Raw genomic sequence first — 281696 nt, 5'->3', positions numbered from 1 at the left:
TGCGCATCGTGATGATGAAATGCTGATGAAGACAACACAAACACCCAGCCCCCGTGCCAGCGAAATTAACCGATTATGGTTAAAATTCCCGCCCTGCTGGGAATCAAACCCGGGACCCCTGTGGCCAGAGGCCAGCACGTTAACCATTTAGCCATGGAGCCGGACAATCGGGAGGTGTAACCGTTGTTATGAATAGCACCTGTGCTATGTAGCCAGGCCAGTACGATGTGAACCACTCAGCAGAAAGCTTGTGGGCGATGTTTGTCTGGATATGTTCATGATTTTTATTTTCCTTCCGATACAACAAATCGAACAAGAAACGTCTATATTATTTTCATGAAAGATGGGCTTCGCCGCGTTTGAAAGCAAATGTACACAGCACACCGAATGTTCAGTTTCTGAATGGTTGTATTGGCAGAGGTGGCCCAATTCTCTGGCCTCCTAGAAGTCCCAATCCCACTTTGCTTCTTTTTTCTGGAGATATATTAAGAATTTTTTTAAATAGTAAGAACATATGTGACTTAGTGCATCTCAGACAAAGGATCGCTGCTGTGATCGCAACTATCACTCCAGACATGCTCCAGTTTAGAAGTCAATAAACTGATTATCAATTTGATACCTGCTGTGGCAGTAATGGGGAACATACCTATAAAATTTATTAAGGTATGTAAAAAAAAAACCCTCATCTTCCCTGTTCAGTTTAAGACCATAATCGCCTTAATATGTTTATCCTCCTTGAAACAAGAATTTAAAAAAGGGTGTTCTTTTTCAGTGATTCTGTATATCGTTGTCATGTCTTGTTGCAAGCCAGATCGCTTTGTAAAGTATACACCAATTCAAGCACTGATAACTCTGGAACAACATTGCGTAGCAACCAGTTATAATAGTCAAAATATTTTTGTAATAACTTGAGTGTTGGAAAAATACATTATATTCAACATTTAATATAATAAAGACTGTTGAATAGAAGAAGATGAATATCTCCAACCTCTTTATTTTTGCTTCTTTGCTTCAATGAGGCTGTGCCTAACCTAGAGAATGGATACTGCGTGCTGGATTTCACTGGCATTTCCCCACTGGGAGACCAGCATCCAACTAAAGAGGCTTTTCCGCCTGAAGCCATTGGCCCTTTTATAGAATTAGGTTATTTAACGCTGCCTAACACTCGGCTTTGAGCCTGTGGTTGTACGGCTTACTCCATCACATAGTAGATAACCCTGGCCAGACTCTTTTTCCAAAATATTACTTCAAAATATAATTTTTTTGTTTTTTCTGCCCAATTTCACATGCAATGCTCTGAACATTATTTCATGTGTAGTAATGAATGCATGTTAAACATGCAAAGATTTTCTTAATAGCTTTTATAAAAATTTGAATTTAACTACATTTGAATGATGGTGCAGTGTCAAAAATAATGATTTACAAGTGCAAAATTTTGTGCACATTTTAGTACTGGACCAGTAACTAATTTTACTTGAATGTGTAATTGTTGTAAAGTTTTTATGAGATTTCAGTTCCTTTGTCTTGTGAAACTTTCTCCTCTTATCTGTGACAACATGTTAAGAATCCTCGATCTACTGTTATTCTCTTGTATAGGTAATCCAAGCCACTAATCGTTTTTGAGTCCACCATGCTTTTTGCAGCCCTATATGATACAGAGTCTGGATTATAATACGAGGAGCGTTAGCTGAACACGTTATGAACCATCTCTGTCAGTCTATCTCCCAAAATAGGCCTCATAAACAGGGTTTCTATAACGAAACAGAGCGCCATCATGATGAAAAAAAATTTGAGTGTCTGACCCAGTGTTATGATAGATTTTACATCCCTGTAATTATATATCACCAGCGACACTTTGAAACGAAGTGAATATGATTGTTGAAAAATATTTCTTTATTTTATAAAAATATGTACAGTAAATTTTTGCTGTGGACAGGCATAATGCTTATGTGTTCTTTATAGAGATCTATATGGATTTTTTTGATAATTACCGAGTTCTGTTATGAACTTCTTATATTTTTGCATCATATGCCTTGAAATGACATCATCGTTTTGAAACACGCACTTTGTATTTGGAGATCTGTTCCTTTGATATTGAAGTACAAATTCCTATTTAGGATCTGTACTTGAATTGCCTGTTGCATAAAAATTTATCTGTTGCACTTATAGTTGTATTGCTTGTCTGTTATGGTTGTGTACTTTGTCCTTCCTTAAGCAAATCATCTGACTTTATTTTTCCTGTAGTTTCTTGTAAAATTTGTAACAGTAGTGTATAAATTGCAGTATTTTCTCGATTTGTGTTCTGATGTATAATGTTAACCTTGCAGATTAACTGTCTTCCTAGTAGATGTTAAGAATTAAAGTACGGTATGTTGTTGAATAAAGATCTGTGTTACATGAGATGTTTCTGTGAACTGCTCTTAAGGTTAAAAAACAAATCATGCCACAACCATCCTGCCTGGCCTTTACCTATCAAGCGAGCAGTGTTTAGTTTGAAGGCCTGCAGATTACGAGGTGATATGTGGTCAATGCAATGAATTCCCTCAGTTGTATTTCATGATTTTCTTTTTTATAAACTCTGTGGACCTGCTAAAAGCTGGTTTGTTGGAGAAGTGTACATTGGACTGTTGCATAAATTTATAATGCACCTGGGGCTGGAAATTCTTCAGATCTTGATGATGACTTTCAAGTATAATGTATGGGGGTGGATCAAATTTATGAGACAGTGTGTTCTGAGTGCGTAATGTCGGAGAGTGGGCGGCAACTTCATTGAGATATGGTGGGGGATGTCAGAAGAAGGGATGGCGGGCAGTTGGCCTTCGAAGCTCCATATGTTATACTGCTCATGATGTCTGAGCAATAGGTTCGGTGATCAAATACTTTCAATGCCTCATGTGTTTGCTTGGCATAAGGAGTTCAAGGAAGGCTGTGAATGGGTTGAAAATATCAGTCATGGTCGTTGTCTATGGATAAGGATTATAGAGGAAAAACTTTAATGCCACTCATGATCTCACTGAAGGCAACTGACATTGCACGGTATCTGAAATTGCTTCTCAGGTCGGATTATATTATAGGAGCTGTCAAGCCATTGTCACAAAAGGAACTAGGCTACCATAAATTTTGTTCCCTACAGGGACAGTCAACATTCGACAACAATAAAAGTTGAAACGTCTGCAGATTAGTGAAGGCGTTCAGCAAGATTTGCAGATGGAAGGGATGCATTTTTTAATTGCATCATCGCCTTTGATGAAACTTGTGTTCACCATTACACACCCGCGTCAAAACAAGTCAGTAAGGAGTGGTGAAGGAAGAGTGAGGCTACTCCAGTGAAAGCCAACCCACTACTGTCAACTGGCAAGATGCTTGCAACTGTGCTTTTGACCAGCATGGCATCTTGCATGTTGTTTTTTTGCAAGGGCTTCCAACCATCAATGCAGTGTATTACTGTGAGGTTTTTAGTGGGGTTAGACTTGCTTATCACCGCAAGTGATGCGGCCAACCAATACAAGAAGTCTCTCTCCTTCACAGCAATGCCTGTCCCCATACTGCAGCTCTCGCTCATGAGAAATTGGAAGAAATGAGATGGACACCACTCAACCACCCTCCTTACAGCCCAGATCTATCGATCTGCTATTTTCATCTCGTTATGCCACTCAAGGAGGTACTAGGTGGCAAAACAAACGATTTGGGGATACACAGTTGCCAATATGCTGGGCTAAGTGCATTTCTAAAGCAGGAGGTAACTCAGAACAGTTATGTATACTGGATTATGTTGTAATAGCAAATAAAAAAATGTTAAAAATAAGTCACGTTTAAGTTTGATCCACTTTCATATATACTGTACTGTCTAGTCATCACGTTTGTAGATTTTAAAAAAGCGTTGGACAGTATTCATCGTGACTCATTATTAAAAAGCCTTAAAGAATTTGGATTATACCAAAAACTTGTTAACCTCATTAGTATGACTTTTAAAAATATGAAGGCAAAAGTTAAATTTAGAGGTGAATTATCAGAATCATTCACTATAAGAACTGGACTTCGACAAGGAGATGGACTTTCACCATTGTTATCTAATTGTGCATTGGAGAAGGTTATACGTGAATGGAACAAGAAATGCCAACCAACTATCAAGATCGGTAGAAGTATTAAACTCAACTGCCTTGCTTTTGCGGACGATTTAGCATTACTTGCAAATACAATAGAAGAGGCTAAATTTCAAATTGAACAACTAGAAATTATAGCAAAGAAAATGGGATTACAAATTTCATTTGAAAGCACAAAAATGATGCCAACTTTTAAAGTTGATTTACCAGTTATTCAACTGAACAGTAATAAAGAGATTAAAATTGTTCAGAAATTCAAATATCTTGGGGAAATAATAACATGGAACACAAATGAAAAAGAAGCAATAGAACACAGAACAACTAAATTTAAACAAGCACAAAGACTTACCTGGCCAACCTATTAAAAAAATTCTTTCGATAAACGCTAAGCTGAAACACTAAAATTCCATAGTTAAACCAGAGGCAGCGTATGCTAGTGAAACTTCATTCAAATTAAATGTAAAATCTACAACAGACAAATTACAGAAAACTGATAGAAGAATTCTTAGAACAATTATTAATAAAAAACACCAAGTTGATGGACAGTGGAGATTGTTGCCTTACAACATTGTCTATCGTGAATATGAATCAATAATATCTACAATGCGTAAAAGAAGAATTTCCTTTTTCTGTCACATATCAAGATTACCAGACACCAGGATATTGAAACAACTATTTGATTACTTTTTGAAACATAAAATCAATAATAATTGGTTCAAAGAAGTTCAGGATGATTTGGAAGAATTGGGTATAACTCAGCAACAAATCAAAGACAGAAAAGAGAAGAGGATTTTGAAGAACAAACGCATAAGTCTCAAACTAAAAACAGTTGAAAGGAAACAATATACTATATCGGACACACAAAGGGTTTCCAGGTCGGAGAGGATGAGAAAGTTCTGGGAGAAGAAAAAGAAGAAATTAACTCAAATGTATTGATTTAAGTGCTCCAATGTGGGCGAAAAATATGTAAATAATAAATAATACTGTACATGCAAGATTTGTTGGATATTGGTGCTATGGAGAAGTGGGAACAGAGGAGGGAGGCTTTCATTTTTCACAGTACTACCAACCAAAGAGAGGGAAACAAATGGGGAAATGTAATATATTGAACCCAGTTTGAACAATATTCACTTCATACCTGGATGTTTACTGTATACATACAAACGAACAGAAAAAGTAGTGGGGATGAAATAGTCATTAAGTAGTGCAGTGTTATAGACATTTGTGCTGGTCTTTCATGTGCTTACAGTTGTGAGAAACATTTGCAGTAACGTAACTAAAATGTGTGTAGGAAATCTTCATTGAGCACTATAATATTTTATATCCTCCTGTCCCTTATCCAGCTCATTCCTGCTAAAATAATATTAAATCCTTAAAAGTACTTAAATAAATAAATAAATGAATACTGGATTAAAGCCTATTTATTTAATGAAGCCGAACTTTCAGCCAAATTGCATTGGCCTTCATCAGGGCATGTTAAGATCTGCTTCCGACAGTGAGCAAAGAAATTCAAAGAAACGTGGAAGTCATGACGGTACTATCCACGGCCTACCCCACTAATTGGACTCGAGGATCGTAGTGCTGTGATTCACTGCCCTCTGTCGACAGTTTCGTGAGTGCGTCTCGCTGTTCTATGGTGGTGTTATGCAAGTATTTCTGCAGTACAGGTCTGCATGTAGTTGATAAAGCAATAATTTTTTTCAAACCACACACAAAATTAGCCCCTAAGTCAACTATAAATATAGTTAAACCAGCCATAAGCAACAAAAATTTTGATAACCATGTATCAATGAATGGACTATTACACAGGAATAACGAGTGAAGTCCAGCTGTTACTAGTGTAGATGAATGAACTGAAGCTGAGACAGGTGTTGGAGCAGCCACTACCATTGGGAGTCGAGAAGAAAAAGGAATCTGCGTACTAATAGTCTGGCCAGCACCACCAATGCTCTAATTAAATTCATAAAGAAAAGAATCCTTACCAAAGTCTAAATAATACACATAATTCCAGCTCCCATATCTTATTATTCAGCAATAGCCATCAACAACGCCACATCCCAATTCAATTAGACAAGGCCGCCAACAATCCAGCTTTATAAGACTTATACAAGATGAATAATAATGAGAAAAATTCTGCTATGTCATATTGGATCCTCGTCGTTGGCAGCTGCAACTCGCATCCGAGTAAATATATTCTTAAGCGGTTCACACTCGCGATGCTTTGTGAATATGTTTCAGACGACTTAGTAGCCGAATCTTGGCAGGAAACTTACGTCCACACAGATCACATGGAATGGCTGGGGGAGGACGGGGCAGTGCTTGTCGTTTATCCTCTTCATGCCGTCTTCGTTCCTCTTCAAACACCGTAATTAATGTAGAAACAGTGTGACGCCAAAATGTACGATTCTCAGCAAGCGTATACCAGGATTTAGTGTTAATTCCAGCTCTTTTCATAGTATGCTTTAGCTGATCTGTGGAACGCCTCAAAAAAGAAAAGAAAAAAAACCCTGCCTTTGCTTTGCATGGTTGTACGAATACCTTTTGAAGGATAAGTTTGGAGCTCTTAATGTATATTCGCTCATTGTATTGTATGTTCCTCGCATGTAATATTTCATTGGAATTAATTTTAATGATTACTATCAAAAGATAATTCACCTCGCATGTAGATGCAAACATATCTATAGGTTCAATTCCGGACGTCAGAAATAAACTATCGTAAGTGAAATTTCTCCAACTTAATAGGACAGCAGAAAGAAGCTGCTGAGACACATATTATGCTACCTTTAAGGCAGGTCGAATTGACAGTTCTGACTATGGTAAACTATCATAAGAGCCAATACGATAAGGAGTGTGGCAACCGGCATAAGGTTGAACTCTTAAATGATGGTCGTTATTGCTGCAGGCCATAGTATCACATAGCTTATCTTCATTCCTTCAAAACATACACATACAGTATTGTACCTATAAGAAGGTACGACCAAAGCAAGTCACCAAACCTCAAGATTGTCATTTTTGCATTTACGATAGTTTACCTCTGATGTCTAGAATTGTTTCTGAGTGTACCTGTGAGGCACACATTACCATGTACTCATTCCTTTTTTAACACTTTGAAGATTGAGCAGTGAAGTTAGTATGTTTTCACACTTTTATACAAAAATAACTGATAACCTTACTTACAGTCACAAACCTATTTTGGATCAGCAATGTTTGAGCTATGCATGCATACCTTGTTTTTCAAAATTGGAGAAAAACCACTCGATTTTTATAAATAAATTGAAAAACCTTTTTTTCTGAGCTACACTTGCATACCTTGTTTTTTTTTCAAAATTAGGGCAGTGCAAGATGATCTTTTTTTTAAATGACGAAGTGGGACAGTAATAGTGTTGGTCTGAACATTTTTTCACATAATCTATGGTTTAACACAACCTTCTCTTATCCACAGAAGACCATGCCATTATGGACAACCACCTTTTAACGTTGGTTCCTCTGAAGTAGATATACAGTATGTCTTCAGATAACTAATCTAACTAATGTTATTCATGGTAAACATGATTGTATTGTTAATGAGTTTATCAGATCATTTAAACTCGAGCTTTCCTTTTTCTGGCCAATATATGTAAGCAGAACAGGAATAAATAATTTCTCACAATGTTAGTTATATTGAAAATTACCTGGATTTCTGTCCACTGAGTAACACTGTTCCCTGAATACTCAAAACGAATGTTCACCGTTCATCGACCTTCACAGCCTGTGTTGTAACTACAAAGTTGCTGTTGCTGAAGCGCACACTCTGTTTGCCCACCCACTTATACTGAATGGTATGCTCGCAGGACAAAAAGCCCACCGTGAGCACCTCTCTTCTAACACAATTTTAGATTATCTGCAACCAGAAGGCTTTGAACTTCGGAGGATTCACACTTTTTGAGATATTTACAACTATCGTGGTAGGCCTATGGTATTACCTTGCTTGTATGCTTTTCTTTACCCTTAACGTTACTTAAATCTGTTTAGAACTAGGGAGAAATGCGTTGAAGTCTGGTTAGTTACGTATGACTAAGGGCCGATTGTATAAACCGTTTGATCTTAGATCAGAGACGAAATTGATCTCGGTTCACGCAAAACTCAGACATTTGTATCGTATAAACATTAATCTGAGATCAATTCACACTGAACTAATATCAACTTTGAGTGGAGAAATTTCTCCGATCAAACTTTTTGATCTTAGTTCAAGGAGTTTGTTTTCTACTTGAGATACAAGAACAGCTGATTGTTAATAAAATATTACCTATGTTGTTACAATAAATGGTAAAAAATTACACTGAAGTCCAACCTAATACATTGCTAGCTATAGTTGTTGGAATATAGGCAATATTGCGCTTCTTTTGCTGCAGTGTAATGTAATAAATCTATAACATAACCTCGATAAATTGCTTATGTTATTATCTTTTCTCGTTGGTATTTTACAGATGTCTGATTACTCTGATTTCCTGGATATATCTTCTGATAAGCCTCCGTGGCTCAGACGGCAGTGCGTCGGCCTCTCACCGCTGGATACCATGGTTCAAATCCCGGTCACACCATGTGAGATTTGTGCTGGACAAAGCGGAGGCGGGCCAGGTTTTTCTCCGGGTACTCCGGTTTTCCCTGTCATCTTTCATTCCAGCAACACTCTCCATTCTCATTTCATAGCATCTATCATTCATTAATAAAAATCACTTTGGGAGTGGCGACCCCATCGTACTAACAGCCTATATCTGCTTCATTCATTACATCCCAGACCCGGTCAATGACTGGAAAACAGGTTGTAGGTTTTCATTTTCATTTTTTCATCCTTTGATAATAATAATAATAATAATAATATGGCCTCAGCTAGCGTGTGCAGACATTTCGATTTGACGCCATCTGGCTGTCTGCTCGTCAATTTCGACTCTAGGCCCACTAGATGGCAGACAGAGTAAACCGGATCTCTCTTGGGCATCTATGGCTGAGATTTAATTTTGTCGGTTAAATACCAAATGTATCACCAGAGATCTTTTACATGCCGACATCGTACGACATGGAGCGTCGAGTGGACTTTTTCCGCCCTTCAAAAATCCGACTACCTCTGCCGGGTTTGAACCCGCTATCTTGGGATCCTGAGGCCAACACTCTACCACGGATCCACAGAGGCAGCTTATATCTTCTGATGATGAAAATGATTAATTTCGTCAGGCTCCCCGTGTGTTCTGTGAAAGAGGAAATCCAGTGAGAGTTATAAGAAGTTTAAATTGAAGGATCGCTTGCGAAAAGATCTGTGGAACAGCTGGAACTCAGGTTGTGTGATATTCTAGTTAAACCTAGCAAGAGAAACAAACCTTTGTCTCCAATGCACATAGATAGATAGATAGATAGATAAGAAATGGGTGAGCCCTGTTTTCGCAGAGCTCCACACGTAGGTCTATGAAGACCCTTTGTGCCCCTTGAACAGGTTTGCCTAGTCCAGCCCTAGTGCTCCTATAAAGGATACCAGTGTCCGGATTTTGGCATTCCTGATGTCCTCCAGGCTCACAAAATGTGAGCCCAGGTATCGATGTCTAGTGCTTGCAAAAGCCTCGCACTGACATAACACATGCGCGGAGGTCTCCTCCTCCTTACCGCATCTTCTACACATCGGATCCTGGGTGATTTTCATGATGTGTAGGTGTCTCTGTAAGGTATTGTGACCTGTTAACAGTCCAACTACCATTCTCATTCTGGTCCTATTCAAATTCATTAGGACCTTTTTATAGCTTTGACTAGGCCCATTGATAAGTTCACGTGCCTGTCTTGCTATGGTTAACCTCTTCCAAATATCTAGGTGAGACTGGTTTATCCATTGGGATATTGCCAGTCTCACACTTCGGAGTGACACTCCCAGGAAGGGCTCTGGTCCTGTGAAGGAACCCATTGAGCCCTGTTTCGCTAGTTTGTCAGCTTCTTCATTTCCACTGATACCTGTGTGCCCAGGAACCCATAATAGGGTAACTGAACTAAGCTCACACAGCTGATCTAACATCCTTTGGCATTCCCATACCAGTTTTGATGTTTTAACTGCACATAGTGCTCTTAGCGCTGCCTGGCTATCACTACAAATAGTGATGTGTCTTCTGTGTCCAGGCATATTCCATATATTTACAGCACAGGCTAGTATTGCGTATACTTCAGCCTGGAAAACAGTAGCATATTCACTCATAGGAAGGGAGAGCCTTGTCTTAGGCCCCCAGACCCCGGCGCCTGTGCCCGTCTCTGTCCGCGAGCCATCTGTGTACCATGTACAGCCCCCAGACTTAAGACGGGCCCCAGCGTCTGCGGCCCACTCCTCCCTTGTGGGTATCACCACTGTAAATTTATAATTCAAATTAAAGCTAGGCTTCATCAGATCCCCGATCATCATTGTCATAGGGCAAGTCTGGTGAAGCCTTGTAAGAATAGAGGCATGACCTCTATTCGGGTTTTTTAAGGACCATCCTCCGAGTGACCAAAGACGATAGGCACTCATTCCCGCTATTACCTTAACATATAAATGTAAGTGGGGAAAACCTAGGATGGCCTCCATTGCACATAATGGTGTAGTATCCAGTGCCCCTGTTATTCCTAGACACGCAAGTCTTTGGACACTGTTTAACTTGGTGCTCACAGTTTTACTCTCTGAGCCTGGCCACCAGACTATAGATGCATAGGTGATCGTGGGCCGTACAATGGAGATATAGAGCCACTGGACCACCTTAGGTCTTAGGCCCCAAGTCTTCCCGACGGCCCTGCGACAGGCCCACATAATCTTGCGAGCCTTATCCACCTTATGATCTATATGTTTCTTCCAACTCAGTCTTGCCTCAAGGATTACCCCTAGGTACTTAACCGAGGTTGTCTTAACTAATTTTTTCCCAAATAGGAAAGGCTCTGACAGTCCGTCTAGCTTCCTCTTCCTGGTAAATACCACGAGCTCCGTCTTATCGGGATTAACCGACAAGTCTGTCTCGTGGCACCATCTTTCCACCCTACGTAGAGAGCTCTGTACGAGTTCGGAAACCGTACTGGGGAAATTTCCTACCGCCATCAGGCTTATGTCGTCTGCATAGCCTTGGGCGTATATTCCTCCAACATTTAACCTGGTAAGTAGTTCATCCACTACCAGACACCATAATGTTGGTGATAATACTCCTCCCTGTGGACACCCCCTGTCTATATTAGCTCTCAACATTACAGCGTTGAGGGTAAACAGAACTTGACGGCCCTGTAGTGAGGCCATAATCCATTTTATGAGCATACTGCTCACTCCTCTTCTCTCTAGACTACATTCTATGGAGCCCAAAGATGTATAGTTAAAGGCCCCTTCTATAACTAGGAATACAACCATAGCAAGTTGTTGCTGATCCAAGGCACTCTCCAGCCTAGAAACCAGCTGGTGTTGTGCCGTCTCAACCGACTTCCCTGGTTGATATGCATGTTGATGAGAATGCAGGGGAAAGTCTCTTAATACTTTCTCCCTGATATGTCTATCCACTAGTCTTTCCAAGATCTTAAGTAGAAAAGACGTTAGACTAATGGGTCTATAATCCTTAGGTCTAGTATATGAAGACCTTCCGGGTTTAGGTATATATACCACCTTCGCCTGACGCCACAAGGAGTACACGTACCCCATAGTGAAACAGGCTCTAAAGATTCTGACCAGGTATGGTATAAGGACCCCCGCCTCCTGAAGAAGCGCCGGGAAGATCCCATCCACACCTGGGCTTTATTTCTTTTGATGGGTATGAAATATCAATTTTCACCCAACACAAATACTTCGGGTTAATCCTAGACAATAAATTAAATTGAAAACTACATCTCCAACACTTGCTTCACAAAGCCGACGTATACATCAAGGTATTAAAAAACCGTTACGCGCCGGCGTTGGGGAGCGGACCTTGTTACAGCTACATCATTGTATAGAGCGTTGCTTACGCTATTATACAAGGCTGGGAAATGAGCAGTAAGAAGTAGGGCCACCGAATTTAGTTTTCAGATCTCTCGCTAGGATCGCCTTTCTAAGACATAAGTTTTGAATGTCTTATGTTCAGGATGGATCTTGTGATAAGTGCTTGTGAAAATTCGCCAATTGATTGCTAATTATGATACTTACGGGGAAACCACGTGTTCTGAATGTTGCTTAAGATCCATTTTTGTTGTAGTGTAAATAATCATGAATATCATGCCATATTTGAAACATTTCAAGAAAATTTATAGTTTCCTTGAACCTGTTCCCGTCACCGATTTCTTCTGGGCTTACATTCTTCAAACTTCTTAGGCCAGCACTAGTGTCTCTCAAGAATATTGTTTCAGCCCTTGCAACATTCATCATTTCCAAATTTGTAGGGTGTACTACTTTCCTAGTTAGTTTCCGCACAGCTTTCGCTACCAATCGTTTTTGCAGGTGATACAGCTTTTCGCGCGTTCTGCAATTACTACGCTACAATTTACTTTAAAATTCCTGCTCTAGTGTTGTAATCTTACATTTTCAAATATATGGCTAGGGTTAAAACTAAAAAATATAGACCTTCTGCGATCTAAAGGGCGCTGAATTTGATGTACAAGATCTACCTCCTTTTCACACAAGGAGTGAAACATTGCAACATTCACTTGACAATTGTCTTTCAAAATCGGATGACTTGGAATCCACAGTCTGGAATGGCCAATGTAAATTTTTAAAGTTTTTTGGTGTGGTAAGGGCAAAATATTAAGAGATTATAGGAACCTGTATCCTGTTGGACAGTAATATGCAGACCTTTATAGTATTCTCTCTGAATTTACACGTTTGTGTACAATAAGCTTGAATCTGTTCAGTCAAGAAATTTGTTTCAAATCACCTTGTTCAGCTAGTCCTCTAATTTTATTTACCGGACTGTCAATTCCATGAAGATTTTTTTTCAGTCTTGAGTTGATGCATCATTTCTTTTAAAGTGGTAATACTAGTTTTCTGCTTTATAATGTGTTGTTTCCTACATTTTCTGACTATTTTTTGAGTTTCAAACCTACACTGACTGACAGAGCAAATGCAACACCAAGAAGGAGTGGTTCGAAAGGGATGAAAGTTGGGGAAAAATAGAGACGGCACGGACGAATAATTGATGTTTATTTCAAACCGATATGCAGGTTACACAATGCGCACGGCATTGACTCAGTAGGATGTAGGACCACCGCGAGCGGCGATGCACGCAGAAACACGTCGAGGTACAGAGTCAATAAGAGTGCGGATGGTGTCCTGAGGGATGGTTCTCCATTCTCTGTCAACCATTTGCCACAGTTGGTCGTCCGTACGAGGCTGGGGCAGAGTTTGCAAACGGCGTCCAATGAGATCCCACACGTGTTCGATTGGTGAGAGATCCGGAGAGTACGCTGGCCACGGAAGCATCTGTACACCTCGTAGAGCCTGTTGGGAGATGCGAGCAGTGTGTGGGCGGGCATTATCCTGCTGAAACAGAGCATTGGGCAGCCCCTGAAGGTACGGGAGTGCCACCGGCCGCAGCACATGCTGCACGTAGCGGTGGGCATTTAACGTGCCTTGAATACGCACTAGAGGTGACGTGGAATCATACGCAATAGCGCCTCAAACCATGATGCCGCGTTGTCTAGCGGTAGGGCGCTCCACAGTTACTGCCGGATTTGACCTTTGTCCACGCCGACGCCACACTCGTCCGCGGTGACTATCACTGACAGAACAGAAGCGTGACTCATCGGAGAACACGACGTTCCGCCATTCCCTCATCCAAGTCGCTCTAGCCCGGCACCATGCCATCCGTGCACGTCTATGCTGTGGAGTCAATGGTAGTCTTCTGAGCGGACGCCGGGAGTGCAGGCCTCCTTCAACCAATCGACGGGAAATTATTCTGGTCGATATTGGAACAGCCAGGATGTCTTGCACATGCTGAAGAATGGCGGTTGACGTGGCGTGCGGGGCTGCCACCGCTTGGCGGCGGATGCGCCGATCCTCGCGTGCTGACGTCACTCGGGCTGCTCAGGGACGCCTCGCACGTGCCACATGTCGCTGCGCCAACCATCTTCGCCACAGGCGCTGCACCGTGGACACATCCCTATGGGTATCGGCTGTGATTTGGCGAAGCGACCAACCTGCCCTTCTCAGCCCGATCACCATACCCCTCGTAAAGTCGTCTGTCTGCCGGAAATGCCTCCGTTGACGACGGCCTGGCATTCTTAGCTATACACGTGTCCTATGGCACACGACAACACGTTCTACAATGACTGTCGGCTGAGAAATCACGGTACGAAGTGGGCCATTCGCCAACGCCGTGTCCCATTTATCGTTCGCTACGTGCGCAGCACAGCGGCGCATTTCACATCATGAGCATACCTCAGTGACGTCAGTCTACCCTGCAATTGGCATAAAGTTCTGACCACTCCTTCTTGGTGTTGCATTTGCTCTGTCAGTCAGTGTATTTTAGTGCAGTAGAGTTTCAGTTCAAAGCGCCTCCATGAGTCAGGCGGCAGCGCGCCGGCCTCTCACCGCTGGGTGCCGTGATTCAAATCCCGGTCACTCCATGTGAGATGTCTGCTGGACAAAGCGGAGGTAGGACAGGTTTTTCTTCTGGTACTCCGGTTTTCCCTGTCATCTTTCATTCCGGCAACACTCACCAATATCATTTCATCTTTCAGGCATTAATAATTGCCCCAGACGAGTGCAACAGGCTTCGGCAGCCAGCACAGTTCCATTCCTCTCCGTTAGATGGGGCGTCATTCATTCCTTCCATTACCGCCGGGCTGAGTGGCTCGGACGGTTGAGACGCTGGCCTTCTGACCCCAACCTGGCAGGTTTGATCCTGGCTCAGTCCGGTGGTATTTGAAGGTGCTCAATTACGTCTACCTCGTGTCAGTAGGTCTACTGGCACGTGAAGGAACTCCTGCGTGACTAACGCCCGGCACCTCGGCGTCTCCGAAAACCGTAAAATTAGTTCGTGGGACGTAAAGCAAATAACATTAATTAATATTCATTCCATTCCTGACCCGGTCAAATGACTGGAAACAGGCTGTGGTTTTTCATTTTTTTCAGAACACTCTGTGCCTGTGGTTTTATATAATGGTTCACTGATAATTATAGGTGGAGGGTCACTCTGTTCACTGGCTGTACCATCGTAGATGTTGTTGGTTCCACATGAAGTTCAATTTTCTTGTAGGGTTTATCTTCATTTCCCACTTCTGTAGCCTTCCTCTTATGTGGTCTTTTTGTGTGTGATTGCGTTTGTTTGTGTCTGGGAAAATCTTAAAGTACGGATGGAATGACGTTCGGAAGTAGGACTTTTAATGCTGTGCTTACCCAATACGCTATAATCTGAGTCAAGGGCGCCCATACCTGGCGACAAGGTGGGGCAAAAATCTAGTGTAGTCAGGTGTTTTCCTTTCAAGAAAATGGTTTAAAAGTCAGTATTAGTAGTAGTACTGTCCCCCACCAACGGGCAGGGGATACCGTTGGTTATTCTACCGCAGAATACAAGTCGTCATTTATCTTCCAAAATATTAAAAATACTATGTATCCCCAGGCCTGCCCCTGCAAACTGTCATATGGGCGCCCATGATCTGAATCCTTAAAATTCCTACTGCAAACAGTGAAATGTACATAAGGTTTCCACAGAGATCTCACGGTGATCCTTGACGAGAAATTGACAAAAACATTTAGTTTTAAGTTCCTCGTATTTTGGAAATTTGTGAAATTAAATATCACATCCTTTTGAGATCTTTGATTCACAATAAGGAACACTAGAGGACACCATGTTTTTTAAAAGTATTATCCGATGTTCGCATTACGGAAATACGTCATTAATTTCATTCGCTAAATTATAATCACACACACACTAGCAGAAAAAAAGCTCATAAATTACAAAAATACGTCTTGACACGCTCGTGAATGTTTGAATGAGTACTTCGCCCGCGCAATTTTATAACTAAGAAGAACGCTCCTAACGGCAAAACAATGCGTTTCACGTGGCCGTGCGGGAACCAGTTTCACGACCAGCGAGGCCTTGTTTTTCCCAGCCTCGTATAATATTTGTATTTGTATTTATTAATGAACAAAACAGGCGTTCAGCCCCGAATACATGTTCACAATAATAATAAATAAATAAATAAATAACTAATAATAAACGCAGTCCAACCCAAGCCACCACTCTCCACCACATACAAAATAAAATGAAATGAACACCTCATCAGCCTGTTCTATGTTTACAATCTGCTGCTGGTGTTGCAACTTGCTGCTTGTTATCACTCACACGTACCCACTCATCACGCGACCTTCTTGCTTCAGCGTTTTCATCACCTCCATTGTTCCCTGACCTACTCCAAAATAAGCTACACCAGCAACATTACACGATTGCATACCAAACCAGCCATGATACTAACATTGCATTCAATCTTTCAGGTTCCACCTCCTATAGTACAAGTCTGAATAATAACAACAATATTCCGTCATTGCATTCCAATCCATCATACCACAACTTTTACCAATCAGCGTTAACATTGCTTCATATCATTTCAATCCGCCATAACACTCCATAATAAAATTACCTCTCCATCTCCCAAAAATTTCGACCATAAATAACAAATACCAATCACGCCTATACCAACACCTCTCCAGCATCATACTCCTTCCTCCTCTCCATACAAACAAACCACAATTTACAAAATGATAATAAAATCACCTCTCTCCAGCTCCAAAAATTCAATACTCATACCAGACACCAATACAATAATACCCCCTCCCAACTTCCACGAATTCGGCCGTAAATAAACCATCTCAATACCATACCATACATCACCTAATGATACATACTAAGCCTCCAATGCTTCCGACACCATATCTCAGCAATACAACACATACCAACACCTCTCCAACATCATATTTCTTCCTCCTCTCCATACAAACAAACCAAAATTTACAAAATGACAAACTCACCTCTATCCAGCTCCAGAAATTAAATACTTATACCAGACACCAATACAATAATACCACCTCCCAACTCCTACGAAGTCAACCACAAATAAACCATCTCAGTACCAAACCATACATCACCTAAATACTAAACCTTCAATACTTCCAACACCACATTTCAGCAATACAGCACCAACTCCACATTATATACCATCTCTACTTATATCACCACTTCTCCCACACTACATTCCAACGATATAACACTTTTCCAACACCACATTTACCACCACTCCTCCAACTCCAAATATCAACAATAAATATATCACTTCACCATTACCACATCTCAGCCTTCACAAATTATTTACCATCATAACCTAATGAAATTACAATGAATAACAAATACCAGTCACGCATATACCAACACCTTTCCAACATATTTCTTCATCCTATACCACTTCTCCATTACCACATTTATACCACCACTCCTCCAACTCCACATATCAACAATAAATATACCACTTCACCATTACCACATTTCAGCCTTCACAAATAATTACCATCATAACCTAATAAAATTACAATGAATAACAATTACTAACATATCATAAAACAAACAGACCATGCAATCCTGTCCTCTTACCCAACTCCACCTACCTAAGTACTCAGTCCCTATATTCCCTAATCCATTAGAATTTTAACATACTATCCCCTTCCCTTATACAGATAACTATTCCACCCCCCTATTCCCCTGCCCACCCTCTAACTCACTCTCCTTCATTTTACTCTCGCAGGCCTTTTTTATCGCACAAAAATACCTGTTCAATTCACCCCCTTTTTCCCATTGTTTAATAATCCATCTCAGTATTGCGTTCTCATCCCCTCTCCCCAGTATTTCCCGATGCTCGGCACTCAATAATCCATGTCTTAACCCCCTCGTTACCTCACAGTCTCTTAGCAAGTGAAACTCATCATTCACATCTCCACAAAGTACACACCTTGTCTTATCCCTGCCCTGTAACCAGCCTTTATTCCTTGGCAGACCTAAAAGCCACCACATCATCCCATATCGTTTTGACCTATCGACGTATCTAATATTCAACCCTGCTATCTCCCCTATTTTCGTCAAAACAGTCAGCGAATTTCTTAGTCTGCTTTCCCCCAATAATTTCTGCCTATGGATATCTCTAATTCTCCTTTCCAGTATATTCATCCCTCTCACTTCTGTCTTTGACCAAACCTCCCCCCACAGGTGTCCTAATCCTATCCTCTCCAAATATCCCTTTATTTTTTCTAACCATCCACCCTTATACATGCTCTTAAATTGCTGTACATATGCTGCCTGTAAAACTCTCCCACCTTCCTGTCTTTTTAAATTCATCCAATATCTAACTATTCTTTTCACACCCTCTGATTCCAAATCCTCCCCACACATTAATTCCGCCCCTACATTTGCTGTACACCTCGGTAAGCCCATCACTAACTTAGCAAAACTACTAACAATCCTTCTTAGTTCCTCTCTTTTCTCATCCAGCCCCCAAACTTCTGCTCCGTATAATACCCTCCCAACGATTACCGACCTGAACACGAGTCTCAGTGTTTTGTAACTGATCCCCGGGTACTTGAGTAGCAAATTTCTGACTGAGGCTAAGGCTGCCAATCCTCTATATTTCACTCTTTTGATCTGGTCACTCCAAGTTCCTTTATCATTAAAAATCACTCCTAGATATTCCAGCTTTCTTACCTGTTCCAATCTTTCTCCCTGAATTACCCAATTCCCTTCTATCTTTCTTCTTTTGTTCACCTGTACTACCAATATTTTAGACTTATTTCCATTAATTTTCAATCCCCATTTCCTCGCAAATAGCATCACTGACTCTAAGGCCCTATTCATCGCCCCTGAAGTTAACGTCATCAATAACACATCATGCCTCGTATAATAGCGCAAGCAACGGTATAGAGTTACAATTAGATCGTACATGGATTATGGGGCGCACATCATTGATACAGCTTAAGTTACTACTCTGAAGCAACTCAGTACGTTACAATTTCAAGCCCTACGTATCTGTCTGGGAGCGCTGAAATCTACTTCTCGTCGTAGAATCGGGCGAACCCTAGTTGACGATACGCGACAAATACTGCCTAAAAAATACCGTCTCAAAAATTTCGCACTTGTTGCTGACTCGCTTGTCCCAAAATTGCAACTACTCCACAAATATCACTTAACAGCAACGTCCTAGAAACCGACAAATGCCAGCGCTATATTTTGCCTGTGAATCGCTACACGTGTATCGAGAATCCTTTTTGAGAACCCTCACTCCACCTCCTTTCACATTTTCACTATCCAGCCTATTTTTCACGCTTCATATCATTATCCCAACCGCTACAAATTACCGCCGAGCAAAACGCCCCCGAATGCACAGAACCGGCCACGAAAAAACTGCGATTTACCCTTTCCGAGAGAGGCATTGATATATACACGGGTGGATCTGGGACCCAGCATGGGGTCGGTGCGGCGTTTTTTATGTCTAATTCACTCGTCACTGAGCAATACCGCTTACCTAACACATTTTCTATTTACTCAACTGAATTAGTTGCCATTCGGCAAGCCCTTATATATATCAAAGACCATGCTTTCTCTAAAGCAACCATTTATACCGATGCCCTGAGTGTGTTACAATCTCTATCTTATCTCTCCTGTTCCCCAAATTGGTATCTTTATAATGTTAAGCATCTCATCTATACGCTGTAACAATCAGGGGTGTACCTAACATTAGTATGGGTGCTTGCGCAGCCCGGTATCTTTGGCAATGAGCAGGCAGATTCTTTTGCCACACGTGCTGCTATAGACTTTCGATGCCTCCCCATCTTGTAGTTATACCTCCGATTATTTCCACTTATAAAGGATGCCGCCTTTCATGCTTGGCAAGAAGTGTGGCACAATACTGCAAAAGACAAAGGGCGATGTTATTATCAATTACAACCCCACATGCCTCAAAAACCTTGGTTCATGAGAGGAACTTATTCTCGCCGCCACATTACTAATATTATCCGCTTACGCTTCAATCACGCGTTCTCTCCTCAGTATAAGTATAGATTTCACATTATCAACCTGCCTAACCAGCGCCTGATTAACGGGGGAGGCTAAAGGGGCTGCAGCCTCGGGCTCCGCGTGCTAAGGGGCCCCGGCCCTTGGCCGCACCGAAAATTGTACAAAAAGGCCTGCTGCTCCACATGAATATTTACTCTCGCAAAATATCGAACACGCACTCTTCCTTCCTTCCTTCCTTCCTTCCTTCCTTCCTTCTTATCAGCTGTCGGCGTTTGTATTTCATCACTGCTAGAATCAATTACCGTCCGGAGACACAAATCCTCGCTACTTACGCACCGTAATTATTGTAAAGGTTATTGCTGATGAAAATTTAAATCTGGCAGCTTGCGAGTACGGGCAGAGGGGGAAGGGGGAAGAGGTCTAGAAAGTGAGCGGGAGGGGACAGGGGAAGCACGGTGGAATGCCCATGATATACTATACATGATATACTATACCGTTGCATCAGGAAGAGAACTTCGAGTTCACCTCTGATTATTGAACCATTCGTAAGTTACAACTGTAGTGTTCTTGTAAAATGGATAGAAAATATCCTAGAGGTGCCGAAAAACGTAAGTTCTGTTTTCTATGTCGATTTGATAGTGATGATGAGACAAATGTAAAATATGTTTTGGCATTATGAAATATTAACATGAAAAATAGAGAAAAATTGTAGTCTATTTCAACACTTCCCTATTCATCAATTTAAGTGGAAGTAGTTCTATAACGACTTTAGTATCCTAGTCTTATGTGTTGTTACGAAGAAGGGACCCCACATTTTTAAATAGCCCAGGGCCCCCAAACACCTTAATCCGGCACTGTGCCTAACTACACATGTGGTGACCGGAATGGAGATGTCGATCATTTATTTTTTCAATGTCCATTATATTATTCCACTCGTCAGACACTTTTGCATCGTCTCGCAAGCCTTAAACACCCTCTTCTAACTAGTGTTCCCTGTTTGTTACATAATCCGATTCCTAAATATGATTGCTGCGATCTAGACGTTTCTTGACGATTCAGAACTTGCATTGTGATACTCAGTACCGTTCTACCCCTCTCTTAAGGTCACACGCTCCTGCATCCACTGGCGTCTTCTGTCCAAATTTTTGTTTATTCTGAAGTATACAACAAGAAGTTCAGTTATAAAGGATAAGAGTGGGCAACTACTTATCGATAGTGAAGATATCGCAAAACGCTTCCAGGGAAGAAGAAAGAACCAAGTACCATGGCTGAAGGAAGTTCATCAGGATCTTAAAAAATGTGGCATTGAGGATGGAGATATTACAAACAGGGAAAATTGCGGAAGTGATGGATCTGTTTGTAGAGAAACCCAGGAGAACAAGAAGGGTGTTCTCGGACGAGGTAGGAACAAAAGCGAGCCAGAGAATGAAGGAGTAATGGCCTAAAAGGAAAGAACATCAACAGTCAAGGAAGTTGTGTAGGTAATCGTAACCCATCGAGGTTGAAAAGATCTTAAATAAAATGTCCAGTAATACAGTAACACAGCTAGTAAATAAATTAATTCAATAATTGGCGGCTATCTAATGTTCACATCGAAATATAACACAGTACATAACTTGGAAGATGTATTTAAATATATGGTATGTTCAATATCTTAACATTATTTACTGCACATTTTTAGGCTGCCTTCAATATCTCGGAGTTTTAATTTTTCATATCTCATTTCTTTTCTGTTACGAAGTTAACCTCGACTATATTTCGATATGTTTGTTGATACGCAATGAGTGGTTGTATCCAAAAGTCGGTTAGTTTCACCTTCTCCTTGATTGGCGAGTAATTAGCTGTTCAGGAGACTCACAATGCATGCCTATCACGGGGCCGAATCTCTTCCATAGCCCGCATAAATAACGCTTACCGCACTGTAGAGCTTGTTTTCGAACTGACCGTGTAAAAAAACTCTCATTTTTTACGGCTCATACAAACAATCCATTGATTCATCACGTGACGCAGAAACGCCAGATAACAAACACTGGATTCGATCCCCGGAGGACCAGAGGGGAAAGGTTCATGGTAATGATGTGGCATACCAAAATACAAACTCGTTTTAATGGGCGTGAGTGCTGCGTACACAATTCATAGACAGACACAGACCACAACAGTGCCACTTCAAGTCACATAGCATACACTGACTCGGGGGAGGGAAGTAGGGGGAGAGGGAGAGCTGTAGCTATATTCAAGGAACATGCCCTTCCTACCTCTCTTATAGCCCGCATAAGGATTTCTGTAAACTGACGTTATAGGGTAGCCTATTGTGATAAGAAAGGCGACTTTCTAACAACTTTATCTTCTTGGTGGAGAAGCGAGATCATTCCAGATCATTAAATTTATTTCTTCTTCTTCTTCTTGTACCGTATATTCAATGGATGTCGGCTATCATATGGTGATCTGATTCATGTTTTCAGTAACTCGGTAATGAGTGAGGATGCAGGTGATCGGGATCAGATGTCGCGAAAGAAGAATTATCTACAATCTGTACAAAACTTAGTCTGCATTCATAAGAATCGAAAGTTATGATAAAGCGGCAGCAATCCAGAAAAGAGCGAGGCAAGGCTGCAGTTTGCCCCCTCTGCTTTTCATTGTTTACTTAGAACAGCCAATGAAGGAAATCAAAAAAGAATTTGGAAAGAGAATCCCAATACAAGGAGAGGAAATGAAAACTCTGAGATTTGCGGATGATATTGTTGTTTTATCTGAGTACCGATATGCAGAAGTTCGGGAAAAATTGCTGAATGGTGTCCGGCTCCGTGGCTAAATGGTTAGCGTGCTGGCCTTTGGTCACAGGCGTCCCGGTTTCGATTCCCGGTAGGGTCTGGAATTTTAACCGTCATTGGTTAATTTCGCCGGTACGGGGGCTGGGTGTAGGCCTATGTATCGTCTTCATCATTACTCCATCCTCATCACGACGCGCAGGTCACCTACGGGAGTCAAATCGAAAGACCTGAACCTGGCGAGCCGACTCAGTCTTGAAGAAGGAGTATAAGATGAAAATAAATAAATATTCCAAAGCAAAAATAATGGACTGCAGTGGAATGAATTCGGGTGTTGCAGGAAATATTAAATTAGGAAATGATCTTAAAGGAAGTTCGTAGATGAATATTGTTACTTGGTTTCTTAAGAAAAGATATTTGCTCATTTCGAACATTGATAGACGAATTACGAATACATTTTGAAGTCTTTCGTTTGGAGTGTGACATTGTATGGAAGTGAAACATCGACTATAACTAGCTTTAGAAATGTGGTGTTACAGAAAAATGCTGAAGGTGAGATGGGTAGATCGAATCACAAATGAAGGGATATTGAATCGATTTGGCGAAATTTGATCAGAAGGAGAGATAGAATGATAGGACACGTCTTAAGACACCCAGGACTTGTTCGGTTAGAATTAGAGGGAAGAGTAGGCGGTGAAAACGGCAGGGGTAGAGCAAGGTATGAATATTGCAAACATCATCAATCCTATGCCAAAACCGCGAGTGTGACAATACTCTTCCTATCCATTACTTACTTTAAGACTGTTCACGCCCCCCAGCCACATATCGATATACAGTCCATCACAACAAACATTGTTGAGTTCATTTTCCTACCTAATGACTAAAGGAAAGTGAACCCTACATATTTACCCTCTCGTAGAGTATGCTGTAATTAAGGTTCATTTTCCTTTACACACGCGCACAAGAAAGTTAACTCAACGAAAATTATTCGGATGGACTACGTATCAGGATGTGGCTGGGAGGCGTGACCAGTGTTAAGGTAAATAATGGGTAGGAAGAGCATTGTCACATTCGCGGTTTTGCCGTAGGGGCGACGATATAAGGTGTAGTACTTACGTAGAAAAGAAAAGGTTAGCACATGCTAGGGTGACATGGATACTGCATCAAACCAGTCTATGGAATGATGATCCAAACAACAACAACAACAACAACAACAACAAGACAACACCTTTCTCGTGTATTCCATAGCCAAGATATTCTCCTTCTTCCCCACTCCTCCTGGCCTAAACCAGCAACTAAAAGAAAATCAGATTATGTCCACAGAGTCAGTGAGAGCATTGTAAATAGAAAGAAAGCCAAAACTGATATAGATGAAGAACTTGCGATAATTAAAGAGAAGGAATTTTAAATTAAGGAAGTAGAGCATAAAAAAAAGAGAAATATTAGACATTCAAAGGGAAATTGCTCTTAAGGAGTTGGAAAAAAATAATATGGATTTAAAATTAAGGAACTTGATTACAAAATAAAATTAAAACAATTTGCAATGATGTAAAAACAGTCAATAAAGAATACTATTTTCCTTTCTTAAGTGCCATATTAATCTGAAAATTAGCCTATGTTAATATAATATAACCTATGATAATCTATAGTCTAATCAGTGGCGGCCGGTCAATACGTGCTACCGGGCTCCAGCACGTAGCTTGGAACTGTACGGAATTATTTATGTACAGTACAATTATCCTTGTGCCTTTTCTTTGTTTTGAGTATGGTATGAATTTGTGTTTGGTGAAAATCAGGACAAGATCTGTTGAACACCTAGCTCTCTTCTCCCGAGAAACTTAGTCCGTGCTCATCTGAAATGAGCTCTGGCCTGTAGCCTGAAGGAAGCAATACGCAGGCGCAGCCAAGCTTGCAACACACCCCGTAGCCGGTGGACTATACCATAAACCGGGCTCAACTTTCACTGATCCCGTCAATAGTTACTTTTTCTCCCGCAAGGGGGGTAGAACTGCACGATGTTTCCTGCTACCCTGATGTTCAACGTGGTAAGTGGTTAGCGATTCTGCCACTAGAGATTAGTATCGCCTGGGATTGAAAGCAACGTCAGTCTCGAAAGTAAAGCGTAAGTGGAGGCAATCTATCGCAATGATAATGTTGTTATTAAGGAAACCAACCAATGCTTATTATTAAGATTCCTTTTGGAATCAAAAATAAGGAATTCGTTGGTGAGTCAAAGAATATTTGACTGGCCCTAAATGTTTTCCTGCATTACAATGTAATTTTGTTCTTGTTTGTTCTGAGTTATAAATTGTGAGAAAAGCTTTATTATTATTATTATTATTATTATTATTATTATTATTATTATTATTATTATTATTATTATTATTATTATTATTATTATTATTATTATTATTATTATTATTATTATTATTAACAGGTTTGAAGTATGTTGGTCATCATGGCAATATGCAGACTTAAAGAAAGCTTATTCAGTCGCTTTCTTGTAGCACGTAGGCTGATTTTTTCACGAGCCGCCACTGAGTCTAATACATCAATTTATATTAGAATATAAATTGGTCATATTTAACTTATCTGAAAATGCTTTCCACAATTGCGGCACGAACAGAATTGCCCTCATTATCAGGTAGGATTTCTATGGGTACTGGGTCGTCGTAATCTGCATCCATTCCATGACTGGCATATGTATAGGTATTATAAGGCAGAAACAGGTTCCAAGAATGACATTCCAGGAATAATTAATGAACAAGGTGAGTGTGTATGTGAGGATTTTCAAAAGGCAGAAGTATTCATTCAGCAGTATGTATAGATTGTTGGTTACATGGATAATGCCCAGTTAGAGGAGGAGACTAATTCTAAAGAAATATTAAAATTTACATATGATAGCAATGACATTTACAATAAGATGCAACAATTGAAAACTAGAAAAGCGGCTGGAATTGATAAGATTTCTGGGGATAAACTAAAGACAATGGGTTGGGATATAGTACCATATCTGAGGCACTTATTTCATTTTTGTTTGGTTGAAGGAGCTATACTAAATGAATGGAGAGTTGCTGTAGTAGCCCCTGTGTATAAAGGAAAGGGTGATAGACATAAAGCTGAAAATTACAGGCCAGTAAGTTTAACATGCGTTGCATGTAAGCTTTGGGAAGGCATTCTTTCCGATTATATTAAGCATGTTTGCGAAATTAATAACTGGTTCGATAGAAGGCAGTTCGGATTTAGGAAAGGTTATTCCACTGAAGCTCAACTTGTAGGATTCCAGGAAGATATAGCAGATAACTTGGATTCAGGAGGTCAAATGGACTGTATCGCGATTGACCTGTCTAAAGCATTTGATAGGGTGGATCATGGGAGACTACTGGCAAAAATGAGTGCAATTGGACTAGACAAAAGAGAGACTGAATGGGTTGCTATATTTCTAGAAAACAGATCTCAGAGAATTAGAGTAGGCGAAGCTTTATCTGACTCTGTAATAATTAAGACGGGAATTCCTGAAGGCAGTATTATTGGAACTTTATGTTTTGTTATATATACACTGACTGACAGTGACAATGCAACACCAAGGAGGAGTGGTTCGAAAGGGATGAAAGTTGGGGAAAAAACAGAGACGGCACGGATGAATAATTGATGTTTATTTCAAACCGATATGCAGGTTACACAATGCGCACGGCATCGACTCAGTAGGATGTAGGACCACCGCGAGCGGCGATGCACGCAGAAACACGTCGAGGTACAGAGTCAATAAGAGTGCGGATGGTGTCCTGAGGGATGGTTCTCCATTCTCTGTCAACCATTTGCCACAGTTGGTCGTCCGTACGAGGCTGGGGCAGAGTTTGCAAACGGCGTCCAAGGAGATCCCACACGTGTTCGATTGGTGAGAGATCCGGAGAGTACGCTGGCCACGGAAGCATCTGTACACCTCGTAGAGCCTGTTGGGAGATGCGAGCAGTGTGTGGGCGGGCATTATCCTGCTGAAACAGAGCATTGGGCAGCCCCTGAAGGTACGGGAGTGCCACCGGCCGCAGCACATGCTGCACGTAGCGGTGGGCATTTAACGTGCCTTGAATACGCACTAGAGGTGACGTGGAATCATACGCAATAGCGCCCCAAACCATGATGCCGCGTTGTCTAGCGGTAGGGCGCTCCACAGTTACTGCCGGATTTGACCTTTCTCCACGCCGACGCCACACTCGTCTGCGGTGACTATCACTGACAGAACAGAAGCGTGACTCATCGGAGAACACGACGTTCCGCCATTCCCTCATCCAAGTCGCTCTAGCCCGGCACCATGCCAGGCGTGCACGTCTATGCTGTAGAGTCAATGGTAGTCTTCTGAGCGGACGCCGGGAGTGCAGGCCTCCTTCAACCAATCGACGGGAAATTGTTCTGGTCGATATTGGAACAGCCAGGGTGTCTTGCACATGCTGAAGAATGGCGGTTGACGTGGCGTGCGGGGCTGCCACCGCTTGGCGGCGGATGCGCCGATCCTCGCGTGCTGACGTCACTCGGGCTGCGCCTGGACCCCTCGCACGTGCCACATGTCGCTGCGCCAACCATCTTCGCCACAGGCACTGCACCGTGGACACATCCCTATGGGTATCGGCTGCGATTTGACGAAGCGACCAACCTGCCCTTCTCAGCCCGATCACCATACCCTTCGTAAAGTCGTCTGTCTGCTGGAAATGCCTCCGTTGACGGCGGCCTGGCATTCTTAGCTATCCACGTGTCCTGTGGCACACGACAACACGTTCTACAATGACTGTCGGCTGAGAAATCACGGTACGAAGTGGGCCATTCGCCAACGCCGTGTCCCATTTATCGTTCGCTACGTGCGCAGCACAGCGGCGCATTTCACATCATGAGCATACCTCAGTGACGTCAGTCTACCCTGCAATTGGCATAAAGTTCTGACCACTCCTTCTTGGTGTTGCATTTGCTCTGTCAGTCAGTGTATATATACATGATATGAGTAAAGGAGTGGAATCAGAGGTAAGACCTTTTTCGGATGATGTTATTCTGTATAGAGTAATAAATAAGTTACAAGATTGCAAGCAACTGCAACGTGACCTCGATAATGTTGTGAGATGGACAGCAGGCAATGGTATGTTGATAAATGTGGTTAAAACTCAGGTTGTGAGTTTCACAAATAGGAGAAGTCCTCTCAGTTTTAATTACTGTGTTGATGGGGGTGAAAGTTCCTAATTGGGATCATTGTAAGTACCTAGGTGTTAATATAAGGAAAGATCTTCATTGGGGGTAAACACATAAGTGGGATGGTAAATAAAGGGTACAGATCTCTGCACGTGGTTATGAGGGTGTTTAAGGATTGTAGTAAGAATGTAAAGGAGAGGCCATATAAGTCTCTGGTAAGACCCCAACTAAAGTATGGTTCCAGTGTTTGGGACCATCACCAGGACTACCTGATTCAAGAACTGGAAAAAAAAAAATCCAAAGAAAAGCAGCTCGATTGTACTGGGTGATTTCCGACAAAAGAGTACCTAGCGTTACAAAAATGTTGCAAAGTTTGGGCTGGGAAGAATTGGGAGAAAGAAGACGAGCTTCTCGACTAAGGGATATGTTCCGAGCTGTCAACGGAGAGAAGGCGTGGAATGACATTAGTAGACGAATAAGTTTGAGTGGCATCCTTAAAAGTAGGAAAGATCACAATATGAAGATAAAGTTGGAATGCAAGAGGACAAATTGGGGCAAACATTCATTTATAGGAAGGGGAGTTAGGGATTGGAATAACTTACCAAGGGAGATGTTCAATAAATTTCCAATTTCTTTGAAATCATTTAAGAGGCTAGGAAAACAACAGATAGGGAATCTGCCACCTGGGCGACTGCCCTAAATGCAGATCAGTATTGATTCATTGATTGATTGATTGATCCTCTTTTTCTACTATCGCTATGTTGTGTAATATAGCAGCTGCCATTATTGCTGTTAAAGTTGTTTGTCGTTTGCTGCGAAATCCCAAAGCCAGAATAGGGAACCGTCCGTTAAGAACTCCAAAGCACTGTTCAATGCAATTTCTTGTTCGAATATGTGCTGAATTGTATCGTTCTTGCGCATTAATTTGAGGGTTTAGAATCGGCGTAAGAATAAATTTCTTCTGCTGGTATGCACTGTCAGCAAGCAAAAAGGTGTTTGTAAATTCTCCTCGAACAAATTTGAGATTAAGTGCAGATGCACTGAAGATTGTGCTGTCGTGGGTTGAACCTGGCCAGCGAGCAACAATATCCATGATGCGCAGATTTTTATCGCAGACTAGTTGAACATTATAGGATAAGCAGAATTTTCTATTTCTGTACCGTTCTGCATTTTCACCACCCGGAGACTGAATCTTCACGTGTGTCCCATCAATGCATCCTATTACAGAGGGAAAGCCAGAAATGGCATGGAAGGTTATTTTCGTTTCTGCAATTTCTACTGGGTTTCTTGGCATGTAAATAAATTCGTCCCGCAAAGCAGCAATCTTAGGGAGCACCTTCTGCAATATGTAACATGTCGTTGATTTATGTAGGTTAATGTCATCACCTAGCAAAATTTTGAAAGCTCCTGTTGCCAGAAATCTTAGGGTGATCAGCATTTGATTTAATAAACTTACAGATTGGTTTCCGTGTGTTTCAGGTCTAATATTTTGACCAATTTGATGTTCTAACCTCATCACTGTCTGTTTTCTTAACCTGTACCTCATCTGAAATTCGGTTTCATTAAAGTAATATGAACTAGTATCGTAATACCACCTACAATACTATAAACGCAGGATATTTACCGTAACGTAAAAAAGAAAAGAAAGCACGTAACACACTACAACGAATGACTGTGAATATATTATAATCAAACCATTATCACTTACTAATGTTTACGAAACTAATACAAGACCTTGTACGAAACAGTAATGAAGTGGCGCCGCATATCGGTATTTATAGGAATCAGTTCTAACATAGAGGTAACTACAGCTTTAGCTACAGTTACCAGTCACTGCGCAGTTAACTGTGAAGAAGACGGTAACTGTTGTTTCGTAAACTCATTTAAAACATTTCGTCATCTTAAGTCACTGATTACTACGCATCTACAGGTAACTGTCATTCCAGAAACCGGCCATAACACTGCTAAAATGATTCATCCTAATGGCCACTTTCGTTGATATTTGTCAAAATAACGTCGTGAAATGAAACTGCGGAGAGATGGAGTAGTCCAACTGACGTTTCTTAACTGTGAGGAATAATAGTAAACACTTTTATTATCCATATCATTTAGATTCGTAGCCGAACTTACCACAACACTTTTGTCTTCTGATGTTAATCTTGAGATTAAGAGTCATTATTCAATTAGAGTTTTCAAATCCTTCAAGTGCCGCTGTCAGGAAGGGGGCTGGACAAAACATAAAAGTCTTACTTTTTTCTATATTCAGTGTATGGATAACATAAATATTTTGACTCAAACATGTTTAAATTTTAATATCAGAACATATAGTTTCAGATTACATTTCATTCATACCTTGCACTTGATTAAATACCCATTTTCATACCAGCCTGTACCTTCATCAAAGCCACGGCCGATTCCTTCCCACTCCTAATCCCACCGTCGTCATAAGACCTATCCGTGTCAGTGCAACGTAAGATAAATGGGAATAAAGAAGAATTTTTAATACAAATTCAGTGAGAGGAAAGTATTTTGAGTAAATACGTTGTAAACTGCTGATTGCACAGGTAACACTTCATACGTTGGCCTTACCGTCATAATAGTAATGGTTTCTACTTGTCAGTGTTTAAATGTTAAATTTCAAATTATCTTGGATAAACATATGTTGTGTTGCTGTCGTGTGGCAGAAATGACTCCGCCTAAAGGATTATTCAATGAAATAAAGTTTACGTGTAATAAATACCCAGTTAGCATTATTAGCTGCCACCCCTGGGGGCTCGGGTTCGTTTCCCGGCTCTGCCACGAAATTTGAAAAGTGATACGAGGGCTGGAACGGGGTCCACTCAGCATCGGGAGGTCAACTGAGTAGAGGGGGGATCGATTCCCACCTCAGCCATCCAAGAAGTGGTTTTCCGTACCGGTAGTTGCCCACTTCTCCAGGCAAATGCGGGGATGGTACCTAACTTAAGGCCACGGCCGCTTCCTTCCCTTTTCCTTGTCTATCCCTTCCAATCTAACCATCCTCAACACAAGTCCCCTGTTCAGCATAGCAGCTGCGGCCGCCTTGGCGAGGTACTGGTCATCCTTCCCAGTTGTATTCCCCCAGCCGAAGTCTCACGCAACAGGACACTGCCCTTAAGGTGGTAGAGGTGGGATGCCTCGCTGAATCAGAGGGGAAAACCAACCTTGGAGGGGTAAACAGATTAAGAAAGGAAGAAAGAATGTAAATACCCGAAACAGAGACTGAAAACTATGATGAAAGTGCTAACTGCTTTGAACCACTCTGTAGTTTTGTCCTGCTCTTTTTTCCTGTTCAAAGTGCCAAAATGCACACAGCAATACATATTGGAATATTTCCAAACACAGTTAAAGAAAAGTAAATCACTACACCATTTAAAAAAAGAACTAGCGCATAAATTAAAATTCTTGTTTAGGACGAAGTTACGGCGAGAAATTACTTTGAGCCAATCACTACATGTGTTCTTATTTGCAGAAAATTTCTGATCGAAGTACAAGAAGGCGCACAACAATATCACATACTCCAAGATTTGTAAACACAGTTTAAAAAATCAATCACCACACGACACAATAAAAAACTGAACTGATTAGCGCATAACTGTCAGCTCTCAATATCAAGCCAACAAACAGCTCATTGCGAACACATTGCCAACATTTACGACAGCAAAACAATATAAACAAAATTGAAAATGCGGCCATTTGCGGTATACAGTTTCCTGTCAGTGACTAGGAGGCCATCGCTCCAAAGGCATTGTGGTGAATCTTTCCAATTACAGCTCTACGCAAGGATTCACAAGCGATTGTTAACGCCATATAATGAGCGCAGCGGGGGATCCAGTCGGCCGTGGCCACCGAATGCATTTTTCAGATTGAATGCGCTACGTCCGTATCTTCTCCATTTGCTCTCTCTTTCTTTCTATGGTTGATCAGATGGCGAGTCTACACCAGCGTCACACGTAGTCAAGCAACGGAACTAGTGCATTTGCGTGGAACGTTTGTACTTCTGAGAGATGAAATTGAAACAACCTATAGTCGTACTTCAGACAGTTCTTTGCGCTATCATAACGCATGCAATGAATGTCTTGCATGCAAGGAAAATAGGCCTCTGAAAGCAAACTCACGGTATAATTTTACTAATACGACTAACACCCTCCTTTATATGTGATTCGGTCTTGTCTGTTTGGTAGTAAAATGCCGCGAAGAATCACACTGGCGAGAAGAGATAGTATCTTGAATCCCTGTGAATTATGATCTTATGTTATTTTCATACTATCTACACAGCCATATAGATCCGACTTTCCTGGATATGTCTTTTCCCTAGTTGCATAATAATTGATTCTGTACGTCCTATAATTTAAGTATTATATTAATTAAAGAATGTCAGTGGCTGGACGGAGGGTGATCAGTGACGCCAACTCCTAAGTTCATATTCCCACCAGATCACTTCTAAAATCCCACTAGATGAGACAATAATCCCCCCCCCAAATTATTATTATTATTATTAATAATAATAATAATAAACTCCTCTGGGCGGGGGACACAGACGAATAATACACCCACGGTATCCCCTGCATGTCGTAAGAGGTGGCTAAAAGGGGCGACCAAGGGATGATCGAATTAGAACCATGAGACTATTTTTAATTAGCACCACCTCGCGGGTAGTGGTTAGCGTGATTAGCTGCCACCCCCGGAGGCCCGGGTTCGATTCCCGGCTCTGCCACGAAATTTGAAAAGTGGTACGAGGCCTGGAACGGGGTCCACTCAGCCTCGGGAGGTCAACTGAGTAGAGGTGGGTTCGATTCCCACCTCAGCCATCCTGGAAGTGGTTTTCCGTGGTTTCCCACTTCTTCTCCAGGCGAATGCCGGGATGGTACCTAACTTAGGGCCACGGCCGCTTCCTTCCCTCTTCCTTGCCCATCCCTTCCAATCTTCCCATTCCTCCACAAGACCCCTGTTCAGCATAGCAGGTGAGGCCGCCTGGGCGAGGTACTGGTCATACTCCCCAGTTGTATCCACCGACCAAGGGTCTGAAGCTCCAGGACACTGCCCTTGAGGCGGTAGAGGTGGGATCCCTCGCTAAGTCAGAGGGAAAAACCGAACCTGGTGGGTAAACAGATGATGATGACGACCACCTCGCGGGGAACACCATGGTTCGCATTTACTTTTGTGTAGTACCACTATGTTAGGTAAAAAATAGGTTTGTAATAAGCAGCGACAGTGTGCGCTTTCGGCTTTTACAGTACCTGTGATTATTACCACTATATGAGCGACACCATGCTTCTGGCTTGCCTATGATTAGTATTCAATCAATCAACCAACAACTTCTGATCAGCATTTAGAGCAATCGTCCAGGTAGCAGATTCCCTATCTGTTGTTTTCCTACCTTTTCCTTGAATGATTTCAAAAAATTGGAAATTTATTGTAAGCTATTCCAATCCCTAACTCTCCTTCATATAAACGAATATTTGCCCCAATTTTTCTTCATGAATTCCAACTTCATCTTCATATTGTGATCTCTCCTACTTTTAAAGGCACCACTCAGACTTATTCGTCTACTAATGTCATTCCACGCCATCTCTCCGTTGACAGCTAGGAACATACCACTTAGTCGAGCAGCTCGTCTTCTTTCTCCCAAGTCTTCCCAGTCCAAACTTTGCAACATATTTGTAACGCTACTCTTTTGTCGGAGATCACCCAGAAGAAGTCGTGCTGCTTTTCTGTGGATTTTTTCCATTTCTCGAATCAAGTAATCTTGGTAAAATGAAATGGCGAAAGGCTTTTAGTGCTGGGAGTGTCCGAGGACAAGTTCGGCTCACCAAGTGCAGGTCTTTCAATTTGACTCCTGTAGGCGACCTGCGCGTCGTAATGATGAAATGATGATGAAGACGACACATACACCCAGCCCCCGTGTCAGCGAAATTAACCAATGATAGTTAAAATTCCCGACCCTGCCGGGAATCGAACCCGGGACCCCTGTGACCAAAGGCCAGCAGCTAACCATTTAGCCATGGATCCGGACAAGTAATCTTGTTGAGGGCCCCATACACTGGAACCATTCTCTAGTTGGGGTCTTACCAGAGACATATATGCCCTCTCCTTTACATCCTTACTACAACCACTAACACCCTCATAAACATGTGCAGAGATTTGTACCCTTTATTTACAATCCATTTTATGTGATTAGCCAACGGTCGTAGCCGTGTTGAAACACCGGATCCCGTGAGATCTCCGAAGTTAAGCAACATTGGGCGTGGTCAGGAGTTGGATGGGTTGCCACGCGCTGTTGGTGAGGGGTAAGGGAATGGAGAAGCGGAAAGGAACTGGCCACCCTACCGCACGTAAACTCCGGCTCAGGAACACCTCTGCGGAGGTTCGGACCTGCCTTCGGGCAGAACAACCCATACCTACCTTATGTGATTACACCAATGGAGATTTTTTCCTTATATTAACACCTAGGTACTTATAGTGATCCCCATTAATAACTTTCATCCCATCAACGCAGTAATTAAAACTGAGAGGACTTTTCCTCTTTATGAAACTCACAACCTGACTTTTAACCCCGTTTATCACCCTACCATTGCCTGCTGTCCATCTCACAACGTTATCGAGGTCATTTTGCAGTTGCTCACAATCTTGTAACTTATTTATTACTCTATAGCCTATCCGCAAAAAGCCATCTCTGGCTCCACTTCTTTACTCATATCATTTATATATATATATATATATATATATATATATAAGAATACACAAAGGTCCAATAATACTGCCTTGAGGAATTCCCCTTTTGATTATTACAGGGGCAGATAAAGCTTCGCACTCTGGTGGGAACGCAATTAAATGCTCTACTTTAGGAAGCTCCTACAAGTTGAGCTTCAGTGGAATAACATTTCCTAAAACCGAACTGCCTTCTATCGAACCAGTTATTAATTTCACAAACATGTCTAATGAAATCAGAAAGAATGCCTTCCCAAAGCTTACATACAATGCATGTCAAACTTACTGGCCTGTAATTTTCAGCTTTATGTCTATCACCCTTTCCTTTATACACAGGGGCTACAATAGCAACTCTCCATTCATCTGGTATAGCTCCTCCGACCAAACAATAATCAAATAAGTACTTCAGATGTGGTACTATATGCCAACCCATTGTCTTTAGTATATCCCCAGAAATCTGATCAATTCCAGCCGCTTTTCTAGTTTTCAACTTTTGTATCTTACTGTAAATGTCTTTGTTATAATATGTAAATTTTATTACTTCTTTGGGCTTAGTCTCCTCCTCTATCTCGACATTATCCTTGTAACCAACAATCTTTACATACTGCTGACTGAATACTTCTGCCTTTTGAAGTTCCTCACGTTCATCATATAGTGGGTAATAATAATAATAATAATAATAATAATAATAATAATAATAATAATAATAATAATAATAATAATAATCGAGGGATTTGTCGGGTAGATCTGGTAATGTCGAATTCCTTGAAAATTGTCCATCAAGAGGTGCACTCTGGTGGGAACGCAATTAAATGCTCTACTTTAGGAACCGAAAACTGCGTCCCGTGTTACTTCATGGGTACGTAAGTTGTGTCCTATGATTCTCCAGAATTAAGGGGCGTCCATTCATATTATATTTATTTATTTTATTGACCAGCTACCCGTTCCGGCTTCGTACGGGAACAGTTATGTATAATTTTAAGGCGACAGATTACTTTTAACTGAAGACTCAGACAAGTTTCCTTGTATACAATATTAGTCGTTTTTCTTCCAGTAATGAACACAAAAAGAGTTTAATTTGATGTAACACGCGAAAGGTACGGCACACGTAAAGTTGTCCGTGAGTAGAGGCATGATTTTTAGCATTAACACTGGGCAACAAAATTTAAATTTTTGTTTGTTAAATGGAAGTGAAAGGGTGTTTCTGGTATACTTTTTTCTGCTGATTTCAAATCTGTTTTTAGAATTTTTCTATCACGCACAGTTTTTGAGTAATTTTCAAAAAATTAAAAATATGTTAAAAATTGTTATTCCTACTAAAATGTATTATCTTAAACTGAATTTACATGCATTTTAATTTACATACACTTTTTTCTGCTGATTTCAAATCCGTTTTTAGAATTTTTCCATCACTCACAGTTTTTCAGTAATTTTCAAAAAATTAAAAAAAAATGTTGTTCCTACTAAGATTTATTATCTAAACTTAAATTTCATTTACATACCTAAAAAGTATGAGACCGGGCGAGTTGGCCGTGCGCGTAGAGGCGCGTGGCTGCGAGCTTGCATCCGGGAGATAGTAAGTTCGAATCCCACTATCGGCAGCCCTGAAGATGGTTTTCCGTGGTTTCCCATTTTCACTCCAGGCAAATGATGGGGCCGATTCCTTCCAATTCCTAGGCCTTTCCTATCCCATCGTCGCCATAAGACCTGTCTGTGTCGGTGCGACGTAAAGCCCCTAGCAAAAAAAAAAAAAAAAAACGTATGAGAAGTAGATTTTCGGCTGAACTTAGCTTGAGGAACATCCCTTTTGAGTGACCAGCAGTAGTCAGCCAGCATATTTGGACCCCATTTTCCCTGGTAACGGCTTTCAAATTCGACGATGTCTTGATGGGAACGTTCCCCGTGTTCGTCTGAGACAGCGCCGAGATTTTCAGGGAAAAAGTCAAGATGCGAGTCCAAGAAGTGTATTTTAAGAGACATATTACATCCCATGTGTTTATAGTTTTGTAGAAGTTCACTAATATGTTCCCTGTAATTCTCTGACCTGTAGTTTCCTAGAAAGTTTGTGACCACCTTCTTAAATGATGACCATGCAGCTAGTTCGTATGTTTTTAACTTGCTTTCAAACACTGTATCTTTCATCAGTTCTTTGATCTGAGGACCAACAAATATGCATTCCTTTAGTTTAGCTACAGATATTTTTGGAAATTTGGTTTGGAGAAATTGAAATGCATCCGTACTATGATCAAGTGCTTTTACAAAATTCTTAATCAAACCTAGTTTTATGTGTAATGGGGGCAGTATGATTTTGTCAGATGCAACAAGAGGCTGATGAACGACATTTTCCTGTCCTGGAGTAAATGACTGTCTTTTTGGCCAGTTCTTTTTTATATAGTGATTATTTCTATCTCGACTATCCCACTTGCATAAAAAGCAGCAAAATTTCGTATATCCTAACTGCAAACCAAGTAAGAGAGCTACAACTTTCAAATCTGAACATATCTGCCAGGAATACTTTTCATACTGAATAGCGGATAGTAGCATTTTCATGTTCCCATATGATTCCTGTAAGTTAGCTGCATGGGCTACAGGAACTAATGGAAATGTATTTCCATTGTTAAGCAGTACCGCTTTCAAACTTCTTTTTGAAGAATCAATGAATAAACGCCATTCTTCTGGATTATGCTGCTGCCCTAGTAACTCGAAGAGACCTGTAACATCATTGCAGAAAACTAGTTCTTCCTTTTTAGAAAAAAGATGCTCAAATTCCTTTCGACGTTGGCGGAAGAAGCAGACTTTGGTATCTTTCTCTATAAGGTTCCAGCCTTTTAGTCTTGAAGCGAGTAATTCTGATTTGGCTTTAGACATTTTTTTTTTTTTTTTTTGCTAGTTGCTTTACGTCGCACCGACACAGATAGGTCTTATGGCGACGATGGGACAGGAAAGGGCTAGGAGTGGGAAGGAAGCGCCCGTGGCCTTAATTAAGATACAGCCCCAGCATTTGCCTGGTGTGAAAATGGGAAACCACAAAACCATTTTCAGGGCTGCCGACAGTGGGGTTCGAACCTACTATCTCCCGAATACTGGATACTGGCCGCACTTAAGCGACTGCAGCTATCGAGCTCGGTGCTTTAGACAAATTAAGATCACGAACCAAATCATTTAGATCTGATTGTGTAAGTAAATGAGGCTCAGAAGAAGCAGCAGAACTTTCTACAAAGGGTTGGTCATCATCCATTTTATCATCACATAACTCTTCACCAACATCAACTTCTTCATCTCCATGCATCAACGATCTATCTGGTGGAGAAGGTATAGGAAGCCCTGGACCATGTAGAACCGGTCTGGTTGCTGATTTCAGAGACGGATATACAACTGTATGTTTTGACTTTGAAGATATACCAGAGATATTAGTCACACAAAAATAGCAATCGGTCAAATGATCCGTAGGTTCCCTCCACAGCATCGGAATTCCAAAAGGCATATGGCGAGTCCCCTTCATCCATCCAGTCAGTAGAGTTACACATGAAGCACAACATATGTTAGGGGCCCAATTCTGATTCAGATCCATCTTGCAATCAAAATACAACTCATAAGCTTCCTTAATTAAAGTAGTAACACTTCGCCTCTGCGCTTTAAGGGTTAACTCGCCACATATATTACAGAAACTATCTGGTTTATTTTTACAGTTGCGAGGCATTTTTCACACAATAAAATAAAACACTACTGTATATTGAACACAAACTATCTCCTTTCAATAGACTTTGGAAGCACAACTCTAAGCAGACAGTTGCATGAAATAAATCTCTAATTCAACTGACAACTGCAATGTTTTAAAGTTTCTAATTGTTGTGGCAACAATGAATAATATGGAATTCTGTACATTCTTAAGAGAATAAAAAGTAAAAAAATATAGTAAGAGTATGATAAACCAAGAATTATAATAGTTTATTAATCTTTGTTAATGGTAGCATGCTAACCCGTAAATTTGAAAACAAAGATTTGAAATTACAAAAAAAAAAAAAAAAAAACTGTGGGTGATGGAAAGTTTCTGGTTTCATATTCGTAATCAGCACACAAAAGTAAATTATACATTTTGTACCGGACGGTACACCTCCACGCCGCTAATTTAAAATTTGCGCCAGTTGAAACTCCTCTGCTGGAGGAAGTCTGAACTTTATATACGCTATTAATTCGCTACCTTCTCAAAAGATGTCACCACGTCGAAAATTTTGAGTTTTTGAACTGTGTCATTTTTGATGTGTTTTTGTTTTGCTTGAAGTAAGAAGTGTGAACTTTCTCTTCTAGAGGACACTACTGAAGATCACCAATAGTGCAACCTAGTGCGGAGTCAAAGAACTATTTTGTTGGAGAAATTTTTATTTCAAATGTTTGTTCTTTGCTAAATTTCTTTCTGTTATTGTTTAAGTTGGCTGTATACCCCTCCTTTTCCCCTTGTTTTAGATTTATCCAATCCCGAATTTCTTTGAGTTATTTCCGACCAATCCGATGTATCTTCCCCCAACTTGGATATGTTTCTGTACCCTAGCCAATAAAGAATTTGCGGGAGGGTGTTTTCATTCCCCTAACGCCTCGAACCTTCTGCGAGAGGATATAAACTGCTGATTTTTGGGTCTCCGGGCCACTTCAGTTCCATCTTTCAGTGTATTAAGTACATAGCAGGAGGCGGGAAGCGCCTCTTTCCTCGGCAGCGGTCAACAACAAGGTAATGGCCGATTAATAACTTCTTTCTTTGCTTGCTCAGCAGTTTAACTCTCGGGGCGGGTTCTAAGCGTTCCACCATGTAACCTTTTCCTAAATGTAACTACTCTTTTCATATATTCTCTTTTAAAGCTACATACTGGGATAGAGAGTGCTAACCCTCTCGAGCTCCCACTCATATTGTTTTGAGGTGAACTTATTTTTCTCAACCTATTCTCGTTAACGTTAAACAAATTGTTCTCTTCTTAAGTCACCTCTTTAGTATGGGATTAGCCCTTGTATTAACGGCCTAGTGCCAAGTAGGTCTTAATCAAAGTGTATTAGGAGTGCAAGTTCGCCTCCTCTCAAATTGTTATTTTAGAGGTCATTTAATTAACCTCCTTTTCATTTAATAGACCTCAGTAGATTGGGTGTTTTACCCCTGTGTTTACGTCCGTTGAGGACAGCTTGAAGGTGGAGTTTGGTGTGGCCTGGGAGAGGCTTAAATTTGAGAGCGAGTGGCTCTTTTGAAAATTGAGTGTTGTATGCCTCGAGGAGGCTTTTCAGTGTAATTTGGAGCAAGGGCTCCTAGGCATGAATGGGGTTTTCTGCCCCTCTGTTGAAACTTGTGTTTGGGGTAAAACTGAGCTGATTGCTCAAGCAGTGTAAAGTCAGGGCGCGAAGCCCCAAATCCTGTAAATATTGTAACTACCCTTTTGATTTGCTACTTTGTACCTGCCATGCTTGTTATTTCTTTGTTTTTGAAAAGAAAATATAACCTTGTTAAATTTTACATTAACTTTGATTCCGTAGTTTGAGACCCGTTCACGCCCGCACCTTCTTTCACCTCTACCTACCACTAAAACACGGTAACACCTTTAACAAAATCATTGTTGACCAGTGTAATTTATGTTCGATTTCGCGAAAAGGGAAATATTTCCTTCCCATTATTTCGCGAAATAAGGCTGACCTCATCACTTTAATTTCGCTTTAATCCTTTCTTAAAGTTATTCATAAAATGTTTAATTCGCGACATTCGTGAATTATTTATGTGAAAGATAAATAAAGAGAAGCGATATTGATAATAATTCCTCATTCCTTATGCAATCTTGATATGGTGGATCATGGGAGACTACTGGCAAAAATGAGTGCAATTGGACTAGACAAAAGAGTGACCGAATGGGTTGCTATGTTTCTAGAAAATAGATCTCAGAGAATTAGAGTAGGTGAAGCTTTATCTGACCCTGTAATAATTAAGAGGGGAATTCCTCAAGGCAGTATTATCGGACCTTTATGTTTTCTTATATATTTATAAATGATATATGTAAAGGAGTGGAATCGGAGGTAAGGCTTTTTGCGGATGATGTTATTCTCTATAGAGTGATAAATATGTTACAAGATTGTGAGCAACTGCAACGTGACCTCGAAAATGTTGTGAGATGGACAGCAGGCAATGGTATGTTGATAAACGGGGTTAAAAGTCACGTTGTGAGTTTCACAAATAGGAAAAGTCCTCTCAATTTTAATTACTGCGTTGATGGGGTGAAAGTTCCTTTTGGGGATCATTGTAGGTATCTGGGTGTTAATATACGGAAAGATCTTCATTGGGGTAATCACATAAATGGGATTGTTAATAAAGGGTACAGATCTCTGCACATGGTTATGAGGGTGTTTAGGGGTTGTAGTAAGGATGTAAAGGAGAGGGCATATAAGTCTCTGGTAAGACCCCGACTAGAGTATTGTTCTAGTGTATGGGACCCTCACCAGAATTACCTGATTCAAGAACGGGAAAAAATCCAAAGAAAAGCAGCTTGATTTGTTCTGGGTGATTTCCGACAAAAGAATAGCGTTACAAAAATGTTGCAAAGTTTGGGTTGGGAAGAATTGAGAGAAAGAAGAAGAGCTGCTCGACTAAGTGGTATGTTCCGAGCTGTCAGCGGAGAGATGGCGTGGAATGACATTAGTAGACGAATAAGTTTGAGTGGCGTTTATAAAAGTAGGAAAGATCACAATATGAAGATAAAGTTGGAATTCAAGAGGACAAACTGGGGCAAATATTAATTTATAGGAAGGGGAGTTAGGGATTGGAATAACTTACCAATAAATTTCCAATTTCTTTGAAATCATTTAGGAAAAGGCTAGGAAAACAACAGATAGGGAATCTGCCACCTGGGCGACTGCCCTAAATGCAGATCAGTATTCATTCATTATCTCTGAACACCATGTGATAGTGCGACTCCCTGTGGTTAGTACAGTTATGTGATTATGTGATGAATACCATAGGTTTGCGTCAGGGACGGCCGTACCTTATGTGCTGAAGTGCTGCAGCACATTGCCTACTTGAAAAATAAATTACTTTAAAAATATTATCGACAATCAAATACAGTGCATTGAAAAAGACGTCAGCCAAAGAATAGGAAATTATCCAACTCCCCTCACAACCAGGTAACTACTCGTGTGCTCCACGCCGGGTGGCTGTGCGATCACAGCTCAGCGAGATTTTCTAAGCTTTTAGCCAGAAACCAGGAACTCTGCCTTTTGCGCATGCGTGCCCAACTTTTCCGATAGGCTGTATAAACAACAGCCAAGAACGCCAGGACATCACAGCGATTCTTCTTTCGACCACAGAGAGGCAGCACTTGCATTACGACCGATATGAGAGTGCGGCAGGTGGCACCCTTTTGACTCGGCGGTAGTATTTATGAGGGGATCGCTCAAAGCAAACGGGAAAACAAAATACTGTAGAGCTGTTCCCGCCTGGTCTTTTAATACCAAAGAGGATAGAATACTACCAACTTGCCTATCCCATAGCCACATTTAATATCGATGAACTATAAAAATTGTACTTTTTATGTTGTCAAATTAAGGACATGATATTGTGATTTTCTTTAATTAAAAATGTCTAGTTTATAAATGTCACTATAAGAACATAACATGCAATTTTGCATTACGACGTTATTGGTTTTATTTCAATGATTTTGGTAACATTGGGAAGTTCTGTTTTTGCCCGCTCACACCAAGTGTTTGAGTTCGTGAATATTTTGTCATTGCAGGTGTTATTGTGTGTTTAATTATATAGTTTTATAGTTTTTTAATGAGCAATCTGTATATGTGTTGGGGTCGTTTGCGTGTTTGTTCAGTGTGGAAAACTCAGTGGAGAGCCTCTTGAAAACCACATACCGGTATGTTTCTAAATATTTTTATTTTTTGGAGGGGGGATGGATTACAGCACACAACTGACTTTCTGTACCAGCCGCCACTGGTTTGCGTTGCCTGTAAATGGCGTCGCACTGTGAGAAACACCATAGGTCTATGTTACATGTGCGCATTACATTACCTGTGAGTAGTACCATGATGTGTGGAATACTTTTGATTAGTACCGCAACATGAGAAATGCTATGGTTCTACTTTCCTAACGATAAGTACTATTATGAGGGGCCGATGGCTTGGATTTTAGACCCTTGTAGACTACAAGCATCAACCATACAGTACTGTGCTTTAGAAGCAGTCCCTTGGTCAGTAATACTATTGTTTTACGTCAGTTTCTGTGAATGTGAGGCATTCCGGGTCGGATCCACTGATTGTTTTAAATTCATATCCATCCATTCATTCTTCGTCCTCACGTTTTGAATTCTGGTCAGTGGGGATTTTGGACTTTTAAACTGTCATTACGTTTTGTCACATTTCGTACCAATAGGGGCCGATGATCTAGATGTTAGGCCCCGTTAAACAACAAGCATCATCGTCAATAATAATAATAATAATAATAATAATAATAATAATAATAATAATAATAATAATGATAATAATAATAATACCGGTAATAATGATAATAATAACAGCACTGCTATTATTCACAAAAAGAATAAATCACTCCACAGAATTATTCACACATCACAGATATTGCTTTACTATGTTAACACTCCATGCAAATAGCATTACCACTGCATGAACTGCACACACAGTGAAAACTGTATCGAGTTATGCTATCAGACTGCCACGTTTACGAAGGCTACTGCGAGTATTTTCCTCCTACATGACGCTGGCAATGACGTTTACTCCATAAGCGGAACAATTAACTATGTGCAAGATACAGAGGTGTGTCGGTACTGGCGTACCGGTACGCGTCACCTATTCTCCGAATGGAGCAGTGACAACCTGCTCCAGGAACCTTGTTGCGATGCGACTCGCAGTTTGCTGCTACCGGTCCACTGCTACTGTGACAGACTTGCGCTGCGACTCGCAGTTTGCTGCTACCGGTCCACTGCTGTCTGCTACTGTGACCAGACTGTGACGGTCTTGCGCTGCGACTCGCAGTTTGCTGTACCGGGAAGTGTTGTTACTGCTATTCGCAAACGGTCCAGTGACACAGCCGTCGTCTTCCCGTACCGTTACGAGGTTGTGACAAGAACAGGACGGAGACATACCGATATGGTGTTCAATATTTCATGCGAACGAAAGAAATTCACAGTAATCTACTTCAGCATTAAAACGTTTCTACAAATAATAATAATAATAATAATAATAATAATAATAATAATAATAATAATAATAATAATAATAATAATAATAATAATAATAATAATAATAATAATAATAATAATATTAATAATAATAATCATCATCATCATCCTTCCAAGTACTGGGCCATGTGACCCGTTACGGTCTTGCATTTTACTTTTTGCAAGACTTGAAGCAATCAAATGTCCTTCCGACGGGTTGCTAGCCTGAAGGAAGTAATAATAATAATAATAATAATAATAATAATAATAATAATAATAATAATAATAATAATAATAATAATAATAATAATAATAATAATAATAAATTTTTGTGATTATTATTAATGGCTGTTTTTTAACATAGTTAAAATACCGTATAGTTAAACGTCACTTTTAATACTATAACTAATCATTTAATCTGGCGAATATGATCAATGAACATTTTAAAATTACAACACGGAATACTTTTTAAAACGTCAGATATTTCAAAATGATCATCGGCGATTTCTGAACAACATTATAGGCCATTCACATGTCAGAATCTTAGGGAAGAATTGCACACAAAATATTATCATTTTCCTAGTTGGAAAGTAAGTGGGTAAAAGTAATCGGATTACTTGTAAAGATTACATTAAAAAAATATTTGTAATCGTTACTTTTTCCAGAAAGTCTACTTGTAATTTACTTGAAATAAAATTGTGCCGGGCGGAGTAGCTTGGTCGGTACAGCGCTGGCCTTCTGACCCCAACTTGGCAGGTTCGATCCTGGTTCAGTCGGGTGGTATTTGAAGGTGCTCAAATACGTCAGCCTCGTATCGGTAGATTTAGAGGCACATAAAGGAACTCATGCGGACTAAATTTCGGCATCTCGGTGTCTCCGAAAATCGTAATAGTGGTTAGTGGGACGTAAAGCAAATAACATTATTATTAGTAGATTTACTGGCAAGTTAAAGAACTCCTGTAGAACATAATTCCGGCACCTCGGCGTCTCCGAAAACCGTAAATGTACTTATTGGGGCGTAAAACAAATAACATTATTATGTATGTATTTATTAATTGAAGATAAAAAATGTTTTCCATTCTTTCAACCTACCCCAGTGTGCCACTATCGAATCAGATAAGACAGATTCACAATTAAGTATTTATTTATTTTCCACCTAGTCGATACAATGATTGCTTAAGGCAATTTTTAATGGTTAAAAATGGTACATGTTTCGTATATTATCAACATCTTCAGCCACATAACACTGTTTAGATGAAAAATATATAAATTGACAAAGTAATGCTTTAGAGGAAGTGTCCTTAAAATTAACATAAGATTGACACTTCCTCTAAAGCATTACTTTGTCAATTTATATATTTTTCATCTAAACAGTGTTATGTGGCTGAAGATGTTGATAATATACGAAACATGTACCACTCTTAACCATTAAAAAATGCCTTAAGCAATCATTGTATCGACTAGGTGGAAAATAAATAAATACTTAATTGTGAATCTATTGAAGTGCGATACGGACCATGAAGCTGATTTTATGTAATCAGATAAGACAGACGTGATCATGACATAATCGAAGGACAGAGCAAATCGTGCGTCCGCTGACTACGTAAGCCTACTATGCTATGTTCCTCAGCTCCATTTGTGCTTGTACCGTTTGTCACTGGACCGGTAGCGTGTCACCGCGGAGCCATGCTCCTCAGCTGGACCGGTCTGTCACTGGACCGGCAGCGTGTCACCGCGCTCTGCATGCTATGCCATGCTCCTGAGCTCCATCTGTGGTTGGACCGGTTTGTCACTGGACCGGCAACGTGTCACTGCTCCAGTCATGTCACTGGAGCAGTTGGAGCAGTGACACATTATTTCTGGACCGTCACACCTCTATGCAGGAACCAAAATACGTGATTCCCCTTAATATCTACCAAACAGAGCAAATGCTCCTGCGGTTACCGTGGAGAAAGCGAGAGATATGCAAAGCATTCCTCTAATGCTTTGATGTATCGGTAGACTCTAATTCTTATTAATTAAAAAATTCAGTATATGTTATATAAATACACCTATCGGCTGCTAGTGAATAAAAAATTTAAAGATTAAGGCGACTGTTGCGTTCGTAACAGAGACAAGGAGAAGAAATTCCAAGCCACGTGACGGGATGGTACGTTAATAGCTGCTAGAAGAGAAAAATCATGACGTTGCATGATTAATTGCAGTGCCTGATTCAGACAGGCTCGCCAACAGCAAAACAACTCAAGATAAAACCAACACACTAGCGGAACCAAGTACGGTATGCTATTGCGGTGAAATAAATAAATAATTATGCCGTACTCATAGCCCCTCAAACTTCCTCAAAAATGAATTTCTCCCCTAACATTCTCCCTGATTCTTCTATCCACAAATTTCCCTCTGGGACGATAACATTCCCCTATCTTTAGGGGTGAAACCCCTATGTTGGCCGCCCTGAGGCTAATATAGCGGAGTTCAGTGACGAAAAAAGAAAAGTTCTGAACTTTTGAATTGGGTAACAGTTGAATACTTGGTGGATTATTCTGGTGAATCCAGTGTGAAATTTAGAAATGCATAAGTGAAATGAAATTGAAGTGAAATAAGTGCGTAATCGGTTACAATCTCATAGGACTTACTTTAAATATGTTGATTATCTGTGCAATTTGTAGCGATCTCTTTGAGGAAGCAGACGAAGTTTATGGTACGTCATGTGGACATCTATTCCATTACTTGTGTTTGATGCAGTGGATTGAAAGGTATGCCTTGATCTAATACGATCGATTTTCTGTCACTCGTATAGTTTTGTCATCATAGTTGGTATGATGACCGAATTCCAAAAATGAACATTCGGGTTTCAGTGTTTCCATTATTTATTTATTTACAGTGTTTATCTTGCAGATCCCCTTCATGCCCCCAGTGTAGGACAAAAACAAAGCGAAGACAAATTCATCGTATATATTTTAATACAGAAGGTCCCAGTACTTGGCAAGACAGAATTGATAGCCTTACCTCTCAGTTACGAATGAAAGATACTGACATCAAGAATGTTAATGAAAATAATGAATTGTTAAACCAGCAGAATGAAGGGTTGAGGTGAGTACATGTTAGAAAAGATCGTCCTTTCGTTGTATTTCTCAAGATAAGAGACTAGGCTCAGTTGCTTACGCTATTGTGCAAGGCTGGGAAATGAGGTGGTGGTGGTGATTATTGTTTTAAGAGGAAGTACAACTAGGCAACCATCCTCTATATAACACTAATCAAAGAGAAAAAATGGAAGGGGTCCGACACTTCGAAAAATGAAGGTATCGGCCAAAGGAAGACATGGGTCACGAAGGGCGTGAAAATGAAAGACTCCTTAGCCCTCGCAAACCTAATAACGTCGGGGTCGGTAAAGAACAAGTGTTGACCAAGAGAGGTCGGATAGGATAGAAGAAAGCGAGGAGCCTGGCACAAGTGGAAGCAATGCCAGGACTCAGCTAAGGGCCCCGTGGTCACCAACCCACGTTCCAAAGTTCAGAGCCCTTGAGGCCCCTTTTTGTCGCCTCTTACGACAGACAGGGGATACCGTGGGTGTTATTCTACCGCCCCCACCCACAGGGGGATGGGAAATGAGGGATGATAAGTGGCAAAGAGAATGAGTGGAGTCAAATAGCTTAATATGATAACAGTGAAACTTCATTGGCCATAAATGTATTATTGTAATAGTGGAAACCAAAGAGGTTAGAAACTCTCCTCACTTAACACGCAGAGCAGCGGCGACAGCGCATAGTACTGCCATCTAGCGGTTCGCAGGGAATACTTAACGCGTTGGGCAAAACAGTTTCAGTAGTGTTTAAAAACCTTGAGTTTCGCGCAGACAACCGTTATATAAAACGGTTGCAATGTTGCAAAATATAAATAACGTACTCCTATTCCTACCGAATAAACAAGGGAGTGCGCGGCAACGCCTCACATCTTTCCTTGTACCGGCCAGTGAGTGATGTATATCATTCTATCCAATATAAATACAGACTGATATAAATGAATTGAATTCATTACGAATTTCACAGTCATATAGCATAACCATTGGAGAAAAAAGTTTTCTTACAAAATGAATAACAGCTTTTTTTTTCTTGGGAACATAAAATTCTTAAATTTATAAATAATGTATAAAACATTACATTGTATATTGTGTGTTAAAATTTGGATTCGATCTGATGACGTGTTTTGAGAAATAATTTCTTAAACTTGACGCATTGTTGAAACACGTTTAGAAACGGGCACTTCCTGCCTTCCATTTGACAAAAATAAAAATAAAAAAAATTAAAATACAAATTTAAAATTCCAAACGTTCGTGACTAACGTGAAATAAAACGAGGAACATTATGGTGTGATTGGTTTTTTTATAGGCTTATTGGTTATGTCATAAACAACCTCCAAACTTGAATGAGCATAATAGTTTGGTCGACTTTCTTGTTTCTAACACTCTTCTAACCTACTGCTATACATTGTTACCTATTCAGACTACCGGAAATGTGGGTTAGAGGAATTTAAAATTACCGTGTGTTTTAAAATCTACTACCGTAGGCTACATAACATAGAAATTACAAATAAATGTATCCGAATATCAACGTAATTTAAAAATCCATAACAAAATAATCTTAAATTACGGTATTTTCTGCGACCTAGAAGTGGAATAATGCTCGTAGTTCTCTTCCTTCTTTAAACTGGGGCGGTATTAAGCCTTGATTAATAGCTATGTTTTTAGTTGTTCGTAAAAGGTTGATTCTCAACTCACGATCGCCTTTGTGAGTGTGTGTCTGTCATTACAGAATCAGATTTGAAGTCATGTTATGTTTTCGTATTACGGTAGTTTTAAATGTTAAATGTCACGGCATCTAAAGATCCACTAGTTCTGTATTTGTTGTTGTTTGTTGCCTTTTGTTTTACGTCGCACCGAAACAGGTGGCGACGAACGGATAGGAAAGGCCTAGGAATGGGAAGTGGCCGTGGCCTTAATTAAGGTACAGCCCCAGAATTTGCCTGGTGTGAAAATGGGAAACAACGGAAAACCATTTTCAGGGCTGCCGATAGTGGGGTTCGAACCCACCATCTCCCGGATGCACGCTCACAGCCGGGCGCCCCTAACCGTACGGCCAACTCGCCCGGTAGTTCTGTATTTCATGACTGAATGGAGGCTAATTAGAATAACTAACAAGATTAACTCTAAAAATACTCGACTAACTGCACCTTACAACACGAAAGCCATAGAATCTGGGGTAGCACTGTCTATTATGGCTCTCGGTGATCATTCAATAGCAGGGCAGTTCTTCAGAACGGCCTATCTGACCTGTGAGTTACACTGGAAAAACCCAGTGTCAAGAAACGCAACGATTGCGGAAGGCAGTTTTGTATACGTATCGGTTGTGAAACTTGAAACACCACTTGATCGGTGCTGGCGCCTGGCAAAGAACGCAACAGCAGAGCGCAACTGCAACTGTTATTTTCTTGCAACGGTTTCATTCGACAAGGGTTGTGTTCCGGAAACGTTTGCAATAAAACGGTTACGTTGTATCTGCTCCAGCCCTAAACACTACACATTTTGACTTTCAACCCAACGAAATACAGATTTTAAGACGTTTGCGTCGTTCTTGCAACATAATATAGGGAAGGAAAAAGCTGGATATTGATCTGAATGAACCAGAGATAAGAATAAAACAAATGTATTATAAAATTAAAACGTTATATTGTCATGTTATGACTAGGGGCTACAGTCTTCAAGAGCAAATCACACATGCAATATCTTTTTCAACCTCGTATTTTTGCAGGCAATATTTTTCAGTGTTGAGTCATTGGTTCTATTCACATATGCCTTTATAAGGACTTTGAAAAACTTGTCAGTCAGTAATTTTACACAGCTGTTACATATGCCTGCACTAAATTCATTCAGTGACAAAAACCTGTCAGTTAATTTTCTTTTAATCCCATGTGTGCTTTCTGACAAAAACTGACAAAAACTATTTTCAAATGTTCCTGATATTTTAGCACCTAACTTTCCCCCACAAATATTTGGAAACTTCATTTTAGAATTGTCATACTTTTTCATTTCTATGTGCAAGTTTCTCATGCTATAATCATTATCATGAGATGACAATACAACCCTACACACAGCATGGGGAAATTTGCTACATGCCCAGCCCATGACATAATGGTCTGCATTTTCCTGTATTATATCATGGTCATAATCAGTTACCTGATCACTTAACTCATACTGTTGAGTGACATTAGCATCAAAATTGCACTTCATCACATCGTTATGAGTCAGTAGAAAGTCTGCAACATCAGATTCACAACTGTCATCAGAAGCACAGAGCAATTGATTTATCATAACACTCCTTATGGCATTGCAAAATTTTGTTGCATCTGGGGTTACATTCTTACCTCCTCTTGCTCCGATGATGGAAAAAATGTTTTCAATGCAGTCCTGTGTGAGCCTCTTGGTTAGCAAATAACGAAAACCATAATCACTATATAATTCAGACCACAAATAGTTTTAGTGCAGAAATATTGTCTATCCAACCCTGAATAGAAAGAGGGTTGCCTTTGCGGTTATTCAAAACTTTGAATTGTTCTAGACAATCACAAATTTCATCCAGCTTTTTCATATGCCTTGAGTCATTGCTTAAAGTTCTCCTGTACTCTTTGGGGCTACTGAGACTTGAAGAATTAAAAATATCAGACAAAGTATCACACATTTCTATAAACTCTGCAGTGTTTGCAGCAGTTGATTGCATAGAATTGAATGATACATGAACTCAAGGTTACCGCGTTACGGGCTGCCATTGGCTGTTGCTGTGACGTCACCATGAAACATAGCTGACGGCAGATTATATTAGTGCGCGGGTAATATTTCACATTTTAATAATATGCCGAAGTGATATTTTAGAATTTTCGAACGTCGTCCAATGTATTCTATAGAAACAAATATTCTGTACAAGGTAAAGTATAACATCGTAATGCTACAATATAAGAGGTACTTAGAAGTGCGTGATATTTTAGGTTTAAATCAACGTATTCAGGACAAATGAGACTATAATATATTAACTATTGTTCACTTTTACCTTAGTGAAGACAAATTGCATGGAATCTGCACCTCACTAAGGCTGACAGATGGGGTTTGTTTTATATCAAAAACATTGTTAATTTGTTCAACACTTCATGGTGAAAACTTACAGGACACATTGCGATATGTAATAACTTCAAGTCTTGGAACACTAGCATCAAGTACATGGTTTGCTTTTCTTTCCGTTCACATAAGTCAAGAAGAGTATTACAGTCTAGTATATACACTACCTACTCAATTTGCATCAAAAGGGCTATAGTTCGAATCGTAGTCGATGAAAGCAAGACAGGGTATGAAATTAGTTCTTTTCCGAGTTCTGCGTAAAAGGCAAAGGTACCGTGGCTTTGCAAATGAAGTTTGAAACAACAAATACAACTGTCACGAGCACTTCTTGACCTTGAAAACACTTACTTTGTTGATAAATGCCATATTCTCGCTTTTCTCTTATGGGCAGCGTATATGTTTTTTGATTTCTGTTTTGTAGCCAACCAACGCAAACGGAGTAAGGTTCGGATCTTAGCATATCATCGTTGCCGGGACAAAACCTCCTATGTGATAATATTTTTGGAGATATACTGACCCGCAGCAGAATGCCTTGACAATATTCACACAATATTGAACCTTAGATGACAGAACCTTACCGTCCAAAGTTCTAAGCTAAAATATTTCACATAGGAGGTTTTGTCCCGGCAGCGACAATATGTTTTCAAGACTTGGGGATGAACGTCAGGAAAATGGCTTTTCAGCAGAAGGGACGAGCAAACCTCCACGAGACAGCACGTGTACCCACCCCAGACTTGGGTCATCAGGTGGTGTCAACACCTCTCCTGTGGGCGTGCCCAAGGACCTATCAAATTTTCAGCAGCAATATACGATGAACCCCGCAACTTATTTGAATCCCTCCACACAACAGTCGGTATCTTCCTGTAAGGATAGATCATCTCTATCAACAGCTGGCAGTTCAATGCCATTAATATCCTTGTCACCCTCATTCAATGCCAGAGCTTCAGCCATGTCTGGGAGGATGTTGCCAAACATAGCCGACATAACAAATTCTCCTTCGGCAGGAGCTACAGGTGACACATTGGAAAGAGGAATATTGTAGGAATTAGCTCCTAACAACAACAATCTGATCCTATTTTTGACATCAGGTGGAGAAGGATGATCATAGAAATGTCCAAGACCTTTTAGGCGCGAAAAGAAAATTTCCAGACAATCTTGATTCAAACATGCTGTGAGAATGTATTTAACACTGAAAGATTCCATGTCTTTGAAAAGGCCAAGCAGGGAACTGATATTTTTCAAAAATCCTTGTTGAAAGGGAAGCATGTTTCGCAGAGCCAATACGCATGTTCTCACAATTCATAAAATTCTGTTAGGCATTCCTCCTGTTTATCGCGATGAATGCCAAACCCACATGCAAGTGGCTTGTCACTCTCAGGTATTCTAGAATTCAAAATGTCTAGTGTCCCATCGGCAAGCTTATGAATGCACTAACATGTCCTTGGTCTGGCATAAAAAAACCGGGTAGCCTGTGCTGTTGTGTTAGAAAACAATTCAGCTGCTAATCGTACACGCTGTCGCTCCCTGCCTATCACATTAATATGCTGCTGAGAAAGCTTAGGACACATTTTAAATTCACTGCTATCCAGAACCAATAATATTTCAATCACATTTTTCGTTGCTGGTTTTTTTTTTCAAGGTAGTACAATACCTTTGTCCAAGAAGTGATTTCTCATTAACTTAAATAAACGAGGTACATCAGCGTCGTTGTCATCGAAAACGTTTTCATTCCCCACCCGGAAGAGGTGGGGCGGGCCACCTAGAGGGTAACGCCCTCTCTCTGGCCAGGAGAGATGACGGGGTTGGGGAGAAGTGTGGTGAAGAAGGAGATGGGAATGGCAGTGTGTAAAGTAGAGTAGGGAGAGATTAAGGGGCCTCTTGGCTATGAGGGGTGTAATGCTAAGTTGCTTTATTTGAGTATGATAAATACAATGATGTGATTACAAGTATTATAGAGATGGATGTGAGACAATAGAGAAGTGAAGGAAGAGGGGACATACATAGGGAGAGTTGAAATTCAGAAGGAAATACCGGGGTTAAGCTGCAAGTTAAGGAGATGAAGGGAAGCAGTTACATGGTAATAATAATTTCGTGTGGCTATTTCTAGCCGAGTGCAGCCCTTGTAAGGCAGACCCTCCGATGAGGGTGGGCGGCATCTGCCATGTGTAGGTAACTGCGTGTTATTGTGGTGGAGGATAGTGTTATGTGTGGTGTGTGAGTTGCAGGGATGTTGGGGACAGCACAAACACCCAGCCCCCGGGCCATTGGAATTAACCAATTAAGGTTAAAATCCCCAACCCGGCCGGGAATCGAACCCGGGACCTTCTGAACCGAAGGCCAGGACACTGACCATTCAGCCAACGAGTCGGACAGTTACATGATTAAGAGAAGCGATGAGAAGACGAAGGAGTTCATATGTAGCAATGGGAGAAGGGATGAAACCGGTTAGAGGAGGGGGTGGACAAACTGGTGGAGGTAGAAAAACTGGAGGAGGAGCTGGCCGGGGGCGACAAGATGAACGGTCGGAGGGTTGACGACCAGGTGAAGGTGGGGAACGAGAGGGCTCCACACGATAAGATTGGCCGTGGACACGGGCACTGGTATTGATAAGCTGTTGAACTGCGTATGCGTTCCAGATCCGACTGGCACGAATGACGGGAACGCCCTCTGTGCGAAGTTCTTGGAGAACGTCCCTGTCAGAGAAGTCAGGAGTGATTCCACGAAGCACACAGCTGTACACAGCAGGGGATGGTGAAGGCAGTTGAGTCGATGATGACGTCTGGGCGGAGGTGGCGGAGATGGCGATGGCGAAGTGTTGACAGTTGAAGCCGGCGGGCTAGCATTGAATTGCTGAATGGCAGGGGGTGTAGACATTGGGAGAGAGGGCAACATAACAGGGGAAGGATGACAAGTGATAACCGTGGTGACAGGAAGTGAAGAAGGGGTGAGAGCGGATGGCGTGGTGGTAGTAATGGTAATGGTTGTTGGGTAGGTGGGTGGTGAGGTCAGAAACGTCGTCGGGAATGGAGGCTCATGGACAACTGGAACAAGAGCAGGATTGGCAGAAAGCTGAGCTTGAATATACGGAGGGGTTGGCACCACGGTGTAGAGGTGGCACTGAATCGTCGCACCCGAAGTGTAGAGACGGCGAATGGCATCCTCGTCGCTGAGATGGACTAAAATCTGTGAAGAGGATCGAGAGGTGAGGCCATCAGTCATTCTGTAGACATTATGGACCGGCAGGTCAGCGGCGCAAAGGTCATCGAAGATGTCATCTTCGGGGATGGCAGGATCCACTCCAGGTATGACACAAAATGCCATCATCGTGGGGAAGTCAACAGCCAACGAGGCGTCAACTGATGTGCTAATTGAGGTCGGCTGAGTAGCAGACATAGGTGAAGGCAACCTGGCCGAGCAAAAATAATGCTGAAGTCCAAAGATAATGTTGAAGAAGGTGTATGACAGCAAACACCAACACATTTCTGCTCGCGTTGTGAGGATTGCGAAAATGAGTGTTTAGGTATGTTACCTCAAGTTCTTTCCACACAGATGCATTCTTGGCTCCCATGTCTGCCACAGTAGTTACAACACTGTGCGAGATGCTCTCCAAGGACAATATTATTCTTTTCAGAAGTGTAGCTGTCATTTGTACGTCAAAATCAAAGAAGACAGGTTGTTTCCAAGATGCAAACCACCCTCGTAACATAACAACAAGAACATTGCTATGTGGGCCTACTATTCTGTCTTCTTCTTGTTCATAACAAATTCTGCTTTCGATATTCATTTCATCGAATGATACAACAAAGATTCATTCTTTGTCGCTCAGTCTTTCAGCTTGCATTTTCATCAGAAGTAGAACGTCTTGCAGTATGCCTGGCTGACAGCGAAAGGAGCGGTTTATCCACGCTCTTAGCGTTGAAACTGCAGGCAGCGGGTATCCCACTTTTTTTCCCTCAAGTAAATGTAGCATTTCTGTGAAACAGCACGTAGAGTAATCACTTTACAAATGTCCTCCTTATTCCATTGAACTCGTTTAGATCCATTTTAACAGATGTCTTATTTGGCTGGGTGAAAATACGTATTTTCCTCAATATTCGTTTATCTTCATAAGACGCTAAAGCACTCATGTTCTTCTTTAGTTTGTGAACATTTCTTTGTGAAAGTGACAGCGTATTCGCAGTCCTTTGTTTCGTCATTTCAATTTCATATTCACATCAGAAAACCGAGCATTTCTTGCTTCAAGAGCTGCAATACTTTTCAATAAGTTGTCCTTTTCTGAAGTGGCAGTAGGATTATCTTGTGTGTCAGTACATTTGTCAGCTGTTCTCTTAATGGGTGATATTTTTTTTAAGTCTCAAGAGCTCGTTTCTACACTAGTCTTTTGTCGTATCACTCCCTCCTTTCTTCTGCAGTAGGCGAGGTCATTCAGGCACTAACTACAGGCATGTTGCTATTCCTATTCACTTAAACAGCATTTGTGTTAATGCATGGCAAGATAAGTGAGGGAACAGCACCGGGTTTGAGGACCCAATTTGGAGGCAAATTCAACAATTCAGACCTCAAATCTCTTATGTAGTCTGACTGCTGGAAATGAAGAAAGCATATTCAAGCATTTTTAATATTTACTGGGTCTTTTCTGCAACACTTCGATACCCAAACCTTTTGTAGTTTAATATCACAGAGGCAAGCATGCAAAACTATTTCACTTTCTTTGGTGTTTCGGTTGTGGGATTTACAGTTTACCGTACTACAGCTCAGCCCGGCATTGTTTGTCACAAAATTCTAGAGCACTGTGAAGAATAGAACCGTTGTCACCATATCATGACCACCTGTTAAGCGATGTCTCTGTGAATACACTTTACGGCTTCATTACACAATTATCTCATACCTTGTACGGAGTAAGTCACAGCCAAACAGCACTAACCAAAAATGAAACCAGGTCCTCTGACGCTTGAACACTTACACACAGTAAACGTAAACAAATACATCCGATACATGTGATAACTAAAAGATTTGCCGCGATCTACCCTGGTCCCTCGTGGCTAGCTGTTCGACCGTGGCGTCATGCGCTAAGCGAAGAAAATGCAACACCTTCTGAGCATGGCTGAGTGTGCCCCCTGACATGAACTAGCATTCCAGAAGCTACAGAATGGCTGAGGACCCTGGTGGCTAAACATACCCTCATATTTGAAAAGGGGGAAGTGTGATACATTTCTTTGCTAACTTTGGGGCTAACCTTGGAATCATTTTTGAGTCCTTGTAAAATTCTGTTATGTGAGACCAACAGCATATTTTACCACTAGAAACAAAGTCATACTTTTTCAGATTGTTTCTCACTGACTTGATTGAGGTGGATCACACCGAACAGTTTTCTCACATTCATATTATTACTCCCTTGATCACACACAACTGCTTTAGGGACTAATCCTATTGCCTGAAGTTGACTGACAATAAATAGCACCAGCTCTTTGATGTAGTGTCCTGCCATAGCATTGTTTGTTAGGAAGTACCCAATTATTTGTTTGTAATTGAGGTACAAACCTTTAATCATGAATACCATAGCCTGGTTACATTGTTGGCGCATGGGAGTTGTGACTGGCTGTACAGGAGTATCAACACCAAAATCTTTATAGCCCTCCAGTTGATCCTTCTGGGGATCATATGACAGTGATGACTTGATGGAAATCTCATCAAATAACAGTGAAATAACCTTCTCCTCCCTTCTCATTTTCTTAGTTTTTATTTCCATCAAGCTTAGAACCATTTTATTTACTCCAGGATCCTCTTGAGCATTTTGTGACCAGCTTCTTAATGACCTGGTACTGGGTAAATAAAAATGCTTTTGCATGAACCTGTATGACTTAGGCGAACAATAAAGCAAAGCTAAGGCAAAACTTTTGCCAGTACTCGAATATCTTCGACCCTGAGCTTTATGGTTCCCTTGATTTAGTTGAAAATTTATAAAGTTCTGAGCAACACTCTTATCAACAACACTTTTCTCACAGTTACACTTTCACTGATTTTTCTGTACCACGCATAATTTTCTTCTCAAACTTTTATCAATCAATCAATCAATCAATCAATCAATCAATCAATCAATCAAACAATCAATCAATCAATCAATCAATCAATCAATCAATCAATCAATCAATCAATCAATCAATCAATCAATCAATCAATCAATCCTGATCTGCATTTAGGGCAGTCGCCCAGGTGGCAGATTCCCTATCTGTTGTTTTCCTAGCCTTTCCTTAAATAATTGCAAAGAAATTAGAAATTTATTGAACATCTCCCTTGGTAAGTTATTCCAATCCCTAACGCCCCTTCCTATAAACGAATATTTGCCCCAATTTGTCCTCTTGAATTGCAACTTTATTTTCACATTGTGATCTTTCCTACTTTTAAAGACACCACTCAAACTTATTCGTCTACTGATGTCCTCCCATGCCATCTCTCCACTGACAGCTCAGAACATACCACTTATTACATGTGATAAAATTCATTTTTGGGTCAGTATTGAAAGTATTTGTATTAAAAAACACTTAGTCGAGCAGCTCGTCTCCTTTCTCCCAAGTCTTCCCAGCCCAAACTTTGCAACATTTTTGTAACGCTACTCTTTTGTCGGAAATTGCCCAGAACAAATCGAGCTGCTATTCTTTGGATTTTTCCAGTTCTTGAATCAAGTAATCCTGGTGAGGGTCCGATACACTGGAACCCAGTGGCGAATATAGAATATATTTTTGGGGGGGGGGCCAAGATTGATGTAAGGTTAGGTTAAGTAATTTTAAGAGGTCAGTCGATTTCAAACACTTTAGAAAGGAAAAAGGAAACATTGATTTGGGCAGATACATTCATACATACATACATACATACATACATACATACATACATACATACATACATACATACATACATACATACATACATACATACATACATACAGTACACCAATGGTTACAAAACGAAGTCCAGGTTTCTTGGTACACTTGCAAACTTATCAAGAACTTCTTCGTCACTAACTATAATGTCTCTGTGGATAGAGAGTAAAGCAAGCCCGTTAAGCCTACTTTCAGATGTGCTGTTCCTTAAGTAAGTCTTCAGTCTCCTTAGGCTAGAGAAAGTTCTTTCTACGTTTGCGATGGAAACAGGAAGAACGGCGAGTAATTTGAGAAGGGTATAAATGTTGGGGAAGAAAGTCTTGTCACATTTTTCTAGAGAACTTACAGCCATTTTGGGAAGATTTGAAGGATTTTCCTGACTCCACTTTTCTTTCCACAACATAAACTCACTTTGCACAATCTCTTTATGTGACAGATCTCCTTCGTAGAAACTAAAAGCAGCCTCCAGTGAACCGAAATCTGTTACGATACACAATTGTGGAAGGATGTTTTGTAAGGATGCAACTATTTCCTTGTGAGATTCAAAGCGTTCTTTTAGTGAGTTACAAAAATCGTCCAGGTTTGGCACATAAACTGCTAACTGTTGGCTCGGTATCTCAACAACGATCGAAAATTCCCATCATTTTGGTCCGGTTCTTCAAGGCTTATACAGTTTTCGGGGGGGGCCCAGGCCCCCTGGGCCCCCCCCCCCCTTATATACGCCCCTGCTGGAACCATACTCTAGTTGGGGTCTTACCAGAGATTTATATGCCCTTTCCTTTACAACCTTACTACAACCCCTAAATACCCTCATAACCATGTGCAGAGATCTGTACCCTTTATTTACAGTCATATTTATGTGGTTACCCCAATGAAGATCTTTCCTTCTTATCAATTCCAGCTGCTTTTCTAGTTTTCAACTTTTGTATCTTAATGTAAAGTCACCTCCTCTATATGGACATTATCCTTGTAACCAACAATCTTTACATACTGCTGACTGAATACTTCTGCCTTTTGAAGATCCTCGCATATACATTCCCCTTGTTCATTAATGATTCCTGGAATATCCTTCTTGGAACCTGTTTCTGCCTTAAAGTACCTATACATACTCTTCCATTTTTCACTCAAATTTGTACGGCCGCCAATTATGCTTGCCATCATGCTATCCTTAGCTGACTTCTTTGCTTTATTCACTGATCTGTACTTGGATAGCAACTTCTAAGAACTCCTATATTTCAACATTAAGTTTGAACAGCATTTACTCAGTCTCTCTTCTGCGGACACTGTATCATCTTCTTGGACTGCACTTTCTGTTGGTACCGGTAACTCATCTGAAATTTCTGGGGTAGATTCATGCTCTTGTTTCCTTTTCTTTGGGCTACTCCTCAAGTTTGTCTGTTTGACATTGTGGCATAACAGTGATAGCACTGCACCTGGCCAGATTCTGTAACAAACATCAAGATTTAATAATCAGGCATTCACTAGTGAACAAAGTTATAATGATGGAAAAATGCAGTGTTTGTACTTCAAGCAAGTTCATAACCAAAACCAGAAAAAATATAATATTATATACCTACCCTTGGCTTAAGAGATTTTTGTTTCTGAAATCCTTTTCTGAGAAGTGGTCCGAGCACACTACATAGCTTTTATTTAAATGTTCTGGTCCTTTGGTCCTCAGAATTTCATCTAAATCTGCCCTTCTGCTCTTTACAACCCACTGAGTACACCTTAAGTTTAGTTAGCCTCTCGAACTGCTACATGGCATGTAGAAGCGGTGTTGCCAGTTTCTCGCAGGAGTTTCCACTATTATCATATTTTTAAGCTATTTGGTGGAGGCACCGATTTAGTTTTCAGTTCTCCCGCTAGGATCGCCTTTCTTAGTAACAAGTTTTATGTCTTCCTATGTTCAGCATGGATCTTGTGACAAGTGCTTGTGGAAATTCGGTAATATATAGGTAATTATGATACGGAGAAACCACGTGTTCTGAATGTTGCTCGTGATCCATTTTTGTTGTAGTGCAAATAATTCGTCAATATGATGTTAACATGTCTTGTTGGATACTTATTTACATCAGTATCTTGAGGTGATGAGTCATTGTAGCATGGACCCACAGTCAACACGAATTTATACATATTTACAAAGGTGTTTTAAAGTGTTTGGTAAATATGTAGTTACTTTATACTCACGTAAAAGCTGTTACTTAAAATGTTGTCTTTGTAATAGGTCTGCAGTTCAAAGTCACCATTTGAATCTTACATCACTGCCTAGCCTAACTTAACTGTAGGCGGACACTTTTCTGTTCAAAGGTTTTTGGTCCAGATTCGGAATATTTTGGCACTTTGATGAAATATTCCTTGCAGTATTGTCCAACAGAGGCTTGAGTAATTTCTGCAGCAACAATAGTGGCAATGTTTCGTTATTGCAGGTCATCAACATGAGTTCCCTTAAAAACCTGTCTTTCAGGTAGTGTGTACAGATTGGTAGATAGTGTTTTCTTGGGAGATAGTGTACTGCGTCAATAACAAAATCGTAACACATTTGTATCAAAGCTCTGAAGAAAGCGCTAGTGTACCTTTGCTCGAGGTTATGTGCACGCCGCAACCTAGCGGCTTGCTCTTGCTAACGCTCGAAAAACTTGGGAAGGATCTGTAAGAGTATTATGCTGGACAGTACCGGTTCTTCCTCTGTCTGCTGTTACTTCCGTGCCTTTTGTACATAATATAATATCGACCCATATCTCCATTACATGTGTCAAAATGGTTACATATTTGAAAGGTTATAAGACTAAAAATGTATGGTATTTTGTGTTCAGTTGTTGACACATTTCTCGCTCGGCTCCATGGCTAAATGGTTAGTGTGTTTGCGTTTGGTCACAGGTGTCCCGGGTTCGATTACCATCAGGGTCGGGATTTTTAACACCATGAGATGGTGTCTTGTTTTGTTTGTTCTGGATGGGCTTGAAAACTACTGGGCTGATTGACCTGAAGTTTGGTAAAGGATACAGCTTGATATCTCGAGTCACTTTTGATTTTCATATATATTTAATGCAATCAGAAAGTAACATCCCTGCATAATAATATTTATAAATGTATTTGTGTACACGATTGATGAGATGTAAATTCTTTCTTACTCAAATTCTTCTATACGAGCAAAAAGGGTAATTCTCTCCAATTAGTGGATTGAAACCCCCTAACATTGAGGACAGAAAGAAAACCTTGCCTGCCACGTTATACAGCTGTCTTAGCCGCCCAAAGCATGACATTGTAAGAATAATATTACCGTATTCATAATGTTGCGTCAAAAGTACCGTTGTTACAAGATACACAAGTACTGCCTTGGGAGGAAATACTTCCGTTAATACGCGGGGAATATTACGGATACATGCTTTGTCCTTTTCATAGCGTACTATCGTAATCTACGCCTTCTGATATTATGGGTAGTCTTTATTCCCTATAAGATATACGTCAATGACTGAATGTAATAATAATTTCGTGTGGCTATTACTAGCCGAGTGCAGCCTTTGTAAGACAGACCCTCCGACGAGGGTGGGCGGCATCTGCCATGTGTAGGTAACTGCGTGTTATTGTGGTGGAGGATAGTGTTATGTGTGGTGTGTGAGTTGCAGGGATGTTGGGGACAGCACAAACACCCAGCCCCCGGACCATTGGAATTAACCAATTAAGGTTAAAATCCCCGACCCGGCTGGGAATCGAACCCGGGACCCTCTGAACCGAAGGCCAGTACGCTGACCATTCAGCCAACGAGTCGGAATGACTGAATGTAATAACATATGACAGCACGCACCTTCGTTATCAATATCATACACACACCTGCGTGAAGGGTGCTTCACTTCATAGGCTATTTGTTTATCTGCACGTTCGCGCTACAGCCCGAGTCAGACTTCAACTTCGGTCACATGACTGCTCGAGCTTGCTTCGAACAGACTCGAACCTTGGCATGTATTGGGTCGGCTCGATCCCACTCGAACACAGGTATTGTTTGCTCATCACTATACTGCAGGACTATCAGTTGCAGGTAAGGATATTATCTGTAGACAACTGTCATAGCTAGTTTCTTCTTCTGCTACATGTATCAAATATCCAGCTATCATTGCTAGTGAAATTGATGACAGAGTAACTAAAGATTCTGAAAACAGAAAAAAGTAATTATCACTGCTGAGTTAAAGATGAAATCATTTGTAATCACTGTTAAAAATTTGTTAAATTAATGATATAAAATTTTATGACCCTATATTTTCATACAGTAGTTCAGTAGGCCTACCTTGAACTGGTTTTTCCAGAACTTATAGAACAAAGGGGGGAATGTTTGGAATTTCATTGCCTCCATTCACTTGCACTTCTGACCCTTTTTCCTTGTTTGTTAATGGAGGCAAATCCGATTTTCTACCATTCCTAAGTTCCACATTGCCATGATTAGAAGCTGCAATGATGCCAGTCTGTAGTGTTGCTTCCATAACATAAAGACATAATCATGTGTCCAAAGTGTCATTGAATCCTCCCTTTTGCCTTAAATGACTAAAACAGAGTTCATTGTCATCACTTGTGAAGTTTCTGGTTAAGACATAATGGAAGTTTATGGATAACAGATACTTGATGTATGCAGCTGTTGATAGAGTTGTGACCACTAAAGCTTGAAATGTTTCTCTTGTGAATGTGTTGGATTTGTCTGAATTTGTTTGAATTGCTTCAGTGTATGAAATAAAGTCATTGGTCAACCAGGAGAATCTATCATCAAGACTGCTGAAAATAAATTTATTAGAAATTCTAGAAGTAATGGCATGTGTAGTGTTGCAAATATCATGAATATCATACCATGTTTGAAACATTTGTGGTTTCATAGAAGCTGTTCCTGTCAGCAGTTTCTTCTGGGCTTACTTTCTTCAAACTTCTTAGGCCAACAATAGTGTCTTTCGAGAATATTATTTTAGCCCATGGAACATTCATCTTCTCCAGATTTGCAGGGTATACTACTTTCCTAGTTAATTTCCGCACAGGTTTCACTACTAATCGTTTTTGTGGGTGATACAACTTTTTCACGTGTTCTGTAGTTACCACATCGCCATTTACTTTAAAATTCCTGCTCAGGTGTTGTGATCTTACATTTTTTAATATATGGCTAAGGTCAAAACTCAATAATATAGGCCTGCTGGGATCTAATAGGTGCTGAATTTGATGTACAAAGTCTGCCTCCTTTCCACACAAGGAATGAAAAATGGTAACATTCACTTGACAATTGTCTGTTTTAATTCGGACGACTTGGTATCCACAGTCTTCAACAACCTATAAAGCCTCGCGTGTTAATTTGGCTAGTTGATCTCCTGTCAGGCTGTGTTTAAAATAATACGACACAGGAATCCTGTAATGTGTGGAAAGACCTTTGAACAGAAAGCAGAACAATTTATTAGCAAGCTTATCTTCAATATTGACAGCATATCTCTCTACATCAGTCATTACAAGAAGCATATCCAAATTCTTGTCATAGACCAGCTTTGATTTTATTGCCATCTCATCTATGATGAGAGAACCTACCTTTTCATTATCGTGTTGTAACAATTTCTTTTCTTCAACCAGACGAGCTTGCACCAAAGGAGTAATTCCTGTCTCTTGTCTGGAATGGCCAATGTAAGTTTTTAAAGTATTTTTGGTGTGGTAGTTGCAAAATAGCCGGCCCCGTGGTGTAGGGCTAGCGTGCCTGCCTCTTACCCGGAGGCCCCGGGTTCGATTGCCGGCCAGGTCAGGGATTTTTACCTGAACCTGAGGGCTGGTTCGAGGTCCACTCAGCCTACGTGATAAGACTTGAGGAGCCATCTGACGGTGAGATAGCGGCTCCGGTCTAGAAAGTCAAGAATAACGTCCGAGGGGATTCATCGTGCTGACCACATGCCACCTCGTAATCTGCAGGCCTTCAGGCTGAGCAGCGGTCGCTTGGTAGGCCAAGGCCCTTCAAGGGCTGTAGTGCCATGGGGTTTGGTTTTTTTAGTTGCAAAATATTAAGAGATCTTAGGCACCTGTAGCCTGTGGATGACCTGTTGGACAGTAATATGCAGACCTTTATAGTATTCTCTCTGAATTTACACTTTTGTTTACAAAAAGCCTGAATCTGCTCAATCAAGAAATTTTCTTTCAAATCACCTTGTTTAGCTAGTCCTGTAATTTTATTTAGTGACTGTCAAGACCAGTGGTAATATTTTTCTACTTTGTTATAAGTGCTCTTTGTTTCCTACATTTCCTGGCTATTCTTTTCAGTTTCAAACCTACTTTTGTGCAGTATAGTTTATGTTTAATAGAACACTGTGTGGCTGTGGTTTTATATAATGGTTCTCTGATAAGTACAGACTCTTCACTGGTTGTAGATGTTCTTGGTTCCACATGAAGTTCAATTTTCTTGAGGGTTTAGCTTCATTTCCCACTTCTAAAGCCTTCCTCTTAAGTGGTCTTTTTGTATGTGATTGTGTTTCATTGTGTCCAGGGAAGTCTTGAAATATGGATGGAGTGACGTTCGTAAGTAGGATTTTTAGTGCTGTGCTCACACTATAATCAAAGTCCTTAAAATGCCTGCCGGAAATAGTGGAATGTACACTAGGTTTCCACAGAGATCCCAGTCTATTTCCCGGACGAGAAATTGCCAAACACCATTTAGTTTTAAGTTCCTCGTCTTTCGGAAATCTGTGAAATGAAATACCACACCCTTTTGAGATCTTTAATTTGCAATAAGGAAAACTACAGTACACCATGTTTTCCTGGTGTTCACATTATGTAAATACTGTCATTAATTTCAGTTACTAATTTATAATCAGCCCCACTAGCACAAGAACGCTCATAAAATACAAAAATGCCTCTTGACATGCTCTTGAATGTTTTGAATGAGTACTTCTCCCATGCAATTTTATGACTAAAAAGTGCGCACCTGGCGGCAAAATGATGCATTTCATGAGTCCGAGCAGGAACCAGTTTCACAACCAGCGAGGCCTTGTATAATAGCGTAAACAACACTTGGCATATGCATATGCACATGGTTATGAGGGTGTTTAGGGGTTGTAGTAAGGATGTAAAGGAGAGGGCATATAAGTCTCTGGTAAGACCCAAACTAGAGTATGGTTCCAGTGTATGGGACCCTCGCCAGGATTATCTGATTCAAGAACTGGAAAAAATCCAAAGAAAAGCAGCTCAATTTGTTCTGGGTGATTTCCTACAAAAGAGTAGTGTTACAAAAATGTTGCAAAGTTTGGGTTGGGAAGAATTGAGAGAAAGAAGAAAAGCTGCTCGACTAAGTGGTATGTAAACTGTATATAGGATAATATCTTTTGTTTATTTCCACCTATTCAATACATTACAAGAAGTTGGCATTTACTTTAAAACATTATTCAGATGAGACATGTTTCGCCTCTCACTGTGAGGCATCATGGACAAACGCATGCCAACGTCAAGTAACTTTTGTCAAGCAATTGGAATGTTTTTCCTTCATATTTTTTATACTAAGCTGTATATTTTGACTTATATCTTTTTACCATATATTTAACAGTTATTTGACCTACATTTCAAACTTTGACTACGGCTTTAAGCCATCAACTGTCTTTCATAGTCACATGACGCCTTCATTTTTAAATGTACCTCTTATGAATCTACCAGTTTTTATGTATCAATTGTTTGTATTATATATTCTCATTGAACTGATTTCATATGCCTTCCACTATGTATTAGACATCTATTAATGACTACGGCTTTAAGCCGTACAATCTTACGACGTCCTAATTAACAAAGAACTACATATGTGTTTATCATTTTATTAGATCTATAGTTATTTCATTGAACATTTTATATTTACTACCTTTGAATCCACTAGTTTCTAGTATCATTTGAATGTAATGTATATTCTCATAGAACTGATATTTTATGCCTTCCACTATGTATTAGACATCTATTAATGACTACGGCTTCAAGCCACCTTCTTTTACTATAGTACAATCAAACAAGTCCTATTCAACAAAGAACTACATATGTTTTTATCAATATATTAGATTTTTAGTTACTTCATGAACATGTTTATAACTAACGTAAATTTTACCTCTCTTATAATCATCAAACACATTTTTGAATATCTTTAACCAGATGCCTGGTAAAATAATAAGGTTTTTTGATAATGACTGAAGATGCCTCACAGTGAGAGGCGAAACATGTCTCATCTGAATAATGTTTTAAAATAAATGCCAACTTCTTGTAATGTATTGAATAGGTGGAAATAAACAAAAGATATTATCCTATATACAGTTTATGAAACTTTCAATACGGACGAAAAATGATTTTCATCACTTGTAATAAGTGGTATGTTTCGAGCTGTCAGCGGAGAGATGGCGTGGAATGACATTAGTAGACGAATAAGTTTGAGTGGCGTTTATAAAAGTAGGAAAGATCACAATGAAGATAAAGTTGGAATTCAATAGGACAAACTGGGGCAAATATTCGTTTATAGGAAGGGGAGTTAGGGATTGGAATAACTTACCAAGGGAGACGTTCAATAAATTTCCAATTTCTTTGAAATGATTTAGGAAAAGGCTAGGGAATCTGCCACCTGGACGACTGCCCTAAATGCAGATTAGTATTGATTGATTGATTAAATGAACCTTGAAATTTTAAAACAGCTGTGAGCTTGCATCCGGGAGATAGTGTGTTCGAACCCCACTGTCGGCAGCTCTGAAAATGGTTATCTGTCGTTTCCCCATTTTCACACCAGGCAAATGCTGGGGCTGTACCTTAATTAGGCCATGGCCACTTCCTTCACGCTCCTAGACTTCTCCTATCCCATCGTCGCCATAAGACCTATCTGTGTCGGTGCGGCGTAAAGCAACTAGCGAAAAAAAAAAAATTAAATAATTAATACCATCACAACAGTGATGAACTCAGATACATCTCTGGTGAGGTATAGAGTATGCTTTGAAACACGTTATCTAATTTCAGTGTTCTTTCTCTGAATCATCTTTGATGTGTATGTATGTAAAAGTAAAACTTACATAAGAGACTGCAGCATAAATGTTTTTTTTGTGGAAGGTAAATGATGCTAATTTTATCTCATTATTACTTATAAGCGAGACAAGTTTTCAGTGCCACACCTACCGGTGTGCGATTGGAAATATATTTACTTTTATAACTTAATATCATAATTGAGCAGTATTGTCCTTACATCCCAAGGCAACTAGCACTGCCACTGATTGAAATTCATGGAATATGGTGTCACTCCCAGAATTCAACACAGACAGGTCACCTATGCAGTTTGGGTCACATAGTGGGCTTGAATTCGACTGTTGGCAGCTCCGAAAATAGTTTTGCATAGTTTCCCATATTTTTCACCAATTAAGGTCACGGTTCTTTCCTTCCTAGTTTTAATCCTATCCTTTCCCAACATCGCGATAACGGTTGTTATGACGGTGCAACATAAAACAAACAGGAAAAAATTAAAAGGTAGGTGTCATTGCCAACTGTTGCACCATAAAAAACCATCTAGGTTAAGCAAAGTGTAACCCCGTATGCTGTAACCAAACCAAAAATTAATATACCTAAACAAAATAAACCCCAAACCAGTGGTGGTAAATTAATATAAACACACACCTATGTCTAAACTTGCCTATGCTGCCCCCATCCACCAACAACTAGCCTATGGGCCCCATTCAAAAGTTCTACAAATAATAACTTTTAGAGCACAACTAGTGTGTCTGGATGGTGTGAAGGATGCTACCATACTTGTAGGCTCATTTATGCTGCAATAGCACTTTCTGGCTTAGTGAGAAATGCAGTAGCAAACTACCTCACTCCTGATATTGCTTGGTACCCCTCATTATAATGTGCCTAAAATTTTTGTTGTTTCCTGATAACTGCGTACCCTTGGCATTGCTATTCTGGGGTCCAATGAGCCTTTGCGCTGAAATTTTTTTAGATAGTGGTGCTCTAAAAACATTTTTTTTTTTGCTTTACAATCTGCTTTGTGTTGAATCAACACAGATAGGTCTTATGGTGATGATGGGATAGGAAAGGGTTGGGAATGGGAAGGAAGCGGCTGTGGCCTCAATTAAGGTACAGCCTCAGCATTTGCGTGGTGTGAAAATGGGAACCACTGAAAACCATCTTCAGGGCTGCCGACAGTGGAGTTTGAATCCACTATCTCCCGAATGCAAACTTATAGATACGTCACTTAAGGCGACATTCCGGTCATTTTGGTGAAATTTTTTTAACGACTGTAATTGAAAGGATTGAGTTTCCTTTTTCTTGTCATGAAGTTATTCTGCTGAATTCAAACAATTTTTCACTGTAATAATGCTTTGTTTGGCAATTGTAATATTACATTTAAATCCCATTTTTCTCCCATAATATTCTGCCAAACGTAACAAAATTCGTATGGTATATGTATCACAGCTATATTAAGAAACCTGCATATGGAATTTTTGAATTGCAGATTTTTTTCAAGTAGTAGCAATTTTTAAGTCCAAAATTTTAGAACGTAAAAATTACACAAACTTTAGTACGTATATCTCCTCAGATAAATTATGTACTGAAAAATCAATATGTAGTGCTTTTAAAAGAAGTATTATATACCTAATTATGAATTTATATTAACATGTTAAATAAATTTCATGAAAAAATGGAATTAAATATTTCAAAAATAAAAATTTATTTTGGAAAAAATATTAATTGTATATGAAAGAAATATTCGTGTTATCTCTACTTTTATGTAGGTGATATTCTCACAAAGATTAGTGAAAATCCATGAATTAGGTAAAACTGTCCTTTTATCTCCGGAGTGTTGCTTCAAACCACATGGACACTTGCTTGAAAGACAATGTTTATGTACTGCCATTACACTAATTAATGAGTCACTATGAAAATAGTCTTAATTTTTTTCTTTGACTGTTGTTATTCTACAAGCAGGTAATATCTACACTTTTTGATGAGAGCCCATATGTATCTTTCTGACCTTGGTGGAACCATAGGTTAGTCACCTTTCTGTTTGCAAGATAGCAAGGTTTCCTGGCTGAGTTGGGAGGCATTTGAAGGTATTAAAATGCAACGACTTGATTTTAGCTCCCGGCTTGGTGAAAAACTTCCAAGAAAAAATTCCAACACCTTGGTTTCTCTGAAAAGCTATTTTATGGAGGAACGTTCATTACTAATATAGGCCGTACGAATGTATATATCACTCATGCTCAACATTTTACTTTTAGGCACTGTTTATTCCTAAATTGACTGTAAAATTAAACAACAAAAACAAAACTAATACTTTTATTTATTATCACAAACACACAACTCATACAAAGACATGGAGATTCAACATTTGAAGTGTAAATGGATCTAGTTTATGATATGAGACAATGATTAAACTGTAACATTTAAGATATTTTCTGCTGAATATAGTGGACTGACTGTGAGTAAGTTTGAAATGGACTTCTGTTATCACAAGTACAAACCTGCATTTTAGATTTAGGATACAGTATTTTATACCATGAATCTTAATCTTTACAGGCTGAAGATGCCCAAAATAATGGGTGAAACATGTACCTGACCAAATAAGTCTACATAAAATCATGTAGAGAATAACCACATTAAACGTGGAAAGTATTGAATAGGTGGTTTTTTATTAAATTATCCTTGATATCTATGCCTAATCTTAATTCTCCGTTAAAATGATCTTACAGTTCACCTGAATGAGCAGATGCATTTGAGGTAGTGTGTCCTCCAATTTTCTTCTTCTTCCTCCCCCCCCCCCCCCCATCCTACTACTGTACTGAAAGTGCCTTACGTGTCCATCTTTCTTCCTAATTTACCAGGCGAGTTAGCCATGCGGTTAGAGGGGCGCAGCTGTAAGCTTGAATCCGGGAGATAGTGGGTTCGAATCTCACTGTCAGCAGCCCTGAAGATGGTTTTCCGTGGTTTCCCGTTTTCACACCAGGTAAATGCTGGGGCTTTACCTTAATTAAGGCGGCCATGACCGCTTCCTTCCCACTCCTAGCCCTTTCCTATCCATCATCGCCATAAGCCCTGTTTGACTCGGTGCGACGTAAAGCCACTAGCAAAAAAAAAAAAAAAAAAATTCTTCCTAATTCGCTACATTATGTTCAGTACCAATGTTAACAGTCTCCCCATTTCAATCACAAAATTAGCATTTGAATTTGAATGGTTAGGCTATTTATTTTCTTAACGTATGTATGTGCAAACCCCAAACCAATTGATAAGCAGACCACAAGGCCAACAAACTGGTTGATGGAGGCACAAATGGTGGTTGATTCTTACACAAATACTGATTACAGTTTGTATGTACCTATTTTAGATTAGTAGTAAATAATATATTATGAGATTTTACTTTTAATTATTCTTGTACATTTATAGTTCTTTCACTAACTATTTCACAATGCAAGATGATAGACGAACGAACAGTGATGTCTCGCTGTGTTCTACCTTATAGTTTGTGCGCAGTTTGCGCAAAGATCAAGGAACTAATAAATGCCCATGTACGACCATTTGATTATTAGCCAGCCCCATAGTGCATTATGCTTTTATTGATTATCAAGCAAAGGCTCAGTTGTTTTGTATATTCCCATTCATCATATTATTGAATGTACTTAACAGAATTTTGAAGCATCCATACAAAAATCTCAAAAGGTGTAGTAATAGTACAGCATCATATTCAGTGAGGTAATTTGGAGGTGAAAGTTGATTGGCGTGTGTCTGGTCATTATATTGTCTTTTTGTGGATATTTTTCCTTCCACTTTTTTTTGGACAAAAATATCACAGTGATTTGTCATTTTTAATTCCTGGGGCTGTTATATCAATTCTCTCGCCAGATAGGGTGTACTGTGTTTACATGGTTAGGAAGACTTGTGTCTCATGTTCACTGCTGTGGAAGCACTTGGGTAGTTTCATTCAACTTTGGTTGAACTAACGATGTTGCAGCTGTATCTCCCTTCACTTATTGTTACCTTTTTTTCATTTTATACTTTTGCAATTATATGCAAGGCTTGAATAATCCTGGGCATCAAGTCGCCATGGCACCATGAACATCCAAAGTAGGAACAATGAGGAAGTCGAAAAACAAACAGTGGACGGAACTTCTTGATTTGCAAATCAGTGGTCCATTATTCTGTCTTATCTCCAGATTTGACTGCAATGAATTTGTTATTATGGGATATCTCAAAGAAATGTTTAGTTCAGCTCAGCAGCAACTGTTGTGCGGCTTAAGAATATTTGAGCGGAAATTGATGCCTTACAGCCATAGCTCTTCACAGAGTTATGAAAATGCTCTGAAAAGACCTTGAGAGCTCGTCTTTGTAGGAAGTGTATAGTGGTCGTTTGAAAGACTTCTTTCCGACAAGTACAGTGCACACATTTTCAAAGGAAATATTTTATGTATATCATGGAAATAGTGGTATTTCTATTAAAGAAAACAAGTATAAATTATTAATGTACCGGGGGTACACCTTCTCCATTCCATTGAACTGCACGCCTTCTAGAAGGTGATCTGTGCTATGAATCTTGAACTAATGTAATACAAGATACATGGACCTTCAATCACTAGGTGTCTCTACCATCGGCCTTTGTGCCCCCTCTGGTTGGATTAAGGACTATTCATTCTTGAAGAAAATTTATATTTTCAAAATTTGTTAAGCTTAGTTTTGGTAGACTGTTTTTTTCTTCATGTGTCAATATTGTCAATACTCCTACGGCTTCCTCCTTCCTTAGTTATTCATCAATCAGGAATTTTGTATGTATAACTCTAGCCATTTAAAATTGCGGGTGTGTACAGGCATCCTGCCTATCTATAAAGAGTTCTGGAACGTTCTCTTCGGAAATGCAATAAAAGCTGGGCATTTTAGGGCCCTATTGTCATCTTCATCGCTCCAGTCTTGTGAGTGTGGCATGTTATTTGGAAGCAGGGGCTGCCTCTTGTCATTTGGAAGGCCCAACTACTCAAGATAATGGCAGAAATTTATTAACCTATGATAGCTCCGGGCAGATAGCTTGAGGGGAAGGATTCAAACTTCTTCAGTTTTTATGCAAAGTGTAAAGTCATAGTTTAAATGTACATGTTTGGCAAGTCTGAGGACTTTGTTTAAATCCCTGCTGGTAAACATGTAAATTAAGGGAACAAAGAGTGTTCTCCCTTCATTGATTCCCATTGAACTTGGTATGGGGTGACTGAAAATTTTCTACAACTTTAAAATTTGTAACCGTTACAACAGCGGCTACACTAAACAAACACTAAACGCCATAAAGGGAGGAAAGAAAGTGCAATTACACAGTACCAAAAACCACTACACACTCAATGAAACATCAGCTGAAACTACGCGGGTCTCCGCTGATAACAACTTTAGTAAATATCAGTAGGGCCAACTAGATGGCAATAAACCAGGAAGGTGGGAAGGGCTGGGAACCTATCGAGGGCGTGGACATGGCTTAGGTTGCAATTTCAGAAATAATCAACCGTGATCCTTAATTTTGAAAAATATTATTTACCAAAGGACTTTACGAATGAATTCTGAACAAATCATGCCATGCGGAAGGTACCGACACATAACAATAGTAAAATACAACCTCCATGTTCTGCTGAGACACACCAATTATTAATAAACGTTCTTTGACAATAGCTTCCTATAAGTTCAAATATTCAAACAAACTATACATCTAGTTACAAATCCAGTTATATAATGCAATTTAGTAGGCAAGAAGAAAAGTAATACGCTATTACAATTTACAGTGAAGTTAAACGTACTTTTCAAAAACTCTAGCGTACATCAAGTGACACGGAACTACTGGAGGCAAAACCCCAAGGTAAATATATTAAACTACAATTTACATATTTAGCGAAACAAGGAACGGGGAATGCCTCGAGAACAAACAGGCAAGCCCGGCTGAAAAGCTAAGGCATCATAAATAATTAAGTGGCGAATCTAGGTGAGGTTAGGGCAGACTCCTGTATGAAAAAGCAAGCGAACATTACAGGAAATTTAAGGTGGAAGGGAAATCAAGAGTGCTTACCCCTAAATGGCCCATCCCAGTAGCGAGGCGTCGCTGACGGCATCAAAACTTTGGACGGTCAAGAGTTCGAAAACTGACAGACAGACCGCTCACAGACCACAGACCGACCAAGACCACGTAATGCTGCCTCGCTCTCTATAAAAAGGGAACTCTGGCCTTGGAGTAGCCAATCAGAATGCATGAGCCTGCCTATCGCCACCCAGATTCACCAATCACAACTCTTACTTCAGTCGCGAAGTTACAATACTTTATCGAATACATACGATCGCGAATCTTCCATTTCCAGAATAGTCAGAAAGTACTTTCTAGAATACATAACCAACAAAAGGCAACACACCCTGTTCAAAAATTCATATAACAACTTTCTGGATACTTCCAGTAAATATAGAACTGAAATCTACTATTTACAATTACCATATGTTAGCAAAATATTACACTGTACAGGTTAGGTCACTACGTGGAATACAAATAAAACATATCACCACACTTGAGATCATACAGTAAGTACTACGGAAGATTTACAAATAAAGTCTTCAATAAACACTTTCCACTTCCAATACATTCTACACCTGTGACATCTTCCTCCCCCCCGAAAGTCGAGCCACACTCGACCATTAACCCGTTAAGTGGGGAGCGAGCTCTTCCTCTTTACACACTACGGTGGGGAGGTGTTTTCATCATTTTTTTTTTTTTTAAATACTTGGATTTATGCAACCCGACATGTATCTATCTAATATTACTTGTATATTGTGACAATAAGACACATTAATTTCGATACTGCACCGCATATTCACGATAAAGAATGATTTTTAAGCACTACGTTTTTTAGTGCAACAAAGGCATAAGTCTCATATTTCCCGTTTTTTCTCTTATGGGCATTGTAATAATTACTTTCTGAAACTTGTACATAAGCAGTAAACATTTACGAATCAAATTGTCATTGTAGTCCCACAAGCACTATAATATAGTTATACTTTACTATTATTACACTATTGAAGAATATAAAAATGATCGGAGAAAAATGTACTCACCGAATATCTACTTTCTTCTCTTGTTCTGGATATGAAACTGCCGAGTCACTAATTTCACTCATAGATTTTAACTATATCCACACACGCAGTGGCGGTGACAATGGGGGGGGGGGGAGGGGGTTAGCGGTTAGGGGTAGTGCTCCTCCACATTTTGGGGAAAAATAACATTTTTATTGCATTTTGGCCGTATAAAAAAGAAATTAAATTCGCAGTTCAAATGTAGGTCCTACCCTTTTGTTTCTAATTTCTTTATCCGCTAGTCGCCGTCACTGTCTACACGCACACACACACACACACACGAGTTTACACAATTAGGGACACTATTCACAATACACGTTCAATGGACGCCTCTCAGTTCACATTTTAGCTGTGTGGTACACTCCGAAACAAGGAGCCGGGCACAGTGCTACATCGCAGATTTTGCAGCAGTGCTGTGTCTCCTTTCTTTTATTATTTGCATTGCAAACAACACATCTCTTGCTTGCAATGGGTTTCGTCTTTGAAGGGGCATTGAAATCCGGGAAGTGCCTTCCCGAGAATCTATCCGAAGGGTCATTTGACAGTGACACTACTGATCTGACTGGCTGGGCTTCAGCAGGGATTGATTTATCATACTTGTCAAAAAGCTTCTGGATAACGTGCATACGAAATTGTAAGTGAGTGAATTTTCCTCCATGTTTTTGATAAATAACGAAGGAATTGAACATTGTTATGTCCAACAAGTGCCTGAAAATATTTTGGTAGAATTTCTTGATTCGCTTTCGGGCTGTACTGTACGGGACCATACACTGATCAGATAAATCGACCCCACCCATTGAGTCATTGTAATCTATACACATGACAGGCTTTTCTACTGTGTCCCCTTTCCTGTTTTTCACAGTGTGCATTTCGGCATCATGTATGCTACTTAGCATACACACATCCCTCTTGTCTCTCCACTTGAGAGCAATGAGTTTGTTACGATAAGCAAACGCAACTTCCCCCTTTTTTAGTTTCTTCCCCATAACATCTTTTGGGAGATTTTTCCTGTTCGGTCTTACGGTGCCTACAGCATCTGTCTGAAGGTCATTGAGCAGGTCAAATAGCTCCGGACTACTGTAGTAATTATCCACAGCTATTAGATAACCTTTATTCAGCAGACCTTCGGCCAGTGTAAATACAACTTTGGAAGGCTTAGTGTACTCAGAAATATCTATTCCACAAACTTCGTTTACCAGATCAGTTTCCTTCCCCGTATACCATAGGAGGTTCCACACATACCCAGATTTAGCTTCACATAACTTATAAGATTCCATACCAAAGCGCGACCGTTTCTTCGGTATGTATACCTTCCATCCCAGTCTACCTTTCCACAATAACAGGCTCTCATCGATAGATAGGCGATCGTCTGGAGTATATGCAGTTCTGAATTTTGATAATAGGTCATCTAGAACTGGCTTCACTTTATACAATTTGGGGTGAACCTGTCTATTATATGCTTCATTGTCCGCAAAATGCAAAAAATTTAAGTAAAAGGAAAAATCGTTTCTCAGACATAATTTCATAAAATACAGGAGTAGCTAACAGTTTATTACGAGAAAAGTAATGGACTAATTTCGGCTTCTGAACAATACCCTGCAGTAATAAGATTCCTAAAAAGAGTTTTATTTCATTTTTGTTAGTGGCTACCCAGTTTCTCTCACGACTTCTTCTTTTCACTTTTGCCATCAACGAATTTGAGGTAATTATTTGCTGAGCATACAGATTTGTTTGCTGTGCAATAAGATCACAAAGTCCGTCATCTATAAAAAATTCGTAAATTTCTTCGGGCTGTTTCTTATCCAAAAGTTCACCCTGAATTCCAGCATTGTAATTTGTTGGAAATCTTGCTCGCTTACAACCCCGCACATCCCATTCACCCTGTACAGCAGCAGGATTACCGTCATTCGCAGTTTCAGTTTCACTGCTTTCACTGGAACTCGAACTCCGCACTGATTGAACCGGTCTTGGAACACTACTAGAAAAGCTACTTCCTGGAATATTTACTAATAACGGAGATTCATCGTCACTTTCTGAGCTGAAGTCACTACAACTTTCATCTTCGCTATTTTCAAGGATATCACGAATAGTACAATCACTTGGAATATCCCCCGCCCTTTTAAACATACTGTATTATGATATAAAACAAAATAAACATTTCAAAAACGCAAAAGGAACACACCGAAGCTTCTATTTATCGTGAACTTAGTACAGCGCAGGGCCAGTCATGCGGCCTACTGACGAATTCACGGGCTGAATGTGATGCGGCGCTTAAGCGATTTTTGCACTGAACAAATACGAACGAAACAGAAAGGGGATTCCCTGTCGCAATACCGTTCTTACTACGTAGTTCGAAAAAAATCGTCAAGATGGCAGCACCTTCCAAAGCATGTGAGGAAAGTTTCAAGGCTCGCGCCTAATATTGAAGATAAGAAAAAAATAAAAACAGTCCCGCGCCTGGAGCCGCATCGCCCACCCTAGCGCAGAGTTTGAAGTGCGGATGGAGACGCAAGCCCCGCTCTACGGGTTAACACAATTTCACTGGGGAGAAAGTGATCAATTTATAAAACGTTCTCACATGGTATAGATAGGAAAGATACATTACCCTAACAATCGTGATTTCTTGAAGTAGTCTTTCTAACAATAAACAAACAAGCTGTCGCTATAGCAAAGTCCTTTTAGTAGCCTGGAGTTTACGGTTTACCAATAATTTTCAAAAATAATAAAAGTGTTCATAGGTCCACCTATTCAATAAATATCACATAAAAGTCCACATGGATAGTTACACTACACTTCAAAATGCCTTCTGAACCTTTTACAATTGCTTTGACAATTTCTACTCTGTCCACCAAAGGATGTACACTCTTTCCTTCTGCCAGTTGTTAGTAATCCAGACCCTTCTCGTTTTCTAGTCAGACAGTGTTCAAGGCCTCCTTCTAGGCGACGTTACGGACTAAATATCTTGCACCACATTTTCATACCAGTCACAACACAGCTAGGCCACAGGTTCTCGCTGATGATGTGGCTGCCGACACGGCCGTTTGCCGCCAGCGTCCATTCAATTTTAATTTAGAATCAGAGGTTAATTTACTTTCAGAAACTAGCTTCTTGCCATGCCAATTCTGGTTTTGATTTCTACATCTGGTTCCCACTTTTGTATAAGCCAATATCCTAGGGATTTGAAATGTGACCACCCTTTCAATGGTGTTTACATTGAGGGTGATAACGTTGGTGATTTTCTGTTTATTAATCTACACATTCTGATGTGCGCTGCACTGAATCCATTCTTTCAACTAACAGAGCTCTAACTTAGAGATATCCAGGTATTGGTTTAAATGTCTTGAATTTTCGAGGTTTCATTTTACTGGTAGATAGAACAGACAGAGTACCTGCCAGCAATTTAGTATGTATGTGGCTGCTGTATCATTTTGGTAATGTGAAAACCCAAAATAGTGAAGAATCGAACTCTTTCTTTCTTCTTGCCATACTGAAGTTACAGTTCTACAATTGTGAGAATGATTGCTATAAATACCAATATAGTTGGTCCATTATTTGACATTATAAATTTTCGAGCTAACTCATTCCTGGTTGCCAGTGTTTCTCTAATTTGGGCTATAAGTTGGTAAATAGCACACCTACCAAGACACATGGCTAGTGCATACCGTGGAGGCCACTGCGTAGGCTATTTGGAGCCACCGACAGTGCCAGTGCACTATGAGAGACTTTGTCTCATTTTCAAAAATTGATATAAAAATACAATGTCTTGTCTTTTTATGGATATCTGCAGTTTGAGAAGTTTATACACAAAGGACATCCTGCACTGCAGTTAGAAGGGTGTTATGTAGAATGAGGTGGATGAGCTCAACTTGCAGCAGGCAACATTGAGCTGGACAGGAATACTTTCCACTGCTGACAACCCCTACCCCTTCCTTCTCTTTCCAGAAGTCCTGTTAGCTGGTAGCATTTTTATTTTTGTTTAGCATATGGCTTTTAGTGCCAGGAGTGTCCAAGGACATGTTCAGATCACCTAGTGCAAGTCTTTCCACTTGATGCCCATTGGTGACCTGTGCATCTAGGTGTGAGATTATGATAATGTTGTAGGGGAGGGTGAATCCTGATGTCAGCATGAGTCTACTCCTGTCGAATAACGCTGAGGGGTCTGCTCAGGGTTAAACGTCACCATCCGATGGATGAATCGCCATCAACAGTGACATATGCCCTTGCTTCACATGAACATTGTGGAGGGGCTTAGAATTAGATCCAGGCTTTTGGCACACAGTGTAATGATTAGAAGTTTTATACCACCTCTGTTATCCTGCCTGCCAACATTCTGATGGTGAAAACTTTTTCTACCAATGGGACTTGAATCGGCTAACCATTGTGTCAGACCATATAGACTTAAGGCCTTAACAATCATGACCACCAGGCGGGCAATGGCTGGTAGCTGATGCCATAGGATTATGATTATAGGATAGTGTTGTGTCCAAATTCAAGGGAGACTGCATTCGCACAACATGTACTTTTATAACGAACAAAATTAAATACAAAAGACATAAAAATTATCTTTCTGTACAACAAAAAGTGTTACAAAATACAAAATCTGCACTATTGGAAATAGCAAAATGCATTTACACTCATACTGAAATACACTAGTTTGTAGGTATGAACAGTTTGGACAACTCATCTGCCTATCCACACAAGTTCGTGGAGTCTTCCTTAACTACCACCTTAAGTTCATCTGTACTCAGTCCTTCAAGAATTCTTCAGCAGCGGGATAGGCCTATTCTTCCATTCCTGTGGTGTCTCCTTCCATACAATTTTTCATTGCCTGATGGACACATTGTTTCCCCATCTCTCCGGCTGCTGTCGCCATCTTCACCTTATCCAAAGATGGTGACTTACCTCCTTTCATCTTCCTGAATGCTACTTCCACTTCTTCACATGTCAGTCCCGTTTCCATTTGTGATTCATCTTCATCCTCCTCAATTACTTCCTCCGTGAAGAATCCATTTGGATTTATCAATTTTTCAAAACTCTCCCTCCACAACATTATGAGTTCTCCACCTTTGTGCGATTTTTCTGTTTACCATTTCGACATACACTACTCCATCGTATGAGGCAATCCATTCCAAAACTCATCCATTTAAAATTAAAGAAATGAGGTAGCATTGCCTTGGTTACATTTGTGATAATGCTATCTCAAAAGTAATTGAGAGAAATAAATCAGTGATTCCACCTAATCAATACTATTTATTTGCATTAGGCAAACTAAAAACTGTAGTACGTTACGTCTAATGACTAGACATCATCAGCTACATCATGTTTAGGTGCAATAATTACAAGAAGTATTCATATTCATCTGTTCTTAATCCTAAAAAGATTTTTAAAACCTTCAAAATAATTAGCTCGAACTAAAGGAATGTGTATTGGAAAAAGGGGAGGGGGCTTATAACTTAAATACTTTTGCTGTCATATTCAACATAATTTTGAAAGTTAAGTAGTCCTTACGATAGTGTGAATCTCGGATATTCTGGGGATATGATGAGTTCTTGTCAACTTCATGTTTGAAAAAAATGTTTAAAACTTTTTTGTTATATCATGCGTGTGTTGGCAAGAATTATTGCACCTAAACATGGCATAGCTGATGATGAGTAGTCATTAGACAAAATATGTACTACAGTTTTTAGTTTGTCTAAGGCAAATAAATAGTATTGATTAGGTGGAATCATTGATTTATTTTTCGCAATTGTATACCACATCGATACAAATCGTGAGGGAGATAGTTTGCATCTCGAAAGTAAGAGTTAAAACTTTCCTTTTCCCATAGGAATATTTCACCGAAGTTGGCTACTGTTCCACTACTTGTTTTGTGCATTGCGCTTGTCGTTCCAAAACTCACATTATACAATCAACCAAGAGAAAAGTATAATTTTGGTATGTGACTTCGTGCTACAATTTACGTAAAAACTCCCGTGGGACAAAATTCAGTCACCTTGGCATCTCCAGAAATTGTGAAAGTAGTTGATGGGTTATAAAACCTTGATTGTCATTGTTTTAATTATCATCATCATCAATCGAAAAGGAGGAACATGAACTATCCACAACAGTAGATTTGAAAGATGAAAACTATTGAACCGAGTCTTTTAGTTCAGAGAGTTGGGGATTGGCTGCCTCAGCCGTTTAATTATATTTTACTGAAATAATTTTGAAGTTCTTTAAGAATAATTGACCTTTGTACTTTCCACAAATGTTTTATATGCACATTTGTTATTATGGCAATTTTGTTTATTTCTCTAGGGAGGAAATTAAGAAACTGGAAGGGAAAGTCAGAGAAGAAGCTTCAAATGTGGCTGTTTTAAGAGAACAGAATCAGTGTCTTCGTCATCAGTGTATGGAAGCGGAAAAAGCCTTTAGTGAATGCGAGAATTTGAGAAAACACGTTGAGTTGCAAAGGTAAAATTTTGTCTCTTTGTATAGTAATAGGTTTCATTCATCACATGTTTTATATGAACTTTGGATGTTAAATTACCTATAATATCTTACTTTATTGTGCAGTCTGTTGTTAATGGAACAACGGAGTTTGTAGAAGACATGGTGAATAATTGTGGTGTTTCATTGGAGTGTGTGAAGTCTTTGGCTACATATGTCTGAATTCTTAGAAATTATGTACAATGTACAATATAAGCAGAAAATACTTTTCAATTCTGCTTTTGTTGTATTCCTTCTCCCCTTAATTGATGTGGTTCTGATAGTCTTGATAACAACAATTACTGTAAAACAGGAATAGCTTTCTTTGCCATATTCGGACTTCTTAGGCGTCTTTGTGTTCTGTATCGAAGGCTACCTTGCACCTCAGATACTAACAGAAGATCCTTGGATCTATATGTAAGGAAAGCTAGCGCGTTGTTTGACAGGTACTTGGCTGTCAGCAGTGTTTTCAGCTAGTCTTTAATCTATGCAAGTGACCGGGTAGATTTGGTGAGTGAGAATTAGGACTAGAATTGGCTCATTGTATGGACACTCTCTTTGTGAAAGGGAAGACGAGAATAAAGGTGGAAACCATTATTATCATGTTTTGCAAGCTCAAACGTATTGTGTCACAGTCTAACATGTCTGGCAAGATGTGCTGATGCCTTTTCCACACTGTACAAAATGCAGTGTGATCATACTGCAGCTTATGTCATGGCAGTTCACGTCGGCTGACATCATTGTGGCGTAGAATTATGTGACAGTGTTCTTCATGTTCTAGTACGTACCTGGTGACATGATGTGGTGTGGATGGAAGCAGTTTCTTTAAGCATTATGGAAGAAGTGTTAAATGTTTTGGATTGGATGCATGAGAATCTCTATAATATTGGTTAAGTTAACTATAGAAACCAATAAATATGGCACGAGACATGGGACAAAAATAGGAAAGGAAGTTAAGTTCACAGGTGAGGACAAAAATTAAATAAAGTAATTTAAATTGGGTTTCAGTTGGTGAAAACCACCACCTGTATTTATAATAATGATGGCAGTAATAATAATACCATATTTCTCTGAATCCAAGATGATCCCCACTTTTTTCTTAAAAAACATGAAATCAGGCTTTAAAATTGCTTTGTAGAATGATATGAATGCCTTTCTTGTACAGTACGCAGACAACACAATTGTCTTCATGCCAATGCAGCACATTGGTTTTAGTTATGCCGTATTTTTTGAGGCTGCACAATGATTCTTTATTTCCGTGTGTTTAATAACTATTAGCTGACAATTGGCATTATAATATCAAAGAGAACCCATTGAAAATTTGCCGAAAATACCTGTTCCACGCATCTCTACAATGCGACGATACATCAGGAAAATCTCTCTGCTGTCTATAAAACTGTTTTCTTACTCAGTGTTAGGTAGAACCGGCTGCCGCTACACACACATCTCGCTTTCCTGTTTGGCCGATTTCAACGTCTAGTGATTTTTGGGCCTAATAATATTTCGGATGTTGAAGGTCAACAAACGTGTTTAATGCGCCGTTGAATGGCCATTCTGCCCTTGCGTTTTTCGCACGCATTCTTTGTTCAGTACGCATTTTTTAATCTATCTTTATTTCACACTAACACCGTATTGCACCCTTCACATTTTGATACCTGCGATGAGTCTAGCTTGATGGGTTTTGCCATGGCTTCACCCTAAAAAAAATATACTCACTGCAGGTGACTGTCTTCTTCAGGGTGTGGTGGCATTCTCGAGATTGTCGTCAGTGCATGAGAGAATAGGAGGATATGACAACTAGGCTATTCTGATCTACAGAAACTATGACATGCTGGCCCAGATTCTGGTGTAAAGTTATGTTTATTAAAATAAAGAAACTGAGAAAAATAATTGAATAAGACAAGTTCAATAATGATGAAAATATTAACTGAATAATTTAAGTCATGTGTAGTAAGTAAAACCAATTACAGTAGAGACAATACGCGACACTTACGGATTTAGCCTTGTTAAAATGGGAGACAATTCAACTGTGGCGCTCCTAGTGACTTGACCTGAGAAGTCGCGCTAAATTCAAATATCAATGGAAATGCATATACGAAAATGGAGAAGTAAATTACGTCTGGAAAGAAAGTGTTATTGAGATATTAACTTTGAAGTTGCTAAAGCAATTCTGGATAAATGAAAGAAGAATTACTTAAAAGGTTATTATTTAAAGACTGAAATGTAAATGTAAACAAGATGTGAAATGGACTGCTGTGAAATGGCTTGATCTTTCATTTATGCATTACTTTTTGTGCTTTAACATTCCTGCCTGAAATTTTACGGTTAGATTTGTCTTTTTTCTCTTCATCACATTAAGACACTTGTCAATAAAAATATCGGCACATTCCTTACACTCATGATGCAATGTATTAACATTTAAAAGCTGGACAATTTTCATTTTAACATGAAGCCTACTACTATGAAAGAAAATCTATAAAATCCCGGCTTTAATCTGAGAAGAGGGATAAATGAAAGAAAAGTATGAAAACGTCGATAGTGATGCTTTGAGGAATATTTACGTACAATTAGAGTAAAAGTGTAACATACCCTTGGCTGTATAGTTGAGGATTTCTAAAGTCGCTGGCCTGGAAATGAACTGAACAGATCTTATAATTCCTCTTACATAAGCGTAACGTCCCTTCTTTCTTGTACACCTTATCCAAATCACTTCTGTGACATTTCAAAACCCACAGATCACACCTACAACAACACATCGGTATTGAAGGTTAAGTGCTGCACTATACAATAAAATATGCGTATTATATTTTTAGCCAGTTAAAATATGGGTCGAGCAGGTCAGAAGATTATGAAGTACTATAAAAATCTCTTTGTCACTGGAAGAATATATACGCAAACACAATATTACTTACATTTTCTTGTCACGAGCGAAGCGAAAGAGACGGCGCATTCTTCTCTACTTCATAGTTACTGCAGCCAAACACAGAACATACCTTTCCCCTCATGTTGAGAGGAGATATCAAGGAATGACACACACTACTATTTAATTATGTCAACTCACGAAAACGCATAAATAACACCAAAAACTTCACGCACAAATACACGTGCTCTTATGACAGAATCAGTAGTTCTCAGGTCTACCCGCTAGAGAGGGCTCTAATAGCTGTCCCTCGATATCTCGCTGAATGTCACGTATTATCTCTACTGTATTTGGTAAAACCTAATGAAACAGAATTCAAAATAATTGAATAACATCAAGATTATATTTCCATATAACAACTGGTGTTCAGTCAACGTTAACAAATTAATTCGTGAGGTACACTTGACTGTATACAATTATAATCATCAAGGTGATGTTAATATTTGTTTACTGATCCTTATCATAACTGGGTGTCAATGAATTTGTGTGGCTAATCACTCAGATAAAGCCAGACTTGTCAATAGAAATGAGATAAATTAATTTAAAATTGCCACCTATCACAGTGAACTTAAATCATCAATAAGAATGAAGACAACTCAGAAAATATTATCCTTTCATGGGTTGAATGTCCCCTATTACAATTTCCTCAAATCAATTGTCACGACCATACAACTAATTGTTGGTGACTGAATGCCTTAAACTGGTGTTATTAATTAAAATTTTCCATTGAGTGAAAGATAAACACACCAATTACGCCAACAAGATTGAAAATCACTGTGTTGAACCATTATTATATTGAGGTATATTACCTCCATATAATTTAAATAACTACCCCACTGAACAGACGTTTTCCTTATCAATCAGTCAATCAATCACTACTGATCTGCATTTAGGGCAGTCGCCCAGGTGGCAGATTCTCTACTGTTGTTTTCCTAGCCTTTTCTTAAATGATTGCAAAGAAATTGGAAATTTATTGAACATCTCCCTTGGTAAGTTATTCCAATCCCTAACGCCCCTTCCTATAAACGAATATTTGCCCCAGTTTGTCCTCTTGAATTCCAACTTTATCTTCATATTGTGATCTTTCCTATTTTTAAAGACACCATCCAAACTTATTCGTCTACTGATGTCCTCCCGTGCCATCTCTCTACTGACAGCTCAGAACATACCACTTATTACATATAATTTTAAAAAATATTTGTTTAATGTCAACCTAGTCAATACTTACAAATAAATAATTTTTACAAAAAAAAAAAAAATTGTAAGTATCGACTAGGTTGACATTAAACAAATATTTTTTAAAATTATATGTAATCACTGTCGTCAATACGGACCAAATATGAGATTAATGACTTGTAACATACCACTTAGTCGAGCACCTCATCTCCTTTCTCCCAAGTCTTCCCAGCCCAAACTTTGCAACATTTTTGTAACACTACTCTTTTGTCGGAAATCATCCAGAACAAATCGAGCTGCTTTTCTTTGGATTTTTTCCAGTTCCTGAATCAAGTAATCCTGGTGAGGGTCCCACCAAATAAGCTCTCTCCTTTACATCCTTAGTACAACCCCTAAATACTCTCATAACCATGTGCAGAGATCTGTACTTTTTATTTACAATCATATTAATGTGATTACCCCAATGAAGATCTTTCCTTATATTAATACCTAGGTATTTACAATCATCCCCAAAGGGAACTTTCACCCCATCAACGCAGTAATTAAAACTGAGAGGACATTTCCTATTTGTGAAACTCACAGCCTGACATTTATCCCCGTTTATCATCAATGCAAAAGTAGGAACCACCTCGATGGACAACCACTTGCGAGAAACTGTAGGACAGTATGGCCTGGGTGCACGTAATGAGCGAGGCAATCGGTTGATACAGTTTGCAACCGAAAACAATCTTTCTATTATGAATACCATGTTTAAACACCACAAACGCCGTCTCTTTACGTGGACCTCCCCGAATGGGCATGTTAAGAACCAAATTGATTACATCCTTGTCGATAAAAGATGGAGAACCTCCTTCTGTAATGTGAAAACAAAACCTAGTGCCGAATGCGGATTGGATCTTCGTCTACTCTGGGCCTACCTTAGAATCAAACTGAGCAAACCAGTTGTCAAAATAAACTCGAAAAAGTTAGCGGCCCCTGAGCCAGTTGCTTTCCAAGAAACACTACGAAGCACTTGGGCCACCTGACCTAGAGGGAAATTGTGACATGGCTTGGAAGAGAATTGAAGAATGGATCACAGACGCAGCGAGCAAGGTCCCAAAGATGAACACCATAGTGAAGCGACAACACTGGATGACTGACGAAACTTTGGCACTAGTTGAAATGAGACTTAACATCCGGCTCACAGTTTCAGATCCAGAACAACAAGGACGACTAATGAAAAAACTGAACAGTGATATCAAACATGCTTGTAGAAGAGACAAGAATAAACACATTAAGAAACTGTGTGCAGAACTAGAGGCGCATGCGACCAAAAATCACAGCACAGAACTGTACGACAAGGTAAAATACTTAGCACGAGAGTTTATTCCTAAGACTCAGATTATTAAAGATGACCAAGGGAATATCATCACAAATGCAGCGGGCATCACCAAAGTATGGAGAGAATACTACATCAAGCTGTTCACTGATGACCCACAACCAATGCCAGGTCACCAGAACCCAACAGACTTCGAACCAATGATCCTTAGAGAAGAAGTGGAACGTGCAGTAAAAAATCTCCGGAACCGGAAAGCACCAGGCCAAGATGGAATCACTGCTGAAATCCTAAAGAACATAGGTGACCTAGGTGTCGACATCCTGCACAAGTTATGTCAGAAGATATGGACATCTGGAAATTGGCCGGACCAGTTGTGCCACTCCGTCTTTGTACCACTATTCAAGAAAGGTTCTCCACTTGACTGTGCAAACTATCGAACGATAACCCTCATCTTCCATGCAAGTAAAATCATGCTCACGGTGCTGAACGAGAGGCTGAAGACCTTCTTACTTCCACATATCTCAGAGGAACAAACCAGGTTTGTTCCAGACCAAGGAACTTGTGAGCAGATCCTAAACATCCGGCAGCTCATAGAGAAGACAAGGGAGTATAATATCAAGATGTTCCTGTGCTTCGTGGACTACAAGAAAGCCTTCGACAAGGTAAAATGGTCAAAGCTCTGGGCTATACTCACTGAGATGGGGACGCCGAGACATTTAGTGTACCTGATCCAGCAATTGTACTCTTCGAACACTGCAACAGTGAGAGTTAATGGCGACCTCTCAGACGTCTTTTCTACTTGTGCTGGAGTGCGACAAGTTTGCATTCTTTCCCCCCTCCTATTTAATGTATACAGTGAGTACATTATGAGGGAGATTCTCTAGGACTGGAGTGACGGCATCACAGTTGGTGGCAGGAAAATTAACAATCTCAGATATGCAGATGACATTGTGATTATTGCAACAGATGATCATGAACTGGAAGCCATCATGCGGAGGTTAGACGAGCGAAGCAGAGAATATGGTCTTGAAATCAACAATAAAAAGACCAAAGTGATGATTGTAGACCGTTTTAATAACAACAGACCTGCCATAACAACAATTGTGAATTATGAGGTTGTCAGTCGCTTCGAGTATCTAGGATCTATTGTCACAAATACTGGGGACTGTGAACCTGAGATCTGCAAGCGCATTGCGATTGCGAGAAATTCAACGGCAAAACTTACTCGCATCTGGAAGAACACCTCCATCACTTCCAAGACAAAGCTCACCCTCATGCGAACTCTGATCTTCCCTATCGCGACCTATGCATCAGAAACTTGGACGATGAAGACGGCCGATCGCCGCAGGATTGATGCTCTGGAAATGTGGTGCTACTGTGAATACCAAGGACAGCACACCGTACTAATGAATCAATCCTGCAACAGCTCGGCATCAGAACAAGACTGTCGACCCTTATCAACCCAAAACAACTCGGATATTTTGGTCATATTGCCAGAAGACAAGAGGCAATGGAGATACTTATCATCGAGGGAAAAGTCGAAGGCCAAAGACCTAGAGGACGTGCGCCGTTACGATGGATGGACCAGATCAAGAACTTGACCAGGATGAGCTTACAGCAAGCAAGTCACCATGCCCAAAGCAGAGACTCCTGGAGGAAGATCACTGCAAGGATTGTCGCGTGATGCCACTACACCCTTACAAAGGGTTGGACTAAGAGAGAGAGAGAGAGAGAGAGATCATCATACCATTGCTTACCGTCCATCTCACAACATTATCGAGGTCATTTTGCAATTGCTCAGAATCTTGTAACTTATTTATTACTCTGTACAGAATAACATCGTCTGCGAAAAGCGTTATCTCTGATTCTACTTCTTTAGACATATCATTGATATATATAAGAAAACATAAAAGTCCAATAATACTGCCTTGAGGAATTCCTTATTAACAATAGTACCAATATCACTTGTTACTGGTCTCACATGGACTCAACTTTATCAAATCTAGACCTCTTTCATTACCAACACAAATTATCATAAATATTAGCTGTCCAACTTCATACAATCAATATTAACCTGGTCTAGTTCTTTATACAATCAATATTCAAATTACAAACATGTTGTTCAATGGTATTACGATTGTGTTTGTTGGAGACTAAGATACTAAGTGTGATGCTATGACGTTGGTTAACTGGGTTTGGCGCAAGCTCTCGTCTCTTATTTTATATTACTATCACCACGGAAAATCATCGGTACAATTATAATAAGAAAATTTATTTGTGCAATTCTTCACAGTTATTCACCACCTGCACTAGTTTCAATAAACAAGGGATATGAACTTGAAATAAACACACGAAAAATCCTAACTAGCTTACTTATATACATTACACGTACGTGAACTTCAGTATTCTCCATTAAATAAGATGCATAATCCATTCGCTGTCCTACACCGCATTGATTTTTATTGTCCATGGAATATTCTCGGTAAAAATCAACGGTGTCCATGACAAAGATCGATGTAATTCATGGTTGTAACTGGTTTAAGTAACCTCTCATGATTAAATGAAGCCTGGCAGTGTTAATAATAGATATAATTCATCGCTTGCATACAAAATATTGTCAATCAAGAATCAAATAAACAACAGGAATGACAAAGAAATCCTGCATTATAGTAGTTCTAGGACGAACATATATTTTAGGTATCATTTGGAATCCTTTCTGTGAATTTAACTAGCAATCAAAGCTCCGCTGCACAAGTCAGCGTATTTAGTAAGTTCATATCTGAACACATGTTAGATAATTCTGTTCCATGGATTATTGGTTATCAATTAGATCCATCATACCTCTAAAAGTGAGCATTATTATTTCAACTCTATAATTTTTCTGTTGTCCATATTCATATTCATTATACCCGTAGAAACAAACAACTTATACTCATCATTGGCGTAGAAAAACCACTTATATTCATAATTGCCGTATAAAAACGACTTATATCCATTAATTATTCTTTCAGCTTTCATGCTGATGTATTATTATCTCTCTCTAATCTCATATCTTTACGGCCTATTCGTCAGCTCATCAGCTGATCTCATATATCTCTTAAATTGCTCTATGGAAGTTTACTTGTTTACTCATTCTTAATAATTAAAATGGAGCACACTCCACCCACAATCAAAATTATCAAACACAAGGTAGCTACAATAGCAACCACAATGATAAACAGAAAAGAATTCAACCAAACTACAAATGATTTTCGGTGAACTGCTACTGTCATACCCGGTCACATAAGTTATGTCCGCAATAAACCAATAAAATTCAGAACTACAACAAGTAAATATTAACTATTAAACCATACTTCATTTCGTCACAAACATCTAACTCTACCGAATTGCGATGATATAAATAAATGTTATCAGCCATAAACCATAATGAAATTTGTCTCGTCACTCGGATAAATCAACATCTGACATAACGTAGAATAATACTGCCAAGTAAATGAAGCAATGAGTATGATAGTGCGTGGATGTCAACAAAATTATCTACAAGTTGACTAAATGGGTTGTAAATCTGACATGGTTAGACTTTCTTAAACTTTAAAGTATTAAGCTGCGACTTAGACAGCTTGTGTCCTACCTACTAATATTTACAATAAACAAACATCGTAGGTCAGAAATCACTTACATAGTGCTGCGTTGTTCGGCTCCTTCATCACCCTCCGGCTGATTGGCTTAGAACATGATGATTACAGGATACAACATGATATTGACGTATCCAAACATGGTTTCTTGAGGTATTCACACATGATTGAGTAGACGCACACAATATCTTGAGGTGAAATGAAAATGAAATGTCGTATGGCTTTTAGTGCCGGGATATCCCAGGATGGGTTTGGCTCGCCAGGTGCAGGTCTTTCTGTTTGACTCCCGTAGGCGACCTGCGCGTCGTGATGAGGATGAAATGAGGCTGAAGACAACACATACACCCAGTCCCCATGCCATTGGAATTAACCAATTAAGGTTAAAATCCTCGACCCGGCCAGGAATTGAACCTGGACCCTCTGAACCGAAGGCCAGTATGCTGACCGTTCAGGCAACGAGTCGGACATATATTGAGGTTAACACTTGTTAAAAAATAGATCATATATTATTACACTAATCAGATATACAAGGTGAAGCGTAATTCGCGCACTCGGGGGTCACAGCGCGACACCTCACATGCCAGCAATAAAAAAATGTCTCTTACAAATTTTCGTCTTGCGAGTATATCCGGTAGAAAACGGACGTTGAAGAGTAGCAATCTGGCAACACTGTAACCATATGTAGGGTAACTGCCGCTGTCAGCACGATGAAATCGTGCTGTGCAGTTGGTACAGTGGCTATTTTTGGTTGGCATGCAGGAGGTCGATGGTTCGATCCTGGGTTGAGGCACATTTTTTATTTGCTAATTTCCATCTGACATTACCTACTGTAATACAGTAAGACACCGTTTCTGAGGTCACATGTATCCTACATTTACAACATTTTGTAACGCTGAAACAACAAATACCTGGTTAGACTAATAAGAAATAGACAGCTGAAACAAACAGGTTTCACAGCTAGTAGATGAAGTGGTGAGAATAAATTCACGCCCACAACGTGGAAAGGGCGGCTTTCAAAGCTGACCAATGAAAACGATTTTTTGTCCATTTCTAGGATCGTAGTATGTAAGTGCAAATGGTTTCTAGAGGACCCGCTGCAATCGCTGTTGACGATTAAGATGCCAGATACCATACCACGTGGACTACATTTACGAAATAAAAAACATATGCCTCAACCCAGGATCGACCACTCGACCTCCTGCATGCTAACCCAAAACTCTACCCACTGTACCAACTGCACAGCACGACGAAATCATGCTGACAGTGGCAGTTACCCTACATATGGTTACAGTGTTGCCAGATTGCTACTCTTCAACGTCCGTTTTCTGCCGGATATACTCGCAAGACGAAATTTTGTAAGAACATTTTTTTATTGCTGGCATGTGAGGAGTCGCGCTGCGACGCCCGAGTGCGCGAATTCGCTTCACCCTGTATAGAGGCTCTACACTTGACCAAATAACACTCTGAAAATATTACCGGTACTCATTTGTAGCCTTCTACTAACAGCTAAATCTTCCCTGCAGCTGCTGATTTACTGGCTTTTTAAATTATATCCTATTATGGAGCTCTGTCGTAATGCCTCTCTGCTGCGAGATGCCATGTAGTATTGTCCTTCGGTCATACACCCCAAGTTCCAAGAATATTTGTCGCCTTGGCGGGGATATCGCAAACAATAGCTACCTGCTTCCTCAAGTTGAACAAATAGAGTTCCTCGTGTTTTAAAGCTCTTCGTATGTTTTCCTCATTAACTGAGTGATTCACCTAGAGCAGCGTGAATGATAACAATGCTGTAATATGTGCTGACCATATAGTTCAGAGAATAAACACACATAATTGTCAACCGGATAAGCGAAATTGTGGTTGAACAGTATATCGTCCCTCTGGAGTTCCTACTGTCTACTTTCTACTGTCTCCATTTATAACACTACATGCTCATGTAATCTTCTACTGTTTAATAAGTTGGCTAGGTGAAAATTATAGTCTATCGCAATCATTGACAAAATAGTTCAGGATATACAATGCTCATTAAATGAAATAAGTTTCATAATGATAGATCTGTACTGAACTGTGATTACAATAGAGTAAATTAATGTATTATTTGGGTCCACCTTTTCAATACAAAATGTAAATAGTTTAAATTACATAAATGATTAGGGACTAGTTTCGACCTAGTGCTAGGTCATCGTCGGCCTAAAGCAAAATTGAAACACAAATACCGAAGAAATTAAACAATGTAAAGACACGTACGGTGTCGTAAAAGCACATACCATGTGAGATATTGTGCACCACTATGTTAAAAAATAACTCTCTGAAAGAGATTCATAAGAAGTCCAGTGCATATTAAAAAGATTATTAATAATCTTGACCATGATGGTCGGGATTGGATCCGTATTGACTTAGTAACAGTAAATATGGTGGAAGATGGTCCGCCTAGTCAATACTATTTATTTATTTACCTTTCACCTTAACATCTAGTACATGTTTCGAGAATATTATGCATTCTCTTCCTCAGCTAGTGGATTAAAATTCAGTATACAATAAGATCTGACTAAAATAGGGGGGGCCCCCATTAAAAATTCAAAACAATGAGTATTACAATGTAACACTTAAAAATTTGGATAGTACAAACATAGAATTAAATTTCCATTTTGTCAAGTACAAATTAAAAACACAATATAGTAATGTCTAATTAAATACGTCTTGTGATGATATGAATTCACAGTGTCCTTGAAGTTGCCTTGCGTAGTTCAAAAAAGTTGAGTTAGGAATGAATGAAATTGCATTAAAACTTGAAGTCCTGCCGATATCCACCGTTAATGGGTGTTAAAATGATGTCTATTTAAATTAAAATATTGGACACAGCGTCGTATAATGAAGTGAATTTATGGTGTCCTAGGAGTTGCAATACTATCTTGCATAGTTCAATTGGATTTGTACAAGAATAAATGAAGTTGCGTTAAAACTTGGAGTCCTGCCATTATCTTTGGTTGATAGATGTATTGTGCCATTTCACTGTTATGAGAAGTTACGACCGTAAGTAGAACAAAGATGGAACCCATGTATCTTGGAATAATTAACGCCGAAAGGTCTGATCATACCGCATGTGAAGGCGAAAGTACTCACATCAAGTGGGAGAGAAGAAGAATTAAGATCCAGAAGGCAGTGAAAAGGATCGAACGGGAATATTGTTACTAACAATTATGAAAAAAAAATTAGAAAAACGAGATTGGATTGCTACCTAAGAAATATACGAGTTGAAGACGGAAGTAACTGCACCAGAATTTTAAGAACGGTACAACAAGAAATCAGCTCAGCGGGATAAAGAATGAATTTTTAGAAGCTACATTGCGAATTGAGTGGGAGACTAATAATTTCATTCAGCGAACTCCAAGAGACGTGAAGAGTGGAAAATAACAGCAACAAGCTTATGTCACTGCAGTCCCTGCTGACGTACGTCACGATATTACCGAAGTGAAGAGTTACAGAAAGGGAATCCTACAATAACTCGAAATTGAGTGAAGAAAGAGAATTAATCATTTCGAATTATAAAATTACATCACCCTAAGGAGAATATTCGACAAGTAAATCAACTCTTTCAAAGGGAACAATCTTTGCATTAGACAGTTTCTCACAGTTATTCACAATGGAAATGCTAATTAATCTTATATGCTATTCTATTCCAACTAGACCAGAGATGAACAAGATGCTCTAAGGAGATGATAAGCCAGACTGCCCAAATGGGTGCCGCAGGATGACGTTGCCAACCGAGATGACTGAGCCCAGAGAAGGAATATGCGAATATTTCCCGTCCACCCAGGGAAATCAGAAGCGACGTTTCAATATGTCCTATCAGCTGGACATATGACGGCGACTGGAGCTGCTGAATTCAGATAAGTCTTACTTTTAAATCAGTGTAATAATGTTTATATTCAACTGTAAGTGTAGTATGATTTATTAATTTGTTCCGTGCGAAGTGATTAAGCGACAAGAGTGGTGTGATAAGTTAAAATAAAGGTGGATAGGTAATCTTCAGATATGCATGACAAATCCTTAGATAGGTAGTCACTCAGTGATGAAAGCCTACGTTCGAAATGTGATCCATGTAGTGTGAAATTCTGAGTTAGTCAAGGTGACAGTTAGTTGTATGATATGTAAAAGAGCGATATAGATACGTGTGTACATTGGTTATAGTCAATGAATGTCAAGTTAGGAACCAGCAGTAGGATATGCTTGCTAGATAGACAAATCTGTTTATGATAAATGGTGGTTATGACTGAATGAAGGTCATAGTATCTGGAAATGTGTCCATGAACCGTAATTGAAATAATAAGGGCCACGATTGTAAGAAGTGAACCCGTGTTAGTAAGGAGACAGATTATGGTTTTGAAAGTATAATAATAATATTTTAAGAGAAGTTGATGCGTGATTGATGATTTAAAATAATGATAGTTATTGGTTCTTCGCGAGGATGAGCACGGTGACGTGGCTATGCACTTAATGGTTTTCATGTAGAGTTTTGCTAATTAGGAAATGAACGTGTAGCAGTTTCATGTACTGTTTATCTTACGAGCAAGCATAAAGAAATACAAATAAGATCGGAGTGACATCTGTTGGTTAGAACGCACACTTGGTAGTGTCAACAAAATCTCAGTTAGGAGGACGAACTAAACACATGTGCTGTCACAAATGTTTTCTAATACCAATCTATTCTCAGACGAGAGGAACGTAATAACTTCTTAGGCGACATCCTATCACTGATGACTGAATGGAAATGTAGGAATGATATTCATCGGTCAAGTCTTCACACCATGCACCACTCTAGATAGCATATTTCAGATGAGACTAGTAGAGTAGTCGTTAACAAGTATAATATCGCACCTATGTTTAGCTTAAAATGACGAGAGGATTTGGATCTTTAAATGGTATATGTATCTTATTGGTTCTGATTGAACTTTTTATGAGAACTACATTGATTTGAAAGGGGGACTTATCGGATTTCACGCAGAATAAAATGAAGTAAATAAAGAAGCATGAATATTCAACATTCAATATTCAATATTCAATATTCAATGTTCATTATTCCATATCCAACATTGGGACTTAATTATGTATGGAAGCATTAGGGAACTATCCTCCCAGGTTAATACCCATAGGTATTTATTAGTATGTTGAGAAGGATAGGATGATTCTATGGCAGTAAATGAATATGAGCTCCGAGGGAGAGCTGACAGTTAATTCAAACCTGATATGTAGTAGGGAAATTTCCAATTCATGAGATGTGGTTATAAGTCTCAAAATGCGTCCTGGATACCATGAAGAAAACACCCTCAGTCTATATTTTTGCTTATTGGAACTCATGTTGTAAATATTTTTCTTTTCCTTAGCTAGGGTGCACCCAAACAAATAATTTTTTTTTGTTACCCAGATAAGTTACTAACTATACAGATAAGTTTTTCTTTAGTTGTCCAAGTAAGTTTTCAATTACTTATACAAATTTTTAATTACCTATGTTAGGAAATATTTCACTAATTTAAGTATTCAAACATATTTGACTTCGTTTCAGTCCATTAATTGAACGCTTTATTCCAATTTGATTATTGCTTTAAGGGCCTAAGAGAGAGAATTTGACATTTTCTTTTGGACTTATGATTTTTAATTTGATAATTATGAGCTGGAGCATAATGGTATTCAACTTAATAATGGCTTATGCGGAACTTAATACCTTGCCATACACTGTATTCTGTCCCTGATTTTGTGGGCAAGCATGACCTGAGCACTTAATGTAGTGGATTCCAGTAGATCTATTACAGATGATGACGAAATCAAACAACTTTTACTTTAGAATATATAGTGGGCGCCGGATGTGCCAAATACCGGTAGATTCTCCATAAACATTGCTTACACATATTTTTGCACGATACCGCCCTTTCTTCGATACTTCTTTCTATCCAGAAATTTGGAAGTGCTGAATGAAGGAATGATATAGAGCAATTAGAAGAGAAAAGGAAATGATTAATTAAATATTGAATGGAGAAATAGGTAGACTTATGAGGTTAAGTCCATGTTCCCTAGAAATAGGCCAAGTGAACAGTCGATCATACAGTTTCCTTTACCAGATTTTTCTTGTGGAGGATAGCTCAATATTCGAATTCTGGATTGAAACATTTGTATAATAAACAAATATGTAAAATGTTAAACAGTTCTTTCAATGTGTTCGTAGTATAGAGACCTAGATTTAAGTAAATGAGAGCGGTAACATCTTGATAGCATAAGAATTAGAATAAGCAACATATGAAAGTCGTTTCTATAGGTGATTTAAGTCTTATTTGGCTCCGTATGGTATATCTTTCTCTGATTCGGAACTCACCACCCAAATTATAGAACTATTTAGTTGGAAAGGTCATAATTAAGCTAGCCTGGATATTATGCGTCCTCTCAGGGAGCCGGGAACGGCGCAGTATTATGCAGCCAGGTTGAAAATAGGTTAAAATGGTCAACCTGGCTGCATAATACATCTATCAACCGAAGATAATGGCAGGACTCCAAGTTTTAACGCAACTTCATTTATTCTTGTACAAATCCAATTGAACTATGCAAGATAGTATTGCAACTCCTAGGACACCGTAAATTCACTTCATTATACGACGCTGTGTCCAATATTTTAATTTAAATAGACATCATTTTAACACTCATTAACGGTGGATATCAGCAGGACTTCAAGTTTTATTGCAATTTCATTCATTCCTAACTCAACTTTTTTGAACTACGCAAGGCAACTTCAAGGACACTGTGAATTCATATCAGCACAAGACGTATTTAATTAGACATTACTATATTGTGTTTTTAATTTGTACTTGACAAAATGGAAATTTAATTCTATGTTTGTACTATCCAAATTTTTAAGTGTTACATTGTAATACTCATTGTTTTGAATTTTTAATGGGCCCCCCCCCCCCTATATTAGTCAGGTCTTATTGTATACTGAATTTTAATCCACTAGCTGAGAAAGAGAATGCATAATATTCTCGAAACATGTACTAGATGTTAAGGTGAAAGGTAAATAAATAAATAGTATTGACTAGGCGGACCATCTTCCAACATATTTACTGGTTTAAAAAGATGTTATAGATAGGAATCCTTGAGTTGGTGGAATATGCTGGCTCCTTTAAGATGCAGTGGCGCACTGGACTTTATTCATAACAGCTCAGTGGTTCTTCAATTGGATACCTGCATCTTAAAAGAGCCAGCATATTCCAGCAACTCAAGGATTCCTATCTATAACATCTTTTTATATGCACTGGACTTACTATGAATCTCTTTCAGAGAGTTTTTTTAACATAGTGGTGCACAATATCTCACATGGTATGTGCTTTTACGAGACCGTACGTGTCTTTACATTGTTTAATTTCTTCGGTATTTGTGTTTTAATTTTGCTTTAGGCTGACGATGGCCTTGTACTAGGTTGAAACTAGTCCCTAATCATGTATGTAATTTAAACTATTTACATTTTGTATTGAAAAGGTGGACCCAAATAATACATTAATTTACTCTATTGTAATACAATGTTCAAGCGTAACTTACTTCTCTGACGACTTCAATGAGCGTAGGAAATAACTCAGTGTTGTTCTCCCCATAATGAGAGTTTGACTAAGTACAGATAATTCTGTTGTGTGTAGCGCGGGATACAACAATCGCACTACTGATAAAAAGGAGACATGACACACTTGGAGAGACTGATTGACTGAGACTGTCAGGCTGACTGAGACTGCGTGAGACTGACTGAGAGACTGTTTCGGAATGGGCTGTGGGGCCTCTTTTATGGCCAGTACACCTCATGTGAATTTAGGCGGGGCCCTCTGGGGTTGTACCGCGCTGAGATTCATGCGCACTTGGGATATTTTTCCCTTGAAAAATTGTTTGTGTTCCACTTGTAACTTGCAGAATTTCAGAACTTGTACTAGAATCACAATATTTCTGACAATCATTTCACTAGTGTTTTATCACCAGTTGATCGTAGGTTTAATCACGAATCTAATTGTGTTGGTAGTACTATATCATCCAAGAGATGCAATGTACCTGGGTGTAAAATGTCTGCCGGGGGTTTGTAGTGCAGGATATTCCGTACCACTATGCGCTTTCACAAATAATGTCATAGAAAATTATTTTAATTACCAAAATTGCACTGAAAATATGAAATTTCAACTGCTTTCAGGAGCACAAAGAATGTGTGTTAATATTGTCAGATGTCGATGATCAACTAAATTATTTTGAGTGCCAGAAATGAAAGAACATTATTGTGCTCTCTGATTGGCTGGATATCGTCTCAGGATATGCGATTTTCGTCTGTCCGGAACAAACCATCTCTGTCCAAGGGAGGTCTGTCATCACTCCATCTCACTCGGACAAAACATGTGGTCTCTCTCTATTTCTGCCGCCCTTGTTCAGTTACTGGGTGTAGTTTTATTACGGTAGCGCCCTGGTACCCGTGAAAAAGCGCTGACCCAAGTACTTAGCCGTCGGCTTAAATTTTTATTTGCCGGGCTGAGTGGCTCAGACGGTTAAGGCGCTGGCCTTCTAACCCCAACTTGGCAGGTTCGATCCTGGCTCAGTCCGGTGGTATTTGAAGGTGCTCAAATACGACAGCCCCGTGTCGGTAGATTTACTGGCACGTAAAAGAACTCCTGCGGGACTAAATTCCGGCACCTCGGCGTCTCCGAAGACCTTAAAAAGTAGTTAGTGGGACGTAAAACAAATAACATTATTAAATTTTTATTTGAGGGTAGTTGAAAGTGCAATTATTTTCATTGCACCCTGGAACGTGCCTTAAGCTTGGTGACAGGGCTCGACTCTCTGTCGCCAATTTTTGTTAGACTTGTCATGCCACCTGCCGAAATATCTACCGCAGTGGCTGTCTCATATGCTCAAATATTGAATAAAATAATTGATTCTTTAATACTAATTCGGCATATGGGAGCAGTGTATTGGCTTCAGTTAGGCCTATGACACATTATCTTGCGGTTGCACAATTGAAGCGTACAGATCTACAGTATGTTACATGTGGCGTCTATCAAGTTATGAGCTTGAAAAAGTTGGAGAGCTTCAGTATTCCGCAGAAGCTAATAGTCTAACATAACTTGTGGAAATCTTGTCCATACCTTTTCCACACAGTGTATAAGAAACTGCCCATTATTGTAGTGGAGGATAGTGTTGTATTTGGTGTGTGAGTTGCAGGGATGCTGGGGGCAGTACAAACACCCAGTCCCCGAACCAGGGAAATTATCATTTATAGTTTAAATTTCAGACCTGACCAGGAATCTAACCCGATGAGACCCTCTCTACTGAAGGTTACTATGTTGACCATTGAGCCAAAGAGCCGGATATAACAATAATACACTTACCTTCAGCGTACATAGACTGCCTGGTGGTCATGATCGTTTAGGCGTCACGTCTATATGGTCTGACACCATGGTTAACCCGTACAGGTCCTGTTTTGACATTAAATGAATATTTTGTAAATTGTATGTAATCAGGTCCTGTTTTTCGAAAAAAAAATTGATCAGCAGAATGTTGGCCAGCCGGGTGGAAGAAGTTGTGCATACAATTTTTAATCAATACATTGCGTGCCAAAAGCGTGGATTCAATCCCAAACCTGTCCGCGGTGTTCATATAGAGTGAGGGCATATTGCATAAAATAAATTTCGTTGTAAAATCCATGTCATTGGTATACTTTTTCAAAAGGTACAGTCAAAGGTTCCACCTTTACAGTACTAAATACCTTTTGAAAACTTTTAGTATTGTAAAGGTGGAACCTTTGACTATACCTTTTGAAAATGGCGGCATATGATGCAATTGAGGGTGATTCATCCGTTGGATGCATACTCTATAATGCCTTATCATTCTTATCAATTATAAAAAGGAAAAAAAGGCGGCTATCAGTAGATCTTTTCGATATTCAGAATTCTATGCTTGTAGCTCTCATATGGCAAAGATGGGATGTACTGCAGATCTTTGTGGACTGAAACCATTCTCTTCTTTCTCAGCCCCCCCTCCTACTTTAGCCTGAATCTGTCACTCCAGAATCTTTTCAAAAAGCTTCGCTCAGTAAAACATTAAAGTGACTCCAATAGTTTTTATACTCCCTAGTTTCTTTCTTGAAGACAGGTACATAATTCTCTTCTTCCATTCCTGTGGTGTCTCCTTCCATACAATTTTTCATCACCTGATGGACACATTGTTTCTGCATCTCTCCATCTGCTGTCTCCATCTTCACGTTGTCCAAAGATGGTGTCTTCCCTCCTTTCATTTTCCTCAGTACTGCTTCCACTTCTTCCCATGTCAGGCCCGTTTCCATTTGTGATTCATCTTCATCCTCCTCAATTACTTCCTTCTTGAAGATTCCATTTGGATTTATCATTTTTCAAAACTCTCCCTCCACATCATTTTGAGTTCTCCACTGTAGTGCGATTTTTCTGTTTACCATTTTAACATACACTACTCCATCATATGAGGCAATCCATTCCAAAACTAATCCAATTAAAATGGAAAAAAAAATGAGGTAGCATCGCCTTGGTTACATTTGTGATAACGCTATCTCAAAAGTAATTGAGATAAATAAATCAGTGATTCCACCTAATCAATACTATTTATTTGCATTAGGCAAACTAAAAACTGTAGTACGTTTTGTGTAACGACTAGACATCATCAGCTACATCATGTTTAGGTGCAATAATTACAAGAAGTATTCATATTCATCAGTTTTTAATCCTAAAAAGATATAAAAACCTTCAAAATAATTATCTCGATCTAAAGGAATGTGTATTGGAAAAAGAGGAGGGGGCTTATAGCTTAAATACTTTTGATGATGTATTCAATATGGTTTTGAAAGTTACGTAGTCCTTATGATAGCGTGAGTCTCAGATATTCTGGGAATGTGGTGAGTACTTGTCAACTTCTTGTTTGAAAAAAAAAAATGTTTAAAACTCTTTTAGTTATATCATGCGTGTGTGGGCAAGAATTATTGCACCTAAACATGGCGTAGCTGATGATGACTAGTCATTAGACAAAGTATGTACTACAGTTTTTAGTTTCCCTAAGGCAAATAAATAGTTTCGATTAGGTGGAATCATTGATTTATTTTTCTCAATTGTATGTCGCATCAATACGTATTATGAGGGTGTTAGATTGCATCTTGAAAGTAGGAGTCAAAACCTTCCTTTTCCCATAGGAATATTTCACCAAAGTTGGCTATTGTTCCATTACTTGCCTTATACATAGCGCTTGTCATTCCAAAACTCACATTATACAATCAACCAATAGAAAAGTATAATTTCGGTATGTGACTTCGTGCTACAATTTACGTAAAAATTCCCATGGGACAAAATTCTGTCACCGTGGCATCTCCAGAAATTGTGAAAGTAGTTGATGGGTCATAAAACCGTGATTGTCATTGTTTTAATTATCATTATCATCAATCAAAAAGGAGGAACGTGAACTATCTGCAACAGAAAATTTGAAAGAGGGAAACTAATGAACCCAATTCTTTGCGTTCAGAGAGTTGGCGATTGGCTGCCTCAGCTGTTTAATTTCTTTTTACTCAAATAATTATAAGTATTTGTAGAATAATTGACCTTTGTACTTACCACAAATGTTTTATATGCACAATTATTATTATGGCAATTTTGTTTATTTCTCTAGGGAGGAAATTAAGAAACTGGAAGGGAAAGTCAGAGAAGTAGCTTCAAATATGGCTGTTTTAAGAGAACAGAATCAGTGTCTTCGTAAGCAGGCTATGGAAGCAGAAAAAGCTGTTAGTGAATGCGAGAATTTGAGAAAACGCGTTGAGTTGCAAAGGTAAAATTTTGTCTCTTTGTATAGTAATAGGTTTCATTCATCACATGTTTTATATGAACTTTGGATGTTTAAATACCTATAATATCTCACTTCATTGTGCAGTCTGTTGTTAATGGAACAACGGTGGATGTAGAAGACATTGTAAATAATTGTGGTATTTCATTGGAGTCGTTGAAGTCATTGGCTACATATGTCTGCGTTCTTAGAAATTATGTATACAATCAGCCATTTCAATCATTAAAATGATGTGGCCTCTTTAAGTCGTGGGTATAGGTAGGCCTTCAACAGTCTTCTCCAAGTAGAACGGTCTTGGGCAGATCTCATCCAAATGGTACCAGCGATCTTCTTGATATCTTTGTCCCATCTGTCCGGTGGTCTTCCTCTAGGCCTTCGATGTTCTCTCGGACTCCACTCCTGCACTAGTTTTGTCCATCTATCATCATTTCTTCGTGCAACATGGCCAGCCCACTGCCATTTTAAGGAGCGTACTCTCTCTAAGATGTCTTTAACCTTTGTAACAGACCGGATGTCATCAGCTCTTTTCCTATCTTTCTTTGTATAGCCTAGCATTGACCTTTCCATGGCTCTCTGCGCGGTCCGAAGTTTCCCTTTTGTGAATTCGTTCAGAGTCCAAGTCTCACAGCCATAAGTCAGCACAGGAAGGATGCATTGGTCAAATACTGTTTTCTTCAGATTTGCTGGCATTTTTGATCTTAATACTGAAGAATTCCTTCCAAATGCTTGCCATCCGAGCTTGATGCGCCTATAGATTTCTGGTCTTATATCACCTGTCATATTTATAATCTGGCCAAGGTAGATGTAATCACTGACCTCTTCTAATGGCATGTTCTTAATATTCACATTTCCAGCTTGAACCCATTCGTTGGACATAACTTTTGTTTTGGAAAGGTTTATGCTTAGGCCAATCAACTGACATTCTAATGCAAGATCTGTAATTAAGGTCTGGAGCTCTTCGAAGTCGTTTGCCAGTAAAGCAATATCATCTGCAAATCTCAAGTTATTTAGCCTTTTCCCATTAATTCTAATTCCCTTTTCTTCCCAGCTCAGCTTAGACATAGCCATCTCTAGGACCGCTGAGAATAGTTTCGGGGAGATGGGATCACCTTGTTTGACACCTCTGTTGATGGGGAATTCTGGGGTTGATTTACCGATATTAACGAAAGCTGAAGAAGTCTCATAGATATTGTTGAGCACTTGGATGTAAGCTGCTTCCACTCCTTGCTCATGTAAAGCTTGCATGACAGCTGTATGGCTGACAGAGTCAAATGCCTTTTCAAAATCAACAAAGGCAATGCAGAGAGGCAAATGATATTCATTTGCTCTGCTTATCACTTCTCTTACAGTCAGTATGTGGTCTATTGTGCTAAAATTACTACGGAAACCTGCTTGTTCAATAGGTTGGGCTGAGTCAAGGATGAAACTGATTCGATTTAACAAGATCTTTGTAAAAAGTTTATACAAAATAGAGAGCAAGCTGATAGGACGATAATTTTTGATACTGTGAATATTTCCTTTCTTATGTATCAGTATGATCTTTGCTTTGTTCCATGATGTTGGAATTGAAGCCGAGTGCACACAGGAAGTGAATATTTTTGCCAAGTGATTTATTGTCTCCTCCCCTGTGAGTTTCAGGATGTCCACACAAAGCTCATCATCACCCGGCGCAGTTCCCTTTTTCATACTATCTAAAGCACACTTGACTTCCGAAGGGAGAATATCTGGAACATTAGATATATCATTTAGTTTAGGTCCATTCAGGGCTTCCTTTGGTTTGCTATACAGATTGCAATAAAAGTCTCTGATGAATTTCAAAACTTCCTCCTTTTCAGTAATTCGACCATCATTTCCATCTAGAGCAATTAGCTGCTTTTTACCGATTATGAGTTTTCGTTTGGCTGTCTTGAAACTCGTCTTGCTCTCTAAGCTTGTTCTTAAAGTGTCTTCCCTGAATTTCTGTAAGTCAGTTTTCATTTCTCTTCGTACTGCCTTACATATTTCAGAATATTCTATCATGTCACGATCAGTCTGAATTTTCTTTTCTCTCCTTCGCTTTAGCAGGGTTTTAGTTTTGTCACTGAATTTCTTTGGTTGGTCACTTTTCTTACATATGCCCCCGATTTCTTGAGCACACGAAACAATCATTTCTGCTAGATCTTCAGCCTTAGTTACATGGTACTTACTTTGAAGAGCTGCCCGGAATGATTCCGAATTGTTTTCTAGGTTTTTGAGATTGATTCTGTTGCTCTTCCTTCTTATGAGTTTGTTCCTTTCATATCTTACATTAAGTTCAACTCTTGCTCTCACAAGACGGTGATCACTCCCAGTGCTGAATCGGTTTAACACTGATACGTCTTTTACAATATGCGGTCTATTCGACAGAATAAAGTCAATCTCATTTTTTACACTGAAGTTAGGGCTCCTCCACGTCCATTTTCGTTCAGGATGTTTCTTAAAGAATGTATTCATGATGGACATATTGGTGTATTCAGCAAACTGGACTAATCTCTCACCTCTATCATTTCGGTCATCAATTCCATATTTACCCACCACAGTGTCACCTTGTTTCTTGGTACCGACTTTTGCATTAAAGTCTCCAATAACCATCTGGAAGTGGCAATCACTTCCCTTTTTGCAGGTGTTATCAAGGCTTTCATAAAAGGACTCAATTTCTTCGTCTGGATGGCTTGAAGTGGGAGCATACACCTGAACGATCTGCAATTTGTATTTATTCGACAACTTAAGGACCATTCGAGCTACTCTGCTGGAAGATCCTTCTAAAATTGATACTCTATCAGCAATGTTCTTGTTAATTAAAAAGCCAACTCCATTGAATTTCCCTTCCGGATCACCACAAAAATAGAACAAGTTGCCAGATTTCAAACGGAAACAGTCTTCCCCTTTACGGCGCACTTCGCTTAAACCAACAATACTCCAGTTGATTTTTGTAAGTTCTTTCTCAATCTCTTCTAGTCTGTCATTGCCTAATAGAGAACGACAGTTGTATGTACAGATCTGGAATATCTGTGAATTCTTTCCAACATTTCTTAATGCTTCGGACATCAAAGTTGCACCCACCCGGAGATCCGACTGTGGGGCTAATTTACCTCCGGAAGATTTAACGTTAATGCCACTCATCATGATTGACTTAAAGGGTATGAAGCATAATCACCACGCCTGCTTCAATGACGGATTGGTGATCCTCCCGCACTGATCGGCTCGCCGACCCAGTTTCCCGCTGGGGTTGGATACCCAACCTTTCACTGGGTTGCTCGGCTTAACAGGGGCACCTCTTGTAGGTTACGTGCTTGGAGTTGAAGTGAGAGAGGCTAGAGAACTCAAACTTGCCGAGTTCTTATATTATTGTTGCTAGATGGGCAGCAACGACGCATCTCACTTCCATTACAATGTACAATATAAGCAGAAAATTCTTTTCAATTCTGCTTTTGTTGTATTCCTTTTCCGCTTAATTGATGTGGTTCTGATAGTCTTGATAACAACAATTACTGTAAAACGGGAATAGCTTTCTTGGCCATATTCAGAGTTCTTAGCCGTCTTTGTGTTCTGTGTCGAAGGCTACCTTGCACCTCAGATACTAACAGAAGATCCTTGGATCTATATGTAAGGAAGCCTAGCACCTTGTTTGACAGGTACTTGGCTGTCATCAGTTTTTTCAGCTAATTGTGAATCTATGAAAGCGGCCGGGTAGATTTGGTGAGTCAGAATTAAGACTAGAATTGGCTCATTGTATGGACACTCTCTTTGTGAAAGGGAAGACGAGAATAAAGGTGGAAACCATTATTATCACATTCCGTGAGCTCACACATATTGTGTCACAGTCTAACCTGTCTGGCAAGATGTGCTTTGCCTTTTCCACACTGTACAAAATGCAGTGTGATCATACTGCAGCTATAATATAATATAATGGCAGTTCACATCGGCCTACATCATTGTGACATAGAATTATGTGACAGTGTTCCTCACATTCTAGAACATACCTGGTGACGTGATGTGGTTTGGATGGAAGCAGTTTCTTTTAGCAATATGGAAGAAATGTTAAATGTTTTGGTGTGGATGCATGAGAATCTCTAAAATATTGGTTAAGTTAACTATAGAAACCAATCAATGTGGCACGAAGCATGGGACAAAAATAGGAAGGGAATTAAAGTTCACAGGTGAGGACTAAAATGAAATAAAATAATTTTAATTGGGTTTCAGTTGGTGAAAACCACCACGTGCATTTATAATAATGATGGCAGTAATAATTATACCGTATTTCTCCGAATCCAAGATGATCCCCACTTTTTTCTTAAAAAACATGAAATCAGGCTTTAAAATTGCTTTGTAGAATGATATGAATGCCTTTCTTGTACAGTACGCAGACAACACAATTGTCTTCACACCAATGCAGCACATTGGCTTTAGTTATGCCGTATTTTTTGAGGCTGCACAATGATTCTTTATTTCCGTGCGTTTAATAGCTATTAGCTGACAATTGGCATCATAATATCAAAGAGAACCCATTGAAAATTTGCCAAAAATACCTGTTCCACGCATATCTACAATGCGACGATACATCAGGAAAATCTTCTGCTGTCTATAAAACGGTTTTCTTACTCAGTGTCAGGTAGAACCGGCTGCCGCTACACACACATCTCGCTTTCCTGTTTGGCCTGATTTCAACATCTAGTGATTTTTAGGCCTAATAATGTTTTAGATGTTGAAGTCAACAAACGAGTTTAATGCGCTGTTGTATGGCCATTCTGCCCTTGTGTTTTTTGCACTTTTTTTTTTTTTTTTTGTACAGTATGCATTTTTAATCTATCTTTGTTTTCACACTAACACCGTATTGTACCCTTCACATTTTGATACCTGCGATGAGTCTAGCTTGCTGGGTTTTGCTACAGCTGCACCCTAAAATAAATATACTCACTGCAGGTGATTGTCTAGTTCAGGGCTTGGTGGCGTTCTCGAGATTGTCGTTGGTGCATAAGACAATAGGAAGACATGACAACTAGGCTATTCTAATCTACAGAAACGATGACAAACTGGCCCAGACTCTGGTATAAAATTATGTTTAAAAAAATAAAGAAACTGAGAAAAATAATTGAATAAGACAACTTCAATAATGATGAAAATATTAACTTAATGATGTAAGTCATGTGTAGTAAGTTAAACCCAATAAAACAGAATTCAAAATAACTGAATAATATCAAGATTATATTTCCAGATAACAACTGGTGTTCAATCAACGTTAACAAATTAATTCGTGAGGTACACGTCACTTTATAAAATTAAAATCATCAAAGTGATGTTAATATTTGTTTACTGACCCTTATCATAACTGGGTGTCAATGAATTTGTGTGGCTAATCACTCAGATAAAGCCAGGCTTGTCATTAGAAATGAGATAAATTAATTTAAAATTGTCACCTATCACAGAAAACTTAACTCATCAATAATAATAAAGACAACTCTGAAAATATTATCCCTTCATGGGTTGAATGTCCCCTATTACAATTTCCTCAAATCAATTGTCACGACCATACAACTAATTGTAGGTGACTAAATGCCTTAAACTGGTGTTATTAATGAAAATTATCCAGTGAGTGAAAGATAAACTCACCAATTACACCAACAAGATTTAAAATCACTGTGTTGAAGCATTATTATATTGAGGTTTATTACCTCCATATATTTAAATAACTACCCCACTGAACAGACGTTTTACATCTCCTTATTAACAATAGTATCAATATCACTTGTTACTGGTCTCACATGGACCCAACTTTATCAGATGTAGACCTCTTTCATTACCAACACAAATTATCATAAAGATTAGCTGTCCAAGTTCATACAATCAATATTAACCTGGTCCAGTTCTTTATACAACAAATATTCAAATTACAAACATGCTGTTCATTGGTATTACGATTATGTTTGCTGCAGACTGTGATACTAAATGTGACACTACGACGTTGGTTAACTGGGTTTGACGCAAGCTCTCGTCCCTTATTTTATATTACCATCACCACGGAAAATCATCGGTACAATTATAGTAAGAAAATTTATTTGTGCAATTCACCACAGTTATTCATCACCTACACTAGTTATAATAAACAAGGGATATGGATTTGAAATAAACACACGAAAAATCCTAACTAACTTACTTATATACATTACACACATGTGAACTTCAGTATTCTCCATTAAATAAGATGCATAGTCCATTCGCTGTCCTACACCGCATTGATTTTTATTGTCCATGGAATATTCTCGGTAAAAATCAACGGTGTCCATGACCCAGATCGATGTAATTCATGGTTGTAACTGGTTTAAGTAACCTCTCATGATTAAATGAAGCCTGGCAGTGTTAATAATAGATATAATTCATCGCTTGCATACAAAATACTGTCAATCAAGAATCAAATAAACAACAAAAATGAAAAAAAAAAAAAAAAACTGCACTATAGTAGTTCTAGGACGAACATATATTTTAGGTATCATTTGAAATCTTTTCTGTGAATTTAACTAGCAATCAAAGCTCCGCTGCACAAGTCAGCGTATTTAGTAAGTTCATATCTGAACACATGTTAGATAATTCTGTTGTATGGATTACTGGTTATCAGTTAGATCCATCTGTGGCTGTTGTTGAACAGCAGTGAACAGAAATCAGTGAAGCAACAGAAGTCCTTGTGATATAAATTTTGTCTTGTTATCATTTAATTTTGTCTTGTCATCATGTTGGGTAAACAAAAACATTTTAAGACCTGAAGTGTTTATGCAAAGCAAATTATTGTATGAAGCTTTCTTATTTAAAAATTATTACATATTTAGGCCTATGAAGAAATGAACTATGAAGAAGATTTATCTTCAAAGAGATCTGGATATTTACATTTACTGTTTTAAATTGATTTACTCTGTAAATGATATAAAGGGATGTGGATTTTTATACATGACTCGTGAGGCAGGGTGTGCCAAGTGTAAGTGGCCCTTTCCTGGCGTTTTTTAATATCCGCTAATATGCAAATTCAGCAGAAAGGATTATTCTAGAAGATCATTGTCATTGGCCAAAATATAAGTGTTTTTATTGGCCAGTATATTAGAATTTTTAATTGGTGAATGTGCCAAACTGGAGTGTTGCTATTGGTTATTTGTAATCACTTGATTTCCTGTTTGTGGCTCCTCACGTGTGCAAGTTAATTTGTCTGCCTCTTTGAATTTGGATCACTACAGCGGGCGGACGCGTTTTGCGTCCGTCCCGCAGTGGGTCTTCAGCTGGCCAAGGTAAGCGCTATGTTATTGCCTTATGTTATTGAAATGCATTCTTGTCATCATCATCATCATCGTTGACCAACTCCAGTTTCCCAGGTGTGGTATACGAGCCCCTTCCATTTTGTTCTGTCCATGAACCATTCTTCGTTCACAATCCGCTCCCAATCCTGACCTCTCTCCTCTACATCCTTCTTCACTAAGTCTGTCCATTTTTCTCTAGGTCTGCCCACTGGTCTCTTTCCCAAAATTTCTCTTTCATACTCCTTTCTTGCAGACCTGTTGGCACTCATTATTTTCACATGACCAAACCACTTCAGTCTTGCCCTTTGGATCTTCTGGAGTAAGGAGTCTTCTAGTCCTACGTCTTCTCTGACTTTTTCATTCCTGATTTTATCCCTCCTGGTTTTCTGGATCATTGTGCGTAGGAACTTCATTTCTGCAGCTTGGAGTTTCGAGTTGTCCTTTCTTGTTAATGTAGCAGTTTCCAGGCTGTATGTGAGGATAGGGGTGTAGTATGATTTATACAGTGTCATCTTGGTTTTGAGTGGTACTTGTTTATCCCATAGTAGCTGTCTTACTTGGAGGTAAAAATGCATTGCTTTGCTGATTCGACTATTTACTTCATATTTAGCTAAGTTATCCTTGGACATTATACTACCCAAGTACTTAAATTCTGTGACACTGTCCAGCTTAGTGCCATTTAGCATAATTTCTGGCTGATTGTCACCCTTCTGTACCTTCAACACCACCGTTTTAGCCTTGTTGATGTTTAATCCATACTTCTCAAACTCCTGACTCCACCTCTGCAGTCTCTCTTCTACATCTTTCTCTGAGTTACCCCAAATTACCACATCATCTGCAAATGCAAATGCTTTCAAGTCTTGTTGCCCCTTTTCTTTTAGCGCCTTTAATATGGTATCCATTACAATGATAAATAAGAGGGGCGACAAAGCACTACCTTGTTGTACTCTCCTTTTTGTCTCAAACCAGTCTGACAGTCCAGAACCGACTTGTACACAGCTTCTGGTTTTCTCATAAAGCACCTTAACTTTTGAAATTAGACTGTCTCGAACTTCGAGCTTTCTCAGGCACTCCCAAATAAGCTCCCTTGGTATGCTGTCATAGGCCTTTTCGATGTCGAGGAACAGTAGATATAGAGGCTTCCATACGTGCCAACTTTCCCGATTTAGGCGGGAGACTCCCGATTTTCGACAGTTTTTCCCGCCTCCCGATTATTCTATTATTTCTCCCGATTTTAGCTTATTTTTTGGTGAACATCAGACATTTGTTTTCAAATCCCGCTGTTTCAGCTTTTTTTACGCCAGTGGCCGGAAGTCTTTCGCTCATTGGCCGCTTTCAAACGAAATATCGACGTTTATTAATGCGCGAAATGTGCGCGAATGTGCGATGTTTTTCGACGCGTATATCGATTGTCAATCTCTCGTTCTCGCGTGCTATTTTCGTGTTCGTTCACATCAGTCTAGACGATTCTAGAGACTAGTCGTTATATACGGAGTCTTTTAGTAATTTAGTGACAGGATTTCAATGATAACGACTAGTGACTTTTCTAGAGATTTTAGGAGCCATTTGGAGAAAATTCTGACTAATTTTATCTCAATATAAATAGAGAGTTTTGTCTGCACATTGCTCAGAATTAAAAAATAATATCTCCGTACCGGCCGTGACCGCAGTAACAAGGCGAAATGCAAGTTTTAATTTTCTGTAATTTCTATCTGTATGCATATATATCTGTATGTACATATGTACGCCCATCACAAGAAAACGGCCAAAGAGAATTTAATGAAAATCGGTATATAAAGTCCGGGAATAGGTTGCTACAATCTAGGCCATAAATAATTTTATTCACGCCGAGTGAAATGGTAGTTTAGGGGAAGGCCTAAGATGTAATTCTCAAATATTTATATTTTTTTATTGGCCCTGTTGATAAATACTATATAACTAAAGTTATATATTATTAAATTTCGTATCGTTTGTCTTACACATTTTTATCGTACTGGCTATGATAAGTGATATTCATGAATTTGGATTTTTGTTGCTAAGCCCATATAAGCGCCGAGGTACGAGAAAATGGGAGAACAGAATTTATTGAAAATCGGTATGTTATGTCGGGGAATAAGGAACTACAGTCTATGCTATACATAATTTTATTCACCCTTTTCGAAATTGTAGTTTAGGGGAAGGTGCCAGAAATTTAATTTTTGATTACCTATCTTAGTCTATCGAAAGTTACTGCGTAACTAAGTAATAGAGAATACAATTTCCGATTATTTATGTCTTATTCACTTTTAGTGTACCGACTAAAATGAAATTAAATTGTGAAGATGATTATAAGAAAGAGAAAGTCATGAAGGAACGATCGCTGGAATAATAACACAAGAGGGAGTCATGAAAGAAAGGAGGACTCACTCTATATTAGATGCTCTAATATCACAGTCAGAAGAAAACTAAATGTGAAGGCCTGCAGTATAGAAAGCTCATAAAATTGATCAACAATAACATTACATTGGCCATTGTTTGATGTGATGTGCTTTGTGTATTCTTCTGCCATTTATCTCCGATAGATGGGATTACTGCTGCGTACTGTTATTGAGTATAACAGCCTGCCTGAATATTGGCAGAAAGTAACAGGGAAGTTAGATCTCGCTCTTCTTTAGCATGCTATTCCTCTGGTTCATAAAATTTCTGATACTACTGGTACGTAGCACACTGGATCATCATAGTATTCCAGCTATTCAATCCCTACTCTGGGGCAGTGATTGGAATGAGCAGTGTGCACACTTAAACGGAATAATTACACAGGAGTGTTCACGGCTGTCTGCGTCCTGGTCATTGTAGCTCTGGAACTTTGAACTGTTAGATTGACACCATGTTATTTTTGTTAAAAGTAAGAAAATGTGCTGTTTTTCATTTTTTTGAATATTTCATATGACAGCGTTGCTTTTATTCGCAACATTCGTACTGACGTCATTGTAATGACCTATGTTGACACTTCAGTTGGGAAAACTGTAAGGACAGTCTTTCTGAGAATTCCGTAGCAAAGCACGAGTACATCAGTTAGTTATTTGATACAAATAGTATTGCGCTTCGCATAATCGCACGGAAGCTTGATGCAATATATTAATCTATGCATTTGCTAAGTAATGGCATCTAAGTGCATGACTGATTCACATGTGTGGATCATGCATTCATGCTATTTTTTGGAAATATTATCCAAGACCGATCATCTCAATCACATACTTCCTGTGAGGGAATAGAGATGTGTAATTTTTAGCATTGTAGCTTCGTATAGCAACAGTCGGGCTTTGAGACAATAAGTGTTATAAATATATCATAGTGCTGTACTGTGCTAGACGTAGAATAAGCAGTTTTGACCAATAATGTATCTCCTGATTTCTCCTGATTTTCATATCAAAATCTCCTGATTTTTGGTTTTGTAAAGTTGGCAGGTATGGGCTTCTCTTTTTCCCAATGTTTTTCCATCAGCATCAGGATCCGTCGTCACCTCAAACTGTGACACCACTCCTGATACTCGGATGAGGGTAAATGCAGCTTGGCTCAAGTGGAGACAGGTCACTGGAGTCCTCTGTGATAAAAAGATGCCTCAATATCTAAAGGTAAAAGTTTATAAGAGTGTGGTACGGCCAGCAGCGATCTATGGGACTGAATGTCGCCCCATGACGAAACAACAGGAGCAAATGTTGACAACCATGGAGATGAAGATGCTTCGATGGTCCATGGGGCTGACCCGATGTGACCACATAAGGAACACGGACGTCCGGCAAAGGTTTGGTGTCGCGCCCATCATAGACAAAGTGAGGGAAGCCCGTCTCCGCTGGTACGGCCACGTCATGAGAAAACAGGACGACTCCGTTGCCAAAACAGCGCTCCACATCAACCCAGAGGGAACAAGACCACGAGGAAGACCGGCAAAGAGATGGACTGACAACATCAGGGCAGACATGCACAGTGTTGGCTTAACACCAGAAGATGTCAACGACAGACAGAAATGGAGGAGATGTAGCAAAGCAGCAGACCCTGCAAGTCGGGATTAATGCTAAGAAAGAGAGATCCTGACAACAAATATAAGATCTGTTGTTGATCTTCCAGGCCTAAAGCCATATTGTTCCTCTTCTAAAAGTGGTTCTACAATTTCTCGCAGTCTATTCTCTATGATTTTTTCCAGAATTTTTAGTCCATGAGAGAGTAGAGTGATGCCACGGTAGTTGGTACATTTCCGTCTGCTGCCTTTCTTGAATATAGGTACAATTATACCTTTCTTCCAGCCTTCTGGGATGGTATTTTTCTGCCATACAACATTTAGGAGTCTATATAGCCACTGGATTGCTGGGGTTCCTCCTGCTCTTAACATGTCCACGCTTAACTCATCTATTCCTGCAGCTTTCCCTTTCTTCATACTTTTAAGGCTCTTCTCTATCTCCAACCATGTGATTGGTGGCTCCATATTTTTATGGGGCTCTTCACTTTTTCCCGATTCTTCTCTATTTTGAATTACATTTGATGCCTCTCCATTCAGGAGCTTGTCAAAGAAGGTCTTGAATTCTCTCCTGATACCATCTTCCTCTCGTACTACTGATCCACTGTCCTGCTCTATTACCTTGATGTCTTCTAAGTTATTTTGCTTGTTTTTAATTACTCTGTAAAGAAGTTTCTTGTTTCCTCTGCTGTCCTCTTCCAACTTTTCCACAAACTCATTCCATTTTTTCTCCTTCTCTTCTCTTACTATCCTCTTAGCTGTAAGTTTTTTTGCCCTGTAGAGTTACTGTAGTTTAGTTATTTCTTGGCCACCTGGATCTTGTGCATCTCTTTGCTTTTCTTTGTCTAGCATCTTTCTTGCCCAATTTCTCTCTTTTATAGCCAATCTGACCCTGTCATTCCATCAAGGTGTCTCTTTTTCTTTCATGGTCGATCCTGTTACTCCACAGAGGTTTTTAGCTTCACCCACCAAAGTATCCTTAAAAATTTTCCATTCTTCTTCTACTGTATTCATTTCCCCTTTTGGTAAGTGTCTCTGTATCCTTATTTTATATTCTTCCTTCAGCTTGGCTTCTTCTAATTTCCAAGTCTTCACTTTACGTTTTCTTTTTCTTTTCTTTGGGGTTGTGTTAGCCACATGATTTAGGTCTGCAATCAATAATCTATGATCACTGTCCATACTCTCACTGGGGATAACTTTGACATCAGTTACATATTTCCCTCCTCCTTTGTTAGTGATGATATAGTCGATGAGAGACTTATGTTTTCCATCCCAGCTATATCTTGTTATCTTGTGGCTGTCTTGTTTTTGGAAGAAGGTATTTTTGATGATCAATCCATTTCTTCTGCACAAATCAAGAAGTTGTTTGCCTTCTCCATTTCTGTTCCCAAACTCATGTGGTCCAATAATTTCCTCATAACCAAGTCTGTCTGTCCCAACTTGTGCATTTAAGTCCCCAATGATGATGACATTTTCTTCATCAATTATATCTTCTAGATCTTGACAGAATTGTTCCTTCTCTTGAGCGCTACATCCAACCTGTGGTGCATATACCTGCACTATTATGTAATTTGTGGACTCCAACTGCATAGATAATTTTTTTTTTTTTGCTAGGGGCTTTACGTCGCACCGACACAGATAGGTCTTATGGCGACGATGGGATAGGATAGGCCTAGGAGTTGGAAGGAAGCGGCCGTGGCCTTAATTAAGGTACAGCCCCAGCATTTGCCTGGTGTGAAAATGGGAAACCACAGAAAACCATTTTCAGGGCTGCCGATAGTGGGATTCGAACCTACTATCTCCCGGATGCAAGCTCACAGCCGCGCGCCTCTACACGCACGGCCAACTCGCCCGGTCATAGATAATTTAATGATCCTATCATTCTTGTAGGATACTTCGGTAATGGCGTCCATGTCTTTTGTTATCAGGAAAGCTACACCATTTCTGGCCTCTTCCTCACGTCCACTCCATACTAATTTGTAGCCATCTCTGAGAATCTTGCTACCTACCTTTCTCCATTTTGTTTCACTCATTCCCAATATGGATAGATTTTTCCTCTTCATCATATCGATAAGTTCTTCAGGTTTTCCAGTCAGGGTCAAAATATTCATAGTCCCAATTCTTACATTGTTCTTCTTCCCTTCATGGGTTGAATGTCCCCTATTACAATTTCCTCAAATCAATTGTCACGACCAAACAACTAATTGTAGGTGACTAAATGCCTTAAACTGGTGTTATTAATGAAAATTATCCAGTGAGTGAAAGTGAAAGTGTTTCAGACTATTCCCACTTAATGTAAATTCTGTAATTATACAAAATTTCATTTTGTGTGCCGGGGTTTCCTCTAGTTTTCCACATTTTCCAAAATAAAGCATTTGTATGATTTAGCTATTATGCTAGTCCGCAACGTGTTGTTTTTGGAGGCAGACCTTCTTTTCTAACTCTACTTGTAATTGGAAGTAACTGTAAAACTCTTTCTTGAATAGCATAATTAAATTTTTGATTCTTTCGAGGTTGCCTCTTTTCATTCCGTAAATATAACTTTAATGTGAATATCCATGTCAAAGTTTGTTCATGACCGAGGAGCTTAATTTTTTTTCCTTACACATCTTTTGTTTTCTGTCTCAAGTATCAGTTAATCCGCAGTTCATTTATTTGTTCATTTATAATTGTATGTTCATTTTTTCAATAATTATTTGTCTGTTAGGTGTATTATTGTAAGTCTTTTCTCCCACATAATGTCATACGTTCCCATGGATCTCATAGGGCCCCCGCATGTTCTACAATCCTGTCTTAGTTGTCATTTTTAGGTCTGTAAGTGTTCCCTTGTATTTGATTTAATTTTGAGTATTGAAAGTTATCCGTCACTTTTCCATATTCTGATGTGTATTCACCGCTTCTGCGTCATTTTACTACTTCTTTATTTACCTTTTATATCAATAATATTATTTTTTAAATATTACTATAATTTTTATTAGTTATTTGTGTACACACGAAAAACTACGGTTACACCATCATACCTCTAAAAGTGAGCATTATTATTTCAACTCTATAATTTTTCCATTGTCCATATTTGTATCCATTATTCCCGTAGAAGCAAACAACTTATACTCATCATTGCCGCAGAAAACCCACTTATATTCATAATTGCCGTATAAAAACAACTGATGAAGATGATGCTTGTTGTTTTAAGGGGCCTATCATCAAATGTCATTGGCCCCTATATAAAAACGACTTATATACATTAATTATTCTTTCAGTTTTCATGCTGATGTATTATTATCACTAATCTCATATCTTTATAGCTTATTCGTCAACTCATCAGCTGATATCATATATCTCTTAAATTGCTCTACGGAAGTTTACTTGTTTGCTCATTCTTCATAATTAAAATGGATCACACACAAATATGACAATCCACCCACAATCAAAATTATCAAACACAAGGTAGCTACAATAGCAACCACAATGATAAACAGAAAAGAATTCAAGCAACTACAAATGGTTTTCGGTGAACTGCTACTGTCATACCCGGTCACATAAGTTAAGTCCGCAATAAACCAATAAAATTCAGAACTACAACCAGTAAATATTAACTGTTAAACCATACTTCATTCGTCACAAACATCTAACTCTACTGAATTGCGATGATATAAATAAATGTTATCAGCCACTAAACCATCATGAGATTTGTCTCACCACTTGGATAAATCAACGTCTGACATAACGTAGAATAATACTGCCAAGTAAATGAAGCAGTGAGTATGATAGTGCGTGGATGTCAACAAAATTATCTACAAGGTGACTAAATGTGTTGTAATCTGACATGGTTAGACTTTCTTAAACTTTAAAGTATTAAGCTGCGACTTAGACAGCTTGTGTCCTACATACTAATATTTACAATATTTACAATAAACAAACATCGTAGGTCAGAAATTATTTACATAGTGCTGCGTTGTTTGGCTCCTTCATCGCCCTCCGGCTGATTGGCTTAGAACATGATGATTACAGGATACAACATAATATTGACATATCCAAACATGGTTTCTTGAAGCATTCACACACGATTGAATAGATTTACACAATATCTTGAGGTTAACACTTGTTTAAAAAATAGATCATACAATATTACACTAATCAAATACAGTATATACAGGCTTTACACTTGACCTAATAACAGTCTGAAAATATTACACTCAATTATAGCCTTTTACTAACAGCGAAATCTTCCCTGCAGCTGCTGGTCAGCTGGCATGTTTATTCATATCCTATTACGGAGGTCTATCGGAATGCCTCCCTGCTGCGAACTGCCATGTAGTGTTGTCGTTCGGTCCTACACCCCAAGTTGTGAAAATATTTGTCGCCTTGGCGGAGATATTGCAGACAATACCTACCTGCTTGCTCAAGTTGAACAAGTAGATTTCCTCGTGTTTTAAAGCTGTTCGTATGCTTTCCTCATTAACTGAGTGATTCACCTAGAGCAGCGTGAATGATTAAAATGCTGTAATGTGTGTCGACCATATAGTTCAGAGAACGAACACACATAATTGTCAACCAGATAAGCAAAATTGTGGTTGAACAGTATATCGTCCCTCTGGAGTTCCTACTGTCTCCATGTATAACACTACATGCTCGTGTAATCTTCTACTGTTTAATAAGTTGGCTAGGTGAAAATTATACTCTATCGCCATCGTTGACGAAATAGTTCAGGAAATACAATGTTCAAGCGTAACTTACTTTTCTGACGACTTCAATGAGCATAGGAAATAACTCAATGTTGTGCTCCTCATAATGAGAGTTTGACTAAGTACAGATAATTCTGTTGTGTGTACTGCAGGATACAACAATCACACTTGGAGAGACTGATTGACTGAGACTGTCATACTAACTGAGACTGCGTGAGACTGACTGAGAGACTGTCTTGGGATGGGCTGTGGGGCCTCTTTTATGGCCAGTACACCTCATGTGAATTTAGGCGGGGCCCTCTGGGGTTGTACCGCGCTGAAATTCATGCGCACTTGGGATATTTTTCCCTTGAAAAATTGTTTGTGTTCCACTTGTAACTTGCAGAATTTCAGAACTTGTACTAGAATCACAATATTTCTGACAATCATTTCACTAGTTGATCGTAGGTTTAATCACGAATCTAATTGTGTTGGTAGTACTATATCATCCAAGCGATGCACAGTACTTGGGTGTAAAATGTCTGCTGCTGGTTTGTAGCGCGGGATATTCCGTACCACTATGCGCTTTCACAAATAATGTCATAGAACATTATTTTAATTACCAAAATTGCACTGAAAATATGAAATTTCAACTTCTTTCAGGAGCACAAAGAATGTGTGTTAATATTGTCAAATGTCGATGATCAACTAAATTATTTTGAGCATCAGAAATGAAAGAATATTATTGCACTCTCTGATTGGCTGGATATCGTCTCAGGATATGCGATTTTCATCTGTTCGGAACAAACCATCTTTGTCCGAGGGAGGTCTGTCATCACTCCATCTCACTTGGACAAAACATGAGGTCTCTCTCTATTTTTGCCGACTTTGTTCAGTAACTGGGTGTAGTTTTATGACGGTAGCGCCCTGGTACCCATGAAAAAGCGCTGACCCAAGCATTTAGCTGTCGGCTTAAATTTTTATTTGAGGGTAGTTGAGAGTGCAATTATTTTCACTACAACCTGGAACGTACCTTAAGCTTGGTGACAGGGCTTGACTCTATGCCGCCAACTTTTGTTAGACTTGTCATGCCACCTGCTGAAATATCTACCGCAGTGGCTGTCTCATATGCTCAAATATCGAATAAAATAATTGATTATTTAATACTAATTCGGCATATGGGTGCAGTGTATTGGCTTCAGTTAGGCCTATGACGCATTATCTTGTGGTTGCACAATTGAAGCGTACAGGTCTATGTTACATGTGGCGTCTTTCAAGTTATGAGCTTGAAAAGGTTGGAGAGATTCAGTATTCCGCACAAGCTAATTGTCTAACATAACTTGTGGAAATTGTGTCCATACATTTCCACACAGTGTACAAGAAACTACCTGTTATTGTAGTGGAGGATACTGTTGTATGTGGTGTGTGAGTTGCAGGAATGTTGGGGGCAGTACAAACACCCAGTCCCCGAACCACGGAAATTATCATTTACAGTTTAAATTTCAGACCTAAGCGGGAATCTAACCTGATACCCTTTCTACCGAAGGTGACTAGGCTGACCATTGAGCCAGAGAGCTGGATATAACAATAATACACTTACCTCTAGTGTACATAGGCTTCCTGGTGTCCATGATCTTTTAGGCTTCAAGTCGATATGGTCTGACACCATGGTTAGCCCGTTCGAGTCCCGTTTTTGAAAAAAAATTCATCAGCAGAATGTTGGCCAGCCGGGTAGGAGAAGTGGTGCATACAATTTATAATCACTAAATTGCATGCCAAAAGCCTGGATTCAATCCTAAACCTCTCCGCAGTGTTCATGTAGGGTGAGGGCATATTACATAAAATAAATTTCATTGTAAAGTCCGTAATGTCATTGGTATACTTTTTCAAAAGGTACAGTCAAAGGTTCCATCTTTATAATGCTAAATACTTTTTGAAAACTTTTAGTGTTGTAAAGGTGGAATCTTTCACTGTACCTATTGAAAACTTCTAGTAGTGTAAAGGTGGAACCTTTGACTCTACCTTTTGAAAATGGGGGGGGGGGGGGGTATTTGATGCAGTTTATGGTAATTCATTTGTTGGATGGAGGCGTAGAGCTTCAAGTAGACCCTTGTTGCTTTTCGAGAGGTGTATTTTATGTGCGGGCAGTAGTTTTCACGTTCTTCTTTCCTACTATCATATATCACATCATTCATTTCATCTCATTAATTCCTCCGATGAGGCCGATTATGACAGTGAAAAGTAATGGTGAGAGCCCTTCCTTATTTCAAACCATTCGTCTGTTTTTACCCAATTCCTTCTCCTACATTCACACAACTCTCAATCCCTTGATACATCTCCTTCACCTTCCCTATAGTCCTATTGTCAACTATTTCTATATTTTCCATCTGCATTAACTGTAATGGCTTATCATTCTTATCAATTAAACAAAAGAAAAAAAAAGACGGCTATCAGTAGATCTTTTCGATATTCAGAATTCCATCCTTGTAGCTGTCATGTGGCAAAGATGGGATGTACTGCAGACCTTCCTGGTCTGAAACCATACTCTTCTTCTCTCAGCCCCCTCCTACTTTAGCCTGAATCTGTCTCTCCAGAATATTTTCAAAAAGCTTCGCTCAGTAAAACATTAAAGCGACTCCAATAGTTTTTATACTCCCTAGTTTGTTTCTTGAAGACAGGTACAGTTATACTCTTCTTCCATTCCTGTGGTGTCTCCTTCCATACATTTTTTCATCGCCTGATGGACACATTGTTTCTCAATCTCTCCAGCTGCTGTCACCATCTTCACCTTATCCAAAGATGGTGTCTTCCCTCTTTTCATCTTCCTCAATGCTACTTCCCCTTCTTCCCATGTCAGGCCCATTTCAATTTGTGATTCATCTGCATCCTCCTCAATTACTTCCTCCTTGAAGATTCCATTTATATTTATCAATTTTTCAAAATTCTCCCTCCACATCATTTTGAGTTATCCTCCTTAGTGCGATTTTTCCTGTTTATCATTTTAACATACACTACCCATCATATGAGGCAATCCTTTCCAAAACTCATCCAATTAAAATTAAAGGAAATGAGTTAGCATCACCTTGGTTACATTTGTGATAATGCTATCTCAAAAGTAATGGAGAGAAATAAATCAACGATTCCACCTAATCAATACTATTTATTTGCATTAGGCAAACTAAAAACTGTAGTACGTTTCGATTAATGACTAAACGTCATCAGCTATCTCATGTTTAGTTGCAATAATTACAAGAAGTATTCACATTCATCAGTTTTTAATCCTAAAAAGATTTAATAACCTTCAAAATAATTAGCTTGAATTAAAGGAATGTATGGAAAAGGGGGAGGGGGCTTAGAGCTTAAATATTTTTGATGTCGTATTCAACATAATTTTGAAAGTTAAGTATTCCTTATGATAGCGTGAGTCTCAGATATTCTGGGAATGTGATGAGTTCTTGTCAACTTCTTGCTTGGAAAAAAAAAAGTTAAACATTTTTCAAGTTATATTATGCGTGTGTTGACAAGAATTATTGCACCCAAACATGGCGTAGCTGATGATGTCTAGTCATTAGACAAAATATGTACTACAGTTTTTAGTTTGTCTGAGGCAAATAAATAGTATTGATTAGGTGGAATCTTTTATTTATTTTTCTCAATTGTATATCAGATCGATATGGATCATGAGGGAGATAGTTTGCATCTTGAAAGTAGGAGTCAAAACTTTCGTTTTCCCATAGGAATATTTCAGCAAAATTGGCTGTTGTTCCACTACTTGCCTTATCCATGGCGCTTGTTGTTCCAAAACTCACCTTATACAATCAACCAATAGAAAAGTATAATTTCGGTATGTGACTTTGTGCTACAATTTATGTAAGAACTTCTCTGGGAAAAAATTCTGTCACCTAGGCATCTCCAGAAATTGTGAAAGTAGTTGATGGGTTATAAAACCGTGATTGTCATTGTTTTAATTATCATCATCATCAATCAAAAAGGAGGAACGAGAACTATCTGCAACAGAAGATTTGAAAGAGGAAAACTATTGAACCCAAGTCTTTAAGTTCAGAGAGTTGGCGATTGGCTGCCTCAGCCGTTTAATTAGTTTTGTCAAATAATTTTGAAGTATTTGTAGAATAATTCACCTTTGTACTTACCACAAATGTTTTATATGCACAGTTATTATTATGGCAATTTTGTTTATTTCTCTAGGGAGGAAATTACGGAACTGGAAGGGATAGTCATAGAAGATGCATCAAATATGGCTGTTTTAAGAGAACAGAAAGAGTGTCTTCGTAAGCAGGCTATGGAAGCAGAAAAAGCTGTTAGTGAATGCGAGAATTTGAGAAAACACGTTGAGTTGCAAAGGTAAAATTTCGTCTCTTTTTATAGTAATAGGTTTCATTCATCACATGTTTCGTATGAACTTTGGATGTTAAATTACCTATAATATATCACTTCAGTGTCCAGTCTGTTGTTAATGGAACAACGGAGGATGTAGAAGACATTGTAAATAATTGTGGTGTTTCATTGGAGTCTGTGAAGTCATTGGCTACATTTATCTGCGTTCTTAGAAATTAAGTACAATTTACGGGTACAGTTTAAGTAGAAAATACTTTTCATTTCTGCTCTTGTTGTATTCCTTCTCCCCTTAATAGACATGGTTCTGATAGTCGTTATAAAATCAATTACTATAAAACGGGAATGGTTTTCTTGGCCATATTCGGAGTTCTCAGCCGTCTTTGTGTTCTGTAGCGAAGGCTACCTTGCACCTCAGATACTAACAGAAGATCCTTGGATCTATGTGAAAGGAAGGATTGTGCCTTGTTTGACCGGTACTTGCTGCCTGCAGTGTATTCAGCTAGTCTTGAATCGATGAAAGTGGCTGGGTAGATTTGGTGAGTGTTAATTAGGACTGGAATTGGCTCATTGTATGGTCACTCTCTTTGTGAAAGGGAAGATGAGAATGTAGGTGGAAACCACTTTTATCATGTTCTGTGAACTCACGCGTATCGTGTCACAGTCTAACCTCTCTCGCAAGATGTGCTATGCCTTGTCCACACTGTACAAAATGTAGTGTGATCATACTGCAGCTTATGTTGTGGCAGTTCACTTATTAAATGTTAAACAATTAATTTATTGACACCACCTCTTCAATACTATTTAAGTCTTTTTTACTATAACACTGTCATTATATTAAGTTTGAGTATGGTACATGTTTTGCCTATCATTGCAGGCATCATCAGCCATGAAATCTATCTCCAAGTCAGAGCACAGAGTGGATGCTATATTAGGATTATTCTAAATCAATATTTTTATATAACTTTGCACTGAAGTACGAGACATTAAGTCATATTGCAGTGAACAAGCAGTCCATGTTATAAAGTTCTAATGTGACGTCCAACTCATGTTCACATCCAATGGAATTAGTATTAACTGTCAACTCTCATAATGCCGGTAATGAGAACGGCCTGATACAAGTGGGTTTAAAACATCTGTACATTTTTACACTATTAGGAGATTAACTTGTACTAGAACTATTATTAAAACCTATTTTTTACACAATTTACACTAATATATATACATATGCTACAATTTGGAAATGAACTGGTTGATATTCTCTTAAAGTTCCAACGGGATGTCCTACTCTGTGTTCTGTCGAATGGAGAAAATGCCGATACTGAGTTGGCAATTGTAGTCTATTGGAATCATAACATTTAAACGTTTGGCCATCCCAAAAACCATATAAGCTTAACATGTTTAATCTCCTACAAATGTAAAAAGAAACGTTTAATAGTTATGATCCCAATAGACTACAATTGCCATCTCAGTATCGGCATTACCTCCATTCGACAGGACATAGAGTATCACATCCCTTTGGAATTTTAAGACAAGATCAACCAGTTCATTTCCAAATTGTACCATATGTATATATATTAGTGTAAATTGTGTAAAAAATAGGTTTTAAGAATAGTTCTAGTACAAGTTAATCTCCTAACAGTGTAAAAATATACAGATATTTTAAACCCACTTGTATCAGGCCGTTCTCATTACCGGCATTATGAGAGTTGACAGTTAATATTAATTCCATTGGATGTGAACTGAGTTGGACGTCACATTAGAACTTTATAACATGGACTGCTTGTTCACTCCAATATGACCTAATGTCTTGTACTTCAGTGCAATGTTATATAAAAATATTGATTTAGAATAATCCTAGTATAGCATCCACTCTGAGCTCTGACTTGGAGATAGATTTCGTGGCTGATGATGCCTGCAATAAGAGGCGAAACATGTACCATACTCAAACTTAATATAATGACAGTGTTATAGTCCTAAAGACTTAAGTAGTTTTGAATAGTTGGTTTCAATAAATTAATTGTTTCACATTTAATAATTAAATTTCAATACACTCAAAATGAAAATAATCACTTGTAATATCAGTTCACGTCGGCCGACATCATTGTGGCGTAGAATTATGTGACAGTGTTCCTCACGTTCTAGAACATACCTGGTGACATGATGTGGTGTGGATGGAAGCAGTTTCTTTTAGCAATGTGGAAGAAATGTAAAATGTTTTCGTGTGGATGCATGAGAATCTCTATGATATTGGTTTAGTTAACTATAGAAACCAATAAATGTGGCACGAGGCATGCGACAAAAAAACGAAAGGAATTTAAGTTCACATGTGAGAACTAAAATTAAATAAAATAATTTTAATTGGGATTCAGTTGGTGAAAACCACCACCAGCATTTATAATAATGATGGCAGTAATAATAATACAGTGTTTCTCCAAATCCAAGATGATCCCCACTTATTCTTTATAAAAACATAAAATCAGGCTTTAAAATTGCTTTGTAGAATCATATGAAAGCCTTTCTTGTACAGTACGCATTACAGTATTAGACTATCGTTGTCTTCCGCCAATGCAGAACATTGGCTTTAGTTATGCCGTACTTTTTGAGACTGCGCAATGATTCTTTATTTCAGCGGGTTTAATAACTATTAGCTGACAATTGGCATCATTATATCAAAGAGAACCCATTGAAAATTTGCCAACAATACCTGTTCCACGTATCTCTACAATGCAACGATATATCAGGAAAATCTATCTGCTGTCTATAAAACTGTTTTCTTACTCAGTGTCAGGTGGAACCGGCTGCCGCTACACACATCTCACTTTCCTGTTAAGTCGATTTCAACAGCTAGTGATGTATAGGCATAATGAAGGTTCGGATGTTGAAGGTCAACAAACGAGTTTAATGCGCCGTTGTATGGCCATTCTGCCCTTGCGTTTTTCGCGCACATTTTTTGTACAGTACGCATTTTTTAAGCTATCTTTCTTATCACACTAACGCTGTATATTGGCTTTAGTTAGGCCTATGACGCATTATCTTGCGGCTCCACAGTTGAAGTGTACGGGTGTATGTTACACGTGGCGTGTTTCGAGTTAGGAGCTTGAAAAGGTTGGAGAGCTTCAGTATTCCGCACAAGCTAATTGTCTAACATAACTTGGGGAAATTGTGTCCGTACATTTTTGGCACTGTGTATAGGAAACTGCCTGCTATTGTAGTGGAGGATAGTGTTGATGTGGAGTGTGAGCTGCAGGGATGTTGGGGGCAGTACAAACACCCAGCCCTGAACCAGGGAAATTATCATTTAAGTTTAAATTTCAGACCTGACCGGGAATCTAACCCGATACACTCTCTAGCGAAGGTGACTATGCTGACCATTGAGCCAAAGAGCCGGATATAACAATAATACACTTACCTTTAGCATACATAAGCTTCCTGGTGGCCACGATCGTTCAGGCATCAAGTCTATATGGCCTGACACCATGGTTAGCCCGTTTGAGTTCCGTTTGTTGAAAAAAAAATCATCAGCAGAATGTAGGAGAAGTGTTGCATACAATTTCTAATCACTAGATTGCGTGCCAAAAGCCTGGATTCAATCCTAAACCTCTCCGCAGTGTTCATGTAGAGTGAGGGAATATTGAATAAAATAAATTTCATTGTAAAGTCTGTAATGTTATTCGTATACTTCTTCAAAAGGTACAGTCATAGGTTCCACCTTTACAGTACTAAATACTTTTTGAAAACTTTTAGTGTTGTAAAGGTGGAATCTTTCACCGTACCTATTGAAAACTTCTAGTAGTGTATAGGTGGAACCTTTGCCTATACCTTTTGAAAATGGCGGGTATGTGATACAGTTTATGGTGATTTGTTTGTTGGATGGAGACGTAGAGCTTCAAGTAGACCCTTGTTGCTTTTCGACAGGTGTATTCTATGTGCGGGCAATGGTTTTTCACCTTCTTCTTTCCCACTATCATATATCACATCATTCATTTCATCTCATTAATTCCTCTGATGAGGCCGATTATGACAGTGAAAAGTGAGCCCTTCCTTATTTCAAACCATTCGTCTGTTTTGCCCAATTCCTTCTCCTACATTCACACAACTCTCAATCCCTTGATACATCTCCTTCACCTTCCCTATAGCCCTTTTGTTAACTCTTTCTATATTTTCCATCTACATACACTATAATGCCGAGATAAGATCTGCTATGGCCAGTCGTGACAAACTGTACAGACAATACAAACTGACGCATGACACAGATGATTTTGAGCGGTACAGGATTCTGAGAAACAGAACAAAGCAACTAATTAGGAACTCTAAATATAAATACTTTCAGGAACTGATGAACCCTAACAGCCCGAGACAAAAATGGAGTAAATTACGTACGTTAGGTATAGGTAAAACCGTAGAACAACATGTACCAAGCATATCACTAGAGGCTTTAAATGATTATTTCGCACGGCCAAGAATAGCCTCTACCTCCTTCCCTAAAAGTTCACTACCCTTGTTTCAACAGCATTCTGTGCATGAGCAATTCTCTTTTAGAAATATCACTTCGAATGAAGTTAAAGGTGTGATATACTCTATTACATCTAATGCCACAGGTAATAATGACATTCCTATATCCCTGATTAAAGATATCTTGGGAGCTGTTCTACCAATACTAACACATATATTTAACTACTGCCTGACAAACGGAGTGTTCCCAGATGTTTGGAAAGATGCACTAATTAGACCCATCCCGAAGAGCTCCAAGTTAGATTCTCCTTCAGATTATCGTCCAGTATCCATCCTACCACCCCTATCCAAGGTACTTGAACGCCTAGTTCACACACAAGTTACTGAATACCTTACCAAGCATTCCCTCCTCAATCCCTTCCAATCCGGCTTCAGGAAAGGATATAGCACTGCGACAGCTTTACTACGAGTGACAGATGGTATTAGACGTGCAATGGACCAACGGGAAGTGACTGTACTGACATTATTAGACCTCAGTAGTGCCTTTGACACTGTCAACCCTCAGTTACTACTGCACAAACTTCGAGAACTAAATTTTAATAGTGTGTCGCTTCGGTTCTTTTCCTCTTACCTTGAAAATCGCCGGCAACGTGTGACAGTGGGAAATATGACTTCAGGGTGGCAAAGTAAGACCCTCGGTGTCCCTCAGGGGTCGGTCCTGGGACCACTGTTATTTATCATCCAAATTAATGATATATCGAAAGCTCTTAAATTCTGCAAAATGCAAGTGTACGCAGATGATGTACAAATTTACTGTCATTCAAAACCGAGTGATATAGATACTGCAATTACTAAAATAAATTCACATCTTAGTGACTATGCAAATGAAAACAGTTTACTAATAAACCCGAATAAAACTCAAGTTATTATTGGTACCAGTAAAAACCTATATTCCCTTAAGCAACGGGACATCTCTCCAATAATTTTAAACAATGAAATCATACCCTACTCTACTTCAGTGACTAACTTAGGAATTATTATGACTGAGACCCAAAATTGGACTCAACAGGTGATAAGCACATGTAATAAAGTACACAAATGCTTATATCCTCTGAAGCGATTCTGCAATGCATTCTCGGTTCGACTTAAAGTACAACTAATTCACTCTCTTATACTACCTATACTTGACTATTGTGACACTGTGTTGACTGAAATTACCTGCGACAGTAACAAGAAACTCGACCGGAGCCTCAACAACTGCGCAAGATATATATTTAATCTGCGATATGATGCTCACATATCACCATATTATAAGGAATTGTCGTGGCTTCGAGTGCACCAGCGCCGTGAATTTCACATGTTATCACTTCTGCACAAAATACTTTCCACTAATACTCCCAACTATCTTTCTTCGCCTTTTTCTTACCTCTCTTCATATCATGACCACAATATGAGATCTGGCTCCTCTCTTACCATACCTGTAAACCGTACTGCTGCTTACAACCGCTCCTTTATAATCTCTGCGTCCAGGGCATGGAATTTGCTACCTGCGAACATTAGGGACAATCCCTCTCATCAAAAGTTTAAAGTGGCGTGCCGCGAGTATTTGTTGAGTAGATCCTGCTGACTTGCTGGATAATTGTTGAGTGAATGAAAGAATGAATGGGATGAATGAACGGATTATTGCAGTGGATTTTACTTTGTGTATTTTAAAATTAAGGATTCTTTTGTTGTCATTTTTAATATTATTACTATTGTTTTTGCTATTAATATTATTTGTTTTATTTGTATTTGTAAGTACTGTATAAGTTATGTACATGTATACTCGTCTAGTGGTTAAGTGTAAGAGAGGGCCTTGAGCCCTAATTTCGCCACCAATAAAGGCATTATCTAAAGGCATTATCTATCATTCTTATCAATTAAAAAAAAAGGGAAGGCTATCAGTAGATCTTTTCGATATTCAGAATTCCATTCTTGTAGCTGTCATATGGCAAAAATGGGATGTACTGCAGACCTTCCTGGTCTGAAACCTTACTCTTCTTCTCTCAGCCTACTTTAGCCTGAATCTCTCTCTCCAGAAACTTTTCAAAAATCTTTACTCAGTAAAACATTAAAGTGACTCCAATAGTTTTTATACTCCCTAGTTTCTTTCTTGAAGACAGGTACAATTATTCTCTTCTTCCATTCCTGTGGTGTCTCCTTCCTTACAATTTTTCATCGCCTGATGGACACATTGTTTCCCCATCTCTCCAGCTCCTTTCATCTTCCTCAATGCTACTTCCACTTCTTCCCATGTCAGGCCCATTTCCATTTGTGATTTATCTTCATCCTCCTCAATTACTCCTTGAAAATTCCATTTGGATTTTTCAATTTTTCAAAATTCTCCCTCCATATCATTTTGAGTTATCCACCTTTGTGCGATTTTTCTGTTTACCACTTTAACATACACTACTCCATCATATTGCACCCGCCCATGTAACGGTCAGTGCCAAGTTATCCCAGTAGCTCTTGATTTCTTCTCAGGGTATTCCATTTTCCGCTCATAAAATCTGTGATTTTATATATAGTTATTTTATGTGGTTTCGGATGAAAATCAGTCCGCAGGGATACGCGTCACGGGAGTATCTACACGCTCAGGTAAAAACCTGTGGCCGATAACTTCAAAAGGAATCTCTTTCCATTTATGGAACTAATCAATTGCGTATATCTACAAAACTTATTAACTAACTTACAAACTAGCCGTTACCCAAACAGAAATTAAGACACAGTCACTTACTAAAAGAAAAATATAAGATTATTTATTGAATAAATAATGTTCAATGTAAGATAAAGTGAAATCTGGGTAGTATTTCTAAGTAATATTTAAACGTGAAGGATTAGAGTCAGCGCTGGCTCAAATAAAAATAAACAATTAAGCGTTAAAATATTTACATTCTTTCTTGTTTAATGTTCAAATTTATATTAATATTTACTTCAATATTCGTAGCCATGTTCCGAAAAGTAATTGATTTTCTCCAATTATATTCAAGAGATCACTGAGCAATCACGGTATCAATAAAAATACTCGTTGAGAATACTGTCACGATAATTATTTAAATTATTCTCACGACATTTAAGTCATCTCGCTGAGATAAAATGAATGGTTTGCTAACTTGAAACGTAATAAATTAAAATGGGAAAAGTCAGATTGTAAATGTAAATCTGCTCATATCTTCACGTAAGTATTTCCCAAACAAACTCTTGCGCGTGTATTAAATCGTAGAAGTGTTCTCCAACTTTTCCAATCATAAATTTGAACTCTGATTTATCTCGAGTATGCACAAATAACAACTTACGGGCTAAGACAATACCTCCCTAACGCCTACGACATATGGCTCCTAACTAACCATTATCATATTCTTCATACTTTAAATACTTCAATTGAAATCATTACTGCATGAAAAGAAATAAACATCTATCTAACTATTCAAGTAGTTTCCAATCCACACACTCCTCTATCAACGGCTCAATATGCTATAGCAATCTGCTCTTTCTCAATATCTCATATGTATACGAGCTACTCAACTCGTATGGACAGTATAGAATGAAATTATTACGTGTTATACTGTAACGTCACCGCACCAAAGAATATCAGATGTATACTAAGTCATGAGCCTAGTAAACCATATATTAAAGTACTCTCTTATACTTGGTACCTGCCATTTACCAATATCAGATATAAATACAACTGTCACGATACACAATTCTACCATAATACATGTCAATCTTACCTTAAAATGGTCATCTGCGCGATGTACACACATTGACTTATTCTTTCCATTATGGCACAGAAACTCACCTCGTAATTCTAACACAAAGTTTCCTCGTCGAATAGCAATTCTTACTCTTACCGTAGAATATAAACAAACCTCTATACTTCATCTATTCATCAATATGCTCCAATAAATAATCACATTTCAACGCCATTCCAACATACATTAACATAACACCGGCATACATATTGCCGTATGCATATAGCCAATTACACCCAAAACTATATGCCAACATTCTAGAATTGCCTTGTAAAATACGCATTTAATAACCTTTATCTTAAAACAGCAGTTTGAGTTCAATGCCCTCTTTCTATGAAGAAAGGAATACGTGACTTGACAATATTCATCTGTATCGCGCAGGTAATTCGTGACGTAATCTATGTACAGGTAAGCGAGATTAATCGAAATTTCACTAGTTAAATAGACTCATAGCTACTAGGTCTTCTCAAATAACACTTCTTTCTTTTATCCAAGCTAGTTTCTACTGTATGTATGCAAGTGCGGTAGCCTGTATACGTCATAATAGAATTCTAAATCTACACTTCCATCTTATCTTATAGCCTTAAATATCTCACACTTCACTTTATACTTCACACACGTTCTTAATTACTTCATAAATATCACCAAATATTCAGCACATGCCGAGTTAGATTGAGGGTGTAGATTACAAGAAACTACTCTACTAAAGAAAATGTATGGACTTAGCTCGTCAGTTGCTACGTTTGGTCTGGTTGTTGCTCCAATCCTCGGTTGTAGTTAGACCCTCTGATCGGATCTGGATCTCTGGTTGGATAGCGTCTTTCTTGTCATCAGCTGGTCACATGGCTCGCCGGTCCACTCCACATCGTCCAGTCTTTGGCTGGCCGGAGCTCATCCTCATCATCCTGTCCACTGGTTGGCCGGTCCAATCATCATCAGCTGGTCCTCTGGCTCGACGGTGCATTTCCCCAGTTCAGTCCATCATGTAGATTTAGCAGACAGACATCGTTTCGAATCTGCAGACAACGAAGAAAATTCCTTTTGCGGAGCAATTAGTCATAATATATTCCATATTTCTATTACTTATTGTAAACGACGAAGTTTTCTTCGGTTAGAATAATTTCTCCGTAAATAGATATTAAGTTTTCTACCACAGTGGTAACTTATCTTCTCGTATGAAATTATCAGTTCTACAATATGGTGAGTCCCTTTTTCTTCAATCGTAGAGTAGCTGCTCACGAATCTAAGTCAGACGTATCTCACAACAAAATATTTATTTATATAATTTTCGTCTCTTTTCTTAACATACGCCGGTGAATTAATTTATCGTATGTTATCGCCGATTGTAAATAGTTAATATCCTCCTCAGGAGTTTAAAATATTCTTCAGTAGTGAAGCTTCGCTCGTATCTGCGTCTTACTTCTGCGGATGCAATTTTTAGAGTATATTCTTAAACAATCCTTCTGCTGCTATATCTTTTTAAAACAATTCAAAATGAGCCTCTACTGTTCTGCAGTGTCTTCCAAATCAGTCCGTTCCGTGACGTACATAGCCTCCTATATGCTGTATTAATAAGAAGTTCACTGCCTTAGTAGATCGCATGGGCCATACCTTCCTATGCCGCCATTTTGTAACTGGTCTACGAGATGCGAACGGGCACAATATGAGGCAATCCATTCCAAAACTCATCCAATTAAAATAAAAAGAAATGAGTTAGCATCGCCTTGGTTACATTTGTGATAATGCTATCTCAAAAGTAATTGAGAGAAATAAATCCATAATTCCACCTAATCAATACTATTTATTTGCATTAGGCAAACTAAAAACTGTAGTACGTTTTGTCTAATGACTAAACATCATCAGCTACATCATGTTTAGGTGCAATAATTACAAGAAGTATTCATATTCATCAGTTTTTAATCCTAAAAAGATTTTAAAACCTTCAAAATAATTAGCTCGAACTAAAGGAATGTGTATTGGAAAAAGGGGAGGGGGCTTATAGCTTAAATACTTTTGCTGTCATATTCAACATAATTTTGAAAGTTAAGCAGTCCTTATGATAGCGTGAATCTCGGATATTCTGGGAATGTGATGAGTTCTTGTCAACTTCTTGTATGAAAAAGAAAAGAGTTTAAATTTTTTAAACTTTACAATGGCGAAAAATGAGAGTATCCTCCTATTCATTACATCATATATTCCGTCATTAGATGGAGCAAACAAATTCAGACATGTTTCAGCTCGCTTGAGCCATCTTCAGTGAAAAAAATTAGGGGGGTTGGAATAATTTACATAATATAAGTTGGAAAAATGCTAAAAAACGTAATGAAAGAGCAAATGAACAAAAGAGAGCCTAGACGGAATCAAAATTAGCACAAATATACGATATTTACATCAATATGCAGAGCAAAAAACAACTTATTGCGACAAAATTCAGTGAAACAGGTGTTAATTTGAAATAATAATTGATACTAAAAACTGCGTTAACCTAAGAAACAAGGGAATGAGAAAACAAATGATGCAGATGGAAATGAATAATAGTAGCACATGGTGAGGTTGTGGACCTCATAGTATACAAATTATTGGTTTAGTAAAAATGACAAAACAGTTTGAAATTGCTGTCAAAATCATCCTAGTGGAAACCCATCACATCAAATTGGTCTGGAGGAGAGCGGGAGCAAACATTTTTGAGAGAAACCAAGCCTGATATAACCTGCAGGCGAAAAGCCTTTGACAAGGAGGAAAAAACACCATGAAATTTAAGGCTTTAGAAATAGCAGCATTCTCAATATCTTCTCAATCTAGCGGTCCCTTTCTTCATTATTGTTTCATAATGTTGGCTGGTGTTTTGCCTTATTATAGAGGGGTCGGAAGGGCCACGTATAAAAATTGAGAAGCTGTGTTAGGTAGAAGACAGATGCATAGTAAATTGTAGTAATCTAGTGGAAACCGTCAATGAAGTTCTAATCTGTAATGGAAAAAAAATGAGGTTGTCTGAGAAACATGGGTTGATAAGTAAAAAGTGTGGAATGGTTGTGAAGAAAGCTTAAACTTACAGTGTGCAGTAGGTGGTTGTCCTCTCTAATGGCCTGGCTTTCTCAAAGTAACGGTCTCGTTCGCGTGATCGAGTCTATTGTTGGTTCGGCTGTGTTTGCTAGGATGGAAGGAGCAGAGGGGGAAGGGGAGGTGCAGGGCTGGTTTGAGGAAGGGAGGGGTGGTGAGTTGGAGAGATGGAGGTGGGGTTTGTTTGGCAAATATATGGAATGAATGTTTCAAGAGGATGTTAGTTTACTCGCTGACTTCTAAAGCTCGAATGGCGTGGCCTTCTCAAAGTGATGGTCTCAGTCACGTGATCGAGTCTATTGTTGGTTTGGCTGTGTTTGCTAGGCTGGAAGGAGCGGAGGGGGAGGGTTGGTGTGAGGAGGGGGAGTGGTGGTGAGTCGGGGAGAAGGAGGTGGGGTTTGTTTGTGCTATGGAAATTCTGACAAATGTGTGGAATGAATGTTTCAAGTAGAATATTCTTTTTCTCGCTGACTTCATTTAAATTGTGAGTGGGGTTCATAAACTGGTCTAAATCGATGTGGATGCTCTCGAGAACGTTGAGCAAGGTGCCGTTTTGCTCATAATGCAAGATCTTCAGGTCTTTATCTATTGAAGTGTATTCGTGGCTGGATCCTTTATAGTGTTTGCTCATAGCTGAAAAACGATTATATTTGAGAGCGTTGCGATTTTCGGCGTATCTTATGACAAAATTGCGGCCTGTTTGACCTATGTAGCTGGAATTACAGGATTGGCACTTTAATTTGTAAACTCCGGAGTTCAAATATTTGTTGTTGATCTTGCTGTTGTTATTGTTGACAGTGTGTGTGTCACTTTTGTCCATGATTACGGTAGCATTTCCTTTGTCGGCTTTTGTTATAATTAAGTCGTTTTGTTTCACTTTTTTCTTTAGTTTCTTTATTTTAGCTACGTGCACTGTGTTGGGTTTAATGGTTTGTTGTTGATTGAGGATGGAAGATAGCTTGTGTTTGACTTCATATCGGACCTCTTCTTGTATATTTATTGGTAATTTATTAATGGCCAATTCAGTTTCAGCTATGGTGGAAATTAAATTATCACGGTTAGAAGGATTACTCCAATTATGTTTAGGTCCCTTGCTCAGCACCTCAAGATCATCGGCATCAAGAATGATTTTACTTAAGTTTACTACAGGTTGGTGAAAATCATTAGGCCTTGTGTTATTTGAGTTGTTATGTTTGCTAAGCATAGTTTTTGTTTTTGAAAGAGCATTCCATTTCTTGTCAAGTGTGTTTTGTTTCTTTAACAAAGTGAGGTTAAGTTTGTTGGAGACGTGTAATTGAAAGGATGTCCATTCGAGGGGGCAAAGGAGAGTGGAAACTTCTAAATGAGTTTCATATAGTTTGTGGTTCAGGAGAGATTTATTTTTATGGAGAAATTTGATTTCCTCTTTAATCCAGATTTTATCGGTTTTAAGCTGAGTCGCGCGAGTTTTTGCTGTATTTCTATGAGTTTTCTTGGTAAATTTTAGAAAATTGGGTGTTACGTCATCAATCAAGCATTTTTTCAAAAAACGTAAGTCTTGCCCTAATTTGGCGACCTTTATTTTGAGATTGCAATAAAGGTTAGCTTTCTTCTTTGCCTGGATGGCATTTCCATTACAAGATATTAGAATCATTCCGTATTGCCGGTTTTCACTTTACAATGGCGAAAAATGAGAGTATCCTCCTATTTAATACATCATATATTCCGTCATTAGATGGAGCAAACAAATTCAGACATGTTTCGGCTCGCTTGAGCCATCTTCAGTGAAAAAAATTAGGGGGGTTGGAATAATTTACATAATATAAGTTGGAAAAATGCTAAAAAACATAATGAAAGAGCAAATGAAAAAATAAACAAAAGAGAGCCTAGACGGAATCAAAATTAGCACAAATATACAATATTTACATCAATATGCAGAGCAAAAAACAACTTATTGCGACAAAATTCAGTGAAACAGGTGTTAATTTGAAATAATAATTGATACTAAAAACTGCGTTAACCTAAGAAACAAGGGAATGAGAAAACAAATGATGCAGATGGAAATGAATAATAGTAGCACATGGTGAGGTTGTGGACCTCATAGTATACAAATTATTGGTTTAGTAAAAATGACAAAACAGTTTGAAATTGCAGTCAAAATCATCCTAGTGGAAACCCATCACATCAAATTGGTCAGGAGGAGAGCGGGAGCAAACATTTTTGAGAGAAACCAAGCCTGATATAACCTGCAGGCGAAAAGCCTGTGACAAGGAGGAAAAAACACCATGAAATTTAAGGCTTTAGAAATAGCAGCATTCTCAATATCTTCTCAATTTTTATACGCGGCCCTTCCGACCCCTCTATAATAAGGCAAAACACCAGCCAACATTATGAAACAATAATGAAGAAAGGGACCGCTAGATTGAGAAGATATTGAGAATGCTGCTATTTCTAAAGCCTTAAATTTCATGGTGTTTTTTTCTCCTTGTCACAGGCTTTTCGCCTGCAGGTTATATCAGGCTTGGTTTCTCTCAAAAATGTTTGCTCCCGCTCTCCTCCTGACCAATTTGATGTGATGGGTTTCCACTAGGATGATTTTGACAGCAATTTCAAACTGTTTTGTCATTTTTACTAAACCAATAATTTGTAAACTATGAGGTCCACAACCTCACCATGTGCTACTATTATTCATTTCCATCTGCATCATTTGTTTTCTCATTCCCTTGTTTCTTAGGTTAACGCAGTTTTTAGTATCAATTATTATTTCAAATTAACACCTGTTTCACTGAATTTTGTCGCAATAAGTTGTTTTTTGCTCTGCATATTGATGTAAATATTGTATATTTGTGCTAATTTTGTTTCCGTCTAGGCTCTCTTTTGTTCATTTGCTCTTTCATTATGTTTTTTAGCATTTTTTTAACTTATATTATGTAAATTATTCCAACCCCCTAATTTTTTTCACTGAAGATAGCTCAAGCGAGCCGAAACATGTCTGAATTTGTTTGCTCCGTCTAATGACGGAATATATGATGTATTGAATAGGAGGATACTCTCATTTTTCGCCATTGTAAAGTGAAAACCGTCAATACGGAATGATTCTAATATCTTGTAATAAATTTTTTAAAGTTATATTATGCGTGTGTTGACAAGATTTATTGCACCTAAACATGGCGGAGCTGATGATGTCTAGTCTTTAGAAAAAATATGTGCTACAATTTTTTAGTTTACCTGAGGCAAATAAATAGTATCAATTAGGTGGAATCATTGATTCATTTTTCTCAATTGTATGTCACATCGAAACGGATCATGAGGGTGATAGTTTGCATCTTGAAAGTAGGAGTCAAAACTTTTTTTCCCATAGGAATATTTCACCAAATTTGGCTATTGTTCCACTACTTGCCTTATCCATAGCGCTTGCCTTTCCAAAATTCACCTTATACAATCAGCCAATAGAAAAGTATAATTTCGGTAGGTGACTTCATGCTACAATTTACGTAAAAATTCCTGTGGGACAAAATTCTGTCACCTTGGCATATCAAGAAACTGTGAAAGTAGTTGATGGGTTATAAAACCTTGATTGTCATTGTTTTAATTATCGTCATCATCATCATCAATCGAAAAGAAGGAACGTGAACTATCCGTAACAGTAGATTTGAAAAATGAAAACTATTGAACTGAGTCTTTGAGTTCAGAGAGTTGGCGATTGGCTGCTTAAGCTGTTTAATTTCTTTTTACTCAAATAATTTTGAAGTATTTTTAGAATAATTGACCTTTGTACTTACCACAAGTGTTTTATATGCACAGTTATTATTATGGCAATTTTGTTTATTTCTCTAGGGAAAAAACTAAGAAACTGGAAGGGAAAGTTAGAGAAGAAGCTTCAAGAATGGCTGTTTTAAGAGAACAGAATCAGTGTCTTCGTAAGCAGACTATAGATGCAGAATGCGCCGTTTATGAATGTGAGAATTTGAGAAAACACGTTGTGTTCTTGCAAAGGTAAAATTTTGTCTCTTTGTATAGTAATAGGTTTCTTTCATCAGATGTTTTATATGAACCTTGGATGTTAAAATACCTATAATATCTCACTTCATTGTGCAGTCTGTTGTTAATGGAACAACGGAGGATGTGGAAGACATTGTATATAATTGAGGTGTTTCATTGGAGTCTGTGAAGTCATTGGCTACATTTGTCAGCGTACTTAGAAATTAAGTACAATGTACCGGTACAGTATAAGCAGAAAATGCTTTTCATTTCTGCTCTCGTTGTATTCCTTCTCCCCTTAATTGATATGGTTCTGATAGTCGTGATAACAACAATTACTATAAAACGGGAATAGCTTTCTTGGCCATATTCGGAGTTATGGCCGTCTTTGTGTTCTGTATCGAAGGCCACCTTGCACCTCAGATACTAACAGAAGATCCTTGGATCTATGTGTAAGGAAGGCTAGCGCGTTGTTTGACAGGTATTTGCTGTCAACAGTGTTTTCAGCTAGTCTTTAATCTATGCAAGTGACTGGGTAGATTTGGTGAATGAGAATTAGGACTAGAATTGGCTCATTGTATGGACACACTCTTTGTGAAAGGAAAGATGAGAAAAGGGTGGAAACGATTATTATCATGTTCTGTGATCTCACGCGTATGATGTCACAATCTAACCTGTCTGGCAAGATGTGCTGATGCCTTTTCCACACTGTACAAAATGTAGTGTGATCATACTGCAGCTTATGTAATGGCAGTTCACGTCGGCTGACATCATTGTGGCGTAGAATTATGTGACAGTGTTCTTCACGTTCTAGTACGTACCTGGTGACATGATGTGGTGTGGATGGAAGCAGATTCTTTTAGCATTATGGAAGAAGTGTTAAATGTTTTGGTGTGGATGCATGAGAGTCTCTATGATATGGGTTTAATTAACTATAGAAACCAATAATTATGGCACAAGGCATGGTACAAATATAGGAAAGTTATTTAAGTTCACAGGTGAGAACTAAAATACACTGACTGACAGTGACAATGCAACACCAAGGAGGAGTGGTTCGAAAGGGATGAAAGTTGGGGAAAAAACAGAGTCGGCACGGAAGAATAATTGATGTTTATTTCAAACCGATATGCAGGTTACACAATGCGCACGGCATCGGCTCAGTAGGATGTAGGACCATCGCGAGCGGCGATGCACGCAGAAACACGTCGAGGTACAGAGTCAATAAGAGTGCGGATGGTGTCCTGAGGGATGGTTCTCCATTCTCTGTCAACCATTTGCCACAGTTGGTCGTCCGTACGAGGCTGGGGCAGAGTTTGCAAACGGCGTCCAATGAGATCCCACACGTGTTCGATTGGTGAGAGATCCGGAGAGTACGCTGGCCACAGAAGCATCTGTACACCTCGTAGAGCCTGTTGGGAGATGCGAGCAGTGTGTGAGCAGGCATTATCCTGCTGAAACAGAGCATTGGGCAGCCCCTGAAGGTACGGGAGTGCCACCGGCCGCAGCACATGCTGCACGTAGCGGTGGGCATTTAACGTGCCTTGAATACGCACTAGAGGTGACGTGGAATCATACGCAATAGCGCCCCAAACCATGATGCCGCGTTGTCTAGCGGTAGGGCGCTCCACAGTTACTGCTGGATTTGACCTTTCTCCACGCCGACGCCACACTCGTCTGCGGTGACTATCACTGACAGAACAGAAGCGTGACTCATCGGAGAACACGACGTTCCGCCATTCCCTCATCCAAGTCGCTCTAGCCCGGCACCATGCCAGGCGTGCACGTCTATGCTGTGGAGTCAATGGTAGTCTTCTGAGCGGACGCCGGGAGTGCAGGCCTCCTTCAACCAATCGATGGGAAATTGTTCTTGTCGATATTGTAACAGCCAGGGTGTCTTGCACATGCTGAAGAATGGCGGTTGATGCGGCGTGCGGGGCTGCCACCGCTTGGCGGCGGATGCGCCGATCCTCGCGTGCTGACGTCACTCGGGCTGCGCCTGGACCCCTCGCACGTGCCACATGTCCCTGCGCCAACCATCTTCGCCACAGGCGCTGCACCGTGGACACATCCCTATGGGTATCGGCTGCGATTTGACGAAGCGACCAACCTGCCCTTCTCAGCCCGATCACCATGCCCCTCGTAAAGTCGTCTGTCTGCTGGAAATGCCTCTGTTGACGGCGGCCTGGCATTCTTAGCTATACACGTGTCCTGTGGCACACGACAACACGTTCTACAATGACTGTCGGCTGAGAAATCACGGTACGACGTGGGCCATTCGCTAACGCCGTGTCCCATTTATCGTTTGCTACGTGCGCAGCACAGCAGCGCATTTCACATCATGAGCATACCTCAGTGACGTCAGTCTACCCTGCAATTTGCATAAAGTTCTGACCACTCCTTCTTGGTGTTGCATTTGCTCTGTCAGTCAGTGTAAAAAAAAAAAAAAAAATAATTGTGATTCAGTTGGTGAAAACCACCACCAGCATTTATAATAATGATGGCAGTAATAATAATAATACCGTATTTCCCTGAATCCAAGATGATCCTCACTTTTTCTTTTAAAAGAAACATAAAATCAGTCTTAAAAGTGCTTTGTAGAATCTTATGAATGCCTTTCTTGTACAGTACGCATTATCAGACTATCATTGTCTTCATGCCAAATCAGAACATTGGCTTTAGTTATGCCATATATTTTGTGGCTGCAAAATGATTCTTTATTTCCGCAGGTTTAATAGGCATAGATATCAAGGATAATTTAATAAAAAACCACCTATTCAATACTTTCCACGTTTAATGTGCTTATTATCTACATGATTTTATGTAGACTTATTTAGGTCAGGTACATGTTTCACTCATTATTTTGGGCATCTTCAGCCTGTATACAACCTTTAGGTCAAGGTTTGGGACCTTTTTAACCAATATAAACATACCAATATATACATTATATACAATATATACAAACATTAATGAACCCTTAAGATGGGTAACATAAGTTAATAAAGTTTTTTGGTCCTAATCTATCTAATATGAAAAATGTCCAAAACTAAAATGGATCTTCTTTTTGGTGTAGAGGATTACATATCGGGGTTTATGTGACCCCTATATCATATCATGTTCTTGACGTACCGTGTCTGTTGACAGGATGTGTCGTCAACAATAAGTGGAGATTTGAACTGATTGTTGATTGTAGGTTGGTCAAGATTGAAAATATAAATTTAAATTAAATGTGTTTTAACTTGGCAGTTCTATTCTGGTTAACTTAAAATGTTCAAAATAAAATGAAATGGATCTTCTTTTTTATCATAAGTCTTGAGAAAGGGTGATATTAAAACTGGGGCTTATTTGACCCACGATTTTCATTTTCATGTTCTTGACGTAACTAATATTTAAATGTGTTGTCATGCACAAGTGGAGATTTAAAAAACCAATTGTTATAGGTAGACAGGTCAAGAACGTTGTGAATGAAACTGTTAGCGTCTTGACTTTGGGTCTCATGTAACATCAAGGAATTGACAAGAGTACAATATTAAGCTGTTTCATAGTAGAAATATTGATAAGTCAGGCACTGCCGGAACAGACAGGTCCATCTAGTATTAATTGAACAAATATTCTTAAGATCCCTCCCAAAGACCAAGCGACACATCAACGGGAACAATATTCATACAAGACTGTATCAAGTGTCTAGGATGTTCCTTCTCAATTAAGCAGCAGCCTAAAACTATGAAACAGCTTAATATTGTACTCTTGTCAATTCCTTGACGTTACATGAGACCCAAAGTCAAGACGCTAACAGTTTCATTCACAACGTTCTTGACCAGTCTACCTACAACAATTGGTTTTTTAAATCTCCACTTGTGCATGACAACACATTTAAATATTAGTTACGTCAAGAACACGAAAATGAAAATCGTGGGTCAAATAAGCCCCAGTTTTAATATCACCCTTTCTCAAGACTTATGATAAAAAAGAAGATCCATTTCATTTTATTTTGAACATTTTAAGTTAACCAGAATAGAACTGCCAAGTTAAAACACATTATTTTAAATTTATATTTTCAATCTTGACCAACCTACAATCAACAATCAGTTCAAATCTCCACTTATTGTTGACGACCCATCCTGTCAACAGACACGGTACGTCAAGAACATGATATGATATAGGGGTCACATAAACCCCGATATGTAATCCTCTACACCAAAAAGAAGATCCATTTTAGTTTTGGACATTTTTCATATTAGATAGATTAGGACCAAAAAACTTTATTAACTTATGTTACCCATCTTAAGGGTTCATTAATGTTTGTATATATTGTATATAATGTATATATTGGTATGTTTATATTGGTTAAAAAGGTCCCAAACCTTGACCTAAAGGTTGTATACAGGCTGAAGATGCCCAAAATAATGGGTGAAACATGTACCTGACCTAAATAAGTCTACATAAAATCATGTAGATAATAACCACATTAAACGTGGAAAGTATTGAATAGGTGGTTTTTTATTAAATTATCCTTGATATCTATGCCTAACGTCATCTTCAATACGGAACAATAATGAGAGTTATTACTTGTAATTTGCAGGTTTAATAACCATTAAGAGACAATTGGCATCATAATATCAAAGAGAACCCATTGAAAATATGCCAACAGTACTTGTTCCATGCGTCTCTACAATGCGACGATACATCTCGGTAGCCTGTTTGGCCAATTTCAATGGCTAGTGATGTAAAGGCCTAATAAAGATGCGGATGTTGAAGGTCAACAAACAAGTTTATTGCGCCGTTGTATGGCCATTCTTCCCTTGCGTTTTTCGCACACATTTTTTGTACAGTACGCATTTTTTAAGCTATCTTTGTCTTTGCACCAACACTGTATATTGGCTTTAGTTAGACTTATGCCGCCTTGGCTTGCGGGTGCACAATTGAAGCGTGCGGGTCTATGTTACATACGGCATGTTTCGAGTTATGAGCTTGGAAAGGTTGGAGGGCTTCAGTATTCTGCACAAGCTAATTGTCTAACTTAACTTGTGTAAATGCAAAGAGGAGAAGAGTTCCACCTAATCAATACTTGTTTATTATTATTAAAAATACAGGACCAGTTTCGACCCTAACAGGTCGTCCTCTGCTGGACACACATATACATATAATACATCGTACAATTGCAAACATTACCATATTTAGAAAGGAATATCATGTGACGGTAACATGTCAGGTTGTACTCATGAGTAGGGCATTCGTCAAATTGCGCATCTAAGGAAAGTGAATATTCCTAAACTTAAAACTAACTTATGAGTATTCATAAAATAAAAACGTGTGTAAAACACCTTCATGCTTGTCAATTTTCGAGTTCCTTGCACTATTTTTTTATTCTTCAGTTTGAGTGCTATCATTAAGTCTGGTTGTCCACAACTGTGCATTATATGAAAGACTCAATGGCTCGAATCGTAATATGAGTTCTATTTAAAATACCAATATGTAATTTTTTAAATATTTTGTCACATATGTACACAAAGGATAAGAAACACTTTGCATCTCTAAAAGGCAAAATATAGACATAGTGTGGATTCAGTTGAGGCTTGGATGGAATTGTAGAAATTGCAGCTTGTCGTATATGAAATCCAGTTGTTTACCTTAAAAGATGAGTCATAATGTCCTTTGCCATATTACGATGATGAAGTGTTACATTAAACCAGAGTGGAGGCTCCTTCTTTTTTGTAGCTGTGTGATATTGTAAGAATTATCTGTGAAAGATGAGAGTGAGTGATAGTAATATATTGAAGGAATGTCTTAGGTCATGTGAGAGAGTCTATACGTGTACTTACTGCTTTTGTGGTCTTGATGTTGTATCTGGTTTGGGAGCACGTTGTGTACTACAGTACTTCGTGTCCGTCTCGGGCTAATGCCGTTTGCTGTAAAGGGTAGGGGCGGAGGGGCGGGAGGAGTGGCTGTTGAGGGGGTAGGGGTGGAGTTGGGCGTATCTTCTGGTGGTTTTCTGGCGCGTGTCAAGTTTTGTTTACTGATTCTCTTGAGATAAGCATTTTTTTAGGGATGGAATGACTGTATTAAAGATGATATTTGTTTTTTCTTTGATTTTGTTTATATTAAAATTAGGGTTGGCGTATTGATCTAGATTAATATATAAGTAATAATAATAACAACGTAAACGTTTCCACCTTTTCAATACTAAAATATATTCACAAAATTATAAATTACACGGTACTAGTTTCGACCCATCTAGGGGTCATCATCAGCCGTATTGGAGCAAAGATCATTTTTGGCGAACATTGCTTTAGGAAATCGATGTCTTTGCGTAATTTGGCTATCTTTAATTTTAGGCCTAGATATTGAAAGGCTTTCTGTTTTGCCTGGTAAGCTACATCATTGATGGTTATGAATTTCATGTTTTTGGTCCGTATTGAACTGAGAATAATATATAAGTAATAATAATAACAACGTAAACGTTTCCACCTTTTCAATACTAAAATATATTCACAAAATTATAAATTACACGGTACTAGTTTCGACCCATCTAGGGGTCATCATCAGCCGTATTGGAGCAATGATCATTTTTGGCGAACATTGCTTTAGGAAATCGATGTCTTTGCGTAATTTGGCTATCTTTAATTTTAGGCCTAGATATTGAAAGGCTTTCTGTTTTGCCTGGTAAGCTACATCATTGATGGTTATGAATTTCATGTTTTTGGTCCGTATTGAACTGAGAATAATATATAAGTAATAATAATAACAATGTAAACGTTTCCACCTTTTCAATACTAAAATATATTCACAAAATTATAAATTACACGGTACTAGTTTCGACCCATCTAGGGGTCATCATCAGCCGTATTGGAGCAAAGATCATTTTTGCATTTGTGTGAATTATCAATACGGATATGAAGCTTATAAATTACGATAACTTGTGGAAATCATGTCCATACCCTTTCGACACTGTGTATAGGAAACTGCCTGTTACTGTAGTGGAGGATAGTGTTGTATGTGGTGTGTGAGTTGCAGGGATGTTGGGGCAGTACAAACACCGAATCCCAGAACCAGGGAAATGATCATTTACAGTTTAAATTTCTGACCTGACCGGGAAACTACCCCAAGGCACTCTGTACCGAAGGTGACTACGTTGACCATTGAGCCAAAGAGCCAGATATAACAATAATATACTTACCTTTAGCGTACATAGGCTGCCTGGTGGCCATGATCGTTTAGGCATCAAGTCTATATGGTCTGACACCATGGTTAGCCCGTTCGAGTCCCGTTTTTCGAAAAAAATTCATCAGCAGAATGTTGGCCAGCCGGGTAGGAGAAGTGGTGCATACAATTTCTAATCACTAGATCACGTGCCAAAAGCCTGGATTAATCCCAAACCTCTCCATAGTGCTCATATAGAGTGAGGGCATATTGCATAAAATAAATTTCATTGTAAAGTCCGTATTGTCATTCGTATACTTTTTCAAAAGGTACAGTCAAAGGTTCCACCTTTACAATACTAAATACTTTTTGAAAACTTTTAGTGTTGTAAAGGTGGAATCTTTGACTGTACCTTTTGAAAACTTTTAGTATTTTGAAGGTGGAACCTTTGACTATACCTTTTGGAAATGAGGGCATATGACGCAGTTGATGGTGATTCTTCCGTTGGATGGAGGCGTGGAAATTTAAGTAGACCGTTGTTGCTTTTAGACAGGTGTATTTTGTGTGCGGGCACTGGTTTTCACTTTCTTCTTTCCTACTATCATATATCACATCATTCATTTCATCTCATTAATTCCTATGATGAGGTCAGTTTTGACTGGAGATGGGAATTATAGGTACTAAAAACAGGCATGTAGGCTCTTAAATTAGCCAAAATAGGCATGTAAATAGGCTCTAACATGTAAAATAGGCAACAAAATAGGCATGAAAAATTACTTATAATTTAAAACACACTTAATAACTATAAAAGGAATTTAAAACAAGCCACTTTTCAATGTTTTCCGCTAACAATGTTATTCTCCTGCCGGGGAGAATGTTTTGTACTGAGAGAGAGATCTCTCACCATCACAGGAAGTGATTGGACAAAACTTCAATGAAGCCATTTCATCTGGTTTTAGTTGAACTGCTTCATCTACCTCCCCTCGTAGCACCCTGGCTACTTTTACCGTCGCTTTTCATGATGGATTCTGCTGCAGAACTCTTATGTAACTTTTTACTGGCAGGGGTACCTTCCCAGAGGTTCAGTCAAAACTTCTCCTGACTTCTTCCACAACCCTAAATGACTCCACCAGGGAAAGTCACTCTTATCCAACTCAGTGATTGCTCCCAGCAGCTTGTTGAAGTTTGAAGATGCTTCAGTTTATGCAGGGGGTATTAGCTCCCACCATTGCAGTGCACAGGTCTATAGAAAATTGTTGTTGGTTGCTGTTCACAGTGGACTGGTAGAAAAGCTGCAATGACAATGCTTTCTGTACTTGTGTCAAATACATCGCAGTATTTCTATGTTGATCTATATGGTATCTTTTCACATTTGATCTGAAAAATAATAAAATTGACTTAAATTACAATGTTCCTATATCTTAAATTTCTACAGCTGGGCTAATTGGCAGTACTGCTTAGTATATAACATGCATTTGTTTCATAAAAAACAAGACTATTAGAGGTGATGTTTCTAGAAGTACAAAACTTTAAAGTAGGAACAAGAGAATTCGTAATTTACATGGATATGTTTCCTCAAAAATGTTCAGTTGTAATCTGGCTGTTTCATGTCGAGTTCACCGGGGGAAAAAATAATAAAAATGACGTGAAACGATACCTGAGTAGCGTAGAGGAGAGATCCTTCCTATATGCTTGCCAGGGACTCACCAAGCTCCCCCTAGCAGTATTCTTACTTATATAGAAGATTTAAAACGGAGGCACTATAAATCTCAGAGATGTGAACATTTCTTATGTTACTATTCGCCGGCTTTGGTCAGCCGGGTCAGCTGTCATGAAAACTATTTTCTGTTGTCTGCAATAGATCCTGCATCATGTGTGTCCACTACGCTGCCACCCTCGTTGAAAATTAGAAAACCGCGTGATTTGAAATTGTTGTGACGTGCCCATAACCTTACTTTTTGTCACAATTTAGCAAGATTCTAGATGGGATGCTAGAGCTTACGCACCCCAGACTCTCTTTGCTTGCCTCCGCCCCTCAGCACAGTGGTTACTAACCGGGTCTCACCAATCCAGACCAACGGTCTTTTCACTGGCCTGGTCTTGTAAAGATAGTCTTTGCAGCCTTGCAAAACATGCTGTGACATCGTCCTAGCTGCACCACATTTGATCTTCAACCTATGTTTCGCGAAGTCTTAGCGGAAGCGTAATGGAGTTCACTAGAGCCTACGCATAGCGCTGGTGAAAGTTACTCACGATTGTTTAAAATTACATTTCAGTTGCAGTCTGCTTCTGTGGTGTAGTAGTTAGCGTGATTAGCCGCCACCCACGGAGGCCTGGGTTCGATTCCCGGCTCTGCCTTAAATTTGAAAAGTGGCGCGAGGGCTGGAACGGGGTCCACTCAGCCTTGGGAGGTCAACTGAGTAGAAGTGGGTTCGATTTCTACCTCAGCCATCCTCGAAGTGGTTTTCTGTGGTTTCCCACTTCTCCTCCAGGAAAACGCTGGGATGGTGCCTAGCTTAAGGACACGGCCACTTCCTTCCCTCTTCTTTGCCTGTCCCTTCCAATCTTCCCATTCCTTCACAAGGCCCCTTTTCAGCATAGAAGGTGACACTGTCTGGGCGAGGTACTAGTCCTCCTCCCCAGTTATATCCCCTACCCAAAATCCAGGACACTGCCCTTGAGACGGTAGAGGTGGGATCCTTCGCTGAGTCCGAGGGAAAACCTACCCTGGAGGGTAAACAGATTAAGAAAGAAAGAAAGAAAGAAAGAAAGAAAGAAAGAAAGAAAGAAAATATTTCAGTTGTAAATCTCTATTTTCACAGGAAATGAATCAGAGTTCAAAATACCGATTTTTAATTTTCATCCACTCTGTGACAAGAGACCACCGGCGTTCTAACTCCTCGTTCAGTAATTAAATGATTATTTACATTTTAGCAATATAAAATATTGGAAGTTCACATCTAATACAGCACTGCAACAAAACAACTTTCCACAATACGTAAATTAATAGGCCTATAAATACTACAATGAAATGCGATCGTAGTTCAGTCACAAAAAAAAAAAAAAAAAAAAAAAAAAAAAAAAAAAAAAAAAAAAAAAAAAAAAGATAAAAGGAACAAACAAACTTACCTCCTTCCAGCAAGCTTGGCAGAAGACTACTCTTCCATCCATAGTGAAACTGGGATCCCCTGTGATCCGCTGCTTCAGCCAGTAGGACGATTTTTCTTTGCAATTACTTTTTTTTTTTACGTCACGCCGACACAGACAGGTCTTATGGTGACGATGGGATGGGAAGGGCTTAGGAGCGGGAAGGAAGCAACCGTAGCCTTAATTAAGGTACAGTCCCAGCATTTACCTGGTGTGAAAATGGGAAACCACGGTAAACCATCTTCAGGGCTGCCGACAGTGAGGCTTGGACCCACTATCCCTCGGATGCAAGCGCACAGCTAACTCGCCCAGTAATTTTTCTTTGGGCATTGCAACAGACACATTTCTTCTTCACAATAAATCACAAAACGTCCTGAAGATAAAGCGTATAAGGGATATGGGTTGTGCAACATAGTTCGACGTTGATTAGTTCTCACATATGTCTTAGAAGGTTGGAGGGGTTGAAGGCCTCAAGGTCAAATTGTTCCTTGTTTCTCCTGACGGAAATTTCCCAAAAACAATTTCTGGTGACTTCCGAGAATTCCCGTTTTTGGTCGTGGGGTATACAGGTCTTGAGAAATGAGAAGATAATACTGTTGAGCACATCAGTTACAATATAATGCACTGGAAGAAAATTGGCTTCTTTAAAAGAGATTCAAAAGGCATCACATAGGCAATTATATTGCAAATAGGCACAAACCCCTGAAATAAGGCATTTATAGGCGCAATAAAACCAAAGAAATCTAGCTGAAAGTACCCCTAAAATGGATTTATATCTCAATATCTCAAAAGCCTACAATTTTGAACACAGGGATAAAATAGGCAAATAGGCAAATAGGCAAATTCCTGTCTCTAGTTATGACAGTGAAAAGTAATGGTTAGAGTACCTCCCTATTTCAAACCATTCATCTGTTTTACCCAATTCCTTCTCCTATTCACAAAATTCTCAATCTCTTGATACATCTCCTTCACCTTCCCTAATAGTGCTTTTGTCAACTCTTTCTATATTTTCCATCTGCATACACTATAATGCCTTATCATTCTTATTAATTAAGAAAAAAAGACGGCTATCAGTAGAACTTCTTGATATTCAGAATTCCATTCTTGTAGCTCTCATATGGCAAAGATGGGATGTACTGCAGACCTTCCTGGTCTGAAACCATACTCTTCTTCTCTCAGCCCCCCTCCTACTTTAGCCTGAATCTGTTCCTCCGGAATCTTTTCAAAAATCTTCTCTCAGTAAACATCAAAGTGACTCCAATAGTTTTTATACTCCCTAGTTTCTTTCTTGAAGACAGGTACAATTATTCTCTTCTTCCATTCCTGTGGTGTCTCCTTCCATACAATTTTTCATTGCCTGATGGACACATTGTTTCTCAATCTCTCCGGCTGCTGTCACCATCTTCACCTTATCCAAAGATGGTGTCTTCCCTCCTTTCATCTTCCTCAATGCTACTTCCATGTCAGTCCCGTTTCCATTTGTGATGCATCTTCATCCTCCTCAGTTACTTCCTCCTTGAAGATTCCATTTGGATTTAGGAATTTTTCAAAATTCTCCCTCCACATCATTTTGAGTTTTCCACCTTTGTGCGATTTTTCTGTTTATCATTTTAACATACACTACCCATCATATGAGGCAATCCTTTCCAAAACTCATCCAATTAAAATTAAAGAAAATGAGGTAGCATTGCCTTGGTTACTTTTGTGATAATGCTATCTCAAAAGTAATGGAGAGAAATAAATCCATAATTCCACCTAATCAGTACTATTTATTTGCATTAGGCAAACTAAAAACTGTAGTACATTTCGTCTAATGACTAGACATCATCAGCTACATCATGTTTAGGTGCAATAATTACAAGAAGTATTCACATTCATCTGTTCTTAAACCTAAAAAGACATTTAAAAACTTTCAAAATAATTAGCTCGAACTAAAGGTATGTGTTATGGAAAAAGGGGAGGGGGCTTATAGCTTAAATACTTTTGATGTCGTATTGAACATAATTTTGAAAGTTAAGTAGTCCTTATGATAGCGTGAGTCTCAGATATTCTGGGAATGTGGTGAGTTCTTGTCAACTTCTTGTAAAAGAAAAAAAGAAAAAAAAAAAAAATGTTTAGAGATTTTTTTTGTTATATTATGCATGTGTTGGCAAGAATTATTGCACCTAAACATGGCGTAGCTATGATGCCTAGTCGTTAGACAAAATATGTGGTACAGTTTTTAGTTTTCCTAAGGCAAATAAATAGTATCGATTAGGTTTAATCACTGATTAATTTTTCTCAATTGTATATCACATCGATACGGATCATGAGGGTGTTAGTTTGCATCTTGAATGTAGAAGTCAGAATTTTCCTTTTCTCATAGGAATATTTCACGGAAGTTGGTTATTGTTCCACTACTTGCCTTATCCGTGGCACTTGTCGTTCCAAAACTCACCTTATACAATCAACCAATAGAAAAGTATAATTTTGGTATGTGACTTCATGCTACAATTAACCTGAGGTTCATGTCAGTATTTCTTGAACTGTTTCATGCAGTTTTGTGCTATGTATTAGGATGATGGAGAATTACTCCTGTTGTGGAAGGTAAAGAGAGAAGAATGAAGAATGATCCCGATTCCTGTAGAAAAACTTAAGGATAAAAGGGAGAGGTGGGCTATGAATGTTACATCCTATTATTTTAGTTGAGTGTTGCCACTCATTAATACATATCTGCTGTGGACAATTTTGTTGTGCCTACTTGAAGTGTTTTAATTTTATCTTCATTAGATAACGATTTAACAACTGTTTTTCTTCTCCATTTCAACTTTCACATCGTAACACTGAGCGCACAAACCCATAGTCATAAGGGGTTACAGTATTTGCAAACTCAATGACCTTAAAGGTTCTTCTTCTTCTTCTTATTGATACTTATGGACTTTTTTACTGTCGTCCAGCCACTATGCGTATTAAAAGGAGATCACACACCAGATAGAGCCTAAAAAAATATAGGATCAGTGCATTTTGCACATGTTATAGAGGGTTGGAAAACTAATGTCTTTGAAAGCGGTCTAAGGGATCACTGTTCACATACAATCAAAACGTGCACTGGATTCAAAGATGGAAACCAGAATAGAAAATCTAAGGATAGAGATAAACTTGTGGAGAGATCAAAATATATTGAGCACCTGTAAATATGATCGAACTGCGGAAATGTCATTAAATACTCGTATGGAACGTAATATTTTGAAGCAGGTGAGGAGGGGGGAAAAGAAGGGAGTGTGACACAGAAAAAAGCACAGAGACACAAAGGTTCTAATCTTCACGCCGAAGTGGCCTGTCTTGGCGACTTATCTACTACTCAAAACAACACCGGGCCTACAATTGGGATAAATAAACACTTAGGAAAAGTGTAGTAGGGAGGAAGGAAAAAGTTAAAGCTAATAGGAGTATTAATTGAAGGAATATGGGGTAGTTGAGGTATATACCAGAGAATTTAGTGCAGAGATGAGAGTACTAACCTAAAAAGAGTAATGCGCAATGTTCTGATTTAGTTGGTGAATGCCGAATGTACCAGAATTACGTATGATAATGTTTGAAGCACGGGGAACGTGAGTAACAAAAGACTGTAGCTGTGGATGGTAGCGAAAAAAGAAAAACAGTAGCAACTAAAGTGAAGTATAACGGGAGCCAAAAAAAAAAAAAAAAAAGATCAAATGAAAATGAGTGAATAAATGTATATACTAGTGAAATATGTAATTAAAGGACCATGAGCGTGGAATGATTATAGGATCAATTGAGCATCGTCAATAAATTGATTAAGAACTGCAATGATATCAGGTGAGAGATCAATTAATAGACAAGTAAGACTTGTAGGAAAGGGAGTTTTCATTCGTGTCAGGCTAGTGAGTAGCTTACGCCGGGGTGCAGAATAGACAGGACATTGAAAAAAATAGATGGTTACTATCCCCTTCTAATTCACCACATACACAGTTAGGCTGATTAACTAAATGAAAGCGAAACTTGTATTGCGGCGTAAGGGAATGATTGAAATGTAATCTAATTATGTTAGTGATATGTCGACATGTGTATGCACCCCTGGCAAACCAGAGTTTTGTGGTAATTTTTTTTTTTGCTAGGGGCTTTACGTCGCACCGACACAGATAGGTCTTATGGCGACGATGGGATAGGAAAGGCTTAGGAGTTGGAAGGAAGCGGCCGTGGCCTTAATTAAGGTACAGCCCCAGCATTTGCCTGGTGTGAAAATGGGAAACCACGGAAAACCATTTTCAGGGCTGCCGATAGTGGGATTCGAACCTACTATCTCCCGGATGCAAGCTCACAGCCGCGCGCCTCTACGCGCACGGCCAGCTCGCCCGGTGTTGTGGTAATTTGTGGTTGGAGTTGATAATAATACATGTCTCTATAACGCGCAGATTGGTTCCAGTCATCTTGCCAGGAGCTGTTGGCAGTGTCCTTAAGACTGGGATAGAAGTCAAGAGGTGGTATAGCTACTGTGAGAGGGGGCGTTGGGAGATGACTAGCTTCTTTAGCAGCAGTGTCAGCTAGATCATTACCAAGAATATTGGAATGTCCCGGTATCCATACAAGTGTAATATATATACCATTTTGTTCAAGTTGATAAAGTAGGGATTTGACAGTATATATATATATAAATTTAAGGAGGGAGTAACTGGTGATAATGCCTGTAATACACTTTTAGCGTCGGTATAAATGGTAGCTTTTGGCAAGGAATGTTGTTGTATGTAAATTAATGCCTGTTGGATGGCAAATAGCTCTGCAGAAAAGATAGAGAAAGTAGTCGGAAGATAAAAACGTTCAATTGTGCTGGAGTCTCTAATAACAAATGCAGCACCGACTCCTTGAGGGTGTTTTGCCCCAGACCTTGAAGGTTGAGGTAGTTGTTATCTTTCATCTTTCACCCGTCCTGAGGTAGATGTAAACAATCTTGTTAAAGAAACAGAGGTTCACTGTGATGGATCTCACGTGGAGGGATCAGACTGTTTGAGTGTGTAATGCATTATTGACATAATTAAAAACAACAAAGTTATGTTTTATTGTCGAAGTTGGTTCTATTGTAAGTGCAGTTTAGCATATAATGGAAGAGATTTGCCCAGTGTCGATTGATAGCATGTAAATGTGATAAATCATGTCGGAGTGTTTAATTTATTAATGAATATTATTATACTGATGGAGAAAAGTGTATTATTGTAACATTGTATTCACAATTTTTCTCTTTTCTTGTTTTTTAAAATAAGTTCCTTGCAGTTTCATAAGTTGTGCAAGGTAGAATATTCGATTTTCTCACTGGATGAACCAAAACTCATTCAAAATCAAATATAATTTATTTATGTTCTACTAATTATATTTATAATTCCTCAGTAAGATGATTCTCTGACCTTTGCAATGTTCCCCCACAGAAATTTTCGTCAGCTGGGTGGCAGAATGAGTAACCGGGCAGAGAATACTTCGTAAAAAATGAAAATGTTAAAATTTTAATTTATTCCCCTCTGTTCATTAACAATAATATTAGAACGGCGAATATAAGGTGTATGCATAAGTTTTTGCCGATTTTATGGTAAGGAAAACAGGTCATTTTTAAGGGAAATTCATTTTTTGTTTTTTCAAAATGTTGGTCATTGGCTTCTACACACTTCGGCCATCTTTCAGGTAATTTATGAATGCTATGCCAAAACAATCTGCTTGCTTTTGCGGCAAACTATTCGTCAAGCCATTTTCCAACTTGCTCGAAATTGCTGTAGTGCTGTCCTGCGAGCGCGTGCTCCATTGATGTGAAGAGTTTATAGTTAGATGGCAACACATCGTGTGTATGTGTGTGCGCGTGCATGTGTATGTTCATTTTTTTTTTTTTTTTAAAGGCCGGTGCGGAAGAATTCCATCCAAGCATTTTCAAGGTGTCTTTCCCTGATTTTGCTGTGTAGTACTGTACCGTACCCAGGGGAAAATACCCTCTAGGACGATGCCTCCATTCCTGTATGAACATCCGACTAACTCAGGGTTGGGCAGAGTGTGGGTTGGTTGTCGATTGGGTCAGGATAAAAGTCGAAGTTCTACACTATAATAGCAATCAATGACAGGAAATGGAGGTATAACACGAATGAGAAACAATCATAGGGGGTAAGATGGATTTATTAACAAATATCCCCGATCAAATCACACAAAAATAAATTGAATCAAGAAAAATAAAAAAATTTGTAAAAGAAAAATAAACTCAAAGTGTAAAATAATTCGAAATAAGAAAAGTTAATTGAATAATTGTACCAATTTGACATTAAAAGAAAAACAAGTTCAACAAAGAACATTAATATAAATCAAGATTGAGTATCTTCTCATAGTCCAATGTTTATGTTGTATGGCAACAAGTGTATGCAAACACTGCCATGAGGTATTTCGGTATGGAGTTTCACACTATCGCATCCCAACGATACGGTTTCAAAATTAAGTTACTCCCGAGAGTCATCAAACTATTTCCTTAAAATCAAAGTTACATCATATGAAAATTTACGACGGAAAGAAAAATAATTAAGACGTACCGGACGCTATGTAAGTAATGCAAAATACTAGGGGCAAATCCTACACTATATTTACAATAATTCAAATAATCAAACTAAACATATATATACATCGGATATCGAGTAAAGTCTTAAATGCTACACTGCTTCTAATGTGAATCCCGGTTCACTACAAAAGATCTAGACAGAACTAGATGAACCAACAATACATCAGCACTCGGGCTGTTCCCTTTAAAAACAACGAGACAAGGTATACAATCACAAAAATAATAATGTAAAACCATCCTGTAAGAGAAAAACATATAAATAATCCTTGATGTCATGAAGAAAGCAATGGGCAACATTGCCTCCTTCTGCTGCGTTTGAGCGCTCAACAGCACGGTCATCCGTCATGTACTTCCGGGTAGATTACGAGCTGTAAAGAAATATAGAACTCCACTACGCTAAAGATTGGATTTTGTCTCCCGTGGCCGCCGCAAGGAAATACTGTCTCTTTCACACATGCCGATAACATAGGCCAGGACTCAACTTGCCATAAGATAACGCCCATCATCAACTACACGAAAATCCCGTATATTAATTGCTTCTTAGCATGCTTGGGCCATTTAACAACATCAGACTCAATAGTCTGGAATTAACACTGTCCATTCTGATCACAATATACTCAGAAGACGCTAGGCAGGCGCACACATCTGCACAATTTCTCTCTATCTTGTCAGGCATACAATCGGCCTGCACCAATACATTATAATTAAGCATGCAATTATTATCTCATCATTCCTCATGAATCCTACTGGCCTTTCCACATAACAAGACGCTGTTCGAGTCCTTGGCAGATCATCAGGCAAACAAAATCCAACTTAACTTCAAAGATCTTAATTTAACAACGACGTTCTGCAGCTCCTTCTGGCAGCTTCTGTAAAACCATGCATCATGCAAAATAGCTATCTGTCTCTCTGATTAACCGAAATAAAATGAAATGATACGTGTTTGACGTAATACAAAAATGAACCTGTCGATCTAGCCCTTCTAGCATATATTTAAGGAAAACTCGGAATATCCTACTCTAAGTACTATATTTACAACAATAACTGATCCTATCAATCCCTCATTTTCCCAAACATCTAATCATAAAGCAAAATGAAAATAAAATAAACATGCATTAATCTCATATCCGAATCTACCATATTAACAAAGTTAAACCAATACATGCCGTCAGGCTTACTTTAAATGAAAATAAAAATTCTATCTACACTGCCCTAGTACCTTAACATAACTTACATATCATGCCATATATAATACGTGCGTCTTACTTTAGATGACTGTCGGGGAACCAGGATAGCAGCTTACATCCCCACTAATTTTGGGATCTACACCATGTTGATCACAGCATTAACATGTGGGAATGCACTTCCTTCCTCTGCAGGCGTATCCATCATCTTGCTGGAAAACAATTCACTGGAACACAGAAGACTATAGTTGATAATCCCTTCGCTGCTTAATGCTGCGAGCCGAAATACCCTTACTTTTACCAGATCAGCTAACACACTGATTCACATATAGATAACACACTTCACTTAAAGGGTAAAATTACAGTTTTTAAAGCAGCCCACGGTTCGGTACGGAAGTTCCACGCGAATACGCGCCCGTCGCGAAATAGTGAAACACTAGCACGTTTCCACAACACTTGTTACTCAGCGGTCACTACACCGTCTTTATTGATTAAAAGTAAACTCTGTCAAAGCACAGTAAATATTACGACTGCACAATTTGAAGCATCAATGAGAACCAGTTACTATTTCTGGAATAACGCCACGTTAATTACAACCACCAGTCACAGAGTTGGTACATCCGCACTGTTCAAACTTTTCCTACAGAGTGCCGAGTTAGTACATCCGTACTGCTCAAATTTCAACTACAGAGTGACGCTCTCCAGAGCTTGGGTTACTGAGGAGGCTTCGGTGACGCTAATAGTGTTGGGGTTCCCGGGTATCTGAACCAACCACCAATCAGAGAGTTCGTCATGTATGATGATACAATACTTATTGTGATATATTTATAAAACACAGCTCAAACATTAGCAAATCTCTTCCACCAATTTCTATAATACATTTCCAAATATATCTAACTTCAGAAACTGTGGAAAACCGATTGTCTACAGAAACTGACTTTATCCACAGAGCATGTTGGTCATCCTGGAATTAATATATGACGTGGTGTAGCCTCCATGTTTGCCAAATCCTTAAGTTCCCATTGGCTGAAATATCTTGCTTGGTCAGCATGTAATACACGTGCCGATCCTTGCCCGCGCTTGGGTACGCTTACTTTCTCACGGTCATACGGAAATATGAAGCAACATCCAGCGACTTACAGTCTTGCTCAACATCCGGTATTAACTATCTTGGGATACAATACTTTAACATATTAGGCTGTAACTTTTTATGAATAAAATTCACATATTTGGTCAAATAATATTCCAGTTATTATTATGGGCCGGTAGGATACGGCTCAGTACGGCACATTGTCTTGTAACAAAGTCACTTTGCCGTGTCTCCTGGCCCATTCTGGTCGTCTTTTGATCAATGTATGATTTCAATTAATCGTTTGTTGGCGATAGCATTGTGCATTAATTGTTTTGCCGGGTTTCAAGAGTTCATAATACACAATACCGCTCTGGTCCCACCACACACAAAATATGGTCTATCACACTGAAATCACCACATTTAAATTGTCTAAACCACGTCTCACATGTACTGTACATGTCCTAATCGATGGCGTGCTCACCATATGTTTCTACTGTCAAACGTTGACTTTCTACAGTCTATTTCTTTTGATTAAATAAGATAAGCAATGCATGCCGCAAATGTTCTTTTTCAGACACAGGCGACAACATCATCACTGAATGATACAACACAGACACTAGTGTCTGGCGGACTCAACTTGTGTGTGTTGGTAGGGTAATGTCAGACGAACAAACTGACGTATGTGTCAAATTCATACGCTACGTACTGCTTGCTGGCACCATCTCTTAGTGAAACTGGAAATACTTATGCATACACCTGGTATTAACTGCAAAATTGAACTATTTTATTGTTATTATCACAAACAAGACATAACTTGTAGTATTATTACTGTTCGTTCATAATCATGTAACGCCGGAACTTAGCACTCGGTTGCTGTGGTGTGCCATACGGGTTTGTGACCAAATGTGGTATCAACTGCTAGCATGTGATTCCACACTAATCCTGACACCTTTTCAGATTTTCAGATATAAATAAGGACATAAATTAACATAGAGAGATTAATTTAATTAGATTTTATCATTTATGATTGGTAAAATTCTGGTAAAATATGCGACAAATGACAATGTAAATAGGCAAAAGAAAAACTTAGAGTAATATTGTAACTAATTTAAAATTCATATATTTTAATATGTAATTGAAATATGATACCAATGAACCATAGTCCTAAGATAATTAGTATTTGGCACCGCTGAGGAGGAGAGCGGAGGCTCTTGAAACATGTAAAAAAAAAAAAAAAGTATTGACAAGGCAGAAAATTATTTTATAGAAATTTGTATATAAGTCAATACGGACCAAAATGGTGAAAATAGTCAATCCTGACACCTCTCGCGCACAACATTATGTGATAGTCAGGCTAAACATTTAAACTCCGATGTAATCGGATGTAATTATGCTAACATTAATGGACATTTATAATTTAAATAAACAGTTTGCAGTATATACACTTTAATTTGGAGCACTCAGTGATTAAAATATGTATTAATATTATGTAAATAACACAAATCTAGGTTATGTTAGCCGGGCAGTCTAAAAACGGCAGAGCAGTGCGCCCAGTAAAAAGGTCCTAGGGAGAACACTGCTTTGACATGAATGCATGGTAATACAATTAAATAACTGAGACTTGTATTACAAAAATTATACATTTTTTGGCTTTTCATGAAAAATCTCATATTCACAGTGTTCTGTATTGATGATGTATAATACATCAAATTCCCTTGAAAAGTAGAAAATTTTTATCTTAAAATTGTATTAACTAAGGTGGATTTTTTTAAAATTCTCCTTTTTAAAAGGAATTTTATTTATTATGGCGGATAAGACTAGTTTTGGAACGGATTGCCTCATATGTTTTCTTCTCTTTTATCCATTCCAGATAATACTGGTTTTTTTTTACTACCTTCACTATCTTCTTTCATCATCATCTAGGTCCACTCTTCCATCCACTTTCTCTTATCTTCTGCTGCCACCACCCTTTTTGCTTCTTTCTTTTTTGACTGATACTCTTCTCTTGCTTTCATCATCTTAGTTTGGTACCATATTCTAAAGGCAGAATTCCTAATTTATTTATTTATTTATTTATTTATTTAGCGTATGGCTAAAACATCACATTACATATAAATACAGTAGTAATGACTAATATTTACAATTTGAAGTATTTACAGGTTCAAATTATTTACATAGTCAACACACAAGGGTGAGAGCAGAAAAAAGTCTCTTGGGTTTCCCTGGTAGGCAGTGGGAGGACACTGCTCCACAATGTGCCGAACTGTTTGCTTCACAACACCACAACTACACGCCGCCGAATTAAGTATTCCCCATTTATGGAGGGAGTCGGCACATCTGCCATGGCCAGTGCAAATCCTGTTGATGGGTGTCCAGGTCTTCCGTGGAAGATCAAAACCCTCTGGTTTGTTTTTCAGCCATGGTAGATTGTGATATTCTGGTGGAGCACTGGATATCCATATTTGCTTCCAGGCCTGAAGCAGATCAAAGTTAGCGTCTGATAGGTTTCTCGCTGTTCTAACAGGTGGGTGTCTAGATTTTAGCCTGTTAATAAGAGCATCATTCATGTCACCATTGATTGGCAACTGACTGTTGTTAGTTATTTTCTTATAATCTCGTAGGAGAGCATTTTCTCGACGGAGGTGAGGTGGTGGAATATGGAATAGAACAAGTAGCCAGAAAGTGGGAGTAGATCTAATTGTCCTGATATATGCATAGTGTGATTCAGCTGAGTGTCAATTAATTTGGTGTGACTGCTGTTCAGCCATATCGATGAGCCGTATTCTGCAGCAGAGTACACAAGACCAAGAGCTGAAGACCGTAGGGTAGATGCTAATGATCCCTTTATCGTAATATATTTAGCAGCCGTATTCTGAACATGTTTCTTGAAGGACAGAGTTCTGTCAAGAGTAATCGCTAGATGTTGTGGATATCTGTTGTGGGCAAGACAAGTGTTCTCAAACTGAACCTTCAGTTCATGATTGGCCATTTTGTTTCTAAGGTGAAAACATGTAACTTCACTTTTATTTGGATTTGGTTGTAATTTCTATTTGCAAAAGTACTGTCCCAGGGTGGTAAGATCAGCTGTCAGTGTTTCTTCAGTGTTTTCCATGAATTTATCATGTACTGCCAGAGCCCAATCATCAGCATATCTGAATTTCCTAGAGCTAGTTTCAGGCATATCAGCTATGTACAGATTGAAAAGCAGAGGAGCTAATACAGAACCTTGGGAAAGACCATTGTTTAGAGTTTTCTCAGTGCTAGTGCCATTTCCCAGTATTACACGAGACTTCCTCTTGGTGAGCATGCTAGCAATGAGTCGTGCAATCTTCTTACATGGCAAAACGCATAGTAGTTTGCAGATAAGTCCTTGTTTCCACACAGTATCACAAGCTGCAGTCAAATCAATAAATGTCACAGAGGTTTTCAGTTGTTTTTGAAAGCCAGCCTCAATAAATGTTGTTAGTGACAAAACCTGATCTGTACAGCTACGGTTTGGTTGGAACCCTGCTTGTTCAACAGGCAAATTCTGAAAAATGATGGAACTAATTCTGTTATAGATTAGCCTTTCCAGGAGTTTGTATACTGTGCTCAGAAGAGCAATTGGACGGTAAGTTTTGGGTTGATCGTTAGATTTTCCTGGTTGTAGGATAGCAAGGATCTTTGTCCGTTTCATAAGCCGAGGGATAGACCCTCTCTGCAGGATGTCAGAGCAGAATTTAGCAAGCCATATTCTAGCATATTTTCCACAGTGTATCAAAAATTCAGGGTAAATGCCATCAAACCCAGGGGCTTTGCCTGACTTCATACCTTGTAAGGCATTTTATATATATATCTTCTGGAGTGAATGGCTTGGAAGTACTCTCTTCTGGATTGGTTGCCCTCAATGTTTTCAGTTCACGTTTTATCCATATAGTATGATCCCAATCTTCTGGCGCTTGTGAATTATTCACAATCTGTGCTGCAACCACATCAGGAGTTACTGGAGAACTAATTTGATATACCCGACAGCCCCCACCTAGCTTTCTTAGAATGGACCATGCTTTTCGACTTGAGCATTTGAAGTCAAGGCTTTCAACTGTTTCTGTCCATTTCTGCCTGCGAGCAGCATCCAGACTGTGGAGTAATTCATCTGCTATGCACGGGTCACCAGTTGTAAGGAACTCTTGGTAGAGAACATCACTGTTTTCATTACAACCAGGGATATATTCCTTTCGGTAGCCTCTTGGTATAAACTTCTTTGCTGTGCTTTTTATAGCACCAATACATCTCTCGTAGTTGTCTTTTACAGGTGGTATCCAAATTAGGTACTTATCAAGGTGTTCAGCATAGCCAATCCAATTTGCTCTCTGAAAGTTCCAGCGTGGATGAGGAGTTGAGAATACTATTGGAACTTTAATTCCAATTTCCACTACAACTGGTCGATTTTGGCTATGGGGAAAATCAGGGGGAACTCTTCGCATGGTTGGTAGAGGTATAGTGTTGTAGTCGGTAGACACATAGCATAAATCAGGATTATACTCTCTCCTCCAAGCAGCTGATCTGAAAGTACGCCAATCTTTAGAGTCATAAAGAAGATGGAAATTGTGCTCTTCAGCTCACGAAGTCAAAGCGTCCCCGTTGAAATCAGTCACAGAATATCCTCATTGCTCATGGTGACTGTTAAAATCACCTAGATAGACAGTTGGGTGAGGGTAGGGTTGAATGACATGTGCTGGCCATGTGGTAGCAAGAGGTTTGTACATATTGATGACTGTAACATCTCCTATCATGATTACAATGGAATGGACATCATCTCTTGTGCTTGTGGAGATCAGGGAAGCATTCTCTACTGTATTTCGTACATATGTTGCACTTCCATATGCATGATGGAATGTTGCACCTAGAAATAACTTGGTATTTTACCTCTGGTACGCAATTGGTCTTCATTCCGGTCAGTGGAGGATTTCGGACTTTTAATTTGTCATTACATTTCATCTCATTTTGTGCCATTAGGGTCCGATGACCTAGATCTTAGGCCCCATTAAACAACAAGCATCATCATCATCATCATCATCATCATCATCATCATCATCATCATCATCATCATCATCATCATCATGTTATAAATCTGATACTGTTAACTTGAAAATTTGCATACCATGCTTGGAAATGCACATATTCATTCATTTATACATGGAAGATTGTGATTATAAAATGTATACCACCTCCCCTCCTACCTTGCTGGCCAACATTCTGGTTTAGAAAATTTTTCCCACCTGCAGACTTGAACCGGCTAACCACATTGTCAGACCCTACAACCTAGACATCTTAACGAGGTAGGCATGAAGAATGAGGTAAAACATATGTATTAAAAATTGATCGACCTGTGTGGTTTGACGCTAATGACTTTTGCAGTATTTGAATACTGTAATTTTCATATACATATTGGACAATAATGGCTAATATTTAAGAAACCAGTAGATCTATATTGGTGAAATTTGGTACAGTTCTTTATACATCCATTCAGCATACAAAATCTTATATCATTACCTACCCTAATTTTTCGAGGAATTAAAAAACTTAGATGGTTCATGTTTGTGGTTACTGTACTCACATCCTAGTTCGTAATCCATGGACAACGGCTGAGTGGCCTAGTAAGTGGTCCTGGGAGTCGGGATACCAGTTGCTATGGAATGGGAGTGAGCATCTCGGACATATTCTGAGTCATGGCCCTCCTTGTGCTCAGGCGACTAGGACTATACAATTCACCGGTGGTCCATAACCCGTTAGAGGAGAGATCCTCACTTGGACTATGTGCAAGTAGGGTAGCATCCTACTTCGTGAATTTACCGAGCTCAGAACATTTTAAGCAAGCCTCGGACCTATGGGAGTAACGGAGTCCCACTCCCATTTGACAGGCGAGGGACTCCTTGGAAACAACTTGGCGAACGAAATGGAATTCGATGGGGAGCTATCAATATTAATGGGGCTTATGGAAGAAAGGAAGTAGAACTGGCTGAGTCAGCAAAGAGGATGCATCTGGATGTGCTAGGAGTAAGTGATATTCGGGTAAGGGGAGATAACGAGGAAGAGATAGGAGATTATAAAGTGTACTTGACGGGTGTTAGGAACGGAAGGGCAGAGTATGGGGTAGGCTTGTTTATCAGGAATACCATTGCACGCAACATAGTTTCTGTTAGGCACGTAAATGAGTGAATGATGTGGGTAGATTTGTCAGTTGGAGGAATTAGGACTAGAATTGTGTCTGTGTATTCACCATGTGAGGGTGCAGATGAGGATGAAGTTGACAAGTTTTATGAAGCATTGAGTGACATCGTCGTCAGTGTCAACAGCAAGGATACAATAGTGCTAATGGGCGATTTCAATGCGAGAGTTGGGAATAGAACTGAAGGATACGAAAGGGTGATTGGTAAATGTGGGGAAGATATGGAAGCTAATGGGAATGGGAAGCGTTTGCTGGACTTCTGTGCTAGTATGGGTTTAGCTGTTACGAATACATTCTTCAAGCATAAGGCTATTCACCGCTACACATGGGAGGCTAGGGGTACCAGATCCATCATAGACTATATCTTAACAGACTTCGAATTCAGGAAATTTGTTAGGAATGTGCGAGTTTTCCGCGGATTTTTTGATGATACAGACCACTATCTGATCTGTAGTGAACTAAGTATCTCTAGGCCTAGGGTAGAGAAAGTGAAGTCTGTCTGCAAACGAATAAGGGTAGAAAATCTCCAGGATGAGGAAATTAGACAGAAGTACATGGATGTGATTAGTGAGAAGTTTCAAACAGTAGACAGTAAGCAGGTTCAGGATATAGAAAGTGAATGGGTGGCATACAGGGATGCTTTAGTAGGAACAGCAAGGGAATGCCTAGGAACAACTGTGTGTAAAGATGGGAAAAGGCGAACATCATGGTGGAATGATGAAGTGAGAGCAGCTTGAAAATGTAAAAAGAAGGCTTATCAGAAATGGATCCAAACAAGGGCAGAGGCAGACAGGGATTTGTACGTAGATGAAAGAAACAGAGCGAAACAAATAGTTGTTGAATCCAAAAAGAAGTCATGGGAAGATTTTGGTAACAACCTGGAAAGGCTAGGTCAAGCAGTAGGGAAACCTTTCTCGACAGTAATAAAGAATCTTAGGAAGGGAGGGAAAAAGGAAATGAGCAGTGTTTTGAGTAATTCAGGTGAACTCATAATAGTTCCCAGGGAATCACTGGAGAGGTGGAGGGAATATTTTGAACATCTTCTCAGTGTAAAAGGAAATCATCCTGGTGGTGTTGCGAACAGCCCAGCTCATGGGGAGGATGAAGATGATGTTGGTGAAATTATGCTTGAGGAAGTGGCAAGGATGGTAAATAAACTCCATTGTCATAAGGCAGCAGGAATAGATGAAATTAGACCTGAAATGGTGAAGTATAGTGGGAAGGCAGGGATAAAATGGCTTCATAGAGTAGTAAAATTAGCATGGAGTGTTGGTAAGTTACCTTCAGATTGGACAAAAGCAGTGATTGCACCTATCTATAAGCTAGGGAACAGGAAGGATTGCAACAACTATCAAGGTATCTCATTGATTAGTATACCAGGCAAAGTATTCACTGGCATCTTGGAAGGGAGGGTGCGATCAGTCGTTGAGAGTAAGTTGGATGAAAACCAGTGTGGTTTCAGACCACAGAGAGGCTGTCAGGATCAGATTTCAAGTATGCACCAGGTAATTGAAAAATGCTACGAGAGGAATAGGCAGTTTTGTTTATGTTTCGTAGATCTAGAAAACGCATATGGCAGGCTACCGAGGGAAAAGATGTTCGCCATACTGGGGGACTATGGAATTAAAGGTAGATTATTAAAATCAATCAAAGGCATTTATGTTGACAATTGGGCTACAGTGAGAATTGATGGTAGAATGAGTTCTTGGTTCAGGTTACTTACAGGGGTTAGACAAGGCTGTAACTTTCACCTTTGCTGTTCGTAGTTTACATGGATCATCTGCTGAAAGGTATAAAATGGCAGGGACGGATTCAGTTAGGTGGAAATGTAGTAAGCAGTCTGGCCTATGCTGACAACTTGGTCTTAATGGCAGATTGTGCCGAAAGCCTGCAGTGTAATATCTTGGAACTTGAAAATAGGTGCAATGAGTATGATATGAAAATTAGCCTCTCGAAGACTAAATTGATGTCAGTAGGTAAGAAATTCAACAGAATTGAATGTCATATTGGTGATACAAAGCTAGAACAGGTCGATAATTTCAAGTATTTAGATTGTGTGTTCTCCCAGGATGGTAATATGGTTAGTGAGATTGAATCAAGGTGTCGTAAAGCTAATGCAGTGAGCTCGCAGTTGCGATCAACAGTATTCTGTAAGAAGGAAGTCAGCCCTCAGACGAAACTATCTTTATATCGGTCTGTTTTCAGACCAACTTTTCTTTACGTGAGTGAAAGCTGGGTGGACTCAGGATATCTTATTCATAAGTTAGAAGTAACAGACATGGAAGTAGCAAGAATGATTGCTGGTACAAACAGGTGGGAACAATGACAGGTGGGTACTCGGAATGAGGAGATAAAGGCTAATTTAGGAATGAACTCGATGGATAAAGCTGTACGCATAAACTGGCTTCAGTGGTGGGGTCATGTGAGGCGAATGGAGGAGGATAGGTTACCTAGGAGAATAATGGACTCTGCTATGGAGGGTGAGAGAAGTAGAGGTAGACCAAGACGACAATGGTTAGACTTGGTTTCTAATGATTTAAAGATAAGAGGTATAGAACTAAATGAGGCCACAACACTATTTGCAAATCGAGGATTGTGGCGACGTTTAGTAAATTCACAGAGGCTTGCAGACTGAACGCTGAAAGGCATAACAGTTTATAATGATTATGTATGTATGTATGTATGTATGTATGTATGTATGTATGTATGTATGTATGTATGTATGTATGTATGTATGTAAAAACCTCAGTCTTAATGTACCTCCTCTGTGTGATAATACAGTTTCCATTGAGTATCGTGTTATATTCAGAAAAAACTTACTTTTCTTTTTCTAACTTCCACTTGTTCCTGAAAAGATTTTCCATTCATACCTGTCTTTATAAATATGATAAATTGAACTGTGCCTTTCATAATGATAGATCTCCTGGGAAGCATTTTTGCATTCGTATTTTATAATTTCTTCAGAAGATAGCAGTACTTTTAACTTCCTAGTATTGTCAGTATTTTTTTTTTTTAATTGGCAACACTAAGGGTATAGTGAATGTCAGTTTTAAGTCATAAAATAATTGTTGAAATTGTACAGATATTATTTTCTTTCATCGATTGTGCATTTACTTGTGTTTTAATTTTTATGCAAAGGGAGATGAAGTCTATGACTGAAGAGAAAGGAAATATTCTTAATGGAGTGATAGAATTGGGAATGTTAGCTATGTTTTTCCTGGAATACCAAACTTCACAAAGTAAACTGGATTTCCAAATTAATGCTAAACGGCAGTTAGAAAAGGACTTGGAGCATTTGGAACATGAAAGAAAACGTCCCTTAAAGAAAATAAAGCTGTTAGAGGAAGCCATGATATCGCCATCAACTTCTCACCCAGCTGAAAGTGCGCCTCGGAGACTGATAGCTGAGAGTCCTGCTCCTGTCGATATTCAGAGACCAAAACTTTCTGATCCAGAGGATGATATGTTGACACACTCTTTGGTATGTATAAATTTCTTTGAACAGTCTCTTAAAGATTTATTTCTGGCTAGCCTTTACCCGCCTGGCTTTGTGTACATGGAAAGATTTTTGTAATTGATTTCAAAGATTTCAGTGAAGCAACAATATTATATAAAATAAGAGTTGTCTGTACATTGTTCAGAATTTTAAAAGTATGGTATTTCTGCATCAGTCGTGTACACAGTAGGAAGGAAATGCACTTTTTAATTTTCCATTATGTATGTATGTACGGGCATCATGAGACAATGGCTGAAGAGAATTGAATGAAAAGCGGTGTGTAACATTGGGGAATGAGGCACTACCATCTAGGCTATAAATCATTGTATTCACGGCAGGGTAGGGGAGGTGGTGGTATGCAATTTTTAATCACTAGATTGCGTGCCAAAAGCCTACATTAAATTCCATATCTCTCCTTAGTGCTCATATGGAGTGAGGGCATATGCTGCTGTTCATGGTGATTCATCTGTCCGATATCGACGTTAAGCTTTGAGCAGACCCCTTGGTGCTATTCGACAGAAGTAGGTTGTGTGCTGGTACCGGGTTTCCCCCCTCTCCCTTTCTACTATCATATGCCACATTATTCATTTCATCTCATTATCTTCTCTGATCAGGTTGACGGGAGGAAGGGCATCCGGTCACAGAAACCTGCCACGACAAGTTCATCTCACCTCATACTCGACCCCGCAGAGAAACGGGGTAAGGGTTGTACTGTTGCTTATGCTATTATACAAGGCTGGGAAAAGAGCGATGAAAAGTGGGGTCACCGAATTTAGTTTTCAGTCCTCCCGCTGGGATCGCCTTTCTGAGACGCAAGTTTTGAATGTCTTCCTATGTTCAGCATGGATCTTGTGACAAGTGCTTGTGGAAATTCACTAATATATAGCTAATTATGATACTTATGGAGAAACCACGTGTTCTGAATGTTGCTTGTGATCCATGTTTGTTGTTCAAATCCAAAGTGATGATTAATTGTGAAATGACATATTAAATGTTGTAATAAACAAATGCTATTTGCTTTACGTCGCACCGACACAGATAGGTCTTATGGCGACGATGGGATAGGAAAGACCTAGGAAGTGGAAGGGAGCGGCCGTGGCCTTAATTAAGGTACAGCCCCAGCATTTGCCTGGTGTGAAAATGGGAAACCACGGAAAACCATCTTCAGGGCTGCCGACAGTGGGGCTCGAACCCACTATCTTCCGATTACTGGATACTGGCCGCACTTAAGCGACTGCAGCTATCGAGCTCGGTAATAAACAAATGAGGAGGAATGTTGTTCCAATGATTACATGTAGTCCGTGGAACCCTGTTGCTATAAAAAATGTTGACCCATATAACAGCATCACTAATGGTAAAAGGGGCTTCAATATATTCATAGGCTTGCAAATGCAAATGCAAATAATCCATCAATATGATGTTAACATATCTTATTGGAAACTTGTGTTAACATCATTATCTTGAGGTTATGAGTCGTTGTCGTATGGACTCACAGTCAGCACAAATTTATACATATGTACAAAGGTGTTTTACATTGTTTGGGAAATATGTAGTCAGTTTGTACATAAGTAAAAGCTACTACTTAAATGTAGTCTTTGTAATTGGCCTCCAGTTCAGAGTCACCGTTTGAATCTTACATCACTGCCTAGCCTAACTTAGCTTTAATGCTTTTCTGTTCAAAGGTTTTTGGTTCAGATTCAGAATATTTGGCACTTTGATGAAATATTCCTTGCAGTATTGTCCAACACAGATTGAATAATTTCTGCAGCAACAATAGTGGCAATGTTTCATTACTGCAGGTCTTGCACATGAGTTCCCTTAAAAACCTGTCTTACAAGTAGTGGGTACAGATCAGTAGATAGTGTACTGCTTCAATAACAAAATTGTAACTCATTTGTATCAAAGCCCTGAAGAAAGTGTTAGGGTACCTTAACCCTCCCCTGTCTTGAAAACGGATTAAGCATACTGCAGGACTATGAGTTGCAGGTATACAACTGTCACAGCTAGTTTCTTCTTCTGCTACATGTATCAAATATCCAGCTATCATTACCATTGAAATTGATAACAGAGTAACTACAGATTCTGAAAAACAGAAAAAAGTAATTATCACTGCTGAGGATCAAATAATTTGTAAGCACTTTTAAAAATGTTTTGTTAAATTAATGACATGAAATTTTATGACCCTGTATTTCCATACTCCTCTGGCTTATGTAAACAGAAGTTCAGTAGGCCTACCTTGAACTGGATTTTCCAGAATTTGTAGAACATGAGGGGGAATGTTTGGAATTTTAATGCCTCCGTTCACTTGCACTCCTGACACTTTTTTCTTGTTTATTAATGGAGGCAAATCAGATTTTCTACCATTCCTAAGTTCCATACTGCCATGATTAGAAGCTGTACTGATGCCAGTCTATTGCTTCCATAACGTAAAGACATGATCTTACTTCCAACATTTCACTGAATCCTCCCTTTTGCCTTAAATGACTAAAAATGAGTTCAGTGTCATCACTTGTGAAGTTTCTGGTTAAGACGTAATGAAAGTTTATGGATAACAAATACTTGATGCATGCAGCTCTTGACAGAGTTGTGAGCACTAAAGCTTGAAATGTTTCTCTTGTGAATGTGTTGGATTTGTATGAAGTTTTTTGAATTGCTTCAACGTATGAAATAAAGTCATTGGTCAACCAGGAGAGTCTGTCATCAAGACTGCTGAAAATAAATTTATTTATTTTTTATTTAGTAATGGCATGTGTAGTGTTGCAAATATCATGAATATCATGCCATGTTTGAAACATTTCAAGAACATTTGTGGTTTCATTGAAGCTGTTCTTGTCACCAATTTCTTCTGGGCTTACATTCTCCAAAATCCTTAAGCCAACAATAGTGTCTGTCGAGAATATTACTATAGCCCTTGTAACATTCATTTTTTTCCAGATTTGTAGGATTTACTACTTTCCTAATTAATTTCCGCACAGGTTTCACTACCAACTGTTTTTGCAAGTGATACAGCTTTTTTACATGTTCTGTAGTTAGCACATTACCATTTACATTAAAATTCCTGCTCAGGTGTTGTGATCTTACATTTTTTAATATATGGCTAGGACCAAAACTCAAAAATATAGGCCTGCTGGGATCTAATAGGTGCTGAATTTGATGTACAAGATCTGCCTCCTTTCCACACAAGGAATGAAACCTGGCAACATTCACTCGACAATTGTCTGTCACAATTCGGACGACTTTGAATCCACAGTGTTCAACCACCTGTAAGGCGTCGCGTGTTAATTTGGCTAGTTGATCTCCTGTCAGGCTGTGTGTAAAATAATATGACACAGGAATCTTGTAATGTGTGGAAAGACCTTTGAACAGAATACAGAGCAATTTATTAGTAGGGAGCGGATTTTTATGTGCTAAAAATGTGAAAAATATTTATTTTTTATGTGCTGAAAAACTTTAAAATATGTGATAAAAAATATCGCATAACTACTCGCGCTCAAGAAGTAAATAAGTATAATGTTTTGTATTAGAATATGGTGCTACCAAACGTGCTCTTTAAGGCAAAAATGATGTCTGTGTATGGAAACGTGCTGTATGGTATATTAATTTTTGATATTCCAGAGTAGATATTATAAATGGTTATTTTCTAAAGGTAATGATTTGCTTAAATATGGCAAAAGCAACCTATCATCTTTGAAAAAATAGTACCAGTTCGTACTCACCCATCACACGCTGGAATATTAGTTGCTAGAAGTAGTCTCAGAATTGCAGTGAACAACAAAGGTCATCTCCAAATTGTCCATCACAAAAGCATGCCGATTATCTCTAAAGAACACCTTATACTGCGAAAACGATCGCTCCACATCACAGGAAGTCAGAGAGCATAGTTAAAGAGAGGAATGTCACCAACAATAACGCTATCAATTTCGCCAACATGAGCACCCTCTAATACATTAGAAATTTGGCACATTGTTTGAAATCCTCTGTTTTTCCTGAACAAATTTTGATATTTGACCTTTAACAGTCCCTGTACCTGCGAACCTGGGAGAGAATCTAATTTATTTTCAACAGCGCGCACTTCCTTCACTGTTTCGGACAACAGGTTAGTGGATTTTTCAAGTATGTCCATAGTTTTACACAAGAAGCTTAGATTGGTAGATATAAACACCAAATCATTTTTCAAAGAGCTGTCTCTTAGTATCTCTTGAAGAATCTCAATTGACGACGCGTCGTTTTTATGTAGCACATTCACAACGGATGCAAAACTTTCGAAATTGTCTGCGTAATATACCACAGCGCTAAGCCAGGTACCCCACCGCGTAACAATAGGCAGAGGAGGAAGCGCAAGATCCGGGTTTTTCTATTTAAAGAGATCGATTCTTGAGGGTGCTTTTATGAAGACTATTTTGCCATTAGACACTAACTTATCCAGTTGAGGATACTGAGCCCGCACAGTTTCACATAACCTATGTAGAGCATGAACAACGCAAGTTACGTGTATCATTTTCGGAAAGCTCACAGACAGGCCTTCGACTGCCTTTTTCATGTAAGCTGCACTGTCAGTAAGGAAAAGCAATACATGGTCGTATTTTATACCTTTTGGCCAAAGTAAGTGCATGGCTTCATTGAATAACCTAGCTACAGTGACATGGTTTGCAGCAAGCATTTCTTTACACGCTAGCAAATAAGAATGTTCGCAAGCAGTTTTGTCATTCTTCAACACACCAACTACATTTCCTACTTTTCTGCCACTTGAATCAGTGGTTTTGTCAATGCTCACTCACAGTTTTTCGCTATCACACACTGCCCGAATTCTCTGTAAAGTTTCTTCGTAACATTTTGGGAGATAGTTTTTCCTTAATGTGGATTCGTCTGGAGGCTCAAAATTTATGCACTTTGTTAGGAAATTTCTCAGTCTCGGATTATGTATTTTACCAAGAGGAATGTCAGCGCAAACAAATGCTCTGCACACATCTAAATAATACTGGGAATATTTAGATGGGCCTGCATTTGAAGTAGCTGGTTCAGCTATTAGTAATTGTCGCGAACGCACACGCGAAGCAGCCGCAGTATGCTTATTTCCTGACAAATGCTGGATTACTTGAGAACGTTGATCTGCATGTACTGTTTTACCACATGGTTGGCAAAATAATACTTTTCCATCGGTAGTGAAAATGCTTTTAAATTCCACTACATATTGTTGAAGACGCGACCTTGTACTCGACTTCTCTTTTGGCATTATTTTTCAGGTTACGACACACGCATTTACGGTGAATCACTGTTTCAATAAAAAGAATAGCAGCGGACACTGAAGGAAATATTTCTTATAAATCCATACAAAATCACACGACCACGGGAATTATATATGGACCCGAACAGCTAACCTTACTCTTAGGAGTGATGAAATTTCACTACCTAATGGTGGGGCAATATTCTTCCGAGTCTCCCATGTCGTAACGGAATTACGTCACCTTATCTCTCCGTGATTGCCTTGCGATGATATTCCATAAACAAAACCCGAGAGGGCTGACTCATAAAGAGTTGGAATGACATCATGCAAGGAAACATCTTGTGCAACAAATCAAATCGCTGTCTAAATGTAATGACGTAGCCAGTGACCAGCAAGTTTTAGAACTTATGGAGGGAAAGTAATTTCTGTCTCTCCTCTGGAATGGCCAATGTAAGTTTTTAAAGTTTTTTGGTGTGGTAGGTACAAAATATTAAGACATCTTAGGCAGTTTAGCTTGTGGATAACCTGTTCCACAGTAATATGCAGACCTTTATAGTATTCTCTCTGAATTTACACTTTTGTTTACAAAAAGTATGAATTACTCAATCAAGAAATTTGCTTTCAAATCACCTTGTTCAGCTAGTCCTGTAATTTTATTTAGTTGACTGTCAAATCCATGTTTACTTATTTCATTTTTGAGTTGCTGCACCCTATCTTTGAAAGTGGTAAATATATTTTTCTGCTTTGTTATAGGTGCTTTTTGTTTCCTACATTTCCTGGCTATTCTTTTCAGTTTCAAACCTAATTTAGTGCAGTATATTTTATGTTTAATAGAACACTGTGTGGCTGTGGTTTTATATAATGGTTCTCTGATAAGTACAGATCATTCTCTTCACTGGTTGTAGATGTGCTTGGTTCCACATGAAGTTCAATTTTCTTGTAGGGTTTAGCTTCATTTCCCACTTCTAAAGCCTTCCTCGTATGTGGTCTTCCTGTATGTGATTGCGTTTGTTTGTACCCGGGGAAGTCTTGAAATATGGATGGAATGACGTTTGGAAGTAGGATTATTAGTGCTGTGCTCACACTGTAATCTTAGTCCTTAAAATGCCTACTGCATAAAGTGGTATGTACAGTAAGTCTCCACAGAGATCCCAGTCTACTTCCCTGACGAGAACTTTGCAGACACCATTTAGTTCCTCGTCTTTTGGAAATCTGTGAAATGAAATATCACACCCTTATGAGTTCTTTGATTTACAATAAGGAACATCATGTTGTTTCAAGTTTATCCGATGTTCACATTACGTAAACACGGTCATTAATTTCCACCACTAAATTATAATCACCAGCACTAGCTCAAGAAAGCTAAAAAAAAAAAAAAAAAGTAAAAAAAACGCCTTGACATGCTTGTGAATGTTTGAATTAATGCTTCGCCCGCGCATTTTTATGACTAAGAAGCGCGCACCTAGCGGCAAAATGATGCATCTCATGAGCCCGAGCAGGAACCAGTTCCACTACTAGAGAGGCCTTGTATTTCCCAGCCTTGTATAATAGCGTAAGCAATGGTTTGGACAAACAAACAACGCTGAGAGAAGTGGTAGTTTAGGGGGAAGGCCTAAAATTTAATTCTCAAATATACGTTATTAGTGGTCCTATCAATAAATAGTACACCGGGCGGTTGGGCATGCGGTTAGGGCTGTGCGCTTGCATCCGGGAGATAGTGGGTTCGAATGCCACTGTCAGCAGCCCTGAAGATGATTTTTCTGTGGTTTCCCATTTTCACACCAGGCAAATGCTGGGGCTGTACGTTAATTAAGGCCATGGCCGCTTCCTTCCCACTCCTAGTCGTTTCCTATCCCATCGTCGCCATAAGAACCATCTGTGTCGGTACAACATAAAGCAAATTGCAAAAGAAAAAAAATTACTATATAACTGAAATAATATAGAATTAAATTTCCCGTCATTTATGTCTTATACATGTTTGCAGTACCGTAGCGCCGGCAGTGTGCGAGAACATGTTACAGTTATCTGGTGCAGGTCTTTCTGTTTGACACCCATAGGCTACCTGCGCATTTGGATGTGGGTTGATGACGACGATAATGAGGTAGGGAGAGGGTGAAACCCAGTGTTGGCATGTTGCTTACTCCTGTCAAATAACACCAAGCGGTCCGCTCAGTGCTTTACGTCCCCATGCCATGGACGAATCACAATCAACAAGCATCATATGCCCTCACTGCATATCAATGCCGAACGACAAGAAAATGGGTGAACAGATTTTAATGAAGATCTGTATGTTAAGTCTGGGAAAAAGGTACTACAGTCCAGGCTATAAATAATTTTTATTCAGGCTGGATGAAATGGTTGTTTAGGGGAAGGTGCGAGAATCATGATAAAAGGAAGGACTGCCTTTACATTAGATGCTCTAGTCTCCCAGAGTCAGAGGAAAATTAAATGTGAAGGCCTACAATTACAATGCTAAAAAGAGAAAAATGTTCCACCTATTCAATACAATAACACTGTTGCACGAATCAATGTAGCAACATATTTAATTTGTTATGAGACTGGTTTCAACATATGTCTATGTCATCATCAGCCTACACAAAAATGGCAAGAACATTTTTTGTGAATTAAAAATAGCAGTTCATGTAGAGGTTCTTGAGCACTCTTGCTGATCTTGAGGTTAAAAAATGATGCAGTATTTAATTATATATATGAACATGAACTTCTATTTTTAATTCAAGAAATGTGTCATAAGTGTTACAATTTTGTTGACTTCTTGTCAGTTTTTTGTAGGCTAATGATGACATGGAACATATGTCGAAACCAGTCCCATAACAAATTAAATATGTTGCTACATTAATTTGTGCAAGAGTGTTATTGTATTGAATAGGTGGAACATCTTTCTCTTTTCAGCATTGTAACTATTAGTTCAATATGGATCAGTGAAGAAGTTTTTAACTTTAAAAGGCCTACAATATCGAAAGCTGATCAACAATAACATTACATTGTTGTGATGTGATTTGTCCCTCTGAAGCCACTCATCTCCGATAGATGGGATTACTGCTGCATTCTGTGTAATATTACAAGTTATACATCTCATCGTTGGGTCCCTACTGAGCAACGTGTACCTTTCTAAATTAATTTTTTTTGTGAGTCCACCTTTTCAATACAATATGTTTTTATTGATTTACTTAAAAAATTAACATAATTATGTCTTAAGTGGGACATGTTTTGCCTATATTTTTAGGCATCTTCAGCCGCTGTTCCTACTTTCTAAGATGAGAATACCCATGATCCCGGGTATTTGTTTACTGATAAAATACTTAAAATTGTGAAGCTAGCATGAATTCTTTTTAACTAAAATATGTTTTTGTGTAAATATGTGGTTTGTAGTAACATCTGGTTGATTTTGAATTATTTTGTCTGGTGAAATGTGCTATATATAAAAAAATATTTAGATTACATACAATTAAATGATAAGAATTTCATGATTAATACACTTAAGAAAATGGAAATTGCAACACCATGAAGGCATTGGTCGTTTGTGTTGATTTTCAAGATATGGAACGATGCCATGTAGATATGTAAATGATCAAAGTTTCAGACCCATTATATTGTTGCTACAGGTCTCCCCACGTGATTGGTCACAGAGGAATCAACTCCAGTATATGGACTCTCGTGTAGCGTAGTTGACTTGCAATCTGTGGAGTGAAGTGTTCCCCATCAAACATGCCTCGATGACAGAGAAGAGCACGCTATCAACAACTGTCGCCGTTTGAGAGGGCTTGGATAATTGTGCTGTGTGAGGCTGGATTATTGCTAAGGACTGTCGCTGCACATGTTGGCCGACAGGCATCTACGGTACAACGTGTATGGCAGCAGTGGTCAAATGAAGGTACCCACACTCATAGACTTGGCACAGGCCCAGCGCGATAGACAACTGTGAGAGAGGATTGCCGCATCATTCGGACAGCCCAGATGGAACCCCATGCAACAACAGCGCAAATTCGAGCAGCTGTGGCACCTTACGTTACACAACAAACAGTTGGTAATTGCCTGCATGCAGCTGGCTTATGAGCTCGTGTCCCTGCAGAAGATGTTCCATTGACCCCACAACAGCGATGTGTAAGGCTGGCCTGGTGTTGAGAAATATCGGCGTGGGTCGGCGAATGGCATAGGGTCGTCTTTAGTGAAGAATCGCGCTTCTGTCTTGCCCACAGTGATCGCTGGAATCATGTGCGCCGATGTACTGGGGAGAGGGGCCGCCCAGATCTTATTGTCGAGAGGCACACAGGGCCAATACCAAGCATTATGGTCTGGGGAGCTATTGGCTTTAATGTGAAATCACAATTAGTGCTTGTTGAGGGCACTATGACTGCTCGACAGTACGTTGATAGGGTACTCAATCCAGTGGTTGTCCCTATGATGGCGAACATTGCTAATGGGATATTTCAGCAGGACAATGCCCGGGTTCACACTGCACGCATCTCCAGAGAAGCTCTCCACGACATCACAACCTTAGAATGGCCCACCAGATCCCCGGACCTCAGTCCTATTGAGCCTGTAGGGGACATGATGGGTCGACAACTGGCCAACCGTCCTCAGCCACCCACAACTCTGGAACAACTGACCCATGCAGTGCAGCAAGCATGGGCCACAATTCCTCAGGAAGCGATCCAGGGCCTTATTGACTCCATGCCTCAATGAATTCATCAATGTATTGCAGCTCATGGTGGGCACATCCTGTATTGATTGTTGTCCAAACTTGCGGTCAGAGGGACCTGAAAGTGTAATCATCGAATCACAATCAAACACTCGTCTTGCATGTTCAATTGCAGCAATGTAGCACCACTCCTTCTGGGTGTTGCAATTTCCATTTTCTTCAGTTTATTTAACTACTACGTACAGTTATTCTGTTAAAAAAGTGAGTCTACACTTGTTGAACATTTGATTAAAAAAACCTAATTATTGTGTTTTATAACTTGTGAATGACATTAGTTGGTTTGAACTGTTCAGTCTTTAATACCCAATGAGCGTGTTCTCCTGGTTGGTTAGGTTATTTGATCTTGAATGTACAATTTGCAGGCTCCTACTGGAATGAGCGTGTTCCCCTGGTTGGTTGGGTTATTTGATCGTGAATGTCCGATTTGCATGCTCTCGCCGGAACGTTGGCGAACTTGGGTGTCACCGTGGAACTTAAATTATATTGGCATATTTGTAAGATATTATATGATCCTTTGGCTGAATGTTACTTGTGGTGCTTAAAATCATGGTTCAAAGAGGGAACTATTCAAAGTCATTATAACAAGGTGTTGTAGTCTTGTTGCTTCAATTTAATGGTTGATGTTGCTTGATTGAGAGCCTGTAACAAAAGAAATGTGTCTTGTGAAGTTTGTATGAACCGAAGTATAAAATGGGGCAGTTAAGCTCGCTCTTACTCACCCACTCGCCTCTCTTGTAGCTGGATTGCTCTATTGACACCTTCTGTTAGAACTAGCTATGGCTAACTCCGTGCACCTCGTGTTGTATCTGTGTGTTACGTGGAGGGATATGGATTGGGGAGGGGTGGGCGGATGAGGTATTGGCTGCACTCGGAGGATGGGTATTTTCTGTGGGCGGAGGTTTTATGCGTGGCGATTTATCAAAGTTTTGAAAGATGCTTGCTTTTATTTTTAATATTTTTAATAATTGTGGGATTAGATCATATAAAGGATTTTTAGTTTCTATAGTCATTTAAATTATGGTTTTATTAAAAAACTGGTCTATGAAAATGTATGCTTTTGTATTCGTTCATTAATTTGCCATTTTTAATACTCTTTAGAGGAAGCCCTCCGTGGCTCAGGTGGCAGTGCGCCGGTGTCTCACTGCTGGGTTCCGTGGTTTAAATCCTGGTTGCTCCATGCGAGATTTTTGCTGGACAAACCAGAGGTGGGACAGGATTTTCTACGGGTATTCCGGTTTTCCCTTTCATCTTTCATTCCCGCAACACTCTCCAATATCATTTCATTTCATCTGCCACTCATTGATCATTGCCCCGGAGGAGTGCGACAGGCCTTGGCAGCCGGCACAATTCCTATCCTCATCGCAAGATGGGGGCTTCATTCATTTCATCCCTGACCTGGTCAATGACTGGAAAACAGGTTGTAGTTCTTCATTTTCAATATTCTTTAGAATGGTTAAATCTTGTTCTATGGTAATATATGTATGTCCAGTTTCTTTCATATGTATGCTCATGGCTAAGAATTTATAATGTTTGTTTGTATTATAGTGTTCTAAATACCTCGTTGAGAAACTTCATCCTTTTTGTCCAATGTGTGAGATGAAACATTGAGTACAGGTGAGTTTGACATAGATGTTGATTCCCATAGGGAACCTGAAATATTTGTCCCGAATGAGTAAATTTATAATACCAATGTATTGTCTAAAACGGACCAACTACATTGGTACAGGTGAGTTTGTAAATCCCAGATCCTGAGTAATGGTCTTTGTTGGAGTTGACGCTAGTGTGATATTGGAACATTTGGTTGGTGTTTTGTGTTTTAAACGAAATTTTCAAGTCATTTTTTTTTTAATGGGTTCGAAACTTGATATATGTTTGGAGTATTGTAAGTAAATGTGGCAAATTTGGACTTTTTTTTGGTTTTACCAGAATTAATTTTGACATTTGTCTATTTCTAATATTTCTTATTATTTGGTTAACCATACCTGTATTAAACCCGTTGAACTTGGATATTCTCCTTAAATATTGTAATTCCTTGTTGAGGTCTTTAAGTGTAAGGGATATTTCAAAAGCTCTATGTATTAAAACTTGATATTTATATCAGCAGGTTACCATGGCTGATGAAAAAGAGTGTGATGATCAATTAATGACCAACCTGACATCTAACCACTGGACAAATCATCTATCTCCAGATTCTCCATCATTGTGAGTTACTAACTGAAAGATATTGATGCAAGTTTTTATGTATTTTGAACATTTGACTTAATATATTTGTTCCTTTGTTTCTTTATGAGCCAAGGTAACTTATTTTATTGACTGGTCGATTGATGATTCATTCATATAAGACTATTTTGGAGATGTTATTTTTGAATTTTTAAAAGCTGGACAAAATTGATGCTTTTTTTGCTTTTTACTGTCGCCATTATTCTCCATGGTTAAACGTTCTCCTATAAGCTGACAGATTTGATATAGTTTAGAGCAGAAATGCAGACGTGATAGCGGCCATTATGATCTGTTTAAAAAAATAATATTTTAGTCTGCGCATTTCTTTATTGGTCTTAAGATGTAGCTCTGTCAACAGAATATCAAGAATTAAGTTACCAAACTCGATAGCTGCAGTCACTTAAGTGCGGCCACTATCCAGTATTTGGCTGATAGTGGGTTCGACCCACTCTGTCGGCAGTCCTGATGGTGGTTTTCCATGGTTTCCCATTTTCACACGAGGCGAATGCTGGGTCTGTACCTCAGTTAAGGCCAAAGCCGCTTTCTTCCCACTCATAGCCTTTTCCTATCCAATCGTCGCCATAAGACTTATCTGTGTTGGTGCAACGTAAAGCCTATTGTAAAAAAAAAAAGTTTTTTTTTGCTAGTTGCTTTATGTCCCACTGACACAGATAGGTCTTATGGCGACGATAAAAATTAAGCCATGAGAAAACCATCATTTGATTTACAGTGATTTACTAGCCAGCATCTTGGGAAGGTGTGGCATTCCTGTCGATAAACCCACTGCCACACTGGGACCAAACTCTATATTTTAGATTGAGAAGCTTGTATGTTATTAGTTGTTTAAGATCTCTTGACATTCCATTCAGAGTGTTAGAATGGAAAGTACACATCCTATGGATTACTACAAGGGGCTCTGCAAACCAATACAGCAACTAAATTTTACAAAGCTGACTTATACTGCTCGGACGCACAATATTACTTGTCTACATTATCACTGTACCCTTTAACTACATTAGGCTGCCTCGTAATAAGCAAGTGCATGGCTGTCTGGTAAAAGTCGGTCTGGAATGTCTAAGCCACTGCACAGCAGCAGCAGCAGCAGCAGCAGCAGCAGGAGCCGTAGCAGGAGCAGTTATGAGGGAGTAGTTTCCTTCAGACCTCCTGGAAAGCAATAATACTGTAGTTTACCAAGGAGATGGTAAGAGGGTGCTAAGTCAAGATTTTCAGACTGGTTTGGCAGTGTTCTCCACCCCAGGTTTTGGATATGTCCTCGAAATTCTGAGCGGTGGGGTAGAGTGTTGTCAAGCACCAGTAAAACATCATAATGATGTGATTGTGGTGATGTGTTCAGGTTCCTCGTATTTGTCTGAATTAGTGGTGGTGCCTTGAACCATGATGTACACAAGCAGGTGTCCTAAATCCCAGAAAGCGTAGATATCATTTTCCTATCAAGTGTCTGAATTTCCTTTTGTGGTGTGGGCTGAATTTTGCACGATGCCTCTCTGTTGATTGTCTCTTCACCTCGGGTTCCAGCTGGCATAGCGATGCTTCATTTCCCTTCACAGTATGTGAAAGGAAGTCATTCCCACTTTTATCTTGTTTTTAGTGGACACTAGAGGGAAGGAAGCATGGCTGGACGAAACATGAACCAGTTAAATCTGCTATGGTAATGAAGTAAACCCACAGCCAGTGTCTCCACGCCGAGTGTTGGGCAGCGGTAGCCTGACCCACTATAAGGACCAACGGCTAAGTGCTGAGGAGTCCTTATAGAAGGGAAATGTACCCTCACTGGCAGAAATGCCACAGAAACCCCATATCAACTGTAGCATTTGTACTCCAGAGGAGTGGCTACAAAAGGCGCCTGTTCTCCGTGTTAGGGGCGGCCTACAAGTTTCGGCTGGCAGTAGCTCTAAAATGCCTTTGCGAGTGGAGAACTCATTGTAATAAAAGCCTATATGATGAGAAGTGTACTGAAGCCTTGGAAAATGCTAGGGCGTTCCCCACAAGCGACGTGCAGTTCTTGTGATGCTGGAAAAAAATGTGGGAAATGGGCGACTAGCAACCAAATACATCAAGATAGCGACCATCAGTGTAGTGACACTAACAGGGGAAGTGGAAGAAATTGTGGATTTTATGGTTGAGAAATATATAGCATTGCTGGGAATCAGTGAGACCAAATGGAAATGAAAAGGTGAGAGGAAACTAAAGAAAGGATACACCTTATACTATAGTGGAAGAAGAGAAGCCAAAAATGATGTAGGTCTCATAAAGGTTGATTCCAGACAATAATCCACCCAAGTAGGAAAAATTAAAGTTTAAAATAAAACTCAACAATTTGTTTTTATGATGGATAAAACATGATAATTTATTAATTTTCTGATATGTATTAATTCATTGATGTCTTTCAGTTTTTAATTGTGTGCTTACTTGAATCTTTATGTAGAGGCTAAAATCATTTGATATTTCTCAATAGTTTTAGGAATTCCAGTTTATTATGATGAAAAGTTATGAAAATAATTATAGTAAATGTTAGTTCTAATGCTTTTCCTCTTCACTGTAAAGTACTTATTCACATTATTAACCCTTTCCGCTCGTGTGTCGACCTGAGGTCGACATCCGTCACTCAGCGTTATAGCTTGTGTGTCGACCCTGAGTCGACACAATGTTTCGCTGCTCATTGCTAGGTTACCTGGAATGCCAGGGCTTTTGTACTTCGTTTTGTAAGTGCTGGTCCCTTCAGGAAACTGAAAGAAACCAAATAGGTGTGTTTTAGTTTCTCTTTGCTTAGCAAAATTGCTCCGTTTCCTTGACAATGGAAAGCAGTCGGGTGAAGCAACATGGCGGCGCACAGTCTGACCGAAGCTGAGATTCTTGCGTCTATTTCGGCTGATTGTTTTTATAGTGACCATGAAAGTGATGAAAATTTTGAATCTGGCGATGAAAGTGATATATCTATTAGTGATTCAAATGACGATATTGATATCAGCGTCGCAAGAAATCATGGAGGAGGCGATAGTATTTTGACTCGTCCCGGGCCCAGTCATACAGTGCTGACTTCAAACATACCTTGGAGATCGCAGAGAATGGGTGATGCAGGATTACCCAAATTTCCTTACAGATTAGTCAGTGTATTCATAAATTGTGGCAATAGACTTAAAATAGAACTAGAGTACTGGTAGCTATTTTTTACTGATCTGTTCATAACCTCTATTGTCCATGAGACAAACAAATTTGTTGAAATGAAATTACAGCAAAATACTCCACTTCAGAAGAGATCTATCTGGTTTTCTTGGAAAGCTGTGACATTAGAAGAGCCGAAGGCATTTATTGGTACAATTATCAACATGGGGATGAACAGTAAGGCAGAAATGCAGGATTATTTAGTGCAGACTGGTTGGATAAGCAAGCAGGGCTCCATCCAAGCATTTGCTTTGAACGCTTCCACACACTCAAGACATACCGTTAAGAAAGTGAAAAACATGATTTTGTGTCATGTAAATACCATACATTCATTAATTTTGTAGTTCCTTCCTGTATATATTGTTACAACCAGTACTTAACACCAGGTTTTAAAATATGAAGAATGCTGACAGAAATAAATGCGAGTTGGGAGAAATCAGGGCGTACAAATAATTCGAGTGGAAAGGGTTAAGAGTTTATTATGACCTTTCAATGGCATGTAATTGTATGTCAAGGAGTCATTGAAAGTCATAAGTTATTACAAGATATTAGAATCATTCCGTATTGACGGTTTTCACTTTACAATGGCGAAAAATGAGGGTATCCTCCTATTCAATACATCATATATTCCGTCATTTGTTTGCTCCGTCTAATGACAGAATATATGATGTATTGAATAGGAGGATACCCTCATTTTTCGCCATTGTAAAGTCATAAGTTAAACAGATTCATGTGAACCGCATGGAAGTAATGTAAATCGTTGATGTACGGCTAATTAATGTGTTCATAATATATGAAAGCCGATACAACTCACAAATCTATGGTAGATCTTGTGGTTGGAAATTGGAAGAGCAAGCTCAGAACCCCGTGGTATACGGTAGTTCGAATGAAGATCAGTTTAGTTACAGGCAGATATGGATAAAGAATAATTACATCAACAGCTGAGAAGAGGAAGTGTCAGACATTGTATATAGTCCGGAAGACGTCAAAGGAGGCCATGGAATAACTTGGAATCATATACGGTTGATCATCTAGAAGGCATACGGTGTGACGTATTACATGTTCAGAAGAATAAACAATTGTAGGATGTGTTCCTTTGTGAATTTCGGTAGATAAGAAGGATTGATTGCGGTGACAAGTTCCTCAAATGTCAAAATCAGGTGTAATGAAGTTGTAATATGGTAGCTTTCTGGATCGTGAAAAGCAAATCATTTATTATTGCAAAATAATGAAGATAGAATTATTTTTTCTGACAATACTTGCATGAAGAAACCAGTTAGGAAGCAAATAATGTGCATAGCTCTTGTACACGCATAAAAGCTGAGAGAATTTGCTAAATTGAAGGGCTGAATAGCATTAAATAAGCTTAATAATCGTCAAATAGCATTGACTTATGCAGGCGAGTGTTAACCCATGAAAGTGGAATTATAAAATCTGTGTGAACTCTTTTTAATGATTTTCGTTCAAGTTTCAGGGTTGGAGCCAGTGATACTATCCATGGTTATGAATCAAGAAATAAATAAGGAGGAAATGTGTGCTTAAATTGGCAGGGTCCCTGATGGATCCGAACTCTACTGGAATGTACGGGATGCATGAACAGATGACCGGACCACCACTACTTTCATGATGGAATGAAGACTGGATCTTCTAATGTTGAGTAGACGTACATTTGTCCTTCCTTGCTTATCTGTAGTTGCTTATGGTAGATGTAGATGTTAATATCACACAGGTGATTTTAAAGGAAATAACTTGAATAACCTAACGTGTTAATGGTATTAATTTAATGATGTGTTGTCCGACCGCGCATACGTTAGAACTATGCTTGCCGTCTGTAAATATTGGGGTTAGACGCGATCTTTTCTGTGTTGTTCCTGTATTAGTGAATAATTGAGAAGGTGAATGTAATATATCTTGTGCGTTACAGGTAAGTTCTTCAGATGTCCGTATGTGTGATATAATTAATGTGGTGATCCTTAGTGTAAGGAGTTCTGTGGATTGTTGTGATATGCTCATTCAGTAGGAACTATGTACTGTTCATACGTATAATATTGAGGCTCTTTGATTGCCTTTGCTTGTTTATTTAGCAAATTATTTTCTTTTCTTATGCGGTGCATATTGTGATGGTATAAGGTGAATGTAGGATCATCTGAAGTTATAATTTGGTGTGAAATAATCAGTGAATGAGATTTATTGAATTGTTCATTACATTGGTAAGTTGATTCTTCGAGATGGTCAATATGATAGGATGGTGTTATTAAACGGTATGTTCCCCGCGCATTCGAGTGCTAGATAACGAGCAATGTATTTAATGTTGGGAGTGAAGCATTTCGAAGAGATTTCTGTTGACCATATGAATTGTTATGGTTTAAGTTCTGTTATAACATGAGTAACGGAATAGTCGAGCGGACATGTAAGTAGGATCTTTGACAATTTATACTGGAATGGTAGACCGAATTTTGAGGTCGATATCGCCTGTAAGTGTGCGTTGATATTTGTAGCATTGCTTGAGGCAGCAATTTTGTGCAGTAGCATTATTTTTAGCATGATGGAGAGATGCAGACGCAGCTCAGATCTTCTGGCATTGGATCATTTAATATGTCAGTAGTTAGTGCTTAATTTTCAGATGCAGCTATGTGGAGCATCCAGATGGATGATGGCACGTGGTCATTCAATTATGGGACGATAACACTATAATTATTTATTTGAAATGATTCTATGTTTGTTTAAAGACTGCTAGGGAATTCAAGTTATTGTTAGCTAGCTAGGTGTTTATAAGATGAAACAGAAACAGGTAGAGCAAGGAGGACAAGGTACGGATAATAAGTGAAATACAGTGAATGAACAAACAAGTTTAGAGGAGATAAAGGATTCAATTTACTGATTTTCCAATGTGTTTAATAACTACTTAAATGAAGTATCAAAGAAAGTAATGAGCGATGATAATGTTTGAATTTAATTGTGGATAACTTTCAAGAAAGACTTAATTTTAATAGAGCATGACAAGGTGTTCATATGAATGTTTTCTTTTAAAAAAAATATGTTTGCTTATTCAGTTTATTAATTATATCCAATTAGTATTGTTTATTAAAGTTGATGTCCTTCCAAATTTTTATTGCGGTTATCATTTCTTGCCAAGTTTATATAAGAACCTAGTATATTGGGATAATATGTTGGATCATTATTCGATTATTTATTGAGAGGATGCGACCCCTTTCTCGTCGAAGGGCCATGCCCTTGAGTGGAGTTTTTTGCAAACCACTGAATTCTAGTCGAGGCATATTAAAGAAGTTTATTATTTCGAACCACGCGCGTCCATGAACGGTCACATTATATAAGGTGTAATAAAGCCACGAATTTATTGCTGCAGGCCGTGTAAATACGCAATGAAAAAGGTATAAAAGAGTCTGTAGACGAAAAGTGCGTGGCTCAATTTTAATAAAACTTAGTATGCAAAGCCAATACTGCTCCCTTTCAATCTGCTATATCATTCATTTAAAATTTCGAATGGATTCATGCGAAGCTGATAGTAAAATACGTTGCATGTTTACGGCGTTCTTGCAAGCAGGCTACCGCAAAGTTCCCTGCTGCCACAACACCCTGCCCACAGGATTCAGTTTCTGCGTCACACTCACTTGTAAAGTACGTATTTTAGAATAACAATCGGTGTTCACACTGAGGTGATTTTTAATAATGCCACTTACAAGGAACGGTGTAAACGGTATGGTGAGAAGAGAGACAACACCTGCCCAGTTATGCGTACGCTGCCAATAGGTGAGAATCGGTGAAGAAACACAGAGCTCAGAAAAAACTTCACGGCTTATCAGCAGTTACTTCCTGTGCTAAAAGTCCAGCAACACAACCATCAACATCGATTGCAGAACAGAGTACGCTAATGTATGGTTATAAATGCAAACAAACATTGGGGAAAGCTGTAAAGTGTTCAGAGCAGGCTTTACCAGCGAGTCTGGGGAAGAAACGGGAAGTTGTTTCTGCGCTGAGTGTAAAATTTGGTGTAATTTCATCTACCTCCGCCAAAAGCAGGAAGTCTTCACTTCCAAATCAAGAAGTTCTTAAATTTCTCAATCTGGATGATATGAGTTGGTAATCTTCTCGAGCAAGAGATTTTATCTCCGTAAAGGATAATTCTGGACAATTTTTTTTTTTTAAATTCATGTGCATCATAATGTAAGACACATACAAAGTTTTTAAATAAGAATACCCACATCACACAATCAGTTGGTCTTCTTTTTGTGGACTTTGACCAAAGTATATTTCTGTGCACTGCCAAGGACACATGATATTCATTATGTGGAGCTATTCAAAAAATATATAGTTCAGGCAAGAAAATCTTATTCTGAAACTACTACCACACACTCTCTACATCCACACTACAAGATTGAAGCAGATGGCAAAATTCCACCCCGTGATATGGCTTTTGAAGTGCGTGACTTCGTACTTGGAAAATACAGTGGAAAGAGACATTCAAAATATTATGTTTGTAACATTTTACTAATGGGAAATTGTATTTTGATGAGGCTATACCAGAAGCAGAATGAACAAAAATTGTTATTTAATTTAATTTTTTTTTTCTGAACAAGCTTTCATTCAAACTGTAGGCTACTTAAGCGTTGAATGTTCAAATATTTTTAAATATTTTAGTTCATTTTATTCACTGTTATTAGTGTTAAATAAATGTGTGATAATTCATAAAAACACTTTACTTTATTAAATAGGCCACATCTCAGTACCAGAATTGGTAGTTATATTCCTTATTATTATTATTATTATTATTATTATTATTATTATTATTATTATTATTATTATTATTATTATTATTATTATTACTAGCTGATGTACCCGTGCTTCGGTATGGAATTCTACACTGTATACAGAATTGTAGGTTAGGTAGAGGACACGTTGTGAGCAAGATTGTAATAAATTGCATAGAACTAACGTTACCCTGGAAACGTGACAGAGAAATCACCAACCGACTTTTCTCATATGAAGATTGCGTTAGGGAATTTTCATTGAAATGGTAGGCCCGAGTTGCAATTAGGTTGGGGAATTGCATTGTAATGGCAGCCACTCACTTTCCACCTGTCGTTTTACATACTCAGAAAGACTGTCTTAGTGGTTTTCCCAACTGAAATGAACATAGGTCATTACAATGCCATCAGTAGGAATGGTGCGAGTAAAAACAATGATTTCACATGAAATACTCAATCAAATGGAAAACCACACATTTTCTCACTTTTAACGAACAGTACTATGCTATAATACCAATATAATGGTACATTATTGGACATTATAAATTTTCCAGTTAACTCACTCTTGGTTGCCTGCGTTTCACCCTCATGTGCTAAGTTGGGCTCATCAGTTGGTACTTAGCACACCTACCAAGACGCAAGGCTAGTGCATACCATGGAGGCCACTGCATAGGCTACTTGAAGCCACCAGCAGTGCCAATGCACTATGAGAGACTATGTCTCACTTCCAAAAATTGATGTCTGCCTGGCCATCAGATGATATAGATATTGATTCCCATAGGGAACATGAAATATTTGTCCTGAATGAGTAAATTTATAATACTAATATAATGGTCCATTATTGGATATTATAAATTTTCCATTTCACTCACTTTTGGTTGCCTGCGTTTCACTCTCGTGTGCTAAGTTGGTCTCATCAGTTGGTACTTAGCACACCTTCCAAGATGCAAGGCTAGTGCATACCGTGGAGGCCACTGCATAGGCTATGTGAAGCCACCAGCAGTGCCAATGCACTATGAGAGACTATGTCTCACTTCCAAAAATTGATGCCTGCCTGGCCATCAGATGATATAGATGTTGATTCTCATAGGGAACATGAAATATGAGTAAATTTATAATACCAATATAATGGTCTGGGTGTGGTATATGAGCCTCCTCCATCTCATCCTGTCCTTGTACCATTCCTCCTCCACCAACTTGTCCCAATCATGACCTCTCAGCAGTACATCGTAGGTCAAATGTTTTGGAGGAATGAACAATTTCGTTTACCCCTTAGGGGTGGAATGTTTTAAAACTGGGATTTAAAATATGTACCGCCATATCCAATTTTATCTTCGTATGTTAAATGTTTTTGGAGGAATGAATATATTGTTTAAGGATACAAACCCCCATTTACCTCCCTGAGGGGTTATTTTTTCAAATGTGGTGTTACTTAATACTTTCGATATAATTTAAATTGTTTAATTCGTAAGTTGAGCGGTTTCAGAGAAATTAATATTTTTGTCATCAGTCCTCTCCCCACCTCCACCAGTGAAAACCGATTAGGGCTGTATTGTTTTAAGACCACTTCTTATTTGAACTCTAAGGAGCAACCATCATGTGAAATTGCAGCCTCATACGGCAAGCGGTTTCAGAGGAATACTTTTATCATCAGCCCTTACCCCCATTCAGATCCCCTTAGTGGTGTATTGTTTTAATAAGTCTCATTTAGAATCTAAGACATTGAGGGGTAACCATCATATGACATTTCAACCTTGGCGGTTTTTCATCAGACCTCACCCACCTCTTCCCTCCCCCCCCCCCCCCCCCCCAGCCCTTGCTCTCAACCCTCTAGGGTTGTGTTATTTTAAATCTAAGACATATAGGAAGAACCATCATGTGAAATGACAATGTCGTATGTCAAATGGTTTCAGACCAAATTATGGCGAATTTCAAACGACACGTCTCTTATGTTGTCCGTTGTGCCCATCCAGTTGTATAATGAGTGATTTGTCTCAAGCTAATTCAAGTGCTCTCGAAGTGGTTAAGTTTTGGGCAGGAACTGTTTGAAGTCACTTAATGAACACATATTTGTGTTCTTGTGTCAATTTCATGCTTTTTTTTAATTATTGTATTTCTGACATGAATAAATAAAATAAATACCCCCATTTAACACTTAAGGGCTTTTGCCCTATTTAACATCTAGTACATGAAAGAGCAATCATTGAACTTTGTCCGGTGAACAGTTTCGGAGTAATGAGTATTCTGGTTTTGAGGGTTTTATCCCCGTTTCACCCCCTTAGAGGTGGAATTTTTTAAACCTTTCCTTGGTGAGCGCCTGCACTTTTATAGAAGCGGATATCCGAAATTACATTATCTTTATGTCCAGTAGTTTTGCATGAGTGTTGATGGACAATCAGTGGATTTAGTAATTTGATCAAAGTAATCGTTCCTCGGTACTGCACTAAGACATTATGTAAAAATTCCTGAAGTATAAAAACTCACCGAAAAATTGAGTTTCATCTACCTCAGTACTTCCTTGTAAGCCACGTTTGTTGTGTTACCTTTTGGGGCTAAGATGACCAGGCTACTGGCAGAGCTAACTCTGGAACATGCGACATATAACTGTCCATGTGAGAAACAGTCCTCTCTCAAGTCGATGCCTGTTCGAGCCCCACTGTTGGCAGCCCTGAAGATGGTTTTCCGTAGTTTCCCATTTTCACACCAGGCTGTACCTTAATTAAGGCCACGGACGCTTCCTTACCACTCCTAGCTCTTTGCTATCCCATCGTCGCCATAAGACCTGTCTGTGTCGGTGCAACGTAAAACAAATAGCAAAAAAAAAAAAAAAAAAAAAAGTCGATGCCAGCCATTTTCAATGACTACCCTTGTAATTTATTAATAGTCATGACAAAGCACACCTTTAGAGGGAACTGTATTCTTTTAAACTCGAACAGATATTCCGTTGGGATTAACAGTATTCTTGGAGTGAAAATTGTCTCCTCCAAGCAGACCCAGTAATTATTGTGGCTTCTGCAAAGCTTTTACTTGTAGCCTAGTTCCATTGCACAATTTATGCAAATTAAAATTTCTTAGTAACATTACAGAGGATTCAGAGTATTAAGAAATTCCACGGGGTAATGGATGGCATCGTCCGTTTCGATCACTGAATCAAAAGACCTGTATTGAATGTCTTGAACTTCGAAGGCCTTTAATAGGATATCATTTAATGTGGCTGCTTTATCGTTCTTCAGAGTTAAGATGGCACGCTTATACAACCATTCTACGTGCTTCTCCTTGATGTTACTTATATCAGGATATATTCTAGAAATTAGCACTGGTAGGGAGGTAACAACTGTACCCAAATCTGAGGGAATGGTGAATTTATCTTCCACTGAAGGGTAATTTCCATCACCTATTTTCAGTAACATCTCAGCGAAAAGCCCAGCAGATGTATCACCTCTTAAATGGACTCTCACATATATATGAAGTGTAAGTTTCCAGATATATTGCCACAAATATGAAGCCTTTAGGCACGATTTGACTTCGTCTGCCCGTGTATCCCTAGGTATGACAAATAATGTTTGGTGAAAATCTCCAGCTAACAGCACGGTAACCCTTCCTATCAACCTATTGTGTTCTCTTGTATCTTGTAATGTTCTATTGAGAGCCTTGAATCCGTCCTTGTGTGCCATTGTGCGTTCATCTCAAATTATTAGCTTACACATGCAGAACTTGCGCCATGTTACCCAGTTTGGAAATAGTACACATAGGTGTCTCTACTGGCATTATGTTCAAGGGCAGTTTGAAAGTAGAGTGAGCTGTTTTACCTCCTTCCAGCAGCGTAGCAGCAATGCCTGAAGAAGCAACAGCTATCCCACGATCTTTTCGTATTTTTGCCAATAAAAGATTTATGACAAATGTCTTACCAGTATCCCCAGGAGTGTCTTAAGAAAAATGTCTGACCTGTGTCTTTTTCGATGCTTTCTAAAATTTGGTCATAAACTTATGACTGTTCATCGTTTAACTAATTTTCGTTAGCACTTACAACCTGTCCTAAAATATTTCGATCGTAGCTGATCTCCCGGAGGTAGTCTGTGTTTTGTAAGATTGCTTCACATCTTGCTGGCTGAGGTAAACCATACTGTTGTAGGCACTGGCCTCCCAAAGGTAGCACTGTATCTACAAGACAAACCAAGCATTTATTGTATGGTTCATTTAAAATTAGGTGAACATCTCCATGTTTTAATTCTGACTCCATTCAATGCTGTATATCTTCAGAAAGCCTATGCTTGTATTTCTCCCAAAGATTTAAAGCATCTGACAATTGACAAAATATCAACATTACTACAAAAAGTTCATGTAATCTAAACGGAAAATGACAAAGCGCAGCTTCTTCTATAGTTGCATCCTAGTACCTTTCGTCTGCTAGCAAGCCTCGAGCCTTACATGCTGACTGGTACGTGGGTTGAATCGTGCCATTAACAGTCATCAAATCAAAGAAATTTGGGGCCTCGGACTTCATGAAGTAAAAGGTGAAGATAATTACACTGTGTTATCAGGGTGGATGGTATACACCCTGCCCAAAGCCCGGGCTTTCTTTATTCCCAGCCAACCATTGACGTCATTTCCACGTTTTCTTCTCTCAAATCTATTATTTTTCCATATATAATAAAAGGGAACATCAACATGAAGAAGTGTTTTTGCAAAATCATCTGTTTTGTATAAGTCAAAAAATGCTAATGTAGTCCATTTTCTAAATGATCAGCGAGATGGAAGATTGTCGGGAACCTCTCATGGATGGGAAAGGCCAGAATTCTCCATACAGCCTTGGAGCTGCTTATGTATTGACCATTCTTGTAGAATTTGACTTCATCCTTTTCATTTTCAAGTCTAAATGTTGCCTGATTGCTCCCTTTATTAACATATTCACATATGTATTTGATGGATTTCACAGAGTTACATTATTCCACATTAATATGAGCACCGAAAGTATGTGGAAGAACAGGGTTATATGGCACTACCCACCGGTTATCAAGGGTCACACTATTGATTTCAATAGTGAAACCACCATCTCCTGGAGCTCTTCGCCGATATTGTGGGTATCCGTCTTCTGCTGTTTGAGCTTCTTGGATAAGAGGTTGAGGAAACTTCTTCCTGTCGCTACCTGCTTTCATATAAGGTGATCTGTTATTTAAATTACCGCAAGGTCCATGGATCGTATTTGTCTTGATAGTTTCATGAAGGAGAAGATCTTTTGCAGAGTGTGGTATCTCCGCACAAATAACGCTATCTAATTTATCTGGAGAAATGCGTTGTTGTGGCCACAACAAAATGTGTATGTGAGGAAGACCACGTTTTTACCATTCAATGGAATATATAAAACAACACACTTCCCCAAACGAATTCCCCTTTGTTAGCAATGCCAAAAACACCTTAACTTTTAGGTGAAATACCCTAGCTGTGATATCCAATGGATGAATCACCATCAATAGTGACATATGCCCTTGCTTCACATGAACATTGTGGAGAGGGTTAGAATTAGATCCAGGCTTTTGGCACGCAGACTAATGATTAGAAGTTTTATACCACCTCTGTTATCCTGCCTGCCAACATTCTGAGGGTGAAATTTTTTTCTACCAATGGGACTCAAATTGGCTAACCATTGTGTCAGACCATACAGACTTAACGTCTTAACAATCATGACCACCAAATGGGCAATGGCTGGTAGCTGATGCCGTAGGATTATGATTATAGGATAGTGCTGTGTCCAAATTCAAGGGAGACAAGCATTCACACATGTACTTTTATAACTAACAAAATTAAATACAAAATACATGAAAATTATCTTTCCTCACAACAAAGAGTGCTACAAAATACAAAACTTCTGTCACCTTGGCATTTCCAGAAACTGTGAAAGTAGTTGATGGGTTGTAAAACCGTGATTGTCATCGTCCTAACTATCACCATCATCATCATCATCATCAATCGAAAAGGAGGAACGTGAACTATCCGCAACAGTAGATTTGAAAGATGAAAACTATTGAACCTGAGTCTTTGATTTCAGAGAGCTGGCGATCGGCTGGCCCAGCCGTGAAATGTCTTATTACTCAAATAATTTTGAAATATATTCAGAATAATTGACCTTTGTACTTACCACAAATGTTTTATTTGCACAATTATTATTATAGCAATTTTGTTTATTTCTCTAGGGAGGGAATTGAGAAACTGGAAAGGAAACTGAGAGAAGCATCTTCAAATACGGCTGTTTTAAGAGAACAGACTCAGTGTCTTCTTAAGCAGACTAAGGAAGCAGAAAAGGCCGTTAATAAATGCACGAGGGTGGAAAAATACTTTGAGTTCTTGCAAAGGTAAAATTTTGTCTCTTTGTATAATAATAGGTTTCTTTCATCAGATGTTTTATATGAACTTTGGATGTTAAAATAATATCTCACTTCAGTGTGCAGTCTGTTGTTAATGGAACAATGGAGGGTTTAGAAGACATGGTAAATAATTGAGGTGTTTCATTGGAGTCTTTAAAGTCATTAGCTACATTTGTCTGCGATCTTAGAAATTGAGTACAATGTACAGTATAATCAGCAAATACTTTTCAATTCTGCTTTTGTTGTGTTCCTTCTCCTCTTAATTGATATGGTTCTGATAGTCGTGATGACAACAATTACTATAAAACAGGAATAGCTTTCTTGGTCATATTCGGAGTTATGGCCGTCTTTGTGTTCTGTAGCGAAGGCTACCTTGCACCCCAGATACTGACAGAAGATCCTTGAATATATGTGAAAGCAAGGCTAGCACCTTGTTTGACAGGTACTTGCTGTCAACAGTGGTTTCAGCTAGTCTTGAATCTATGAAATTGACAGGGCAGATTTGGTGAGTGTGTGAATTAGGACTAGAATTGGCTCATTGTATAGTCACTCTCTTTGTGAAAGGGAAGATGAGAATAAAGGAGGAAACCGCTATTATCACTTTCTGTGAGCTCACGCATATCGTGTCACAGTCTAACAGGTCCGGCAAGATGTGCTATGCCTTTTTCACACCATACAAAATGTAGTGTGATCATACTGCAGCTTATGTCATGGCAGTTCACGTCGGCTGACATCATTGTGGCGTAGAATTATGTGATAGTGTTCCTCACGCTCTAGCACGTACCTGGTGACATGATGTGGTGTGGATGGAAGCAGTTTCTTTTAGCAATGTGGAAGAAATGTTAAATGTATTGGTTTGGATGCATGAAAATCTCTATGATATTGGTTTAATTAACTATAGAAACCGATAAATGTGGCACGAGGCATGGAACAAAATAGGACAGGAATTTAAGTTCACATGTGAGAACTAAAATTAAATAATTTTAATAGGCATTCAGTTGGTGAAAACCACCACCTACATTTATAATAATGATGGCAGTAATAATAATACCATATTTCTCCAAATCCAAGACGACCCAAAGTTTTTCTTTAAACTTTTTTTTTTCTTGGCTGATGTCTTTACGTCGCACCAACACAGATAGGTCTTATGGCGACGATGGGAGAGGAAACGTCTAGGAGTTGGAAGGAAACGACTGTCACCTTAATTAAGGTACAGCCCCAGCATTTCCTGGTGTGAAAGGGAAACCACGGAAAACCATCTTCAGGGCTGCCGACTGTGGGATTCGAACCCACTATCTCCCAGATGCAAGCTCACAACTGCGCGGCTCTAACTGCACGGCCAACTCGCCCGGTAAAACTCCCCATTAAATCGGGCTTTAAAAGTGCTTTGTAGAATCATATGAATGCCTTTCTTGTACAGTATCATTGTCTTCACGCCAACACGGAACATTGCCTTTAGTTATACTGTATTTTTTGTGGCTGCACAATTGTTCTTTATTTCCGCGGGTTTAATAACCATTAACTGACAATTGGCATCATAATATCAAAGAGATCCCATTGAAAATTTGCCAACAATACCTGTTCCTCGCATCTCTACAATACCATCAAGTTATTAAATTACCACCTAATCAATACTTTATTACATGCCTTTGGCAAAGTCATAGAAACATTAACAATCACAGTACATGTTTCGACCACTTAGTGATCATCTTCAGCTGTGTCCAATAAACTTAGATTATAATACATGAATAGTAAGCATGTTATAAAACCTTATTCTTTTCTCCCATGGGAATCTTAAAAACTATGACTATTTGGTGTTGAAAGATAAAGGGAGAGTGGTAGGGGGAGGGTTGGGTAAGAAGCTATAATGGAGGATATTTAAAATTAAAATCAGTCTCTGTAGTATTGTTAAAACATATTCTTCCAATTAAACATATTTGGAAACGTCTTTTAAAAGTCTGCGTTGAGGCACTTCTATAAGGTCACTAAATGACTAGAGCTTAAATACAATTAAAAAGTCGATTTGTGTTCCAGTCCTCAAGTGTTTAGTAATTGTATGATGTATTAAAACTCTTCCTTGTAAGCTCTATTTAAACTGCCTTTGAATGCTATAAAAAGCTGTTTGATTTGCTGTTGTCCTAAGTGACAATTGGGATCATAATATCAAGGAGATCCCATTGAAAATTTGCTAACAATACCTGTTCCACTCATCTCTACAATATCATCAAATTATTAAATTATCACCTAATGAATACTTTATTACATGTCTTTGGCGAAGTTATAGAAACATTAACAATCACAGTACATGTTTTGACCACTTAGTGGTCATCTTCAGCTGAGTTCAACAAAAAGTTGGCAGGTATGGTTATATGATATGGGTGTCAATACGGAACAGCGAATATGAGATTAATGAACCCCTTCCAGCGTAGCATTTCACCGTTCTTATGCGGTATGATATTCAACACTTTCTGTCTTGTTCCATATTGTTTCTGTATTGCAGCATATGCTCTCTGGTGCCACATTGTGGAAAGTAAGCACCAGAATTAATTTGTATGGCTTCCAAGCCATATGGATATAATGGGGAATGAGTTAGCTGGTAAGGCACTCACACTCTCCCTATTACCTTACAAGGTTCCAGTTAGTGATGTACATTCTCAGCTGAGACATTTGCTAATGTCTCGCTGGGAAGAGGAGTGGTGGCCATTCCTCCTTCCAAAAAGCTGAGAATGATTAAAGGCAATACAAAGGTATGGAAATGTCTTCCTTCGGGTTTCTCATGGAGAAACAATGCTATTGAGCTATCTTTGAATCGGGCATGGTGTAGCGACACACTCCTATTTACCTGAAGAGAGATAATGCCCCAGTGTGTACTTGCGGTGCCCCTCTGAACATAGTACATTTCCGTACAGTGTGCAGGAACCTGGCCGATTTCTGCCATAGTCTTAAACTTCTGAACACCGTATCCTGCATACTGTGAGATGACGAGCAGTCAGTAGACCTTGTCATCTGTGAGTTATCTACTTCATCGCTCTTAACTGAAAATTCTATTATAGTTAATTTTTAACTTTTCTCTTACTATAAATGAATTTTAATTTTAGTAGTTCTAACTCTTTTAATTTAGCTTATGCTTTTAGTTTTTTAACTGTGTTTTTATATACTAGTTTGGTTTTATATGCAATTTTATAATATTTGTGAGGTTATTTTTAAATTAGTTCCTTCTTGAATTATATTACTTTTAAATTTTACAAAAGTAAGGTATTTTGAATCACATCAACTGATATTTTAAATTCATGATTGTATTCATCCTCTTTGATCGGTCAATTTTAAATTATCATAATTTTCATCTTGTACAATCAGAAGCTAATTACCTAGATGTTAGGCCCTTCAAAACAACAATCACTAACAACAACTTTTTCTGTTCATCTTGAATTGTTCCCTAATCATTTGAAAGAATACTTGAAAGTCAGATTGATTGATGTTTTGTGGCCCCTGGAGAGGCCTGATGCAGGTCTATCTAGTCGATGCCCAAGGGTGACCTGAACATCTGGGTGTGTTGATGGTAATGAGAGTTGGGAGTGGGATTAGGGGCGTGCAGCTGTCAGCTTTCATTCAGGAGGTAGTGGGTTCGAACTCCACTCTCGGCAGCCCTGAAGATGGTTTTCCATGGTTTCCCATTTTCATATCAGGCATATGCTGAGGCCACACAGATGCTTCCTTCCCACTTCCAGCCTTTTCCTGTCCCATCGTCACCATAAGACTTATCTGTGTTTGTGCGACATAAAGCAAATTGCAAGTGACTAATCTCTTGTTTTAATCCATCTTAAAATCTGTTATTTGCAATAATAAAGTTTTATTATATTCCACCTGTTCAATACATTATAATGTTGTCACATTTAAAATATCTTCATTAATAAAAAAGTTATTTGTGGGACATGTTTCGCTCCCTTACAGAGCATCATCAGCCAAATTATAATCTCGAAGAATGGTTATGTTTGTAAATAATGACTTATTTTTTCACAAACTTAAATTTACTCTACTAGAATATCATAAAATAAATAATCTTTGGTGACATGCCTTAATAACTTGGGCTTAGTAGGGGAGATACATTAAAATTGTGGTAGAATGAGTTGTTCTTAGAACTCGCCAACGCTACAAAACACAACAAACATTCTGCGATGAGTCCTCACATGAGAGAATCAGGACACCATCTTACAACTATAGAAAAAGACCTACAAATTATCAAAAAGATAGAAAAGGGAAAATTAATGACAGAATTAGAAAATATCTATATCCATTTAGACCACCATTTCAATAAGCAAAGAAATTTAAATGACATAATTGAAATAAGAAATCCTTTACATGAACAATTACCTAAACTTTTACAAATACTTAATCTAGAAAAAAAGCAGTTTTGCCAAAGTTTTCATCCCCAAAACAAGTAATAATCATGGAACGTTAAAGAACACAACCACTCCCTGCGCCCCTACTAGACATTCCCCTTCCAAAACAACACCTACTAACAGTTCTCCTCCTACCCCTACCTCCTCCCCTCAACTCCTACCACCTCACTCATACAACAGAAGGAGTAGACACGGAACAGCAAGCAGTGACATAATTGAAATAAGAAATCCTTTACATGAACAATTACCTAAACTTTTACAAATACTTAATCTAGAAAAAAAGCAGTTTTGCCAAAGTTTTCATCCCCAAAACAAGTAATAATCATGGAACAACCACTCCCTGCGCCCCTACTAGACATTCCCCTTCCAAAACAACACCTACTAACAGTTCTCCTCCTACCCCTACCTCCTCCCCTCAACTCCTACCACCTCACTCATACAACAGAAGGAGTAGACACGGAACAGCAAGCAATGACATAATTGAAATAAGAAATCCTTTACATGAACAATTACCTAAACTTTTACAAATACTTAATCTAGAAAAAAAAGCAGTTTTGCCAAAGTTTTCATCCCCAAAACAAGTAATAATCATGGAACAACCACTCCCTGCGCCCCTACTAGACATTCCCTAATCTTAGTTAACACCAAACTGACAAACGGTGGTTGGAGGGGTAAGTAAAGTTCAAGAAGCACGCAATTAACTAGCAACACAACTTCCGATTACTTACAAGATTCCTTTTCTTTTTACAGACATACAACAAGATAAACTACGTAACAACTTTTAACCACGATCGTTGATTTACATCCCTTTCAATCATAACTCATTAAATCTATTATTTCAACGAATGGCCACTGACGTCAACAAGAGCGTATTTATTCAACAGCACTCGCCGAGGTCAAATGACAACAAGCATTTTAAATTTCATGAAGACCAATATTATCCTGTCACAAGTTCAATTATCAAATCGAGATTTTTGAATCTTTGTAGACTCTTATCCTTAAGGGGTGTTGTTGTTTGAGTCGTCAGTCCATAGACTGGTTTGATGCAGCCCACCATGCCACCCTATCCTGTGCTAACCTTTTCATTTCTACGTAACTACTGCACCCTACATCTGCTCTAATCTGCTTGTCATATTCATACCTTGGTCTACCCCTACCGTTCTTACCACCTACACTTCCTTCAAAAACCAACTGAACAAGTCCTGGGTGTCTTAAGATGTGTCCTATCATTCTATCTCTTCTTCTCGTCAAATTTAGCCAAATCGATCTCCTCTCACCAATTCGATTCAGTATCTCTTCATTTGTGATTCGATCTATCCATCTCACCTTCAGCATTCTTCTGTAACACCACATTTCAAAAGCTTCTATTCTCTTTCTTTCTGAGCTAGTTATCGTCCAGGTTTCACTTCCATATAATGCCACGCTCCACACGAAAGTCTTCAAAAACATCTTTCTAATTCCTATGTCAATGTTTAAAGTGAGCAAATTTCCTTTCTTAAGAAAGCTCTTCCTTGGTTGTGCTAATCTGCATTTTATGTCCTCCTTACTTCTGCCATTGTTAGTTATTTTACTACCCAAGTAACAATATTCACCTACTTCCTTTACGACTTCATTTCCTAATTTAATATTTCCTGCATCACCTGCCTTCGTTTGACTGCACTCCATTACTTTTGTTTTGGACTTATTTATTTTCATCTTGTACTCCTTAACCAAGACTTCGTCCATACCATTCAGCAGCTTCTCGAGATCTTCTGCAGTTTCAGATAAAATAACAATATCATTGGCAAATTTCAAGGTTTTGATTTCCTCTCCTTGGATTGTGATTCCCTTTCCAAATTCCTCTTTGATTTCCTCTACTGCCTTTTGTATGTAAACATTGAAAAGGAGAGGGGACAAACTGCAGCCTTGCCTCACTCCTTTATGGATTGCTGCTTCTTTTTCAAAGCCCTCGATTCTTATCACTGCAGACTGATTTTTATACAGATTGTAGATAATTCTTCGTTCTCAGTATCTGATCCCAATCACCTTCAGAATCTTAAATAGCTTGGTCCAATCAACATTAACGAATGCCTTTTCTAGATCTACGAATGCCATTTACGTGGGCTTGTCCTTCTTGATTCGATCCTCTAAGATCAGATGTAAAGTCAGAATTGCTTCACGTGTTCCTATATTTCTTCTGAAGCCAAATTGATCATCTCCCAACTCAGCTTCAACTTGTTTTTTCATTCTTATGTAAACAATACGTGTTAAAATTTTGCAGGCATGAGATACTAAACTAATGGTGTGATAGTTTTCACACCTGTCAGCACCGGCTTTCTTGGGAATAGGTATAACAACATTCTGCCGAAAATCTGATGGGACTTCTCCTGTCTCATACATCTTACACACTAAATGGAATAACCTTGCCATGCTGGTTTCTCATAAGGTAGTCAGTAATTCAGAGGGAATGTCATCAATTCCTGGTGCCTTGTTCCTATTTAGGTCTTTCACAGCTCTGTCAAACTCTGACCTCAAAATTGGGTCTCCCATTTCATCAGCATCAACAGCCTCTTCGTGTTCCAGAACCAAATTATCTACATCTTCACCTTGATACAACTGTTGGATATGTTTGTGCCATCTTTCTGCTTTGTCTTCTTTCCCTAGAAGTGGCTAACATCTGAGCTCTTAATATTCATACACCTAGATTTCCTTTCTCCAAAGGTTTCCTTGATTTTCCTGTATGCAGCATCTACCTTTCCTAGGACCATACAACCTTCAACATCCTTGCACTTCTCTTTCAGCCAGTCTTCCCTAGCTACCTTACACTTTCTATCCACTTCATTCTTTAATCGCCTGTATTCTTTTCTGCCCTCTTAATTTCTAGCATTCTTGTATTTTCGTTGTTCATCAATCAGGTCTAGTATCTCCTGAGTTATCCACTGATTCTTAGTTGATCTTTTCTTCCTTCCTAACATTTCTTCAGCAGCCCTGCTGACTTCATTTTTCATGACTCTCCACTCTTCCTCTATAGTGTTTCCTTCAGCCGTTTCATTTAGTCCTTGTGCAACATGTTCCTTGAAACAATCCCTCACACTCTTTTCTTTCAACTTGTCTAGATCCCATCTTTTTGCATTTTTTCCTTTCTTCAATTTCTTCAACTTCAGATGGCATTTCATGACCAACAAGTCAGAGTCCACGTCTGCTCCTGGGAAAGTTTTGCAATCCAACACCTGGTTTCTGAATCTCGGTCTAATCATAATGAAGTCTATTTGATACCTTCCAGTGTCTCCAGGTCTCGTCCATGTATAAAGCCGTCATTTGTGGTGTTTGAACCAAGTATTGGCAAGGACTAAATTATGATCAGTGCAGAATTCAACCAGCCGACTTCCTCTTTCGTTCCTTTGTCCCAATTCTCCTACTGTACTACCTTCTCTTCCTTGGCCTACCATTGCATTCCAGTCACCCATCACAATTAGATTCCCGGATTTACCAGATATCATTGCAAAGAAATTTTCACATTTAGTTCTTAAGATTGAATTTCATGTCATTCTAAGATTTTAAGACATGTTACTTTTTTTAAGTATTTTAGAACAACTCATTCTACCACAATTTTAATGTATCTCTCCTAACTAAGCCCAAATTATTAAGGCATGTCACCAAAGATTCTGTATTTTATGATATTCTAGTAGAGTAAGTTTGAGTGTGTGAAAAAATGGTTTATCAATCAATCAATCAATCAATCAATACTGATCTGCATTTAGGGCAGTCGGCCATGTGGCAGATTCCCTATCTGTTGTTTTCGTAGCCTTTTCCTAAATGATTTCAAAGAAATTGGAAATTTATTAAACGTCTCCCCTGGTAAGTTATTCCAATCTCGAACTCCCCTTCCTATAAATGAATATTTGCCCCAGTTTGTCCTCTTGAATTCCAACTTTATCTTCATATTGTGATCTTTCCTACTTTTATAAACGCCACTCAAACTTATTCGTCTACTAATGTCATTCCGCGCCATCTCTCCGCTGACAGCTCAGAACATACCACTTAGGGCCGGTTCTACCACCTACTGGTAAAGTAGCGCGTAATTTGCCCTCCGCGTAAAAGGATGTTTCCGTTCGACCGCTCCCAGGTAGCGCTATCGGCAGCATAAATCGTCGTTACCCGGCGCGTAATTTATTGGCCACTTCGAGGACCCGATAAGACTTTACCTGCCGGGCAAGTTTTGAGAGCTGAACATTATTAGCTGTATTTCTGGTGACATAAACTGAAATTAGCTTAGTATACTGAAAAAAGCATTATACTGTAACAGTGATCGATATTGTATTGCAGGATTTTGAACATTAATGCTTCCTTAGAGTTGCAACGGTCACACCAGCCTCTGGCATTGATAGCGTAGGGAACACATTTTACACGTCAAGCTTTCGCAAATAAACTCTAAAAGGATATAAAATCGAAACCTATTTGGAAATAATTTCAAATTAGATTTAATATTATACTTTTTAAGTTTTCAAACTCCAGGTATAAGTTGTTGCTATGTAGCCATGTTACCTTAAGGTACCTCGTTGCGTAATGGCTAACGCGCACAGCTCGTAATACGAGGTTTTCAGGTTCGAGTCTTCTTTATGACGAACCCTTTTTTTTCTCAGTATTAGCGTTGTATTAATCTGTATGCCTCTTTTCATACGTTCTTTTGTTAATAACATATTTCATTGAAATGTTTAATCACAATATTATGGCTACTAGGAAAATACTTTATATGTGTGCTACTTAGGCTATAGAAAGATGATACGATTAATATAGCATACCGTATAGGACTGTCGCCCAGGTAGCAGATTCCCTATCAGTTGTTTACATAGTCTTCTTGTAAATTATTTCCAAGAAATTGGAAACTATTCCATTCCCGAATGCCTCTTCCTATGATGGATATTTACCCCGATTAGTTCTTTAACAGTACGGTGCCTTCCAACTTTATCTTCATAAACATTAGAATGAAATGCATTATAAATAAATGGAAGCATGTGGAACTAAACGAGGTCACAGAGCTAGTTGCAAATAGAGCAGTGTGGAGATACTTAATCAATTCACAGAAGCTTGCAGATAGAATGCTCAAAGGCAATAAGTCTGTAAGGAAGATGTTGGGTGTTTATATGTATATGGAAGCACGTGAAAAAGAGTTAAGAACAACGGCAGGGAACGAAAATATTTTTTAAATGTAAATTAGAAATACAATGAAAACCTGCCTACCTTGTATTACGGAGCGAGCGACTTGACCAATCTACTACGAGAATACTTTCCAAAAACGCTGCCTTACATGACAGGTTATAACTGGCATAAGAAAATGTAATCTCGAGATTTTAATCCCAATTAGGTATTGATTTTGAAGCTCATAGATTAAAATCACGAAAGCTTGACATAAATCGTTGTCCATAACTCTTAAGACTCCCCTTATTAGGCTTTTTGAAGATAATCAACAGATGCAAGCACAGGAAAATAAGACAATCGAAATGAGCTTCATACACCTGACGATAGATAGCAGCACACTCGAAAGCGAGAAGTCGCTGAAAATCAGTCTAGCCAACTCCGTATATCGGTGTCTAGCTCCTGGTAGCTACCCAGCGCTTGCGCGGAGGTGGTTGCACACAACGCAAAGTACCAGCTGCTTTACACCCCCAGGTAGTTTACCTCCCGGGCAGCTGCCAGCCACTTTACCAGCAGATGGTAGAACCGGCCCTTAGTCGAGCAGCTCTTCTTCTTTCTCTCAATTCTTCCCAACCCAAACTTTGCAACATTTTTGTAACGCTACTCTTTTGTCGGAAATCACCCAGAACAAAACGAGCTGCTTTTCTTTGGATTTTTTCCGATTCTTGAATCAGGTAATCCTGCTAAGGGTCCCATACACTGACACCATGCTCTAGTTGGGGTCTTACCAGGGACTTATATGCCCTCTCCTTTACATCCTTACTACAACCCCTAAACACCCTCAATACCATGTGCAGTAATCTGTACCCTTTATTTACAATCCCATTTATGTGATTACCCCAATGAAGGTCTTTCCTTATATTAACACCTAGATACTTACAACGATCCCCAACAGGAACTTTCACCCCATCAACGCAGTAATTAAAACTGAGAGGACTTTTTCTATTTGTGAAACTCACAACCTGACTTTTAACCCCGTTTATCAACATACCATTGGCTTCTATCCATCTCACAACATTATCGAGGTCACGTTGCAGTTGCTCAGAATCTTGTAAATTATTTATTACTCTATACAGAATAACATCATCCGCAAAAAGCCTTACCTCCAATTCCACTCCTTTACTCATATCATTTATATATATAAGAAAACATAAAGGTCCGATAATACTGCCTTGAGGAATTCCACTCTTAATTATTACAGCGTCAGATAAAGCTTCACCTACTCTAATTCTCTGAGATCTATTTTCTAGAAATATAGCAACCCATTCAGTCACTCTTTTGTCTAGTCCAATTGCACTCATTTTTGCCAGTAGTCTCCCATGATCCACCCTATCAAATGCTTTAGACAGGTAAATTGCGATACAGTCCATTTGACCTCCAGAATCCATGATATCTGCTATATCTTGCTGGAATCCTACAAGTTGAGCTTCAGTGGAATGACCTTTCCTAAAACCAAATTGCCTTCTATCGAAGCAGTTATTAATTTCACAAACATGTCTAATATAATCAGAAAGAATGCCTTCCCAAAGCTTACATACAACACATGTCAAACTTACTGGCCTGTAATTTTCAGCTTTATGTCTATCACCCTTTCCTTTATACACAGGGGCTACAATAGCAACTCTCCATTCATCTGGTATAGCTCCTCCGACCAAACAATAATCAAATAAGTACCTCAGATATGGTACTATATCCTAACCCATTGTCTTTAGTATATCCCCCAGAAATCTGATCAATTCCAGCCGCTTTTTTAGTTTTCAACTTTGTATCTTATTGTAAATGTCATTGTTATCATATGTAAATAACTAGCAAGATACCCGCACTTTGCTACGGTATTATACTGACATTTATAATTGAATGCTTATCGTTTTATATATAACCCACCGATATTCGCAATCTGACTCGTTTTCTGAGAGATTCCGCCAAAATTCGCGATCTGACTTGTTTTCTGAGAGATTACGGCAACGTTCCTCCCATTTTTCAATCTTTTATCCAGCAATCGATTTCGTACTTCCCAGGATAGGTCCAGGTATTCCACCCGGTCAGTTGGGCCCGTAAATCTTTGCCATCTTTTCCTATAAGCATTTTTAATGTGGATCAAATCCTTGAGGAGATCCGGCGTGGTGTCGTCTTGGGTGCCTTGGCGGTACTGAACCTCTACTTGGCGGTAAATTACATCTGCTGCCGTTGTCATTGATGACAATATGACCAGCACCATTGTCGCCCGTAGGCAAGTGCGCAAGACTTCTGGCGATACGAATGACATACTTCCGTGCATTATTGACCTTATTACAGAGGTGAACAATTGCACGGTCAATCATATATCTGTCGTTTATTTCAAATATGTTTAAATTTTTGTTTATATGCCAGAAGAATCTACTGTAATCTAAGAAGGTTCTGCAAAGGAAAAGATGGCTCTTGAAAACGAACCCAGGAGAGATTAAAAATGATCGGTTTATGATCAGAATAAGTACATTGAAAATCCACAGCCTGTTTCCAGTCATTCAACCGGGTCAGGAATGGAATGGATAAGCCCTGCCGAAGCATGTCGCACTCCACTGGGGCAATGATTAAATGAATGACAAATGAAATGAAATGATATTGGAGAGTGTTGCTGGAATGAATGATGACGGGGAAAACCGGAGTACCCGGAGAAAAACCTGTCCCGCCTCCACTTTTTCCAGCACAAATCTCACATGGAGTACCATGTACCACAAAACCCAGCGGTGAGAAGCCAGCGCGCTGCCGCCTGAGCCATGGAGGCTCCTTATAAGTACATTAGGAACAGTAAAATCAATTGGTCTCACCTCCGTTTTCACCCCACCGCGCTTAAGTTGATTTACCTCCCACCGAAAAAAGAAAACGTGTTCCTTTATGTTTAAAGGAGATTCCAAATACCAATGTTCACGTGTGTTACCTTCAGTTTTGAGATATAAGTATTCCCATTAAAAAAATTCACTTTTTCACTTACTTTCACACTCCCCGCCCCCCCTTAAGTGAATTTTCCGGCAAAAATACTTGTTTCTTTAATAGTAAAGGATCTTCTAAATACCGATTATCTTCAGTTTTTAGATATGTGTCCTCATGATGAAACAAATTCAACTCCTTTTCACACTCGCCCCCAAAAATGTTTCTCCGCCCCCCCCACCCCAAAAAAAACTCGTCGTTTTATTTTTAAAGAAGATCTAAATAGGCCTACCAATTTTCACGTCTGTAACAACTTTAGTTTTTATTAGATGTAAGTATCCTCATACAATTAATTCAATAAATTTTTCAATTTTTCACCCCCCTCCCCAACCTTCATTGGATTTTTCGAGAATACCTGTTTCTTTACTTTAACAGGAGATTCCAAACACCAATTTTTACGTCTGCAACATTTTACGTTTCTGAGATATACTGTAGATGTAGTCTTTCTAAGAATTCACCCCAGTTTGTCACTCCTGTTTAACCCCCATTAATTAGATTTTCCAAAAACAAAAAAATAAATGTTTCTGTATTCTTAAAGGAGATTCCATATACTAACTGTCCGGTCTGTAATATCTTCAGTTTCTGAGATATAAGTATCCTCATTAAAGACATTCAACACCTTATTTACACTTTTCACCCCTCCTATTGGGATTTTCCGAAAACAAAAAAATACATGTTCTTTTATTTTTAAAGGAAATTCTAAATATCAATTTTTACATCTGCAAACTTTTGAAGTTTTGAGATATAGTTACACTCATTTTTAAAGTACACCCCCCTTTCACCCCCCCCCCCCCACTATTTGGATTTTCTATAAACAAAAAATACATGTTTCTTTATTTATAAAGGAGATCCCAAATACTGATTTTCAGGTCTGTAACATCTTCAGTTTCTGAGAAATAAGGATCCTTATTAAATGCATTAAACTATTTTTCACCCCTTTTCAACCCCCCTATTGGGATTTTCCGAAAACAAAAAATACGTGTTTCTTTATTTTGAAAGTAGATTCTAAGTACCAATTTTTACATCTGTAAACTTTGAAAGTTTTGAGATATAGATACACTCATTTTAAAAATTCACCCCCCTTTCAACCCTTCACTATTTGGATTTTCGAAAAACAAAAAGTACACGTTTCTTTATTTTTAAAGGAGATCCCACATACCTTTTTTCAGGTCTGTAATATCTTCATTTTCTGAGATATAAGTATCCTCATTAAAGGCATTCAACTCCTTTTCACCCCTCCTATTAAGATTTTCCAAAAAAAAAAAAAAAAAAAAAAAACATGTTTATTTATTTTTAAAGGAGATTTTAAATACCAATTTTTACATCTGTAAACTTTTAAAGTTTTAAGATGTAGACACACTCATTTTAAAAATTCACTCCTCTTTTCACCCCCCATTATTTGGATTTTCCAAAAACGAAAAAATACCTGTTTCTTTATTTTTAAAGTAGATCCCAAATACCAATTTTTAGGTCTGTAATATCTTCAGGTTCTGAAATATAAGTAGCCTCATTAAAGGCATTCAACACATTTTCACCCTTTTCCACCCTTCCTATTGGGATTTTCCAAAAACAAAAAATTGCGTGTTTCTTTATTTTTAAAGGAGATTCTAAATACTAAGTTTTACATCTAAAAACTTTAAAAGTTTTGAGATATAGATACACTCATTTTCAAAATTCACCCCCTTTTCACACCCCCCATTAATTGGATTTTCCAAAAACAAAGGAATACGTGTTCCTTTATTTTTAAAGGAGATCCCAAACACCAATTTTCAGGTCTGTAATATTTTCAGTTTCTGAGATATAAGTATCGTCATTAAAGGCATTCAACCCATTTTTCACCCCTTTTTACCCCTCCTATTGGGATTTTCCGAAAACAAAAAATACGTGTTTCTTTAATTATAATTAAAATTCTAAATACCAATTTTTACATGTGTAAACTTTCAAAGTTTTGAGATATTGATACACTCATTTTAATAATTCACCCCCCCCTTTTCCCCCTCCCATTAATTGGATTTTCCAAAAACAAAGAAATATGTGTTTCTTTATTTTTAAAAGGGATCAAGTGTACCAATTTTTAGGTCTGTAATATCTTCAGTTTCTGAGATATAAGTACCGGTATCCTGATTAAAGGCATTCAACCCCTTTTTCACCGTTTTTCACCCCTCCTATTGGAATTTTCTGAAAACAAAAAAATACGTGTTTCCTTATTTTTAAAGAAGATCTTAAATACCAATTTTTACATGTGTAAACTTTTAAAGTTTTGAGATATAGATACACACATTTTAAAATTTCAACCCCCTTTTCACCGCCTTAGCGACGGAATATCCAAAAATCCTCTCTCAGCGAGCACCTACATCTTAATATGAATGTATCCACAAAATTTCATTTCTTTATGTACAGTAGTTTTGGCTTGGCGATGATGAATCAGTCAGTCAGTCAGTCAGGACAAGTTATTTTATATATATAGATATTACTTCTTTGGCCTTAGTCTCCTCCTCTATCTCAACATTTTCCTTGTAACCAACAATCTTTACATACTGCTGACTGAATACTTCTGCCTTTTGAAGATCCTCACATACAAATTCCCCTTGTTCATTAATTATTCCTGGAATGTCCTTTTTGGAACCTGCTTCTGCCTTAAAATATCTATACATACCCTTCCATTTTTCACTAAAATTTGTATGACTGCCAATTATGCTTGCCATCATGTTATCCTTAGCTGCCTTCTTTGCTAGATTCAATTTTCTAGTAAGTTCCTTCAATTTCTCCTTAACTTCCACAGCCATTTCTAACTCTATTTCTTTCCAGTCTGCACCTCCTTCTTAGTCTCTTTATTTCTCTATTATAATAAGGTGGGTCTTTACCATTCCTTACGAAAGGTACAAACCTGTTTTTGCATTCCTCAAAAATTTCTTTAAGCCCATCCCAGAGTCTGTTTAAATTTTTATTTACCGTTTTCCACTGACGATCATAGTTACTTTTTAGAAACTGCCTCATGCCTGATTTATCAGCCATATGGTACTGCCTAATAGTCCTACTTTTAAGACCTTCGTTTCTATCACATTTATTTTTGACTACAACAAAAACAGCTTCATGATCACTAATACCGTCTATTACTTCAGTTTCCCTATAGAGCTCATCTGGTTTTATCAGCACCACATCCAGGATATTTTTCCCTCTGGTTGGTTCCATCACTTTCTGAATCAGCTGTCCTTCCCATATTAAGTTATTTGCCATTTGTTGGTCATGCTTCCCGTCTTTTGCATTTCCTTCCCAATTGACATCTGGCAAATTCAGATCTCCTGCTACAATCACATTTCTTTCCATGTCGTTTCCCACATAGCCGACTATCCTATCAAATCCGCGTCAGTGCTACCCTTTCCCGGTCTGTACACTCCAAATATATCAAGTTGCCTATTATCTTTGAAATGAGCCTTACACCTAGAATTTCATGTGTCTCATCTTTAACTTTTTAATAGTTCTTGAATCATTATTTATAAACAAAACCGTTCTTCGAGATTCAGACTTGGCTGCTCCTGTCACATGTTCAGTTATCAAATTGACAAGATATTTGAACCTTTATAGACTCTTATCCTTAAAGGATATAAAACTTTTTTACCAGATCTCATTGCTAAGAAATTTTCAAATTTAGTGTTTAAGATTGAATTTTACCGCTTTCGAAGATGTTATGATATAGATGTTGATTCCCATAGGGAATCTGAAATATTTGTCCTGAATGAGTAAATTTATAATACCAATATAAATGGTCCATTATTGGACATTATAAATTTTCCAGCTAACTCATTCTTGGTTGCCAGCGTTTCGCCCTCATGTGCTAGGGTGGGCTCATCAGTTGGTACCTAGCACACCTACCAATACGCTGGCTAGTGCATACCGTGGAGGCCACTGCGTAGGCTAACTGGAGCCACCGGCAGTGCCAATGCACTGAGAGACTTTGTCTCATCACCAAAATTGGTGATGACTTATGAAGGTTTCACGTAAAATAAAACAAATTAAGGCTATTTTTTAATTTTAAATGATCCCCCCTCAAACATTAAGGATGCTCAGATTTTCCGATGGCACGGTTTATTCGCCTGTGGTGATGAGACAAAGTCTCTCAGTGCATTGGCACTGCCGGTGGCTCCAGTTAGCCTACGCAGTGGCCTCCACGGTATGCACTAGCCAGCGTATTGGTAGGTGTGCTAGGTACCAACTGATGAACCCACCCTAGCACATGAGGGCGAAATGCTGGCAACCAGGAATGAGTTAGCTGGAAAATTTATAATGTCCAATAATGGACCATTTATATTGCATACCTGCCAACCCTTCTGATTTACCCGGAAACTTTCTGTTTTTTAACTCGTCTTCCGATTTTCCGATTTATTTTTAATTCTTCCTATTTTTTACCAATATAACCTCCAGTACCGTCAATACTCGTACCCTAGGATAAAGGATAAATTCTTATGTGCTTGTGTAATTTACCCAACTTCATTTTCAAGCGTTTTTATTTGATGCTTTATTTCGCGAGTGTATCGTCCGTCGCCTTCGTGTTCGTGTTTCCTGCTCGCTACAGCAGCATGTGTGCTTTACGGCTGGGGATTCGGGACGGCAATCGTCCTACAAGCAAGAGATGCTAGCGAGCGCTATCGACTCATTTTATCGGGACGAAAGAATGAGTTTCATATTGTGTGGTTCGCGCACTATTAACATCGTTTCTGTGCGTAATTTCGTTGGAATTGTATGCCGCGTGTTTTTTCTAGCGGTTCCGTGCTTTTTTGCCGTGTCAAAGTCGTATGTTAATAATGTATGAGACATAGCGATCTGTTTTGTATGTGGTAATTTAGCGTATTTCAGTGGATTTTTTTATTCTTACTTCATTATTTTAATGAGTTGAATGTATTTCAGGGAGTTGTGTTGGTGACAGTTTATGGTATTTTCTCTTCACGTTATCGCCAAAAAACATACCGTAACAAACGTTACCTCCAAGACTTCAGGGATACGGTACCTATAAAATTAAATTTCCGTTATTTTACAGTCTAATAAAGGAAACTATTATGCGAGTCGCCTCGGGAGATAAATTTTATTTCAAGTTTTCGAAATTTCGAGATATAGAGAATAACTTACCGTTTTTGAGCATGTATAGCACATAATTGAATCATGTATGTACGGGCTTTTACTGAATGTATTATGTTTAACGGTACTTAAAAATATACAAAGCAACTCTATTTTACGGCATCACTTTAATTATAACACTTATTATAGTAACTTTTTAGAAGACAGGACACAGTACATAAAGTAGAAACCGTAGTGAAACAAGAAACATAGTTCCGTTAACATATTTGGAAAAAAATCCGTTAGTCTCATCTGTTTGTTGCGGTTTACCTTTCCTCCCTTCATGTTGAAACTTCTTGTTAATACACGCAGCCGAGTTTCGTAAATGGAGCTTGTCATCCGCGACTTCTGGGCTTGCTTTCGTACGTGACCGGTAATTAATTGACACCCGAGACATGGCAAGGATTTGCCGATCACTAGAAGTTCGCGTTTTTGATTGCCGTCATATTAGCTTCCGGCTTCACTGGAACCCTTTCTTTACTTGTTAACTGTTCCTCACAAACCGCGAATGCCGTATTGTACAGTTAATGTTGCACACAGTTCGAGTTACAGAGTAATTTTTGCTTCAAGGGAGGAAATGTTTGCTTCGAGAAATCGAGAAATTCGTATAACCGAATTTCGAGAATAGAGAAATAAATACATGTGAAGAATAGGACAAACGGCAGGAAAATCTTAGTTTGAGATAATGAAAATTCTAGTTATGGAGGTTAGAGATATCGAGGTTCGACTGTATTATTATTCGTGAGAGTGATTAGGTATATTTTCTTGTAACCATTTAAATGTGTTTTTAGTTTAAGATTTTAAATTTAATGGTCAATTCACATTGTAACTGTAGATATGTATGCTTTCTATTCTGTCCTTTTTTCACTTAGACCGTGATGCAATATGGGTGATGAAATCCAAGAATAAAAAAATCTTCCTATTTTTGATTTCTAAAAGTTGGCAGCTATGATATTGGTATTCGAAGATGTTAGACATGCTACTTCTTTTAAGTATTTTAGAACAACTCATTCTACCATAATTTTAATGTATCTCTTCTAACTAAGCTCAAGTTATTAAGGCATGTCACCAAAGATTATATATTTTATGATATTCTAGTAGAGTAAGTTTAAGTTTGTGAAAAAATAAGTCATTATTTACGAACATAACCATTCTTCGAGATTATGATTTGGCTGATGATGCTCTGTAAGGGAGCAAAACATGTCCCACAAATAACTTTTTAATAAATGAAGATATTGTAAATGTGACAACATTATAATGTATTGAACAGGTGGATTATAATAAAACTTTGTTATTGCAAATAAAGCAAGTTGTAAAAATATGGTAATTAGGTAGAGAGAAGGTGAAACCTGGTGTCAGTACATAGCCTACTCCTGTCAAATAATAAAGGGTTTGCTCAAGGGCTTATGTCTCCATCCGACAGAAAAAACGCCAACAACAGCATCGTATTGTATTGCTCCATATGAATACTCCAGAGAGGCTTGGATGGGGTTTGAGTTTTGTACAGTTCTTTGTTTCCTGCAGCAGAACTTAGATTGTAAATACATGTGGTTTCCTGTTTTCAGATCAAGAGGACCAGAAAGAAGTGGAAGTTTTACCTGAATGATGGTGTAAGGAACCTAAACAGCAAGGACTATGTTTTCCAGAAGGCGAGTGATGATGCAGAATGGTGAGGCTAGGACAAGTTATGCGTGTGTGAATGTGGAGAAGAAGAGATGACATTTGTTGCGATTGAAGTGAACCAATTTTTTGTTTTGTTTTGTTATTGTTGTTGTTGTTATTATTATTATTAATATTAATTATTCTTGCTGCTGTTGCTGTTACTTGCAAGCTAGACTGAGGACTTGAAAAAGAAGAAGAAGAAAACAGAAGCAAAGACTACTCAGAATTCTCTTTTCACAATGGGGAATACCATGTAATGTATATAATTTATTGTTTTTGAAATGCAGTGAGATTTTCTTAAGACTACCAGGTACAGTATATAATAGTGATTTATAACCTTTGTGCTGGGATTCACTCTTATATAGGGGTTGTCTCATAACTTATGACGCTTGTGTTTTACTGAAGCACGGGAAATTCACATTGTACTTTGGAAGGGCAAAGCCAGCTATCATCAAATGGGGTTGGGGTTCAGAAGCTAATGGCCGGGGGATAGTAGAAAGATACGCACAGAGAATGCAGTGTTCGAGTGTTTTGTTATGTACAAACTGAATACAAACATGCATTACACGCAGCTGACATCCTCCAAAAGAGGCCTTCAAGGCATCCAACAAATTGTTTGCAATAATGGGGAATCGTTGAATACCATCAGCGGTGTTGGTTGTGTCAGTTTGTACCACCTGTTGCTGATATGCTGTTTTAATTGCAAAACACATCCCAGGCAGCGTGTCTTTTCATTTGGAATCAGATCAGAGTTGCGTGGAAGGTGTTCCACGACTTCCCACCCCTTCAGCTGTACAAGGTTCCTGATGGGAGCTGTCTTATGGGCTGTTGGAGATGTACGGTGTTGTCCAGCAGTGCTGGATGTTTCTGCCAAAGTTTACAACACAGATGTCCCTGCAGAAACCTATGGTAGTTCAGGGCATTGGCAGTGGTGGCCCTTGCAACTGATTGATGCTCAATACCACCTTGGGTGGGCGATGGATTCTTGTGTCATCATGATGATGCTGGATGATACCATTCGGCTGATAGATGCTTCAGTTCTGGTTTGTAAGGTTGCACTCAGGTTTCATATATTGTAATAATGTGTGATTGAGTATGTTGTTCCCTTCACATTGAAGTTGTTGTGTTAACTGAAGTGGCACGCACTTTGAACACTTCTTGGACATCTGCTAGTTCTGTCATAAAATGGGGAACACTATCAACCCAGTCATACCTGTATATGTGGACAATTCCTGCACAGTCCCATGTCAGTCTTAAACAGACACGTCTGTACGGGCAAATATGGGACGTCTACTGCTCCCTTGTCCTCGGTTGCTACAGTCCACGTTGGAAGTCTGCCATCCATTGAGAAACAGTTTAACGTGGCAATGCCCTATCACCCACAGCTTTTTGTAGTTCCGCATGATGCTGATGGACCTGCAACGGAAAACTGCAGTTTTCACGTATGACCACATGACACAGCTGGTCATACATAGACTATGATGGGCGCTGGTACCTAGCCACCCATGCCCACAGACACAATCTGTAAGTGGCCTTGTGTGTGCCGTTTTATTTCAAACTTAATATTGGCTTTACTGTGCTGCGACATGCTTGGATGATATACAGTAGAACTTCGATTATATGTTCCCGGAAACTACATTTTCCCATATTATTCGTTCAAATGACGTGGTCCCGTGAGCATCCTAATTAAATCACGTTGTAAAAATCCTGTATTACCCGTTCCTCGAAGAAACGATTTCCCGGATCAACCATCCAGAAATTTCAGTCCCATTAACGCTAAATCCTCAATCACGCGTTTTTCAAGAAACTGTATCTCACAAAAGGATGACTACGGCATACTTACGGCTCTTGGTGTTAACGTCTCGTTATTGCGGTACCGGTAATTTGGGGAAGTACTGTACTGGAAAAGTGATCGGCGGCGAACTTGCATAAGGGACCATCTTAGCATCGCATTCCGGTGGTATTGTTTAGAGAATCTGTGGAAATCGTAAAGCAGAGTGTGCCCACAACAATTGGAAGGAGACAGAGCGCATTTCTTCGACAGCTCTACTTTACCACGAAACGAATTTTGTCAAATGTTTGTACTTGCAAAACATCAAAATTATGTCCAGGGTTAGATGTTTATTTTTCTTTACTTTTTTTCGAGTGTATCGCCGAACAGGTTTTCGGCATTTCCCTCAGGGCACTGTATGGTCACTGGGCTTTCAGGCAGGTATTGAAACTGCTTCTTCTTAAGTAAAACAAATTTACAGTAGTATTTTAATATTATCGTATTCGATTATGTTATTGAGACCCAGAACAAATGTTGCACCTTACATACATAAAGCCATGGGAGGCTTTGAGATTGCCTGTGACTGTTTTTGTCCTAATATAAGGCTGGGAATTTCACGTTTTTGGGAATACCAGACATCATAAACAAAGTATCATAGCACTACCAGCAATAAATGGACAAGAATATATACATTTCACACACTCACTCGAATCACAGACGGTACAAGCCACCCGCTGTTGATAACAGTGAACATAAACTTAAACTGTCTCCTGGACGAACCCAGGATCTTCTGAGACAGGGTGTATCTAACCTGGAATTCCCTGCACGCTGTAAATAATTAAGAAAAGAAATTGGAGGGACCCTTCTTATAATGCATGTTGGAATCTGTGCGACGTTGGCAATATTTAAATAGATGCACGTAATCATTGTGTCCAAAGGAAAGAAACTCGCCACTTTAATTGTTTCCTTTCACTGAAGGAGACACTTTTACTCCCTTTAAAGGGAGTCATAAATCTCAGCTGTTCACTGCCCGTGACACACTTCCAAGGGGTGGCCTGCCAGCACTTCCCAGGCAGTTATTTCACGGCAAATAATCTATTCACTTCTTTCAATACTGGCCACAATGGCATCACAACAAATCCCGGTTTTATATTCAGCCGTAATCGACACATTCATATCGCGATATCCATATCGCGTATTTTAATAACAGATTCCAAGGGAACTTCATATTTTCATTTCACACTATATATTATGGCTACAGCCTGTTCAACCATCTCGTTTCTCCTCTCGGTACATCGACTACGATGCAGATTTAATGATGATCTCCTGCCACAAGGATTCAAATTACCTCACGCACTCGCGAACTAAATAATTAACGATGTAATATACCCACTGTCTCGATGCCTTGTTCCAGGTGCCTTAGTTACTAATTAGGAGGGACCTCTACCAGGTGAAGCGCACCAAAAAAAGTGAATTACTGAAAAATCTTGATGACTTGTATATGCTATGGAAAGATGATAACTGGAATCATTTTTTTTGCTAAGGGCTTTACGTCGCACCGACACAGATAGGTCCTATGGCGACGATGTGATAGGAAAGGCCTAGGAGTTGGAAGGAAGCGGCCGTGGCCTTAATTAAGGTACAGCCCCAGCATTTGCCTGGTGTGAAAATGGGAAACCACGGAAAACCATCTTCAGGGCTGCCGATAGTGGGATTCGAACCTACTATCTCCCGGATGCAAGCTCACAGCCGCGCGCCTCTACGCGCACGGCCAGGAGTCATTTTTACAGAATATTTAAGCCCTCTCTACTTGACAGCGCTTCACACTTAATTAATCTAAGGTCCTTATAATTACGTCATGCATTATTAACCGTTATATACAAAAAAAATGGAAGTAAAATATGGTTATTCCCAAACCATGACGACTGTATTTAATAAAAAACCAGAAAGAAATGAGATTATTATTATCCCTCTGAAATAGGATATTGGCGATGTGCATTATATCTGCATGCGACTTTACTTTTAAATTTACAATAGAAAAACGACTTTCAAAGGTACTTAATATTTTGGAAGTGTACTTAGCCTTTCTGGATACCGTGAACACAGCTTTACAGGGAGGCAACCATGGTTTACTCGGCTTCCATCACGTCATCAGCGATGCGAAGACCTGTGATGACTTCCTGGCTGGTCACGAACATGACAGCGACGCTCCAGACGTTCTCTGCTACGAGGCGACATTCCGGCAAACAGCTAGATGTCTCGTTCTCTCCGGTACACAGGCAAAACTCTGGCATTCAGCTGGATGTGGACGTTCTCATAGACATGTAAATGAGGGGAAGTTATCTCATGTGAATGCATTAGTTTATTACACATCACAATTTGAATATATGGTTGGATCTGCTCAATAGCACGAGCATTTCAACCCAATGCCGGTAATGTCTCTGCCGCCCGACACTGTTCCCTTCTCATATACCTATTCTTTTATAAACAGCATACAGCTATTCTAGGCCCTGAATAAAGAATGTCACTGGTTAGGCCACTACAGGGTTAAAATTTCTCGTCTCACACGACCGCACTTCATGCATATTCTATTTCACCTAGTCATGCGTAAGTCAGGCTCTCAACTGCATTATGGATTTATATACGTGACACTGCCCTTAATTATGCCGACACTGAGCCGTTCACTCACTTTCTTTATATCTCTCATTTATATCGAGCACACACACACACTCCACGCACTGAGATACCTGGCTATTGAGGTTAATTGAGCCGTATTAGTTTAGGCATATATGAGACTCGACGCACGACCTCTTTGACACACGGACAGCGGTCATTACGGTTTCGTACTGTTTCTACTATATTAATTAGCGGCACGCTGTGCTCGCAGAAAGCTTACTTAGATTGTGGTTATTTCCGCAGATATTCACAGGCTTCAATAAATTACTGCGTTACACTGTTCACAAAAAATGATTTCTTCATAAAGGACTCACACACAAATCACGACGAACTACTACCGAACTGGCATTGCACTGAAAATGAACTGGGTAGTGTCTGCCTCTCAGCTCTTGAATATATAGGCGAGCTACGCGAGAGACTCGGATGCTGAGAGTGGGGGAGAAATGCAATTCCTTGTCAGAGTTCGGTCCTGTAATATGCAACGTAGAGTGACGAACAGGGTATCAAAATGTAGCTCCTGTATTCCCATTTTCACTGAGTGAATGTTTTTGAAATAGCTTCGTAGATTCTCAAGCAATCTCAAAAGCGTCCTTTTGTCTCTATTGGTGAATGATGACGAGCGCTGGGGATTCCTTGTGTTCGCTGGCACGGTTGGGTCTCAACATCTGTTAACCATTAAGACGTGCCCTTGTTTACAGCGTAGTTACCGCTCTGTCAGTCATGTAGAGCACTTCTCGGTCTCGTAATTATGCGTAAAATTCCCTGATTAAAATGAATGTGTGCACCTAATTATCCATTGAGTATCTTGCGATTTATGAAAATTAACAGAAAAAAAACAGCTGAATTCGATAAGTTGGCAGTGGTGAATGAGCAAGGAAAACAATGTATAATGTTAGTTTTCATGCTGGATATACTCTCTGGGCTCAGCTAGTGACCTAGATTCTCTGTCACATGATAACGCGTCTCTTTTCATCTCGCTCGCGGTTGGAGTGAGAAAACTTCATGTACGAGCGCTCTTGCACTGCGTTGCTGCTAATTACCAGCAACTAGAGCTAGGTCGCGCGACTCTGGATACTGCAAATCGAGTCCCGGAGCGCGAAGAAAAATTCCAACTTGGGCAGTTTTTATCGTAGAATGACGCGGAAAATGGCATATCTCATCTCCTGGATATCATGACATACCATAGGTGACGTCGTGAACGGTCACACTACTTCTTTCTTGATGTTCAGTTTTAATTTTTGACTGGTTGTAAATACAACTTTTACCAATATTCTTTCTTCCTGCTGCCCATTTTCCAATATTCTCTGTCATCTTCAGTAATGTGAAGCTTTTCTTTACCTGTACAGGAGCTTTAACGAGAACTTGTACTTGCGTCCATACTTCACACGTGATCACTAGAACTTGGATTTTTAGTGGCTAAAAATGTTATTTTAAATGCCTAAAATAGGCTTCAAAATATGAAAAAATAGATTCTAAAAATATATTTTAGGCTGCTTCAATTAAAATACCATTTCTATTTTGCTAAATTATTGATAACTCGTTAGGGGGAAATGTATAACAAATTTTGGTCACCTCTTTGCTGCAAACATCTCAGAATATAATTTTACTATTCGATGTGAAGTGGTGAAACTCCTGTTAGCACTCCTTAATTGAAGATGACTTGGAAGCTGATGCTTTTGGCATAATTCACCCACTGAACAAACTGAAACACTGAAATGTTCTCGTAGAATGAAATGAAGGTTTTTTTTTTCTGGTAGGTCAATGGACACACTCGCCCTGCCTCATGACACATAGGCTAAGGGAGTGTTTACTGCAGGAGGTTCTTCAGGAATTTCGGGGAGTGTGGTTTACAGCTTCCCACTTGCAAGATTTTACTTATAAACTATTTTGAGAATATACTGTTCAAGATGATGAAAATGATTCACAAATATTTTATTATCTTGGAATAAATTAAAAGCATTTTTAATTATTTTAGGCATGAAAAGTAAAATTATAGGAATATAGGCTCTAACATAAATTTAGGCACTATAGGACCACCGTTTCTAACCATATAAATACATGAAATGTGTAAATACAGCTTAATTTCTTCATTTTGAATTATCTCTTCAGGAACAAAATAGGTTTTTGCCTAAAATCTGAGGTCTAGTGATCACACATCTTTTCTAAGTAGATAATTGACACTATGTGCAATGCTGAAATATAACAGGATTCTGTAATGATGAGGGTTCTAACAACGTTATCCTGAATAACATGCTCCTGCATTTTGCAGTGCCTACTTTAAAATAAAAAAAAAATTTAAAAAAATAGAAATGCCTCGAGTATTTGTGTATGTACGGTAGTTTAAGCAACTTGTAAGTGTTAAAATGTAGCACTAAAAAGCAATATTGCTGTTTTTCTATTATTATGTATCTGCATGGCCTTTTGAGTGAAAATGCATGCTGCTGTGCTTACATACTAGTCCATGAACACTTAGTAGTGTTGTGTTGTGATAATATCCTAGTTAAGTGCTGTTCTGTGGATATTTTAGCCTGTAACTTTCTAAATAAGTTAATATGCTTTAGTCCTGATATTCAATATCCTGTTTCCCTGAGAAAAGTTATGTGTGACTGTCAAGTCAAGTATAGAGAGATCCTTTTAATAGAGGTTCCTAAAATGCTGAATTGCTGCTCTATGTTAAAAAGTTGTTTTTTATAGATATTTGTAAAATGCTGGTCGTAGTTCAAGCATAGAAATGCGATTGAATTTGGCTCTCTAAAGACGTCGCAGTCCGTTCAAAGTTCAAGTTTTCCAAGGCCAAGATTGTCTTCTTAAGATATCAAATGTTTGAGCTGTGTATACAAAATTATACATTCAGTTCTAATGAATGATATGCGTGATGTTAGAAAAGGCTCTTCTATATAACGAATCTTGCTTTTAAAGAGTTGCTTTTGATAGAGGTTTGTAAAACGTTGGGGCGCTGCAATATATTAAAAGCTGCTTTTGAGAGATAATGGTAAAACGAAGGTTAAAGTTAACGCATTGAAATGTGATCGATGCTGGCTCTTTAAATACGTTGTAGTCTGTTCAAAGATTAACTGAGCCAAAATCAAGGTGTCTTCTCATGATGCATGTGCACAGTTAAAGAGCTAATGCAGAAGAAATGAATGATGATAAATAAAATTGGATAAGGAAGTGGAAGGAATCGACTGGGGTGTATGAATAGGAACTGTCTGGGCGCTTGCCTGGAAGTGAAAATGGGAAACCACAGAAAACTATTCTCAGGACAGCTGATGGTGAGGTTCCACCATCTCCCAAATGCAAGCTTACAGTTACCATGTAGCCACTTTGCATGGTTTTAGGGGTTATATTATAATAGTTAACCTGCAGGCTGCCCAATTATTTTTGCACATGTTCACAAATGAGTGCAATTATACAGCAAAAAAGTCTTCTTCTCCCTAGCTTTTATCCTGTGTAATTGCAGGGTTTGCTTTTATGCACTTAGCTTTCTATCAATTTTGATCTTTGATGTCATTTTGAGTGATGCCCACCAAGCACATGTCCTCCAGTAGTGTGTCAAGCCGTCTCTTCCTTGGCCGTCCTTCCCTGTGGTCAACGATCCTTAGGATTCAAATCTAGTGCCGTCTGTGCAACTTAGGTACTACTGCTATACAGTAGGTCACCATATCATCTGAAGCAGGTGTCCTGCATGTTTCAGCAATTGGAGCCATTACAAATGCTGCTCTACCATCCTAGTTTCTGGTGAGGTCCAATTAACGAGTTCCAGAGGCCATCGAAGGCTCTTCATTTCCATTACATGCAGATGTCGTTTGTGTCATTTTGTATTTTTTCAGTTCTCCTTCCCATACAGTGCTTCTGTACAACGGGATCTTCCGGTCAGAAAGAACTCCCATAACTTGCCATCATTTCATTCAAGCTGTGTTTACTCTGTTCATTGTATCTGGCAGTGTACTGCAATCTGAAACAGTGATTGATTCCAAATAATAACCGATTTCTCTTAGGAAGATCAATGCTATCGATATTTGCTGTGCACACTGCGAGTACTCCGTTTTCCTGATGTTAATTCACAGTCTATATTTGACCACATGATTTTTCCAGTGTTGGACTGTCCCTTGTAGTTCTTGCCGAGATTCACACAAGACTATTATATCGTCGGCATAAATCGGAGTCCAAGGATGTGGTGTCAGTCACTCTGCAGTGATAGTGTCCAGGTGTAGGTTGAACAAAAGGGAGGAAAAGACTAATCCCTGGTGCATGCCAGCTTGGACATAAAATAGTGCAGAGATTCCTGCAGCACATTGGACATAGCTGATGACATTCCGATATAGGAATCCATCGAACATACACTTCTGAGCACATGCCAAATGAAATCATGTGGCAGTCTGTTGAATGCCTTTTCAAGATCAAGGAATGTCATGTGGACTTATTTCTGTTTTTCTTGATGGCTTCCCATTATGAGGCGACTGTTTATGAAACCACATTGGTTCATAGCAGTGGCGGTGGGCTCTCAGGAGCACATGAGCACGTGAACACCCAGTTGTAACGCATATTCACGCATTCATGGATACCGGCAATTCAAAATTGTTTCCTTTTTTTGACCTAATTTCCTCAATCGATCGCAAGCATTCGACTTAAATTGAAGCTCCGTTACACTGAGAGCTGTTCGTTTGTCTGACAATGCCAGGGAGCACACTGGAGATTTTGCTATGAGCCTTAAGAATATAAGCATGCGCACGGAGATGACGTCATGATTTATGCGCAGATATATCCATAAGCGAGGAGCACGGTAAGGAATGTGCCTTTCTGTCTACAACCACCCTCAAACCAGAGATAGTATTACTGTTGACCACAAGGGGCCGCTACCTCCCCTGTTACTGTTGGCCACAGCTCCCAAAGTTACTATTGCATTACATCGCTGGAAGATTGCACTAGTAGTTAATTCTGAACAGGTGTTCGTAATCACGGGATCAGAAAGCCAGAGCCTCAGCCAACGCCTGAGCGACTCAGCCCGGCAATCGTAATTTTAGTTTTCTTGTACACTCGCAGATTAGTCTCGGGAAAATACATCCTCGGTTATAAGGGTTCTACCATACTATGAGTAGAGAAGCAACCGTACAAGGAACTTTTAGTGAAATGATTTAAGTAAGTGATTTTGTACTTATTTGCATTCTACTTTGGTATATTTGAGACGAGAACACAAATCTTGTTGTGGACCCCTGAAAATTTGGTCACGAGCCGCCACTGGTTCATAGTGACATTAACAGTATTGCAAAGGTGCACAGGCAGTTCATATTTAAAAATCTTCATAGTGTAGCAAACCCATGATCACCGATAGAGAAGGCCACAGCATACGAGCGTGACGTCATCACAGGTGGTTAAACGGAGACCATTCTCCCGTTAGCCAATATTAAGTTGCTATATAGCTATTAATGAAAAGCATTGCACTTGCACACATTCTTAATTATGTTATGTCTTCAGTCAGAATGTAGCAGCTAAATGAACCTAACAAAGTATTTTCAAAATATCATCTGCAAAAAACATAAATAAAACATGATTTCCAGTATATATTCAAATCAAGATTTCTTATGCAAAATAATGTAGGTTAAACTTAAGCAGTGCATCCACAATAAATAAATAAATAAATAAATGATAACTGAAAATAAAACATGTTGTCTTGACTCTCTAATACATTCATAACAGTTGTTAAGATATTGTCTCCGAGCTGAGTGGCTCAGAGGTTTGAGGCAGTAGCCTTCTGACCCCAACTTGGCAGGTTCGATCCTGGCTCAGTCCGGTGATATTTGAAGGTGCTCAAATACGTCAGCCACGTGTCGGTAGATTTACTGGCATGTAAAAGAACTGTGGGACTAAATTCTGGCACCTCGGCGTCTCCGAAAACCATAAAAGTAGTTAGTGGGACGTAAAGCAAATAACATTAAGATATTGTCAATCTGCCAATACTGAAGAAAGTATTGAATATGAGACAGTTTATTGATTAATCAAACAGTATTCAGTTCACATATGAGCAATTTATGGTTTACTTACCGCTACAAATCACTTAAGTAGAAGGTCCGTTGTATGTTCCAAAAATTTGAATACACACAGTATAGTATGGAAATATTCACCCTGCAAGGAATTTACATGCTGTACATAGTTTTATTTCAGAAGAATGTCATCGAAAAGAGATATTCTGTATCATTATGATAGCTGTAGAATACATTGTAAACCGAGAATCCTAAGTACAGCATTGTAAAGTGGATTCTTCGACAAATTCCTGCACCATATTTTACCAAATTTTAATTCAGCGCAGCAATTTTACGTATTATTTTTAAACTTCTAACTAACCACTTGTTACCACATTTTTAAAAACAAGATATTCGCAAAAATCTATACAAATTGTACATCTTACTTAAGTATAAAAACAATCAGGATCCTGATCTATCTTTCTTTTAGGTTTGAGATTTTTAGGCTGATGATGCCCTCAACATGGGTGAAACATGTCCCTGTATGTAATATCTTAAGAACTATATCTTAAATTTAAATAAAAAACACTTATGTATTGAACAGGTGGAATTTTTAATCTAATATTATTATTTGATTTTAAATTCCTGCAAGACTTGCTTCTTCAGGATTACTGAATTTGGGGAGATGGGTTTTGGAGATGGTCTTAGGTAAGTATATTGAATAACAGTTACAGTTTATAATAAACAGTCACTTTATTACAGGGAAATATTCTACAACTACTGTATGTCAACCAAATTGTTATTTTCTCAAAATACATTTTACATAATGATCATAAACAGGGCAAGGCATTTGATGATTTGGCACTTTTTTTTTCCGTATGAAGGCTGAAAGATAGCTAGAATATATATATATATATACATGTATTTATAAAATCCTCCTTATCAATACAATTAATATTATTTATGATTTGTATTGATAAGGAGGATTTTATATATACTTTTATTTGTACAGTGATAACCGTCAATACAGAATGAGATTTATAACTTGCAATATATACATGTGTTTCATGAATTGACTGATTAAATAAGGGCAATTTGTTTGGGCATTTGTTTGAATTTTTTGCAGTTTACAAGAGATAGGTCATTTTTGGAGCAATTTTAGGTCATTTTTGGCCCACACACCCAGTGGTGTGCGGTGAACACATTCATTACCCCAGTGGCAAAATATGTTTTTAAAATATAAGCAATTGTAGCCCCACTACACTTTCTAAGGTCCATATTACCACTTTATAAGGCTGCATTTTTTGCACATATTTCCAAAGTGATATTCACGGCAGTGATGACACCATCATAACTTAATATATAGCAGATTTTAAACAATGTATGTTCAGTTACGGAGTTCAACACCTGCACAATAAGGTCTATAGCCACATATATTCTACCTATCCTCAGCCATTATCTCCCCTCCAGATCTTCGACATAAAAACGCTGTCCTCATGGATTTCAAGAAAATGAGTAATCCACACTTACTGGTATATGGCGCCATCATTGACGTCCATCTGAATCGCCTGCGGTCTCGGAAAACTATCAGTACCAACTGCAGTAGAATTGGAGAATATGAACTTCAATATGGCTAAAGAATGGCTGGGAAGACAAGATGCTAGGCCTAAGTCAAGTCTGTCAGGCATTAGTTCGTCACTGCCACCTGGATTTAAGTTTCGTCGGAAAACATGGTCTACTCTCAACAGGATACTATCTGCCCTGGTAACTGCGCAGTTTTTAACTGCAAACAGAAAATAATTTCTACATCTAACCGCGATTATGGTGTCTCTAAGCAGACCATCCAGCATTTTATCACTGAGTGTCCAAAACGAAAGTACAGTGGCAACATAACTGATTTTGCTCATGCGTTACCAGTGACAATTATTTTGATAACCTAGATATAATAAATATTTTGTCTTGTTTCCCTAAATCAGTTAGCATGGATTTATGTATTGTGTCTGTCAAGTCATGCATAGTGCTGTGTTGTACCATACTATATTTAGCTATAGGAGTACCAAATACGATCTAATCATATCATTGGCTTCTCTGACATTTTTCTCTTATTACAAGTCAGAAAATGTTGTAATTGTGTCCTGACCAACTAGGAATTTTCAGTACCTACCTTCTTTGACTGTATGGGTTGTTTTATAGACAAATATGTTTTCTCTGTTTCACTATTCATGACGAATTTAAAGAAGCTATGGCGTCCACTGGTAAATAATGTGAGAAGATATAGGTACAGAATTTGATGAAAATATAAATAATGCATACTAATTGCACCAAAAGGATATAAAAACTAAGTCACTGGTTAAATATTTAGTTACCTTCTCTAACAATCGAAGAAATATGTGTTATCCATCTAATCGATACTGTACTTTATTTGCCTTTGGCAGTTTTTTTATAAAATTATTAGCAGTACAAATTTCGACTGCTTTGCAATCATCATCAGCTGTATTTACTTAAGCTTAGGTCTAAAAAAGGGTAAAAATAAGCACATATGTTCTCATAATAGACTTGATACTTTACATGAGAACATTCTTTTTGTCTATTGGGGTGACGATGGTAGTGGTGGGGGGGGGGGGGGGCGGCGGGGTCGAGGGTGAGGAAGAATGTTTAAAAGGTGATTGATAACTAGTTCTTAACTAAAATATTGTTAAATCTTCTCCTTCCAGTAAGAAGATAAAAAGTCTTTAAGTGTCTTTTATTGTTTCTGTTCGGAAGCGTATTTGAAAAAACTGATTGGCTTTTCACCAACTACTTAAGATGTTATTGAATTATAATTAAAAACATTTTCTTAGCTAAAATATTCATAGAAACATATGTCGGCTTCCTGTTGATGAGTTAAAATCTTCTTTTTTGAGTCCCATTCAGATTGTGCTTGAAGGCTTGTGGAAAAAGCTGATTAGCTTGATTTTCTTATTGTCAACGGTAGATTTTAGAATGTCCTTGCATCTCACTGTTGGGTTGTGTTAAATAGTTATTATATCCATTGACCATATAATTGGGTAGCTTGCAACACGATGTGCAACCGGCAGAAAATAAGTGGGAATAATTAAAAACGTTTTTTCCGAAAGTGCTGCATTCAGAATTATCTCTTATGAAATAATGAGGATAGTGTTTTGAAAAATTCGAACTTACCCTTGTTTGGATTCTGGATGGTTAGCAGCATTGGACCTGTAAAAAAAAAAAAAAAAAAAAAAAAAAAAAAGGTGAGGGCTTTCTCAGATTGTGGATCACAATGATCATACCTCCTGAAGAAAACAGTTGATGAGCTAGGACTGAAACCTTGTGCTGAAGAGATGGTGAGTCATGTTTTGTTTGGTGGGAGTCAGACATCAGAAGAGAGTCACAAGATGTTCAGAATCAGGTTGCAGAAATTGAGAGGAAATTTCAGCTGTGAAGTTGAAGTAAGTGATCAGTAAAAAATTTGTCAATCCGTTGCTCGCAATTCAGGATGCTCCACTTCGATGAATGAACTGAGGAAGACTGAAGAAATTTTGGATCAGTTATAATGGTGACAACTCATGAGGATGTACTAGTATACCAAATTCTCACTGTAAATGTCATCACACTTATGATGATCTCAAAGCCACTGAGTCTAAAGTGGATTGGACTCTTAGTGAAGATCCGTCTGTGAGTGGGGGGGGTAGTTTAATAACATCCACGATATTCCCTGTCTGTCGTAAGAGGCGAGTAAAATGTACCCCGTCGTTTTTGCTTGTTTAAACATGTCACCCCCTCCGCTAGGGCCCCCTATGGGTGGGAGCGGTAGAATAATACACACGCTATCCCCTACCTGTCGTTAGAGGTGATTAAAAGTGGCTCTAGGGGCTCTCAACTTCAGAGAGAGGGGGGGTTCTCGACCAGAGGGTCCTTAACTGAGTCCTGGAATTGCTTCCGCTTGTACTGTAGGTTGTACTGGGCTCCTCGCTTTTATCTGTCCTATCCGACCTCTCTTGATCAATTCTTGTTGGTTTCTTACCCCGACAGTATCAGACCATTCGAGGCCTAGGGAGTCTTTCACTTTCACTTCGTGGCCCTTGTCCTTCTTTGCCCGATATCCTCATTTTTTGAAGTGTCGGATCCTTTTCATTATTTCTCTCTGATTAGTGCTGTATAGAGGAGTGTTGCCTCGTTGTGCTTCCTCTTAAAACAATAATCACCACCACCACCACTTTTCAGAGGCCACACTCCATTATTATTATTATTATTATTATTATTATTATTATTATTATTGCTTTACGTCGCACCGACACAGATAGGTCTTATGGCGACGATGGGATAGGAAAGGCTTAGGAGTTGGAAGGAAGCGGCCGTGGCCTTAATTAAGGTACAGCCCCAGCATTTACCTGGTGTGAAAATGGGAAACCACGGAAAACCATTTTCAGGGCTGACGATAGTGGGATTCGAACCTACTATCTCCCGGATGCAAGCACACAGCCGCGTGCCTCTACGCGCACGGCCAACTCGCCCGGTATTATTATTATTATTATCTTTCTCCCTTCTTTCTTAATGTTTATCCTCCAGGGTCGGCTTTTCCCTCGGACTCAACGAGGGATCACGCCTCTACCGCTTCAAAGACAGCGTCCTGGAGAGTGAGACTTTTGGTCAGGAGATACAACTGGGAAGGAGGACCAGTACCTCGCCCAGGCTGCCTCACCCGCTATGCTGAACAGGGGCCTTGTGGAAGGATGGGAAGATTGGGACAGGCAAAGAAGAGGGAAGGAAGCGGCCGTGGCCTTAAGTTAGTTAACATTCCGGCATTTGCCTGGAGGAGAAGTGGGAAATAACGGAAAATCATTTCAAGGTTGGCTGAGGTGGGAATCGAACCCACCTCTATCGAGCTCAATAGCTGCAGTGGCTTAAGTGCGGCCATTATCCATTATTAGGAAGATAGTGGGTTCGATCCCCACTGTCGTTAGCCCTAAAGTTGATTTCCTTGGTTTACACCAGGCAAATGCTGGGGCTGTACCTTAATGAAGGCCACGGCTGCTTCCTTCCCACCCCTAGCCGTTTCTTGTCCCATCATCGCCATAAGACCTATCTATGTCGGTGCGACATAAAGCAACTTAAGGAAAAAGAACCCACCTCTACTCTGTTGACCACACGAGGCTGAGTAGACCTTGTTCCAGCCCTCGTACCATTTTTCAAATTTCGTGGCAGAGCCGTGAATCGAACCTGGGCTTCCGGGGGGGAGTGCAGCTGAACACGCTAGCCACTAGACGACGGAGCCGGACACTATTATTATTATTATTATTGTTGTTGTTCGAATAACCCTTTTGAGAGTACGATAAATCAACTTTGGTTACTTTTCTTTCCATTTAACTTTCTTCGTTTCCAAACTTCCTTCATTTTCTGAGAATGTTGTTCCTTTTCCTCTTGAGTCCATTTTCTTCCAGTTGTTAATTTCTTTCTCTCCTGAAATCCTGCTTTTCGTGTTATTTCTCTGAAACGTGTTTTGTTTTCTATCGTATCTATTTTAATTTCAGCGTTTTTCATATCCTTTTCAATTTCAATGAACAACGTTGGCTTGGATTTGTAACTGTTCAATAAGTTGAAGATTTGTTTAGTTAGTCTATTGTTATTCATTCTATAAATGTGTCCAAAAAACTGGAGTCTTCTTTTCGTCATTGCGGTTGTCAGTTTTTCAACTTGATCGTAGTATAAATTCGGCATTGTTGTTCCTTATAGGTCCCAGAGTTTTTCCCAAAATTCTTCTTTCAACTTTTTCTAACTTTTCGAGTTCCCCAATTCTTGTAAGTTTAAGAGTTTCTGAAGCATATAAAATTTCTGGTCGGGCCTTTGTTTGATAATGTTTTAATTTCAAGTTCCAGGATAGAGATTTCTTATTATATCCTATATATTTTTTGTCATATGAAACATCCTTTCTATTTTGTTTACTCTTATATCTACAGCTACCTTTTCTTTTGTGTTGTTTGTTATCCATTTTCTCAGGTACCGGTATTTAAAGCAATCTGTCCGAGATATTATGTTATTGTTAATTGTGATAATTTGAGGAGCATTAATGATGTTTGTCATGAACTTTGTTTTTTCAAATGATATTTGCAATCCTATTTTGGCAGCTTGTTTCTGTAATTCTCGTATTTGTTCTTGAGCATTATCTAATGAGCCTGTAATTAGCGCCATGTCATCTGCGAAAACTAAACAATCTATAATGATTTTATTTGGATTTATTATTATTATTATTATTTCGTTCTTGCAGTCGTTTTGGCCATCTACGGGCCACGTTATTTCAGCTGTCCTTTTCCTTTCCCTTGTGCTTGGGCTTTAACTTTTGCCCAGTATTCCCGTATTATTATTATTATTATTATTATTATTATTATTATTATTATTATTATTATTATTATTATTATTATTATTATTATTATTATTATTTGCTAGGGGCTTTACGTCGCACCGACACAGATAGGTCTTATGACGACGATGGGATAGGAAAGGCCTAGGAGTTGGAAGGAAGCGGCCGTGGCCTTAATTAAGGTACAGCCCCAGCATTTGCCTGGTGTGAAAATGGGAAACCACGGAAAACCATCTTCAGGGCTGCCGATTCTCACCAGATAAGTAAAAGTCAAGAGTGTTAGCAAGACCTGGGATAAAAAAAGCAAATTTAAGGAAATACTAACAATTATCCCAACCAAAAGGCCGTCGCTGATTGAGGAAGCACTGGACACAAGAGGCCGAGCGAATCAACTTAAAATTAGCTGAACTAATTGGCTGAAATAATAATTCCTTGATCAATTTCAAGAAAAACTTTAATAATTCAAAACATTCATAATTTACCGACCTCAAAATTACCCTTTTTTGTTTAAAATTTAATAATACGATAAATACTGAATACTATTGAGATCAATTAAACTAACCCAGTTGAAAATTAAATTTTTACATCAACAATTATTGAATGAAAACAGAAAACCTTTTTAGAATAATAAATAAACGTAGTTCAATTGAAAATATAAGTAATTGAATCAACCATCACATAATGTACAATGAAAACCTATCTAATGGACTATCTCGGTTTTCGAAGTTTGCGTGAAAACAGTAAGAACCCACAAGGCACACTATGTCAGAAATCGAAGAAATAAGTTAAGAACGTGCAATAAAATCCAGAAGTAGGATAAAATAATCCAAAATCGGCCAGAGACGATGGCTAGAATCGAAAGAGTAAGTCAAACACAGCAGAAATCATCCATGCACGCAAAAAATTCCAAATCAGATGAATGTCAACATCACAATAATAATCTGATACTCAAATGTCAGATCCAACACAGCAACGCCCCCATAGCGTTTGCATTCTATTACACAGCTGTGTTATACCGTTGCCTACGCTATAATAGAAGGCCTGGACAAGCCGACACATTTCTGGGCGAACAAAGTAGTTCAGGCAATGGCCGCTTGGATCGTGTTTATGTTCTGTTGTTTTCATGTTCTGTCTATAACTTTATACTGAAGATTCATACAGTAAAACGAAATAATACATTCTTATTATCATTATGCCCGGTGTGAATCAGATATAAATATATAGAACACCTTAGAACACACTGCACTTCATAGATTTCTTTCATTTTGCACTTGTTTATCACAGAAGAATTAAGAATAGGGAAATAGGCCTAAATACAAGTACTCACCTGATTTTTCCCTATTTCTATAATTTCAACACGTTTCTGCTCAGAGGCTTGCTGTTGAATTTGTTCAATAAATCACAGTCATCAGTCACTTTCTTTGCATTTATATCAAGAACAGCCCTGAAAATTTTTGTGAGTATAACGTATGTGATGTGTGCTTAATCACAGTCGCTGCACTAAAACGTCTCTCTTTGGAGCGGTGAGGAATTTCAGCTTTCGGACAAGGTTACGTTTTCCGAGATATCCTAACGCCCGCGTTGTAAATCTTAATAAATTTTTAAGAAGATGACGAATTTGCGCCGGCACTTTGTTGGGGAGCAGAATACCCCTCACAGTACTTACACTGTAATCTGATTCGACAAAGTGCAAGCTACATATTCTGGAGTTATCATTAGGAGCCCAAAGAGATCCTTTTCTGCTGCCCTGTCGAGAAATAGCTACCATCCATTTCTCCCGTAAACTCGGATCTTTAGGAAAAAGATGAACATTTACATTTGTGTATATTTCTTCGCTGTGTCAGATGTGCAGTTAGGCACGCAACAATAAACCATCTTAACCCACAGAATGGAAAGAGAAACTTGACTTTGGAGAGTGGTTGGCGACCACGGGACCCTTAGCTGAGTCCTGGCATTTCTTCAACTTACTTATGACAGGCTCCTCACTTTCATCTAACCTATCCGACCTTCCTTGGTCAACTCTACTTCTTTTCCGACCCCAACACTATTAGGTTGGCGAGGTCTAGGGAGTCTTTCATTTTGACGCCCTTCGTGGCCCTTTGGCCAACACTTTCATTTTTCGAAGTGTCGTATCCCTTCTAGTTTTTCTCTCTGATTAGTGTTATATAGAGGATGGTTGCCTAGTTGTACTTCCTCTTAAAACAATAACCACCACCACCACCTTGACAGTAATTTGGAAGCACATAATAAATGTTAAATGCATCTCAGCAACCATCCATATATTGCAAATCGTGTGACCAAATAAATTTAAAAACGACAAAACTCTTCATTTTTCATGTTAGATAAGGCCTTACTTTATAAAATTAAGTTTCATATTTCATTTCTTGTCATAAAACATGTTGCAGTAACACAGGTAATCATAGAATTCACGCCAAACAAGAGAACATAAACGCGAACCTAGCGGTGGAAAGGAGAAAAGCTATTACCCCGCTTTTAATGCAAGAAATTGGCTTTCTGTCCAGGCCTTCTAGTATCTAGTAGGCTTTGGTTATACAAGACGACCACCATGATCAAATGAGAACACGATGTACCGAGTAAGTCATTAGATCAGCTTTCATTTAAACCACTAGTTTTTCTTTTAATAGCCCGAAATGGCTTGAAAATATTTTAAATAATAAATATTTGATTATGTTTTAAAACAGGAAATGAAAATAAACCAGGCCTTCAAGGTTATACAATTAATTCGTACCTTTCTTGTCGGAGCTCCTTAAACATAATTACTCATTTCGTGCATGAAAACCTAATATAACTGAATGCAGAAGCTAAAATTAACATATAATTATCTTCTTAAATTGAATTGAAACCCCAAACATTTTCACATTACAAGTTGACGACGATGACCAGTTTTAGACTCTAAATTTTTTTTAAACCACAAATGACGCAAAAATCACTTTAAGAAATTCTCACATATCGTAGACTTAAGTACTCAGCGTCTTAACATCACCAAATAACAGGAGGAGTCCCTCAGGTAAAAACAGTCATGACATCAAACAAAGCTACTTACGAGGTCGGTGTTTACGAGAAATTAAATCATTCAAAAAACAAACCACATCTTCGGCACTTATGCCAGATGGAGAATCCATCAGCCGGGATCAAATGTCCACACCATCTTCCCTTCTTGCAAGATATTTTGTATCTTTAAAGCAAAACCAGCAGAGATTAGCTCAACGCGTCTTCCAGTTAAAAACCAAGAATCAGAACAACTGCCCACGTTGATTGTTAGAGCCACCGTTCACGGCCGAGCAAGCTCATCCTTTGGCGGCCAGATAGCAGCACCAACTCGTCACTTCGAATTTTTTAGTACTAAATCCACCACTAGATGGCTCACCATCAGCAATTAATGGAAAGGCCATACAGTTACGATTTTCAACACGCGGAGAAGCAGACAAATGATACGAACGCATGAATGTAATGGAGACAACATAGTACCATGCCGAGTAGTTATTCAAACTCCATTACACCGATAGTGGGATTCGAACCTACTATCTCCCGGATGCAAGCTCACAGCCGCGCGCCTCTACGCGCACGGCCAACTCGCCCGGTGTTTATTATTACTATTATTATTATTATTATTATTATTATTGTTATTATTATTATTCCCGTCGCTACCAAGAACCCGACTGGATTACCTGGAAATGCTTTTAGCGGGCATGTACGTGCTATGAGCTGAACAATAATTCAGCTCTCAGCACCACGATTATGGTACGGCGAGAATATTTACCCCAATTTAATTTAATGTAATACATCTACCCCAGTCTGTTCTAACACTGTTGTAATTTGCGTTCACTCGCGAACACTTCCTGATATGCAAACTGAGTGGGTCTTATGCAGAAGAATGGACGTCCTAAAATCTTCCGTAATGAACTTAATGAACTATGTCTTGCTCTTTAACCCTAGAACAATACCCTGTCAGTTTCTTGGCACAAACCCAGAGGTATAATGAATATGAAGAAATTGTAGTTGGACCCCTTCAAAAAAATCTTATAAAACTTATCAACAACATACACAAATGTAACTGTAGCAAATACAAATACAACTTTTGATGGATTGAGATATATCTACTTCTATCTTTTATTTTTATATTTTTAAAACTTTACCTGTGCTCAGATCAAGGTCTAATGAAATCAGGCCATGTGGCGTGCGTTGTGGGATTCAAAAGTATCATTTCATACCTATTTCTTTATAGTTAGAGCCTCCGTGGCTCAGGCGGCGGCACGCCGGACTCTCACCGCTGGGTTCCGTGGTTCAAATCCCTGTCACTCCATGTGAGATTTGTGCTGGACAAAGCGGAGGCGGGGCAGATTTTTCTCCGGGTACTCCGGTTTTCCCTGTCATATTTTGTTCGAGAAACACTCTCGAATATCATTTCATTTCATCTGTCATAAATTAATCATCGCCCCAGAGGAGTGCGACAGGCTTCGGCAGCCGGCACAATAGTCCTATCCTCGCCACTAGATGGGGGCTTCATTCATTCCCTTCCTGATCCGATCGAATGACTGGAAACAGGCTGTGGACTTTCATTCATTTCTTTATAGTTCTAGGGGCTTTGGCGGAAGAAAGAGTAACTGGAAGATTTAGGAACTGGAAAAGTCTACGACACTTGCAGCTGTGATTGAATTTTTTTCCTTTTAAGCAAGTTTTCATTTCTTCCCCTGAAGAGGAAGGCGGGCCACCGAGAAGGTGACGCATTCTTTCTGGCCAGGAGATTCAGGCAGGTTAAAGCTGAATTGTGAGATTGAGGAGTTTGGCCTATTGGCAAATCGTATTTGTTATTTTTTCTTTTATTCTGTATTTTTATTTTATATTGTTATTCAAAGTACATAGTTTGGGATATTTACAATTCAAGTTTTATGAAGATATTGTACATAATACATACTTAGTTTTAAGCGTCTATTTACATTACATTATTTATATACAATTGTTTTGGTGGATCATATTGTTTTTATTATTATTATTATTATTATTATTATTATTATTATTATTATTATTATTATTATTATTATTATTATTATTATTTGGTTGAGAGATGGAGAAAAATATGGTTGAGGGCGTTCCGTCACAGATCATAGTTAAGCATCATCACCTTAGGGTGGGAGTGGGGGCGATAAATATGTAGAGGAGTTTGGAAAAAGTGTGAGGAAGGACGATGTGGGTCACGTAGGAGTTGATTAAGGGAGGGGTGGTCTTGGTTGAGGGCTCGAAGGAAGGCACGTTGGAAGTAGATCAGGACATAGGAGTCGAATTTACGGAAGGGAAAGACCTACTAGTAGCTTTTGTTAAGTCAGTTACAGAGGTTGTCATGGTGATTGTTTATGTCAATGCCTTTGTGAGAGACAGTGTCACTCATGTTACGAGAGATGGAGGAGATGGCTTGCTAGACTGAATATAATAATAATAATAATAATAATAATAATAATAATAATAATAATAATAATAATAATAATAATAATAATAATGTCAGCACCCGCTGTGTGTGGGGGCAGTAGAATAACACCCACCGTATCCCCTGCCATTGTAAGAGGCCATAAAAGGGGCCATAGAAGCTCTGAACCTGGGAGCGTGGCGACCGCGGGGCCCTTAGATGAGTCCTCGCGTTGCTTCCATTTACTTGTGCCAGACTCCTCACTTTAATCAACAATTTGCTTTACGTCGCACCGACACAGATAGGTCTTATGGCGACGATGGGACAGGGAGGGGCTAGGAGTTGGAAGGAAGCGGCCGTGGCCTTAATTAAGGTACAGTCCCACCATTTGCCTGGTGTGAACATGGGAAACCACGGAAACCATCATCAGGACTGCCGACAGTGGGGTTCGAACCCACTATCTCCCGAATACTGATACTGACCGCACATACGCGACTGCAGCTATCGAGCTCGGTCTCACTTTAATCTATCCTATTCGACCTCCCTTGGTCAACTCTTGTTCTTTTCCGACCCCGATGGTATTAGTAATCGAGGCCTTGGGAGTCTTTCATTTTCACACCCTTCGTGGCCCTTGTCTTTCTTTGGACGATACCTTCATTTTTCAAAGTGTTGGATCCCTTCGATTTTTTTCTCTCTGATTAGTGTTATAATAGAAGATGGTTGCCTAGTTGTACTTCCTCTTAAAACAGTAATCACCACCACAGGAATTTCAGCTAGATGCATCGTAAAAACAATATTTTTCAACCCATTCAAGCATCACTATCTAACCTTTCCCGTTCAGAATACCACTCGGGTAAAATAAATTATTTATTTATTTATTTATTTATTTATTTATTTATTTATTTATTTATTTATTTATTTATTTATTTTTCTATGCGGGGAAGTCTGTGGGCGTCCTTAATCCCCCAGGCCTGCCTGCATTGCAGGTCCTACCCCACTGTGTTTGGGGGCGGTAAAATAACATCCACGGTATCCCCTACCTGTCCTAAGAGGCGACTAAAATGAGCCCGAGGGGCTCTTAACTTGGGAGCTTGAGTTGGTGACCACGGGGCCCTAAGCTGAGTCATGGCATTGCTTCACCCACATGAACCAGGCTCTTCACTTTCATCTCTCCTATCCGACCTCCCTTGGTTAACTCTTGTTCCTTTCCGACCCCGACGGTATTAGAGCACTGGAAGGCTAGGGAGTCTTTCATTTTCACACCCTTTGGCCGATACCTTCCTTTTTCGAAGTGTCGGATTCCTTCCATCTTTTTTTTCCCCCTCTGATTAGTTTTAATTGAGGATGATCGCACAGTTTTACTTCCTCTGAACACAGTAATCACAACCACCACTCAGGTGATCCAGAAACCTCTATTATTAACCTCATTAATCTAATGACGTAGATTTTTTAATTTTGTGTGGCTATTTCTAGCCGAGTGCAGCCCTTGTAAGGCAGACCCTCCAATGAGGGTGTGCGGCATCTGCCATGTGTAGGAAACTGCGTGTTATAGTGGTGGAGGATAGTGTTATGTGTGGTGTGTGAGTTGCAGGGATGGTGAGGACATCACAAACACCCAGCCCCCGGGCCACTGGAATTAACCAATTAAGGTTAAAATCCCCGACCCGGCCAGGAATCGAACCCGGGACCCTCTGAACCGAAGGCCAGTACGCTGACCATTCAGACAACGAGTCGGACATGACGTAGATAACTATGTTTAATGTATACTAGCTGATGTACCCGTGCTTCGCTACGGGATTCTCAGAAAGACTGACTTGGTGGTTTCCTAACTTAATTCAACATAGGTCATTACAAAAACGTCAGTAGGAATGTAGGGATTGAAAGCAATGTTATGGTATAAAATACTCGGTCAAATGAAAAACCGCACACTTTCTCACTTTCAACGAAGAGTACTACGGTGCCGATCTAACAGTCCAAAGTTCCAGAGCTGGAATAACCAGGTCACCGACTGCCGTGAACACTGCTCTGTCATTATTCCGTTAAATATGCACACTACTCAATCCAATCAGTGGCTCAGAGTAGGGATTGTATAGCTCGAATACTATGATGAACCAGTGTGTTACGTACCAGATATATCAGAAAATGTATGAACCAGAGGAATGGCATGCTAAAGAAGAAAGTTATCTTACACCCCAGCTACTTCCCACCAATATACAGGCAGGCTGTTACAGTCGGTACGACCAAGCGAGTTGGCCGTGTGGTTAGGGGCGCACAGCTGTGAGATTGCATCCGGGAGATAGTGGATTCGAACCCCACTGCCAGCAACCCTGAAGATGGTATTCGGGAGATGGTGGGTTCGAGCTCCACTGTCGGCAGCCCTGACGATGGTTCTCCGTGGTTTCCCATTTTCACACCAGGCAAATGCCGGGACTGTACCTTAATTAAAGCCACGGCCGCTTCCTGCCACTTCCTAGACCTTTCCTATCCCATCGTCGCATAAGACATATCTGTGTCGGTGTGACGTTAAGCAAAAAAAAAAAAAAAATTGGTATTCCGTGGTTTCCCATTTTCACACCATGCTGTACCTTAAAGCCAAGGCCGCTTCCTTCACACCACTATTCATTTCCTATCCCATCAATGCCATAAGACCTACCTGTGTCGGTGCGACGTCAAGCAAATTTTAAAAAATCTCGGTACGCTGCAGTAATCCTATCTATCGGGGATGAGAGGAAAGAGAAGACAAAAAGCACATCACAACAAACAATGGTCAATGTAGTGTTATTGTTGATAAAGTTTATGAGCTTTCTATATTGCAGGCCTTCACATTAATTTTCTTTCGACTCTGTGATATTAGGGTGTCTTACAAAATTATTTATATCGTAGACTGTAGTCCTTATTCTCAGACTTTACATACCGATTTTCACTAAATTCTGTTTACCCATTTTCTCGTGACTCGGCGCTGATATGGACTTACTAACAAAAATCCAAATCCATGAATATCTCCGATTATATGCGGTACGGTAACAGTGTATAAGACATAAGTGATGGGAAATTTAATAACTTCTTACAGAACTACTACTAACTTACGACATAAATAAAGTTAGGTTAGTTATGTAGTATTTATGGATACGACCACTAATAACATAAATAACTTATTTGAGAATTAACATTTCAGACCTTCCCCTAAACTACCATTTCACTCAGCGTGAATAAAATAATTTATAGCCGAGCTTGTAGTGGTTTATCACCCGACATTACATACCGATTTTCATTAAATTCTCTTCAGCCGTTTTCTATTGATGCGTGTACAATCATACAGACAGACAGACAGACAGACAGACAGACAGACAGACAGACAGACAGACAGACAGACAGACAGACAGACAGACAGACAGACAGACAGAGAGAAATTACGGAAAAGTAAAAAATGCATTTCTTTGTTACTGTGGACATGACAGATACAGAAATACCCTTCATTTCAAATTCTGAGCAATGTACTGACAAAACTCTTATTTTATATATATAGATTACATTTCAGGCCTTCCCCTAAACTACCATTTCACTCAGTGCGAATAACATTATTGATAGCCTAGATTATAGCGACCTATTCCCCGACTTTGCATACCAATTTTCGTGAAGATACGACCACTAATAAAATAAATACTTGACAATTAAATTTTAGGCCTTCCCCTAAACTACCATTTTTCTCAGCGTGTATAGCCTATATTGTAGCGACTTATTTTCCATCTTTGTCCAGCAATTTTCATTAAGACATGACCACTAATAACATAAATATTTGAGAATTAAATTTCAGGCCTTCCCCTAAACTACCATTTCACTCAGCGTGATTAAAATAATTTATAGCCTAGATTGTAGCGGTTCATCACCCGACTTTACATTCCTATTTTCATAAAATTCTCTTCAGCCGTTTTCTCGTGATGCGTGTACATACATACAGGCAGACAGAAATTACGAAAAAGTAAAAAATGCATTTTCTTGTTACTGTGGACATGACCGACAACAGAAATACCATTCTTTTCAAATTCTGAGCAATGTACAGACAAAACTCTTATTTTATATATATAGATGTTATCGTATTTCCTGTTTTTTAACTACGGATTGAATGTTAAAACCTCTTCTCCATTATCATCATCATAATCATCGCCTTATTTGTTTAATTCAAACTCTAATCAACAAAGTGGTTAAGTGTAAGCGAGGGCTGAGAACCCTAACTTTGCCACTTAGAAATAAATAAATAAATAAATAAATAAATAAATAAATAAATAAATAAATAAATAAATAAATAGTCCTGCCCCGCGGCGTAGGGGGCAACGCGTCCGCCTGTCATCCGGCAGCCCCGGGTTCGATTCCCAGCCAGGTCAGGGTTTTTTAATTGTAATGATTAATATCCCTGGCCTGGGGACTGGGTGATTGTGACGTCCTTAATCTTCCTTTCCTCATACACAATATTCCAATTACACGCAGGTTCATACAATATGGTGCCAGTAGGGGCAAAAGATCCACATGGGTCGACGCCCCGCACAAAGAGCATTTAAAAATAAATAAATAAATAAATAAATAAATAAATAAATAAATAAATAAATAAATAAATAAATGCATCAGCACCATCATCCTTTCATGTATTAGTCCTATAGAACTGTTACGGTCTATACAAAATATTTGCATTTTCACGCCATCTTTTCCTGGGGCTTCTCAAAAATCTCTCCCCACCTGGGCAGTAGTTCATGACTGCTTTGGGGACCCTGCTTCTGTCCATCCTGTTTAGGTGTTCTAGCCAATTTCTTTGGTATTCATAGATGTATTCCAATACAGGTCTGCTTTTAAGATCATTCAGCACTTCTGTATTTCCTTTGTGTTCCCACTTAGTGAATCCTGCTGTTCGTCGCATGTATTTCATTTCAGCTGTAGTTATTCTTTTCTCATCGCATTTCTTCAGGGTCCAAGCTAAACTTCCATAGCAAAGTATAGGTCTTGCCAAGGTTTTGCAAATTCGTGTAGGGGTGTGTTTTTGAACTAATTATGGCCCAAAAACGTTATTGATGATTCCCAAATATCTGTTGAATTTGGAGATTTTCTCGGGTATCTCCAGTTCTTCAAAGAAGGACATTTTGTAGCTGGGATATTTAAAATCATTTACTATTTCCAAAATGTTATTATTTAAGCAGATCTTGCTTCTTACTGGTTTTTTGCCACAGAAAGCCATTATCTTGGTTTCTTCAGGGGATATTTCCATTGAGTACTTTTCTGAGACTAGGTTTAGGTTATACATTGAACGCTGTAAATCATTTTCTGAGGTGGCGACCAGCACTAATTCATCTGCAAATAATATTGTGTCCAGCTGTAGATTTCTGTTAATTTCTCTAAATTCTCGTATGAGAGCATTCATACAATTATGAGCAGGAAAGGGGAAAGACCACAACCCTGTCTTACTCCTGTGTTTATTGTTTTCCACTGGTATTTATCGTTGACCTTTGCGGAAATCAAGTTATGTTTGTAAAGGTTACTTATCTTTTGTACCATCTGTTGTGGGGTGTGATCAGATATTAAAACATTAAGTAAGGTATTGCGGTTTACTTTGTCAAAAGCTTTTTTGAAGTCCACAAAGGCATTGTGTATTTCAACATTAAATACCCTATGTGTTTCTAGAAGGATTTTCATTGTGAAATAGCCATCATCCGAATTGTTCCTCTCTTCGAATGTTCTCATAGTGTTTGCATAGTTTATTTTTAATGATGTTGGTACATATTTTATAACCAGAAGTTTTTACAGTGATTTTTGTCGCCTTTCTTGAAAATGGGTTTAACTATTGCTTTATTCAAGTTTTCAGGTGGTCTTCTCTTTTCCAAATTCCATTTAGGAACTGGGCGAATCTTTCTTGGAAATATTCGCATGAATATTTGAATAATTCCAAATTGAAGCCATCTTCCCCAGGTGTTTTATTACACTTTAGTGTTGTCAGGACTACAACTAGTTCTACCGTTGTAATGTGTTCGATGTGTGGATTGTCAATCAATCAATCAATCAATCAATCAATCAATCAATCAATCAATCAATCAATCAATCAATCAGTCAATCAATCAGTCAATCAATCAATCAATCAGTCAGTCAATCAATCAGTCAATCAATCAATCAATACTGATCTACATTTAGGGCAGTCGCCCAGGTGGCAGATTATTTATCTGTTGTTTTCCTAGCCTTTTCTTAAATGATTGCAAAAATATTGTAGATGTATTGAACATCTCCCTTGGTAAGTTATTCCAATCCCTAACTCCCCTTCCTAGAAACAAATATTTGCCCCAAAATGTCCTCTTGAATTCCAACTTTATCTTCATTTGTGATCTTTCCTACTTTCAAAGACACCACTCAAACTTATTCGTCAACTAATGTCATTTCATGCCATCTCTCCACTGACAGTTCGGAACATACCACTTAGTAGTCGAGCAGCTCATCTCCTTTCTCCCAAGTCTTCCCAGCCCAAACTTTGCAACATTTTTGTAACGCTACTCTTTTGTCGGAAATCACTCAGAACAAATCGAGCTGCTTTTTTTTTTTGATTTTTTCCAGTTCTTGAATCAAATAATCCTAGTGAGGGTCCCATACACTGGAACCATACTCTAGTTGGGGTCTTACCAGATATTCATATGCTCTCTCCTTTACATCCTTACTACAACCCCTAAACACCCTTATAACCACGTGCAGAGATCTGTACCTTTTATTTACAATCCCATTTATGTGATTACCGTAATGATGATCATACCTTATATTAACACCTAGGTACTTACAATGATTCCCATAAAGAACTTTCACTCCATCAACGCAGTAATTAAAACTGAAAGGAATTTTCCTGTTTGTAAAACTCACAACCTGACTTTTAACCCCGTTTATCATCATACCATTGGTTACTGTCCATTTTACAACATTATCGAGGTCATTTTGCAGTTGCTCACAATCTTGTAACTTATTTATTATTCTGTACAGAATAACATCAACCACAAAAGTCTTATCTCTGATTCCACCTCTTTACTCTTATCATTTATATATATAAGAAAACATAAAGGTCCAATAATACTGCATTAATTATTACAGGGTCAGGTAAAGCTTCGCCTACTCTAATTCTCTGAGATTTACTTTCTAGAAATATAGCCACCCATTCAGTCACTCTTTTGTCTAGTCCTATTGCACTCATTTTTGCCAGTAGTCTCCATGATCCACCCTATCAAATGCCATAGACAGGTCAATCGCAATACAGTCCATTTGACCTCCTGAATCCAAGATATCTGCTATATGTTGCTGGAATCTTACAAGTTGAGCTTCAGTGGAATAACATTTCCTAAACCCGAACTGCCTTCTATCGAACCAGTTATTCTTTCACAAACATGTCTATATATTCATAAAGAATGCTTGCCCAAAGCTTACATGCAATGCATGTCAAACTGAAAATAAAAGTAAATAAAAATAACTTGTTCTGTGCCTTAAAAAAAAAGGAAAGAAATATTGTCTAGGATAGTACACAAGGATCACACGACAATAAGGTAATTAATATACTGCTACACTACAATACTACTTAGTCGTACTATATTTTATCGTACAACACCCTAACAGGAGGAAAGCAACGGGAAACTACCTCAATCCTCATTTTCCTAGTATACCCCTTCAGTGACGTTTAGGCTATCTATGACAGCTGTTGGCGGAACTGTGGAGGATCAAACCAGCCTTCGAGCTGAATACTCAACATACACCCTAACAGGATAAAAACTGGCGTTAATTACTGAATACCGAAAGGAATATACAAGAATAGTGAAGTGTCTGAATAGGCGAGACATTCTGTGATCATAAATTTTGAAAGTGATTTGACGAAGTGTTGCAGGAGAATGTGTTGATTCTGAGTGTGTCTGTAGTGTCCCTCTTTAAATTTTTCAAAAATTTGTGAGTCTGTGGTTGAGGTCTGGTTATGTCATTTTCTAAATGGGATACAGATTCTTCCCAGTTCCTCCTATGGTATTTGCGCATATCTCTCTTTGCAGTTGCTCGCTTTCTGTGATAGTCTACTTTATCCTCGTCTTTCTTGGTGCATAAGTACTTCCTGTAGGCTTTCTGTTTGTCTTTGATCATTTCTTTGATGTTTTCATCCCGAATTCTGAATTCCCTGTTCATCTGCCTCTTCGTCTTCGTTTTGGTGCCAAGGCTCTCTTTGGGTGCCTGTTTTAAGATGGTTGTTAGGTGTTTCCATTCCTCTTCAACATTTTCTACCGCTGGAGTTGATTGGGTTAATTCAGCCTGTCGTTGTTGGTAGAGCCATCTAATACTAGGATCATTAAGAAGTTGTACTTTGTAGAGAGAGGTTGTATTTTATTTTATTGGTTTCTTTATCTTGCTGTGCCATCGAGGTTTTATTGTAATGGGACAAATAAATAAATAAATAAATTAAATGTAGGACATGATCGGGAAAAGGAAGACGTTGGCTTACCCTGCTCGCTCTTTCTCTCCAGTCGTTCCACTCATGACTGAGTATCGTGACCCAAGGACTTCGTTGTTTCTTTTATAAGCTGATGCCGTTCTGTACGAACTTGCGTTTTCCGGGCAGTAATTCTCCATGGTAAGTCCATGATCTCTCTTACTTGATCAAACCATCTTTTTGAGACCCGTACTCGTGACCTTTTGCCAGAAACGTTTCCTTGGACAATTAATTTTTCCAGGTTGTCATCCTCTCTTCTCATAATGTGACCAAAGAATTCCTGGATTCTCTGGTACACAACTTGGCATAGACTTTCTTGTATTCCAATTTCTTGGACGACAGAATCATTTGTTCACCTGGCTGTCCACGGTATTCGCAACATCCTTCTCCAACACCACATTTCAAAGGTGTTGATTCGGTTCCTGTCTTAAGCTTTTATGGTCCAAGATTCGCATCCATACACGAAGATTGCGAACACAAGCGAATGGACTAATATTTTCGTATTCATAGATATTGCTCCATCTTGCCAGATCTTCTTTAATTTGGCCATAGCTGTATGTCCTACAATGATGCGACATTTGATTTCTTTTTCGTAGCTGCTTGTATCCTCGATTATTGAACCAAGATAAGGAAATTGACAGACTCTTTGGAGATTGCTCAGGTGTTGTGGCAGCTGAATATCTGCACCTTTTGTTGACAGTCATTAGTTTTGTCTTGCTCCAATTAATTTCCACGCCAAGATTGTAACTTTCCTGTTGAACATGATCCATTATTTCGACAAGCTCCTGTACACTGCTGGCTACAAGTGTGGTGTCGTCCGCAAAACGGAGGTTGTTAATTCTCTTCCCACCAATCGAAAATCCTCCTTCCCAACTGTCGAGGGCATGCCTCATGATTTATTCACCATAGATGTTACACAATTGAGGTGATAAGATGCATCCTTGTCTCACACCTTTGTAGACTTTGAGACTTGAGGATAGATCACCATCAACTCTGACTTGGCCAAGTTGTTGAAGAAATGAAATTACCATTTTCTCTAGAACACTCCACAACTTCGGCCACAAAACACAATCAAAAGCCTTTTGGAAGTCAATGAATCACAGAAACAAAGGAATGTTGAATTCACGTGCCCTTTCAACCAGTTCCCTTGACAAAGCCAGCCTGTTCTGACGGGAACTGATATCTAATGTAAGGCTTCAAACGTTCATTTATGATATGTAATAATATTTTACTTGCATGTGATGTTAGTGAGATGGTTGAATAATTCCCGTAGTTCCTTGTTGATCCTTTTCAGTGAAGTGGAATGAAGATGGAAATGAGCCAGTCTTGTGGTCATATACCACTGTCCCATATCTTGTTACAGATGAAGTGCATTAAACGTACCCTACTCCTTCTTTTCCCATTTCCCTAATCATTTCTCCAGCGATGCCATCACTTCCTGATGCTTTATTATTCTTCAGGTGTTTAATTGCACCTTCTACTTCTCTCCTCGGTATTGAAGGCTCTGGTTCTGAGTTAGATTGATTAGGGATGTACTTATTGCAAACATTTCTGGTAGTCACATCTGCATATAGATTTTCACACTATATTTTCCATCTTTCAATGGCCATTTATTCTCTCCAATGAGGGTATCACCTTAATCTTCCGCAATCCATAAACGGGGCTTGAATTCGCGGGTAATTTTCTTTTCCTTCATAAAGAGATCATGAGGTTGGCAGTGCTGCTTATGCAGTTCAATCTCTTTACAGATTTCATGAATCTGGTTTGCCTTATCAAGTCTGCACTGCTTTTGAATCTTCCGAGATAGTGATACATTCATCAGTTTCATAATTGTTTCTTTTTAGCTCTTTTCTTTCCTCTGTTAGCCTCAAAGTTTCAGCGCTTAACCATGGATTCCTAGGAAATGAATTGTGCCCATGTACTTCCTTGCTTGCGCTATTCATAGCAGTCTTCAGTCAGGTTGTTCCATACCGAATCTGCACTGTCAGTGGGATTTATTCCCAATGACTGTAGTTTGGGACGAATAGCCTCGCCGAAGTTACATAGAGCTCTATCATCAAATTTAATTTCCCGTGCCTTTGTTGTGGTTTTGAGCTTCAGTCGCATTCTCATGATGACAAGGGTATGATCTGAACCACATTCAGCACTAGAGTAACTTCTGCTGTTTAAAACAGATTGACTTCCAACGACTTCTGATCAGGATAAAATCAATTTGATTCCTTACCCTGCCTCCAGGTGATATCCACGTATATCGGCGGCGAGGGTGATGCTGAAAGAGTGTATTGGTAAGAACCATTCCTTATCTATACAGAATTGCAGAAGACGCTCTCCTCTGTCATTTCTAGAACCAAGCCCATACGGACGAACATGTACGCTAAGGTGGTTATTGGATGACGTGTCACCAATCTTAGCATTAAAGTCACCTTGAATGATGAGAACTTCTCTTTGAGGAATGTTATCAATAAAGCATTCTAATTGACTGTAGAATTTGTCTATCTCATCTTCAGGGGAAGCAGATGTTGGTGCACATACACCTGTACAATATTTGATTCACAAGGTGCTGAATTCATATTGATGGACATAATTCTATCATTAACTGTATAGTATCCAATGATTGCACTCCACAACTACTGTGGAACGAAGATCGCTACATAATTCCGACTTTGATGAATATGTCCGGAGAAACATACTGTGTTACCATTGGTTGTGGTAAAATGCCCAGCACCTTTCCACATCTTCACGCCATGTAGTGTCATTTCTCTCTCAACAATTGATAGTTTGCCAGTCTATAGTAAACCCCTCACATTCCAGGTTCCACATAATATCTCTCTGCAAAGCGAATATCTTTAATTCGAGGCTTCTCTCCCCAGAGATCTGATTAGAGGACTTGAAACTCCGGAATTATATTTAATAGTAGGTACGAACATTTAGAATTGAACAAAGCCATTGGGTTGTCTTGGGAAAAGTAATGAGGTGGGTTCCCGCGTCCTTCCTCATATCAACTAGGCCGCTCCTAACATGGAGAACAGACGCCCCTGCAGCCGCTTCTAACATGGAGTACAGACACTCCCTGAAGACAACTCATTCGGCCTATCTGCCATTGTAGTATCAACCTTCCTCTGCCATCTATAGCTCATGTCATGTTAAGAAAACAGTATTGCTTTTACGACAACAGAGTTGCCATATCGAACGACTCTGCTCAACGCCATCACGGGAAAATGATGGCACATAAATTTGTGAATTTCAGTATTGAATTTCAAGACAAAAAGCGGAATAAACTAAGCTACAAATTACTTTTATGAACTAAGGGGGAGGGGGTTTATAGGGGGTATTTTTGGTTTGTACAGTATCGGAGGTAAACTACGGCACATAAAAAACCTCAGCATTGAAGTGTGAGGCAAATTGGGGGAGAAAATAGACAAATAAATAATAATAATAATAATAATAATAATAATAATAATAATAATAATAATAATAATAATCGTATGGCCTCCGCTACCGTGTGCAGACATTTCAATTTGACGCCATCTGGCCGTCTACTCGTCAATTTCGACGTTCTGTTTTACTCTAGGTCCGCTAGATGGCAGATAGAGTAAACCGGATCTCTCTTGAGCGTCTATGGCTGAGATTTAATTAATTTTGTCGGGTAAATACCAAATGTATCACCAGAGATCTTTTACATGCCGACATGGTACGACATGGGGTGTCGAATGGACTTTTTTCCGCCCTTCAAAAATCCGACTACCTCTGCCGGGTTTGAACCCGCTATCTTGGGATCCGGAGGCCGACACTCTACCACGGATCCACAGAGGCAAATAATTTTTATGAGCTCGAGAGGGTGAGGGATGCATTTAATAACATTTAATGTTTTTTCCCAGGCAATAAAACACACGCAACAAATAAATACTGTAGATGTCTATATAAAAGATCACAGTATTAATTAAAAAAAAAAAATTACACACATAACTTTCACTCAACACAAGACAATTACACACTGATTTAAAGCCTAAAAGCACACATGCAACAAATAAATACTGTAAATGACTCCACTATAGAAGTGAGCTGCCGGCGGTTCACAGAGTGAGGGACTACATGAGGCTTGTACCAGAGCAACAGAGAAAAAGGAAAATGAAGGAAGGCAACGAAGCGATGGCTGTTACCGTCATTGTGCTTCCTCCCTACAAATGTATTTATGAAAAGAAAAAAAAAAAATGTTATGCAGTTATTTTAATAACTCGCGGCAAAAATGCCTCATACTTTTTATCTTTGATAATACATTACAAAGTACAGTATAATATCCCTTAATCACGAGGAATTATGGGTGTCTCATAGGGGGTGTGTTCACTCCTTGTAGGTCCATAAGAGCAGAACTGTTTTCTTAACATGGAATGAGCTATAGGTTATTGGTTCTCTTCAACTATTGCCTCATCTTCCTGCTGCGCCGTCCCAAAGGTCACCTTCTCCGTGAAGCAGCCATTAAGGACTTCACCGTAACCCTGGCAAGGGACCCTTACATGGGACTACCGGCCGGGTCAGCTGGACCAAGGTTTTTTAAAGAGGTGTTACTTCTCTATCACTCGCCTTTTGTCCTGACTTGTGACAGGCAAAGCCTGGCTTCCCAAATACTGGATCCAGGTTGGTGGGGTTGGCTAACCCTGCAATTGGTATCTAATGCTTACCTTACCTCCAGGCAATAAACGCGCCTGGTAATGATTAACAAAAACTGCAGAGGTTCCTTAACGGCCAGCCAATGAATTTTGTGTTTTTCCATCCAATCTGTATAATGTGTTCTTGAAGTTTATTAACACCTTAGCGAGCACAGCGACATCGAACTTTGAAGAACAATTTTATATAGTCACTAAAAGAAACATGAAAGATAAGGCTATGTTTGGGTACTACAAGTTGAAATGCGATCGTCACTCTAGTTGAGTTTGTACTGATAGTGCTTTATTCTACGAACTAGAAACGTTTTTAGTAGCACTTTGAAACAAAGTTCAGTTCTTACTGAATGTGCTAGCTCTCTTTCTGGAACATTGATTGCGTGCTGGCCTCCGCATTCCGAGATGGGTTGTTTAAACCCGGCAGGCGTAATCATATTTTTGAAGGTGATAAAAAATATATTCGACACCCAAGTCATATGTTGTCAGCATGCAAAATACATCTGGTGATACGTTTGGTGTTTAGCCTATTATTTATTTCTTCTTCTCCTTCTTCTTCGCGAATAGGTCACCTAGGACCACGCGGAATCAACATTTTTCGGCCTGCTTTTTTGCCCAGTAGATCTTCATCTTCGATGATTGCGCACGTCTCCGGTCCTTCGACCATGCCAGTCGTGTAGGTTTCCTTTCCTTTCTTGATGATTTGTATTTCCTTCCGATCTTGTAGATTTGGCGATCCTAACTCAGTGAAGTCTTTCTCTAATAATTTGTACCACTATGGTCTAGTGGCCTTATTTTTTTAGACATTTTAAATTTGATGTAAAAGTCTGTTCGGGTTCATTCGTTCCAAATTCCCTGCAAATTGGATTCGTCACATTCGAACATCTGTAATTTTAGAAATGTGCTTGTATATTTCAGTATTAGGGTTAGGGTAATGCGTTTCGTTGGTCCTGAGATTTTTCTGGTGATATTTCGTTCTTTAATTTCTAATTGTTCCTTTAATCCCTTTTGTTGTAGGTTTATTTATTTATTTATTTATTTAATCCGCTTACCCTCCAGGGTTGGTTTTTCCTCCTACTCAGCGAGATATACCTCCTATACCACTTCAAGGGCAGTGTCCCGGAGAGTGAGACATTTCGTCGGGGTACAACTCGGGAGGAGGACCAGTACCTCGCCCAGGAGACCTCATCTGCTGTGCTGAACAGGGGCCTTATGGAGGACGGGAAGATTGGAAGGGATAGGCAAAGAAGAGGCCATGGCCTTAAGTTAGGGACCATCCCGGCATTTGCCTGGAGGAGAAGTGGGAAAACACGGAAAACCACTTCAAGTATGGCTGAGGTGGGAATCGAACTCTCTCTACTCAGTTGTACTTTCTCTTAAAACAGTAATTACAACCACACACGGTGGTGTTAGTGTGAGTAGCTGCCATTCCCGGAGGCCCGGGTTCGATTCCCGGCTCTGTCACGAAATTTGAGAATTGGTACGAAGATTGGAACGGGGTTCACTCAGCCTCGGGAGGTCAGCTGGGTAAAGGGGGTTCAATTCCCACCTCAGCCATCCTCGAAGTGGTATTCCAGTTCTTTTCCAGACAAGTGCCGAAATTATACCGATCTTAAGACAACGGCCGCTTCTTTAACTTTTCCTTGCCTATCCCTTCCAATATTCTCATCGCCGGCAAGGCCACTGTTCATCGCAGCAGGCGAGGCCGCCTGTGGGAAGTACTTATCCTCCTCCCCAGTTGTATCTCCGACCGAATGTCTCACGCTCCAGGACACTGCCTTTGAGGCGGTATAGGAAGGATCTTTGGCTGAGTCCGGGGAAAGCCTATCCTGGAGGGTAAGCGGATTAAATAGTTAAGGAGAAGAGGAGATTAAGAAGAGGAAGAAGAATTATATGGAAAAAAGTCGATCCGCTAAGAAATACAGTACAAATCATGAAATAATGATAAAATATATCGGAATATAGAAAACATAACAGAAACAATTCGGAAGAGGCGATTGATATTTTTTGGACATTGTCTCACCTGTTGTCATCCATTCTGTTTAAAACAGATCTTCAAACAACTTTGGAACAGGAAGTCAACGACAACCTGGATTCATGAAGTCAAGAAAGATGTGGAAAGAAACAATATAGGAGAAAGGGAAGAAGAAGAAGATGATGATGATGGAGCAACAAAGAGAGATACTTAGAAAGAAAATGTTAAAAATGGAAGGATCCCAAGGTCGGAAGTGAAAGCAAACAGGCTCAAAATGGTCTTAGGGGGTGGGGGAATGAGACGTAGTGAGAAGATGAAAGAGCGTTGGAGGAAGAAGGAAGAAGAAGGAACAACAATGGATGAAGCATTGAAATTGGCACGTTGTCCCTAGAAGACCCTAATGGAGAAATAATAATAATAATAATAATAATAATAATAATAATAATAATAATAATAATAATGTTCGCATCTGTGGTATAGTGGTTAACATGATTAGCTGCCATCTCCGGAGGCCCGAGTTCGATTCCCGGCTCTGACACGAAATTTGAAAAGTGCTACGAGAGCTGGAACTAAGTCCAATCAGCCTCGGGAGGTCACCTGAGTAGAGGAGGGTTCGATTCCCACCTCAGCCATCCTGGAAGTGGTTTTCCGTGGTTGCCCACTTCCCCTCCTGGTAAATGCCGGGATGGTACCTAACTTAAGTCCACGGCCGCTTCCTTGTCTATCCCTTCCAATCTTCCCATCCCCCCATAAGGCCCCTGTTCAGCATAGCAGGTGAGGCCGCCTGGGCGAAATACTGGTCATTCTTCCCAGTTGTATCCCCAGTCTCACGCTCCAGGACACTGCTCTCGAGGTGGTAGAGGTTGGGTCCCTCGCTGAGTCCGAGAAAAAAAGAAACAATCCGGGAAGTTAAACGGATTAAGAAAGAAAGAAAATTATAATAGACTTAAGTTTATAAACACTGAAGTTATACTTAGCAGTTTTTTGTGGCAACTCCGACCACGGTGTGCTCTATGTGTCGTGTTTGACCGGACACTACCTTCGAACGTACAGAAAGGAGTCTTCAATAACGGATACCGCAGCAGTGGAGTGACAGCTCAGTACGATGGATGCGATACTTTACAAGCATTAAGTGTGGGAAGAGTCGTAATTATTCAAGCCTGTATTATATTTTCATTGAATTCCCATCCGCCTCTGTGGTGTTGTGGTTAGCGTGATTAGCTGCCACCCCCGGAGGTCCGGGTTCGATTCCCGGCTCTGCCACGAAATTTGAAAAAGTGGTACGAGGGCTGGAACGGGGTCCACTCAGCCTCGGGAGGTCAACTGAGTAGAGGTGGGTTCGATTCCCACCTCAGCCATCCTGGAAGTGGTTTTCCGTGGTTTCCCACTTCTCCTCCAGGCGAATGCCGGGATGGTACCTAACTTAAGGCCACGGCCGCTTCCTTCCCTCTTCCTTGCCTATCCCATCCGATCTTCCCATCCCTCCACAAGGCCCCTGTTCAGCATAGCAGGTGAGGCCGCCTGGGCGAGGTACTGGTCATTCTCCCCAGTTGTATCCCCCGACCAAGAGTCTGAAGCTCCAGGACACTGCCCTTGAGGCGGTAGAGGTGGGATCCCTCGCTGAGTCCGAGGGAAAAACCGAACCTGGAGGGTAAACAGATGATGATGATGATGATGATGAATTCCCATGAGTAATAGTGGTAACATTCGCTGCTTTTTGTTTTGTAATAAGAAGTGATAGAAATTGACACTAATTGTTATTACTGTGGATTCTGAAACCATAAACTTCCGTCGAGACAGATTACACCACGCCCACGAGGCGTTCTGAATGGCAAACACACGTCTGTCACGCATAAAACTGTGGGTGAGGGAGCTGAAGATAAATTGGTAATCACACCCACGCTAGCTGAACTTGAACCCGGCTAGAATGTGACCTACAAACCTCGGTCAGCTGTTATACCAACTCTCTTCCATTTCCCGGGAGTCCCCGTAATACAGCTTATTCTTTGTTGCTGGGCTGAGTGGCTCAGGCGGTTGAGGCCCTGGCCTCCTGACCCCAACTTGGCAGGTTCGATCCTGGCTCAGTGCGGTGGTATTTGAAGGTGCTCAGATACGTCAGCCTCGTGTCGGTAGATTTACTGGCACGTAAAAAGAACTCCTGGGGGACTAAATTCCGGCACCTCGGCGCCTCCGAAAACCGTAAAAGTAGCTTTTTGCTATTTGCTTTACGTCGCACCGACAGCATACCGGCAGCACTTAAGCGACTGCAGCTATCGAGCACGATGTAAAAGTGGTTAGAGAGACGTAAAGGAATTATTATTATTATTATTATTATTATTATTATTATTATTACTACCGGGCGAGTTGGCCGTGCGGTTAGGAGCGCGCAGCTGGGAGCTCGCATCCGGGACATAGTGGGTTCGAACCCCACTGTCGGCAGCCCTGAAGATGGTTTTCCGTGGTTTTCCATTTCTACACCAGGCAAATGCTGGGGCTGTACCTTAATTAAGGCCACGGCCGCTTCCTTAAAGCAAATTTTAAAAAAAATCTTTTTAGATCTTTCCGGCGCCTGTGTTGACGTTGTTTCTCACATATTTAATTAATTATCAGTCCGGCTCCGTGGCAAAATGGTTAGCATGCTAGCCATCGGCCCAAGGGGTCCCGGGTTCGATTCCCGGACTGGTAGGGCCCTATCCTCACAGACGCGCAGGTCACTTACAGGGCGTCATCTCAAAAGACCTCCGAACAACAACCACGGTATCCTCTGCCTGTCATAAGAGGCGACTATAAGGGTCCCCAGGGTCTCTGAACTAAGTGTCTGATCCCTTCCACTTTTTCTTCTCTGATTAGTGTTTTATATAGAGTAGTGGTGTCCCACTAGCCGGCCCCGTGGTGTAGGGGTAGCATGCGTGCCTCTTACCCGGAAGCCCCGGGTTCGATTTCCAGCCAGGTCAGGGATTTTTACCTGGACCTGAGGGCTGGTTCGAGGTCCACTCAGCCTACGTGATTAGAATTGAGGAGCTATATGGTGGTGAGATAGCGGTCCCGGTCAAGAACGCCAAGAATAACGGCCGAGAGGATTCGTCGTGCTGACCACACGACACCTCATAATCTGTAAGCCTTCGAGCTGAGCAGCGGTCGCTTGGTAGGCCAAGGCCTTTCAAGGGCTGTAGTGCTATGGGGTTTGGTTTTGGTTTTAGTGGTGTCCCACTATGGGGTACGTGGGTTCGTCTCAATGCTTACGCAAATTTATCGAAGCTCCCAATTGTTTTCGGTGAGCAATTCAGTTTAGAGCTGACCCTGCTCATTTTCAACGAAACCTTGTTTTGGTTTAGTGTTTGTAGTCCTCTTTCTGAACTATTAATCCTGAAATATATTTCAGTTTGTACCTCTCTCAGGTTCTTCACAAACTTGTAAATGCTAGAAGTGATGGTGGTATTGGTGGTGATTATTGTTTTAAGGGATGTGTAAACTTCCATGATCCATCTCTATACAGGCATTTCCGCATTCTTTCTGCTCATTTCTAATTTTTAAAAAAACGAGCCCACCCGTCCCATTGACTTGGTATGTGTAAACATGTTTACTTATTCTACATTGCTTTTTCTTTTAGAAATTTTTGTTTCAAATTTTCTTCAGTAGCAGAGTATACACTACAATAGTAACTGTTGCGTTGTCCGACTCGTTGGCTGAACGGTCAGCGTACTGGCCTTCGGTTCGGAGGGTCCCGGGTTCGATTCCCGGCCGGGTCGGGGATTTTAACCTTAATTGGTTAATTCCAATGGCACGGGGACTGGGTGTATGTGCTGTCTTCATCATCATTTCAGCCTCATTACGACGCGCAGGTCGCCTACGGGCTGTCAAATAGAAAGACTTGCACCTGGCGAACCGAACCCGTCCTGGGATATCCCGGCACTAAAAAGCCATACGACATTTAATTTACTGTTGCGTTAATAATTTATTTCTTTCTTAATCGGTTTACCCTCCAGGGTTGTTTTTCCCGTCGAACTCAGCCAGAGATCCCACCTCTACCGCCTCAAGGGCAGTGTCCTGGACGTGAAACATTTGGTCGGGGTACAGCTCTGGAGGAGGACCAGTACCTCGCCCAGGCGACCTCACCTGTTATGCTGAACAGGGGCCTTGTGGGCAGTGAGGGAGAGATTGGAAGGGATTTGACAGGGGAGAGAGAAGGAAGCGGCCGTGGTCTTATGTTAGGTACCATGCCGGCATTTGCACGGAGGAGAAGTGGAAAACCACGGAAAACCACTTCGAGAATGGCCGAGGTGGGAATCAAACCCACGTCTACTCATTTGACCTCCCGAGGCTGAGCGTACCCCGTTCCAGTCCTAGTACCACTTTTAAAATTTCGTGGCAGAGCCGGGAATCGAAACCGGGCCTCTGGGCATGGCAGTTAATCACGATAACCACTGCACCACAGAGGTGGTGGAGTGTAGTTTTATGCTACCCAACTAACGTGCCACATGATTATAAGGTGGCTATTCCCCTGCAGGTGTAGGCTACTGTATGATACTAATGTCCTGTGAGCACATTTTGCACACGATTCCGAATCCTACCGACAGGGTTATATCGTCCGCTCGCAAAGCATGGCGCCTTGACGTCATGTAGCGACGTCCTTTGACCATGGTTACTGTGTTAAATGTGTCGTGCCTCGTGGCCGGGTGTATCGAAGAGGGGAATCAATGCATAAAACTAGGTAACAGTGCAGTAATTAATGTCTTAAACGCCGAACCGGATGGCGTATGTACTCTTCTCTCGTCGTACTACCAGCGAGCTCCCAGCAGTGTAGCGTAGCGGATGTGGTTAGACGTTAGCCTAGCAGTCGACGGAATGTCCCATCGGCAGTTGGAATTCTGAATTGTTCAAATATTTTTGCATCGGTATGATGTTTGAATACATAAACACAGGCCCACTTTTACCACATTCGCAGAGTAGAACGACGCTGTTATTCATCTTGTCCCTTGCGCATACTCCGCTGGTTAGGGCCTGAATGTAATCTCTGCTGTCATTCGGCATGTATTCCACAGAGGAATACGTTGACATGCTCCTCATTTATGGGGAAGCAAGACAAAACGCGTGCGAGGCACTACGTCCGTACCAGGAACGGTATTCCGACAGGCGACACTCGGCTGCTACAACATTCCGCCGTGTTGAAAGACGCCTAAGGACAACAACAGGCGTGATTTCCAAGCAGCCACCAGTCCTCGATAGGCTGTTACATCGGGTGAAACAAAAGAGGCCTTTCTAGAAGCAGCTCGTAATAATCCACACATCAGTACAAGGGCTACTGCACGACAAGTGAACACCAACCAGCTGTCCGTCTGGCGAATACGGCATGAACATAAATTTCACCCATACCATCTTGAGCTACACCAAGAGCTCTATGGGCGGGATTTTGAAGCTCGAATGGAGTTCTGTCGGTGGCTATTAGGCAGGTTGTACAATGATGCAGCATCCGTGTCGCACATCTTGTTCTCGAACGAATCGCGCTTCCACAATAATGGGTACGTCAATCGCCACAACATGCACTATTGGAGTCCAGACAATCCTCACTGGGTGCGACAGGCGGCCCATCAAATACGATGGAGAGTGAATGTGTGGTGTAGAATCTTGGGGGAGCGCCTGACAGGCCCTTATTTCTTTGAGGGCCATTGGACGGGCCCAAGCTCCCTGCACTTTCTGCTTGAGGAGCTCCCACTGCTACAGGAGGATGTGCCCTTGCACGATCTTTTGACGATGTGGTTGCAACAGGAGAGAGTTCCGCCACATTCGACTTTATCTGTTCGTAACCATATGAACGAGAAACTGCCGGGGAAATGGATAGGACGAGGTGGCCCTGCTTCTTGGTGCGCCAGATCACAGGATTTAATCCTCCTGTGGGTGGTGGTGGTAGAATAACACCCACGGTATCCCCTACCTGTCGTAAGAGGTGACTAAATGGGGCTCCAGCAGTTCTGAACCTTGTACCGTGAGTTGGCGACCACGGGGCCCTTAGCTGAGTCCTAGCATTGCTTCCGCTTGCTTGTGCTAGACTCCTCACTTTCATCTATCCTATCCGATCTTCCTTGGCCAACTCTTGTTCTTTTCCGACCCCGACGGTATTAGAGGTATCGAGGCCTAGGGAGTCTTTCATTTTCACGCCCTTCGAACCCTTGCTCTTCTTTGGCCGATACCTTCATTTTTCGAAGTGTCGAATCTCTTCCAATTTACTCTCTGAGTAGCTTTATATGGAGGATGGTTGCCTAGTTGTACTTTCTTTTAAAACAATAATCAGCATCACTACCTCACCGCATTTAACGCTGTTAGACTTCTTCTTGTGGGGGCATTTGAAGAATATCGTTTACACTCAAGCCCCGGAAAACACCGACCAGCTCCGGCAGTTCATCACGAACGCCTGCCGAACAATAACACTTGGAGTGCTTCAGCGCGCAAGACGATCTATTGGACACCGGGTCCGAATGTGCATAAACCAAAACGGTCCTCACATCAAGCATTTGCTGCGAAAATATATTTTCAGGGCAGTTGTGTTCCCATATGTCCTGTCTGTATGTGTCCGGTCTGCTAACTAATCGGCCCTTCTTAGAGCCACAAACACATTCATTCCCACACAATTTACATGAAAACGCGTATTGACCTTACATGCCGTGCGGTATGTATTAAATAAATAGTTCAATAATACGGAGCCTTCGCCCCGGACTCGAACCTACCACCTCACACGTAAGCCCTCTCCGCCGCGTCTTTACCAACTATACTACGGTTTTGTACTGCACACTGGACAGCTTATAGCAAGTATTAGGTTTACTTGCGGTCATAATATCAATTTAGTGTTTCGCCGGCGTGTCACGTTCATATGATCTAGAAGGCACACGCATGCCTTCCAGTGTTTAATACGAGCATAATATTACGGCGTCCTATCATGGTGAGGCGGTAAATACCAAGATATCCGGTTGTGTTGTCTGAGCATACCGGCAGGGCAGATGTTTTCAGGACGGAATTAATATTGCGGGTTGCATAAAACTACATTGGGAGGAGCGGCTGAAACACACGGTATATCGTTCCTAGGCAATGAAAACACCGTAATTCCACTCATGAGAAACCTACGTTTCTCCGTCTGCCTTGAGGAGGCTTGCCGCGTTGCCTGAGAAGGGAACAGGAGACTCCAATGGAAAAAAAAAAAAAAAAAAAAAAAAAAAAAAAAAAAAAAAAAAAAAAAAAAAGGGCATTCATTAAGCACTGAATATGGCAGTAATAGTTCTTCGACCATTGCTCACCACTCCGTTTTGGGCTTCTGTAAGTTTACTCCGGAGTTACGAGGTTTCCTTTACTCAGCGATGATACCCAGTAGAACCCGGCTGAACAGAAATGCTCTGGCAAAATTGTATTTTAATATTTTGTTTTTACGCTCTCGTTCTTAGTCGTCGATATTAGTAAATCTCTTGCTATACGTGCTGAGAGCTACTAGGCAAACCCTATTTTTATATTATGACTTAAGCCAGAATACACGTGTACCATAAAACAAAACAGTTTCTTATCCTCTAGTTCGCTCCATGATACATTTTTTCTTGAACAAGCAGGAATTATTATTATTATTATTATTATTATTATTATTATTATTATTATTATTATTATTATTACTTGCCTTAACATACGACGTCGTTCTTATTACAGACAACCGTCAAACTGCCAAGAAACAAGTTAAAGAACTATAAATTGTTGCAGTCAAAACAGGGTTAAGAATTTCCTTCGAAAAAACAGCATTCATGCATTCTATAAAGAAGGCGACACGGACAGACTTGTTACACTGTATGGGGATATCCAGCGTGTGCAAAAATTTAAATACCTGGGAGAAATATTCACCCCCAATGGAAATTAAAGGGAGGGATTAAAGGAGAGGGTGAGAAGGATGGAGTTGGCATTCAGACTATGTCATGACACCTATAAGTCCAAGTCCCTCTCAATTCAGGCCAAGTTAAAACATTACTGCACAGTGGTTAGAACGGAGTGCCTTTATGGAGCAGAAACCTTGACAAGCGTGGCTGACCCACTCCTTGAAAAAAGAGAAAGAAGATTCTTACGTAACATCTTAGGCCCAAGAAAGTCGACGAGTGACCCAAACACATTTCGGTTAAAATCGAATTTGGACCCTAAAAGAGAGTAGAAAGAATCACGACTGTGATGAGGAAAAGGAGACTGACGTTTTAGGGGCATATCAAAAGAATGAACCCTGAGAGATTGGCCAACAGGATACTTCTTCTGCAGGAAAGGTGGAAAAAACAACCGGGACGGCTTACACAGGTGCACAATGACTTGGCAGAAATAGGTATCAAGGAGGAGGACATGAAAGAAAGGGCATCATTTAGGAAGAAGGTTGCGGGAATAAGGGTTGCGTCTGAAGAACAACATACGAAGCCACGGAACATCTCGATGGAAGAGCGAGTAAGAAGTCAATAACTCAAGAATCTTTGGCGAGAAGGGTATAAGTCTGCGTGACAGAAGGAAGATAGTGTAAACGTGGCCCACAGGTGGCCGTATCGATAAATAATAATTATTAAGATTATTATTATTATTATTATTATTATTATTACTGCATTATTCGTCATGAATATTATGCAGACGACTCCCACTTTGACAGTAGCAGTTCTGAGAATCGAATTACAGCATATGATGGGTTTAATGCACTGGAGGTAAGACTGATTTCGAATTTTTATTAAAATACAGTACCGCACGCTTTAATTACAGTGAAAATGAAAACCTACAACCTGTTTTCCTGTCATTGACTGGGTCAGGGATGTAATGAATGAAGCAGATTTAGGCTATTAGTACTTTCAGAAGAAAGTCACTGACATGTAAACATTTTAATGTTAATATAGAGTATCCACCTTTGCTTAACAGAGTGTATGCATTTTTGTTTCGACATTTAACTTTAGAAAATATTTGCCATGTGTCATCCGAAAAAAAAAAAAACGCGTCAACCGAAGTGGTTCCGTCCCCTTTATTTCGGATAAACGGGGTCCTACTGTACACGTATATACTGTATACACACAATATTATTATTACCGGGGAACATGATGGTGTAGCGGCTTAGGTGCTTGCCTGTCATCCCGTGACCGTGGTTTGTTTTCCAGTGTTGCTGGAGTGGGATTTCCAGTTGAAAATCCCGTGGTGTCAGGAAGGGCATGAATTCCCGGCCACAACTCTTTCGTGCCTCAGTCCATGCAGGGACCCTGAGCAAGAGGGATAAGCTGGGAATATGATGATGTTGATGATGAAAATGATAATGATTTCAGTTAATATTATTTATCACCCAGCAACAATCATTTGTTACTTCTCGTATAATCGCCATATACTCGTACCTCGGGGGTACGAAGATAAACCAATTGGATTTTGGGGGTACGCCAACCAAAAAGTTTGATTATCACTGACATAGGGGATGATTGTCTAGTTGAACCACCGCCGCCACCTCTTGCTTGTATATTTTTTCCAATGTTCACATCCCCCACAAGACCCTAGTTCAGTATAGCAGGTGAGGTCGCCTGGGTGAGATACTGGTCCTCCTCTCCAGTTTCAATCCCCCGATCCAAAGTCCAGGACACTGCCCTTGAGAACGAAGGAAAAGCCAACCTTGAAAGGCAAACGGATTAAGAAAGAAAGAAAGAAAGAAAGAAAGAAGGAAAGAAAAAAGAAAGAAAAACAATGTTCCCTTAAGTTTTTTGCTGAGAGTTGATCAATCTGCTCACATTAGAAGAAGTAACGCTGTTTCACTTACGATTCAGTTGATTAGTCATTTCTTCCAAGCCAATTGTTTTTTGCATGTGAAGGGAATCGTGCGCGAATCGTGTGTAATTTAATAGTGCCTGCGTTAAAGTGTGTGTACATAAGAGTATCCGATAAATCAAGCTGAATTGACTCCTGTCTCTATGTTTGTTTAAATGTTCATCACGCTTGAACACTTGGAAGGATTTCAATGAAATTTCACAGGAATCTTCTTCTCTGCCCCAGTTACAATTTGCAGGGATTCTATGTCGAAATATTTTATATATAGTATCCTTGCTGCGATCTAAGGTTTACAACAGTAATTTTTCCACCCAGTCTTCGCTAAGAACTTCAAGATTCGTCTCGGGCACTCAAAACAATTCCGCAGTTTTACATGGAGCCAAAAGCAAAGCGAGTGAATTTTCCCTTAAAAATATGTTTGGTGCTTTATTTGGGCAATGGCGGTGATTAGGGGAGGGGCGAAGTGGACAGTCGCCCCGCCCCCAATTTATGGAGAAAATATGATATTTTTATTCCATTTTAGCCGCCTGACTCTAAAATTATATTTTAAAAAGCTATTTGTACAAGCCCTATTGTCTTATAAGCTAATCCTTTCCTTTAATTTATTTAATTATTAACAACATTCTTTGTGGAAATACGCACAAAATGTCGTTTGTCGCGACTGATTCGTACAGCGCCACAGGAAGTAGTGGAGACTTAGCATGTTCTGTGAAGAAGGGTATCAGGGGTATATTGCCGTCAAGATCATAGACCCTGAGGTATATTCACCCGCTTGCAGCGCGTATTCGTCAGGCTGGCAGTCTCTTTAGTGTCTGTTAGTTTGTTAGTGTGTAGTCGAAGAGTAGCGTTACAAAAATGTTGCAAAGTTTGGGCTGGGAACACTTGGAAGAAAGGAGACGAGCTGCTCGACTAAGGGGTATGTTCCGACCTGTCAGTGGAGAGATTACGTGGAATGACATTAGTAGACGAATAAGTCTGAGTAATGTTTTTAAAAGTAGGAAAGATCACAATATGAACATAAAATTGGAATTCAAGAGGCAAACTGGGGCAAATATTCGTTTATAGGAAGGAGAGTTAGAGATTGGAATAATTTACCAAGGGAGATGTTCAATAAATTTCCATTTTCTTTGCAATCATTTAAGAAAAGTCTAGGAAAAATAGATAGGGAATCTGCCACCTGGCCGACTGCCCTAAATGCACTTCAGCAGTGGTTGTATTGTCAGATACTAAATGATTTATAATAGTTTAATCACGCTGCACAGTGTGTCGAATCCCAGTTCTAGGTAGAAAAAATTAATAACGTCGTTAATAGTGCTGGGATCCTATTAAAAGTTGGCAATATACCGTTTTCGAGGTCGCTGAATTCATGTCTGGCATCGTCTAAAGTGTACGATGTTCGGGGGTAAATATATAGGGGTGAAGGACAACGGGAGGTATAAAAATGGCTGAAAGCAACAAAAAAAAATCATCCATTTACGGGAGTAAAAACACGATTTGGATGTGTATGTTATAGTTTATAACAGTGGTAAACATACTATTTAAAACTGGATAAAATATGAATAACAATGAGAATTTCAGTCCAGTATTCTTGTTACACCTTATTTGAGGTCATAGACGAAGGCACTGTATGTAAATTCTTCCAGATTGAAAACGTATTTTACATTGGTACTAAAGATAGAACAATGAAATATGAACAAAAAATAACAATTGCTTTTTTAATAAAAATATATTCGTCAAAAACATAACAATACTTCTTTATAACAAAATTTAATTTTCCAGTCCTGTTAATGACGTAGTTTTAGTAAACACACCTTACAGACGAAAACAATATTTTATATATATATATATAGAATATTATATTGTATTTCCATATAAAAAGGTCAAGATTACACTCAGAAACATTTCATAAAAGACGTGAAAGGATGATATTACAGTATTTACAAGTAATTGTCTCATCAATCTCATCCCGTTCATAATAACAACATGTCCAATGTTCATTTGTCCCCTGATTCGTCTGTAGAGTCCAGAGAATCGTAGTCATTGCTATACTGGTCTTCTTCATTTGATGTGAAAGGATCTTGGGAGTCAGTAATTAACTCAATAGCTTTCATAGGTAGATTACCAGGAGTTTTACGTGGGACTGTTCGGTACTTGTTTATTAAGGGATTTGATGTAATCAACAACATGTTAAGCAAGTCTCTATTCGTTGAATCCCTGCTACATTTTCAAGTATGAAGTTTACTAAACCTCCGACAATATTTCTAGCTTCTTGAGCTTCTTCAGATAAAGTTCCTATTGGTGTTTAATTACTTGAGTACTGTGTACTCAAATATTATACACAGTTACGGGCATATAATACCATAGATATACTTTAACATACAAAGCCGCAGTTTGCGAACCAAATTCTTTGAATGTATTCACATTTATTTCAGAGCCAGAAGAAAGAGCAGCTAGTAATACATGAAATCTTTTTATTAAGCCTTCATCTTTTCCGGCTTGATCGAAAAGAATCTTCAGTAGCAAACGCGAATTCCTCCAAACTACGCGATTTGGTAACATCACAAACTCTGTGCTTCTTCGTCTTTACGGAAGAGTCCTTAAATTCCTTAGGATGAGGGCCGGCTTTGTTAGGGGAACAACTTGTTTTCGGATCATACGCTGGATCAATGTCGTCTTGTTCACTTAACATGATGACATCCGTCCTATTTAACCAATCACCGAATTTTTTCCGGAATCGTTGTTCTCTTCTTCCTGCACTCTCCCTTTTTTTTGTTAATGTTACGGGATATCAATTTAATTTTGTCTCTTAGCCCCTAAAACTGAGGGTCAGTAAGAGTTGTAGGATCTAATTTATTCATAATATATTGTAATATGTCTTCTGAACGCCCCTCTTTACGACACGACCGCCACGCGTAGAAAAATTCTTCTCGCGGTAACGCCCACATAGTCACTGAAAATAAGAAAATAAACCGCCATGCACATTTGTGCGCAACAAAACCACTACAGATCGTGAATCTACATTAAATTTCCCATCGAATGACGTTTAAAGTAAAGTGGCACTATGAGGCACTCATAAAGTTTTTTTCGAGCAAATCCTAAAAGCAATCTAATTTTCTACAACTGCTTCCTTTTACAACGCATTTTAAATAATTTATTTAGTGAAGAACGCTTGTATTATGCATAAAAGTGAGAAAACATACCTCTTTTCACTATTCCATGAGCCACATAATACAACACCACGTTGAAATCACTAAAAACACAACGTTCGGTTCACTCCGACACCTCCAATCAACTGAGCTGATAACTGCCAGGAAGACGATTCAGCACCTATCCCCTCCCTCGTACGCACCAGAAAGCGGAAAGGAAGACCTAAGGCCACCATCTGGTTTGTTAACTATCGAATGAGCCATGTTTCGCTTTGATTTGCGGTAGTGAATTTTTTCCACCTAGATATGGGATTCGACACACTGTGCGCTGTACTTCTATTTAATGTCCAGCTCCATGGCTAAATCGTTAGCGCGCTGGCCTTTGGTCGCAGGGGTCCGGGTTCGAATCCCGGCAGGGTCGGGAATTTTAACCATCATTGGTTAATTTCACTGGCACGGGGGCTGGGTGTATGTGTTGTCTCCATCATCATTCCATTCTCATCACGACGCGCAGGTCGCCTACAGGAGTCAAATCGAAAGACCTGCACCTGGCGAGCCGAACATGTCCTCGGACATTCCCAGCACTAAAAGCCATACGCCATTTCATTTTTACTTCTATTTAATTGTAATACATTTGTAATTATTATTCCTTTGGTGAGTTTCATTGTGTAGTACTGAACCAAAATCTCAAAAACTATGAATATTGTTATTAGCTTTACGTCCTACGAACTACTTTTACGGTTTTCGGAGACGCAGAGGTGCCGGAATTTAGTCCCGCAGGAGTTCATTTACGTGCTAGTAAATCTACCAACACCATGGTGACGTATTTGAGCACCTTCAAATACCACTGGACTGAGCCAGGATCGAACCTGCCAAGTTGGGGTCAGAAGGCCAGCGCCTCAATCGTCTGAACTCCCCCCCTCCCTGTGTGTGGGGGTGTTAGAATGATACCCACGGTGTCCCCTGTCTGTCGTAAGAGGTGACTAAAAGGGGCCTCAGGGGTGTTAAATTTGGAGCGTGGGTTGGCAACCATGGGGCCTTTAGCTGAGTCCTGGCATTGCGTTCACTTACTTGTGCAGGATCCTCACTTTCAACTATCCTATCCGACCTCTCTTGGTCAACTCTTTTTCTTTTCCGAGTACGATGGTATTAGAGCACTCGCATCCGGCAGTTATCATTTTTTTTTTGCTAGTTGTTTTGCGTCGCACCGACACAGATAGGTCTTACGGCGACGATGGGACAGGAAAGGGCTAGGAGTGGGAAGGAAGCGGCCGTGGCCTTAATTAAGGTACAGCCCCAGCATTTGCCTGGTGTGAAATTGGGAAACCACGGAAAACCATTTTCAGGGCTGCCGACAGTGGGGTTCGAACCTACTATCTCCCGAATAGTGAATACTGGCCTCATTTAAGCGACTGCAGCTATCGAGCTCGGTGCAGTTATCACTACTGGTGGGAACTATTATTCTCATTATTCCAAAATTCCTAGCAATCACCGAGTATCTGGTAACAACCAGATTCCAACGCGCAGTGATCACTGCGTGGAGGGCCCACTATACATATCATAGCTTGTTTACTACTTATAACTCTATATTAGGTTTAATTTGTTCATTACTAGCAACACAGGGTCTAAGTTGGAGGAGAGCTCTGTATAGCCTCTTTGGAAATAAATATGAATATTAGAGGACTCGAGGCCTAGGGAGTCTTTCATATTCACGCCCGTCATGGTCCTTCTTACTTTGGCCGATACCTTCATTTTTCTCTCTGATTAGTGTTACGTATAGAGGATGGTTGCACTTCCTTTTAAAACAATAATCACCACTTGGGGATCTACTGCAAACATCCTACGCTCTTCAGCCTTAGCACTGGTTTTCTCTGCTGCTGACTACTGTGCTCCAGTGTGGATTAATAGTCCGTATACAAAGTATATTGACCCACAATTGAATACCAGCATGCGTCTTATATCTGGCACCATCAGATCAACTCCAGTTCACTGGCTCTCTCTGTTGTCAGGAATAATGCCACCTGACTTACGAAGATCCAGAGCTCTTGTTCGAGAGCACAACAAGATCTGCAAGAATCCTCTGCTACCTGTTCTAAATGCCATACCAGCTCTTAGTCTCAAAAGACTGAAATCACGACATTCACCCCTTTGTGATGCTGCTCTGAAGACGTCCACCAACTTCAATGCTTTGGAGGAGTGGAAAGGCCGCTGGAATAAATCTCCCAACGTGCCCCTGCATAACATCTTCAGAGGGGAAAATATTGCAAATGGATCCCAACTACCACGTGCAACTTGGTCCAGACTGAACAGGATCAGGACAGGTCATGGAAGGTGCAGGGATTCTCTCTACAAGTGGAACTTTGTACCATCTCCAGACTGTGACTGTGGAGCCCCTCGCCAGACTATTCCCCACATTGTAAGCGAGTGTCAACTGCGGGCTTATCCAGGTAGTTTGGAAGACTTCCTTTCTCCAACAGCGGAAGCACTACAGTGGATTGAAAAGTTGGACATTCAGATATAACGCTAATGCCTGAAGTGAATCAATGTTTTTGTTATTGTGTATATTATGTATATAATTTCCTTGCCATACGCTAATAATAATAATAACCACAATCACCACCTGCTTCATTGGAATGCAGGCAAAAACGTGATTCGTCCGACCACATTACGTTCAGCCAGTCAGTTGTGTCCACATTCGATGATTTCTAGTGCATTGAAGACGTGAAGCTTTATGTGGCTGTGGGACCGACTCCAAATGTTCATTGCATGCAGTTCCCTCGCTAACAGGTTGCGATGGACCTTCATTCACTGACTGCAGCAATTCCTGCCGGATTTGGAAGCGATTTTGAATTACAAGCAGTGAAACGCTTCCCCGGTCTCTCTCAGTCAGGATTTTTTCCGACCACAATTCTGACGTCGTTTCGTGGCCACGTGTTGTACTCCACAGCCCGCTGCGAAACATCAACAAACCCGTCAAATTACGATTGCCCCCTTTTTACCACCCTGTCACATCCGTACATCTACCCATGTTGACATACATGCAAGCACAGAAATGGTGTCCCGACGTAAACAATCAACACTGCCCCACTCCAGTACCGAAAAAGAAGGGAGGGAGTGAACGGGTAGTGCTGTAAGCACAGTGCGTGTATTGCTATACATCCACCACTGTGCCCATTTCAATCACAACAGTCTTGTAGCGGGCTGTCTACCTGCAGCAATGTGTTAAGCGTGGAGGTGGGGGCATGCCGTGCTTTGTTTATACCGGGACACCATTTTTGTGCTCGCGTGTACACTCTCCGCTTGAAACATCAATGTCTCACTGATCGCTACTGCCTTATGAGGCAGTGCGCATGCGGTTGAGCACGGGACTCGTTCACTGCGCCATCTGTACAGGCTTAACGATCCATCCGTGCGTGCGCACTGGGGTCACTGATTTTTTGTCCGATGAGCTTAAGATGCGGAATATTGGAGATGTCATAGGTCAGAACTCTACTCCCAGATAGAGAAGTTCTCTGACTCTGTTTAAAAAAAAAAAAAAACAACAACAACCCACCGCAACACAAAAGTAGGTGCGTAGCTTTCTATGGTCATGTGACAAGATTGTCTTCCCACAGACTGACCAACCACCAGTTCACACATGGTTGACAGACACTTACACAGACATACAATAACTGGTGTTGAGATATCGCGAAGATCGTTTGTGGTTTTCAGGACAAGCACAGAAGAATGAAAGTAACTACATCAGAAGAAGATCGAAGTCCAACAGTTGAAAGAGCGTGTTCTCAAATAAGCCTATTCGAAAATAAATAAATAAATAAATAAATAAATAAATAAATAAATGAAAATGAAAAACCTACAACCTGTTTTCCAGTCATTGACCGGGTCAGGGATGTAATGAATGAAACTTATATAGGCTGTTATTACAATGGGGTCGCCACTCCCAAGGTGATTTATTAATGAGTGATAAATGCTATGAAATGATAATGGAGAGTGTTGCTGGAATGAAAGATGACAGGGAAAACCGGAGTACCCGGAGAAAAACCTGTCCCGCCTCCGCTTTGTCCAGCACAGATCTCACATGGAATGACCGGGATTTGAACCACGGTATCCAGCGGTGAGAAGCCGACGCGCTGCCGTCTGAGCCACTGAGGCTCCAAATAAAATAAATAAATAAATAAATAAATAAATAAATAAATAAACAATAACGTAAATATATCAGTAACTGGTCTAGAAAGCCAAGAATAACGGCCAAGATGATTCGTCGTGCTGACTACACGACACCTCATAATCTGCAGGCCTTCGGGCTGAACAGCGGTCGCTTGGTAGGCCATGGACATTCGGGGCTGTTGCGCTATGGGGTTTTATATCATTAAAGGCAGTGAATAAATAACATGCATCCTCATTACAGATTGTAATGATTTCAGCGTTCAGTCTGCAAACCCTTGTGAATTTACTAAACATCGCCACAATCCTATATTTGTAACTAACTCTGTGGCCTCGTTTAGTTCTATATTTCTTATTTTTTCAATTTTGCTTTACGTCGTACCGGCATAGATAGGTCGTATGGCGACGATGGGATAGGAAAGGGCTAGGAGTGGGAAGGAAGCGGCCGTGGTAATTAAGGTACATACCTAACATTTGCCTGCTGTGACAATGGGAAACCACGAAAAACCCATCTTCAGGTCTGCCGACCGTGGAGTTCGAACCCACTATCTCCTGCATGCAAGCTCACGGCTGCGCGCCCCTAACCACACGGCCAACTCTAATCGTTAGAGTCTAAACACCGTCGCCTTGTTTCCCTCTACTTCTCTTACCCTCCATAACACAGTCCCTTATTCTTCTAGGTAACTTATCCTCCTCCATTCACCTCAGATGATTCCAACACCGAAGCCAATGTATGCGTACAGCTTCATCAGTCGAGTTCATCCCCTCATTTCGAGTACGCTCTGCTATTGTTCCCACCTGTTTGTACCAGGGATCACTCTCGCTACTTTCATGTCTGTTATGTGTAACTTATGATGAAGATATCCTGAGTCCACCCAACTTTCACAACCATAAAGCAAAGTTGGTCTGAAAACAGACCGACGATATATAGTTTCGTCCGGGAGCTGACTTCCTTCTAACAGAATACTGTTGGTCGCAACTGCGAGCTCACTGCATTAGCTTTACCGCTCATTGATTCAATTTCACTTACTATATTACCATCCTGAGAGAACACACATCACCGGGCGAGTTGGCCGTGCGGTTAGGGGCGCGCGGCTGTGAGCTTGCATCCGGGAGGTAGTGGGTTCGAATCCCACTGTCGGCAGCCCTGAAAATGGTTTTCCGTGGTTTCCACGGTCGCTTCCTTCCAACTCCTAGGCCTTTCCTATCTCATCGTCGCCGTAAGACCTATCCGTGTCGGTGCAACGTAAAGCCACTAGCAAAAAAAAAAAAAAAAAAAAGAACACGCATCGTAACTACTTGAAATGATCTACCTGTTTCAGCTTTATATTCCCAACCTGGCATTCAATTTTCTTAGGTTTCTTACCTACAGACATCATTTTAGTCTTGGGAAGGCTCATTGAACCTATTTTGAAGTTCCAATATGTTACCCCATGTGGGTAAGGGTGGTGGAATAACATCCATGGTATCTTCTGCCTGTCGTAAGAGGTGATTAAAATGGCCCTCAGGGACTTTTAACTTGGGAGCTTGGGTTTACGTCCACGGGGACCTTAACTGAGTCCTGGCATTGCTTCCACCGACTTGTCCCAGCCTCCTCACTTTCCTCTATCCTATCCGATCTCTGTTGATCAACTCTTGTTCTTTTCCGACCCCGACGGTATTAGAGCATTCGAGGCCTAGGGAGTCTTTCATTTTCACGCCCTTCGTGGCCCTTGTCTTTCTTTGGCCGATACCTCCATTTTCCAAAGTGTCGGATCCCTTCCATATTTTCTCTCTGATTAGTTTTGTATAGATGATTGTTCTCCAATCGTAGTTCCTCTTAAAACAATAATCACTACCACCACCACCTCCGTTAGTCAACTCTTGTTCTTTTCCGACCCCGGCAGTATTACTGGTCCTGCCAAAAGTTTAAGGACACCTGCATATTTCATTAACATGATTCCTATCCTTAAACCTTTAGTCTCAGGCATACGATTGTTTACAGGTACCTGAACAATATTTATAATTGTAATAGAGCAACTGAATAGTTTTCCATTTAAAAATATCCTCCGTTTAATAGCTCGCAATAGAACCATCGAAAGTGGTAAAAGAACAAACATTCCTTGACCTTGGCTGGACAGGAGACCCCTGAAGCTACAGAGATAGTTTTTGTGTTACGTTGTACTGTAGATATCCCGCTACAAAGTAACACACAAATGATCCCGGTAGCTTCAGGGGTCACCTGTACATCCGAGATCAAGGAAGGTTTCTTTAAACCACTTTCTGTGGTTCTATTGCGAGTTATAAAACGGAGGATATTTTTAAATGGAAATATATTCTGTTTCTCTACTAGAATTATAAATATTCTATAGATATCTGTGTTTCTCCACAACAAAAATTATTACTGTAATCCCCATCGAGAAACCATATGACCATGTATGACGCAGGCATATATGGGAATGTTAGAGACATAAGAAAGTGCCCGATGACATCATAGCACGAGTACAACGATTATATGATGAAACCAAGTGTTGTGTCCAGGTCCAGGATAGAAGGTCAGGTTGGTTTGAAACGAAGAGTGGAGTCTAGCAAGGAAGTTGTCTTTCACCACTTCTCTTCATAATCATAATGAATGAAGTTTTAAAAGCGGTTAAGGGAAAGGATCCAACAACTAATGCCCTGGTTTTTGCTGATGATGTAATGGTATGTGGTGAGACAGAAGCCGAAGTACAAACTAGACTAGATCTCTGGCATGAAGCGTTTACAACCTTAGGTCTCAAAAGCAGCAAAACGAAGACAGTTGGCTTGGTGATGAGTAGAAACTCTCCAACTGTTCATCTAAGAATTGGAGATGAGGAGATGGATACTGTAGACAACTTCCAGTATTTAGGTAGTGTTCTGTCATCAGACAATACCATACATCAATAGATTATTAACAGAATACAGAAAGCTTCCAAATTATATCACTCAAGAGATTAGTAACAGAATACAGAAAGCTTCCAAATTATATCACTCAAGAGATTAGTAACAGAATACAGAAAGCTTCCAAATTATATCACTCAAGAGATTAGTAACAGAATACAGAAAGCTTCCAAATTATATCACTCAAGAGATTAGTAACAGAATACAGAAAGCTTCCAAATTATATCACTCAAGAGATTAGTAACAGAATACAGAAAGCTTCCAAATTATATCACTCAAGAGATTAGTGGCAGAATACAGAAAGCTTCCATATTCTATCACGCTGTACGTCTATTCTTTGGGATGAAACATTTCCGTTAGCTTCCAAGATCAGCTTGTACAAAATATATCTAGTACCGGTACCTATATTGACGTATGGCCTGGAAGCAGCAACACTTACTGGACCATCAAAGAGTCGTCTTCAGGCAACAGAAATGAAGTTCCTCCGTTCTTGTCTGAAAAAAACAAAAATTGATAAAGTAAGGAATGTGGATATCCGACAACAGCTTGGATTGGAAAGAAGCTTGCTGGAGACTCTAGAAGTGAAGAGATTGCAATGGTATGGTCACATGAAAAGAATGAACCCTCACAGTACTCCTCGAACATACTTTGACCACAATGTTCCTGGGAAGAGACCAAGAGGAAGACCTCGTGATGTTTGGGAAAAACAGATAATGAAGGACCTTGAAATTAGAGATGTGAACTGGTGTCGCATATATGAGCAGCATCTGTGGATGGATAGAACAAACTGGAGGAGGCTCGTACACAACCGCACCTGGCTTGCTGGAGCGAAGAAATGATGATGATTATGATGATGATGATGATGAGGAAGCCCCATATTGTACTGTCCAGATTTCCTCAACTATTAAAAAATAGCCATTTTCTTTCCAATTATGATAAACAAGAACTTCAATAACTTCGAAACAAAGAACGATATTTTCATGAAAATTTCAGCAAATGTTCCTCTAAGTACGTTGTAGTTCCCTGCAAACAATCGTATGCCTGAGACCAAAACTTTAAGGACAGGAATTATGTTCATGAAATATGCAGATGTCCTTAAAGTTTTGGTAGGACCTGTAGAGCATTCGAGGACTAGGGAGTCGCTTATTTTTCACGTTCTTCATGGCCCTCGTCTTCCTTTGGTCGATACCTTCATTTTTTCGAAGTGTTGGAACCCCTTCCATTTTTAATAATCTACACCACCGCCCCTCCCCCACCTCCACCACCACTTTTCCCTCTGATTAGTGTTATATATAGGATGGCTGCCCAATCGTACTTCCTCTTCTGAGCCCAACTTGGTAGGTTCGATCCTGGCTCCGTCCGGCGGTATTTGAAGGTGCTCAAATTACGTCAGCCTTGTGTCGGTAGACTTACTGACATGTAAAAGAACTCCTGCGGGAATAAATTCCGGCATCTGGGCGTCTCTGAAGACCGTAAAATGGAGTTAGTGGTGCGTTAAGCAATTATTATTATTATTATTATTATTATTATTATTATTATTTTACATCGTTATGCCCTACTTAGGAACTCGATTGAATCAGCTTAGCGGATGTGTCGGCCTTCTTTTCCTCCCAAAATCTCTTCATCCTCTCGCTGAGCTTCTTCCTTCGTTCTTCTGTCCAAGTTACAGTAGCTCTGGTGTTGGGTTTGTCTTCAAAGTGGTGATTGTCGATTTTGGTTCTGAATTTACATCTGTCGTGTACAATGTCTTCTGAGATGTTGATTTCCTGGAGATCTGTTTCAATTTCACGAAGCCAGCTGTTCTTGGTTTTAGACGAAAGGGCTAGGTTGAGAATTATTTTAGTTAGCCTGTTAGTGTTCATTCTGATAATGTGTCCATAAAATTTCAATCGTCTTTTCCGAAAAGTGTGAGAATTTTTTTCAGAATGACAATATATCTCCTGGGATGATTTTTTTTCTCCATATTCCATCTATACAAACTGGGCCAAAAAATTTCGTAAAATTTTCCTTTCTTGTTTCTCAATGTCTTTGGTTCAAGATCCACCACCAATGATTAAGGTTTCTGAGGCATATAACGCTTCAGGTTTGATCACTGTATTATAGTGTCTAAGTTTTGCATTCCGAGATATTGATTTTTTATTATACCTGTTCCAAGTGATCCTGTATGCTTTCTGTAATTTGGAAATTCTTTCTTTATTTGCTTCGCGGTTTAAACCAGAGGGCTGAATAATTTCTCTCAAATATTTAAACTGGTTCACTATTGAACAATTTTGCCGAATTTAGTTATCATAGTTTGTCCATCTAAGTATCGTGAGGCTCCTTCCATGTACTGAGTTTTCTCATACGAAATGTGAAGTCCCGTTTTGATGGCAATTTCATGTAGTTTTTCAATGAAATGAATTGCTTCATGCCTATTATTGGAAAGGATTGCTATGTCATCAGCAAAGGCTGGACATTGCACGTGAATTCTGTCTTTACGTAGTCTTCCAAGGGTTATCCCTTTAGTTTCCTTTTCCCAGGTCCTGATTACTTTCTCAAGTACCAAGTTAAACAGTAATGGCGATAAACCATTCCCTTTTCGGACCCCGGTGTTAACAGGAAAAGGCTCAGATATTTCGCCTAGGAATTTAACTTTTGAAGTAGTGCCAGTTAATGTTTGTTTGATTAATTCTCTTGTTTTTTATCCACTTGAAATTCTTCTAGAGTATTGAAAATTGTTTGACGGTCTATAGAGTCATATGCTTTTCTGAAATCTACAAAAGTGATGACTGTTTGTCTGGTTTTGCGCATTTGGAGGATAGTTTTGAGATTAAGGATTTGTTCTGCACAAGATCTTCCTTTTCGGAAACCTGCCTGGTATTCACCAATTATATGGTCTGTTTGTTTCTCAAGTCTAATGAGCAAGGCTTTGGAAATTTTTTTGTAAGCAACTGGTATCAGCTAATTCCTCTATAATTATTGATGTTCGTTTTATCCCCTTTCTTGTGTAGTGGATGGATTAGCGCACATTTCCAATCTTCCGGAATTTCTTCAGTGATACAGATGTTCTCAAGAATCGAGTGGATTTTCCGGGGTACGCTGTCACCTCCTATCTTCAGCATTTCGGCAATTATACCATCTTCCCCCAGGGCTTTATTATTTTTGAGTCCATGGATTATTTCTTTGACTTCTTCCAGTGTTGGGGGTTCTGAATCTTGATTAGATAAGGGTTTTTCAAAGGTGAGTTGTTCTTTAGGGGATTCACAATTTAAAAGATCCTGGAAATAAACTGCTAGAAGTTTGCAGTTCTCTTGATTATTATTATTATTATTATTATTATTATTATTATTATTATTAAACAATCACCACTACTTTTGCTATTACGAGAGAGAAACCTCTGGTGTTAGAGGCTATAGTAACATTTACTACCCTATGTTTTGCCTGGAAGGGTTCCGGATAAAGATTAAGAAAAGGAATATCAGCTCGTGGTGGCGACTGAAAGATAATTCTACGTCGTCTTTTAATTCCGGAAGATGTACTGGAAGTAGGGCGAGATGTTTCTTAGCGTCTGAGTGATGTAACATTTGGACAGAGCTAAATGGTCGATCATTAGTTATGTATGTGGAGAGTTCTAACCGCTTGAGAACACTCAACCTCTGGAACACGAGAGTTTTAAAAGAGCAACCCATTCATAGCCGTCAAGATATCTCTCACTCCACTTCGATAGACTCGCTTGAAATAATACAAAGACTAGGTATCCACAACTATTTGCAACTACTGTTGTTGCAGAGTTGTATGTGTTGACGTCGTTTATTCATTAGGTCCGGTTTTATCAAAGAGGGTAAAATATACTCTAATAGTGGGTCTATTAACTTTATCTCCATTTTGCCCCCCCCCCTCTGGGTGGGGGCGGTAGAATAACACACACAGTATACCCGCCTGTCGTAAGAGGCGACCAAACGGGGCCCTAGGGACTCTTAACTTGGGGAGCGTGGGTTGGCGACCACGGGGCTCTTAGCTGAGTCCTGGCATTGCCTCCACTTGTGCCATGCTCCTCACTTTCATCTATCATATTCGACCTTCCTTGGTCACCTCTTTTTCTTTTCCGACCCCGACGGTATTAGATTTTCGAGGCCTAGGGAGTTTTACATTTTCACGCCCTTCGTGGTCCTTGTCTTTTATGGCCGATACCTTCATTTTTCGAAGTATCGGATCCCTTCCAGTTTTCTCTGTTAACTTATATAGAGGATGGTTGCCTAGTTATACTTCCTCTTAAAACAGTAATCACAACCACCACCTTATCCACAACATAACGGTTTATTTATCATTTTGTTCCGCGGTGTACTGTTTAAAGCGTACTCCGAATATTCCGTTCTGTTTTTTTTTAATATTGCGGTATAGCGTAGTATCGTATCGAAGGCCAGTTGTGATCAAGTTCAAAAATATTCTGTATTCTGACAAAAACGTCAGGCATCACAGTTGAGAACAGTACCTCTAGCACTGTGTTACCGGTACTATAGGTCTTTTCTGCTCTGATGGCTCCTTATCTCCTTCCTCTTCGCCATTGTAAGATATATAGTGCAGTTATTACATACAACATAGAGCAATGCAAATAGAAATAAACTAACGTCACATCACATACCATGAACACGCTAATCGAAGAATGCAGTAAAGGACTCATAAAACAAGAATTATCCTAAAACAAACTCGTCAAGCAAGCTCTTTGTAATACCCACATCCACACTGCAAGGCTACTCGGCAACACAGCAGTTCGGAGAGTGAAGTCAAATACAGTAGAGACAATACGCGACACTGAGCGAGATATCGAGGGACAGCTATTGGAGCTCTCTCCTGCGAGTAGACCTGAAAACTACTGATTCTGTCATAAGAGCACGTGTATTTTTGTGTGAAGTTTTTGGTATTATTTATACGTTTTCAGTGAGTTGACATAATTAAATAGTAGCGTGTGTCATTCCTTGATATCTCCTCTCAACATGAGGGGAAAGGTATGTGTTGTGCTTGGCTGCAGTAACTATGAAGTAGAGAAGAATGCGCGGTCGTTCTTCAGGTTCCCTCGTGACAAGAAAATGTAAGTAATATTGTGTTTGCATATATAGTCTTCTAGTGACAAAGAGAATTGTATAGTACTTCATAATCTTCTGACCTGCTCGACCCATATTTTAACTGGCTTAAAATGTAATACGCATATTTTATTGTATAGTGCAGCAGTTAACCTTCAATGCCAATGTGTTGTTGTAGGTGTGATCTGTGGGTTTTGAAATGTCACAGAAGTGCTTTGGATAAGGTGTACAAGAAAGAAGGGACGTTACGCTTATATAAGAATTATAAGATCTGTTTAGATCATTTCCAGGCCAGCGACTTTAAAAATCCTCGACTAGGCCTATGCAGCCAAGGGTATGTTACATTTTTACCCTAATTGTACGTAAATATTCCTCAAAGCATCACTATCGACAACATTTTCATACTTTTCTTTCTTTTATCCCTCTTCTCAGATTAAAGCCGGGATTTTATAGATTTTCTTTCTGTTAGTAGGCTTCATGTTAAGAGGAAAATTGTCCAGCTTTTAAATGTTAATTTATTGCATCATATGTGTAAGGAATGTGCCGATATTTTTATTGACAAATGTCTTAATGTGATGATACAATGTTTTTAAATGAGAAAAAAGACAAATCCAACCGTAAGAGTTCAGGCAGGAATGCTAAAGCTAAAAAAGTAATGCATAAATGAAAGATCAAGCCATTTCACAGCTTGTTTATATGTCTAATTTCAGTCTTTGAATAATAATATTTTAAATAATTCTTCATTCATTTATCCAGAATTGCTTTAGCAACTTCGAAGTTAATATCTCAATAGCACTTTCTTTCTAGACGTACTTTATTTATCCATTTCCGTACATACATTTCCATTGATATTTGAATTTAGCGCGATTTTTTCAGGTCAAGTCACTAGGAGCGCCACCATCGAATTGTCTCCCATTTTAGCAAGGCTAAATCCGTAAGTGTCGCGTATTGTCTCTACTGTATTTGGTGAAATGAACGTGGCAAACTCCCCGGGAGACTGAGTAGTTCTCAGCGCCACCGCCAGGCGATCTTTTGCCTGCTTGGGCAGTGACATACTGCCCGCACCCCACTTCCCCTGACAGCATGTTGGCTGCCCGCCATCAGAGCGTGTAGAACTTGTACAGAATGGGGAAATAATGTTTTTGGTAACAAAATGAGACACACCTTAAATACATTGAATTATTTGTTTACTGGAGAAGTTAAGGTATGTGAAAATGATTTTAAACACGTCTGAGGCTTGTGTTAATTATCGACATATTTGAATAGTTTGATTTTAATGGTGTTTTTGCGTTAATGAATTGTATAATTCTAGAAAACTCACCTCCGTTGAACAAGATTTTAAAGTTAATGGAGACAAGCTGAATATGTATGACATGTGTTCAGAAGTTGTTGAAATAGTCAATTATTTTGTTTTCTGGGGAGGCCGGTGTTGGTAAAACAATACCAAAGAGTTGGGTATATATTACAGGTTTAGTTGTACCAGAAAAACTGAATCACATTGTGATGATGCTTAAGTTTATGTTAATTATAATTTCCATTCAGTATTTTCAATAATGGAAATTGTTTCGCGGATTTTGCGGAACGCAGAGGTGAAAGAAGGTGCGAGCATTTTGGAATATATATCTTTCCTCCTTTTTTTCTTTCTTTCCCTTTCAAACTTTACAATTTGCTAAGCAAGTAACAAAAATCAAGTACAAGAGAGTAAAATTTTAGAAGCTGGTAGAGCATGATTGTCTCTTCCAAACACCATTTTAGCAGCTAGATACTTTCCATAACTTGGTTTTTAGAAATCTTTTATTAAGTTATAAAAAATCATATTTTTCAATTTAATTAATTGATAATTACCAATTTCTTAGGGACTAACCATCTTAGGACAAAGAAAATTATACATTTTACGAAGAATAAGCATATGGTCATTTAGTCTATGCATTTTTTAAGAAGTTGAAAAAAATTATTTGCTAATTATTATCGATTAATTAAGTTGAAAAATATGGAGTTTTAATAACTTTCGAAATGATTTCTAAAAACAGTTAATGCAAGCTATCTAGCTATAAAAAAGGCGTTTGTAAGAGACAATCATGCTCTGTCAGTCATTAGAATTTTACTTTCTTAACATGCATAGTTCTTGAGCTATATGTACCCAAATGAGACAAATTTAACATTGTTAGTGTACAAGGTACAATCTCCCCTTAACAATATGAGCTTGAAGCTCCCTAGTTACAAATTTAACAAGAGCACCATTGCTCCTTTCAGTGCCTACTCAAGGAGACTGAACTCCAGTAGGACGAGCGTCTTTGCACTACGCAATTACTTTCTAGGAGACTATTCTCCAAAATTACAAGTTCCAGGCCTATTAAGGCACCTACCTACAAAACCAAACAGTAGAAACTGTGTTAATTGCTCAACAGTCTGATTTACCAAGACACAAAATGAAAAAAATAGAAGCTGTCCTTAACAGGGGTAACAAATACCCATTCTACGTGGTCTTATTTAGAAGCAAAAGGTTAAAGTTAGTGGCCTAAAATCAAAATATTAGGAGGCGAACGCTTGCACTTCTTTGGAATTCACCAAAATATCATTAAAACCTTACGTGGGCTGATGGCCCAAAGTTACAGAGGCTAAGCCTATACTGCGGATGTGACTAGATGGAGAGAAAGCATCAAGTTACAAAATTAAGAGGTGGATTTAAAGGTTAAAAAATCATAGGCACCTCAATATCAAGTTGACAGGGAATACAATAGGGTACCTCACTCTTTATTCCCTAAGTTGGATTAAGTTCTTAAGACTTGTTTGAGAATTTACATTGAGAAATATAAGTTACATACGAAATAAATTTGAAGCCTTGCACTCGAGCTAGCTTTCAAAGACTATTACATGGTTAAACAGAGTCTGCCATTACCTTGAGCTGGTGGACCTCTCGAAGAGGGATGTGGCAGCCCTTCCCCCTGCCTCCGTTACGAACACACTCTAAACCTCTTGACTCGAGTGATCACAAAGATAACATGGCCCGAACGGTCCCAGATTTTATAGCGGACAGGAAGGTTCCAGGTTTCTCTAGGCAGAGGCCCTGACACACCCACTATTTCTATTGGTTAATTTAATAAATATCCAAAAAATTCTTGTTGGCTGAAATATTAATTTGGCGGGAAGAGATAGAAGTGTTGATAACTTTAGAGCACGAAAACAATATACAAACAATTGAGTTTTACCAACTAATGAATACTAAATTTATCTTAATTGTCCATCCTCTCATCAGAGGGTGTACCAAGTTTGACAGTAGAGACCTCTGTCGAAGAACTTCAAACTTCTTCCACTAGCAGTTTCAAAGTTTATGTTGTAGATGGCCTAAAGGGCGCTTATTTTAAATGAGCGGGAGGGTGTACCTCCGGTACAGAAATAAAATGGAGAGAGAACAGAAACAGAAGTTCTGTAGATTTAATTTTAAAATAAGTTTGTATACAACAACTATGATGAGAATTATAAGAAATATCACAAGAAATTTTGTTGAATAAGAAAGTGTTGCAAATTGCATCTGCAAATGACAAGTATTTGTGAAATGTCCTTGTACATTTCAATTTAAAGACTAACGCATTATTTATTAGATGTAATAGAACAATAAATATTTCACTCTGGTATATTATTATATGTATTTATTAGGTAAGACTTCCCTGGTCTCTTCTTTCATTGAAGAAGTGACTATGGCGTTTTATTTTAGCGCTATATGGTAAAGATATCGAAGTGTTCTTTATCTACCATCTGAAAATCCGTCAATCCTACTCACCGGAGACATTTACCGTACCGTTGAAGGAGGCCGTAATTGAAAATTAGAGGTTATGAATGCACTTCTTATGCGGTTCCATTGCTTCTTTCTTCTTCTGCGGTATTTTGTTTTCTTCCACAGTTCCGTGGTAGCTGGTGCCCCAGGGGTTCTTAACTTGGGAGCGTGGGTTGGTGACCATTCTAATTACTTATGTCAGGCTCCTCACTTTCATTTATCCTATTCGACCTCTCGCTCTTTGTGTGGGAGCGGTAGAATAACACCCACTGTATCCCCTGTCTGTCGTAAGAGGCGATTCAATGGGGTCACAGAGGCGTGGGCTGGTGATCACCGGGCCCTTTCCCGAGTCCTTTCATTGCTTCCACTTACTTGTGCCAGGCTTCTCACTTTCATCTATCCTGTCCGACCTCGCTTGGTCAACTCTTGTTCTTTTCCGGCCCCGATGATATTAGAGCACTCATGGCCAAGGGCGTCCTTCATTTTCACGCCTTTCGTGGCCGTTGACTTCAGTTGACTTTCATTGACCGATACCTTCATTTTTTCTTCATTTTTCGAAGTGTCGGATCCCTTCCATTTTTTCTCCCTGATTAGTGTTACATAGAGGAAGGTTGCCCAGATGTACTTCCTCTTGAAACAATAATCTCTACCAGCACCTTTAAAGTAAGAATTCGAGCAAAATATAAATCCCCCCCCCCCCAAAAAAAATAGATATAAATAATGTACACTATTCACTCATTGATGTCGACATGTCGTTGTTTTCTGATGCAAAACTTATCGATGACTTTTGAGTTGAAGCCCTCGATGTTAACAACCATGTCCTCAGTTGAGAGCATAGCTACAAAATTAAGCCATTGCTGTGGTATGGTATTACGAAGGAAGTCCTTGATTCCGTTGAGGGATGAAGAACGTATTTCCGGTGTTATGTCTAATATTCTCAACAATCTGGTAATTTGAGAGAACGTGTACAGTGGAACCTCGATATATCGAATCAACTGGAAGCTAAATTTTATTTCGAGTTATCGAAATTACGAGATATAGAGAATACCGTTTTTAAGCATATAGCGCATAATAGTGGCGGTTCGTGCATGAAGGGTTTTTGGGCGCCGCCCTACTGCCTTTTCAAAAACATTTAACGTTATTTCACTCTGTAATTGATTACATAAAGAGATGGGCAAATTTAGCGAAGTCGCACTTATAGTGATGTGTTGTTCAGTTATACAATGTTATCTTTATTATTTCGGCTGTAAACATTTTGCTTTTCTGTTTTCAAGAAAATGGCAATGGTTTTCAGACCGTGGCCGCTGTCCAACACGCTCGATGTTTTCTCTTTAGTTGTGAGGCGTTCGGACTGTGGCAGCGCAGCCCTGAGCTGGTCCCACACTTTGCAAGCGTGCGGGGAGCGGGAGGAGCCTGGAAGACCGACGTGGGCTTGTCAGGGGAAGGAAGAGCACAGGCGGGGTGTAAGTGCTATACGGCGGAGCCCTCAGCACATCGCCAACACTTTGCAATGTACCTAGGCTCCCCTCCCCCCCCACGTCTTATATTAACTGTTGTTAGAGATTAATTCCAAAACACTTTACAAAACAGTGAATTCCATTATAGTGACTATTTAAACAATACACTTCTATAAAGGAGCTAAAATAAAGATTCAAAATGAAACCACAATGTGACGGCATTGTTTCTAGTGTCATCAAATTGTTAAATACGTAGTCATGCTTTGAAATTTGAGCAAGGAGAGAGAAATTCGGGAGTGCACTGTTTATTTGTTTTCACGAATGTTGTTATTATCTCTTGTGAGTGTGATCAGTTAAACAGTGCAGTTCCATAATAGTCGGGATTGCATTAGCTGTTAGCCTATTAATGTGTGTGCATAAATGCCATTGTAGTGTAGTTAATTCATTAATTAATATTGTAATGCAAGCATATTTATAATCAGCTAGTGCCATAGGATTATTATTATTATTATTATTATTATTATTATTATTATTATTATTATTATTATTATTATTATTATTATTCATCTAAAAGTATCGTGGTGCTGGTCAATGAAAACTCGACCGATTGGGGAGGGGAAAGAGACGGCAGCACAGGCCTGCCAGAGTAAAATGTCACGAACCGCCACTGGCGCATAATTGAATCATATGAATCTACAGGCTTATGCTGAATACCGTATTTTTTTTACAGTATTTAAAAATATACTAACAAACTCGTATTTGACGGTATCGCTTTAATTATAACCCTTATTAAAGTAACTTTTTAGAAGGTAGAATACAGTACATACAGTAGTGAAACATGAAACATACCTCCGTTAACAACTTTGGAAAAAAAAAAAAAAAACCGTTAGTCTCTTCTGTTCTTTACTGTTAACCTTCTTTTCTTCCACATACTTTTGAACAACATTTATTGCTGTGAGGAATACTGCCATTTATATTCGACTGACTCTACGTTCGAAACCACTCAGCCAAGATTCGTAAATGGAGCTTCTCTTCCACGACTTCCGGGGTTGTTTTCGTACGTGACCGGTAATTAATTCACACCCGAGAAACAGCGAGGCATCGCCGATTTTCCGATCACTAGAAGTTTATTTTTCGCTTCCCGACATATTAGCTCCCAGCAGCACTGTAATCCTTTCTTTACTTGTTAACTGTTCCTCACAAACCACAAATGCCGTATTGCACAGTTAATGTTGCTCAGAACTCGAGTTACAGGGTATTTTTTGCTTCAAGGGAGGAAACGTTTGCTTCGAGAAATCGAGAAATTCGTGTAACAGAATTTTGAGTACTAGGACAAACGGCCGGGAAATTGAAGTTATTTCGAGATACTGAAAATTCGAGTAATGGAGGTTCGAGATATCGAGGTTCGACTGAATTTTAACTTGCTGGCCAGGATTAATTGAGTAGAGATACAGCTTCTTCAATGTTTTCGAAGTTTGACCTTTGATATAAAGTGAAAGCTCCGTCTTCAGTCTACACTTCCAGAGTCTGCAAGCCTGGGCACAAGTCAAGACAATGACTTGAATACATCTCAAATTTAGAAAAAATCGGTAATTTTTCCGCTTTTATGAGGACTCATGTGTCCTAGAAAGCTTGAGACTCATACTACATGGACACAGCATGAGATAGCGGTGTATTGGCGAGGTACCACGCACTGGGCGATGGGACTGCAGTAGTGAGTAATGCTCCGTGCAGGATGGATATGACGAGGAGGGAGGTACCGTAACAACCGCCATGCTTACCGGACTTGTCTCTGTGCGATTTTGACCTCATCCTTAAAGTGAAAGAACCATTGCGTGTGAGACACTTTGGTACACGAGATGACCTTGACAACACTGTGAAACGTGAGATTGCGAAATTCGCACATGGTGAGGCGACTGGTACCTTACGCCTCCCGCATAGTTGCCAACCTGTTGTGAACAATTTACGGGACTGCTTCGGGGTTTACCGTAAAGGTAAGTGTACTCTCTGAGAATAAACAGCCCCTTTGCATGGCGGTGGTAGAATAACACCCACGGTATCCCATGCCTGACGTAAGAGGCGGCTAAAAGGGGCCTCAGGGGCGCTTAACTCGGGAGCGTGGGTTGGCGACCACGGATGCTTGAGTTGAATTCTGGCATTGCTTCCACTTAATTGTGCTAGGCTCCTCACTTTCATCTATCCTATCCGACCTCGCTTGGTCACCTCTTGTTCTTTTCCGACCCCGACGGTGTTAGGGTTTCGAATCCTAGGGAGTCTTTCAGTTTCACGCCCTTCGTGGCCCTTGTTCTTTCTTTGGCCGATAACTTCATTTTTCGAAGTTTCGGATCCCTTCCATTTTTTCTGTCTGATTTATGTAATTTTCTTTTTCTAGTTGTTTTACGTCTCACCGACACAAATAGGTCTTATGACAACGATGGGACAAGAA

The 281696-nt window shown here is 39.2% G+C and overlaps 1 protein-coding gene across 1 annotated transcript; it reads left to right on the top strand.

The window, feature by feature from the left end:
• Window positions 1–47826: 47826 nt before the first annotated feature.
• LOC136884799 (E3 ubiquitin-protein ligase TRAIP) lies at window positions 47827–211968 on the top strand. Its single transcript, XM_068229982.1, has 9 exons — window positions 47827–47930; window positions 80388–80543; window positions 101302–101457; window positions 121635–121790; window positions 136904–137062; window positions 165514–165856; window positions 177917–178017; window positions 192176–192334; window positions 211566–211968. Exons 2-9 carry the CDS (start codon window positions 80482–80484, stop codon window positions 211600–211602), a joined length of 1173 nt encoding a protein of 390 aa, XP_068086083.1. The 5' UTR covers window positions 47827–47930; window positions 80388–80481; the 3' UTR covers window positions 211603–211968.
• Window positions 211969–281696: the final 69728 nt, after the last annotated feature.

Source organism: Anabrus simplex, chromosome 13 (assembly GCF_040414725.1).
Source record: "Anabrus simplex isolate iqAnaSimp1 chromosome 13, ASM4041472v1, whole genome shotgun sequence".
NCBI lineage: Eukaryota > Metazoa > Arthropoda > Insecta > Orthoptera > Tettigoniidae > Anabrus > Anabrus simplex.
The sequence above is the reverse complement of the archived record's forward strand: the minus strand, read 5'-3'. Positions and strand labels throughout refer to the sequence as shown.

What these genes read in the sequence shown, in the direction of transcription:
- LOC136884799 (XM_068229982.1), top strand. Translation starts at nt 80,482, where the DNA reads ATGGAAGCGGAAAAAGCCTTTAGTGAATGCGAGAATTTGAGAAAACAC. An exon ending in TCTCCAGATTCTCCATCATT is followed by an intron (nt 178,018 to 192,175) that starts GTGAGTTACTAA and finishes TTATTTCTCTAG; the next exon opens with GGAGGGAATTGAGAAACTGG. An exon ending in TACTTTGAGTTCTTGCAAAG is followed by an intron (nt 192,335 to 211,565) that starts GTAAAATTTTGT and finishes TCCTGTTTTCAG; the next exon opens with ATCAAGAGGACCAGAAAGAA.